This window comes from Plodia interpunctella, chromosome 10 (assembly GCF_027563975.2).
Source record: "Plodia interpunctella isolate USDA-ARS_2022_Savannah chromosome 10, ilPloInte3.2, whole genome shotgun sequence".
Taxonomy (NCBI): Eukaryota; Metazoa; Arthropoda; class Insecta; order Lepidoptera; family Pyralidae; genus Plodia; species Plodia interpunctella.
This window is the reverse complement of record NC_071303.1, coordinates 5939265-6176807: the sequence shown is the minus strand read 5'-3', so window position 1 is coordinate 6176807 and position 237543 is coordinate 5939265. Positions and strand designations below refer to the sequence as shown.

The 237543-nt window shown below is 35.6% G+C and overlaps 22 protein-coding genes and 1 long non-coding RNA gene across 38 annotated transcripts; 10 read left to right on the top strand and 13 right to left on the bottom strand.

The window, feature by feature from the left end:
- The first annotated feature begins 4442 nt into the window (after positions 1-4442).
- On the top strand, positions 4443-19827 carry Setx (Senataxin). Its single transcript, XM_053750538.2, has 16 exons — positions 4443-4786; positions 5416-6547; positions 8659-9529; positions 10119-10282; positions 11392-11520; positions 11907-12142; positions 12504-12612; positions 12971-13132; positions 13776-13915; positions 14167-14286; positions 14720-14853; positions 15185-15329; positions 16433-16685; positions 16913-17078; positions 17484-17676; positions 18198-19827. Exons 1-16 carry the CDS (start codon positions 4604-4606, stop codon positions 18354-18356), a joined length of 4296 nt encoding a protein of 1431 aa, XP_053606513.1. The 5' UTR covers positions 4443-4603; the 3' UTR covers positions 18357-19827.
- A 1170-nt stretch (positions 19828-20997) lies between these two features.
- On the bottom strand, positions 20998-28399 carry scny (scrawny). 2 transcript variants are annotated; one of them, XM_053750552.2, is made up of 12 exons: positions 27925-28399; positions 27457-27684; positions 26845-26998; positions 26420-26594; positions 26126-26239; positions 25744-25908; positions 24940-25605; positions 24614-24708; positions 23935-24199; positions 23270-23410; positions 22862-22974; positions 20998-22383 (listed from the first exon to the last, which is right to left on the bottom strand). In XM_053750552.2, the coding sequence occupies exons 1-12, from the start codon at positions 28193-28195 to the stop codon at positions 22347-22349; spliced, it is 2424 nt and encodes an 807-aa protein (XP_053606527.1). In that variant the 5' UTR covers positions 28196-28399; the 3' UTR covers positions 20998-22346. The 2 variants fall into 2 exon arrangements, with proteins under 2 accessions (XP_053606527.1, XP_053606526.1); XM_053750551.2 differs by having other exon boundaries at positions 24614-25605.
- A 176-nt stretch (positions 28400-28575) lies between these two features.
- Uev1A (Ubiquitin-conjugating enzyme variant 1A) lies at positions 28576-30470 on the top strand. Its single transcript, XM_053750766.2, has 4 exons — positions 28576-28834; positions 28955-29097; positions 29182-29307; positions 29384-30470. The coding sequence occupies exons 1-4, from the start codon at positions 28810-28812 to the stop codon at positions 29522-29524; spliced, it is 435 nt and encodes a 144-aa protein (XP_053606741.1). The 5' UTR covers positions 28576-28809; the 3' UTR covers positions 29525-30470.
- A 1437-nt stretch (positions 30471-31907) lies between these two features.
- Snrk (SNF related kinase) lies at positions 31908-41695 on the bottom strand. The gene is made up of 8 exons (XM_053750537.2): positions 41400-41695; positions 40648-40881; positions 39851-40056; positions 39169-39504; positions 38793-39083; positions 37592-37739; positions 36602-36826; positions 31908-36372 (listed from the first exon to the last, which is right to left on the bottom strand). The coding sequence occupies exons 2-8, from the start codon at positions 40870-40872 to the stop codon at positions 35737-35739; spliced, it is 2067 nt and encodes a 688-aa protein (XP_053606512.1). The 5' UTR covers positions 40873-40881; positions 41400-41695; the 3' UTR covers positions 31908-35736.
- Positions 41696-43063: 1368 nt separating this feature from the next.
- LOC128673090 (DEAD-box ATP-dependent RNA helicase RhpA-like) lies at positions 43064-47184 on the top strand. Its single transcript, XM_053750695.2, has 3 exons — positions 43064-43542; positions 43760-43930; positions 44400-47184. Exons 1-3 carry the CDS (start codon positions 43362-43364, stop codon positions 46403-46405), a joined length of 2358 nt encoding a protein of 785 aa, XP_053606670.1. The 5' UTR covers positions 43064-43361; the 3' UTR covers positions 46406-47184.
- On the bottom strand, positions 46746-59338 carry Tmx3 (Thioredoxin-related transmembrane protein 3). 2 transcript variants are annotated; one of them, XM_053750703.1, is made up of 9 exons: positions 59224-59338; positions 57512-57567; positions 56825-57074; positions 56556-56739; positions 56124-56268; positions 51724-51946; positions 51075-51291; positions 50464-50659; positions 46746-50265 (listed from the first exon to the last, which is right to left on the bottom strand). In XM_053750703.1, exons 2-9 carry the CDS (start codon positions 57549-57551, stop codon positions 50243-50245), a joined length of 1278 nt encoding a protein of 425 aa, XP_053606678.1. In that variant the 5' UTR covers positions 57552-57567; positions 59224-59338; the 3' UTR covers positions 46746-50242. The 2 variants fall into 2 exon arrangements, with proteins under 2 accessions (XP_053606678.1, XP_053606677.1); XM_053750702.2 differs by lacking the exon at positions 59224-59338 and adding an exon at positions 57673-58627.
- On the top strand, positions 52022-55557 carry LOC128673091 (uncharacterized). Its single transcript, XM_053750696.1, has 2 exons — positions 52022-52901; positions 54018-55557. Exons 1-2 carry the CDS (start codon positions 52707-52709, stop codon positions 55215-55217), a joined length of 1395 nt encoding a protein of 464 aa, XP_053606671.1. The 5' UTR covers positions 52022-52706; the 3' UTR covers positions 55218-55557.
- Psa (Puromycin sensitive aminopeptidase) lies at positions 59314-67093 on the top strand. The gene is made up of 12 exons (XM_053750694.1): positions 59314-59697; positions 59777-60738; positions 61123-61312; positions 61550-61663; positions 62225-62359; positions 63400-63492; positions 64059-64208; positions 64589-64866; positions 65127-65346; positions 65562-65684; positions 65905-66119; positions 66327-67093. The coding sequence occupies exons 1-11, from the start codon at positions 59314-59316 to the stop codon at positions 66115-66117; spliced, it is 2862 nt and encodes a 953-aa protein (XP_053606669.1). The 3' UTR covers positions 66118-66119; positions 66327-67093.
- Positions 66047-76191, bottom strand: LOC128673092 (uncharacterized protein). Of its 4 annotated transcripts, none has more exons than XM_053750700.2 (8): positions 76014-76191; positions 74259-74916; positions 74048-74170; positions 73501-73669; positions 73000-73195; positions 72580-72728; positions 71873-72026; positions 66047-66150 (listed from the first exon to the last, which is right to left on the bottom strand). In XM_053750700.2, exons 2-7 carry the CDS (start codon positions 74829-74831, stop codon positions 71878-71880), a joined length of 1359 nt encoding a protein of 452 aa, XP_053606675.1. In that variant the 5' UTR covers positions 74832-74916; positions 76014-76191; the 3' UTR covers positions 66047-66150; positions 71873-71877. The 4 variants fall into 4 exon arrangements, with proteins under 4 accessions (XP_053606675.1, XP_053606674.1, XP_053606673.1 ...); XM_053750699.2 differs by having other exon boundaries at positions 66063-66159; XM_053750698.2 differs by lacking the exon at positions 66047-66150 and having other exon boundaries at positions 67297-72026; positions 76014-76190.
- Positions 76192-76748: 557 nt separating this feature from the next.
- Nup160 (Nucleoporin 160kD) lies at positions 76749-96716 on the top strand. 2 transcript variants are annotated; one of them, XM_053750301.2, is made up of 27 exons: positions 76749-77172; positions 77252-77357; positions 77667-77883; positions 78116-78221; positions 78619-78814; positions 79721-79887; positions 80121-80284; positions 80536-80629; positions 80993-81144; positions 81540-81679; positions 81991-82072; positions 82641-82767; positions 83507-83703; positions 84381-84504; positions 84858-84954; positions 85215-85367; positions 85631-85849; positions 86085-86203; positions 86584-86756; positions 87115-87210; positions 87629-87761; positions 88254-88415; positions 88985-89187; positions 89591-89672; positions 90051-90184; positions 90717-90917; positions 96586-96716. In XM_053750301.2, the coding sequence occupies exons 1-27, from the start codon at positions 77079-77081 to the stop codon at positions 96664-96666; spliced, it is 3819 nt and encodes a 1272-aa protein (XP_053606276.1). In that variant the 5' UTR covers positions 76749-77078; the 3' UTR covers positions 96667-96716. The 2 variants fall into 2 exon arrangements, with proteins under 2 accessions (XP_053606276.1, XP_053606275.1); XM_053750300.2 differs by having other exon boundaries at positions 76750-77172; positions 82638-82767.
- Positions 96708-99637, bottom strand: PMP34 (Peroxisomal Membrane Protein 34). 2 transcript variants are annotated; one of them, XM_053750311.2, is made up of 4 exons: positions 99500-99637; positions 99173-99249; positions 99011-99071; positions 96708-98856 (listed from the first exon to the last, which is right to left on the bottom strand). In XM_053750311.2, the coding sequence occupies exons 2-4, from the start codon at positions 99227-99229 to the stop codon at positions 98135-98137; spliced, it is 840 nt and encodes a 279-aa protein (XP_053606286.1). In that variant the 5' UTR covers positions 99230-99249; positions 99500-99637; the 3' UTR covers positions 96708-98134. The 2 variants fall into 2 exon arrangements, with proteins under 2 accessions (XP_053606286.1, XP_053606287.1); XM_053750312.2 differs by having other exon boundaries at positions 99533-99557.
- A 496-nt stretch (positions 99638-100133) lies between these two features.
- Strump (Strumpellin) lies at positions 100134-105575 on the top strand. Of its 2 annotated transcripts, none has more exons than XM_053750302.1 (11): positions 100134-100530; positions 100782-100884; positions 101403-101594; positions 101748-101959; positions 102051-103468; positions 103557-103828; positions 103958-104085; positions 104222-104617; positions 104692-104915; positions 105130-105280; positions 105358-105575. In XM_053750302.1, the coding sequence occupies exons 1-11, from the start codon at positions 100409-100411 to the stop codon at positions 105497-105499; spliced, it is 3360 nt and encodes a 1119-aa protein (XP_053606277.1). In that variant the 5' UTR covers positions 100134-100408; the 3' UTR covers positions 105500-105575. The 2 variants fall into 2 exon arrangements, with proteins under 2 accessions (XP_053606277.1, XP_053606278.1); XM_053750303.2 differs by having other exon boundaries at positions 100156-100297.
- Positions 104493-107611, bottom strand: LOC128672849 (uncharacterized protein). Its single transcript, XM_053750309.2, has 2 exons — positions 107092-107611; positions 104493-106477 (listed from the first exon to the last, which is right to left on the bottom strand). The coding sequence occupies exons 1-2, from the start codon at positions 107112-107114 to the stop codon at positions 105619-105621; spliced, it is 882 nt and encodes a 293-aa protein (XP_053606284.1). The 5' UTR covers positions 107115-107611; the 3' UTR covers positions 104493-105618.
- A 548-nt stretch (positions 107612-108159) lies between these two features.
- Positions 108160-116695, top strand: HIPP1 (HP1 and insulator partner protein 1). Its single transcript, XM_053750304.2, has 5 exons — positions 108160-110758; positions 110835-111010; positions 111354-111564; positions 111863-112006; positions 115224-116695. The coding sequence occupies exons 1-5, from the start codon at positions 108524-108526 to the stop codon at positions 115368-115370; spliced, it is 2913 nt and encodes a 970-aa protein (XP_053606279.1). The 5' UTR covers positions 108160-108523; the 3' UTR covers positions 115371-116695.
- On the bottom strand, positions 112849-114640 carry LOC128672851 (uncharacterized). The gene is made up of 3 exons (XM_053750313.1): positions 114446-114640; positions 113711-113890; positions 112849-113293 (listed from the first exon to the last, which is right to left on the bottom strand). The coding sequence occupies exons 1-3, from the start codon at positions 114539-114541 to the stop codon at positions 112850-112852; spliced, it is 720 nt and encodes a 239-aa protein (XP_053606288.1). The 5' UTR covers positions 114542-114640; the 3' UTR covers position 112849.
- Positions 116696-118182: 1487 nt separating the features above from the next.
- Positions 118183-118524, bottom strand: LOC128673260 (uncharacterized protein). Its single transcript, XM_053750991.1, has one exon. The coding sequence runs from the start codon at positions 118522-118524 to the stop codon at positions 118183-118185; it is 342 nt and encodes a 113-aa protein (XP_053606966.1).
- On the bottom strand, positions 118365-127549 carry hay (haywire). 2 transcript variants are annotated; one of them, XM_053750306.2, is made up of 17 exons: positions 127260-127549; positions 125572-125667; positions 125010-125160; positions 124669-124809; positions 124310-124504; positions 123781-123929; positions 123329-123480; positions 122642-122808; positions 122186-122356; positions 121773-121993; positions 121192-121375; positions 120520-120863; positions 120206-120348; positions 119657-119740; positions 119209-119406; positions 118649-118703; positions 118365-118504 (listed from the first exon to the last, which is right to left on the bottom strand). In XM_053750306.2, exons 2-15 carry the CDS (start codon positions 125627-125629, stop codon positions 119212-119214), a joined length of 2355 nt encoding a protein of 784 aa, XP_053606281.1. In that variant the 5' UTR covers positions 125630-125667; positions 127260-127549; the 3' UTR covers positions 118365-118504; positions 118649-118703; positions 119209-119211. The 2 variants fall into 2 exon arrangements, with proteins under 2 accessions (XP_053606281.1, XP_053606280.1); XM_053750305.1 differs by lacking the exon at positions 127260-127549 and adding an exon at positions 125787-125947.
- A 469-nt stretch (positions 127550-128018) lies between these two features.
- Positions 128019-164914, bottom strand: LOC128672848 (uncharacterized protein). 2 transcript variants are annotated; one of them, XM_053750307.2, is made up of 5 exons: positions 164225-164914; positions 146224-146342; positions 135644-135761; positions 132852-133032; positions 128019-131880 (listed from the first exon to the last, which is right to left on the bottom strand). In XM_053750307.2, exons 1-5 carry the CDS (start codon positions 164812-164814, stop codon positions 131644-131646), a joined length of 1245 nt encoding a protein of 414 aa, XP_053606282.1. In that variant the 5' UTR covers positions 164815-164914; the 3' UTR covers positions 128019-131643. The 2 variants fall into 2 exon arrangements, with proteins under 2 accessions (XP_053606282.1, XP_064292286.1); XM_064436216.1 differs by having other exon boundaries at positions 135644-135744; positions 164225-164240.
- Positions 164915-191869: 26955 nt separating this feature from the next.
- LOC128673019 (uncharacterized) lies at positions 191870-216895 on the top strand. Of its 2 annotated transcripts, XM_053750601.1 has the most exons (6): positions 191870-192196; positions 214461-214556; positions 215027-215133; positions 215401-215517; positions 215888-216026; positions 216331-216895. In XM_053750601.1, exons 2-6 carry the CDS (start codon positions 214471-214473, stop codon positions 216458-216460), a joined length of 579 nt encoding a protein of 192 aa, XP_053606576.1. In that variant the 5' UTR covers positions 191870-192196; positions 214461-214470; the 3' UTR covers positions 216461-216895. The 2 variants fall into 2 exon arrangements, with proteins under 2 accessions (XP_053606576.1, XP_053606575.1); XM_053750600.1 differs by lacking the exon at positions 191870-192196 and having other exon boundaries at positions 211062-214556.
- LOC128673020 (uncharacterized) lies at positions 200519-205443 on the bottom strand. 3 transcript variants are annotated; one of them, XR_008405030.1, is made up of 4 exons: positions 203829-205443; positions 202940-203351; positions 202411-202827; positions 200519-202162 (listed from the first exon to the last, which is right to left on the bottom strand). It is a non-coding gene; the product is annotated as an uncharacterized LOC128673020 (long non-coding RNA). The 3 variants fall into 3 exon arrangements; XR_008405029.2 differs by having other exon boundaries at positions 202940-205440; XR_008405031.2 differs by having other exon boundaries at positions 203054-205439.
- Positions 216896-216946: 51 nt separating the features above from the next.
- On the bottom strand, positions 216947-224047 carry l(3)72Dn (lethal (3) 72Dn). 2 transcript variants are annotated; one of them, XM_053750598.2, is made up of 11 exons: positions 223816-224047; positions 223089-223468; positions 222767-222948; positions 222328-222509; positions 221855-222010; positions 220833-221169; positions 220534-220720; positions 220026-220249; positions 218777-218947; positions 218041-218121; positions 216947-217074 (listed from the first exon to the last, which is right to left on the bottom strand). In XM_053750598.2, the coding sequence occupies exons 1-11, from the start codon at positions 223914-223916 to the stop codon at positions 216970-216972; spliced, it is 2106 nt and encodes a 701-aa protein (XP_053606573.1). In that variant the 5' UTR covers positions 223917-224047; the 3' UTR covers positions 216947-216969. The 2 variants fall into 2 exon arrangements, with proteins under 2 accessions (XP_053606573.1, XP_053606574.1); XM_053750599.2 differs by having other exon boundaries at positions 223724-223821.
- A 1467-nt stretch (positions 224048-225514) lies between these two features.
- Positions 225515-233471, top strand: LOC128672811 (uncharacterized protein). 2 transcript variants are annotated; one of them, XR_008405005.2, is made up of 5 exons: positions 225515-225754; positions 226010-226179; positions 229784-229993; positions 230526-231927; positions 232154-233471. XR_008405005.2 is itself a non-coding variant. In XM_053750230.2 (4 exons), exons 1-4 carry the CDS (start codon positions 225712-225714, stop codon positions 230808-230810), a joined length of 708 nt encoding a protein of 235 aa, XP_053606205.1. In that variant the 5' UTR covers positions 225515-225711; the 3' UTR covers positions 230811-233471. The 2 variants fall into 2 exon arrangements, 1 of the variants encoding a protein (XP_053606205.1); XM_053750230.2 differs by having other exon boundaries at positions 230526-233471.
- Positions 230525-236219, bottom strand: LOC128672812 (tubulin polymerization-promoting protein homolog). The gene is made up of 3 exons (XM_053750231.2): positions 236084-236219; positions 235580-235861; positions 230525-235312 (listed from the first exon to the last, which is right to left on the bottom strand). Exons 1-3 carry the CDS (start codon positions 236201-236203, stop codon positions 235121-235123), a joined length of 594 nt encoding a protein of 197 aa, XP_053606206.1. The 5' UTR covers positions 236204-236219; the 3' UTR covers positions 230525-235120.
- Positions 236220-237543: the final 1324 nt, after the last annotated feature.

Below are 237543 nucleotides of genomic sequence, written 5' to 3'. Positions count from 1 at the left end.
GTTTCTAATTTCTGCAAATCGATATAAATCATAAGATCGATATAATTCATTCTACACAGTTTATGTCACAAATATTCAAATAGGAACAAAACGGATACACACTTTCGATTATCTAAAATGGAAGATAGGTATTTAAGTACTGGTGAGTACTTGTAGAAATGGACACGTGCAATGTCACACAATCTATGTCTTAGCTATTTACACAGTTACACTGTTTAAATGCTCTACTATATACACAACACAGTAATATTAGAGCACTACGCTAGGTAGTGCCGTTAAACCTTAAAATAATCCGAACTTCCATACTATTATTATAAATGCGAAAGTCAGTCTCAAAATTTAGAATAAATACCTATAAACAATAACCCGGGGTCAAACTGCAAGCGTAGCTGCGGACAGCGTATAGAATACTGATGTTGGAATGAAAAAAGAATAAACAATCACATTTTCAGGTCTATAATAAAGTATGTGATAGTGAAAATTATAAATATATAACAAATATTTATTTGAATGTCAATTTTCACATATCAAAAACCACGGAATTATTTTTATTAAATTCCCATTTCCATTCCATGAAACTTCGAAACGTAGTAAACGCATTCATTGCTCATTTCTCATGAGGTATGGCCATAATACGCTAATAGTTGACTGTCGTAACCTTAAAGATATGTACTTAATTTTTTCAAAGGTCTTACAAGACATACCTTCGAAGGTATGTACTTAATTTTTAAATGTCTTATAAAATTTTTGATCTTGTGCGTTTATTCAGATTCCATATGCTTCAAGAAATTATCGAAGTAATACTTTTCTCCTACGTGCGAGTGATAGTGTAAATAATCTGGTTAGTAATTCTGATAATGATATATTTAACTGTAGTGTGTCATCGATAAGATTTAACGCGGCAGTTTGTTAAAATAAATAAAAATAATTTTAATAATGTAATCAACGATGTCGTTTCCAACGTATCGTGTGCGACAACAACGTCGCATGTCACATCCCACTGTTTCCATAACTATCGCGAATAAAACAGGTGTAGCAAATGTTTGATACTCAATACAGGAGCTACCTGCAACTTAGCCAGTTCTCTATTATATAAAATGTTATTATCTGATGGCGTGAACTTTTTCGAGACAGAACCTATATATTACTTTACTCTTTGGACAGAACGCACCATTGGGTTTGCGGACGACCCTCGTCGAAAAAAGATAAGTTCTCACAACGTCAATACCAGTATATTTAGAGGGAAAAGAAATAATCACGGAGTTTTGTAGTGTTGCCTGAGACAAACACCCGAACATTATTAAGGCGCTATTTTATTTCGAAGGCTGGGATCATATTAAACTTAGCTCAAGTAGCTTGGTGATTTTCCGAAGACACCGGTCATTTTCACCCATTCGTAAAATCTTTTATTATAGATAATTCAGAACCTTTACAAGCTAACTTCCGCGACGTTATCGTGCCTAGAGGTATTCAGAGGGATCCTAAAGAAATATCCGCCGTAACAAACATGCTACTCGTACCAACGCAAAATGTCAAACATTTACAGTGTTTACTCGAAATATAAAGTTGGCTTAGACGCCATTGACTATATTACTTAGTAAGGCAAGCGTTTGGAAGTGGGGACCCGAACAGCAGCAAGCTCACGAGACCATTAAGTCTCTCCTCAATTCAGCTCCAATCCTCTGTCAGGCTGATGAAACAAAACCAATTGTTCTCAGAACTGATAGTAGTGGGTATGCTTTGGGCGCTACCTTACTCCAGAGGGAGGGGAACGACGAGCGACAGTCGCCTACGCACAGCTGCCGAAGTAAATTACAGTACAATGGAAAGAGAAGCTCTGGAATCCGACGACACATATTAACTCCTAAACAAGAAGAAATGTAAGCGTGGCCGTCTACGGAAGGCTAATCCAGCAACGGGGGCGTTATGCCTGAGTTAGAGGACGAGAATGTAGCGCACAGACTCCTTTCCCTTCGTGTGCGTTGTGAAGGAAACGTAGCTCGTAGCTAGAATCACGGAATTAGTAGGTATCGAAGTACTTACTAAATCCATGGCTAGGATACTGTTTTTGACATGTGTTATAACATGTTTGTCATTCAATAAATATTTAGTAGGTACCTATATGGAATACAGTACGGGTATGGATTCAGTTTATTAAATGAAATCAGATAAATAATTAGATTAAAAATTAAACTGAAGTCCTACTTAAATTGGTACTGAAACTTATAAGTTCCACGCGGAGTGGGTTTGAATTCCTTTGCCATGGAGTGAGGGCGCAGCTCTGGTTTCCTGACGGGCTCGCGGAATCGGCAATGTTCTTTTTTGTTTGATGTTTTCATTATGTCTCTCCGACATCAGAACTAGGATAACTACAAACGTCCATCACCCAAATTTGCGTTTTGCTCGAGCGAAAGTCGTGTTGTCAGACTATTTTGTTTCACCAAAGCTAACTTGCGTTGGTGGCACAAAATAACTTTAGTAGCGTCAGCATTGGTGGCACTAGCCTGAGTAGCATTTGACTTTGGTGGCACAAAACTCTGTTTTCTTTCATGTAGGTAAAAGTTAATTCCGTATAATGTGGTCTTTTTCTCTTTTTTCTACCTACTTCTTCGCTCTTTGTTCTTTGACTTATATGGAATTTATTCTAAAATAAATGATTATTACTTATTATTATTTTTGTTGTTTTTCCAAAAGGAATTCTCAGGTCGAATCTGGTATATTTGGTGAAAAGCACGGGCATTTTGCCAAGTGCAAATTACGATGAGGATGAGAGGAGATCAATGAATTTTCTTATTTGCGTAAAAGATATCTGAATTTGATTTTTCATGGAACAGCTGATTTGTATTTCGTGATTTGGGGGTTGTTCCCATACGAAAAGTTGTTTAGTATCATGGACTGAGCAAATAGACAATGCCCAATGTATAAAAAGTCACACTGTACCTATATAGGTAACTTATTTGGTCAAAATGGCGCTTACATTAAATAATACTTCTGATATGGGCTTAGATCATTTAGTAAGGTATGGGTGAAGCTATTAAGTTAGGGTACTACTGTCATACTCTCCGGAATGATCGGTCTATTTTCCCCATCTACTTGTCCAAACGCTCCACTTTCCTGATCGATCTTCTTTTCCAAACGATCTATTTTCCCCTAGGTATTGCAAATACGTTTTCTTTGAGTAAAGGATTTGATTTTGAGTACCTAGATACCTAGGTAACTATGTTGATTTAGGCAGGCTACTCACACACCTGCCGCTAGGGCAATCTAGGGTCTAAAGAAGAAAATCCACGTATTAAAAAGAAAAGGTCATCCTACATCTCTTTCTTTTAAATACCTGCATCCCTTTCTGTAGTCTCTTAAATCGGAGCGTGTGTAGCAGGTCTTAGGTCTAAACTTTCTATGTTGTTTTTTAATTTAGTGACGCAAAACCTGCGTATAATCTTTAAATTAGCCGCACAATATTTCATAACATAAAATAATTATTTTGGAGAATGTGGATGCCACAGTATTTTTATATCTGTGGTGGATGTTGTGAATAGGGAGTATTACTGCACATTTATCCCGCCAGAGCTTTGCTTTTAAAAACGTTTATTTTAGAGTAGGTACTTTCATATAAGCATTCGTTGTGAAAATTTACAAGAATGTAGCATATTCGGGTGCCGATATATTGGGAAAAATCTTGTTCCATAAAAGAAAAAAACTTCGAAAACTATGTGATACGCCTCACGCTGTAAAATTTTCGAGCCAGTAAACGGTCGAAAAGAAGCTTGGAACACTTCACACTTATTAAAATATGGACCTCATATAGGTAAGATCTTCAGGCAAAATCAAGTTTATATCAGTTTATGACCGCAGTTGACCAAATAATGCAGAATATAACCTAAAATAATGTTATTATTTTCAGGATAATCCACTAAATCTTTCCTTTTTCCTTTAAACTTGCACCACGATTGCGTAGAAGGTATTTTTGGTCGTAGGTCTGCAACAATATTGAAAATTGCCGCTTTTTACCTCCATCAATTGGCAATGTTTGTCTACCGTAGTTGTACCAGTAGCGCCATCTGCGGTGAGCTTTGCCTAATATGCCCTATTCGATCTGGATCTTCATCGTTGCATGAAAGTATAAAATAAATGCTGTTAGTAGTTATAGGTAGTCCTGCGAAGTTGTGACTTTATAGCACCAACCAATTCCATGGAATTGGTAGGTACTCCGACGAAGTGCTTACTAAATCCATGCTTTATACAAATTTCGCTTTTCCAGGCCCTTCTTTCAGAGGTTTCATGATCACAGCCACAAAATCCCAAATCATAATAAACTACTGACATAGTTTTTTCAAAGAAGAAAAGAAAAAAAAAACTACTGACATAATTGTCAATCAGTTATCATTGTCATTCATTGTCAAGCTGTCATCTCTGGTTCGTTTTGCTACCGATAAGTACGTACCTGTCGAGCGACAGTTCGATTCGATATTGGCCGCTCTAGCAAAGTAACCGCTGTTTTTATTTTCGTTATTTACGGCGTTTTTGTGAAATAATGAGTATTTATAGATAAAGTAGCTCCTAAATTGGTACTATTTTTATTTAAAGAATAAACAACTTTAACATGGCCAAATGGAAAATAAGTAGACTGATTTTTGGTAAGGAAGAATTCACATTTTCGGAAGGAGATGAAGTAACCATAGGCAGAGGACTTAACAACAAAATAGTTCTATCAAGTTTATTAATTTCAAGACATCATTGTGTACTCAATGCAAAAAAAGATGAAGTTTACTTAACGGATCTTAAGGTTAGTATGACGAGCCATGCCTTTTATTCCTGTAGACATCCTTTTTGTTCTTAAACACTTACTGAGATACCTCCTGAGGGGCACACGTTATTAAAATTATTTGATGGACTGCAGTGGTATTCTGGCCACTGTCTAATTCTAATGGATGAGAAATCCATAATATTAATAATGTGTCCACCTAAGCCAGGAGGAATGACTTGGTCTTATCAGCACTATTTGTTGCTCTAAATATAATAGCAACACCTAAATAATTCACTGTAAGTTGAAGGAAAGTAGACAAGATAATTGTTGTGGACCTAAGTAAAGGAACTAATGAAATTGCACAGGATATGGAGATAGAACATCACTTATTTTATTTCTTTTAATACTTATAACTAAAAGTGTAATTAATGTCCCCATTACATTTACATCAAAACAAATACATCAACTGACTACTACTATTGTAAACATAATTTTTAAATGATATTTTGTGGGCATTTCACAAAACTAATGATAGAATCTTCCTCCTTCATTAAAATTATGTGTTAAAGTTATGGAACCCTCAGAGGAATGGCCCTCTGGGCTTGTTCCCCTGGACTCCCTTTTGTTTGTAATTTCATTTTAATATTTCTCAGTTACTTTTATTACAGAGTGCAAATGGAATATATGTAGGTTCTACAAAAATACCATCATATAAACCAGTTAAATTGAAAGCCTTAGATGTTATTGGGTTTGGCTTGACCACAAGTTCTGTACTTCCTAATGTGGAAGATAAGGAAAAATATTTATTTAAAGTAACAAAAGAGGAAACAACTTTAGCAGATAGAATAGTATTCCAAAATGAGGATGAAATTGAAGAAGAATTGTTGGCTTTGGAGAAAGATTTGTCCAACGAAGGAGGGGTGTCTTTATCACCTATCTTAGATTTGAAACCAAATTTAAAACGAAAAATAGACCAAGAAAAAGAAAATGTGGTTCTCAAAAATTATTTCAGAGATCATCAATCTGATATCAACTCAATTTGTGGTAACAAAGTTAATATAAAAAATGATCTACAACATACTGACAAAAAACCAGCTGCCATCAAAAAAATTAAAGTTAAAGATGTTAGGAATGAAGATATAATAAGTTCTGAGGAATTTAATAAGGAAGAAAATGATTTAGAATTGGAAGTATTTACAATAAAAAGGGAGTATTTAGGCCATGATGATGATCCTATACAAATTGACAGTGATAGTGATGATAGTGAATCTGAGCAATGGTTTTTAAGGCTTTCACAAAATTCTCCAGGCAAGCCCTTCACTCATGCATCATCAATCAAGAAACATGTTGAATCAGTTAAAGATTTCCAAAAAGATGAGAGTTCTTATAGTCAAATGGATGATGAAATAGAAAATAATTTAATACATATTCCTGAAGATGATGAAGATTACATGACTGATTTAATATCAATACCCCCTCCACCTCCAGATTATGAAATTGAAAACAATCATGGTCTAGAAAATGAAAATAAATGTGAGGTGAATGAAATAGATAACTTCTTACCTACAGAACACACAGCACAGGAACCTTCACTCAAAAATACAGATGTAACCACTGATCCAGTGCCAATTCAAGAAGATGTTGTTGATGGTTATACCACTGCAATTCCTGCAAAATCAGCCCAAAACAAGGAATCCATACAAAACATTCATCATGTGACAGAGACAAATAATAAAATTCAATTGATTTTGCCCCAACCATTAGCTCAAAGAAGAATATCCAAAATAGTTTCACCAGAAAGTAAGTTCAAATATTTGTTTTTTGTATCTTCAACTATTTTTTTACGAAATAATAACAAAATATAGCATAGAATTGAAAGGACAATGGTGTGTGGATATAGTAAAGGCCATACCAATTTGTATCATGGATCTTAATACTGTTTCAAATTCAAATTCAAAATTCTTTATTCAATTTAGGTTGCATACATCACTTATTGACGTCAAAAAATTACTTAAACTAAGTCTACTACCGGCTTCCAAAGTGCAGGTGAAGAAAAAGCGGCGCAACAAACTTCACCGCAGCCTTTTCTCCAAGAACGTCAACAAATATAGGTCTTATACATATATTAAAAATTAGGAGGACAAATTTACATCATTATTAAAAATGTCAAAATTTGAATATTACGTACGTTTATATTATAATATTACGTATATATATTATAATATTACGTATGTTTTGTATATTTAGCTTTATATATTTATATATATATATATAAAGCTAAATATACAAAACGTACGTAATAATGTCATAAATCAATTACATATGTTATGATACTGCACCATGCTTGTGCCAAACATTATTGTCGTTCACATAATCATTAGACTTGTAATATGCCTTTTTACAAAATACTTCTTTTATATAATTTCAAAATTTTTTCAAGCTCTAGCTCTATCAGTGTAATCACCAAATTTTTAAAATAAGTTTACATTTTTCCGGACATACATAATGTTGTCAAATATAAATTGTGGGGTAAAGTTAAAATATTAATATCTTTAAAAAAATCTCTAAGGGAATCCCTTCTGCTCAAACCATATATAGCACGGATTGCTCTTTTTTGTAAAATGAAAATAGTGCTAGCACTCCCCCAAAGTAGTATCCCATAAGACATTAAGCTATGAAAATAACTGATAGGCCATTAATATGAGCGTCCCATTGCAATTTGGAATCAAGGGTAATTCCTAAGAATTAGGTGTTTAGTACAAAATCTAAGCTTTCTCCATCCAGAGTCACGTCGACGTGAGCCTGCCTAACATTGGGAAGTGTAAATTTAATGCATTGGGTTTTATTTGCATTCAGCATTAAGTTATTAGTAGAAAACCAATTCGAAATGGTAGACAAAATACGATTTACAATATCAACATCTTCGCTATGGCGGTCTACTTTAAAGATTAATGACGTATCATCTGCAAACAGCACGATGTCAGCCTGCTTTTCTACCATGTATGGCAGATCATTGACATAAACTAAGAAGAGAAAGGGTCCTAGAATTGGGCCTTGTGGTATGCCAATTTTTACATTGCAACCATTTGATTTAACATTATTAAGATCAACAGTTTTTAAGTATCTTTTAAGTAAGAAGCTATTAGCTCAATTGATTTAGAATCAAAACCGTACTGACTAAGCTTTCGCAAAAGTGTTTCATGATCGACACAATCAAATGCTTTAGAAAAATCACAAAATACTCCAATGGTATCCTGTGAGTTCTCCCACGCGTTGTAAATATGAGTGACAAGAGCCACTCCCGCGTCTGTTGTACTTTTTCCGGCAGTGAAGCCATATTGATGGCCGTGGGAGATAAATTAAGTTAAGATAATGGGTCTTAAAATGATGTAGCATTTGATAATGTGGTAATCGCTATGAATTGGGGTAGGTTCATGTGCTGTTAACTGTACCTAAATTTATTTATAGTTATCAACCTTCAATATCTTTAAATATATTTCAACTCAATGCAAAAAAAAATCTTATTTTCTCCATCTCCATCCAACATACAAGTATTTAGCTTTAGTGATCTGCATGGTACAATTCTGCCTTTGTGCCATTTATTTATATTGTATGATATTTATTATTTTCTATATTTTTTCTTTGGTGCAATAAAAAGTAATGTTTTGTACAAGTTTACAGCAGTAATAATACAATGAAGAGAAATTATTTGAGGGACATGAAAATGGAAACTGGAAAAAGTTAGACTTGAAATATGGGTCTTCAACTATTTTCTTACAAAATTTCATCAAAATTGGTGATGTGGTTTAGCTGCAAAAGTGTAATAGATGGTATAGCTGAGAAATATACTTTATTTACTAATCATATTAGTATGGTTGAAAAAGTACAAAAACATGTTTATCATTTCACAGGGAAAGTTAAAACACCATCAAGAAGAAACAAAAAATCAAGCTCATCAAAAAGAACTATAACTGAATCACAAAAAGAGGAACGAAAGAGAAAACTTAAAGCTATTGCTGAAAAGAATAGAGATCATAGTGAACAGTCCAATGTGGTGGCTACAGGTGACGATAATAAAAAAGCATTAAACACTATCAACGTTAAAGTGACCAGTACAAATAGAACAATGAAAATGACTAAAGACCCACACAAACAAGATGGAGATTATAAATCTAAAACAGAAGCTCCAATAAAAATCCAAGCATTAGACAAAAAATCTGAAACTACAAATGAAAAGAGTACATATTCGAAGTCGAAAAAAGAAATAGAAACCAAAAAGGAACTAGATGTTAAAGTTAGGCATCCAGACATAAAATCAACCAAACTAATAGAGCATGAGGAAACATTACATAAACATAAACAGAATTTGAAGCACAAATCAAAATATACATCATCAAAAGATAAACCAGTGAAGAGTTTGAAGCCACTTACTGAGAGTGAGGAATCATTATCAGGGAAACCTCTTTCCAAAGTGGAGCCTTTGCCTCAAAGAAAACCAAAGAAGTCTGTGCGCTTCTCGGAAGCAGCGCCACAGGTTCGAGAATTTGAAATAGAACCAGGCAACAGAATGAGAAAGACCAGTTTGATCAAAACAACATTGGTTGATGTACAACAAATGCCTATCTTCTCTTTGGAAAAAATATCTTTAATGAAAGTTTTGAGATGGAACCCCAACTGGCTTGTTGAACAAACTACTAGAAATATTCCACCTCCTATATTGGGACATACCATTGAACCTACACCTTTATATCATACGTTTGAAAATCACAATCAATATGTACAGTAAGTATCTAAACTAAAATTGAGTCCTCTCAATTATTTATTTAGGATATCTCTCCTCTTTTGATGGTAGTTATATACCTATACTATAATTGGCCTATAATAAAAGCAGTGACACCTTTAAAATTAAAATTCGATTCTGATTTATGACCGCCTGCTTACTTGGTGTCAACCCTCTGGGAATGCTGTTGTGGCCTTTCAGATTTCAAAGCCTTATTTCTCGTTGTCGCCTTTTACAACATTCACAAGTGGTTATCGAGTGGTCCTATTCTATAGCAGGAACCACACTCCCGATTCTTACCATATTTATTTATTTAATAGCAAACAAAACAGAATCATAAGCAGAAATAAGTAAAATTTAAATATAAAGGAATAGATCTAAATTAGTAACTAATTACTAGACAACAACAAAGCTAGAACAAACAAAAAATGTTAAAAATAGTAAATTGGAAAATTGCAAAAACAATAATAATGATTGTGATTGATTATAATGATTTATCATATTATAATATTTATATTATAATATGATAAATCATTATAATATATATTATAATATTTATATATATATTTAATGGTATGTTAATCTTCCTAGGCAAGTCGGAGATTTATTGTTAATGGAAATATGGGATAGTATATCATTGGCATATATGAAAGCTTGTCAGAATCAACAGACCAGCCTGTCCATGAGAATAGCTTCTCTGCCGCCGGTCCCGCCACCTGAGAGATACTTTGATATATTCAATGTTAGCGTCGACAGTAAGTAATATAATAATAGTTGTTTTATTGTTATTGTGTTTTATAGATGTATTGTTTTAATGATGTCCATAGATAAATGAAGATCGTCACTGCATAAACTTCTAATATAGTTTATTCATTACAGTGTGTGTACCCTCTCACAGCAACAGCAACCTCCTTCTTATCCTATCTCGGACCGTACCTTTATAACAAAATAAACAAGAACCTAAATATATACCCTCTCCACAAAAATAGCAGTAAAAAAGCAGTTACTAACTTCTTGAAAACATTAAACTACGAGGCCACAGAAAATCTTCTAGTACCTATCATTTAACCCGAACCACCACATGCAATCCCTATTACCACACTTGATGTATCTTTTAGGAAATGCTCCATACACATTACACTTCATACACACATACACATCCAACACACAGGCACACATACAACACAAATTAACAGCCTAAAATGAATTTATTAGTACATAATTTAAAAGTACAGTTATAATACATAAATTCGTATATTTACTATATATAATAGCATATGTTTAGATACAGATGTATGTATACATTAACATATATTGTAATTATATATAGTTAATTGTTATTACACATATGTATATATACCAGTTACTACAACAAATATTCCAAGGGAGAGGCCTAGTCACCTGTAGAGACCTATTTCAGGAACTAGTCTCTTCACAAAGCATACGAGTTCAGTACATATAAGTCCGAGTCATATAATCATTAACTACGTAGCAATAAGCTTTCTTGTATTTATTGTGAAGAGAAAATAAACGCTTTTATTATTATATTATGTGGAAACAATCATTTGTATGATTTGTAGGTTTCCATGTGACTTGTGAATTGTGAGACAAGTATCCTTCCAGTAGTATGATGCATTCTTATACCAAGTTTTTACTTAAAGTAGCAAGTTAAGATACTGCCGCCGTTATTTGAAAAGACAACCTGTAATTTTTTTTTCGAAAGTAAGTTATCAATCATATTCGGTTTCGACAAAGACGATTCTAAAATGTATATTATACTATTTCGAAAAAAAAGTCAGATGTCTTTTCAATTGTTGTGAGCAGCACAACTTTCAAAATAAATAAAATTCTTTACTGTTTTCAGTTTCTCTCCCAAATACAGAACTTAAAAATCTCCCCAAAGTCGGTGATGTGTTGCTGGTTTCTTTTGGAAGTGAAAACACTCGAAGATTTTTCTTTCTTCATAATATCAGATGTCTTCCATCGCCAGCTAGTAAGTATTTATAATTACATTTTCAAAATGTTTTATTTTTATCATATTTATCTTTCCCTCTCTCGTGCGTGTTCATGGTTACATTCTCAGCTGTCACTCCTCAATGATGGAAGGGTCATTGAGGAGTCATACCTGAGAATGTAACCGTGAACACACACGCAATATTCATTACATTAGTTAAAATTGCTCTCCGGCGCTGTCATTCCTTGTGTTTTTACTGTTAATAAGAATTTTCTCAATGAATGATGTTATTATATTAGATGTATTAGGTACTCGAACTTTTGGTTAGAAGATCGAGTCTCAAGACCGCCTCTTGAATGCAATATCGCTGCAGTCGTTTTATATGGCAAAATTTGTCTGAGGTCGTAAATCTTTTGTTTTTGCAGGAAACATACACTCATTCTACAACCTATCTTTGCACGCGACGTTCACACAAAAGATGAGGGACCTTAAGCCAGGCGAGGTTATATCAGGATTGAACCTGGGTCACATCAACAATGAGATGAATTTATTCGAAGCGATGGGCTACCTCGCCTCCTCGCCGCTCAGCGAAGCCATACTGAGACCTGAACCAAGACATTTTGTACCCGACGAGTCCTTTTCTAAAGAAATACGATCACCGGTAATTATTTTGTACTAGTAGACTTTCCAGAAAGTATTTAACAATCTAATTGAAAAATCCTTTTATATCTGAACTGGCTGTTTTCTGCAGCTCCGCCCGCGGCAAGATGTATGTATATGTATGTATAAATGATGTAATACGAACTCCAACCCCCCATTACTGGTGAGTAAAAAAAAATATAGTAATTACTGTTTGAACTTGCAGTCTTTTAACTATATGCATACCAAATATCAATCGATCCAGCGATTTAGCCGTAAAGCATAACAGACAGATCGACTTTTGTATTTATAACATTACGGATATGTATGGATGGAAGGAAGCGTTGATGCTTTAATGTCAGCATTGTTTCTACATGTGGCAGTGGACGATGACATTAAACGAGAGTCAGATGCGCGCGGTGACGTCATCAGTGGCCGCGGCGCTCGGCGACCGGCCCTGCATACAGATGATACAGGGACCACCCGGCACCGGTAATCAAATTACTAATATTTAGTTATTTTGCTAACTAAACTTTCGTAAATAATTGTTGTTTCTTATGGCTGTTTTTATCAAAATAAATAAAATATTTTTTATTTTTGACACAATCTTTATTGTTGTCAAGAGTGGAAGGAATGCCTTATTGCATTCAATACTTGACAAAAATCATCATGTCCGTTCAGTAAACCTTTGAGGAGTTCCCTCGTCGGGAGCCGTTCCTGAATGCACCATAACGCACGTTATCCAAATTAATCGTACTTATATAGTTATAAAATTTTAATCTTCAAAACTTGAGTTACAATGTTCCACCCGAGCATACATTGCAAGTTAAATAAAAGATTGTATTTGCAGGGAAATCAAGCGTAATATGTTCAATAGTGATGACGTATTTCTACGACAAACACGGCAACCGCCACCAGAACAGAGGCAAGATATTGATCTGCGCGACCAGCAACGCGGCCGTCGACGGCCTCGTGCTCAAGCTGCTGAAGATCAGGCAGAACTTGCCCAAACGTAAGTCCCGTCACAAAATATATTAACAGCAAATAGTTTATAACTTTGGAGAATTATAATTTTAACAAAAGATTTCTCTAGATACCGCATTATTTTGGGCTGTAAATATGTTGTTTCAAAAGCCAACTTTTGTTGGTTTATTTACTAAAGTCATCAATTATGGCTATGACTCAGATTCCTAACAGAATTGTAAATAGAACATTAATCAACAACTCGGACGTCATTAACTAGAGATAGCGATATCAACTTCCCGTCGTAATGTATTGTATATCCTGCCTGCATGCCTGCCAATGTTCTACTGCTTTATAAATCACTAAACAAAAAAGATTATACCTACAATCTATCTAATCAAAAATTCAAACTGCGTCTAAATTTAATGTTACTGGTTAAGCATTCGCGTTTTTTTTTTCAATTTATAATCTAAGTTTATTTAAACCAATAGCCAGATTGCAATATAGCGTGCGAGCTCGATGACGTGTGCGTTTCGCTTTTGTTTTAGCAGAGAGGTAAGCCTAGCTATGGCCACTCCATTCCAGAACAAAAACTAATACGTAATAATGCAATTGCTATGGAGGTCCTGAATAAATATAGCTGTATTTGTTTCTATACATATAATAACAAAGTCGTGTTATTACACTCGCAGCGCAGAGGTTCCGCATGGTGCGCGTGGGGCGGCTGGAGGCGATGCACGAGCGCGCGCGCGACCTCAGCTCGCAGCAGCTCGCCGCGCGCGACGCGCAGCGACCGCCTGCGCCCGCCCCCCACAACTCTGCTGTTGAAGAGGTACGCTATTTTTATATACTAAGTTTTTTAACACAAGTATATTTTTGGATATACGATGATTTTAGTTATAGTATTTCATTAAAATTAAGGAATTTGGTAAGCTTGCCGATAAAGAATAATGCAAAGGTAACGTGTTTGTCAAAACTAGAGATTAAAAGTAGGTAGATATTCCTCTGGGTATTAATTTGAATACATCAACGAAAAACAATATCTGACTAAAATTGTATGAATAAGTATGCTTTCTTTTCTAGATATCTCTACTGAATGCGAAAATAAACAAGTGGAAATCAGCGGCAATCGAAGCGAAGGACCCAGTGAGAGTAGCATACTGTGAAGGCCGAGTAAAGGAACTCGAAAAGAGAAAAGGACTGGTAAGATTTATCTTTGTGGTCGCACAATAAAAAACATACATAAGATTTTTTTTGTTAACGTGGTTAAAGCTTATTTTAAATATTTGCTCATCCCAGATGTTTGTCTGCAGGTTTGAGTGTGTTGTTTCCCTTTCTTGTGTTTTGTGTCCACGGACCCGCGATATAAGCTGGGCTGGTTATTTTTTTTTATCGAAGCCTACTTGCAGTTAGTCGATACGTTGACCTTTACTGCTTAACCTGAGAAAATATGACGACAGTCTCAAAGAACGTACAGCCGAAACAGTAACGCCGCATAGGGCTCTCAAGTCATAACGAAACTCGGCGTTGGGCGTTACTCGCAAAAATGGCCAGAGCGATATATTGCTCAAATGCCTGAAGCGCTTATTGAGAGAAGCGTCTTGGTGCTGCTGACCGGAAAATTTCCGTTGCGTAGCTGTCGGGCGGCGCGGGCGCGGCGGGGGAGGCGCTGCGGCCGGAGCAGCTGCAGTGGGCGGAGCGCCGCATCGTGGAGTGCGCCGACATCATCGCCACGACCCTCGCCAGTGTGCACAACCACAAGCTGCGCGGGTTAATCTTTTTAATTTTTATTTGTTCATTTATTTTTGTACACTGTGTTGAATTTTTAAAACGTTTTTTACTTTATTCTAAAGTTATTTTATTTCATTATGGAGACCAACATTCGGCCCTTTACGAGAATATGTTTAATTTTCTAAATTTTGTTGAAATTCGTCCTTGTTCGTAATTCGTAGATATTGCCTGATTGAATAACAAACATCTAAACTGTCGCATTTATATTATTAGATTAGTGTATATATATATATATATATATTAGTGTATATATACATAGTGTCAAATTTTACGAGCATGTGAAGTGAGAACATGTTATATATTTGTGCAGTGTAAAGCGTCGCATTGCACTATGTATCGTGGACGAGGCCGGACAAGCCATCGAGCCGGAGGCGCTGCTGCCGCTGACGCTGGACGTCACCAAGCTGACGCTGGTGGGCGACCCGCAGCAACTGCCCGGCTACATCTGCTCGCAGGTTGGTTGTACAACATTTTATGTCGTTTCCAGTCTGTCACGCGCAATTTTCAGTGACATTAACATGGGGCGAACGACGCTCGTGCTCTGATTCGCAGCCGCGGACTGTTTGTTTGTAATGAAGCAATGAAACTTGCAAGTGGTATTTTTCCTACAGGTTGTCCTGTCAAATTTTCCAAGTCGCTTCAGTTTCCATCACAATGCAATATTGTGATAAGCATGATCTGATATTGCACTTATCATCGGCTCCCAACGGGGAACTTCAATATAACAACAATAAAAGCTTATGTCAAAAATACTGTTTTTGTTAAAAACTTATTGTACTTTAACATCTTACTATCAAGTAAAATAGCATGTCGTCATGTAGGACATGCGTGCCAATCTGACAACTATAGATGGCGAAGACAGGCCGAATAGGAAAAGTGGGAAAGCGGAGCGGCGGTGGAAAAATGGGAAAAACTCTCAGATGATAGAAAGAGAGATCGAAAATAGAAATTAGAAGAGATAGAAATGTCACATCTTGTATATCAAAAAGTTTATTAATAATTAGATACATACATCGCAAGAAATGGGGTCGCCGTTGAGAAAATATAACAGTATGAAAAACACATTGATAGCTAGTACAGGCGTAGTTTTCCAGAAACCTCGAACGATTTACATACAGTATAGGTTATTTTTATTAAGACTTCTCTTGCAATTAATTCGATTTTACAGCGCGCGAAGCGTCTCGGCTTAGGCGGCAGTTTGTTCGCGCGTCTGTCGTGCTCCGTTAAAACTTGGAACCATTCTGGAGTCATACAGCTGCTGCAAGCTACCGCACCACTAGTATTCTAAATTCAGTGCACAAAACATAAACCCGCATAAGCAGACTATCCCTACCACGCTTGTTTTATTAATTTCTAAATGTAAAATTATTACATTGAACAAAAAAGCAAAATTCAAATGTGGAAAAATTGATTGGCAACTTTAGAATTAACTTAAAATTCGAAAAACTAACCGTTTGGAAACGCGTCTTTAAATTTAAAATTGACTTCGCACAATTTGGAAACAGTTTGGCTGTGCGCGAAGCGTCTCATATATTCAAATTTGGAAACCATTTCGCAGCGCGCCAAGCGTCTTGGTCTGGGCGATAGTCTGTTCGCACGACTGTCATCATGCGCCGAGACGTGGAACAGATCGGACGAGGAACGAGCAATACAACTGCTGCAAGTGCAGTACCGCATGCACGCACACATAGCGGATTACCCGAACCGAGCGTTCTACGCGAGTCGAGTGGGCGACCAGCCCCCCACGCGCCCCGCACTCCCTTGTATGCCCTATGCCGTCATAGGCATCAGCAGCGGCGACAAAGGACAGGGTGAGATTTTTTTATTAATTATTTTACGCGGCAATATCACCTGCAAATTTAAAATCTATAAAATGTATACTTAAATTAACACATTATGAATCAACTTGAAAAATAAACCGTCATTGATGCATTAATGATTGAATATAACATTATTCAGAAAAAAATCGTGTATTCCCACACCACTATGAACCTTTTTTTTCTGTAGTTTGTTATAACCATGATATAAAATTTTGCAGCTGTTCGCGGCGAGAACGAGATGGAAGCTTGGGGCGTGTCGCGTGTGGCGGCGGCGCTGAGTGCCGCGCTGCGTCGCGCCGCGCTGCCGCCCGGCGTCGCCGTCATCACGCCGTACCAGGCGCAGCGCGACACCATCCGCCGCAAGCTATGGCAGCTTCAGGACTCGTACGTATCACATCACCACGTTCAACGCCGTGGCGGACAACGGGCGACATTTGACTCCATTGTAGTCTGTTTTTTTCTATAGGTAGTCTGTTTTTGTCTATAGCACGTGAATCAGAAGCCATAGAAAAAAATAGAAATTTTCCAAAACTTACGATTTTGTTTTATTAATGCACCATTGCAGTTTTAATGAGATTCATTTCATTCGGTGGTTCAAACAACCGCCAGCGTTGAAAATGCAGTCAGGGTTGTCACAAAATATGAAGAACGTGATACAAGTTACCTTTAATATACTCAACACGTCAAATAGACCGTTGGTACCGCCCAAAATCCGACTGTAGTACTACACTGCAATAACTCACCAAGTGAATACAAAACCAAAAAATCATATGTTTTAAATTTCCACAGAGCGAAGGACAACGCGAGCAGCGTGGAAGTGAACACGGTGGACAGCTTCCAAGGTCAAGAGCGAGATGTGGTGATAGTATCGCTGGCTCGCTCGCACGGGCTCGGATTCGTGGCGGACGCGGGCCGCATGAACGTACTGCTGACCCGCGCCCGCCACGCCCTCATCGTCTGCCTCAACCCCAGAGCTGTGCAGGTATTGACAAAGAATACTATAGATCCCATCATATTTTCCATTTCTATTTCATATGACGTGAAAAAGTGCCTGTGAAGGCCTAATTTCTGAATGATTTGATTTTGATTTTCGCTTATACAAGAAAAAGATTTGCGTATTAGAAATACATGAGAATAAACGTGAGAGAGCGCTGACATCTTTAGTCCCTCATCATCTCGTGTCCGGCCCATTTTGCCACTTTGTATGAGATTATCCAGATTGGGCCAGGAAGTATGGAAATCCTCTATCTCATTGGGTTACACTCGTCCGTTGTCTATATAGGCAGTTTTCTTGGTCTTTGACTCATAGTATCATCACTCATGTACCACTGGCTCGTTCTCACGCTCAAACATACAATGTACGAAAATTTATTCGGTGATTCCATTGAATAGATCATGCGAAGATAAAAATCATGAGAAAACTGCACACTCACTATTACCTCAGAAAAACTTGAAACTTAACTTAAATTCGAATATTGCATAGTAATCTTATTTCTCCATCAGAACAATCCTCAATGGCGTACACTATTAGAAGACGCACAACGAAGAAATTTGTACAGAGTTCTTCCAAACAGTATGTGCCAACCAGCGGGGCCCATCACCGACGACGCCATCTTGTCTTACATTTCTAATAATCATACTGACTATCGTTCACATCGATAGCTAGCTATACTGTAGTTATGTTTTTAAGTTATAATGCTACTACCCCGTTTGGTACACAATATTGACATGTCCTTTTTATAATAACACACACTTTAAAAATAAAAATCTGGATATTATAATTAAATTATTGTATAAATATAAATTTCATAAATAATTTACAATGTTCACAGAATTTTATTTATAAGCGTAAAATCCAATAAATTGACATCGACATTGTTTTTTAGAGTACCAAAACAAACGGGGCTTTTGACTGATTAAGAATGTGTTACGATTAGGAAGTGTACATATGTTTGATAATGACAAGTTGTGATGAAATAAGATTAATGAGAGTGCTATTAACTTTAAGGCCTGTGTGATCAAAGGACAGTCATTAGCATTTTTAGGACTTAATCCTAACATTAGTTTCTAGTTGGCCAATTCCTCACTGATAGTAGATTCCCACATTGTCACCAAATAAATGTTACAACCGAGAAGTCTGTGATATACCTACGTAGTATACGTAGGTATACTACGTAGTGGGTGGCTTAGATGAAATGCAACAACTCCCGAATAAAAAATATTGTGAAAACAGAAAATAAATGTTCATCTTTCCATAAGAAGCCATTGATCATTAAATTTTTATGGAAGAGCAAAACTATTCTGTCATTTCTTTGGATACTTTACTTACTTACTTTGGATCCTTTATTTGCTTGCTGTAAAAATTTTGATTAGCGTTTAAAATGCCAACCTATATTAAAAAAATTGAAATGTCATTGAGCATGGCACGTATAATAAGTGATATAGTCATTTCCTTATATTATGTACTATAGTTAACATTAGGATTTTGACAAGATGTACTTGTGTAAGCGGATGCCAAAAATGACGGTCTAGATCTAAACAATCCATGAAGCAGGACACGGTCATTCCAGAAAACGTCGATATTTAATACCATTATTTAATCCAAAATACACAAAAAGTTTACTATGTAACGTTTTGATTAAATAATTCAGAGTCAGCGGCGTCATATACATATGAAAGGAGGATTAAACATTTGATATATTTATACTTAAAGTGGGGAGCACAGGGAGCAGGAAGTCCAAAGCACAGATGCCTCTGTGCTCGCGATTAAATAACCATTTCCATATTTACGCTGGGCGCAACTCTCGAAAGTGTTTATTAATAATATTCGTAATGGAATTAAAACATGCTCTCACAAATGATGCAGTAATTTTAAATTATTCTGATCCTTAAATGCAGTTTGTAATGCAATAGAAAACAAGCCGATGTTTTGTTGCATTTTAGTTCAAAATAAAAACTTGCCAACGAAAAGCTTTATTGGGCTTCTCAAAACAACTCGATATTTAAAATAACTATTATTTCAGTGATTGTCTGTGCCTTTTGTTTATTATTATGTAGCTCTAATGTTACTATCTGATTTATGATTGTAAAATACTTGTAACTTTTTTGAACAATACAATTATTTTATGAAATACACCAGCTTTTCCTATTTTTGTTGTAGTACCTGGGCCTGTTTTTGTTCAGTAGAATAGTCAAATTAGTCAAAAGCCAATGCTGTGCTGATTGATATACATTTTGATACCTACCTATACGTACATACTACTACCTATACGTACGTACCACCTATACCCAGTTTTTTTTTATATTAAAGTCGGACATAACATAGATCATCAATAATAATTAAGAAAAAGAGTTAGTTTAGGTTCTGGTACTATTTTATACACTCATTCAAAATAAAGAAAGTGTGTACCCGAACTACATATACCAGTACCAAACTATATTTATAAAATCTACGACTACCAAATTTTTATTATTTTTACTTTTAAAAATTTAATTTTAATTTTATAAAAAACTAGCTGCGTCCTGGGGCTTCGCTCCTATGGGAATTTCGGGATTAAAAGTACCCAATGTATTATTCCAGGTTATATTCTACGCGTGTATCAAATTACATAACAATCGGTCCAGTAGATTTTGCGTGAAAGAGTAAAAACACACATACACACTTCCTCACAAAGTTTCGCATTTATAATATTAGTAGGATATCATTATCCAAGTCTGACATTCTAGGTAGATATAGCTCTGCACCACCTGCCAAGCTAATAACGGCCTGAACTACAATGGACTAAAATCAACACAGCACCACGAGTCTTACAACACCTCACTAATGTGTTACTTACTAAAAAGACGACACATAAACATAATCTTGATTCGGACAACAGTAACAGCTCTGCAAACATGCACACTAGCGCCCGCGCACCTCCACTACATGTTTATCAATTATTTATTAGCGAAAACTAGATAAAGGATTTTATTACAAAGTATTATTGTTTATTCTTTTGGAAACAGTTGCCACAATTTAAAAAACTGCCAACGGTGGCCACCAAAATCCGTATTATGTAAATGTGACTACTTTATTACTCCTAAAAAAATCCTTTATATAATACCGCAGAAATACTTCTTTAGTGTACGCTGAAAAATAAAAGAATGAAAAAATTGGTATAAAATGTGCGGGTTTGTTTGTTTGGGTTGTTTGAAAAAAGACAGCCTTTCGAATAATGTCACATTTATATCAAAAACGTTATGGGATAAAAGGTCATTCAAGAAAAAAGGGTTCTATTACAGGATAATACAATAAAACAAAATATCAGTAAGTAGAACGTTTCTTTCGTGTATTCCAGTGAATATTATAAGGTTATGTACCCACATTACCTTACAGATATTAAAGTATTTTACAATTTCTTTTTCCAATCAACTAAACTTAGTAGTCATTACCACATTAATAACGCTAACTAGGGATGCTTCACATTTTCATTACTAATGCCAGGTTATTGATACCGAATAGTCAAAAAGACTAATGTTAAATTTAGACTAAATAAAACCAGTCTGTTGTTTGTAATGCTCGGTCCCATTTTACACACAATTATAAAAAAATGCCTCAGTGAATGACTCTAGTTCTACTTATGACAGTAGAATTGAAATGCAGTACTCTGCCAGCCCCAAATTTTGTTTCACAAATGCTAAGCCTACACTCCAGAAATAAGAAATATATTCTTTATTTTGGAATGGTTACATCGACTGTGATTGCGGTTTTCTATTTCATCACGAGCTGTTCATTGGAGCAGCATAAGATTATCTTTGTCCATATTTACATACATCATTGCGACAACATTCATGCAAAAATAGTATCTTCAATTTGTATTCTAAAATTGTAACATATTAATAGCAGTAAAAAACATATTTTACGAGTTCATTCATAGGCGACAAATAAATCCATTACCCTTCTTATTCACTTTATAATCAGAAATATTTAAAATGGCGGTCCTGAACGTTCGCAGTTTAGTTCATAGCCATCACCCTAAATTACACGGATTATACACTAGCGACGCTATTGCAGGATGGCTTTTTTATGAATAAAAGGGTAAAAATTTCACTTGCCAATATAATTCTTCTTTCGGCAGTGTAAGAATTATTGCAACTTTGAAATGTCCCATTCTGGTTTGGGCAGAAAAAAGTAATTAATTTTATAAATTAGGTAACGATCTTATTACTATTAACTAATGTTCAATAGGATACCTAAACGCTATATAACTAAAACTGTTTAGTAAATTTAAACTTCAGGCGACTTTTACATGATATTATGACATCAGAAGTGCACAAGATGTTTTTCCGAAATAGATTAATTGAGATACATACATAATTTTTATGTATAATAAAATTGTTTAATCATTTCAATATTAAGGTACATAATGAATTCTAGTCTAGACTACTAATCGTAGTATATTAAGACTAATTCAAGGCAGTTGTATCAGAGCAAATAAAGTCCTTTTTCTAAATTGTTATTTGCTTTAACCTACAATGATTAAAGAAGCCCTTGGACTAACTGCCGAGCGCGTTGTCTTGACATGTTGACTAAGAAATGCTTATCACGACACAGATTAACTAATTAAGTTCATAATACTATCTATTTACAATAAACACACTGGCCGACCGGGGTCAATGGTGCCGCGGGTAGTGGTGACCACTGTTGTACCTGCAATATATTCAAAACACATCGTGAGCAAGTCATATCTTTTATAGTCGTAGTAGCTGTTGCCCACGGCTTCGCCCAATCAAAAATAATCTAAACCTCAATCCTCGATGGTTAAAGTTTTGTAAGTGATGTATCGTGAGTCCTAACCACAATTTGAAGCATTACGCCTAGTGAGTCCATAAATAAATGAACTCTTTCTAACATCATTTACAGAAGAAATAAAAGTTGTTGTAGGTATTCAAACAAATGAAACGCTGACTTATCGCAAAAGCAAGTCCCAGTCAAGCATATAATAATTCGTTTTAATTTATATTTAATTTACTGCCACTGGCTTACACGTTTGGACACAATGTCTACAGATGTTAAACAATGCTTCTATTGTGTCTGAGTGGCCGTGGAAGTGTTAAGTTAAGGATAGTTAAGAAGTTAAGTTAAGGATATCTTCAGGAGTTAAATAATAGTAAAATACAATACATACCTGTTGTTAAAGCGTTTGTACTTGTTGTTATGATGTTTGTTGAAATGATGTGGCGGGCGCCTGTCTCCTCGGTATTTGAAGTTGCCGCCCCAATGCGGCTTGTTTTGTTTTTCCTACAAACACAATATACATTTTTAACTTGAAGAGATTTTATTATCAGTATATACATGCAGTCATAAAAAAACATTTATACTAATATTTCGAGAAATGATTTCATAAAAAGTACATTAAAGTAACTTTCTAAGACAGTAAAACGTTGTTATAAGATTATGTAAAATGCTAACAAAGACTTTGATAAGTATTAAATAAATAAATAGGGACAAATGACACAGATTGAGTTAGCCCCAAAGTAAATTATTCTAAATCTTGTGCACAAACAATTACGCATATAGTTAAATATTAATATACCTGGAAAGGATTGTATCCATTCCTGTTGTTATTAAATCTATTGTAATGGTGGAATTTCTTCATCTTTTTGTTGCGACCGCGGTCCATCTCGTCGGTGGCGTCCAGTGCACGCTTCCTCTCGTCACGTCTTTCTTCAAACACCTGAAATTAAACAAATCCAATTAATTGAAAAATAACTTCTCCTTTTGATTGAATATGTCAATACATATTCAATCAAAAGGAGAAGTTATTTTTCTTTATTTTATAAGTATGCCGAATAAGGTAACGCAAACTTTATCTCACTTTCGTCAAAATTTTGAGGTAAATTCAGCAAAGTCGCCAAATCGTAGGAAAGTATTTTTAGGCAAATGTAATTTTTTTATCAACTCCAACGTATTATAAAATAAAGTGTTCTGCCGCGTCTATCTGTTCGCGTTAAACTCATTTATATTCCTAAGGCCTTCCTTAGGAATCACACTATATAATAAACGAAGCCGGAACAGGCCACTAGTTATAACTACTAATCACGTGTAGAGGCCCAATCGGGCCATCCTTCATGAATGCATGAGGAACTACGGAATAGTGGGGACATAAAAAATGTTGATGAACTAAAGTTGTGATCATTTCATTTCATTTACTGGTGATATTGTAATTTTGCAAGATTCATGGTAGAAAATATAATATACCTGTCTCGAGAGCACGCTGTGGGAGCCGCTCCAGCTGCTGACGGGCGCGCCGTAGCCGCGGAGCGACACTGCCGTCAGCAGCCGCGCGCCCCCGCCCGCGCCCCCGCCGGCGCCCCCGCCCGCGCCCCCGCCCGCGCCCCCGCCCGCCGCCGGGGCACCGGGGCCCGCGCCCGGCGAGCTGCGGTCGCTGAGCGGCGACATGCTGCTCACGCTGGTGTTGGGGCTCTGACCACTCTCTCCGCGCCGTTCCTCTTTCTCTTTCACCCTTTAAAACGAACCATTGTTTTGTCTTATCTAAACTATTATTATAAAGAGGTAGACGTTTATGAGTTTGTATGTTTGAGGCGGGTAATCTCCGAAACTATGGAACCGCTTTTAAAAACTCTTTCACGATTAGAAAGGTTTGTATCCGAGACGGGAGCGAAGCCCCAGGCAACATCTAGTACTTAATAAATAAACTTGATCAGACTAGCAATAATGTCTAAAATAATGAAGATTAATCAATTATAAAAGAAAACTTCGTTGACATACACAGTGTATGTGACAGATAAAATGAATGAAATTCAGTAGGCTGATAGAATAGAACATAAGCTAGCTAAGTTAGAGATTTTTTATAGAAATTAATAATGGATTTTTCAAACATGACGTGTTTTAGTTTGTAATTATGAAGGTTACCCACTTCTTATGAGTGACTCCATTGAGACTGGGGCTTAGCAGCGGGGCGCCGGGCTCCACAGTCCAGGACTGCTGCAGCCGCCCGGTGGTGACGAGCGCCTGTGGAGAATGGCAGCGACTGGGTTTAGGCTTCACACTGTCTTCGCTGAGACTCTGTCTGCTCCGCTCCTCATTGAACCGGTCATTGTGTTCGTCACAGCTCGACTCCGAGTCATACGGGACCAGTTTCGAATGAGAATGACCGTTTCTCTGAGAGTAATTAGACGCGGACGTGTCGTTCTTATTCATCTGTTCTTCTAATTTCTCTAAAGGTGATTTTTGCATTCTTACCAATTTACTTGTGGAGGCGGACTTCTCTGGAGCTTTTGCACTGTTATTTAACGACCTGAGGTCGCTGTCGCTCTTTGATAGCTTGGGTTTCAAATGACACTCTTCACCGTTTTGTCTTTTTATTATAAAGCTTATTTTCTTTTCTTCATCGACCCTGAAGCTAGGTTTGTCGAAACCGTTCAAGATTTTTGGTGCCTGTATTACTTTTTCTACGTCACCATTTTTTTTTACCACCCAGGGCTCAGAGTTGGAATTGGCAAGATCAGATGACTTACACAATGTGTTATTCAATATGATAGGTTTATTTTCTGACTTTGCAACCTCTGTGGAGGTGCTAGTCAAACCAGTTGTTTTCCTGTCGTCATTTCTATAAATCGTCAATTTGAGTGGGCTCTTCTCTCTGTTCAGTATGTTATCTGGCAACTGAGGGCCATACACGGTACTCGATGTGGACGCGGTGGGAATGGGAGTTTCATCCACTGTATTGTCTTTTTCGAAAAACATTATGTAGGAGTTAGTTCCGAGCACGGCCGACAAGGGTAATGGCCTTACACTGCTATCGTCAAATTGGTAATAATTACTGTTAGGGGCTTGACCAATAGCTGTGTAATGGCCACAGTTTTGTGAGGGTCCCAGATGTGTTACCAAGCTTACTAATTTGTATGACTGTAAGAAACAAATTTATAAATTAATATATTATATGGTACTGTACTACAATTGTAAGATATAACTAAGATCTAACTATAAAACTAAAGTGTGTTCAGGAACTAGTTTTAACACACAAAAATTAACCAAAACACTTACTAATGGCTGATGCATATTTTTAGAATACATGTATTTATTTAATGTAATCTTCTTTCGAAATTGCACATGTTTGGAGAGCTTCCCACCAGCTAGAGAAAACCTTTTCAATGCAATGCAGAGTACCATTGGTGCACGTTCTATGAAAAATTGCTTTGTAGCAGAAACCTGAAACAAAGACACATTGTAATAATGTATGCCTACTAGGTGTACATTAGATGAAATAAACAACATTATTTAAACATTCATAGATTATTTTAGATCATTATTTAAATAAAAAGAGTTGAACTTTAATTGTCAAAGATCTTTAACATTAAAAAGACAAGACAGTATCAAAGTCAATTCATTAATAAATATTTTTTTTTAATTTATTTTTTTTTCTTACCTTTTTGTTGCATGATTCACACTTATATCCTAAATCTTCCAGTCTTTCTCTTGAGAAGAATGAATCTAATGCTTCTTCTAAAGTTGAGTGTTTTCTAATGTCTAATAGTAAATCCTGTAAAAATTAACAAATCCAAATTCACAAAACTGACTATATCCCAACTCATTAACAAAAAACTCATCATTAAGAATTTGGTGTTGAATGCTATGAGACCTGATAATAATGTTTAAAATAAATTAAACAAAAACAGGTAAATAAGAACCTTAAAACTTATAACTTAACCATAAAACTTACTTGGAAATGTTGGTAAGTGGTAGATAAGTGTTGACAAGCCAAACATCGCACAGTTGATCTCAAATAGCCTCCAAGAATCTGATTTAATGGTGTTGTCTCTTTACTGTATTGATCTAGTTTGTCGCCATTGACAAAACGTGACAAATAACATTTCTCCATTGCTTCAACAAGATACCTGGAATTTGTTTTTATAACATTAAAACAAATTTCTACCTTGTCTAGTGTTGGCACTCTTTTTTTTATCACTTACATTACTCTATTTATGTGTTTTTCAATTTTCAACATAAATAATATAAATATTTCAATTAAATGTTATGCATATCTTATTTAACCCTAGATCGCGAGACACAATAGATAAGCAATTGTTTGACCTGTGCATTTGCACAGTTTAGGTTCAGTTCATAAGGTAGACAATAAAGCAGTACCTTAGGAATTCATGAGCATCTTCTTGACGCCCTGGAGTCAAATGTTTACAAATAAGTCGTAGTTTGGAGTAAACTTGCCAAGGCTTGATTGGTGCTCCACCACTTTTTTGGGTAGCCATTAATGTCGCTCGCATCCCACAGATCACACATGCTTCTGAAAAATACAGATTGAGCAAACATTATTATATAAAATTCTTTATTTTACTATTGTTCAACTGAATCCTAGATGTCACTCATGTTGAATTTAAATAACCAATATAAACAAATAGTCTGTGCTTAATTAAGTACATGGTAGACCATGTACTTAATTAAGCACACACTATTAGTTTTATTTAAAAAGTGAATGGTTAAAATTTAAACTACTCAAAAGCAATTTCACTGTATATTTGTTTTCTCTCAATAAATTCCTAAAAGAAAAAACTAATAATCTCTCAGCACTGTGTGCAGATAATGAAATAATTTATAAGCAGCACATTGCCTAGCCATATATAAAATGGTGTAAATAAAGTTGTAGGTACCATAGTTGTTGTGATCAACTGATAATAGGCTTGATTATGTTATTTGTTTCAAGTTTATATCATATAATCAGTACAAACATGTTAATAAACTTACCCTGTTGATTACATTTTTCTGCATGAGGCGCTTCAGACACCAACCAGTTAGCCAAAGCTGGAACATGGAACAAAGCTTGCAGAGTAGAATTCAAGTAACATGTGTTGCCTACATTCTGCATGCCAGCTCCAGCAGCCCAAGGAGTCTGCCAGCCCAACTGCACTTTTTCAATGGGGAACAAGACCCTCTTAGGCTTAGGTATGCCATCATCACTATTATTGCTGGTATCTGAAAAATATTATTATAATATTATTTAATAATAATTAGTATATAATTAAAAACAAAATTTAAATTATCCATATTTCCATGTTAGGATCACAAACGGACAGAAAACAAACATTATACGGTACCTACCACAACCAAATATTGACAATGATGATAAAATATAACCTATAAATTTAAATTTTCTCACATGTATTTTGAAGAAAATATTTATAAGAAAATGTTGATGATTTTAGAAGCACTTACCATTTGATTGATTAGTAGGTACTCCGTCCTTTTTAAGAATTTTATTATCGAGCACAGGCTTTTTAGGTCGAATCACCACGTACTTAGACTTCAGCCCATCAAGTACATTACTTTGAAAATCACCAGATTCTTCAAAATCTATTTTAGTTAAAAGTACACTTTTAGCAGAAGAGTATAGTCTACTGTCTAACAACGATGAAGATTGCGTATCATCTGCAGTTAAAGATAAGCGCAATGCGCTGGATACTGGGTCGCAAATTGAAGCGGGCATTTTACCTCCAAAACTGCACTATCACTACATCAAATCACAACATTCTTCATAGTATTTCAGAGAGTAGGAGTTTCAATTATTATTATCACCACTTGCGAAAGTTATAAAGTGATTGAATTGAGGAACAGGTTGATTTCAAAATACAAATTTACAGAATTTTATGGAAAAATTGGCAATGTCCACGGCAGCCAGAGCTCCATAGACAAAAAAGATGGATATATATTTTATTCGGTGCATGCATAGACAAAATAAGATCCTTTGTTTATGATATTCCAAAGAGAAAAATCTACGCATATGGCTTGTAGTACGTGGAAAGACGTCAGAAAAGCAATAGACAATAGAATAAAAAAAATGCTTTGTCATTCATTTCACTTCATTCTTTCATTCAATTGTCAAGTCAAAGTCAGCAAAAAAAAATCGCTAACCTTCCTTCTCTTTGCTTGCTTTGCTTGGAATTGGAGGAAGAGAAAAACTGAGAATAAATGGAAAGATTCTATTGTACAATCGAAAAGTAATACTGCTAAAATATATTCAACAGAGTGTGGCCAATGCTAGCAATATTATATTCTCAATAAAGTTTATTTCGGACATTGTGCGCCGGTGAATTTGTGATCATGGCGAATCCGTCATCAGGCGTTGGTTGGTTTTGAGATTATATTTTATTTTTAATTACATCAGACTGGTTACTCGTATACTAACCGTATCAAATTGTTACTATTGCTGTTTTTAATAAGTTTAATACTAATTTTGTCTTTGCAGTTGTTCCGCGGAACTTTCGTCTTCTAGAGGAACTTGAACAAGGCCAGAAGGGAGTGGGAGATGGGACCATCTCTTGGGGACTTGAAAGTGATGATGATATGACATTGACTCACTGGACTGGAATGATAATTGGCCCCCCTAGGGTAATAAACAATGACTTTACAATTTTATTGCTATCTTTAGTGTATGTATGGCACTATGTATGACATTTTTTTTCCACTTTTCAGACTCCATATGAAAATAGAATGTATTCCCTTAAAATTGAATGTGGCACTCGGTACCCAGATGAACCTCCTACTGCTAGATTTATTTCTAGAATCAACATGAACTGTGTGAACAGTCAAACTGGACTTGTAAGTAACTTATTATCAATATTTTCTGTCAATTTATACAAATAGTTATAATTAATGTAATTTTTGATATGTACAGGTGGATAATAGGCAAGTCCCTATTTTGGCAAGATGGCAGCGAGACTATACTATCAAGACTGTACTGCAAGAGTTACGACGTCTCATGACATTGAAGGAGAACATGAAACTCTCGCAGCCACCGGAAGGAAGCTCCTTCTAGTTCCTCTAACATGTCTCAATAGACCCAATCTACTCTGATACATGTTGCATATATTTCAATGCCATTTTTGCAAGTGGCAATTGGTTATTACAATGTAGTATAGGTTAATTCGACACGGCTTTGCTTTTTGTATTTTCTTTGTTGTATTTATAAATATTATGCATTTATTACTGTGTAACATTCAAAGAGTTTTCTGGTTGATAAGTTCATTTCAGAAATTTAACTTAATTTCAGCTGTAGATTGGGTGAATAATTATGTATTTTCTAAGAATAATTTTTCAAACGGCTCTTTATTACCCACTTAGAGGGTAATACCCATTTATTTACATACTACCTAAATTGTTGTGGCCTTTTAAAAAGTTAAACTTGCTTTTGGTATAATAGGCTAGTTTTACCAATGTATGCTTGTATTTACCAATGACTATGTTTTAAATCTAAATCACAACATAATGACACAGATTTTAAGAGTTGTTTGTAAATAAAGGCATATTTGTTTTTAACATTTCTATATCTACCATGTCTGAAATTTAATGGTCAAGTATCTCATTTCTATATATTTTTGAATATATTGTAAACGAAAACTCCTTAATTTTCCTTACAATTTAACTTGATCAAGTGTATAATATTTTAGGAAATTTTTATTTTTAGGTACATAAGATAAAGTACTACTGGTTCAACATAAAGCTTTGCAAATATCACAATATATATTTCTCACACATTCTGAATTGCAATAACACAGTCTACTTTGTTTTATATTTGAGGTGAATATGTGTTTTGAAACTACATACACATTATAAAATTTATCTTACAATACAGTTTGAGTTTCCATATAATACTATGTGTGAATTATTGTTACAAACCAAATGCTAAGTCAAATTGTTTCATAGCATTAATATTTTTACCAATGTATAACTAGCAAAGGTAAATAAATCATATAATACTGTCAGCTGTTTTTTTATAATTTATATGCAAGGAATAGGCCATTGATTATTTATTTTTTATCTATTCGATTTTGCCTGTGGAACAATACTTGACACAACCTTTTATTGTTGTCAGACCTTTTATTATGCATTAAATGTGATAAAAAATCATGTCCGTGCAGTAAACCTTTGAGGAGTTCCCACCTCTGGAGCCATTCCTGCGTGCACCATCAGGTCATGTTTCTCATAACAATGCATTGTCATCCAAAGTAAACGTGAACATAATTTCAGCTCAATTGATTGAAGATATCTGCTTCAAACAAGATTCTACCCGTGATATAGGGACATATAGCAAGTTCAAAGTTTGTAAAAAAACAGATTCTGCTGGGGTAACATCCAAAACGTTCGCCAAGCCTGGGGTGTAATGTAATCTGTGACCAAGCAAAAAGAGTTTCTAGTTTTCGAATAAAAGATATGTCGTAGGGTCCAGTGAAATTCAAATTCCTTCTGGGAGAACGTTAGCTATCTCTCCTAATCGGCATGGCGTAGATTTGTTTTTTTTTACACAAGTTGTCATGAATTTGTTCTGTTCCAACATATCATATCCTTAACAGAACATATCCTTATCGAAAATAAAAACATAAAATTAGATATTTTGGCCTCGGGTACCTAGAACTAGAGTCAAATTATAATGCTATTTCGGAGCCTTGGTTTGTTGGACTACGCTAACTTAATTTAGACTAGTTCATTCCAGTTTAACCTGAGTGCCTTTATTTCTATCAGGTTAAACTAGTTTAGCCTAGGATAAACTATTTTTTCCTACATGTGATAGGACGAACTAGTATAGCCTATATAGGCTAAACCAGTTATCGCATGTAGGAAAAATTAGTTTGGCCTAGGCAAAACTGGTTTATCCTGGAATCGGGTTTGGCCGGTAACATATACATGGTGGCCATTAACGACGTCGTTCGGTCTGGCACGGCCCCCGCCGTATCTTGGGAAACTATAATACCTACTGTTTTGTCCGAGAATGAATCGTTAATTATTCCAATTTCGTTTCCAATTCCAGCCACGATGGACAAGTAATTTATGAGTATGGCACACACGACATTATTATTTGTTATGGCATCACTTTTTTTTCCATAGGTACAACAGAGTACAGCTGAGTTGAAAACCCTTTTTGAAGTAATTTCAGTGGGTATTTAAGGCATCTACGTACCCAGCGTACACACATAGGTAAGAAAAAGGATAATTTTAAGACTATGCCAACCAACCACTCATACTAGTACTGCCACTATCACATTTTTGTCTATTTACAGGAATCGCAAATGTGACTACCTACATGTTATATGTGAAACCGGGGCCACGCGCGGAACCCTTCTAAATCTATGAGAGAAAACTATACTATCAGAAAATGTAATGGTGTGTGAGTTGAATTTAGAACTTTCAAATAAAAGTACTAATATATTTTTTACATTTATTGAGACAAACATTTTAAGAGAACATCAAACTAAAAAAATATGTATAATAACGATATTACATTTTTGTCTATAAAAAGATTCTTCGATACATCAAAATAAATAATATTACGCACAATCTGGAAAAACATAATTTCTTTGTTTGGCAAGACATTCTATACATTTGACTTCTCGTCTATAAACATTGTAATCTTATCAATAGACTCGAAGTCTAGTCAACTACTATAGTTCTGGACAGTTTGCAAAAAGCTTAAATTTAACGCCAAATACAGATGGCAACCAGGTACACAGTAATTAGAATATCAGTAAAATGCTATTTATTATATCCACTACACAGATGTACTTCAATCATACAAATTTAATATAAATGTACAAATTACAAAGCTCTCATTGGATATCCTTCATATTGCACATACAGTCCTACATGGACGTATAAAAAAAGATATATTTTTTTATACGTCCATTCAGTTCTAATTAAAAATAATCGAATATTTATGCAATTTTTAATGTAAGTATACGATATACAAATAGAATGAGTATTCAACTATCACAGCTACCTATCTGCTGGAATATAATTTGTAAATAATAAATATTTAACAACTATATAGTTGTTCTATGGCTCTGTTCGGATAAATAAGAGAAAAGCGTCGCTAATAAAGCAACTGCGAGTACGCGCCAGCAGATCCAGCCGAAATAATAATTGAAAACAAGGAAATATCTAGGAAAAAATCACTAAACTTAGGTATTCGATAAATCTTCAGCAATTTTGAATAATTAGATTTTTTATGTTAAATATAGGTGGCATATACGATGTCTCTGAACCTCTTTAGATCTTAATGCACACATAAATATAATTAATATTAGTTCATATTGTTTTTAGAAAAAATCAGTATGAGTCAGATATTTTCAAGACAGCAGATGTCACTTCTCTGCCTTATTATTCCCAAAATTATCGTAAAACATTACTAAATAAGTATTATAAAAGTAGTTTGTTTTGTACCCTTCAGGGGCCACAAGGTAAACGCGAGACAGGTGATGGTCTGCACATGCACACCTATATTGCTAATGAGTTCATTTTATTTCCAAGAAAGCCTATTAAAAAATACTTCGTTACATTTTTTAACTCTGTCAATTTCAATTTAATTTTGTTATATATTACAACACCACTATACATATATTAACGTCCATAAAAATGGCGTGTGAAGTGTCCACTTCGAAATAATCCATACTTTCAAAAATTTTTATACCTGCCTACCTAATTTAATTGAATACATTGCAACATCTTGGGGTATAACGATAAACTAAATTTACACAACTACGTTGCGATTCACGTGAAAGCATCACACTACAAATACAATTTTTTGTTATATTTAAGCCTTCATAGGCTAAGAGATATGGTGACACAACTCAACGATTTAAGATTATTGTTACATTGTTTCGGTGCTTTTATACCTTTAGGAAAGTATTTCAATATAATTTCAAAGTGTAGAAGAATGTAAAATGAAAAAAGTTTTGAAGAAACTGCAGCTGTAATATACGTATATCGTAACATTCAAACGAACAATAAACGTTTAGCAACTTCATTTTATAGTGCAAAGGGGGAGTAATGTAGAGACGCTGATGTAACAGTCCTATTAACAGAACGTGATTGGTATAAGGAAATATACATTAATATTCATCATAATATTTTGTCAACTCAGCAATCACGTTTGTGTTATTTCAAAGCAAGACCACAATAGCTTGACCATAAGGTACGCTACGACGACTTAAAAAGTTATTATACTCCTACTCGTGCAGTATGTACACATAATAGTTTTTGTCAAATGGTTGTCTGCCAGTTTATCAACTTATAATTAACAAAAAGAGCCGCATAGCACAGAAATTCATAAAAGGTTGAAGTTTCAAAAATCAAGCACCGCCACAGTCTACTCAATGTACTCGTACGTATATAGATTACACAAGTGTGAAGTTAAAGCTTACATTATGTTGGCACCGAACAGCACAAGATGGAGGATGCAAAACACAATTTTCAATCTTTGGTCTTATCTTATTACGTTCCTGGAAAATTACGAGCACCTAACAAGTGCAACCAAACTTCATTACAAAACTGTTGACATAGTAACAAACATAATATTCGTGAACGAATAACAGAAATCGTCATATACAAGACAACTCGAATATCCACTTTATGTGGAATACAACTAAAACCAAAAATCAACGTCCAGCTTATTTTTCAGATAAACTATATATTTACAACAATTTAAATATGTACATAGATTTTTAATTTAATACACAACATTAAACTCATTTAACATTCCCATTTGAAGTAGCACACAAATATTAAATGTAAATACATGCACAATTCGAAAAAATTACTCATTAAATACTTGCAGAATAAATTATATCTATGCGAAAGAAATGCACATCATTTAGAATATTTTTTATTTTCATATTGACTACACGCAACATCGATAAATTGTCCTTTGTTCTTTAAATTAAGTAATAGTGTTATGTATTTAGAAAATATTACAAAATTAAGTGCAAGCTAGCAAATAAAGTATTATATTGCTGCGCTGCATAGCAAAATGGTTCGCTAATAAAGATTTTGTTGTTCTTTTTTTCTGGTTTATTTCAAAGTGAAATGAATTATCGAGAAATCTATTTATTCTGTTACTAATGTAGTAGTTTAGGTGTTAGTTGCTAGACCTAGTTACCAAACGCCTTTGTTAGTCCATGAAAAATCAATTTATAAACCCTGACTGTCATACACTCTTACTCATAATTTTTTGAGTAAGAGAGGGACGGCTAGCGTCGAGCATGAAATTACGAAACACCATGTACATTATTTAATATGTAATTTTTGTAGACGGTTACTATGATGGTATACGTGACAGGTAACTGAATTGTGAAACCCTGTTTACCTCGACATGATAGATGGGTGTGCTCCTGAGTAAGGTGATGAGTAAGACGATATCAGATATATTTATCCAATGTAATGTACGAATATAAGAATATTTAATGGAAATGTATAATGTAAGTAAAAAGCGTTTCAAATTGGCCAATAATATAGTTTTAGTCAGATCTCAATTCTTGTTGACGACTCACTTGTTCAAATTTATCAATCATTAAAATTTAAAGTTATCAATCATCACTAAATATATTGTCACTACATTGAATAAATAGATAATAAACTTTTCAAAATAAAGATACCGTATAAAATTGAGGCGCAGTTGTTTACATATACATCGATTTATCATTTGGCATTGGCTCAATTTAGTTTCGTCTAATATTACAAAATAGTAACAGATCTATATTTATTATAGAGTTGGGAACTCGAGTGATTCAGTCGCATATTACTAAGGATAGTATGGGGTCAAGTTCAGTCAGATTGTAACAATACACTTAACAGTAAGTGGAAATTGGTAATGATTATAATTGTTTTGATATACACGGCTTCTTGTCATGTTTGTTAGTTTGTAAATTGTTGTTTGTATGGGAACAAAGTATTACCAGAAGAGGATGAAGCCCCGTGGAACCAACAATCGCTCGAAACAACAAAACAATTGCTGTTTTGATCAGTTGCAATAGCACGAGCGGATCCTCACTGCCAACCATCAGACCGCACGTCGAATATTATGATCGTCGCGGAGACTGGACCCGCGAGCGGCTTCGTAACGCAACGCGTCTATATCATGGGTGTTCCGTGTAGCAAGCTATTAGACAACTACGTCAAGAACGAAGTCAACAAAGCGATTTCAGGAAACTCGCATCGCGTAGAGACAATCTCATAGGTTCCGGACGTGATAGCGGGCGGCTAGCAGAGACCGGGCAGGCGGCGGGCGGAGGGCGAGGGGCGCGCGGCCGCCAGCAGCCGCAGCAGCGGGCGGCCGCACAGCGCCGCCAGCCCGCCGCCCGCCCAGCGCGCCGCCGCCGCCTCCTCCACCTCCGCGATGCGGTTCAGCGAGCGCGACTCCCGCAGCCGCGACTCCTTGCGCGCCGCGCGCCGCCGCCGCCCGCCGCCGCCGCGCGCGTCGCCCGCCGCGCCCCCCGCGCCCCCCGCCCCCGCGGCCCCAGCGCCGCCGCCGCCCGCCCCCGGCGCACCCGCCACACCCGCCGGCGAGGCCCGCGCCCCGCCGCGCCCCCCGGCCCCCGCGCCCCGCTCCTGGCTGTCGCTGGAGTCATCGTGAGAGTCGCGTCGCGGCCGGTCCGCGGGCAGCTCTGCGCGCTCGGCTGCCCGTTTCTTTTTCTCGGAGTCGTCGTCGGAGAGGTCGGAGGAGGAGCAGGAGCCGGCGCGCGGCCTGCGGCGCCGGCAGTCGAGGCGCTGGCGGCGGGCGGGGGGCGGGGCGGGGGGAGGCACACGCGGCGCCGGAGTGCTACTGGTCGCGCCGCCCTCCCCTCCGCCGTAGATTACTTTTTCGATATCCCGGCACACCTCGTCGTCCAAATTTACCTAAAACATATAATATTAAAATAAAGGACGCCTCACGCTACTACCACACACAGCCGACCGATCTATTTACCTGGTTACTACAATCGAATTTCGAATGCCACCACGCAAGACTATCATAGAAGGACTGACAGTTGCGGGACTCAGGAGTTGCTCCCAACTCTCTATATGACGCGTTGAGAACCAAGAAAAAGGTAAAAAAATCAATTTAAGAAAAGTCAATTAGCCTTACCTTGACAAGGTTTTCAGCCAGTTGCGTAGTGGGCGGCGGATGCGGCGGATGCGGCGGATGCGGCGGCGGGACAGGCAGCGAGACGTGCGCGGCGCGGGCGGCGAGGTGCAGGCGGCCCTCGGAGCGCGAGCCGCGCCGCGCGCCCCCCCCGCGACCCTCCCCGCCCGACACGCCGCCCTCCTCGTCATCCTCCTCCTCGCGCACAATGCTACATTTGCGCGACCGCTGGATAAATTAAAAAATTTTTTTAGGAATATGGTTGACAGAAGCTCGCTAGCAGTTTAAATCTAATCCAAAATCAATTTGTTCCCGATATTGGTTTTTGTCAAGTTTTTGAAACGAAAGAAAGTGTAGTTTTAAAAGAAATGTTTGCCTAATGAACAAATCCATGCAGATTTTTTTTTTTTTACACTTAACTAAACTGAAAAATACTTTGCACTTTTGTAAACATCTGGTTTACTATTTCATAATTTATCTATTTATGCTTACGATAACCAAGAGCTATATATACAGAATAGTCGCTTAAAAAAAATCGGAAAGCCATAATAAAAGCAATAAATAAAAGCAAAATGGAAAGTAAATATTTTTGAGCATCTACAAATTTGGCACAAACTTAACCATATCTACGTTAGAGCTAAGATCCGCAGTCAGTGGTTAAATTTATATATTTTGCAATTTAATCAACGATAATTAAGTTAAAAAGAATGAATAAGATAATCGACGTCTAATCAATGCAGCGCTTGAGTCTATTTATATCAGTCAGGATCCCTCACCAATGCATATTGACGTAACTGATTCGATGACACATTTGATTTTGCAAACACTTTCGGTGTGAAGATAATTTGAAAGGTGTAGTGACATAGGCTTCTGGAGTACTTTTTGCCGCAGGTAAACGGACAGTACACTTCATATTAGAAATTAGTCCCACACTAGCTTATATTTAGCCACGTAAGAAAAAACATTAAAATAAAAACAGAAAGTAGAACTGACCGGAGGCACGTCCTGCGGCGTGCGGGGCGCGGCGGGCGCGGCCGGCGGCGCCAGCAGCCGCGCCCCGCCCCCCGCGCCTCCGCCTGCGCCGCCGCACTTCACCACGCTCAGCGCTTCCGGCCGACGGACGCCGCGATTCTGCTCCAGCCTGCAAATCAAACAATGCACACCAAGCAACGTTTAAAAAAAAACATTTTTTACACAAACTTTACATCGCCCGTGATAAAAAAAACATGCTCAGTCGTTAAGGGGAAGAGAAGGTATTTTTGCTCAGCATTGAGACACAACTACAGGTTAGAAGAAAAGTAAGTAAACTCAATAAGGAGTTCCCTTCTTTAGACCCAATCAAGGATACGCCATCAGGTCATGCTCATTAAAAAATACTAGCGGCCTGGCCCGGCTTCATTCCGGGAAGACAATAATTTTAAAACGTGGCCTATGTTACTTCTGAATTTTTCGTCTGTCTCTGGGCGCAATTTTATCAAAAACGGTCCAATAGTTTTTAAATTAAAAACCGGTCAAGTGCGAGTTTGACTTTCGCACCTAAGGTTCCGTACAAAATTTTGAAGATTCGATTTTATAACCGGTCTTAGTCTTCCCGTAAAGCCTAAAATCTAGTGGGAATGGTGAAAGCGGCCGTATGCACTCATTTTGTACGAAACTAATTACAAATATAACTTTTTTCTGTGATGTAAGTATAAATTACCAATTTTCAATCATTTTTTCCTATATCAGTACGGTATGCTCCAACTTTTGCCAAATTCCATGATACTTGGTATACGGGAAGTACCCTATAGGTTTTAATTCCCTCGTGAAATCGTAAAATATGGGACATAAACGGTCATATTTTTTGATCGCGTATATAAGTTTCATTTTTTCCCAGCTGAAAGAGACCAAACCTGGGTATTTGGTATAAATTTCAACTTTACGCGTTCTTTATCTTGATAGACATACAGACAGATGGACAACAAAGTGATCCTATAAGGGTCCCATTTTTACAAACAAAAAAACAAATCATTTTCTCTTTTTAATATTAATGTGGATGCATTCTATGAAACTTTCAATTCTATGGGACAACCAAATTGGCAATAGCATATTCACTTATCTAATTCAGCAAGTTACCCACATCGGTGACGCGAAAAACTAAGATAAATATATATGAACAAATTACACAGATTGAGTAAGCCCCAAAGGATCTCACCTTTTTGATCTTAATTTTCTCTCAGCCAACAAGAAATATGTAGCAGTAATATGATTGTACTCATTTTTTTCAAGAGCCTCCAGTATCTCCTCTTTTGTTCCTATAGTACCATTAACCATTCTCTGAATGATTGCGGACCGGTCGTCTTCCGAGAGTTGTTCTTTAGCCACAAGAGGTGTATCAAAGTCCTCAACGGTTATCCCTTCACCAGCAGTAACCCAAGGATCTGTGGCTATTTCTGATAATGTGGCTCTTTTTTCTGGTTCTCTTACGAGCATTCTTCCTATGAGTCTGCAGAAAAATATATTGTTGGTGCAAAGATGAAACAGAAACACAAAATCATAATGAACTCATTAAAATTAAAATATTCAATTACCTTTTACATGAATTTGATATATGTGGTGGTATGGTATATTTACAATCCATGATCATTGTTAAAGTTTCACTATCATTAGCCTCTTGAAAAGGTGCTTGTCCACACACGAGCATGTACAGAATGACACCCAGGGACCACACGTCCACCGCTGGGGCATCATAAGAGTCACCCAATAGAATCTCTGGAGCAGAATAAGCTAACGAGCCGCAAGAAGTTTCTAACTTCTGGCCTGGACAGAATTTATTGCTAAAACCGAAATCAGTCAATTTCACTACACCTAATTTTTCAAAGAAAACTACGTTCTCAGGCTTCAAGTCCCGGTGCACTACATGTAACCTGAAAAACAAAAAGTTCTAAAATTGGGAGATGTTTTTAAATATTTATTATTAGATCTGCCTGAAGGGTGGGTTTGGGTGTTAACTAATGTTTGGGCAAGAGGCCATACCCAAACATGAGCTTTAATTTATACTAACTGATTATTTATTTTTATGTACAAAACTAAATGCAATGAGCTTGAAACATTTGTTGTGTGTTAGGAAATCTCACATTTAGACTTATGGCTCTAAAATGTTAGAATCATAAACGGTAGTTTCCTGTAAGTGTCATAATTCTCAGCCACAAATAGTCCTGTGCTGGACATTAGCTAAAGAATTACTATTATCATTAAAAATAAATGAAGTACCTGTGGCAATATGAGATAGCACGAACGATTTGACGAAAATAATCACGTGCAAGAGATTCTGATAGACCAGATTCATGTCTCATAATATAGTCATATAGGTCACCACCATCTCCTAATTCTAATATTAAGTATAACTTAGTCTGTGTATCTATAACTTCATATAGTCGTACAACATTAGGGTGCTGCACAAGCTTCATACATCGAACCTGGAATAAAATGGTGGTTAATAAAAGGTCATGGTAGATTAAGTTTGGTTAAATATAATATCAGTGTTGTGATAAGTCATAAGAGCTAAAGAGTGATGGATGCAACAATATATAATATGAATGCAATATAATATACATATATATTTTTGTAAATTATATTATTTACCTGGAGTTGGAAACTATTACCAATGATGTAACAATACATAATGATATTATAAAGAGAAAACATTTGTATTTTTGGTTTTTTGTTTGTATTTTTAATATAATCAAAAACTAGTAGATTGATTTTGATGAAATTTGGCACAGAGACACACTTTTTTATGGTTTGACACAAGTGAAGCTGGGACGAACTACTAGTTTATATATGAAAAGACAAATCCAATATTGCAACTAAAACAACCAAATAATATTCACTAAAATTTATAGTTGGCATGGTTTTAATAAGTGCTTTATAAAATTTATGGCAGCACTTAATGAGCTGTAATATAAATTTCGAAATAAAACTGTGAACAGGTATAAAATGAACACTTAAATAATAGTTTAAACATGATATTACAATAATAATATTAATTTACTAAAAAATATATTTACCTCCTGAAATAAATGTGATTTGGACACCTCATCTAATTTGCTTTTATCTATTACTTTTACAGCAACTTTTTCACCCGTAAATACATGTCTTGCTAGTTTGACGACAGCGAAATGTCCAGAACCGAGAGTATCAAGCAAGTCATACAGTCCAGCTATTTTTCCATCATATGTACCACTTGGAACACCTACTGTGCTTCCAATAGCAGCTGCACCACAGTTGTTCATCGCTGCAACCTGTTAACAGATTTAATACTTTTATTTTAAAACCAGGTTATTCATACCTAGTCACATACCCATTTGTGAATGTGAAAGTCAATACATTTAGCTTTCACAGCTCATCTGACTCTACCCCTCTATCATAAAATCATCATGGCATAGTCAATACTAGTGAAAGCATAAAATAATACGAAACATATGGTTTTCTGTTGTATATTTACGTTACATAAAAGTGTAGAACAACATTAGAACCTTCCAGGAAAATATAATAAAAAGACCTTCCCAAATTAATCAACATTTCTCAAGTGACTTATTTTTTCGTATAAGCAATTTTATTAATATTTCTAATAGCATTTTTATACAAGAAACTTGTACCTGATAATTGAAAATAATATTATTTACCTATTAAATATCTACCTACGACTGACCTACATAACTTCTGTAAACAGGTAATTATTTAAGGACTATTGGAAATACCGATACGTGCATGTATTTATATATATATAAAAACCATAATAACAATGAAATATCCTCACCTTAAACCCTGAGTTACACTGAAAAATCCGATTGAAGCCAAAATGCCCACAACTGGTTTCATAGAACTTATTATAGATAAAAGTCAATATAACACGATCATGGTTTACAAATGACTAAAATATATCATATATCTTTTAGCAATTTAAATCATGCATTACTTTTTATAAAAAATGTTAATTATTTAGGTAACGAACATAAAAAATAAATTGATCCACAAGAGTCACAATTTCGCCATTTCACATCACAAAAATCAGTTCAGAAACCAGAAACTTACATACCTACCTACCTACGATTGGCAGTTCGGCTTTGGCATAAAGTTTTCACTGTTACCATTGCTAAAAAAATATTAAAACAATTGTAGACTTAGCAAACTATAGACCCCGTTATACAGAAGAATACGCATCTATTGTCTGTCTTTTACTTGGCCCAATGTGCAACCTAAACTAAAACCTAACGTTCGGGTTAGGAAGTTGCCTCGAGTCGAAACGGAGAAAACTAATGACGTCAACGAAGAGGTAGCACTCGCCTACATTTCGGCTCGGCCACCGCGCATGCACAGAATGTTCTATAGAATTTATAAATCATTAAAATTCTAATTTGTTTTAAATTGGTATTAATTATCCGGTACACAAAAAAATAAAATATGACAATCTACAACACATTTTAGAAATTCGCTGTTGGCGCTTAAAATACGGCATATTACGCAAAGCTCAGCGCAGGTGGCACTACTGGTACAACTAAGGTACACAGGCATTGCCAATGGTGGCAAAAAGCGCCAATTTTCAATATTGTTGCAGATTTACGACCAAAAATAACTTCTATGCAATCGTGGTACGAGTTTAAAGGAAAAAGGAAGGATTTAGTGGATTATCCTGAAAATAATCACACTGTTTTAGGTTATGTTCTGCATTATTTGGTCAACTGTGATCATAAACTGATACAAATTTGATTTTGACTGAAGATCTTACCTGAAGTATGAAGTCCATATTTTAATAAGTCTTTTTACGTGTGAAGTGTTCCGAGCTTCTTTTCGACCGTTTAATGTCTCGATAATTTTATAGCGTGAGGCGTATCCCATAGTTTTCGAAGTTTTTTATCTTATGGAAATCTATTGTACCCAATATTTCGGAACCCGAATATGCTACAGTGTTGTATATTTTCACGAAACGATATATTACATTATGAAAGGATTAATAAATTACTCTAAAATAAACGTTTTAATCGACATAGCAAAAGGCGGCAAAGCTTTTGTGTACCTAACATACAGTACTGTACTCTGGCGGATATGTGCAGTAATACTCCCTATTGCCCAAAGCTAGCGACACAGAAGCTAAATAGGCAACACTGTTGGTCTGATTTTAGAGTTTGAGTTTTCTGAAAACATAATCAGGAATCCTGAAACCGAACGTAGGTCCATATATGGGGCCTAGAACAAGTTCTAAGGCCGAGGAGTTATATGGAAATCGTATAACTTATTTGGCTACACTGCTCCGACACATCTATAGCTTTATTGGTCTTTAACCACAAGGTACTTTTTGCCCATTCATCATCCTACATGCGTATTATTGACAATAGATCTTAATTCATTTTTTTGTCAAAGTCAATGTTTGACATTGATAAATTGTCTAGTTTTGAGGGTGCCATCTGTCTGCATCTGCCATTGCCATCCATGCCATATTTAACAAGTACACCTACCTACTTAACCTACCGTCTTGCGTGCCTGTGAATATTTTCTAAATACCTAAATCTTTCATTAAATTCCAAATACCTACCTACATGCTAAGCACTTAATTGATGATCTAGAGATTTTAAATAATCGTATATAAATGTAACTCCTCTTTTTATAACTTATGTGTGAAAGAACCACTCTGACCGGCTTGCGATTATAAAGAGAACAAGTAATACAGATAACTGGGACCTAAGGGATTGGTATTAACCTAGAAGGCAATTAATAAATAAAAATGACTTTGGCTCACAATATCCAACAAATATCTCGAACAAAAGATGTTCAAACATCTCACAATATTACTTTTGATACAATGTTACTTGCTCCTGAAACCCTACAAGGTCTGAAAAATGCTGGTTTTTACAAACCTTCACCAATTCAACTACATGGAATTCCATTAGGAAAATGTGGTTTTGGTATGTGATAACTTTTTTATATCTATAGGTACTTACCATTATTATAATTCTCTATCTCCTGTGACATAAAACTTCTCTATGCCACAGATGCACAAAATGGCTCATATTGTTCTACATGGTCTGTATTAGTTTCAGATTAATGCTTTGCACCCATTTACCAAACACTTATTAAACTACCTTGGTAAATTAAATCCTTCTGTCAACTTTCTCATTTCAGATCTTTTATTAGAAGCCAAGTCAGGAACAGGTAAAACTGCTGTGTTTACATTAATAGCATTGGAAAAACTAGAGTTGAAAAAAGGACTACAAGTGGTAATCTTAGCGCCCACTAGAGAAATAGCTGCTCAAATATGTGATGTTATAAAACAAATTGGATCTGGTTATAAAGGTTATTATTATTTTTAATTTTCTTTTAATTTTTTCTTTCTGTCATTTGAAGTAGTGGAGGTTTAATTATACATATATAAATATATATATAGAATATCCCAGGTTCAAATACTACTCATGCCACCTGAGTTTATAAACCAATCTGACTCATGTATAGTAGTTTTCATACACCACCACCTGCTTCTGGTGAAGGAAAATATGTGAAATGTGTAGTTCGATGGTAAGGTGATATTTTTATCTTGTTAAATGCAATAAGATCTCTCTGATGGCAATAAATGCTTGTGTCACAATTACATTTTCATTAATAACATATTTAAAATACTCCCAACAGTACCAGTGGGTGGTCATATTTCTTGTTCTCCGAAGAACAAGCTCTGTATGTATTTGTAGCAGGATATTTCTTGAATTGAGATTGAAAATAAAGTTGCCTTAAAGGCTTTATGTATTTCAAGATAATTTTGTACTTACAGGGTTGACAGTTGAAGTTGTAATGGGAGGCCTACCAGTAAAGGAAGATATTGCGAAATTCAAAAGAAATGTCCACATTGTTGTTGGTAGTCCAGGAAGGTTACGTCACCTTATAGATAAACACATTAATACCTCTTCTGTACGACTTCTAATTCTAGATGAAGCTGACAAATTGATGGAAAAGAGTTTCCAAGATGATGTTAAATACATATTTTCCTCTTTGCCATCTCAGAAACAAGTAATCATGAGTAGTGCCACATATACAGAAACTGAAAATATATTTATTCATGATTATGTGCAAAATGCTCAACATATTTGTCCTAATAATAATTGTGTACTTTTAGGAGTTGATCAAAAAATAAGTCTAGTAAAGTATAACATTAATATTGTAAAACAAACTCAAATCAGATTTCAAGAAGTTCTCAAAATATTTTCTAAAATTCAATTCAAGCAATGTCTTATATTTTGTAACTATCAAGTGAGAGTCTCAGAATTACATAAATTACTGTCACATGCGAATTGGCCAGCAGAACAGTTATCTGGAAATCAAGAACAAATGGATCGCCTGGATGCATTAAAAACTTTACAAGAATATAAATGCAGGATTTTGATAGCCACAGATCTGGCAGCTCGTGGTATTGATGCTTCAAATATTGATTTGGTCATTAATTTTGAGCCCCCTTTTGAGTGGCAAACATACTTACATAGAATTGGAAGGGCAGGTCGTTTTGGTACATATGGAATGGCAATTACAATACTGAGTGAAGGAAAAGAAGCAAAGAAATTTCACAAAATATTAGAGCCCATGATAGAAATGATAAATTTAACTAATCTGTGGGATAATGATGAAGTTAGTGCCATCAAAGGTTTTTCCCCCACATATTCACTTAATACAGGTAAAATTAATGAAACTATTCAAGCAAACAAACAAGAAATTAATAGCGAGATTAAAGAACTATGGAAGGTGTTAACATCAAATGAAGAAACAAAGAAAGAAAAAGCATTAGAAAGTTTTGAACATTTGTGTACATCATTTAATAAAAGTAACTCAAATATTAAAACATTTGATGAATTATTACTATCTTTCGAAAACGATCAACATTATAGAGATGTAGATTTAAAATTTAAACATTTCAATATATTCAGTGGACCTTGTAAATCTATTTGTATTTCATTAAAAAAGTATTTTAATATGACAGGAAAAGAGAAAGAAGAAAATAATAATATTAGTGAAACTTGTCCTGGAAAGGCTGAGTTAATAAATATTTATCAAAAAGAAAATGAAAAAGTGAACAAGTGTCATAACTCTTATGTGAGTAATGGATGCATAACTGCTTCCACAAATACCATCAAGTCTAATTTTGGTGCAAACAGTTGTAGTGGGAAATATGATAATACTAATTACTGTAAGAAAGTTCATAATAATGAAAATGCTAATGATCATTCCAGTAAACACAATGACATTAATTTAAGAAATAGTAAAAACTACCATGACTATTCCATTGAAAAAGAAGAAACTAGTGTTAATTCAATTGATTACACAGATACAATCAGTGAATATAATTTTGCCATAAATAATCCTACCGAGAAAAATGATGATACAAAGCAAGCACTTCTTGATGCAGGACTTCCAACAGAATTTGGTAAATCAAAGAAAAACATACAATTTCGTGTCAACCAAAGCAGACCAAAAAAAAAACCTTCAGAAAACAGAAACACAAGATCATTTGATTCATCAAATATTCAAAACAACAAAAGTTGTAGAAACATTATTAGAAGTGATCAAAATTCAAAATCGGAAAGAAACACCATGAATAATTTTAATAGGGAAAGTCCCTGTTTTATTAATAATAATAAACGAAAACCAAAAAGCAGTACTAGATATAGGGAAGCAACCAGCAGTTCTGATAACATTTCTGAAAATTATGTCAGGTGGTACAGGAATCTTAAATTCCAGATGAAGCAAATTGAATTAGCGGTATATATTGATGAATTATCAAAATTGTAAGATATAAATAAAAAATGAAATCAAATATTCAAGGTTATATTTATAATATGGAAACAAACTACTTCCGCGTGAATGTTCACGTCTTACGTACTACAATATATCCATTGACTAGTCTAGGTACACTGTTGGCTAGCCTTGTTTTAGTCTCAAGAGAGAAAATAAGATTCTCAGCCAAAACTGAAACACAAAGTAACAGAAAGTTCATAAAGTTGGTATTTGTATAGCCTTAAATTATCATAAGAGTGAATTAAATGAAATTGAAGTCTGATATTGTCATGCGCATGCGCCTGCTTTACGTGAGGTTAATCAGAGACAAGGGATTTTAAATGAAATATATAGGTAACTTATTTGTACATACCATTTATTGGAATAATGTAAAAATACGGCGATTTTCTCATAAATAAATAAAAAATATGTAACAAAAAGATACAATATTTTAATACTAAATGCTTATATTGATAACAGCTTAAATGGAGTACCAGATTTTTTCTCAATGTCTATACATATACCTAATATGTATAATTACATAATACATTAGGAACAAAAATGGAATTCATATTGAAGATATTAGGTCCTTACGTATGAAATTAGCTTTTTGTTGTACTGGCCAATTTAATCACAAATTTCTCCTCTTTGGTTAGGAATTCCAAATTCAAATTTATACAACTATTTACACATGTATTTGTGTTTCGTTAACCGTTTGTTTTACACATGTATTTGTTTTTTTCTTCTGATTTTTCTGTTTGCGTTACTCAGTTTACAAAATGGAAAACTTGAAATATCGCGTTATTTACGAGTACAAGTTCCACCGTGGCACCAGTGCTGCGGTAAGGGTTAATGACGTGTCGAAAAAGAAAACACAGGGCGTTTTTGGTTCCAACGTTTTCGTTCTGGAAATTTCGAGCTGCAGAACAAGCCCCGTGGACGGCCGAAGGCCCTAGTTGATAATGAAGAATTGAAGGCTATTGTGGAAGCGGATCCATCGCGAACCACGTCAGCTTTAGCTTCAGGCTTCGGTGTTAGTTATAAAACTATTTTAATAAACTTGAAGCAAATTGAGAAGATTAAGAAACTTGATAGGTAGGGTAACTCACGAATTGAGTGACACAAACCGGCAGACGCGTGTCGACTGCTGCGTTACATTACTTAACAGGCACAATAGTGAAGGGTTTTTAAATCAAATCATTACCTGTGATGAAAAGGTGGATTCTCATGGCTGGACCCTGGCCAAATCCTGCCCCAATCGAAAATTGAACCCCAAAAAAGTTACTTGTCAGCATTTGGTGGACTAGTGCCGGTGTCGTTCATTACAGTTTTCTCAAATCTGGCCAGACGATTACGGCAGACGTCTATTGTCAGCAATTGCAAACTATGATGGAAAAGCTGCTAAACAACCCGAGGCTGGTCGATCGCTCCACGCCACTGCTGCTTCACGACAACGCTAGACCACACACTACACAACAGACGGCTACCAAATTAGAGGAGCTTCAATTGGAATGTCTAAGACATCCACCGTACTTCCCAGACCTTGGTCCAAAAGATTACCATTTTTTCGATTTTTTGATAACTTCTTCCAAGGGAAAAATATCAACTCTGGTAGGGCAGTCCAAACCGCCTTCAAAGATTTTATTGATTCCCGTCCGAATTGTTTTTTTAGTAAAGGGATCAATGAACTACCTATGAGATGGCAAAAGTGCATAGATAATAATGGTTCTTGCATTGATTAAATAACTATATTATATTAAAAAATGATTCGACTTTTTTTTCCTCCTATACCAAACGCCAATTTAATATGTAAGGACCTAATTATTTTTTTTAAAACGATTAAAGCAGTAAACTCTGGATACTCCGAGGTCTAGATCTAGCAGTAGGGATGTGTCGACGATGTACGACTGCGATGACTAGAGCCGTCGTCATGACTTTTATGGCATTTCTTCAATCTGAATTAATCTTCGTTTTGGCAAACGATGGAGCCATGAAACTTTTAAAAAAATCTTCAAGTCCCATGGCATATTCTTTTTTCAATTTTTACGTACATTGTCCAAACATTTTAAGAAATTTTGCCAGAATGTAATCATATCGTAAACGTAAAAAAATATATGGAGAATTGATAGTTACTTTTTACAATAAAGACGCGATCTATATTGATACGCTTACACGTTCTCACAAAATCTCATGCTAACCTTACTTGTAAATTTTGTTCCTGCTTTGTGCCTTAAAAGCATTTCAAAGACTAGATCACACAATACGTTTTATTAAAAAAAACCACAAGCTCTATAAAGCCCAGTACGAGATTTAAGACAAATCTAATAATACCTATCCATAAACCCATTGTTTAAACCTGCCATATACTGATATACTTACCCTGTTATCCATAAAAAAGTTAAAACATACTATAAGCAAAATTATTTTGTCACTATAGCACTTTACAATATTTGGCATTAACAGAAAGAGACAAAACATATTGTAGCTTATAATATGCTTTTTCTTTCTTTATGAATAACAGGAATAAAATATTACATAGCAACCGGTTTTGCGAGTACCTCTAAAATTAAAGTTGAGGAGTTTATGCATTACACAAACTTTTTAACACTAGTTATACACTTATACGAATAGAAAATGCTTTCCGGATAATATGTTTTTTTTTATTGAAAAAAAGAACACATAAGTATCACCATATTATGTAGTAACCTTTTGGTAAAAGAAGAATACAAATAATACCTCTTTTACCATTTTTTTTTACTTTTCTTTGAAATAAACGAGACTAAGGATAAAGCTAAAGACTAAGATAAGCTTTTTGATAAAGTATCATAAAGTAATCTGACAGCTAAACTATCTGATAAATCTACCTGAAGTTAAATGTGCTATCGGTTTGACATGTTACAATAGGCTATCAGATACTTATATAACAATGAATCAGGCCCTGTGTTTTATCCCATATTCATTATGTAAGATAAAAATTGCATTACGCTGGTATGGTCATCGAATAACCTGCATTATATATGTATTGACCATGGAAGATTTCGCCAAAGTATACAACCTGACAAACAAATCAAAATGTTGGCACATTAAAATTGATCATTCATATATTGGTTTTTAAAGTGGGTATTTCCCTAAAAAAAACATGTAAAAATTGTGTAGATACCAATTTTTAAATACCTAAACAAATGTATTGTATTGCCTCCTCAGATTTGCCATCATATACCAATTAATCTTATATATTAATTCAAATAATTTAATCATTACCTACCTATTATTGTAGACACTTTACGCTAAACAGGAGTTAATCTACGTAATTATTTTTTTTATAACCAGTTTTTATACCCTTTAAATTTTAAATGCATAAATTCCGCCCACACTTCGTACACTTAACCTTAACTATTAGGAATCACTACATAGTATACAACAAAGTCGCACGTCGCGTCTGTTTCTATCTAGGCTTTATTCTTTCAAAACACGCAAGGGATTTTGATGCACTTTTAGCTGTTATTGGGACATTTGTCAACTAAGGTTTATACATACAGCCTAGACCGTGCGAAACCAGGCCGGGTCGCTAGTAAATAATATTTAAATACAAAAGAAACACCAGATCATTCTTATACATTCAATGTCGAGACATTTACATTCTATACCATTATTTCATAGAAAATTATGTTTAAAATACCACAAGATGATACGAGCTATGATTATAGGTAATTCATTTATCGCTCCGTAAATTATAGAACCATTATACATAAAATTACGACTCTACCCGCCAAGGGTAGGAAAAGACGATGTATAAAAAAAAACAATACATACATCTTGTTAGATAAATCTAGTGGCGACTATTACCCCAGTTTAATCCTTCTTTTCATGGGTATCTGAAACACATACAAATATTATTAGTCGAGAGTCAGAGAAACCTAACGTAAAATTTAAATGCTGATCAATAAAAGTGAAGACAAGCGAATTCGAATCACTTGTCTTCACTTTTTTAGTACCTATAGATAGTATCGATTGTTTCTTATTCGATACAATCGATAGCATCAGTAGATATCGATTTTTAAAGTTGAGCTTACCAGATGATTCTTCTTCTTCCGCATCCAAGATATCCGCGCAGCAGACAGAGTAGCAGATGAGAGACAGGAATCCCAGCGGCAAGCCGAACACGAGCGCAGTAAGGACGGGGTTGCCGCGCCACATGTTGCTCAGTGTTGTTCTGGCTTCGTAGAACCCTCTGTAGAACCGCACCGGCCAACTGTTACCTCCATATGCCTGCCCAAAAGAATACACTGTATATCAAAAATTAATTAATATTGCTAACGTTATTGTTCACAAAGATCACAAATTCCAAAAGTCATACTCTTATATTTCAAAATCATATACAAACCCAATTGCCCCGTAGGGTATCTGGTGATAGAAATCAATACTGATACAAATACATTAAAATGGTAAAAAATATGAAGAAAATATATCATAAAAACAAAAATAAATATTCACCATGACTTGACCTTTTATATACAGATTGTTGATTCTGATTTCAATTTTGTCTGCTCCGCCAGTGTATTAAATATTTATATATAATTAAATAAGTTCTATGTTTTATGCCCTAACTTTGGCTGTTACCATTGCCATTGTTCTATTCTCGTTAAATATTATATGCAATATTTTAACTACGAAATATATTTACCGGTGCCACTTGATCGTGTATCTGATCAAGGAAAATTGATACAGCCTCAGGTGTCATAAGAACGGGGTCGTCGTCCGGTATGTGGTGGTGGCTGGTGGTTGAGTTCAACACTATCAGATGGGGTACAGTCAGTTCTGACATAGCTATGGAGTTCGCCAGATCCGGATTACCCAACCAACCAAATTGGAACTTGCGGTGCAGATCTCTCTTTCGTCTCCTGTAAAGGCATACTAGGTATATTCAATTTGCACACGTGCGACACGATGCCTATTACTAATTAAAGAGGTTACAGACATCTGCCCTCAGGTTTTTACTCTACTTCCCCACGGTATTTGAATTAAAATTAATCTTATTACAGTAAATTGAAGGCTGGTTTTTATTTGCGCCTTTTTCTGAGATGCTTAGTCCAGGAATCCATCAGGTTATAAATGTTCTTATTCCAAAGCAAACACATTACCATAAAAACTAAAAAAATTCATGCTTAGGATCATTCTGGACCCATTTCACCCAATTCACATAGCACTAATTGATTTAATATCTCAACAAATAATTGTAACATTGCTGAATATTTTTTAAATAAAATGAGCACACATTCTAGTTTTTAATATAATGACATACTATATAAAAATATATTCGAGGGAGCACTTACTTTACTATACCTTCAATCATGTCCTTGAAATCTCTTTCAGTCTGAGTTATTTCATTTAATTTATTTTCAGATACAACAGCAATTACTATATATTTTTCTGTGTCAATCAAATCATTTATATTTGATCTAGTGATCTTTGGAAAGAAGCCGAACCTTTCGGAGTTAATCCATTTGTCTAAAGTTACATTTAAGGCTTCCGTGTCCTCAATCAGGTTTGGAGTAGCTAAAATAATTTAATGAAATTCAATTCATATTAAGAATTCAATAAATTAATTATAAACTGTCACCCCCATTTTGATTTATTCCAGTCTGATACTACTAAGTTTTGATCCCAGTGGGATCACGATTATTTTATTTATTTTTTTATTCCCGTCGGATACCACTTGCATAATATACCAGTGGGATCAACTTTTTTTAATTTATTATATATTCCATTCTGATCCTACTAGTGGTTTAAACATATTTTTAGTACAGCCAGTAACATAATTTCTACTATCATAATGATACTAATTTAAAAAAAGTAATAATAGCCATACATGCAGCTTTTTTACCTGCGAACGTAGTAGGCGCGCTTGTCCATCCAATCAGAGACAAGTATAACTAATATTTCCAGGAATTGTTTCATACTTAGAGCTAGTTGACCTTGAGAAAGGGGTTATCTTTATTCTAATTGCCAGTCGTCATTTTGCTTTCCAATGTGAAATTATGTGCATCTCATTGTACGTGACGTGTTGAAGTGAATTACTAGACAGTAAGTACGCATCTTGTAATATTAAACGATTGCTATAGATTTATTAAATTCTATTTTCATTTACAAAGTTTTATTGTTATAGAACAGTTAAGGCATGGCAGAGAATAGTTATATTTCGTTTATAGAAAAGATTAACGTTTATTTCAACACATCAATTTTATTATCATCATTATCCTAGAACTTTATGTTTTTAATTGATGTATAATAATGAAAATGTTATTCGTTTTAGGAAATGTCAGAAGGTAATAGCAAGCCCTCTACCTCTAATAACTCTGGTGGTGAGTTCACAATTATACAGAGGAACGGTGGTGCAGTTTTGTTGCGGGCTGGTTACCAATATACTAAGAAAATAACATTCAAAAGTGGATGTATTACGTGGAGATGCGTGAATTGGCGCAAAAAGTGCCCGGCATATATAAATATAAAGGTATGAGCTACTTTATATCCACATAAAATAACGAACTGACTTGCTTTAATTTTTTGGCTCATTCATTGATTCATTTTGACGACCTGAGTAGCGTAGTGGTCACCATGGCGGGTTTGCTATGCACGGGTCCCGGGTTCGATCCCCGGCCGGGCAGAAAATGAAATGATGAATTTTACTATCTGTGATGGGTCTGGGTGTTACTATGTATAATGTGTATATGTCGCAGTCATCTGGTTGAATCTGCTTTTTGATTAAATGACTAGCTCCTTTATTGAATGACGATATTCAATTGAATCACTAGGCTAAACGTTGATAGAACAAGCGTCACTCAACGTCCAACTAGTTAGCTGATTGTAACATAGCTCTTTGAACAGGGCGGACGTAAAATCAGTCAGGTGATTCAAATTTAGTTCATTTTTTTCCCACTGCAGCGCTAGTAGTCACCAAAACAAATGTGGCGTCAAACAGCTTGCACAGAAAGCACTGTATTGAAATTCTTTTCGATTAAATTAGCGTTAAAGTGCCTTATTTGTGATATCATAAATAAGGTGTGCCATATTATCCTGCAACATATCATGTCCTCATTTTTGTTATGTAAAGTAAGGTTACCTTTTTAATTTTACGAAATTAGCGAACTTATGTTCACCCTAATCAAATATTACAAAGTCGTACAGATTCTATTTAACGAGATATTTTATAATTAACTTATTTTTATTTAAAGTAAGGTTAACTTTTAAGTTGCGAACTCATGGTCATCCTAACCAAACATTACAAAATGGGCTATATCCCATTCAACGACTTCGCTAAATGACGTTCAGTCAAGACGTTAAACGTTACACGACTTGACGAATTGTCCTTTAGTCATTCAATTGAATATCGTCATTCAATATAGGAGCTAGTCATTCAATCAAATAGTAGATTCAACCAGATGACTGCGACATATATACAACAAAAAAAACTATTATAAATAGTAGGAATATCCGTTAATCTAGCACGCATAACATAAGCATTTAGTTGCTTAGCTTGGGGCTAGATGGCGCTGTGTGGATTAGTCTAACAGTATTATTATTATTCATTAAAGTGTGTAATCTAACTTGAAGTTTTTTTTTTCATCAGGAAAACAACATTATAAAAGAAAAAAGTCACCAATGTAAGCCGGACGAAATAAAAAATGTAGTAGATCAAAAATTACATGAATGCCGAGAAAAGGTTCTATCTTCGAATTTTTCACCAATACCCAATATTTACAACAACTTTATGTCAGAATTCGAAAATGCAGGCTTGGATCTCTTAAAAAAGCTTCCGTCATTCGGAAACATTAAATCTTCTTTATATAATGCCAGAAATAAGAAAGCCGGAGTGACAAAAATACAATGCAATTTGCCTGAAGAAGTTATAGTTCCTTTGCAGTTCAAGGAATTTGTTCTTGCCGACTACTATAATGAATCTTCCGAAACTCGAATTATAGTTTTTGCTGATAGCGAAGTCCTGGAACAAATTAAACATATCAAGATTTATTTTAGTGACGGAACTTTTGAGTGCTGCCCAAAACCATTTGTACAACTTTATTCTATACACGGCGATCTCGGAAGCAATGAAGAGCACACAAGAATAGTGCCTTTAATGTACGTGTTGCTGAATAGAAAAACTGAAGAAATTTACACAACACTTTTTCAAGTATTAAAGGAACATATTCCAGATTGGGAACCGTTGATATATGTGACAGATTATGAACAAGCGGCTATGAATGCCATATCAAAAGTTTTCCCTTCAGTCGAAGTAAAAGGATGTTACTTTCATTTTTCACACAACGTGTGGAAGAAGGCTAAAGCGCTAAATTTAACTAAAGAAAAGAGACTCCGAAAACATGTAGCGCTCTCAGCTCTCCTGCCGCTGCTACCTCGAGAATTCATCTCAGACGGGTGGTGCTATTTAATGGAAGACAGTCCTGAATCTAATGAAATTCAACAATTCAACGATTATATGGTGACACAATGGCTGGAAGACGAAAATTTTGTCAACATTTGGTGTGTTCATAATCAACGTCACCGCACAACCAATGCTGTAGAATCTTGGCATAAAAAACTAAACAGTACTCTGCCAAAGAAACCCAATTTATTTCAACTCTTAAAAGTTTTAAAAGATGATGCCAGTCTTCAAAAGGTTAACATTAAAAAGCATAATTTTGAGCTGCCGAACCCGAAGCGAAGACTAACCAAAGTGATTGCTAACGACAACTGGTTTAAACACGTAACTAATGAACTTTTGTCAGGTAAAATCACAGTTGGTCACTGCCTGGAAAAGTTAAGATTATGATTTCTTTTTATTTTATTTCCTTATTTTGTAAATTTTTATATACAGATTATATGAATGACTTATCTATATTTTTAGTTAAGATAACAAGTTGATTTGAAGCTAGTCGTTGTAATTAATATTTGATAGTTTTAATTTAAATGTAAAGTGTTTTCTGTGATGATTTATTTTTCTATGATATCTGTGATAATTGTTGTAAATAAATGAATGTTGATTTTTAACGAATGACTTTTTTCCTGACTGTACATACCCCTTTTTTAACTTTGCAAGAATGTAGTAGGATCCGTTGGGACGTACAAACTGCAAGTGGGATCAGACGAGAAATTGTTAATAATACTCACGGTAGGAGGATCACAAATAGTGGTATCCGACTAGAAATTACCCCCATTTTTGGTCTCTGAGGGCTAAAATTTTGAAAAGTAAGTAGTCTTTGTTTGAGCTCCACTCAGAGTACACTAAGTGCACACTAGCGCCACCATCATATTTTTTTCAATTTATTATAAATAAAAGGAAATTTTAAATATCCAGCTTGGACAAATTATGCTACACTATATAAAGGACTTAATTAAAAAATAATAGTTTTCTATACAATATGTAGACACAATTTACTAAACGGACTTTAGTGGCCACCGTTTTCCATTTAGTAGATTGTGGCAACTATAAAATGTGTCCAATATAAAACTACAATACTTTATAATGTAGTCCTTAATCTAGCATAATTAGTCCGTGCCAGATATATACAATTTCCTTCTGTTTAAAAGAAATTGAGAAAAATATGATGGTGGCGGTAGTGTGCGCTCGGTACACTCTTACCTATGCACACAAAATTCCATCATAATCAATATTCATTTCGCTGTGAAAGTGGGACTTTTGCATTTATAACATTAGTAACTTATAGATGTTACTTACCTTCAAAGAAAAACACGTCACCTTCCTTATTCACAAATATAACAGTTTCATTTGGAGGTTTAAATTCATTCCTGATAATATCATGAGACATTGCATAAAACCATGTATGAGGTTGATACTTTTCTGCATGTTTCATATACATTTCCTGCAAAGTAGCACAATTAATTTTAAAAAATAGGATCCAGTAAAAGATGTTAGCCCTTACTTGAATAAGGTGGCAATTTAACACTAGTTTTGATAAATAATTTTTTTATATAAAATCCAACTAGGTATGGACCAACATGGACTCCAATTACAGAAAAGTCAGCTTTATTTGTGTAATTTGTCAAAAAAATATATTGTGTAATAATCTTTCAATAAGTCATACACTTAGCCCTTACTAAATTTGAGTTTAAAAAATGTGATAGCTATGTTAACAAAATTATTAATCACCCATAATGGCCCTGACTGTTTTCCAACATATCCAAAGAATACAGAATGAGTTTCCTTCAAGTCACCGATGCTGTCCTCCTGAGAAACTTTCTGAATTGCTGGTTGGGACATTCGCAAAGCATAATTCACCATTTCTTCTTTTAGTCTGTCACCATTATACTCATGACGAAATGAACCCTTAATGCTGGAATAAATAAGTGTACAAACTTTACATTTTTTATATAGGTATTAAAGAGTCATGAAAATGTCTAATAATAAAATGTACTTACAATAGAATTGTAGGATATGCTCTAATTTTAAAATGTGTGGCAACAGCAGAAAATCTTGTACAATCCACTTTAGCAACTTTGATGGGAGAACTATACAAGGTCTGTGCAACATGTGCCCACACAGGTTCTAGTCGACGACAGTGTGCACACCAAGGAGCATAAAATTTTACAAACCACATTCCGTCATGACTGACATCAATAAATTTATCGCTTAGTTCTAAAACTCTTGATGATGTTGCAATGGATAAAACTGAAATAAAATACACACAAATCTGTAGCATGTATGCTATACAAAACGCATTTTAAGGAGATTGAAAAGAGTTTAAACTTAACCTCCCTAAATGTTGACTTTTGATAGTTGCACTCGCTTGAAGATTATACTGATTTATAGTAGAAGCCAAAAAAGAAATATAGAAGGAAATTATACATGAATACCATATTTACCTACTTCTAGCCTAGTAGCAGCAGTACCTATATAACTAGCCTTACACAGTTACATACTACTGATACTAGGCTAATTAGTAAAGCAGTTCTTTTTTTAGTATACACGAGAAACATTTCATTATTTTAGGCGATACAAATGGAAGTTTCTTGTTTGTGACCATTACAACAGCTAACCTCTACTTAGGTAGGTACTTATAAGATTGACATACAAATTTTACATTAACTTATATGAGGTGAACTTACCCGATAATAAACTTAAGTAAAAACCGAGCAACGAATCCATTTCGTTTACTTTGTTCCTAAAAAAATAAGCACAAAATAATCACATAAATATACTACAACTAAAAATTACAAGTAAGCGAAACAAAGTAAGCTAATGAAACAAATAAATAGGTAGATCATACTTAGCGATAATTTCAGAAAAGGTATCACACCATTCCCAAGTCCCAACAATTAAACGTATAGGTAGCGATTGATAATTTGATTTATCCTCTTCTTTGCCCAACAACACAAACAGAACAGAATACAATATATAACTAGTAGGTATAAGTACCTACGTCAAGCAACACCACACCACCTACACACACACAACAAACAAGGCCCAAGGCAAGAAATGGGCAGGGTCCACAAGCCACAAAGTAGTGTTGCGCTCGATCGATAGTTAACTATCGATAGCGTTTGGTTTTGATAAACTATCGACATTTTGAGAAAAAAACAACAGCATCAATAGTTATATCATTAATAAATAACAATAAAATTGATAGTATGAACCGTGGTGACGATTAGACTGTAGACTGTGTGGTGCAAAAATATCAATACTATGGATTATATATCTAATATTGCAATATATTTACTATGGATAAGTAGTCTAATCATCATCACGTTTCGATACTATCGATAGTATTATAGTGTTGCTCCGAAATGGATATCGGTGACGTATTTCAATTAAAACTATAGATAGTACTATACCACAACATTGTGATAGTACTATCAATAGCTTATAATGTGGCAACACTAATGGCTTGCAAAACTATTGATAGTGGGTAGGGAGCGATGAGCGATACTACAGATTTATGAAAACAACCATCGACGGTGATTGGCATCCCCACAGAATGGTCTGTGGGCACCCCTAATGACAGACCGGCCGGGTACCGGCGCGGCGGTACCGGTAGATTCTATTCTCTAAGGGCGGGCGCGTGGCCATCTTAGGTGGCCATCCATAACCCGCGTGCAGCAGGCCGTGACAGAAGCTGACAACTGCTTCTGAGACTGGCATTGTCAAATGTCAAAAGCAACCGATGTTCAAAGTTTAGGTATAAAATATAGATACGATCAAAATCATGTTTTTTTTCTGAAATTAATTGATACTTTCTTTGATGTTTATTTCAAAATAACAAATTTCGTATATTAAATATATAGCTAGGTATTCTTTATAGCACCGTGGAATTTTATAGTATTTTTGGGAAATTGAGTAACAAATATAAATACAGTACACACTAAATAAAATTAATAGATACGACCACGGGATGCGACAGAGGTGTCGCGTCTGTCAGTCTGTTTGTATAAAGGCGATATAGTCAAACAGATTTTTGTATCGTTTTCACCGATATATTGATTAATAAAGATTAATTTATTATTATTTTATCCCAGCGAAGCCAAGGCAGATCAAGGTTTATATGTATAAGACATGCATAACATTGCATGCGTGCAAAGCCGGAGCGGGATGTTAGTTATAGTAATAATAAAATATGCTAATTTTACACAATTTTTACAGTTTGTTATTACTTTACAACATAACGATGTTTTCACGTTTATCGATAGTTCATTTATCATCCTATAACACATATACTATCGATAAATTAACTTACCTACTATCTCACGTCTCTCTCTCTCTCTCACGAATACTATTGCAGAATATTTTAGGGAGTATTACTATTACATGACTATTACCTTACCTACTTAGTAGTAGTATAATATAATACTGTTGGTTGTGTACTAGAGTGGAAAGTGACTTTCACTTGTAACGTCACAATAATTTTATTTCCATGACGCTACAACTGGTACGACGCGTCATACGTAATTCATTAGCAATTCGCTTTGAAAATAAAAATTATTCACAATTCGGTCGCCATACTCGCCATTGCAGATTACGTAGCGAATCCCGTTATTCGGAGTGGGGGCTCGGACGCGCGAGGGGGGCACGTATCAGCGGCACGGTTGGAGCGCGAGTTCACTCTGTCACTCGGTCATTACGGTATTTCTCTACAGCGCGTCCTACATTCACGATATTGAAAGAAAGAGTGACAATGCCAGAAAACAAACAATTTCAGCGACTTCCAAAAAATGTTGTTCCTAAACATTACAACTTAGAATTAGTCCCTAATCTTCAAAAATTTACATTCTCGGGGAAAACTGCAGTGAAAGTATCGGTAAGGATAATTTCAACACATCGCCGTTTCGAATAATTTCCATGTGACGCGTTAATATCCGACCCGTATTTACTTTCAGATCGTGAGTTCGACGAAAGAGATAGTGCTCAACTGCTTAGATTTGGATCTAAAAAGTGTCAAACTTCATTACAACAATGAGGGTCTAGAATCGGCGTTGAAACCAATAGAATTGCAGCTGAACGCTTCGGAAGAGACTGCTCGGCTTGTGTTTGAGAAACCGTTGCCGGAGGGAGATGCTACATTGCTGTGCGAGTTCACTGGTGAGATCAACGACAAAATGAAGGGCTTGTACCGCAGTAAATACCTGACTCCCAACGGCGAAGAGCGTTACGCTGCGGTCACGCAGTTTGAAGCGACAGACGCTCGCCGTTGTTTCCCTTGCTGGGATGAACCTGCCATCAAAGCAACTTTCGACATTTCTTTGGAGGTGCCCGCAGATCGTGTCGCTCTGTCCAACATGCCAGTTAAAGAAGAAACAGTTACTGGAGAAACAAAATTTATCAGATTTGATACCACTCCTGTTATGTCTACATACTTGGTAGCTGTGGTGGTTGGTGAATATGATTATGTGGAGAAAACTTCTCGAGATGGTGTCCTTGTGCGTGTGTACACGCCAGTGGGTAAAACTAAACAAGGGTTGTTTGCTTTAGAGGTGGCTGCACGTGTGCTACCTTACTACAAGGAGTATTTTGACATAGCCTATCCTCTGCCAAAAATAGATTTGATAGCAATTGCAGATTTTTCAGCTGGTGCTATGGAGAATTGGGGTTTGGTAACTTACAGGGAGACCTGTCTATTAGTTGATGAGGAACACACATCTGCAGTGCGTAGGCAATGGATAGCATTGGTAGTGGGCCATGAGCTGGCTCACCAATGGTTTGGCAACCTTGTAACTATGGAATGGTGGACACATCTTTGGTTGAATGAAGGATATGCATCCTTTGTGGAGTTCCTATGTGTAAATCATCTGTTTCCTGAATATGATATTTGGACCCAGTTTGTCACTGAGACATATACAAGGTAATTATTATTATCATTTGACCTACTAATTCATACCTTCTTATTACTATTATAAATGTGAAAGTTTGTGAGGATGTGTATGTATATTTGTTACTTTTTCACATAAAATTTACTTGATGGATTGTTATTAAAATTGGTACATGGGTGGAGTATAACCTGGAATAATTCATAGGGTACTTATTATCCTGAAATTCCCATGTGAGCAAAGCCCCAGGGCGCAGCTAGTAGTTTGCTTTCAAAAAAGAGCAACTGGCAGTCTGCCAAACATGATAAAGCATTTTGAATATTTTTGCTGAATTGCAAGTCATCTTCACCCATATAATATACATTCATAAACTTAATTGGTGCCTACTATATGTTTAGTAAGGAATATGTGAATTTTAGGGCTTTGGAATTGGACTGTCTGAAAAATTCTCATCCTATAGAAGTACCAGTTGGACACCCATCTGAGATTGATGAAATTTTTGATGATATATCATACAATAAAGGAGCTTCTGTAATTCGTATGCTGCATAGATACATTGGAGATGATGATTTTCGTAAAGGAATGAACATTTATCTCAACAGGCATCAGGTATGAAATATTTATGTTTCTAATAATTAAGTGGCTAATATTATAGTACTTATTTTTTGCAAGAGCTCTAAGAATTGCTGTTATAAGTTTATCACAAATGTTATCACTGTTACTAACATGAGTGTTTTATGTATTGCTACACTTATAAGTTATAGAAAATGTTCCCTGATTTTTAAAATCAGATTATATAAATCTTCATCCAGCATCACCAGCATTGATAAATTAATTTCCTTCCAGTATAAAAATACTTTTACTGAAGATTTATGGGCAGCATTGGAAGAGGCATCAAATAAGCCAGTGGGTGAAGTTATGTCTACATGGACCAAGCAAATGGGCTTTCCAATGGTGCAGGTAGGTTTATATGTATAAACAACAAATACAATCAAATCAACATAACCAAATTCCCATGCCAAATTTGTTACATACATCGCTGCTATTTTTGCCGCACAAAAGTTTATGTAATACAATGCAACTAAGATGTATAAATTTTGAAACAGTCATAACTATCAATTGTGTGTTTGTATTGGCATTGTTATTTTCCTAATATGGTAACAAAACATTGTGTTAGATTGTTGTCAAAACTGATGAGTGCAATGCTCTTATTTTGTTTAATGATTTATAAGTTTATACTATAAGTATGTGATGTTAATACAATAATGACAATATTCTACTTCATGTGGTTGTAATTCAAACAAGACTGATGTCACAAAATGCAAAACAAGTTTTTTTTTTTTTAAAATGAAAATGTTCTGTAAATTTTAAATCTTTACATATTTTTTATGTTACATGTTTTTAAAGATGTACTTAACTATTTTATTATGGTGGAGCATACCAAATCAAAAATATATTTTTCTATATAGGGTTCAAAACAACTGTTAAAAATAGTATGTCACATATAACTTTGTTTTACAGGTGACATCTGAACAAAAGGGTAGGGACAGAGTCCTAACTTTGACTCAACAGAAATTCTGTGCTGATGGATCCCAAGGCGATGACACTCTGTGGATGGTCCCAATCACTATCTCCACTCAGGAACAACCTTCAAAGGTAACCTGACATTGATAAAGTAATAGACACTCAACATTGAATGTATCATCTGTGATTGCCCTTATCATTGATATCAATTACCTACCATTGACCCACATTTTCATTTCCTGTTGATATCACTGATAAATGTTTTGCTTTTTGGCCTATTTGATTCGGAGGGAGGATTTTATTTATAACTTCTGTTTAGGTGTGTGCATGTATTATTGTGGAGTGAATGGATTTTATCTGTTAGTTATTGGATAATATAGGTAGTTATTCATAAATCATGGCTTTTCAGTGATATTTCTGACTGTCCCTGTCTTATATCTGCTCCCTCTTCATAGTCGTATTCCTTATGGCTGAGGGTCGTGGTCATTACGTGGAATGAAACATACAACTTTCTTGGCATTATTAATGGAGTGGTTTGCCATTGCCTTCTTCATTTCATACACAAGTTAATAAACAACCAGTGTGCAGGTTTCCTCACGATGTTTTCCTTCACCGGAAGCAAGTGGTTGTCGATGAAAACTACTATACATGAGTCAGATTGGTATACAAACTCATGTGGCACGAGTAGGATTCGAACCAGGGACCTTTCGATCCACAGGCGGGCGCCTATTAACCATTACACCACCACCGCTTCGTTCTTGCTATCTTCTTTATACCTGCTACTTGAATTAAAATGTATTATTTGTGTAACAGTTGCAACAAGGATTGACGAATGCTCTGTGTACAGATGAAGATTGTGTTTGTGGACTAATGAGTGCAGACTCTCAGAATCCTCTAGCTCCTCCTCCATTTCAAGTTCAAGTCAAATTGGTTACTAGCCTTTTTTATTTTTTCGTCATAAATGTTCTCATGCATCAATATTTCTGTTATGATCATCTACCCACCCTATATCTTCCATACTATAAAGAACAAGATTATACTCATCAGAAATTAAAAATCTTGCCTTAAATCTTATCAATAATTATCAATGGGCATATCTTAGTAGATTGTAGCTGCATATTCAACAGTATTTAGCTTCAAATGAAAGACTTTTTGAATTATTTTGTTTTTAGGTGGCTCTGTCAACAGTGTTGGAAAAAAGGACGCAAGAAGTTGTGTTGGAAAATGTGTCTGAAGAATCATGGGTGAAATTGAATCCAGGAACTGTAAGTAAAAATAAGACTATAGATAATAATAGTACATAATTTGCATGTCATTCACTAGCACCCACATAACATTATCAGTATGTTTCTGAGTTCACTATCGGAATGTCATTAAATGAACATATAAAGTATGAAATATTTGAGAAAAAAAAATGTGATGAGTAGAATAGGGAATATTATTGCGTTACATCGTACAAACAACGCACTCGGGCGCGTACAGCTACAGGCTTATAGCGTACAGCTGCAGCAGCTTAGCTAGCATAATATTGTGAGTTTGTGTTTCTATTTGAATATAATGTTACAAAATTTTGTATTGTTGATAGCAAACTCGATAGTTGTAGTTTCGATAATCTGTAGATGGAATGCGATCAAGTAAGGTCATCATTGCAAAATTGGCTTAAGATATTCAATATGAAGCTAATTATGTAATAATTAATTATAATTACTTATGGTTATGACTACAATATGGAATGTATGGTAAGCCCTAATGGCACTGATGGCCTGAACTTAATCACGTGTTTTTATACTAGACTAACTCGATCTGTATGGTTTTGATATATTTTGTACAGGTGGGGTATTACCGCACTCGCTACCCGCCGTCGATGCTGTCACAGCTGGTGACGGCGGTGCGCGACGGGTCACTGCCGCCGCTCGACCGCCTCGGCCTCCTCGACGACTGCTTCGCGCTAGTGCAGAGCGGACACACGCACACCGCAGAGGTGAGAGAGATGTTATATAAAACAAAATATTGACTAGCTAGCTTTTGCCCTCGGCTTCGCCCCCGTGAATTTTCCACGGGTACATTTATTTTTCCAGGGTAAAAGGTACCGTATGCCCTTCTCAATGGCAAATGGAAATCTCTAGTCTGTGCCTACCCTCATAGAAAATAGGCGTGATAACTTTCATGTAAAATATTGAATTAAATATTTGAGGTTACATTTACACCCTTAGCTGTTGGACCCCAAAATATTTATCACTATTGGGGGATGTGACTTGGTCTCATGCCTATGCCCTTAAAGTATCTCTGTGTAACGTACCTGAGCTTAATTTCTCGTACTATGAATATTACTAGAACACTAAAAAAATATTTTCTTTCCAGTCTTTAAAACTGATGGAAGCATTTACCAACGAAACAAACTTCACAGTGTGGTCATCAATATCTAATTGTTTATCGAAATTGAGTGTGCTATTCTCTCACACGGCTTTGGACAAACCTTTGAAGAATTACGGTCGCCAACTGTTTGCCAATGTCACCAGTCGGCTGGGATGGGATGCGGAAGAGAAAGAAAGCCACTTGGACACTCTTCTCAGGAGTTTAGTTCTCAACAAAATGATTAGTTTCGAAGATCCTGAGACAATCAAGGAGGCGAAGATTCGGTAATTATTTTTCCTTTGTTATCTATCTCTATACGCTTTGATCCCTCGACCTGTGTTGTTTTATCCTATAACTGGACAAGTACATTCGATGTACGAGGCGACTAAGGCTATATAGCTTTGGCTGCTGATAGGTATCAGTAACATACCCAAGGAGAGGTGAAATCACAGCTGAACCTTCAAAATGTTAATGTTTATTTTTTATGTGTCAAAGCCCTGAACTTTCGTGGTACTGATCCTATATTATTGACATTTCTCGTTAGTTTCGAGCGGCACAGCTCGGGCTCGTGCCCGCTGGCGGCGGACCTGCGCTCAGCGTGCTACCGCGCGGTGCTGCAGGACGCGGACGCAGCCACATTCGCGCGCTTCCTGCAGCTGTACCGCGCCGCTGACCTGCACGAGGAGAAGGACCGCATCAGCCGCGCGCTCGGCGCCGTCACTGACCCTAAGCTGCTCAACCAAGTGCTCAACTTCGCTATATCGGTAACACATTTTTCCTACCAAATACCATAAGAGCCAAGCAGGCGCCATTGCTACGTTGCGCTTCGTTTTGACGACGCAGCTCGATGAGATCCCTTTGTTTTGTTGGTTAAATCGAATATGAAGCAATTTATGATACTTAAAAAATCTCTATGACATACATATAATTGGTAACAAAAAAGTCATGTCGTTTTGAAATTATTGTTTTTTTTTTTCAGGACGAAGTGCGTTCACAAGACACAGTGTTTGTGATAGTATCAGTGGCAGTGAGTAGAAATGGTAGAGACTTGGCGTGGCAATTCTTCAAGGATCATTGGCAAGAATTTATGGACCGGTATCAGGTTAGTTAACTGAATTTTCCTGCATCCATTTATATGATCTTTTACCTCCCGCCAGTAGTGAAGAGTAAAATTTGTGAAGAAAATATTTTACATAATTTCCGATTGTCATTTGTTTCTTTTTTGTGTGTTTTTTTCCAGCATCCGATAAAATGTCAATATGAACTTTAGTTTGGTGTCACAGATTCGTACGGGCCGGTCATGTTAGGTTTTTTATTTTCAGGGTGGACACCTACTGGCGCGGCTGGTGAAATACACGACGGAGAACTTCGCTTCCGAAGTGGCGGCGCAGGAAGTAGAAGAGTTCTTCCGTTCACATCCGTCCCCCGGCACCGAGCGGTCGCTGCAGCAGGCGCTGGAGACCATCCGCCTCAACGCGGCCTGGCTGCGGCGCGACCTCGCCTCCACCACCGGCTACCTGCAGCCCTACCACTGACGGTACCAGCAGCTCTCTCCGCTCTAGCGATCGCTGCAGCAACTATTTAGAAATTAGACACAGGCACTTTTTCACGACAAATTTTAAATTATATTGCTCACTCGGTTAGAATAGAATCTGTCCTACCTACCCTGGGTAATGGCACGCGTAAAACAGCACTTCTCTGTTGTTCTGTGTCTGTTTTAACTTCTTTTTTTATTTATTTCCAGGACCAAATGGCACAAGACTGAAACTACAACGAAATCCACAGTTATGTTTCAATTGGAGAATTTACGGTACATAGAAATCTAGCTTTATTTATTTTCAATGACATATGTTAATGTAAATTTATGAGAGTTATTGTATTATAATTTACTTTATTTATGCCACTTTTGTGACACTATAAATATATGCATTTCGATTATGCATTTCTGAATAACAGAATGCGTACTTATGTAGTATGTATTTCATAGGTTCACTGTTACATTGCAGTGATTGATGCCTAGTATAAATTACAGAAGTAATCAAAGGGACGGCCATATACAGGAAGGGAGCAACATCTAATAGCTATTTGAACACTTTTCTTAAATTCCAGTGTTTATATTATGGTAACCGACAAAATGGCATTTCTTTTATAACTCTTATAGCCACTAGGTAATGTAAATGTGTAAAGATATTAATTTATGTTAAAATTATGTTACGAGTGATTGATTTCTCATTGGTGCTGTAATTTTGCTCTTACTTGGCTTCTATATAAAATTACTTTTTTTCTCTTTTGCTAACGTCATTACCAGTGTAGCGTCGTGCAATAGGTATTATTATTTGTTAAGGTTTAGTTAAAGTTGGATAGTAATTCTGGATATCGAAGTGAGTCAGTCAAAATTGTGATGTGTGTCGGCTATAATTTGAAGTTACCAACTTTAATAAGTTTCCCATTTATTGTGGTCGCTAATTTGTAAGACTGTGTTATCGCAATAAATCGTACAAAATTATTTTATATAGACTTTTATTTCAATACTAGTCGTTGATCCTGTTCTCTAGCTTATCTAAAAATCAAGCCTAGATATCATTATACTTCCTATCTCTATATATGTATACTTCCTCATGACCTGAATTACTAGGTTAATAAAATTTATCAAAACTTAGTGGCAGTTCTGCATAGGAAAAGAAGAGTGGGGAGAAAATAAATAAACAGCTATGTAAAACAGTACATCTATATTGCACTATAACATCTCACTTATATATTGTACAAAATGGGTGTCATGGAATTGGGGGCTATTATAGTACTATAGAACAAATCCACAAAAATACTTATGCAAATAATTTTTTATTACAACGGACACACAAAACTGAAAACTACATAACCCAAAAACGTTAAATGCTTTTTTAAACATTGACACAACACTAGTTTGTTGTTAGTTGACACAGCACACAATCGAAAAGTATGAGCTATATAAAAATATCAAGTTTTGTTTATACAAAATTCATATTAGTTTGCACTGAGTAAAGCAACTTATGAAGAACTGGATAGTCTCAAGTATATTGCTTGATAGTTGCAGAAGGCAGATTTCAATAATATTACTAAATTTGGTGTCCCATTTGTTCTAATATAAATTGAAAAAAAAACTTCCCTCTTTGTAAGATATAATTATATTTTCTATAGTACGAATAGGGAAAATATTTCCTCAGTTTGTCATGTTCCATAGAACAAATGGAATACGTTGCTTAGTTTTATTATCAATATGTAATACACTAATTATATTTTTGCCAAATATATATTTATGTACATTGATTACCTTACACTATCCATACTTCTGTTAATATAATATCTTCATTTATAAACTTTGGACTTGTATGCCAACTCATTAATATCAGATTTTATACCAACAAAATGCTTCTAACTATAAAGACATAAAAGTACGTGTTTTACTTCTATGATGTTATTTTAGAAATGATGTTTATATTATTTTACTTGTGATTAATGGATAGTTTTCACCTAATTTGAAGCTAAAGTAAGCCAAAGGTGATGATAGACTTTTTTACCTTGAAATAGTATTACGTGTAATTAAGTCAAATACATATTAAGTAAGTGAATAATAATCGATCATCTACTTAGGTAGAATATAGGTCCAAGTGTCTTTATTGCTCTGCCCAATTCAGAATAATTTTATTATATTTACACAATCTACAGTAGGTACTTATTACAACGCAGATCCCTTGTACTCAAATTAAATGATAACTTTGACTCAATAGTCAAAGTTATCATTTAATTCGAGCCTTTGAGTTGATCTGAGTTATCAAATACCAATGTATTTGACAAATAAAAGCTGCCATAGTTACAATGTGTGTTTTAGCTCATATAGACATATTCGTGATAAAGGTGATGCAATTATTTTAAAATTAAATTATTGTACGTGCTAAAATCAATGCCATCCTGCGATATTTATACAAGGCAAGTGCATTTCACTAAATATTTAATTTGATAGATGTTAAAAGCAGTCATTGTTGTAATACATCATTGTGTTATTTACTTGAAATAAAATATTTACAGTCATTACGCACCTTCTCAAAAATCGGACGGTATAGCACAAACATAAGCGAATTTGCTTAAATAAAATAGAATGACGAGATCCGTAGATACAATATAAAACTAAGTTCTGGATGTAAGGCAGAAACATGTCTTTTTTTTAGCTACTGTTTTGTACTAAAATTAACATGAGGCTGAGATTTATTAGAATGTGAAAATTGATTGTTGCAGGATTAAGAATTGACACAAAGTGGAAAAAGGGATATATGACAAAGTTGATAACAAAATGTTATTATAAATCAATAAAATGTATTAAAATGACTAGAAAACATAGAAAGTCTCAAAATGAGATCTTTTAAAATTAATATTATATTGTTTTTAGCATGTGTCTAAATCGGTAAATAAGATGCGTTCTCATGTGATGGCTGGTATCATTTAAGTCTTAAAACTAAAGTGATCGGACTAGACCAAGAAAAAAAAGATTTAAATCTAACACCTAATTATAGGACCAAAGTAATTACTTACACAATAATATCAATACCACTTACACAATGGATATCTATGTTATTAACAAACTAATTCGATACCTAATAACAGTTCTAGGTACTACTAACAAAATTCTTGAACTTCAAATTTATTTTACCATTTCATCCATCATACCGCATTCGGCAGAACCCATACTTGTCAATCCATGGAAGGCTAGTGTCTCAGAAGTAAGGACATTAATAGGGCTGACTGATGTTGATGATCGATTTATAAAACAAGATCTCTTGATAAATTACACACAATCCTGGGAGCTACATTGCACACTACAATACATTAGTATATGTATAATGCTCAAGCAAATAGTAATAAAACTGTAGTTAGATTTGATACTGTTTTATTAGTATTTGCTTGCGTATTATATATACACTGCTTGCTATACTTGCGCATTATAAATATACTAATGTAATGTACAATATGCCAATGTAATAGACTGCACAATTATAATCAAAATTGTCATTCGCAATCAGGCAATGAATTATTTCCTTAAAAACCATGACCGAGAGAATATGTGTTAATTTTTTTAAATAATTGTTCATTATTTTCATTACTACATAGTTAAGGGTGTGTAAATAGTTTATGGACAAACATTTTGAGCAATCCATGTCTTATAATACAAAATAATCAGTATAGATATTATAACCGAGAAAATACAAAACAATTAGAAAATAATAATGAATTCATAAAATCAATCAATACAAACAATCCATTGCAAAAACTAATACAAGACTAAACAAATACACATCAAATAGCTATAAATACAATGATGGCTACAAAAATGTTGAAATGTCAATTATAAGAAGAATTAACACCTATATCGCCGTCTAAACTAAATGTCAAAACCATATCGGATTCATACAGGTGGCCGTGTGAAGACAGTCGATCTTAAACCATTGAATGTTAAACCCTAAAATATGACGATACAAGTAATTATAAACAATAACAAAAGTAATATTCCAGTCTGTTTTATCTAGTTACTATGCAGACATTTTTTACGAGTAGTTAAAGTATTTGGAACTTCTCAAGTAATTTAACTAATAAGACATTATTCTCCCTTTTTCCATCTAGTTAAATTGTTGTTGCTCTTTATATCACACCCAGCCGATGCAGGAATCTCTGTATTCTCTCTGAACGATAATTCTTCACACAAACACCCTTTATGTAAAAAGTAATACATTATGGTCATATTTTAATATATTAATCATAAAAAACTATGCCATATTTCATTCAGATTGTAACATAACACAATCGCATCTACTTGAACATAAAGTTATGAACTAGTCAATAAAATCCAACTATTCTACTCCACAACCAAATACAACACCGAAGTACATAAGTATGTACATATTAAATATTTCAAAAAAGTTTACTTATTAAACACTCAAACATGTTCATAAGATGTAATAAATTATTAAGACACATTCAAACCATTGACACCGAAACAGGGGTCCTCAGTCAGATCATCAATCACCCAAAAGACCGAAGTTACGCACTTCCACTTTGTTCCTTTTTCTTTAATATTTGATTGCAAACAGACAACAGGAACAATACGGTCCAATAAAAGCTTTAGCATCATTCAAATAAGGTGCTATACATGTGTAGACGTCATTTATGAGTGTGCGTCTTATACCTACACCGTCATTGAATGACACTAGCATATTAAATAGAACATGATTCTGATTACTGTGGGACGCTATATATGTATATATATATATATAAATATATATATTTAATTTTATTGAGTGAAAATTATTTTACTGAGTGAAGTTGTCCAATTTACTACGAGGCAAGGATTGGACACATCATGAGCTAAGCTCCCTCGCATGTATTTAGCAATATCTTTTCAAATTTCACTTCTAGAACCAACGCTACCCGAGCTAATCTATACTAAATTAACATACTAAGTGACCATTGCCTAACCCCGTAATACAGATGCCATGGATTCATATTTTAGTTACATTACTGACTAGTATTACTTATTAGGAAACACCGCCCCTTTAAATAATTTATAACAATGTCCTGATAAAATTAAAAAATAATAATTAGTATAAAATAATGTCCTGTAGGAAATAGACGTGAGAGTTTGTTAAAAATAGAATTCATTCAGATTGAGCAAAGAAGTGCAAAAAGCACTCCTCTAAAAGAAATTATCTTAAACCTGTATAACTACGTACTCGTAGTATGCCTCAAAAATAAGTCATGCATCCCAAGGTTGGTATACCCAGAAGAATTCTGTGCTTACAATTTCACAGGGAAAAAATATGATTAACTAAAGGTTGACGGATCTCTTTTCATCCCGAATGTTATGAACTACAAAATTTAAGTATAGCATACAATGCGCGCCACGAGCCATGAAATGACAACGGCGCATGTACATGTATTGTGTATTAGTATAAGTATAATATAAGTGATGTTATGATAATCAATATTACCAGTCGGCGCATTGCTGAATGCGTATGATTGTGTTCGTTGATCTTTTATTGATTATCATAACGTCACTTAAAATACTACTTAGTCTACTACTTCACTACAGTACAATCAAGATAGCATTCAAATTTGTGAAGACTATGTACGTAGACGAATCAAGGTAAGGTACCTTGTTTTAATTGCGCTGCCGCCTCGAACATTACATATAATTGGTACCACTTTCTCGCTCAGTCTCATGAATCGTAGCGAGCATTTATCGCATAAGAAAATTTTCCTTACGGCGTTTATTCAATGATGACGCAGCGAGGCAGATGCTCGTGCAGGTAGTCGAAGAGCTCGGGCGACGCGCCCGGACAGTTGGTGAGCTCTAGTTCGCGCAGTTGCCTCAGCTGGATGAGGTTTGACAACCCGCCAGACGTCAGTAACGGACAACCTGAGTAAAAATATAAAAATTGTAATTGTATTGTTTTTGTCTAGTGTTAAGATTGTATGTTGGTTATCCTTGAAAATATATAAATAAAAATGCCCGTGACTGTTGTTAGTTTCAATCAATAAATAATTTAGGAGGTATCACATACCATAATATTAGTTTATTATTATTATTATTATTGAACGTCGATGGACACTTGTTAAGAATAGCAGGTGAAGATGTTTATCGGTCTGAACAATTTTAGCTAAGGCGCTATTTTCGTATATTTTAGTTTAGCTGTTCTATTATAATGCTGCATCTGTTGTTTCAGTTTTTAAAATGGAAGTATATCCTATGCCTAGGCTTAATAGCTATCCATAAAAAATCATCATAATCGGTTAAGTAGTTCCAGAGATGAGCATGTACAACAGATATACAAACATTATTTCACTATTTCTAAATTTTTATGAAAATATATCAAACATACAAGAACTTTTTTCCTGTTTTATTACATGTATTGAATTTATTGATATATTGGTCCACTCTGATGCACGTATATGTAGAGTGGGGCACTCACCGGCCAGAGACAAGAGCTGCAGGGACCGCATGCCGCACAGATGCTGGACCCCAAAGTCGCGCAGCTGAGAGCACCAGCGCATGAACAGCGCCTGCAGGGACTGCATGGTGCTGATATAGCCCACGCCGATGTCCGTTATGTGCACACATCTGGAAGTAAATAATTGCAAAGACTAAAGATTTCCACTTGTCACGATTGTGACAATTCTCATTAAAAATCTTAACATTTTGAAGATTAATAACCAGCCGCCAGCAGGTATAAGGTCAAGGCTGATCATATCCCTTAGTAAACTAAATGACCTGACCAGTGCAATGTATACTTTGAACTTTTTATTATATTTAAGGAAGTTTTGTCAATTGTATGTCACCTTCATAATGTCAAAATAGCACGTAGAAATGTAGATATTTAAAAGGATCAGACCTGTCGACAGTCAGCTCCTCGAGATGGTTGAGGTCGCAGGCGATGTACTCGAGCGCGTTGTCGGTGACGCGCGGACACCAGCTGAGGTCGAGACTGCGCAGGCGCGGCAGGTTCTCCGCCAGCAGCTCCACGCCCTCGTCCGTCACTTTGCTGCAGCCGCTCAACGATAATACTGTCAGGTTCGGCAACGAGTGCACTGTTGACAAGACATTGCTTTTTATCTATCATCCTTGCACAATATAAAAATAAGGCTTCCTGCCTAGCCTGTCACGTCTCTTTGACGCTTATCAATCATATCACATCTTCAAGAAATTGAAAAAGTAAATTTTTATGCCGCAATATTTATATTTTTACAGCATAGTTGGCAAACGAGCATGCTTGTTGCCAGATTGTAAGTAATCACCATAGTCCATGGACACCAGCAACCCAATAGGGGTCACTGATACGTCGCCGTTATCTAAAAATAATCTAAATGAATATAACATTAATTAATATACGAACCAATGTTAACGACGCCATGGTTGGTGAGCTCCCAACAACTGTGCAGCCTGAGCACGCTCAGTGAAGCGCTCTGCTTCGGGGAGAAGTAGCCGAGCGCAGCGTCTGTCACGTGGTATGCTTGGAGAGAGAACTCGTACAGTGATGGAAGCAACTGTGCTACGGCCCCTACCTGTAGCAATAGATTCTTGTGTAAATTTACTGTTATTTTGGTGTCCAAATAAAAGTCTATCTTTGGCTGCGTATATTATACCTGGAGAATACTTTAGCAAATATCACTGTTTTCTTAGCGTGTCGACTCTGCTAAATTTGTACCAATACGACGCCACTGATACGGCATAATCTGTGGCGTCATATAGGTCCTTCAGTGTGCAGGTGGTTATCACAGTTGTATGCCCAGTTAGTCATAGTAGCATAACACTTGCTTTATGACACAAGTACAACAATTGTACTTCTAAATATTATACGAAGATCAATAGATCTTCAGATACACAAACATAAAACCTTATGTTAACCTTACTTTACATAATATATCGATATTTATACTTACAGCCTCATCAGCAATGTTAATACAATCAGTAAGCGTGAGTGATACAATTCGTGGAGTTAGACATGCCCATAGACCAGCTTCTGTTATTTCATTGCATCCAGTTAACTCTAGTTCAAACAGAACCTAAAAATATATGTATTGTTAAAGAAGTAAGAAAAGAGAGAACATATGAATAAAGGTTAATAATACTTGGTAGAAACTTAGAACAAACCTGTAAATGATCTAAAATGGCTTCTAATCCTCTATCTGTTATGGTGCATCCTTTTAAGCTTATAGCGTGCACATGGTGAGTAGATAACGGGAACTGCCTTATAAATTCATTAATGTCATCATCGGATGCCGAAACTAAAATCACCCCTCGAATTCCTCTTCTCACTAAAGTATTATAAAATCTCTGCATACAACAATTGGTGGACGAACGTAGTTCGCGACAATCCAGCACAGCAACCAAACCGCTCCACCACCGCGGCGATGAGTACAGGACATCTCGCCATTTGGTGCACACTTGAGCGAGATTACGTCTTTCGCTCGCATTGAAGTAAAGAAAGAATTTCTCGAGAAACCTGTCGTCTAGAACAAACTGAGTCCAGACTAGAGGTCGGACTGTGGGCCGGCGACGGCGGGGCACGCGCGGCGCGGTGACGGCGGGCCCGCAGAGCGCGCTGGCCACGCGCTCCACGACGCCGGGCGAGCGCTTGCGGCCGCGCAGCCCCAGCCCCGTGATGCGGCGCGACAGCTCGGCCGACGCGCGCTCCACCACGCCCTGCGCCGACACGGACGACATCTTGACCTTCACGCGACGGATGGTGTCCGCGGGCCGCGTGCCCGAGCTCGCGCCCTCTGTATGCGAGCAACCCGCCACCGTGACACTACAATTATAAAAACACAATCAACTAAAAGTCCACCTAATATGATGAATTCACCATACATTTAAATATATTACTATTTATTATTATTGAAAAGCCTTAGCAATAACTTTTTCTATTAGAACCACATATTGCTGGTTTTTCTTTGTAATAAAAACAGCTCGATCATGTCATACAAACTGTGTGATATACCTATGTTAACTCTCATCTGCATTAATCTGAGTTTGCCAACAGTGTATTACAAACATAATAGGCCTAACACTAACCTTTTTATTATAAACAACTAGGTAAACAGAGAAGCAAGAACAAGTATTTATTTGTTTCTTGAATAATAACTAAAATAAATAAAATAAAATTAAAATTGTTAATTAATTGTCACATTAAACTATAAATTACCACTTAAAATATCATTTATTGATAGGGCAGCCTGAATAAAGGTTCACTGCACTATATCTCAAGTTTCCAAAATATGATTAAACTAGTATCCCATTCCAGTTTTGTTCAGGTAAAAACATAATAAATCACACTATCAATTAAAAAATACCACATGAAAATCCATGCAGTACTTGTTCAGTTTATTGTGAACAGACAGCAGTCTGTGATACAGGGGAGGACTTTGTTTCATAATATGTAGGGATAAGGATACCTATTATATCCATAATTTATACCCACAAAAAAAAAAGTTATTGAGCATAATTGTTATTTTGTAGCTAAAAATATTTTAAATTTATTCTGTTAGTTTTACTGTGCAATTCAGATTGCAGATTCAAATCTTTTAGTAGACACACATAATGTAGTCACTCATACCTAGGTTCCTGTTTCAAACAAGAAGATATTGGGGAAATATCAGAAGGGATTCTACTTACATTTATCATCCATGAGGGATGCTATGAGCTGACTTTGTGATACAGAGTGCAATTCCTATGTGCATCAAGCACATAGGAATATAGAGAATTACTCTAACCTCGCTAATATGCTCGTTACACGCTTTGTACATTCTCTTACACGGTATAATGAATATTCTTATTAAAATTGACCAGTACAAACCAAATATACAAAATAAAATAAAAATTGAGGCACAAAATCGATAAAATACAAACCTATATATAATTTGTCAGGTATAAAAACATATTGGTCACTACTTCATACATTGTGATACTATCAAAATCACAAATTATTCTGTAAAACACGCGGATAGGTTGTATTCAAGATAAAAACATGAAAAATAAAATTAAGTCCGAGCAAATTCTGCTAATTATATTAAACTACTAAATTAGATACAGTACATCAAAACAGTCGACAGAAGTCGCATAGCATCAATCTCTTTTTTTCAGCTATCAAAAGAGGTTGTTAGAAAGAAAGAAAACATCATAGAATTGTGACAACACCAGTTCACCTTCCTTTTCAATTTGTTCGTCTATTTCCGTCATTTTCTCCCTAGATTACGTTTAGAAATTGAACATTTAGTACCTGTATCAAGCGTGTTACATTCCTAGAAAAAAATCGATATATCAAAACATTGATTTTTTTATTTTTTTAGAAATAAATTGATATAAATCAGCAATATTTTATCCCGCTATATATCGAATTTCGATATTTATTTTCAGATCGAATCAATCGATCGATCAAATTCGTATCAAAATCGATTTATATTTTAAAGCTCCGCCGCTCATGCGTCACCTACTCAAATCCATGATAATCGCATATTGCGCAGAAAATATCAATATATCAACATATCATTATTTTTGGTCAATATTTATAGATAGATTTTAAAAATTTCGATTCGATATGTATCGATATTAGTCCATCCCTAATTCCTACTCCATACAATAACTCGTAATCCGAATCAGAGTATCCATCCACGTTCTAAGGTCCACATTATCCGAAGACCAGAAACAAATCGTATTTTTAATTTATATAATTTTCATTTTTAATAAGCTGACATTCTGTAGAAATATATCAGTGTGCTTGTCTATGTCAAGCAAGAATCAAAACTAAAACCGCTGTAATTTATAACCTCTATGGAACTTTTATGATTTATTTAATATAGAATTCTATAAATTCTGGATAATAATTCATACATACATATTCCTTGTCTAACTCACTGTGATTAATATTCTTCACTATCTTCAGTTTTACTCAATTGTTTTCTATTTCAAGGAAACATGGAGTTTTCAGAATCGATACCTGTAACTTTTAAAGAAATAACGCCGAATTATAATATTCCTGAGAAATGGAAAGAAGTAATATTAAATACAGGTAATTTTAATGCACTTGTAGATATAGATTTTATTCACACAAACTCAATTTATCTTTATTGCTCTGTTGTTATTTTTAGGGGGTACACACAGCACTTTGCAAGATATTAAATTGCCTCAAAAAGCTGGTGGTTACTGGTATAAGGATTCGAAGAAAGTTAATACAAGGAATAGATTTTTATACTGGTATGTATGTTACTGATGTAAGCTTACTGTTGCCTCCATAGTAAAAAGACATTCTATATATTTCAGCATAAGCCCTAAATCATTTTATTTAAATTATTAATTTGAGTGTGTTTGACTTCAATCTAAGTCTAGGGTGTTATACAGAAGCTCAAAATGCCTATTTACTCAAGAGTGAATAGGCATTTTGAAAACAATGAATTTGCTTCAAATTAATTGTAATTTATGGTTTGGTTCTAACATACAATTTTTGATTTTAACATAATCTATACTTGAAAGCAATGTTTAGATTTTATTTGTATTTATTGGTAGGCAAACCACATCCGATGCCATTGAGATATCAGAGTCGTCTTTAGACACAAACTTGACAGGATCAAACTTACGATGTAAAGTGGCTCCAGGCACCCCACCTCTAAGTAATATAATGGCATATGAAAGATTAAGCACTCGGGAAGTTGTCATATTAGCTGCAACTGTATCCTCTGTGCATAGACTGATCTTTCCACACCCTGAATCTTTTGACAAAAAGGTAAGGTGGTTTATTGGTTAAGTATTATGTTATAAATCATATGTCCTGAGGATTGTATTTAAGTACACAAATGTCTTGATTAGTTAACCCAAATCTTTTCATAAAAAAATGTGATCAATTTGCAATGTATTCTAATTACTTAAAAATATTTGAGTAGAGTAGAGTTTCTGTCTAGAAACTATCTGATATAGGTACCACATTTATTTGCTAACATTTCTGTGATATTTTTCAGTCAACTTTTGGATCCATGAGTACATCGTCCCCATCAATTTTCCATGATACCAGTTCTGTAAACAGTCCAAATAATTATTTTATTCTCAACCAGTATTCCAATGCTAGTGAGTATAAGTGGAAAAACTTGCTATTTTTACAAGCTTTTATTTAGTTTTATTTCCCCTGTGTGTCAATTCACCTACTTCTGCTTGTACTGCAGGGTAGAAATTATCCATGTGGCTTTTATTTCTGTGACAATGCATTAATTATACAAAATCTGCACTTAAAGCCATATACAAACTTGACGAATCCTCAGGCTGAGGTGTGCGCCTTGTGTATGCCTAATGCTGCGGAGGGTCACACTGAGGTATATTGGTGTGCCTGAGGCTTAACACATTAAGGGACAGTAAAGGAGATAGAAAAGAAGTTTAATTGTTATAACTGCTATAGCAGTCTTATATGAATTATTAATTTTAAAATTATTACAATTTATTCTGTTTATACTTTTTGTAATATTTTTAGCCACTGGAGTAGCTCATACATGTTCGTCACTCTTGCGAGATAATGGCGAGGCTGTGTTTGCTCTCGCGTTTGGGCACTCTGGAGAGGGAGGGGTTCTGCTTGTCAAATTGCCTATATCAGGAAATGCAGTTACAATGGTATTGAAAAGAGAGTCCACTGTGCCTCGATTTTTATCTGGGATCACAGGAGCTTTGAGGTTTGTAAATTTCGATTTTATAGTATTCATATTATTAATTTGCCAGCCTATATAGTTATGTAGTATATTTCTAAATGTTTGGTATAATAAAAAAGAGTCAAGTTATGGTCTTTGGAGACGGGAGTAAGCAATATGATAACATACCAACTGTTAAGTAAATGATGCTAAGTAAATGATAACATTTTACAGAGAGTGTATAATTTTAAATACTTAGGCCATGTGTTGACTCCCGACTTCAAGGACAACAGTGACATAGAGAGGGAAAGGAGGGCGTTGTCGGTGAGAGCGAATATGCTGGCTCGCAGGTTTGCACGATGTTCACGAGAAGTTAAAATAACACTTTTCAGAGCTTTTTGTACATCGTTTTACACGTGTAGTCTGTGGGCTAGATATACTCAAAAAGCTTACAGCGCCCTTCGTGTACATTACAACAACGCGTTCAGGGTGCTGTTGGGGCTACCACGCTTCTGTAGCGCATCAGGGATATTCGCGGAAGCTCGGGTGGATTGCTTTTACGCAACGATGCGGAAGAGATGTGCGTCCTTGGTGCGTAGGGTGCGGGGGAGCGGCAACAGCATCCTGAATATGATAACACGCCGTTGCGGGGGGAGTGGTTCAGGAATGGCCACTATGATATATATAGTTAAATTTTTTTTTTGTTTGTACTGACATAGTAACAAGCACCACTAAGAAATTATGAGTCTTTGTTACTTAAATAAATAAAATTCATTCATTCATAATATGCTTTAGGGAGGAGAGTGGGCTGGGAGAAGAGGGTACCAGCCTTCGCCCCGGTCAATGCCAATAATAATAATGCCAACTTGCGGAAATGCGTACTTTTAGAAATGTGTGTCGTGTGAAAAACTTATAAAGGTAATAATTGTAGCTTCTTCATATCTTTTTTAGAGGAAAAACAGATGGGGTTGAGACATACGGCGTTGTACTGACGTATAATTTGGTCGTGGCAATCTGTGGCGACGCCTGCCTTCGCGCTTGGGCCTTGGACGACGGCGGGGCGCCCGTGGCGGTCTCGCCGCCTATATCACAAAACTTAGTCCGGCCCAAGCCTCCACGTAAGTTAGCAATTCCTAATATATTTAAATTTCTTTCAGTTTGCATTTTATGTTAAATTCTCGTGTCACAGAGTTTTTTTTACCATACTCCTCCAAAACGATTTGACCGATTTTGGTGACGTTTTATATATATTTAGTAGGTCTGAGAATAAGTTCTTATCTATTTTTTACACCCCTAATACTTATTAAAGGTGATAAGAGTGATCCATCCGTTCGCATTTTTACATTTCCAGCACATGGTCACATGCTACAGAAAACAACCGGACTAGATGGCAGTGTAATATTAGTAGCTTATTTGTCCTTCCCAAACGAGTGTGAATTTGTTGTTATTAAAATGCACGACGCTGGCGCCAGTGCAGTGAGATTTTCACATATTTGCCGACTGTTTGGACCACAGGTAATGTTTGCACCTTATGTTTCTGTCTAATTATAAGTTTCATTTAAATTTAGTTAAGCCTTGCTCCCATTGGATTTTTGAGGTTAAAACCTAAAAAGTATATTTGTCCATCAAGTTCTACTTACTATTAGTTATACAACAGAACCTTCCAGTACATATACAAAACAACTTTACTCACATCGCTCTAATAATAATATATTACAGGATTGAATAATAGACATTATATTATTCCCAAAATTCCTCTATTTTAGTTGGATCTACTTGATTATACTATTGGATATGGAGAAGGCAACAATGTTATATGGGCGCTGTGGAGTCAACCAGATGGCGAGACTGTCATTACAAGTAAGTAATCAAAACGGCGACATTTGTAATGTAACATTGGCAGGTGATTCGTGTACACTCTAAACATTTGAAATAGAGTTATTTCAAAGACAGTTTTTTATTATGAGACTTGTTGAAAGTTTGTGAAAAAACATAGTCTTTTTATCCATATCCATATTAATATATTTGCCAACAAACCCATATTATCTTATTCATAAAAAAAATATCCCGCTTATTGTACTGTACCCTATTCTTGAAAATTCTTGAAAGTTAAGGCACCTATCTTTAAATCGATATTAGCGGCAATTTGACCTCCACATTTTTCCTTAAGTGATCATTAATTTTACAATGAATATATAAGCTATATTTGTTTTATTTATGCAGGCAGCTGCTTGGGCGTGGAAGCGTCGTGGCGCGCCGTGGGCCGGGGCGAAGCGCTGCCGCCGCTGCCGGCGCTGGCGTCCGCGCGGCTCTACCGCGACCACCTGATGGCGCCGGGCCTGTTCCCGCCGGCCGTGCTCAGCAAGGCGCTGCGGGTATGTCTGTCTCTGTCACTGCATGTTGCTGGTTAATATCAAATTTTTTTTTTGTTTCCGTCAACTTTTTAATTATGTAACTATATAAATGATATTGCCTATATCTCAAAAAACTACGGATGGTTATATTCTTAGAATTAACTGTGTGTTCTGTGCATACCTTTATAATACCTGAAAAATGTACTGTTCCCTAGGATAAGCATGCCGCGTGGAATTGTTAATAAAATATATGCTTCCAATTATTGACGCACTGTCTGCGCGGTCTAGGCTCGTCAGTTTCTGTCGTGAATTGACCATAGGCGCTATCAGTCCATGGAGTTGTGAATCCACATAGATGGTGCTTCTGGTAGATGTCGCCACAAGTCCTTCGTTTCCGAAAAAAAAAATGTGTTCAGATATACAGACGCACCTGGGGCAACAACGAAACGAGCGTGGAGTCGGACCTGGGTGAGGCGGCGCTGAGCGCGGTGCAGGCGCGCGTGCGACAGCTCGCCGCGCGCCAGGCGGCGCCCGACCACAAGCATCTCATGCACAAGTACGTACAGTCAACCAACACCACATCAAGTTACCCTGCGTGAACCTCTATGGCGAGGTAATAGCGGCGAGATTGAAATAAAAATAGAAATAAATTTATTCATAATGAACAAAATGGTTTTTCTTACCAGTCCGAGATTATATAATTATTTTCTACTAACATAGGATAAGTGTAGTAACATGAGTTTTGGTCAATTGAATAAAATATTTTTCATTAATTGCTTCATTAAGTATAGTATACATTCTAAATCTAAATCATAAATGCCTAGCTTTTATCTTGTATTCTTCAAACACTTTTTGTATTTGTTTCAGATGTTGGTCCGACTTATACAGTTGGTGTGTTCAGTATATGGAAGGTTTACAAAAGCCACTCGGACTAATGGTATCACAGCATGTAAGTTTATAAATTAATTTTTAGGTAAACCAATAGCTGTTTTCACGAAAATATAAATCATGACGTCCCTAGACTAATATAAAATAGGTCAAAAATATTTCTTTTACAGAGCAATTCAAGAATAAATGACTAAAAGTATTTTTTTTTTACAAATTACCTACTATTTTAGAAATTAGATTTATTTTACTCAGTTTGTCACAAGCTAAAGAAGCTATAGTCTGTCTACAAAGAGTAAAAAATAAATGTCGACACTTTTCATTGGCAATCTTGACCATTTGATTTGGTATTTAAATGGCAAAAAATGTTGTTCGTTAAAAATCCGTTGTACTATTCTTCTGAAAAAGTTCTTTGGTATAATAGGAAAGGCATAATTGATTTTTGACTTACGGGTAAATGTGGCATAATTAACTTTTAAGTTAGGTTACTTATGATTCAAAAACATAACCTTCATATGTTTGAAAATCATTATGCCATAATATAGTAGCTATATTACATCATAGCTTAAATTTGTATATATATGTATTTATAATAATAATAATATGGTGAATGTTACATGTCTTTCCAGCAGTCGATGGAGGAGAGTGAGGCAGGCTGGTGGTGCGCGGTGGTGCGCCGCGCGGGCGTGTCGCTGGTGCGCGAGCTGGAGCCGCTCGAGCGCATGATGAGCGAGCGAGACGGCGATAGCCTGGACAAGGGTACGTTACACTCATATACAGCATATTATACAATACCGATATATATTTTTTTAATGTAATTTTACTATCCACTAGTACTACTATCATATTAGTTCCAATATGGAGGACCTACTACTACCTGTCACACTATGATCGCCCTGCGTGGGGGCGTTCGGCAGACCGACCTACGGTCGGCTGTGATAGTGTCTCTTACTGTTACACATATACAATACAAAACAAATTATATTTAACTCCACTAATGACGAGCGTGGCGGGCAAATATTTGTACTTGTAATATTTGTCTGGGGTTTTGGATGTGTTGTAACCGCTTGTATTAAAATATTGGGCCCACACTAAGCACTAAACTTGTATAGTGATAAAAGCACCGTTGAGTGTTGTCCATAAAAAAAAAGTACACAAGGACATCCTACTAATAATACAAATGCGAAAGTTTGTGAGTATTTATGCAAAATCTACTGAACGGATTGTTATGAAAATTGACAACAATAAATACATAAGATACTTTTAATCCGCAATTCCTGCGCAAGCAAAGCCCCAGGGCGCAGCTAGTCCTAACTAATATAATAAACGCGAAAGTATGTTTGTTTGTTACGCTTTACGCTCTATCTACTCAACCGATCTTCTTGAAATTTTGCATACATGTAGTTCGAAGTGTGGTGAAAAACATTTTATCCCGGAAAACAAATGTTCCCGTGGGAGAGTCACGTATGGCAAGCCATCATAACAGTGTATTGCGCAGCTAGCAGCTTGTGCGCGTTGTCTGGACACGCGATGCGCGTGGTGTCCGCGGGCGCGCAGTGGGAGCGCGCGGCCACACGCGCGGGCGCCGCGGAGCTGGAGCGCCGGCTGTTCGCGTGCTGCGCCGTGCAGCACCGGCTGCTGCCGCGCATGCTGCATCTGCTGCTCTCCGCCGATGTCGACGACACCAACTCTACGGTCTGTTCACACTCCATCCTTTCATATGCCTGAGGGTCGTGCTCGTTTAGTGGAATGAAGCACACGAAACTATTTTTTGGCGCAACAAAGTGGTTTGCCATTACCCTCTCCATTTCACACACTTATAAAAGATAAATTAAATTCAACTTGATGTTGTCCTTCATCGGAAGCACGTGGTGGTCGATGAAAATTGGAAGAAATTCATGTGGAACAAATAGGATAACAATATTTAACTTCTCGGTGCACAGTCGGACGTCTTGACTCTTAGGATGATATACAAACACATAATGATTGATGTATATCCTAGCTGTTTTGCTTCACTAAATAAAATATAATAAATTACACCTAAACCTTCCTCAGGAATTACACTATCTATTGGTGAAAATCGCATGAAAATCCGCGCATGAAAATGTTTTCAGATATTAAACGCGCCTGCCTACCTTTCTTATTTCCCAGACGTTTCGGACCTTGTTACAAAGAGCGACCCATATAATTACGCATCAGGAAAGTTTAAAAGTAGTTTTCGAGTTTATCGCGAACAGACAGATTCGGCAGAGGACGTTTTATAATATGTAAGGATTTGAATTTGTATGAGGAGATCATATAATATTTTTACATAATAAATTTGTCTATGAATACATGCTTGAATAAATAATAATCAATGTTATTTATTTCAGATTTTAACTCCGCAGCAAGTAGACGAGCTGACGGCCACGTTGGAGCCGATCAAAGACTTGCAGAGCGCGGTGCTCGAGTTGAACGACGCTCTGAGGCTAGACGTGCCTGAAATCGATGCTAAGGGTATCAACATAAGTATTCTTTCGGTATTTCTTCTTAGCAATGGTTTTTTAGATACTCTACATAGATTTTTATTTGACACGAAAAATGTGCCTGTGAAGATCTAATTTTTTAATATAAGCTTTGACTTTGATATCCTAATCCTAATTAATATTATCGTTTGTTATGTCTTCGCGCTTTATCTACAAAACCAATCTTCTTGAAATTACGCAAACCAATACATATGGTCAAGAATTCTCCGTACTTGTGTTATTTTCAAAAGCTACTTTCTCACATATTTTACCTTATTTAGTCTGTTAAGTATATTTGGACATGAAACTACGAATATAATAATTTCTTTTCTAATGTATTTGCAGATGGGGATGAAGAATACAGTGATTACGACAACCTGTTCGCCAGCGATTTGGGCGTGTCCATCGTCACGGAATCTATTCGGCAAATGGCTGAGATGAGGTAAAGAGGCGTATTTTGTGTATGTAATAATAATTTACTATTTTATTTTAATTTTTTATTAACTCATACTTTCCACAAAGTTTTTTCTAGATACTACGAGAAGATTAAAGGTGTTTGTATAATAAGGATACCATAACCCTTCATCTTGAAAGATGTTGAAAAGTTTAAATAAATAATAAAATAAAACGGCTTTATTTCAGATAATTAAGACTCACAAATGAATAGGTAAGTAATGATTTTGAAATGTATTCTTTGTTCAGGTCTCGTGTGGCCCGCGGAGCGCTGGCGGCGCTGGGGGCGGCGAGGGGCGCCGGCGGGGCGCCGGGGGCGGGGCACTGCGCGGTGCACTGGCAGGCCTACCGGGCGCTGCTGTATCTCCGCGGCGCTGCGCTCAGCCCTGCGCCCCACGCATTGTGAGTATATAGCTGACACTTCTAAATTATATACAGGGTGTTACAAAATACTTACACACATACACTAATATTTAAAGTCCAATCATTTATTCATAAAGTAAACTTTTCTAGGCGCTTTAGCACGTCTAGTCTAAATTAAATGGTATTTATCAAAGCGATATACTCATACAACATATCGGAACGACGACTGCTGAGAAGAATTGCCGAAAAAAGTAAATTAATGGAGTTGGTCTCCTTTTTTTCAATAAAATTAAAATAAACAGATCATCGAACTCTCTGGAAGCGTTCCGCCTGAAGCTGAGCGTGCTGGGCGCGGAGCCGAGCGCGGCGGTGACGTCACGCGGGCCGCTGGAGGGGGCGGTGGCGGCGTACGTGCGGGGCGCGGGGGGGCGCCGTGCCCGCAGACATCTGGCGGCCGCGGGGGCGCCGCTGCACTGGCATCAGGCGCTGCCGCTCTTTACTTACCATCTCGCGCATCAACTGTATCCTTTTTTAATCACCAATTTTTTTACAATTCTTTACTTAGTTTCACATGTACCTTACTTCCGAGCTAAATTTGAAAGGTCTCTACATAGTTGAAATTTTCAGCACATTCAACGGATATTTAGTTGTTTTTATTTCGAATTCGTCAAAACGGAACTCCGATCTACCACTTTCAACTGGACGCCTAAAAGCATGCAACATGGCATAAAAATATTCCTTAACAATAATTAATAGCTGGGCTGTGAGTGGAGGTTTCGAGTTCGGGTGGTGGCTGGCGACCATCAACCAGCCGCGGCTCGTGCAGAGCTACGTGACCATGCTGGAGCCCTGGTGCGAATGGAACGCCTGCTCTCGTAAGTTACATCACGCACGATAACAGATGGCAACAGCGGAGATCGACTTTGGCTGATGACGGTCAACCAGCTAATGAATATCAATAAGTGTAAAATATGTTGAAAACGGCCCATACCCTAGCTCTGCGGCTGTCTAAAGGTTCACGAAAGACCCAACATTGAATCTCATCTAAACTGTTAGTGGTTTATTATGTCTGTTTATACCTACTTTATAGGCTACCTACTTTATCAAACTTTGTGTACGTCGGTCAAATTGTCAGTTTTCATCAACCATATATAGAAAAATAAGTACATGACAAGGTCAGATAATAAAAAAATATGTATAATCTAGACATGTATAAAAAAATATTGAACCCTCATCAAATTTTTCATCAATGCAGGTCAGTTCATCCTAGGCTTGGCCCTGCTGGACCTGGAAGACGTGGAGGGCGCGTACACGGCGTTCTGCAAGGCGGCCAAGGGCGTCAGCACGGAGCCCTTCCTCAGGCAGCTGGTGGCGGCGCCCGACGCCCACCTGACGCAGCACCAAGCGCTCGTCTTGTACTATATGAAGGTATTACATTTTTCTAATAACTTTGTATAATTTTCGTTTGTATGAAATCTCTTATCAAGGAACCTACTACGTGTGAAGTAGCTTCGGAATCCGTAAGATCATATTTTGGTATCACTGACTCGTCATCATCTCACGAATGTGTGAAAACTATGAATTTTCCAGATTTTATGAAATAAGTTCTGTAGTTTTAAGTGAAAGAATAAAAAACTTCTATCAAACTTTAATTATTACTTTGTAGAATATTGCTTGGAATCGAGAAGGCACACATACTCTTCCAAAACTAAAGCGAAATAGATGCCTCTTCAGGCCTGAACGGGCGATAAAATCATAATAAAAAGTACACATATTTGTTCATCAGGTTATAAAACTATTCGAGATACACGACGCTGGCGCCTGCGTAGTCAGACTTGCTGAAACGGCTATCAGTATCGCCGACAAGGATGATCCTAATTTGGTAAGGCCGATTGTCACTTTTGAAAATTTTTGAGACAAATTTGTTTTTTTTTTTTTTAGTTTTTCTTTATTTATACTTTTTTTTTTTAATGCAACTTATTTTTGTCTATTTTATTTTTCATCTAACTAGCTTAAGCCGCGGCGGCTCCGGTCGTGTGTGAATAAACATTGTATCAAAAAAGGTTTTTATTGTACAGACTATTTGTAGGATTTTGTCGGAATATTCTGAATATTTTATTTATATTAGCTAAGAACGCTCGATTAAATTCACTTTCATATAAAAAAGTCCAAAATCGGTTCAGTCGTTTGGCAGCTATGATGCCACGGATAGACATCCAGATGCACAGATCATTCTTCGATATGCCGTCGGGGTTTGAGAATACCGGTTTCGGAATAATGAAACGATGAGTTCCCGGCAGGCGATGTTCCAGTGGCTGGTGTTCAAGTGGCACCTGTCGGGCGGACGCGTGCAGCGCGCGCTGAGCGCCGCGGCCGCCAACCCCGCGCCCGCCGCGCGCGCCGCCGCCGCCGCGCAGCTGCTCTCCACGCTCGGTAACTCCACTCTCTCTCTAATGTCATTGCACATTTTCGCTAAACATTTCGCCGAACTTTGGTGGATTCGGTGGGCGAAATGCGAGTTCACATTTCACTTCTCAGTGAAAGTGAAAGGCAAACGTACTAACCCCTCTGTTTACATTGCTTTAATATTATTATTATTCGCGTTAGATATACTATATAGATAGTGTGTAGCCGGCATCAGTGAAACATCGATTTGGTTCGGCGTTACGTGTATAATATACATAGGATGTGATAATACAATGCTCTGTTCGAATGTGTAACTTCCAATAGAGAACGGATTTCGTGTGATTGGCTGAAATATAGTCAAGCGAAGGTTTTTTTTATTTCTGCATGTCCATCATCATTTAGAGTAGTAGTATTATACTTACCTAAATAAGCATTATTTTCATGAATGTTGAGTGCCTTTAAAACTTGAATTGTTATACAATGTTTATCACAAATACGTTATACTTTGTGTATTTGTAGCAAGCCGCAAGCAACTATCTGCGCTGGTTTCGTGCGGCGCGCTAGCAGCGGATGCGGAACGCGCAGCCGCGCAGCGCGCAAAGCTAGCCGACGCGCATGAGCATAACCCTTATTACGATTTCTTGTTCGCGCTCCACGTCTCTCGACATCATTACCGAAAAGGTAATATTTTTCTGTCAAATTGACAAGATTTTATTTCAATGGCTCAAATAACTGGGCCCAAAATCTAATGAAAAATATCAAAAGATTTAATACTAATTATGATTGCTGATCGAACGTTAATCGATATCGAGCGTTACATACGTGTTCAAATTTAAAGAATACAAGCCAAACGCATCAATTTTCATGCGGTATTCCACCTGTCCAGGATTTATGTTTTACTGGCCACCGATAAAAAAGAAAGACATTGTTTTATTCTTGATTTAAATATTTTCACACAATGACAGATACAAATATTACCGCCGATTGCTTGTATGTGATTTTTGTTAAATTCATTGTTAATTTGAAAAAGTTATTATAATTTCATTTAATTACCACTATATAGTTTTATTTATTGCTGACCAAAGATTTTGGCCACCACCAATAGATAGTATACACCTAAACCATCCCCAGGAATCACTTCTGATGAAGGTTAAGGGGTATAATTTGTTATATTTTTCTGGTCGAAGCCGGGACGGGCCCTTAGTCATGTCCGAATGGGCACCATCTTCACGCTACACATTTGTTTGTAGCTGCAGCAGTGATGTACGAGCGCGCGGCCCGCTGCCTGGCGGAGCGCGGAGCGGAGAGCGACGCAGACGCGGAGAGCGGGCCCGCGCGCGGCGCCCGTCGCCGCTACCTGGCGGCCGCCGTCTGCTGTCTGCGTCTGGCGCGCCCCGACCACGCGTTCCTGGCCCGCCCCGACCCCACAGACCGCGCCAACTCCACTCTGCAGGTACCATCACAGCTTAACAACCTATTTACTTACTCCCAACAATTGAATTTCTAACGCTTCCTGATCGCCCCGTGAGGAGTCTGAGATGTGCGGGAAGAGTGAACCCATGCCAAATGAATGCCTGTATCTTTTGGAAAATATATATACCTAGTACAGTCACTTAATATTGTGAGTTGACCTGAGTCGCTGGCGGCTGTTTCGCATTTAGCAAGGCTGTGGATCTTATCAAACTGCGGTCGAGCGACACGCGCGATGTTTATTACTAAAACCTTGTTGTAAATATGTACTTACCTATATTTATGCAAATAAAGATATTTGTATTTGAAGCTCGCCGCTACGTAGCGGCGGCCATCTCAACTTAGAAAGAAAGAAAGAAAGAAAAAAAAGGTAGTATTATTTACAGGTTATTGGCCCAGAAGAATTAGCTGCAGAATTACGAGAAGAAGATCCAGATTCGTTGGACCCAGTACAGAAAGCTCTGCTGAGTATGTCGAAATTAACAATTAATTTCTCTATATGCAATAAGTTCATAAATATAGGCTACAATTGTTGGGAATACTTTATTTGAATGTCACAAAAGTTATAGTTCACATATTTCTTACTAGCTGTAGACTGCAGCTACGCAGCAAAAATAGCCAAATTTACTGTCCAGTAACTTAGGCTATTCTTTGCTGGAGGAGGATGGAGATCCTCCAAATATCTTTAAACAAAAAACCCTTTATTTTTCCGTTTTCACGTTTAAGAATTCACACGTAGTTGCCCGCGGTAATAAATAGACTATATCCTTCTCCAAATCAAAAAGGACAAGCAAACACTATTTCATATTTATGGATGTTTATTTATAGGTATTTAATAATTTCCAGAAAATGAAAGTATAGATTTCGATAAATTGTACCCGCGATTGAAGGACGCCGATCCAGAGACATTGCTAGCGGTAACGAAGAGAATCATTAGCACAGGACAATTTATGCCTAGCTGGTTTCTTCAAAGATACATGGTAAGATTTTCTCAATTAGTACTAGCGGCTCGTACTGGCTGCGCTCGGATAAAAACATATAATACCCCAAATCCTTCCTCAGAAATCACTCTATCTATTAGTGAAACCGCATGAAAATCCGTGCAATAGTTTTTGAGTTTATCGCAAATAGACAGACAGACAGACGCGGTAGAGGACTTTGTTTTATAATATGGAAGGATATATTTTACAAAAATTTGTGACAGATTTTTTTCATTTAATATTGTTCCAAAGTCCAAAGGCATTTATTATTTTTTTAATAAGACAACAAAACAAAAACATAAAAAAAACAGGTAATGCCTATTTCTCTTGTATAAGCGAAACGAAATATATAGCGTAGCTATAGTTTTGTCTGCCTGCGTTAGGAATGATATTTTACTATACTCCAAAAACGAAACATTTTATCAATGTCAACATCAACTGTCACACGAGCTTCATCTCAATTTTGGTTTTTGACGTTAGAAAAAGATTTGGGTAGTGGGAAAGTAACCAATAGAATACATGGTGTAATCAGGAAGTGGACGGCGCCGGATGCGTGCGAGCGCTGGCGGCGGGCGGACGCTGCGCGGAGGCGGCGGCGGCGTGCTGCGCGGCGCTGCGTCGCGCGCTCGTCGCGCTGCAGCCGCGCGCTGCGCCCGCGTATGCGCCGCTTGCGCTCGCCGACTTGCTGCTGTGCGAGCTGCAACACCACCGCCACACGCCCACACACAGACAGGTAGTCATACCATCTCATCTGTTTTTGTGTGAAAGAGTAAATATATTTTTGACAAATATTATTACTGTCACGAGATTGAGATATGTTGTTATTCTTTAATTCGCAACTCGTCTGATTAATCGAATCGATATAATTTGGGGGCACGGGAGTGCCCCCGCCAAGACTAGCCAAGCGAAGCGCAATGGCACTACCTACCTTTTCTTGATTTTTGAACCTTCGTCACTTTGGTTTGAAAATGCCAGATAGTTTTAATTTTCAACATATAATACCACGAGTACATTAATTAAAAATTCAAAGTTTGAATATCGTAGCTTTACTTTATCGTACTTTAGATTTTATAGATGTCCAATCATCAAAATTGTTAGGGTGCTTCCTGAAGTCTTAGAAAGCTGAAATTTGGTATGTAAGCTAATATTAGAGACAGTCTAACCTAACCCATCCCCTTGGTATAGGGGGTGGAAGTTTGTATGAGACTTGCACAATTTCTTGTGCTACATATCTTAAAATTAGTAAAAATACTTCTTGTAACAAATAAAAAAAATACGTGGGGTATTTTTTCAAAAATCATCCCCTAACTCCTTAAAAAAGGAAGTGAAAGTTTATACCGTAATAGTGATGACGTCGCTACAAGAAATAAAAAAGTAAAACAAAAATAGTGGCACTAAAGAAATTCAACAGTAAAACACCTGGTTGCATAGGTTTTACCAACTTACAAAAATAAATGAAATCCCACTAAAAACATTTTCATGTAAAAATTTTGCCCAGACGAGTCTACTTTGCTTCACAAAGACTACACTTTAGTCAAAATGTATGAAAAAGTAGTCAGATCTCATGTAGAGCCAAGATTCTTGTTGCGGCCACACCGCAATCCTCGGCGAGGGGCGCGAAGCGCGGGGGGATGTCGCCCGCCGGCTGCGCGCGCAACTCTCACTTCGCTCGCCGAGGCGACTACGCTAACGTTAATTCATGTTTTATATTGTAAAGGTTTCATTTTAGCATATATTGCTAAAAGGAAACCTTCAAGAAGAATCTGCAAGATAAACATCAGAATTGTTTTATTATTTATATACTACTGCCATACATGGTAGAAAAGCGGGCTGACAGCGTGCTGTTTGCTGATGATACGTCATTAATCTTTAAAGTAGACCGCCATAGCGAAGACGTTGATGATGTAAATCGTATTTTGTCTACCATTTCGAATTGGTTTTCTGCTAATAACTTATTGCTGAATGCAAATAAAACCCAATGCATTAAATTTACACTTCCCAATGTTAGGCAGGCTCACGTCGACGTGACTCTGAATGGAGAAAGCTTAGATTTTGTACTAAACACCAAATTCTTAGGAATTACCCTTGATTCCAAATTGCAATGGGACGCTCATATTAATGGCCTATCTAAAAAGCTTAGTTCCGCGGCATTCGCAGTTTGGAGAATCAGACAACTGACGGACGTGGCGACTGCTAGATTAGTTTACTTTAGTTATTTTCATAGCTTAATGTCCTATGGGATACTACTTTGGGGGAGTGCTAGCACCATTAACACTATTTACATTTTACAAAAAAGAGCAATACGAGCTTTATATGGTTTGAAGAGAAGGAATTCCCTTAGAGATTTTTTTAAGATATTAATATTTTAACTTTACCCTCTCAATACATATTTGACAACATTATGCATGTCCGGAAAAATTTAAACTTATTTAAAAAAGTTGGTGATTACACTGATAGAGCCTTACGTAATAAAGATAAATTGTCTGTCCCCGGGCATCGGTTGGCCAAAGTTAGAACGTCTTTTGTTGGGAACTGTATCCGTTTTTATAACAAATTGCCTAAATGGATTCTTGATTTGCCGGACAAAAAATTTAGAAATTATATAAAAGAAGTACTTTGTAAAAAGGCATATTACAAGTCTGACGATTATGTGAACGACAATAATGTTTGGCCCAAGCATGGTGCAGTATCCTCATAACATATGTAATTGGTTTATGATATTATTACGTACGTGTTGTACATTTAGCTTTTTATTTATAAATATATATATTTTTTTTTTTTTGTGTGACAATTTTCAATAATTTTATTGGAAATTCAACTTTTATTTTATTTATTCATTTAAATTTTGACATTTTTAATAATTATGTAAATTCGTCCTCCTAATTTTTAATATATGTATAAGACCTATATTTGTTAATTGACGTCCTTGGAGAAAAGGCTGTGGTGAAGTTTGTTGCGCCGCTTCTACTTCACCTGCGCTTAGGAAGCCGGCAGTAGACTTAGTTTAAGTAATTTTTGACGTCAATAAGTGTATCAATAGTATATCATCCTAAATTGAATAAAGAATTTTGAATTTGAATTCTCAATAGACAGACAAGACAAGCTATCGAAGCGTAAACAGTTCTTGATAGCGCCCTAACTTTACCAGATACTTCACATACTCGAAAGAAACTCATTTAAACAGTGTTTGTGTGTTAGGGCTTACTATTATTGTTTCTTACAATTTTTTTTCTAATAATATATCAAAGTACATAATGTACATAGTCAAAAAGGATATCAAAACAGGTTATGATTGTGATCCGAGTGCTGATTAAATGTATGAAACACAATTAACTTACACAAAAATATATGAAAAACGAGATGACCAGTTCCTTCTGGCAGCACCCGTTCACGAATTGACGCATGAGTCAGTCATCGCGTAGCTCAAACATAATAGAGGGAACCTCACGACCCGGCCCACAGCACGCTTATATTAATCAACTAGCTTTTGACCGCGGCTTCATACCCGCGTGAATGTCATAGAAAAATCAGTATTTTTTTTATCGCGTACTCTGTAAGACTATATTATATGATTCAAATTCGCATTTTTTTCTCATCTTTAGTTCAATTTCCTGTTTCCTGCTGCGTGTCTCGTCCCGCAAACTTCTCCAATCCCGCTTCCTGTTATGTAATGTAGATATCCCGTACTGTTTGCTACATATTGTGCCATCATGTTTTTCGCAATGTGTCCCGTTCCGTTTCCCACTCCGATTCCCACCCCCGCTTTCTGCAACGCGTGCCGTCCCATTTTCCATGACGTTTTTACACAAACGTAAATTAAACATTTGAATGAATAATTTATTTGAACAACTCAATGCATACAAGCCTATTAACACATAAGTAACAACAATAAAGAAAAAAACTTAAAACTAATACTAAGCAGGTGTGCGCCGCAGCAATTCAAAAAGGTCTTAGCTCAGCGAATTTCTTTACCCAGGACTGAGATGAGCAAAGCACTGGTTTTCTGCTATAACCTGGTAGTTACCGACTTAGCATTTCCACGCGCTAGTATACATCAACAGTACAGCGTTACGTACGTATAATTTTGTGTTAGTCATATAATAAATATACATATTTGTGCATAGTGAAAATAATATGACATAAATAAATATATCAACATATATACAGCGTAAAAATATAGGAGAAACGATATATAACAAGATAATTATATAATTGTGAATCTAAACCCTTATTATATGGCAAAATCCGTTATCGACCAACCGTGCGGTATTCCGGCCTTTTGCTTGGACAATAGTGTGTCTTTCAAAAGTTTTTAAAAAGTGTATTTGGAAGACAGATTCCTGATAGGTGGAGGAATATTGTTCCAGTACTTGGTTGCTAGATAACGGAAGCTGACGGCGAATGCTGCTGTTCTATGGGAATAACCGCTAATATTCCACGTTTTGTATTTACTATTATATAGTACAAAAAATAAGTGTGCCAATTTTTAGCTTTGTATCTTGAAAAAAGTCCCATACAATCTTTCACCCCCCCTTTGAAGGCGTTGAGGGTTAATTTTCAGAAAAATCTGAAACACGTATTCATTACTTTGTTGTAAATAACCAAAATACAAATTTACAAGTCACTAACGGTGTAGAACTTTCATATTTACCGATTTTCACCCCTTTCACCCCTTTGGAATAGAATTTCCAAAAATCCTTTCTTGGTGCTCACCTACACTCCCCTACATGCCAAATTTCAGCTTCCCGCCCAGCAGTTTCGGGTGTGTGTTTGTCAGTCAGTCAGTCACTCAGCAACGGAAGAGTTTTTTTATATACCTATATTGATACATACTACGCCCAAATGCGCCCACCCTCTTCTGTTATCCTCTTTCACTACCCAAAGGCTGGCTAGAAGAGTGCTTAGCAATAGGCCTACCAGTGGTCCATATGTATGCACAATTGTATTATTTTGCACTAATATTGTTTTTATGGGCAATAAATATAATTTGTATTGTTTTGTAAATTTAAAATTTTTGTATGAATACAACGAAAATAAAAAATATTACCTTGTGCACATAAGTGTCAAGTAATAATCTTACGATTTCGTTGCGGGCTATGACCGCGCTCTGTTACACTGCGAGCCGCTGTCGTGCCGTGTTCAACAATATAAAAGTAATCTACCTACTTAAAATAATTCGGCGTGCGTATTTTTTAATTTCACGATATTTCAGAATCTATTAATCCAATTTATGTGCTGTAAAGGACAAAATTTCTCTTCATGAAATTATCTTGATGATGAAATAATCTCAATACTTACTCAATATTTTGTAATCTTATGGATTAATATGCTTGTGTAATAATAATTGTGAAAATGCACCTTTTGATTTACAATATTTTTTACATATAATCGAATCCAATAAAGTATTATAAAAACTAAAAACCTATATTTTTGTAGTACATTGTGTGCATGTATATTGTATAATCAATGGTAAGTCCAGCGCACGCACGTAATGATTTTCGTTAGCACTTTTTTTTCGGATTATTTTATAAATGTTGATTGATCTGGCTAAATACTAATTTATTTCAAAACAAAAATGTCTATGGCAATCTCCGATAACGTAGCTTTATAATGGTGAAATATTTTTTATTATCGGTTTGGTAGCTTCGAAGATTACCCGCCTCAAACATACAAACTCATAAACGCTTACCTCTTTATAATATTAGTATGGATTTGTGAGAGAGAAACTGTAGCGTGATTTAGAAGTTTTAGTGGCGCCATTTAGTGATTTATTTCGGTAGTACAATAGTACAATATTATCGTTTTGTCTGAGCGAAACCATAAGCGAAAACGCGTTTTAAGTCTTGGTGGCACCATCTATTATATTTATGTTCAAAACTAAAATATAACAATATTAATGATACCTTCTAATTATATCTATATCAGACTTTCATCGATAAAAAAAATGTTTATATTCTGTTTACATCTTTCTACAAAATTTTAAAATAAATCGGCTCCTTGAATTTTAATTTTCCTACAGGACCCTCCTCATTTTCCGGGATTAAATGTCTGTAAGATGTTAACCCGGGATTCCGAAGCATTTTTGATTCATAATTAGTTTTTCAATTATCCTACGGGAACCTATTTACCGGGATGAAATGTATCTAAGATGTTAACCCGGTATATATGGTACGTAAATACCAAATTTCAAGCAAATCGGTCCAGTAGATTACAAAAATTTCCAAACTATATTTTCGTCATCTATATCAGTAACTAAGTACATTCCATGAAGAACTTTAAAAAAATATCCAATGTACAAATTTACTCTTCAATTTTATTATACCTATGTATTGATATTGATTATAATTAAACTGATAATTTTTTCTCACTTATTTATAAAAAGTATGATTAACATTTTTCAGGTTTATGAGGAGCTAAATCTACTTGTCAAGGAATATACAGAAGCTGTTGTAAGAACATCCGAAGACATGAAGAATTTGTAATTCGTTTTTAATATGAAATCAAAGAGTTCAATAAAATACAGTTGAAATTCTTTCACCATTTATTATTATCCATAACAATCCCTACAATAAAAGAAATTATCTACTTTTTATTGCAAAATATTTTGTATATAAAAAAATATTGTGTCATTGACCGAAAATATAAAGGGTATTTTTTAAAACATCAGAAGGTATACATTTGGTGCAGAGGGTTTGGTTTGGTTTATCGAGAAATAGAGAAATTTCACAAAAAAATAATTGCTTTACTTGTATCCGTAAATTCGTATAGCAAGACCCAGCAAACTTGGTACATTTTACATTCTTAGAGCTGACAGCGAGTGGTGCGGTATAAGTGTGCTATGATATTTATCTGGTACCAAGTGTTATATAAAGACAAAATGTCACATATATTTGCATTCCTCGCGACTATGGAATTGAAAAGGAATTACATATATGTAAGTCTCAATATTTTTTATCTGTCATATTCAAATGTTCCTAGCATTTTGTGAAAATTTTAGATGTATTTCAATGTTACTGCACTTATTCGTTGTAGCAAAGTTCCACCAAGCTTGCAACATTATTTATTTTATCAATCACTACTAACCTTGTAAATATAATGCCCTAGAAAACTAGTGCTCCATCTTCATAGTTGTATTCCTCATGACTGAGGGTCGTGGTTATTACGTTGAATGAAACACAACAACTTTCTTAGCATTAATGGAGTGGTTTGCCATTGCCTTCTCCATTTCACACACAAGTTAATAAGAATCAACCAGTGTGCAGGTTTCCTCACGATGTTTTCCTTCACCGGAAGGAAGTGGTGGATACATGAGTCAGATTGGTATACAAACTCATGTGGCACGAGTATGATTCGAACCTGGGAACGTTCGTTCCACAGGCGGGCGTCTTAACCATTACACCACCACCGCTTGATACAAGTGCTCCATACAAACCAAATAATTTTATTTCTTGACAAATACATTTGGTGTTTACCTATGAGTCTACACTACATGTGTGATATTTTCAATGTCTTTGGATATAGTAATCACATGAACATTTCACTTGTTTCTCTTATTTAATGTTTGGCACTATTTTCAGCAAAATGAACTAAAACAGGTATAAGATAACATTGCAACATGTATTACAGCAGCTAGAGGTCAATTTCGTTTAGCCATTTACTCGTAAATGCCAGCACCTAATCTAAATAATTTTTTTGACAAGCATTCTTGACACTAATCATTGATATCACATACTTTAATTAGATTCAATTGTCCAATTCCAACACCTAATATAAATTGCAAATGTCGTATTATTATTGTTTGTCATGGTTCTAACAACTTAAAACTAACATCACAAAAATCTTTAAAATAAAACATTTGGATTCAAAATACCATCTGTCAAATAAGATTCATAATTTTAACCCATTGCCTACAAAAGTAATTGAATACTACCACCTTTTGTTTACTGTGATTTATCTTTTAGACATTCTCACCCTCATAATTAACAGTACCATACGCACAACTTTTTCATATATTAGAAACATTAAAGCGGCTGTCATAACTGTTTGTAAAAGTTTGGCTTCTAAACCACGGAACAGGACAGAAGGCTTGGATTTAACATCTTTCAATATAGGTTTTAGGCTGGTGCCAGCTCGGAGACGAGACTGTACTAATTGCAGGGGATATGTTAAAGTTGTAGCTATTGCTTTAGCAACAGCACCAATCAAAAATGCAGAGTAAGTATCAAAATTGCCTTTGGCTGTGAGTTGTCTCTTCAGGTATTCATATACCATAAACTGGATGGCTGGGTTAGAAACTAGTACTAATGAAGGTACAGTTCCCGACCACAATCCCTTGGGGCCTTCAGTCTTTGATATTTCCAACAGCCCACCCAAAAGGGTTTTGTAAGTCTTTGTTTCTAACTTCATCCTAGTATTAACAACCCATAATGGAGTTGTCAAAATTACATTTATGCTCCCTGCGACTAACCCTATCAACAAATCTTTTAAAGCAGAAGGGTCCTTGTAAAAAACTCTCCTTAGGGAATGAAATGTATAAAAGTAAACAAAGTTTGAAACTGACAGTGATTGCAGTACTGGTGCTAAACCACGGTATAAGGAATCAATGCCCTCTTCATTTGCAAGCTTCAGTAACAACTGCCAAGATGTGCCCTGCAGCTTGTTGGAATCTTCAACTAAAATAAAAATGATAAAATTAATTTTTGACATAATAATGGTCTATAATATGCTTGGTAATTCCTACCACATTGCCCTGCCTGCCTTAGTAATAATGCGAAAACAAAGTAGATATACTTTTATAAAGAAGATATACAAATCTGTGTAATTTACCTTGTAATCTTGATCTAAGTGTATCCAGGGGATAAAATGCTGCCATGCCAACCACACTACCCTGTAAATTTGTACCTATTTTTAGTTTTAGATGGATACAATCTGATAACATTAACACAGGTACTAAACATAAAAAAACAAAGCAGGTAGGTAGGTACATACCGTAGCTCCAGCGATGGCGTGTACCAAGGTCTCGTAACTAAATAATGATGACGGCATCTCGAAAATTGGTAAGATACCTAAACAGATGGAGCGATTAAAATATTCTTTACGGGCACTATATAGCACACTAGGAATCTAAAACTGATTTTCTAGTGATAAGTTATCACCGGTCAACGGTTAGTTATCAGTGATAGTTATTTATTTTATTTTATGGATAGCACGTATTGAAGGTGGATGTAAAACAGAACTTGGGACAGTGGGTAGGTACATTACATTATTTTTCCCTGTGGTATTTATTTGGTCAAGTAGGTAATTATAGGTACCTACCTACATGTGGGTACACAGAAGCTACCTACCTACCTAAGTCCTTAGCGTAACTAGCCCAACCTCAAGATTAGTTAGGTAGGTAGGTACCTAGTTTACAAAAATGTACTCTGTGACGTTAAGTCAACTCCATCCATAGACTCCACTCAATGATCAATCCATGGATTTATAAGTATTACGCAAAGATCAGAGCAGATGGCGCTACGGGTACAACTAAGATAAACATTGCCAATGGAGGCAAAAAACGCCAATTTTCAATATTGTTGCCTTTCAGACCACAAAGTGTTAAATACAAGACGAATTTGCTAAATGATTCAAGTCCATTGTAAAACACAATACCTTTATTATAATTATTGAACACTATTGATACTACATTGCATCATTTGTAGGATTGGGTTATGCGTATTATTTTCTACCACCACTTCTTCAACATTAACAATTAACCACTTAAACCCAAAAACTATTCAAATCAAAAATATAAACACAAAATCCGTATTAGGGTTAGCTTCAAATACGACGATACTTTGATTATTAGCTTTACGTTTAGCAGCTCTTTGTCGCCTTTGAGTTGCCTTTGAGGACACTTTTAAGACTTCAGTTTTAGACCATGAGAAAACTGAAAAAAAAACTCTGTGACTATCAGTGACAGAACTGACAGACAACAAGTTGAAAAGTTGAGAGAAAGAAACCTGACTAGGTAGCTTAGCAAGGAGTAAATGAATATAAGGGTTATAGCCACAGAGTACTTTCTATATATAATGAATTTCTATATATAATATATAATGGTTATAGCTTAGCTAGGTACTTAGTAAACATAGCTCTAAGAATATCACCTAGTAAATTCGCTTTGTTTGTTACTAAAGACTAGTATAAACAAATTAATAATTGTAAACCTATATAATTATCTCCAAGATGAGGGTTTTTATGGCAGAAGATAATCTTTGTGCTCAAAATCTTTTAAAACTTATTTCACATGGTAATGCTATAGTAGCAGAGATATTGAGACTCAAGGATCATAAGCCTGCAGTTTATTTGTAAGTTATTGTCAGACTATGGAACAGGACGATTAAAACCAGGTTTTATCCATATTAAACAGCTATTTGCTGCAAAACTTTACATTGTCTTGACCAACAGACACACCAATAATCAATGTCGAGGCAAAGGCAATATGACAAATTTGGTGATATTGTGATAAATTATTTTGCCTGAAATGGCCAGTCATAAATTTGCCTCCTATTTGCAGCTTTGTTGCCTAGCACTTACATAGTACTTTTATTACTTTCAGATTAGAAACTAAAGACCTACAGCAAAAGTATCAAGAAATTATAATGGATTTCAGTTACTTCAAGGTTTCAGATGTTCAGGAAAAAAAAATTAGTATAAATGTGGTAAAGTATCTTTTTATAATTAAAAAATTATATTTGTTATCAAAAGGTTGGAATCCTACTCATGCCACATGAGTTTGTACATATCAGACTCAATAGGTATAGTAGTTTTCATAGACCATCACTTGCTTCCAGTGAAGGAAAACATAGTGAGGAAACCTGCACATTGGTGGACAGTTTTGGTTAACAAGTATGTAAGTGACTACCTGCCACTAGATGGTGGTTGGTATTTGTAAAAGTCATGTCAGATGCCTTTTGGTGATTTTAATAAAATCTGACACCAAGTTTAGCATTAACACAATCAAAAAGAAGAAAAGGAAGCTGTACAAATTCCAGGATATATAGTGCAAAATGAAAAGTCAGTTTACACCAATTATCCTTGAATTTGTACAGCTTTTTATTCACCGGAAAACTTTTAGTACATAATAGAAGCATCATAACATATCATATTAACAATTAATTTGGTTCTAAGCACAGGTACTAAGATTTTAATACTACATGTAGGTATTTTATTATTTCAGAAATTACAAGATGTGGATGATGATCTCAAAGAAAAATATCTTGATCTAATAACAAGATTTTACCTGTTATTTGAAAATATTTATCAATATGTTGTTGATTTGATTTCCTTTACTGAACAGTTAAATGATGGTGCATTTATACAACAGACTATTGAAACGGTACTGAGAGATGTGGAGGGTAAACAATTGTTGGTATGTATAATAGATGAATAGTACTTAATAGATAGTCTACTAACTAGTGGATTAAATTTTACCTCTATGCTGGAAATGCATGACAAATACAAATATTATTTTTTATTACACATTACACATATTTTGTTTACTATATTACAATATCTATTTCAGTGTGAGTCCCTGTACTTGTATGGAGCAATGCTGTTACTTTGTGACCTGTTTATGCCTGGACCATTTCGGGAAAGATTGTTGGTAGCATTCTACAGATATAGCACCACTCAGTCCCAGACTAACATTGACGATGTTTGTAAACTCTTGAGGGACACAGGCTATGATCAGCAGCTTGCCAAAAGACCTGCCGATTACCCTGTGGAATTTTTCAGGTATACCTAGAATTAATTTTATTAAATAAAATAAAACATTATTACATTATGTACTAATTACAGATAGATGTAATTTTTATTTTACTTTCAGCCGTATCAACATTCGTCCAGAATTTATTGATAAAGTTATTGGTAAATTGAGATCAGAAGATATATACAATCAGTTATCAGTGTATACCTTCCCAGAACATCAGCCCTCGGCTTTAGCAACACAAGCTAGCATGTTAGTCATATGTCTGTTTTTTGCTCCATATTATTTGCATAGTGATATTTCAAAAATGAGAGAAATTGTTGACAAATTTTTCCCGAGCAACTGGATCATACCCATTTATATGGGCGTAACATTAAACATAATTGATTTTTGGGACAATTTCAAAGCTGCAAAATCTGCACTGAGCAACACATGTTGTAATAAAAGCGTCAAAGAAGTATTTGCTAAAAGAGGTGAATCTGTACCAATATTAACTGACAAAATTCATAGATTGTTAAAAGAAGGCATTCTAACTGAAGATTATGTATTGGACAATATTAATAAGATTTTAAACTTACTTTTAAATTCCAACCTAGTTGTCAGATGGTTATTATTGCACAATTCCGATGTCATATTTTTTGATAATAATAAAAGGGGGAAACAATTGAAAGATATAGTAATGAAAGAATCAAATTACGATCCATTGAAGCTGCTTGAATTACTGATTAGCACTGCAGAACTGGAACTGAAGGTGAGAGAAATTTTAACAAAGCTTCTTGAAAACAAAAACCATTCTTGGAACACCAATAAAGCATTAGCTTTGGAAGCTGTAAATAATTTGTCTGAATTATTTTCTGGAAACAAATCGTTTACGAAAGTTCAAGAAAATGAACAGTTAAAACTCTGGTTTGATAATATTGCTAAACAAATATCTTCCCTTAGTGAAAGTATCACAACTAAATCTATAAAAAAGATTACTCAATTAATACAAGCTCTTGATGAAGTCGAAGAATTTCACGGTATCAAAGGAACGTCGACAGTTGTACAGTATCTCATGGAAAGTAAAGAGGCTCTGAAAAATGTGCTGAGGGCAGCAACACTTAAAGAAGATTCATTGGTAACATTAGAAACAGTTGCAGATGTTAGCTATGCTTGGTGTTCTATTGACTGTTACACTAAGCACATGCAAGACAGTATCAAAGAGAACCCAGCTGTCACCAGCCGCTTGCGAGCTTTGTTCCTCAAATTGGCGAGTGCTATGGAGATACCACTGCTAAGGATAAACCAAGCTGGCAGCGAGGATCTAGTGTCCGTCTCGCAGTACTACAGCAATGAATTGATTAAATATATACAAAGAGTATTACAAATAATTCCAGAGATGGTGTTCAGTATAGTTGAAAAAATAATAGAGCTCCAAACATGGACTATCAAAGAAGTGCCTACAAGGTTAGAAAAAGAGAAATTGAGAGAATATGCACAACTTGACCATAGAATGGAGGTCGCCAAGCTTACTCGTTCTGCTTCTACGTTTACTACAGGTACGGGAATCCTTATAAACAGTCGTCATATAAAGATTTTTTTTATAGATGTATATTTACATTTATGATGTTCATTTTTATTTTACAGGAATACTAGATATGAGGTCTACCCTTGTCGGGATAATCAGAGTAGATCCCGCGGAATTGCTTGAGGAGGGCTTGCTAAAAGAATTGGATACTCATATAAGTAAAAAATTCACTGAATTCCTGGAACCTCAGACAAAGAAGTCAACTGCTGCATCCAGTAACTTATTGCCCCGTTTACAAAAGTTAGCTGACAGTATGAATGGTTATAAAAGATCACTTGAATACATTCAAGACTACATTAATATGCACGGTTTGAGAATATGGCAGAAGCAGGTATTATATACATTTTGCTATGATATATACATTTTACTGTTTGTGTCTACCCAAAAAATGTAGACTTAACAGAATCATGAATTTCTTCTTTGTGAATTGCTTTTTAGTTTTTATTTTATCTATTCACAGGTTGCAACGATTATTTACGAGAGTGTGGAGAAAGAAATAAGTATACGTAAAGGTGTGACTGTTTACAGTCCTTCCGCCGGTTTCATGGGAAGCCTGGCTAGACAAGTCGCGCAGTTGATTGACGCCAGGTAAATATTATCCATAAAAGTTTCTAGATTCGGTCTATAGATTATTTCAGTATAAATGGCGGCGTACCAAATCTCTATAAGCTTGGACTTTCAATATGACAATATTTTGGTATAAAGAAGATATTCTTCGTTTCAGGACTTGTACATATATCAACATATGCGCTGCATGGTTTGATGTAAAAAATCAGAACGAAATAGTCAACAACAAGACATTTGCTAAATTAAATGAAGCTATTGGGGTTGTGGGTCTGCATGGTTTGGATACATTGTATGCCCATATGATAAAGAACCAACTGCAAGGAGCACAGCAAATTCTTAGAAGTAGTCATGACAAAATCACTACAAATGTTAATGAACCAAAAGATATTGAACAAACTATTCTTAGAAATCAAAAACCTTTGCATCAATTAGTAGATGTATTAATTTTAATTGGTAGTTTACAATTACTCAGAAAACATATTTCATATCAGTTGAATTCAACTTGCAAATTTGACTCTGCACATTTGGAAGCTTCCCTGAGTACACTGAATGAGTATGTATCTTTTAACATTCTACTAATTATTGTATAAATAATTAATTAAACAACAATATAATATTAATTTACAGATCAGTTCTGCAAGAAATTAAATCTGACACAGAAAATAAACAAAAAGTATCTAACAATATGTTGCGTAATTTGGAAAAATATCTAGAGAGATGTGGAATATATCAGCCATTTGAGAAAATATATCTGAAACCTACACAGGAGTTTCTGAACATGGACATAGGGAGAGTACTTGCAATTCTTTTAATATCCCAGTTATCGAAACTGCAACTTTGTCATACTACTGGTGAGGAAAGAATTTCCTTTGCTGTTTTTATATGAAAAATATTTTGTTTTTAATGTAAAATATGTATAGCTTTAAAATACAATTTTGCCCAAGGTACAAAATGATATAATTTTAAATTGATTACGTCCAAACAAACTGCAATGAGCAAGTTTTATACTACTCCGCCATTTTAAAAGTTTTTTTAGGTATAATACAGATCATGCATGGTTTTCAGGAGACCTGATTTCGAAGAAAACAGGAGACAATATTGATGGGTATCCGCTGCTTGTTGGAATATACACAATTTTATGCCAAACAAAGATGGAGAATACGAATATTTTTGTGGATTTCCTGTGTCATCATGTCAGCTACATAGTACTAGCAAAGTGAATTTAAAATAAGTATTAATTTATTGTATGTATACAAAATAGCTTGCATAATTTAATCATAATTTTATTTCCAGGTCTAGATTATCAGAGGCATCAAGTGAAGGCATATTAATTGTCAGAATATTGGAATTGTTTTGTGAGACGTTTAATTATCCTTATGAAAATTTGGAAAACAAGTTACCACTCATCTTATTAGCAAGTCCACATAGAAAGTGACAAAAGGTCCTAAGAGAATTTTTGACTTAAACTCATGTATTTTATTGGGCAGAATTAAATATATAAACTTAATAAATAGTATTATAATTATACAGATCTATTATACAGTATCAACCAATCTACCTATTCCAATTTTGCCTAGCTAGTTCTGGATTAAATTGTGAGTTATATTTAGCTTTTACTTTACTGACTTGTGGATCATAATTTTTCGTTTCTTTAGTTTTGCCAGTAAATCCACTTAAAAATAGTTCAGTTTTGTGTTTTTCTTCTTGCTCTCTCTTGAGTCTTGCTTCTCTTAATTTTAGCAATTTCTTTTCTTTGTCATCTTTTTTATCTTTCTTATGTTTCCGTTTGGTTTCCAATGGGGAATCCTTCTTAAGTAAAGTGCTTGTGCTTTTAGTATGATTTTCCTGCTTGCAAAACTTTTTGAAGCTATATATAGGATCCAGGTGTTGTTTTGCCTTCCATCCAATTTCGCCATATTTTTCATCAACCTCCTTAATTTTAGGTTTCCCATCTTCATCCTTGAGTACTAATTTTTCATAAGTATCTTTAACTTGTGTAAGTCCAGAATGTCTCTCTTTAGGTAAGACTTCATACCAGTTTTTTTTCTTCAATGCTTCATTTGTATCTTGGCCAAGATAAGTTAAATAACCAATTTTTTTCTCATAATCTTCAGATTTTTCTTTAATTTCTTTATCATGTTCTTTGTTTGTTGTGTGAACTGCATGTTCAAGGTCAGCAAACAGATTTGTATGCTCTGCTTGTGATGTTGTTCCTTGTTCAGATATTTCTTTCACTGTATTATCTGATATCCCACATTGTAACAGATGTTGTCTGCTTTTTTGTTTAAGCACATTAAGTCGAGCTTCACGATCTGCATTTTCAATTCTTATTTTCTCTTGCCTCTCCTTTTCAGCAGCTTCAGCTTCATCTTTTCTAACTCGAGCAATATTCTCCTTGGTTCTTACATGCCATCTATAATAAGAATATTGAAATCAAGTTTCAGGATTACTATCTAATAAATATACAACTTAGCACATTTATAATAATTGTTTGACTGAATGATAATTTAGTTTTAGAGGCCTTGCCTGAAATTGGCATCACTTCATGTGCTCCACTCGATGTTGCATGAGGGGGCTAAGTAATACAAAACCTGTGCAGCTGATAGGTAACAGAGGTTTTACCAGAGAGGGTTAACATCAGGCAGCTGGCTAGTTGTAAACCACAGCCAAATCTTCAAAATGGTTGGGTTTGTTTTTTACACTGACTGCAGACTTCATAGTCACAACAGCAACTGGGGATGCATAATGATTAGAGAGTATATCCAATTTTTGCTTATAGTTTCCTAAATCATAGTAACTTCAAGTTCAGCAACAGTAGCAATTAAAGCAAATGGTCTTGATTATTTAAATTGTATACAATGTAAGATTGTTGTATCTGGAAATGGAATCATACTGGTTCAACTTTTTCGCCCTTTTGATCAAGCAAAAGGGTGAAGGTGTATAGAACAGAACAATATGTATTCTGTAGATACTTCCTAATTTATAAATCCATAGATATAAAATTAATAAAGATTGTTTATTACTTACCTTTTCTTAGGTAAAATATTCATTTCGAAAACTCACGAAAGATACCAAAGTAGAACAAAGTTGATGCGATTCAGAACAGATTACTTGACAACAAGAACGTAATACCATGTAAACTGAGGTTGAGATGATTTATTATAAACTTTGGGTCTTAGCCGAGTGTATTATTTAACGCTCGATCCGCCGAATCAAGTAGGTAGCAATGTACTCTGGGTACCTAGGTACATAACGTACCTCTACCTACTGAAAAGTTTCCGACCAAACAGCAGGGTACCTACGTAGGTAGGTAATATACCTACACCTATATTCTCCAACAAAGGGGTCTCCGAACCTGAAGAGTAATAATGCAAATCGATGACATTAATGATGGATCTTTGACATTGACAACAAAATATATATGACTGTAGGTCAAGGAATTAGTAGGTACTCCGTACAACGCGTACAACCGAAATGCCTACTTATTAAAACCATGCTGTAGATCTGTGCTCCGAAGCTTAACTGGACTGGAGCTGAGCTGCCAACGCCAACAAGACGACGTGCTTAAATTACCGCCTGATATATCAATCCAGCAACATGGAAAGGTTGGGGAGACCCTTTGGAATCAAATCAAATGTGTGAATCAAAATAAATAAAAATAAGTCTGTGGGTTAAATAAAAAATACGTTTTCGATAAGAAATAAACAAAAATGTTACAGTGGCGGTGGCGCTATTGTTTTGTGCGTGTATCGCGCATTGAGCTCAGGTATCGCGTGTATGGGCATTTTCATTATTTTGTAACCAAAATTCTTGGCTGTCCCTTGAATTCAAATTTTTTTTCTGTGTATTTAATATCATTTTGAAAATTTTTAATTGATTACGGTTCTACATATAATCAACTATTAAATTAATATTACAAACAAAATGAAACAGTGTCAAGGTGTGGCAAATTTGGATGTCCCCAAGTCAACATCCACAATAAAACTCGTATTAGTATATTGACACGTCACGTTACGTCTTCATCGCAGAGTCGCCGAGGCGACGACACGCCGACATATTTCCAATATTAGCCGGCGCCGGTTATAGAGGCGCTCCCTAAAAGAAAACGAGAAAAAAAGAAGCAACCAAACAGACTCTATGGTCAATCTATCTTATCTATTGACTCTTGTCGTGAAGTGAAGTCTTGAGTATCTGTGATGAAATGGACGCGAAAGCAGTAGTAGCCATCAAGTTAATTTGATAATTTTGAAACTATTTGCTCTTGATGAACATAAGTCGATAATACATTAAAGCATTTTGAAATATTCTGTGAAAAATAGTTTCATAATTACATGGATCAGTGCAAAAATGCGTTTGTCGGCTAGTAGAAATCGTTTGAAGTGCTAGTGTTTGACGGACTTAGGTTATTCCGTAGTGCAAAAGCTGCCACTTATTTCTATATTCCGTAATTATTTAAATTATGGAAACTGTGTCTGAAGAAGGACTTGTTCAGAATCCTTCAGTTGAAGGTGTTAAATCGACTAATATCTCTTCCGAAACATCTGACGCAGAAGTATGTCAAAAATCGAATGGTGTTTCCGAAACTTTAGACAAATCACTGTCCAACTTGGAAAACAATTCTATCGATAGACCGGTTGAATTCACAAATACTTCCTGTAGAAATGATGCCGAAAGTGAAATTCAAGACTATGTTTCAAATCCCATAGAATGCTCAGAATCATCTTCATCAAATATAGAGATAACACATAAGATTTCACCGAACGATTCTAATATAACAGAGGTGCAGCTAGATGACAGCATTGAACAATCTGCTGAACCTAATAAAACAGAAGTAAGTACTACTTCCAATGTACAGAATCCTGAGCTTGTTGAAAATAGAAATTCTGTAAAAGATGAGTTAGTAAAAGTGTCGCAAAATGATGACTTAGTAAACAATGAAAAGGTTAAATTTGAAACTGAAATATTGGTAGAAACTAATGACAATGATGTGAATGAGTTAGATTTAAATACTACAAATGAAGTTGGTTCACAAGAATCTACTAGCAATATTCTAAGTGAACTAAGTCAAAGTATAGAGTTGAGTGAAGCTTTACGTGCCTCTGACAATGCTGGTAATGTAGAAAATAATAATCATTCTGTGCGACAAGAAGTATTCAATAAAGAAGAATTGCTAGATATTTTGGAAGGCAATGATATTCAAACTTCTGATGCTGTTGTGGGGTATGAGATAGAAATTAAACTTGACACACCTGATGGTAAATCAGAAGCTCAGTTAGCTTTGGAACAGCTTTCAAGACTAAAAAAGAGCAGGAATCGCAAAAGAAGAAGTTCAGGGATTATTTCCAGAAAAAGGAACATTAATGTATTGAAGGCAGAGGCTAATAGTGATGCCATTGTATCTAAGAAGGAAGATGTCAAATCCAAGAAAGAAGATGTTGCAATTAAGCCCAAGAAAGTTGAAAATAAAGAAAAGGCCAAAAAAGACAGCAAAGCTGAGGATAGCATAGTTAATAAGCTGGTTGAAGATTGGGATGACGATGAACCTGTGGATGATGAAACAGATCTTAATAACAAGGGTGATAGCATATTAAATTCTACTGAACAGGTTGAGGATGCCCATGAGTCCATAGTTAGTCAGGATGTCACAGCAAGGATGTCAGTTGATTCTGCAGTAAGCGATAGTGCAACACCAAATAAAGGTAGCGAAGATGGTCAGCCTCAAAGAAGATTAGGTAGAGTTATTAAAAAAAAAGTTATTTATGATCCTGATAATCCTGATACATTTACCAAGAGTAAAATTTCTGTTAAAAAAGAACCACAAGCTGAAGATTCTCCATCAAAAAAAGTTAAAAGTGAGTCTACAGTTCCAAGACCAAAATCAAAATCTCCCATTTCAAAGTTGCAATGGAAAAAGCCACAACCAAAAAATAGTAAACAAAATAGAAGATTAACTGAAGTTGATAAGTTGCTAATGGATGAGGGTGCTGTAAATATGATCTACCAACTTACTCCAGAAGCTCCTAAGGGTAAGAAAAATATGAGAACCAAAGCAGAATTTATTAAAAAAATCCAAAGCTCTAACCCTGAAACTAAAGAAATGAAATTCAGGGAAAGGAAGGTAAAAATTGAAGAAGGAGAAGCAAAAAAGATTATGGGCAACAAACAAAGACCATCCTTGAGCAGTTCTGTAAAGTCTTCTATATGTGAAGACTTTGAGACACACAGTGCTGATGACTCCATTATATACAGGAGGCATTCTTCTAGCTCTTATTCTAGTACATGCATGAGCCCTCGTCGTTTGAGTGATGTGGAAGGTGGCAGTATACAAAGCTGTCAAAACAAGTCTACACTAAAAGAAACAGTTTTAGAAAATGACAAAGCTCCATCTGATATGAGTGCCATCTTATCAACAGATGTATTTGTGCCAGATGTATCAAATCTTTCGACAGACATAATCAACAAAGATGATTGTTTATCTATAAAAGAAAAGTTAAACTCTAAATTATCTCTTGCATTAAACAAGCGAAAACGTGAAAGTTCCAAAAGTGACAAACCAATAAAACATAGAAAGCTATCCAAGGTAGATCAGAAAGTAAAACAAGATGATGATAAATATAAATTATTATCAATTTCATATGCTGAAAGAGTAGCAGAAATACTCATTCGCAAGACAGGGTCTAAATATAGTCATATGGTAAGTTTTTTGTATAACATGTGTATATTTTGGAGTAATTGAACAAAAACGTGAAATAAAAATAAATTAATTTCAGATGTTTAAAGAGTTGTGTCAAGCATTGGAGGAGGTGGACGCCAGGACAGACATATCCGTCACATTGCTTATGTCAGAGTGTGGCACCCTGTGTTCAGATTTAGATTTAAGTTCATTGGTCAATGATGATATTGAAGAAAGGACTAATTCTGCATATGAATATGCAGAAGATATTAGGTGAGTCATTCACAATTTGCTATGGCTATAAGAGTTTAACATTGTTGATTTTTATTTATACGGTATGTGCTAGATTATGATAAAAATAATTTTATCAAGTATTAAGTTAGAGCAAAACTTGAGAATAAAGTTTGTTTTTTCTAGTCCTGTTAGGTTGTTGGTGTTCCAAAATACTCTTTATATTAAATTACCTATTACCAGAAAATTTATTTACTTTTGTACAAGCTATGAAATTATTTTCTTTACTACGGGTCTGATATACAAATCGTGGATCATAGTTCTGTTTGCTTGTTCAGTAGTATAAAAAATAAATCTCGTATGAAACAAATTGTGTATGTGTCAGGTTGGTCCTGTTCGCCATGATTCAGCACAGCAAGTTGTTGGTAACGGGCGTGTGGGGCTCGTGCTCGGGGGTGGCGCCGGCGCTGCTGGCGCTCAGCGACGTGGCGCTGGCGTCGGAGGCCGCCACGTTCGAGCTGGCCAGCGGCGACCGGCCCGTGCTGCCCGGCGTCATGTTGCTGTCCTCGCCCTGGCAGGCGCTGCCGCAAACCTTGGTGAGCTCTTGGTGATTATTGCTGCTGGATTCTATTCAAAATCGAATGCCGTTTGACGGATCAAGTTTTGCTCAAAGATCTTTTTTCGATTATTCGTAGTATACTTTGCTACATTAATGTGGCAAACTATTAACAGGTTACGAATTACAATATCGTTTATTTTTTGTTCAGAAATGCTTTTGTAATTAAATTCTGTAAAACCCAAAATAGTTGCTCTATCAAGTATTTCGCTTCTTAAAACTATCGCTAAAGTCGATGACTGATCAACAGAATGAAGAAAAATGTTTATGTGTTGCAGGTGAACGACTTGGTGATATTCGGGTGCAAACTGAGCGCGCGCGAGGTGGCGGCGGGCGGACTGGTGAGCCGCGTGCTGCGGCCGCGCGGTGCCGCGCCCGTGCGCCAGCTGGCGCGCGACCTCGCCGTCGACAACAACCCCAAGGTCTGTCTTCATTCTCGTCGATTATGTACGATCTCTAAGATATACCATCTTGCTTGTTATTTGTTGATATTGATTTTACTTCGTATTTTCTGTAAATACACAAACTGCGAACTAAAATAAATATAAAAAATAAGCCGTCATCCGCGGCTCTGTCCTCGTGGACTTATCAAGGAAACGGTTCTCTGGCTTAATTGTAACCTATATTCTTCTTCGTACTCTAAACTATATGTATGCAAAATTTCAAAAAGATAGGTTGAGTACATAGGAGGCGCTAGTCTCTGCTCTGAACGGCAATCGACACTATTTATGTCAGGTTTTATAATCGAAATGAAATGTGTATGGTACCTATTAACCAAATTCCTCTCTCTCATTTGAGAAAATTCTCAGTTTTATCCGAAAAAGCGCTGAAGTCAAGGATCCGTTTTCCACATATTCTTCTCTTTATTTTACAGTCTTTAGCATTATTATCAGACCATGGGCACGCATTACATCTTGACTAAATCAGCCCTTCTGCCAGAAACTATTATTCTTCTGTTTCTAACTAAATGAACATTGTATCATTTCTATTGATATAATTTTTCTGCATTTGAAATATAGCAATTTTTGGAAATGGTGTGAATAAGCTATGACCTTTTATTAGGTACGTAATCTATAAACAAGGATCTTTTTAACATTAAAAAAAATAGAATATAGGTTTATATTTTGAGGATTCTTTTTGACATATTCCGAGTTCCGGAGGATTGTTCTGTTATACGCCAGAAAGACAAATGACACAAATATTTATAGTGTTACTTACTATATGTAGAGGCATAAATATGGATGTAGATAAAAGTGTAGCCCACCTTAATAGTCTTCGTAACTGTAGTCTTCGCTAACTTTGCGACAGTAAGCTCTCCAACCTTTACCACGATATAACAACTCTGAAATAATTTCATGGGTCACACCACCGTCGTGCACACACATGTGATGTTTGGGACATAAACAGGACTGGTACAGCGAATTCAAGTTAAAATTGACATTTCCACAGAACTCGTCTGTTTTGCATAGCGGCAGCGACGAACATTGGTACTCTTGAATCGTGCCGTTTTCGTCCGGGCTAGGTTTTAGTCTCCAGTAGTTGGGAATTCGACAGCGGCATTTGAAGGTGATTTTGGGCGGTGTCAGTTGGATATTCTTGTGATGCAGTTCTTCGATCTCGTCGGGATTGATTCGCTCGTAGACTGATTCAACGGTTAGCGGCGTGTCATTCATCGTGCAGTTGGGCCAGTCCGTCACGGGTTTGCAGAACTGAAATAATAGAAAAATTAAAAAGATTCAATTTAACCTGAAAATATTTTATTTTATTTTTCTAAAGAAAAGTTTGGAAATTCCACTTATTCACACAACATTCATTTAGTAGTGTGTTGTGCCTTTATTACCTTTTTATTATCGAGCGTTGCAAACGTTGGTGTCAAGTTGAAGGCATTCACTACTGAATGAATGAATGAGTGTCTCTTGTAGTGGCTTCCTCTGATTTTCTTTTTTTCACTCACTCGCGGTGCCTCCTCCGTCGACAGACCAAAAATGTCGAAATTTTATGAAGTTTCGACGTATAGCATCGCACGTCAATGTCAGACCCTATATAACACAACGAAGTATGACGGAGCTACAACGTGTAGCTAGGTCGCAACGGAGCACGACTGAGAAAAGAGAACACGCTCTTACTTGAAAGTATGCTCGATTGTTGAGCTCAACGGTGCGGAGAGGCGGCGCGCGGCGGTCGCAGCGCTCGCGGCGCGCACAGCGACACAGCCGCAGCAGCGCGGGCGCGCGCCACGCCCGCAACAGCAGCGCCGCGCACGCCTGCCGTGCCCTGCACGCTGGCAGGCTCCTCTCGCTCTCCTCCTGACAAATGTTAAATACCATCGTTGCTAAATAGGCATTCCCTAGTCGATCATATTGCGCAATACGAATTAATGAGAAGGACTTGACCAATTTGAAGAGTTTCTTTTTCTTTGTTTTTATTTAACCTACTGTTACTTGTTGTACAGCAAAAGCCTCCCCTTTTTGTTACCAACCACTCCTCGCCAGTTGTTGTCATCCCCCATCAAAGGCCGACAGTTCGTCGGCTTGCCATGCGATTTCTTCCCATCCGTTGGGACGGAAGTAATCATTCTTTAGGCCCATCATTTTTTATCAAACTTAAAATGCAGTAGCGACTTTTTATCAATATGTTACCGTGCAATATTATGCATATGATTAACCGTCTAGGACAGTCTCTTCTTCTCTGTAATACCATGTGTAACAGACAGCGCTACCGATTACAGAAACGCTAACAATACCGAGGAAGGCTCATACACAGTCGTGCGAAGACGGTTCGCTAGTTAACAAAAACACAAACAATAATATTTGATTGTGAAAATTCGGAACACATAGTACATACTACATAAGTGTATTTACCAGAGCATAGTAATATAAAACTGGATCGTCGTTATCGTCACCGGCACGTGCGAATACAGACAATAAGCTAACGACCGAGATTCTGAAGATCAACATCTTAAAGCACTTCTAGGTTATGAAACGAGTAAATAATTTTCAAATCTTACGTGCGAGTTATTATTTTAAAGAAAAATAAACATTTGGTTAAAAAATCTGCTCACTAAATGGCTGAACTGTCCAGTCTGAATTTGTTAATAGGTCACAACCCTAATTGATAAGCGCAACCTGGCCTTGTGATGCTGCTCTGTATTGTATTGTTTATAATAAATAAATTTGTTCAATAAAATATAAAGTTAAGCTTTTAATTCTTACATAAAATTCAATCCACAGCTAGTACCAATTTTCTCTGGAGATTTCTTTTGTGTGAAGATATTAGTTTCGCCTTAATTCTTAAATTATGCTGAAAGAACTTGTTTTTTTATTGAATTTACTTGATTCGAATTTTAAAAAAAATTACACTGCTTTTGCATACTGATTTCCTGTTACATAGGTAGTATATATATATATATATATATATATATATATATATATATATATATATATACTACCTATGTAACAGGAAATCAGTATGCAAAAGCAGTGTAATTTTTTTTTAAATTATAATTCGTATGTATATATATATATATATATATATATATATATATATATATATATATATATATATATATATATATATATACATACGCAATTTTCCTTTTTTAGAAGTATAAGCTTATGTCTTCTTTTTTTATTGTTTCAGAATATTTTGCTAAAAAAACGTTTGCTGAACCTAAAGAATGCAAGCAATACATTCCTTTCGTGCCTCATTAAAGAGAGGGACTTGATCATAAACTATTGGACTTCTACCGAGGGACAGGAGCTGCTGCGCGCGAGCATTACCGCCTAAATAATATAAGAAAATAAAATTTGTTAATAGAACCTAGGCTACAATATTAGTATACATGGATATCTATTATTCGATTTACCGACAAAGCGACCTCGAAGTCTGCTTAAAAGTAAATCTTATTCTCATTTCGTTTAACGACTGGTTTCTGGGTTCCATTTGCAAGTAGGATAATATTACTTTATGTTTTTGGGTAAAGTTGTGTAATTAATAAATATGCGCGAACTCCCTCAACTGTAGGGATTTTTATTAAATAATTAGTAAATAAAAACAAAAGTTTAAATTTCTGTATATGGTTGCGAATAATTTTGTCAAGTGGCGCTCGATAAATTTAAAAGTTGACAATATGAAGTAGGTCAGTTATTTCATTTCTTTGGAAATAATTCTTTGGAATATGCGGTCATGCCTTAGAAAACAGCGTAATTCCGCAATCGTTTATTAAACCAATTCGGAAATTGCGTACATACAAATGTATACAAAATAAAAATATGTCAACTTGGTATCTGCGCTGTGAAAAGACTGCTGTGTAGACGTTTCTATTTTATTCTTTCATTCTTATGCTACAGAGCATAATCATTTATTATTTAGTTTGTTTAAATTAAGTATGTATGACAAAAACTATTCTGATTACAACTGATAATTTTTTTTTTGAAATGTGGGACTTTTTTAAAACTTGGTGAATGTATCGTCGTCAGTTCTCGTTTCGCCACTTTACGGTGCTTCAATAATTCCAACAAATCATAAATATTGCAATGTCAGATAAATATCGAAATACCAGATCTGACACATCATCATATTGAGATCAAATTCAAGATCTGACAACGACGACTAAATAAAAATACCTTAACATTTATTAATAATTTACATTTGCCGATGATTAGTAACAACTTAATAGGAAACAACGCAACTCTTATTAAAAAATTAGGTGTTGTTCGTTTTTAGTCATAGAACATTATGCAATGTTATAGATTAAATTGTTTATGTCTTTGTTTTAGATGTTTGAGTTTATGATATAGATGAATTAATTTCAATTTATAGCCAAAGTTCTAAACTGGTTTTTAGACCCCTTACTGGAGATTAGTGTTAACAAAATGTCCAATATAATTTAGATTATATAATATTGGCAACAATATTTTTTCGCACTTATAATTGTTAGCTTGATTGTGCGAAAATTTACGTTTCATAATCAGAATATTCCTCTTAGATTCTTTTACTAGGTTTATATTTAGATTGATTGTATTGCTTCTGTTTAGTTATTAACATGTAAGTGTAGCAATAGTTTATTTCATTATATTTCTTAATTACAAAATAAAGTGCCTTTAATACGATTTCTGTAAGATCATTTGTTTACGTATACACAATAATCACATACACATAAAACATTTTAGCTAGACCTTCGTAGCATTTCAGAACACAGTACTGAAACTATATTACAAAGTATAGTTTTTTTGTTAATATAACTTGATTATAATGACAGATGTCAAATAATATGAAAATAATACATCTTTCTCTGTCGCTCTCATTTCGCATCTTTCGGTTCATCCTGCTGGCATATGTCTCAAGTTATATTTTACAAAGTATAGTGAAAAATACTAATATATTCTTCATCATTGGATAAGAGATGCAATATACATTTCACCAATTGATGTATATAGGTGAAATAACATATTATCAATTATTATAATTTTTGCACAGTTACTGTTATAGAATATGCTACGGACATATAGATAATGAATGAAGATATATGGACTCTTGGCCAATGTATTTTGTTTGATTCATAAATAATATGTCATTAAATTGAGGCGAATATTTTGTCAATAAATTAATTTATCTTAAATAAATGATCATAAAAAATAGTTTTTATTTTCGGTTAAACACGTGCCGCTAAAACCAACCAAGGTCCTTTAACATAACAGCAGTCATCAAATACTGCTCACAAACTCGTTTGTATGAGCATAACATAGGTTAGTTTTTATTTCGGAAATCGGAATATTGTAAATATTGTCATTTTTAAAAGTGAGGCTTAAGATAATTATTGCCTTGTCTTTGACGTCAGACCATGGAATTAGTAGGTACGAAGTCCGTACTAAATCCAAGCGTCAGTTAGGTATTTGCATGGATTTAGTAAGTACTTCGTAGTACCTACTAATTCCATGGGTATTTGATTCACATTTGTGGTTAATAAAATTTGGTACGTTCGGGAGAATCATCTCGAAGAACATAAAACACACTGACCTCCACATATATGGAGGTCAGTGATAAAACGTCACACGTTGCGGGTAATGGGATGGGAACCTGAAAGAGACGGCAGATATTTTTTTTGGGAGAAAAATTCACGCGGGCGAAGCCGCGTGCGAATACGAACCAAATTCAATTTATGCTATAGTGCAGCCGGTTTCATAACGTTGCGTCAGGTGTACATATTCAAAATGAATTAAACGACAAATTTATGTTGACATACTAGCTATATGTATAACTATCGGCCCGTCTCGGCTTCGCTCGGATAGTGTAGTAGTTTGTGTTTGTCGCTAACCAGACGCGGCAGAGGACTGTTTTATATGTAAGGATAAGGTTAAAGGTTTCGTCAAAATCTGTTCAGTAGTTCGGTGACATTTCTTTTTTCAAAATCTGATACCACAACTATTTCTGTATTGCCCTTTTTTTTCAGACATTATCCCAATAACTATGACAGAGTCCAAATGTTGAATAGATGAGCGAAAACTAAACATTTAGGGTACCTTATTAGAGGAGATCAAAAGTTCGTAACAATGAGTAAATGAGATTGCACAATTAGTTACAAAGTTTTATTTAACATTCACACTTTATCCGCAACATTTGATATTATAGGCTTGGGTCGGGATTTAAATAGTAGTTTCTTCTTAACGACAGCTTTCACTTTGTATCCCGTTTGGTCGCCGGTTATAACTTTTTCTAAGACGGCGATGGGTTGTTCTAGTTTAACTTCCTTGCCGTTGAGCACGTGGTGGCCGAGGATCAGCACGGGGTGCCCGCTGCGGCTGGAGTAATGAAGGTCGCCGGCGACGGTGGCTCCCGAGGAGTTGTCTTTCTTCGACTGCACGAGCCCTTGAAGCTCAAGTATTGCCCACTCTGGTATGCCATTCTCATCCTTAGTTTTACTGCAAAAGAATTGTTTCATTTATTTATCAAAACCTCTCTAGTCTCCCAATCCTCCAATTTATTAGGTGTCTGAGGAATACATAAAAAAAAAAAACAAAAGGGTGTAACAATAATTTATTTTATATTTTTTGTGAGAAACTCACAAATGTATATCGCGATGAAGTCTCGGACTCCAATTTTCCACTTCATCTCCTGACCCTAGAATGGAAAATGAAGCATTACATGAGATAAAGGAAGATTATCGTAGCAGACATTTATAAATGGTTCAGAAATACTAATAACATGTTTTTACGACAAAAAACCACTGTGTTGGTAACAAAATGCAGCAAGATATTTTTAGCTGTGAAGCGTCTTTTAAAAATGTGATCAGCATCAGCGCTAAAGCGGCATAAAAGCCTAAAGAAAATTAAAAATTAAGATAATTATTTAACTATATGCATTTCACATTAATAAGAAGTCGTAAAAGTCATGTAAGATGTCTTTAGAAGACTTGAATAAAATCTGACACCAGTGTTACCAATAACACATTCAATGTGAATGAATTAATATAAAGGTTAGTTAGGTATAGGGTTTTTAACAGAGACACATTTTAGGAAAAGGAAATTCTATCGTTAAAAAAAAAGTAATGTTTTAAAAAAGTATTTTCCGGTGGACGGCGGCGTTGCCGATCTCAGTCAGCAACACGCTCAAGCTAACCACTGACCAGTTAGTATCGGAACTTTTTGAAGAGCGGATGCTTGTTGTGGTGCGCGGCGCGGCGCTGCTCCAGATAGAGCGCGTCGTCGGCGCCCGCCAGCGACGACAGCGCGCCTGCGCCGCGCCGCGCCCCCCCCGCGCTCCCCGACCCGCCCGCGCCCGCCTCGCGCTCGTCCTCGCACTCCGTCTCCGACGCCGCTAGCACCTGCCCGCGCAACGATATAAGGGAAGCTATAGCCACCGATACACTTCATTGACGCGCACCTCACTTCGCTCTTTCTCACTCATTTCATTACCTCTATGGTAATGGTTGAGTGAAACAGATCGTCGATCTCACTCATTAGAATTGAAATAGAAAGGATATAAAGATCAGTATATTCAGTAGATAATATATTAAAATTAAATAACCTGATACATCATATGTTCAAATAATTTCTTTTTAAGTACTCTGTTACCTGTTGCAACAGGATTCCCTGCTCCTCACGAGTGCCATAAAACAAATCTGGTTCCTGATCCATGCCTTTCAATTCTGTAATAACCTGAAATAAACGACAATTTAAATAATCTTATCAATCACTGTCCGGTGACCCAAATAATGTCATCTTACCAGCAGACTAGTGTTTTACCAAATTGGTCTTATTCAGTTCCAAAATAAAATAAATATATAGACACAGACTATACATTCCCGACAAAACATATAAAACTAAACGAGAATTGAAACAGTTCCTACCAGTAAATGCATACGAAATATGACGTGAAAAAGTGCACGTGTAGGTTTCTTTATTTAAATAATATATAAATATATTTATTTAAATAATTACCTCGCAATAACTGTCAATTTCTTTGAATATACAGCGAAAACTAAAAAAATAGCAGTGGAGATTATGCTACACTATTAGGCTACTAGATAAATGATAGTATTATAGTTTGTTAGTAGTTAAAATGTTGTGATGATGGCGCTAGTGTGCGGCTATATAATTAAATAATTAATAAGACGATCTTACTTTATAACTGTAGCCCTGGTTGACCAAGAAGCGCTGTCGCTTCCGGCTGTAGGCCATCTCCAGCGTGTCTTGCGACACCAGCGTGTAGAAGAACGCATTGTATTCCTCTGCTAGGGCGCCCTTCTTGGCCCGCAATATACGACCTGAGCAATGAAGATGTCATTGCTAAACTTGTACTTGATACATGAGAGAACAAGTATAAAGGGCAATAGAACATATAGCCACGCTAATATAGTAGCAATATTTTTTTTACCAAGGCTCACTTGTGTAATTCCAAAAAACTAGTTATACGTATAATATATATTCATATTTACCTAATCGTTGCGCTTCTTGTCGACGCGAGCCTCCGTGCGAAGATATCTGTATCAGCACATTCGCTTCCGGCAAATCAAAACTGGTGTCCGCGACTTTACTGACGAATATCGTGTTCACTTTGGGGTTGAATTTGAAGTTCTGCAGGATCTGTATCCTCTCGTTCTGTGACGTGGGCCCGTAGATGTAAGGCTTGTTCATTTTGACGGCGTAGTGGCGCAGCGCGAACACATTGTCTGAGAAAACTATGGTCTTGTCCCCGCGCTTCTCGTGGTAGCGCACTAGGAACTGACACGCGCGGAACTTTGATGGATTCATCACGTATAACAACATTTTTTTGTTTATCCTGTGAACAAAGGGAAACAAGTTTATATACAAATTTGAGTAATTTATAACAGTTTATTTAGACTGCCCCTTGCTTGCGGTAAAGGAAAACATCTCGTGAGAAAACATGCACTCTATTTGACGATTTATCCGCTAGTACTTGTATGTGAAATAGAGAAGGAAATTAACCAGTTCATTATAATTTTGTCCAGGAAGACGTTTGTTTGTGTGTTACTTGCCACATGATGGCAAGGAGGGAAATAATTACCTAGACTTCATAACCGGCTCATTCCAGTACTAAGCAGTTAGCCTCAGTTTGAGTTGTGTATAATCAGGAAGTAATGACTCACTTCTGAATGAGGTACTCGCGGTAGAACTCTGGCGTCATCGGGCTCCACACCTCCGCGCACTGCACGCGCGCGATGTAGCCGGCTCGTTCCAGTTCTAACCAGTTAGCTTCATACAGTTTGGGTCCGATGAGAAAATTTAAATCTGCTATTTTGTCGTCTTCACGCAAAAGGGTCGCCGTTAAACCTGTGAAGAAAATTTATATATTAATAAGTCCATTTTGTTTTTACGAATGACACGCATCAAATATTATATAAACCAAAAGGTATTTCAGTAAAAACTATTGTCTTGACGACCTCGGTGGCCATTACGACGAACTCCTATACTGGAGGTCTCGGGTTCGATCCCCAGTCAGGTCAAGATGGAAAATGATCTTTTTCAGATTGGCCTGGTTTTTGGATGTTTATTTATATATGTATATGTCCTTATTGGGCTGGGACCATATAAAATTCTAAGATGATCCGATTATTTGATGCATAGATATGGTCAAATAAATGCACTGGGCTTGCGTGGTGGATTATGGTCCACCTCCTTATCACTCTAGGAAGACCATCTCAGCAAAACTGACGTAGGGAAGTTTTACCTAATTTTGCGTGTGAATGCACGATAGTAAGCACCCTACGGAACATCTTGGCGGGGATGGTGTGCACCTCGTCCAACACTACCAACCCCCACTCCTGCGCTTGAAGCCACTTCATGGTCTGCTCCGCTTCCCATGATCGCCGTTGACCGTGAGTTATCATAGAGTACGTGGTAATGAGGATACCCGCGCCCATCGGTTTATCTTTGGCTTCTGATGTGAATCTGAAAGGCGAAAACGACTTTAACGGTTTGAATAAAATATAAATAAACATACTACAACTACAACAAACTTTAGCTAGCTTTTTTAAAGGTTTTTTATAATTATATGGAAGAAAAGGGGACTTTGTGTGTGCAAACTTATAATGTAAGACTGTAATGATTGCCCAATGCTACAACTCTGTTCCTAGTATGTACCGGCAGATGCAGCTGTCGTCGGCGGTGGACCAGCACTTGAACTGCTGCTTCCACTGCTCCACGGAGACGCCGGAGTTGCAGAGCACGAGCGCGCGCTTGCGCACCGTGCACACGGCCGTCACGCCCACCAGCGACTTGCCCGCGCCGCACGGCAGCACTATCACGCCCGACCTGGAATAGTAGCAAACATTATTGTTTACTCTATTCCCATTTATCCATTGCACTCAAAGAACGATCCATACTAATAACACTACATGTACATATTATAAATACGAAAATCTGTCTGTTAAATTTTCACGCGTCCCACTTATAACAGCGAAACTTTGAATGTCGGTGACGTTGTTACGCTAAATCTTTTGAAAGAATTTCGATGACATTAGACTATACAAACAAAAATTCTTCTATATATAACAAAAGTAAGAATCACATTATTTTGTTCAAATTAATAAGTGATACCTAGCGCGTCCGTTGCCGAACATCTTCCGCAAGCTCTTCTCCTGGTAGGGGCGCAGCACGGCGGTCGGCTTCAGGTCGATGTTGATGTCGGGGTTGATCGCGTCGTTCCGGAAGTCGTACTCCGCCAGCAGCGGGTGCTCCAATTCGATGCATCTCTTTTGTATCACCTATATCAATATACATTACATTACGGAGTTTGTATGGGGGCTGTTTCACCAAGTTTTACCCAAGGAAATCCAGAATTGTACGCCGAAACCTCCAAGTTTGGCAAACTGTTTGTCGATAGTGTGAGACGGCAATAAGTTCTGCCTTGAGAACTGATAGGCTATAACAGCATTCCCAAGCGGCCGGTCGCAAAATCTAAAATGTTTTTTTGGCTTGTCGTATTTAAGTCAACAAACTAGTATTGCACTGTCTACTATCTGGCAGATGGGATGATAATGTAAAGAAAATTCTTGGCAACAACTGGATAAGGATGGCCAAGAATAAAGAAGATAGGCGTAGACGCAAAGCTGCATTTTTTGCAATATATCAGTCGTCGTCAGTCTTGGTCCGCGTTTAGTCATGTACGCAGTCCCTCGTCGATCGTGCCTTTTTTCTCTAAGTAGAAAATAAACAGAACGCTACTATAAGTAACGAAAGCGGAACTCAGCATTTAGCTGTTGAGTCACACACGGCTGGAAGTACCTCAATCTTGTCGGGATCGACTTCGAACGCGACGGCGGTGTTGGCGGAGATGTCTGTGGCGTCGTCGTCGTCGTCGTCCTTGTCCAACTGCTGGTAGAACTGGCTGATATCGTCCGGCACCGCGCCGTTAGCTGCCGCTGGCTTCTCTTCTCCTATACGAACGGGTAATCTTTCATCTACCGTTTGTATGTGACAACTTTAATACATAATAAACTTATATAAACAAAATATAAAACAGGGAATGCAATGACGGACTTTTTAAAAGGTTTCGCAAATTGAATTCCACCTACTTCTGCTTCTACCATAGACGTCGCTTCAGTTTCTATGACAATGCATTATTATGATAAGCATGGCCTGACCTGACTCCTCAATGGTTTACCGCAGGGACATGGCGGCGATGCTACACCACCGGCTCCTTCCGTAGCATCTCCACTAGATATCTGCAAAGCTACCAGTGCTGGGCGCAGAGGCGACGGGCTTGCTGGGCAGCGCGGAGGCCAGCAGTTCGTCGTCACCGTCGCGCCGCAGCCGGCACTGCTGCACCACCGGGTCCTTCAGCAGCTTCTGTAGCACCTCTACATGTTTGCTCTCCACTAGATATCTACAAAATAATATTTATCTTTAATTTTTTCATTAATATATTAGTTCTCCCATGCTGGTTGTAAAACACAATCTAAGAAAAAGGCTATTAACTGAAGATTCTGCCCATAGGCTTGTTAGTTGTATTTGAGTATTTACATTATTGTCTTTACTATCTTCTTATTGATATTTTTTAAATCTTGGATTTTCAAGTAACTTTATGTTGACTAGGTGTAATTTTTCATCCCCCTTTATCATTTGTCAGGCAGGTACAATAATCACTTTTCACCAGTGAACTAAGAATAAAATTGGATCTCCATTTGTAAAAGGTATAGCAAAAGATCACCACTTATTTACTATGCAAGAACAATGAATTTATTTTCAAATATAAAAAATATTTACCTGTTATGTTTGAGCACAAGTTTTACTTTTCCATATGATAATGTACATAATGTAATGAACTCTATGATGCCAGCAGGCACTGCACATTTACTTAACCTTTGGAGGTATTCAATAATGTCAGCAGTTTGGAGTCCCACAGATACAGCTGCATATAAACTGTATGCAGTCAATTTGTATTCATGAATATGCTGTGGTCTGAAAGGTAAAAGTATTGTATTACATTTCCACCAATTTTCCTATAAAATAATATATATAAAATTATATATTTATATCCATCCCAAAATTTATGCAATGTAATTTATGGAAGGCACCCAGACACTAAAGAAGTGAAGTGACATAATCTTATGAAACTCAAATACCTGCAAACTGGTTCAGAAATTGCAATCAAAAAGTCATGAGCATGTTTGTAGACTGGTGAAAAGGCCTCTAAGAATATATGTCCATTTGGGGCAACCCAAAGAGGCCGGCTAGCATTATCTGGTTTTAATGTCATCTGACTCCTGAAATTGACATAAGAATGTTAGTATTTGTGCTAAATAAATAATGATGGTCATACAATATTTTTAGATAATAAAGGATAAATAAATTCACTCAATAGTGATTCATTCATTCAATAGTGATTCAATAAATATCATATTAGCAAAAATTTGCTACTTGCAGAGATTGAAAATTTTAGTTACTCTTAACAATTTTGAATAACCTGTAATCTTTGGCTCCAAATTCATCTTCAGGGACCTGGTCATTTTTTTCAGCATCCTGCATGGCTGCCCCAGGCACACCAACATTTTCAGTGTTGTCATCTTCCACTAAGTCAATTGTCAAGCTATCTTCTTCAACTTTTTTCTTTTTACCTTAAGTGAACATGAAATTCATACGAATGAAAACAAAACTAAAAGAAAAGTATAATCTACATATCTATCTGTCTACTAGCACTAACACTAAATATTGCACAACATCACTGTCCGATATATAATATTTCTATTCTATACATTCATTTAAGTAATATTTTGTTTTTAGATGACTATATTAGACAATTTTTGTGAACAAATGATTTTCTATAATTAATTATTATTAATTTTCTGCTTTTGACATATTATTGTCTAAAATGGCTAGTTTAAACAATATTTTATATTCTGATATACCAACTTACCTATTGTGATTAGATAGCATTGTATTGTACATATCACAAATTTTATGATGGTACCCACCATTCGATCACCCACAATACACTATACAGTTTTGACTTTCTAGGTTTTACTTACTTGATCTGTCACTTCCAGCTTTTGAATCATATTTCTTAAGCTTTTTAGGTGGACCCATTTTACTTTGATCTCTCTTACAGGCAATAATGGCAATATCTAAAATGGACACAATACAAATAAAATTTATTTTATTTAAATAAATATATAACACAAAAACATAAGATGTTTATAAACTTCAACGTAAAGTAAAAAAAATATTATCTTAGTTTACTTACATTTCACAACGTATATATTTATTTACTTGTGTTGTAGGTATGCCACTTGTAAAATAAAGTAGAAATATCTATTTTACCCAATTTATTTTAGTTTCTTTTCAGATAATAGACACCTACCTACTATTCACATTTCAAACTGACAATGACAACAATCTCTTTCGTAAATTACGAAAATGACAAATCAACCCATGTCTGACAGTGACAAATAAAAATACGAATGACTTAAGGCAAAGCCATGGAATTAGTAGGTACTCCGAGTACTACCTAAATCCAAGGGCAAGGCAAAGCAAAGATATACGTACCTAGGTATCCTATCGTATCGATCGTATTGTATTGTTCGTTTTAGGAATGTTTACATGTAGGTATACCTATTTTTTTCCTTTATTGTTGATAGAGGGGATGAGTCAGGATTTACAACCGTTATGAAAAATATCATCGGATATGATTACGGTATATTCATATTGATATAATAAATGTCCGTATATATATATATATATATATATATATATATATATATATATATATATATATATATATATATATATATATATATACGATACGATATATATATATATATATATATATATATATATATATATATATATATATCGATGAAGTGGGATTGGGCGGGTCAAGTAAGCCGCATAGCGCCGGAAAGATGGGCCAGAAGAGTGACTACCTGGGTCGCGACTGATGGGAAAAGATCGCAAGGCAAGCTGAAGGTGCGATGGTAACGAACTTCGATAAGGAGTGCCAACAACTGGCGAGGAATAGAAGTGGTTGGTAGGTTCATACGACCTACGTTTCAAGCCGCCTCTATATATCGGCACACGCATTGGCAGATACATCGGCCGATGGATTCGCAGTTCGCACGGACTGTCCATACGTCTGCAGATCCATCAGTCTATGTTCATTCGCGACAGACGCAACGCGCTAGCACTCGTAAATTAAAAAATTAATATAGAGACCGTAGCTGCCGCAGCTATTTGTTTATTTAGCACTTACAATTACTATCTGGCTGTGCATAAAGGCAGAGTGTACACTGCGTGTACTCGCTAAGGCAACTCCGATCAGACTGATGTATCGGCAGACGTGTAGACCCAACGCCGAACGTCCGCGCCAGATCTCTTTGATCTGTGCCACAAAAACCGACAACATGCGGATTCGGGGCAGATGTATCGGCCGACGTCGAATACCTATGAAGCACAAATCAACCCTTCTACACGTAGGTAGACGTATCACCAAACCTCGTAAACATTACCATAAGTGCAATGATATATCGCAAAAGTGCGATTAAATATTCTTATTATTTAATATTTCAATGACATAAAAATAGTACGTACCTGTATATTTATGTATTTGTACTGATTTGTACATAAATATTGTTTTGTCATCATCAAAATACATTTTCTAACTCGATATTTATTAATAACTGAATATTTAAATGAACACCAAAGTAATTAATAAACTTACCAGTCTATGTGTAGCTTCATAATAGTCGGATAAAAATGTTATTCTAACTACCTAACTCATAAAACTAACATGTAAACAATAACCTAACCTCAAAGATAGAAACTCGATCAAATAGTGTTACCAAACACACAACACTTATTTATACCACTTTACTGAGTCTGGACAAAAAATGTACTCTGTGAGTCTGGCCAGCGTAGCGTACCAGAAGCGCGGGCGCATTCAAAATTGTTAATCCACATTATAAAGAAGGAAACTGAAGACGTGACGATATCGCCGTTCTTGGAACTTTTTTAATGATTCTGCATGGATTCAATTAGTAGTGTTGAGCATAATCACGGCATAGCATAATCTATCATTTGTAATCGGATTGAAAATAATCAGATCAAAATTAATCCTAATTACCTAGTACTTCAATCAAGATTATAAATAATTCACAAGTTACATTAATCATGATTTTTTTTCTCTTCTATGTTGTCTGTTCGCAGTTTTAGGCGATATGATAATACCTGTAATCCACGTCCTTCAAAAAATAAAAAAGAAACTTTAGAGATTTGCCCTGTAAACGAATAAGACACCCTGTCAAATTTTTCTGTATTGCCAGTGAGATTGTTTTGTGTAGGTAATTCTTTCCGAAGATTATGCAATGTCCTTTCTGACTAATTATTGCCTATCTTGTATGTTGTATAGGTATTACAACATTTTTGTCGGATGCTCCAGAAGGAAATTAGGTTATTGAAGGTGTATAGTAAATAAAAATCGTTTTATTATTATTTGTAGGTCATAATTTAATGCAGTTTTCTTTTATCGTTAAACATTTTATTCTGCTTTTACTTATTAATATGACAAATGGAATATTGTTTGATTCTAGATTAAATTATCTAATCTGTGAAACTACATACTTTTAAACAACTTTTATATTTAGAGATTTGTACAAGTACCACTGAATTTCCACTTAAGTTTGAAGAAAAATGTACTTGATGAAGTGATAAATATAATAGTCATGCATGACAATATTCAAATGTCCATTTTTCTCAAAGAGGAAAGTGGATGATGATAATAATAACAAACACAAAATCACTGTTCATTCTACATTACGTACCTATCTAAATTAGACGAAAATTTCAATATAATGTTGGTGATGACTGTAAGTGTATATGTACAATCACATTTACCTCATTATTGTCTGTGCCTTGCCCAAAATGACAATATTGTAATCTCGTGATTACAATCTCGTATTCGTATACGAGATCTGGTTTATTCCCATAGTGTCACACCGCGATTTGTAACACTTCACATAAGGAGAAAAATTCCCTTTGTGTAGCAGTATTACACATTGCAACTATCTTCCTACCAATGAGTAATACTGTTACTCAATGGTACACTGTATTCCCGTTCAGTAATACCTACGAAGTAAAAATAAAAAAGTGTAAAGTTTGAAAATTTGTATTGTATACAATATGAATGAAATCCAGATAAAATAGACAATTTTTTCTTAATCTTCATTTTTTATCTTTAATCTTAATTTCTTACACTTGTTTTATTTTAATATTCGTAAGTATTATTGAACGGGAATACAGAGTGCCATTGAATACTCATTATTCATTGGTAGGAAGATAGTTGCATGTGTAACACTGTTAAACAACGGGATTTTTTCTCCCGATGTGTAGCAATGGGAAACAATGGGAAAAATCCCAAGATTTTAACAAATTTTACCTCCACTTGCAACTGAATTAATAGTGAATCGTTGTCAGTATTGATAAGCAATAACAGAAGCATAAAATATTTATTTTACTAGATCGAAGTAATACAATGATGGTGAACACAGCTTTTCCTACTGCGAATTTGCTTAAAAGACTAACACTTGAATTGTAAATATGAATTGTTGTAATTAATTCTACATCAAATTAGATTTTGTAATTGGAAGTCTTATTATTATGCTTATAAATATTTAAAGTAAGAAACAAGAAACTGCGGAAAACAAAAGACATACGCGCCAATTCCATCTTGGTCTTACTGCCACCTTCGCTGTGCCGTGCTGTGTTGTGGGTTGTGGTAGGGTGACTATCGGTAAAATTATCGACAGTACCAATAGTCTAAAATACTACTGATGTTTTACCAGCAATCAATAGATAGAATTGCGCCTTGGCAGTCGCTATGCTATCGATTATATATCGGCATGAAGAGGTTGCGGTTGTGGGACGTAAAACCTAATTTTCATTACGACACTAGTGGGAGTAAACCTGATTAACTTTTCTTGACGAAATAACCAGTTTTGATACTATTTTCGTGCTACTAGCAACACGTAAATAGGTAACGAAAATAAGATTTTGACATATACTTATACAAGGTGTTTGTCATACACCTTGTATAAATACCAGGTCACTCAGAAAGTATTTAGTTATGATCATTTTGGAAATTTCATTATTTATCCGAAAAAAAGTATATATTAATTTTAAAAAATTCCTCCACATTGTTTTGGTTATAGTTTCTCATAGAAAAGTGCTTTCTGATTGTCCACATATTCATACCACGCCGTTGAACAGACACATCTAATATACTATGGAACAAGTAATAAAGTCACTGATTTGTTCTGTCACTGTCCATTAAAGTAAAGGAAAAAGTGAGAGCACGATAGATGTGATATCAAAAAGCGTTTTAGCAATTTACAAAAGTAACAGAGTGTGTGCTTGATTTCTTATTGTAATAATAACATTCACAAGTTACGGATTCGGGTTTGATGATGCTATTACGAAAGAAACATTATTTTGGAGTAAAATATTTCTTTGATTACAACTGTCAAGTTATCCATAGGCAGCTGTGACTACTGGTGTGTTGCAAGTGGATGCAAAATATTAATATCATTAGAGAACAGTGATTTATAGCTTGAGACATCATGAAAATTTTGCAATATGAATATTCAAACGGTTACTTCTCAGAGATTATACATTGGACGATTTGTACGTAAACACTAAAATAATATTTCATACAACTTGTGGGGAAAATATTGCACAAGTAAATTAAACATTAATAAAATACTTAGGTAAATAACAGCTTCCTGCATTAAGTTTAAAATTGATTGGAAGCACCGTCATGCTGGTACCAAGCAGCAAATAACAAGCATTGGGCTGACACCAATTATTTATATTAAGCTGTATTTAATGGGCTTGACTTATCACATACAATTTGATAGATTATGTCTATTCCATATATGACTAGCGTTTTTACATCTAGGCAGAAAGGCGCACGTGAAGCCAGTCTTAACTCTGATCTAATTATTTTTTTAGTAAAGTCGCATTTGTTCATAATTGTTTTAAAATTCATTAGCATCATTTTTGAGGATTCTACACATTATATAAACTATGGGGCACAAAGTAAGTTTATTAGAAATTAAAAATCTATAAGTCATAGAAGATGTAACTTCTGAAATTGGTTTTCCAAAAAGGATGCTAGTGAAAAGTATTCCTGTATGCAAATTATTCACGGATCTTACTCGAAACTTGAGATGAAGGAGTAGGCACAATGTAGATCGATAGGTGCCTATAAGCATTTAATAGGATGAACTAATAACGAGTTTTCACATATCCTGCTTTTAATGACATTAATTTATATATAGCTTTTTAATGCAGGATATGTTTATTCGTATTATGATAAAAATAATAAATACCTAATTAAAACTAACTCAACCAATATCTTTAATTTAAACAATGTCTATCCCTAATGAGATTTCTATTCACTTGCATTTAATATCAGTCACTAGTACATTATACTGAACAAGATAAACGCAGACAGCGAGACCCGGACAAATGAAGTACAGTAAGTAGTATTGAGAATATTTCAACATAAATATGGAATGTAGCAAACACTCAATTGAAAAGACCCTCTGATTCTGGCGCTCGGTCATCATTAATCTAAATTAAATTAGAGACAATATTTACAATAAAATAGTAACTATGTTTGTAAATTAATAACTCATTTACTGTACTGATATGCATTCTATAACAATAGTCACATAAATAAATATAAAAGTTGTTTAAACACAGACATATAGCCGCTGGATAGAAATTACACTTTAAAATAGATCACTTAAAGAACTGTACACTGCAACATTTGCTCCCGGTGACTGACCTCTTTCACAATATACAATATCATCGAAGGTTACAATCGAAAGATTCATTAAATATTATATACTTTTAATTGTATCTATTTGAATTAATTTTACCTAAAACATACTCCGACGTAGACATTATAGCGTTTTCAGTTCAGTCTCGGGCTCGGCGCCCGGCGGGCGGCGGCGGCACACTCACTGCACAATAAATAGCAAGTCTATAATACTCTCGGCCCGGCCATGGAATGTAAGCGTGGAGGGGGATGCGGCGGCGCGGCGTCACTTGTCGGGCGGCGGCGGCGGCGGGCGCGGCGGCCGCGGCACCATGACGCACGGCGGCGCGCACGCGGGCGCTGTGCGCGCGCCCATGCGCACCCACCAGCGCGTCGCCTTCTGCAGCAGTCCGTCCTTCTTGTGCGGCGGCTCCGTGCGCCGCGCGCCGCCCGCCCACTCCGGCACGTCGCTCACGCACTTGTTGGGCGGCGGCTGGAAGCTGCTGCGCGTCAGCTCGGCTTGCTGCCGACAGACACGACACCGTTAGCGGATCTTTCGGCAGAGCGTCTCAGATATACTTAGTATGGATGGAAAAAACATAAAGTAGGCTTCTTCGTCGAATACATTTCTAATCGGATTGATAATCAAAATTAAACGTAATCACGATTACTTTTCAAATTAGATGATTATTTTCATGAGCGTCAGAATCTAGTTTGTATTCTGTTCAATATCACATCTTTATCGCTTACAGAACAAACAGCCAAAAGTCACAAGACTGAAACGAAATCCATGTAAACGAAATAAGTCGACAATCCAGCTAAACCTATAGCCTACGTTATTCGTCTTGAGACTCTTAGTTGTGACCGTCTTTGTAAAACCTTACTTTATCATATGTATGCTGAACAGAAATGACGTCAGTCGATGTTTTTTTTTAAATGTTTTACAGAATTGAAACGCATAGACTAAGGAAGGTAACAATAACAAAAACTTTGGATTTTGCATTGAGTTTAGAATATAGTCGGTAGAAAATCAAAATTTGTAACTACATTGTATGATAAAAAAATCTATAATACTCACTTTACAATCAAATCCCTTACACAATGCAGCATAATTTGCGTAGATATTTTTTTAGTTTTTGTTAATAAGTAAAATATCTTGATAAAAGTGTGATGGTGGCGCTAGGTAAAGCCATGGCATACAATCAGGGACAAAATATATTAGCATTCTGTACCGTTTCTTCTCTATTTCTAATATGCGTTTATCTTTCTTGTATGAGCGAAACAAAAGATATGACAATGTGTATATAGCAAATAAAAACACTTTACACACACAACTAGATGTACAATAAGCGGCTTCATCGCTAGTGCGATCTCTTTCAGGGTCTTTCTATTCGTTTTCCCTGTACCATTTTCGGTACACATTAGGAGAAACGGGACAGAGCGTTATATGTTTTGCCGCGGCCGCTGAACGAACAAAGACTAGAACCAGCGTACCTGATAAGGGACTCGCAGCTGCAGATCCGCGTCGTGTCCGTACTCGCCGTCCGGCAGCTGTATGCTGGGCGGCAGGCCCAGCCGCTCGGCCGCGGCCGCCGAGCGCGCACGCGCGTCCTGCTCCACCATCTCCTGGATGCGGCCCACCACGGCCTGCAGTCTCTGCTGCTTCTCCCATTCCCTGGAAACATTGACCAACTAATTACTACTTCAAAAATCTGCTTTATATTTCTAGGATTCTGTAAAAAAAGAGAAAAAACTAACCCTTATAGGATTACTAGTGTGTTTGTCTGTCACAGTCAATTTTCTCCGAATCTACTGAACCAAATCAGGTGAAATTTGGGAAGATGGTGTAATCTTATGACCCAAACACAGACATGTAGTTTAATTTTTTTTTTCATATAAGGGTGATTTTCGGTGGAACTTAGGAAATATGCTAATTGAGAAAATTTGGATAGCGCTTTAAATGGTCGGTGGCCGTTTTAAATTACTGAGCTGTGGTGATTTTAAAAAGTTTAAATTTTAATAATATTGTCAAACAAAAGCTCATATGGAGTACACGCGCGTGACACTCCTGGCGACGCCCCTTCATCTCCGAAACTACTGAGCCTAAAATTTTGAACAAACCAAATACAAAATTTAGTTTATTTCTTGTAGATTACAGGAAAACGTACAAAAATTCTGTAAGTTATAGGTAATCCTCATCACGCGAGTTAAACTAGCACTTGACTGTTTTTTTTTTATTTGCTAATTGTCGTTTGCTAATAAGTTTATACCAAATAGGCACTTTATCAAACAAGTTGCCAGCCTTGTACATTTGATCTGCTCTCAGTTATGTTGATTGGCATTACGTTAAAATGACATTTAATGATAGATTAATAATAAATAAACGAAATACAATGAATATTTTATGAGAATATGAATTTTGATTTTATATGTGCTTCTCATGTTTATTGTAAAAAATAATTAAGGAACAGAGCGTTTAACTGGGAATTCTTCTCATAGACTCCTAGCTAACTCCCCCAACTATTGTTGCGATCCAGCAATAAATCCAGCGTGACTTTTGAGACTTGCAGCTCTTAAATCTGTCTTCCCCGTAAAAAATAAATGCGTGATATGATTAATATGTTTATTTTATTCGAGACGAAATCCAAGTCAAAATACCTATTCGTTTTTTTTTTTCACTTGTAGTATGTCTAGCTGTTACCGCAAGATGGCTGTAGTCTTCAAATCATGTTAAGATGCCTTTGAGAAAAATCTAAAAAGCCTAGTCTGAGACGTGTCCGTCGCATTACGTGTGAAGCAGGTAGACAATATGCGGCAGATAGCCTCTCTGTCGCACGAACGTTTGAATGGGACAGCCAAATCCAATTTGGGCGTCAATAACGCAGCGGACGCGCATGACTAAACGTATACATGTGTTCAGTTTGTTTACTGCGAGACAAAAACAAAATTGGAGGTGAAAAGTAACAAGATAATAATATTGATAGGTATGAAATGATAACAAAATAAAAACCGATATTTCAGACAGATTATTTAAATCAGTCAATCTTATGTACTTAACAATCTTGATTTCATATTAGCATGATTTTTATACAAATAGATAAATGTGTTTAATATATCAACATACTAATAAATAGCCTTTGCCTGCGGCTTCGCCAGCGTGAATCTTGAAGCAAAATCTCAGTAATTTTTTTTCAAACATATGATTAAAATTCGTATGTTTTCTTATCTTTAGTTCAATTTCCCTTTTCCCACTACATGTTTCGTCCCTCAACTTGTCCAATTCCGTTTCCTGCTATGTAGGTATCCCGTACCGTTTCCTACATATATTGTGCCATCACGTTTTTCGCAATGCCTCCCGCCCCGTTTCCCACGCCCACAAGAGTTTTATATATATAGATGATTTCACCTATGAACTTCATAAAGATAATTTAATTATAATTATACATTAGTAGGGTTATATATTCTTGTTTTAAAATGGAGAAACTGTTTTGGTTTAATTCAAAACCACTTGTAATTATTAGAGGTAGTAAGTTTATCTATCTTAACGGTGTTGAGATGTATGACTGTATTTTATTATTTACGAAAACAGTGCGAATTTAATGATACAATTTGATAACAAATACTTACACATTAAGTAATTAGTATAATACTGTAAAGTTTTTATTACTTTACATTATTATGCACGTATTTTAGTACTTAGTCAGAATTTATCTATGATTCATAACACATTTACCTACAATAGATATTGTATATTAGTATCAAAGTTTAATTTGTTTTGATTATAACATGAATAGAGGCAGAATAAGTTAAACAACTAAAAACCCAAAAAATACACTAGGTTTTGCGGTAACGAAGAACAGAAACCACAATCCAGACGGATTATGACTTTAATATTACTTCAGATATTCCCAAAGAAATCCAATGATTTTGGAAATTTCGGGATTGGAATCTTAAAGGTTTTTTTTAGTCTAGAACGGCAAATGTGCGGATCACCTGATGGTAAGTGATCACCGCTGTCCAAAAACAACCGCTTTACCAGGGGCGTCATAAAAGCTTATCACATTGGCGGCTATTCAAAAGGTTGTAGGCTCGTATCTGTGACCCGTAACACAGGTTTATTGGATACTTTGCTCGGGCACCAGTTCTTCACAATCACTCATATTTACTCTTTATATAATACTTACTACATTCCACATTCAATATTATTAGGTAATGTTGTTAACTATGGTTTTGGATGGGAATAAATAATTATTCATTTCTTTAACGTCATGAAATATAATACTTACAATGTGGAATGATGGCTTCTGTGGTCGTGCCTGAGGCGCGGCCCCCCCGGCGCGCCCAGCCGCTCCATGCCCGCGCACCCCGGCACTTGAACCGAGAGCATCTGCAAATCACAACACACTACTCTCATTATGTGGTCCTCAACACGATTAACACCATACATAATTGCAATTTTTTTCCATATCGTCCAAAACAAGCTACAACTTAACAATAGCAACCATATATCATATCTCCAATGCTTGATTTTTCCCAAAAAGGATTGTCGTCAGGCAGACGGCCGGTTTTTAACAATTAACAAGGTGATCGGGGCCATCAGTACTTCGTACTTCTTACTGGCCATGATACAATGTTCTTATGGATTTGCGAAAATACCAGTTCAGCCTTGATCGCAATATATATGCTAGTATACTAGTAGTATGTAACACAAGAACAATGCTAAAATATGTTCAGCAGTTTTGTAACTTGTTTGTAACATTTACAAGATTGGTACCTACTTTAATTATACCTATGCTAGTGGCCTATATTGCCTTCGTTCGGGTAAAACCATGAAAAATAAACACATAAACCCTTCCTTAGAATCACATTATCTATTGGTCACATTATCCATTGGTAGCACAGAAAAATGTTTTTGATAAACATTAAAATTTCGGCAAAATTGGGGCAAAGCTTATACTGCCCCTATTTGGATGCTGTTTTGAAGAGAGTAATTAATTTGAGGATCGTAACTGGATGCCCATCTATTACCTACTATGAGCTAAAATTCTATTGCGCGTCTTAGTTGTTATAGACTGTTGTCGTTCTTTCTGTGCTAGAAGACGCTAAGACCGTTCGGTGCTAGATTCCCGTGCACGCGTTCGCGAGGTTTTACCTTTCTAGCTCTAACTTCAGCAAGCCGCTACGAGCGTTCGTAGCTTGTTTGTCATTCTAATCTATACAACAGAGTCCTAAATTAAATCTCAGATTTGTTTAATGAAACTAGTATCTATTATAAATGTTAAAGTTTGTATGTTTCTCTTCAAGTTTCTATTCAATCGACATTCGTGAATATTGCAAGAAATGTTACGACCTTTAAAATCTTTGAAAAAATACTGTTCACCTGGGAGACGTGGGCGAAGCCGCGCATAAAGCTAGTATGTAATAAAAATAAATGATTAAAGGTCATTGAAAAAGAAATCCTCTAAATAAATTAAATATATCTAAGATAATTCATAGACTGTACAATGCAGCTGAATCATTATAAATATGTTGTAAGTACATTTTAAAAATTAAAATTAAAAAAATGTGAATTCTGAAGATTTCGTCTGTTTCTGTGCTAAATTTCATATAAATCGGCCCAGTAGTTCATCTATAAAACATTATTAGTGTAGTAAAATATTTAATTCATTTTAAAACCTAATAAAATTAATTCATACAAAAATTTAAATATTTATTATTGCCAAATAAATACATGTTCATTCCAATTGCCATTCAGAGGGAAGTCCCAGTCTAGGTATTTTTGAATAGTTTTATTTTTTGTAATCTTTTTTATTCTCAATAAAAAAAATTAACAATATATTAAAGCAAATGATAACAGTATTAGTTCGGGTTCGATTATTATGATTTTATTAAAGTAATTTTTTTATAAGTGTACTGATAAATATGACTGATAACAAAATTTTATATTGACAAAAATCAATTTAACTAACTATTAAACCCCATTTATTTAGATAGGTCTGTACTTAGAAAAGGTAAACAATGTTGATATGTTTGCACATTACAAATTGATATGTAATATATAATTAAATCTATCAATTTTTAAATAATTTTTATTACTTGTAGTTTATTTGTAAGCAAAGATAATGTTGTTTAAAGTATGACTTGTAAATCAAGATCTAAGATAAGTGTGGGAAACTCAAACTTTATTCGATTCAAGATTGATTGAACCCTTCCTATTAAAATAGATAGTAAAGTATGTTTATTGAACTAAACATTTTGGTGTAATAAAAGAGGCCCGTTTCTGAACCATAAATCAAACACTAAAGCAAACAAATTTTTAAATTAAGTAAATGGCAGCAAAAATGAGAATCACATTTTATATTTCTACATAAAATAAATGATTTTGCATTATTGGGATTGCTAATACACTTTTATGACATTTGGTACACATTAGAGTTACCTAATTCATGGATTAAGTTTTAAAACACCAACTGTTGCTCCCAGTTCCCCCTAGCTATATTTGACCCCAGGTCATTAACTATCTCAAGTTTAGCTGTGAAAGTGTGAATAACATATAAACTTCGCATTTATAATACAGTATATGGAAAGTAGGGAATATATAGTAGTTATGGAAAGTACTTATGGATTAAGTTAATTAATTTAATAGAAGAATTTTTTTTATTCTCTAATCAGTCAGTGATTGCTTCATCAAAAAAGTCTACTGCAGAGAAGCTTTGTGTTCTTAATTTTAGGGCCAATTGTTAAAGGGCCTTCTTCTGCAGCTTAGCTTAACTCAAAGATCTATTACTTTATACTACAATGCAATAGTATCATGTGAATATAACATTTATACTTATTCGTTTTAATGATAAACCTATATCCTGATACTGCTAGTAGTGATGAATTCTATTCTTGCTGTCACTCTATATAGCACAAAGAAGTATTTATTATTGACTATATGAAAAGTACACTAATCACTAAAATAGATAATATGTGTATAGACTTATGTAATCTTATAGATTTTTCATCTTGGTTTAATACAAACATATTATGACATAGAAGCGGATTATGTGTTTACTCAAACTACAAGAACCTTGAATTTTATGGTATCATTACACCAGACAGACAGGACACTGAATAGTAGTTTGTATAAATGTTATCTAACTATAACATCATACATACTCTAAAGAAGAACAATTCTCACTTGCATGACTTGTAAAATTAATCTTATCCAGTGGATAAGATTAAGACACTTGTTTGAGTGTCCTATATTTGTCTCATCAACCTGTCAACTTACCAGGCAAATTTTTCAGTAGTTTTAATTTATCAAATTTCATTTCAATTCGAGGAGATTCAATAGAAACATTTTTAATTCAGTTATACCACTATTTTTAGAATTAAATGACAAGAGAACTTTCAAAATGAGTAAAGGAAGAGTGTTTAAAAGCATAGTTTCATAAACCAAACAAAATTGATTTTTCAAATGGATTTGGTCACTAAGTTACTAATAAAAGGTGCTACAATATAGATATATAGATATAGTCATTGTAGATAGCATTGCAAATTTCAAGCCAAAACATAATTTAGTTAAGAGTAGTTTGGGTTATCTATATACAATATAGATATTTGCTTTACTAAAATATCCATCTAAAAATATTTAAGTTACAATGATTTGTATACATACAAATATAAATATTTAATCTTATCACTTATTAAGGTTAATACAATTTAATCTTCTGTAATAAAAGTCTAAACAAAATTAGTTCCGGTTATCATTTCAGCTGAAGATGAATATAGGGTGGCATTATGTCTGTGTATGATCTTATATTTGTTTAGGTTCAATAAGTTTAAAGTTATTACATTGTTTGATATGACTAAGTTGGTAAAATAAGATTTTATACATGTGTTCTGTTCATTACTTGTGATTACTAATACCTAGTAATACTAATGTTATTTTATTTTTTAGATATACACCTATGAAAATATTTGATGGGCACATTCACTGAAATTGTTATAAATAAACATGTTATCGAGTTGGTTTGTCAAGTCAAGACTGTGATATGGCAAGAGGTGATTACGGAACTGTCTGTCATGAAAATTTATTTAAATTCACACAAACAACGTCTGGGTGTGACGTCGCTATCGGCGCGCCTCTTATCACTTGGCACGCTCCCGCCGTCTCGCGGCCGTTCGACTGCCTCGGGCCTCACTCGCCTCCTTCACTTCACCAACAACTTCTCCGACATACATTTTTATTGTGTATTATTCGCCGAATTTCATATAATATTACGTCCGAGTGTTCGTATGATACCCATGTGTTTTAGCGATAAAACCATCTGTTTACGATTTGTGTATTATGTATTTTAATCTACAGAGTTATATATGCTACCTCGCAATAAACAAATTACTTACTATTTTTATCAGTGTCGTCCAAAATTTTTGTAGCTTTTTCTTTCACTGTATTGTATGACAGATAGTGATGTGCTTGTGTCAATGAATCCGATGACACACCAATCGAGTTCACCCGTAGTCAAATCGATCACCTTATCACGTACAATAGAATTTTAAATATACACACACTGTCCTGTCATTGACATTGCAATTTTTCTTCAGGCTTCAACAAAATAATCACAGTGCACTAAACGGAGATTACAACACCCGTGAAGCGTATTTACAATAATTAACTATATATCATTCACTAATAAATAAAAATATGATTTCCAATGTAATAACACTATAAAAATAAATTATTTGTAAAATAAAGATAACGTAGAAATTCCACTATCGCGTATTTTGTGATGTAGTTTTTTAACTCTTTTCATATTGGCAGTATTACGCCTGCCATCGAGCGAGTCTTGTTGTTCAATGACGCGGCGGACGCGGCGCGGTGTTCGCAGTCGCGTAGCGGGGAGAACGGGCAGGCGGGCGCGCGGTGCACCGGCTGCCCCGATGTCGCCGCACACTACAATGATTATATGAGTATAGTCATTCTCACCAACACACAAACAATCTGTCTACACGTATTTGTGTGCTGTGTTGGTACTTCAGACTTTCAGACCGATATGATAGGATATGTTGATACAATGTGTGCTGAGTACTCTATAAGTGTAGGTATAGGACATGTGTACATACGTTATGATACACATACATGTACAATTCCACTGCTTGCCACCGTTGTCAGTGTTATGTATGCGCACCTATAATTGTAATAGTGAGCGATGACGCGTTTGTCGGCTTGCGAGACGAGACTGTTGGCATTGCTCAATGATCGAGTTGTAGCCGTAGTCACACGTAACCAGCTAGAGTAACTACTGATCAATTCCCATGACGAATTACATTAAAATATTTACCTAATTGTACCGCGAAAGACAAAAAGGATTATGGTTGGTTATTTAGTATAAGCAACCATATTCCTTGTTTATAATCCTTATCCTTATATATTTATTATAAAACAAAGTCCTCTGCCGCGTCTGTCCTCTGTTCGCGATAAACTCAAAAACTACTTCATGGTTTTTTATGCGGTTTTCACTAATAGATAGGTACTTAGTGTGATTCCTGAGGAAGGTTTAGGTGTGGAATTTATTATATTTTTAGCCGAGCGAAGCTGGGACGGGCCGCTAGCCGCTAGTATACTATACTAGATGTTGCCCGGGGCTTTGCTCCCGTGGGAATTTTGAGATAAAATATAGCCTATCAAGCATCATAGCAATCTTGGATAATGTACATTTCTAGTGGTGAAACAATTTTTGAAATCGCTTTGGTAGTTTTGGAGATTACCTGCCTCAAACATACATATTCACAAACGCTTACCTCTTTATAATAATAGTATAGAAGTATATTATATAAACTAAGTGCGCTGGGATTTACTCGAATCGGTAAACAAAAAAAAAACACGGGAGGGAACTAAAAAGTACCTATTCCATGTTCTATTTCAGTGAATTCAGGTCATATAATATTATACCCGTGTACCACATTAATGTCCTGCACATTTTGCCTCATTGAGTAAAAAATATAATCACACTCATGTAAATTTTTACTTTTTCGTCGGTAGCTGCTGTAAAAATATATATTTTTTGGTATGTTTGTCTGGGTATTCTTCTTAGTCATTTTACAATATTACTAGCTGCGCCCCGGGGTTTCGGGGTAAATAGTACACTATGTGTTATTTCAGGTCATATTCTACCCGTGTACCAAATTTCATAACAACGATCAGTTAGAATTTTTGTGAAAGAGTAACAAACATACATACACACATCCTCACAAACTTTTGCATTTACAATAATGGTATCATGTATTTCGTATATATAAGTACATAACTTAATACCTATAATACGTTTGCTTAGGCACTTAAAAGTTGGTACGTGGTAGTGTAGTAGGTACATTATATTCTTCAATTTTTTAAATATATATCATTCAAGTTTACCTTGACAATAATCAGTAAACATAGTCGGTAGAGCCCCTGCTGCTTTTAGGTGCACGAGGTGTTCCAAAATAATTTGAATAGTACCTATTGAAGTATTTGAAATGTTCAAAATAAACCTTTTAAATAATGTCACATAATATATCAAGCAAAATTTTAACCTAAAAGTAGGACCCAAAATAAAAATTCATATATTTAAGTTACTTGTGTACTAAATGTGTACTAAATTTCAACTAAAGCGGTTCAGTAGTTTGGAAGAAAATAAGGTCGGTTCGGTAAAATTAGAAGGCCGGACGCACAAAAAAGAAAAATATATCCTAATTTAGGGTTTATAATCAAGGTGCGGAACCTAACAAGCGGGGTATAGGTACTATTTGTGGAGAAAGCTAAGAGTAAAATTGAGGTATTCAATAACTATATTTTATTGTATTACATTTTCGTATTTCGTAAGTTTTTTATTTATAATACTGGTAATGTTGGTACTTGTTCAAAGTGGACATCAACCTAAATAACACTATAATAAGTAGGTTTTATTGTATGTATTTAATTCATTAAAAAACCTTATCACATTCAATTTTTACAATAAAACTACAGTTCCGTCGAATCATTTGTTACATGAGTTCCTTGCGATGTTTTCCGTCATCAAAAAACGATGTTATTAAAAAAAATATATGTTTAAGCCAAAGTATGTTTTGTTTCGTTATGTCAATGGCAATTTTTGTAAAGTGCTATAGTGACATAGTTTAAAGTATAGGTATCTACTTTATCGTTAATTTAAGATTTTGTCGAGTCGAGCCACAAGATCATTATTTCATTACTAATCTGACTCGTTTATATTAGTTTTCTGGTGACGGAAAACATTGTGAGGAAACTAGGCTACTTGAAATATGCCAACATTATTAAAAACACCCGCGATAAAAACAAGTGATTCGATATGTAATATCGATTTTATTATTTAGATTAGAACATCACTAGTCAATATTATGCATACATTGTGATTGCGAATGACTGCATGACAGTTAACAATCTTATGACCACTTTGACCTATGCATGACATGATGTTGACAACATTTGAGATTTGTGATCGCAACATTTTGTAACATGTTAGAACTATGGAATAGGGAGTATTACTGCACATTTATCCCGCGAGAGTATAGCACTATATGTTAGGTAAACAAAAGCTTTGCCGTCTTTTGCTATGAAAATTAAAACGTTTATTTTGGAGAACTACATTAATCCTTTTATTAGGTAAGCATTCGTTTGTGAAAATATATAACAATTTAGCATATTCGGGTGCCGAAATATTGGGAAAAATTGTTTTCCATAAGATAAAAAAAATTCGAAAACTATGGGAAACCGCCGCACGCTGCAAAATTTTCGAGCCAGTTAACGGTCGAAAAAAGCTCGGAACACTTCACACGTGGAGTCTTATTAAAATATGGATTTCATACAGGTAAGATCCTCAGTTAAAATAAAGTGTATATCAGTTTATGACTACAGTTGACCAAATAATGCAGAACATAACCTAAAATAGTGTTATTATTTTCAGGATAATCCACTAAATCCTTCCTTTTTCATTTAAAGTATTTTTGGTCGTAAATCTGCAACAATATTGAAAATTGGCGCTTTTTGCCTCCATTGGCAATGTTTGTGTATCTTAGTTGTACCAGTTGCGTCATCTGCGCTGAGCTTGGCATAATAGTTGATCTGAGATTTCATTACACACACAGACTACACAGAATGTATTTAATTAATGTAAATAGTTTGAGCTTTTAAATTTGATGTAATCTCATAACCAGTTAATTTTTATATGAAAAACCAAATTATCTCCACACCAAAAATGACCTCAGACAAACACACTTTGACATTTATATAGTTTAGCTGGACTATTATGACACTTCTTCAGGTTTTTCAAATCTTCGATTTTTATACTTCAACAGAAAATGCTCATCAGACTGAACAAATTTTGTTAACGCTTCATTTCTATGTTTTCTATAGTTTAGCTGAGCCATTGTGGTTCTCCATAAGTTGTTACAGATTTAAAAATCATTTATAACCTATATGTTGCTTAATAGCTATATAACAAAAAAAGTTTCATTCGAATGCGCCTGATGGAGAACAATGATGGTACAGCTAATAACTATAGGAAATATAAAAATTACGCCTTAACAAAAATGGTTCAGCCTGATGAGCATTTTCTGTTGAGATATAAAAATCGAAGATCTGGAACACCCATGATGGTACGGCTAAACTATAGGAAATATAGAAATTACGCCCTAACAAAATTTGTTCAGCCTGATGAGCATTTTCTGTTGAGGTAAAACAATCAAAGATCTGGAATACTTTATGCAGACCCAAGGTGGCACAGCTACAGGACATATAGAAATTACGCCTTAACAAAAGTTGTTCAGCCTGATGAGCATTTCCTGTTGATGTATAAAATCGAAAATCTGGAACACCTGAAGAAGAGTCATAATGGTCCAGTGAAACTATAGGAAATATATATTTCAGTCGTATGAGCATCTTCTTTATAGGTATCGTTACATTTATCTGTACAATTAAATTTCTCTAAAAATTGTTCAACCACGCGAACGAAGTCGCGGGCATCGCTAGTTTTCAATATTTTTGAAGATTTACGACTAAAATAACTTCTTTGCAATCGTGGTGCGAGTTTAAAAGAAAAAAAGAAGGATTTAGTGGATTATGGAATAGGATTCAGAACACAGTGTTAAATACAAGACGAATTTTCTAAATGATTCAAGTCCATTGTAAAACACAATACCTTTATTATAAATTATTGCACACTATTGATATCACATTGCACTCCTTATTTGTGGGATTGGGATATGTAGGTATATTATTTTCGACAACCACTTCTTCAACATAATTAATCACTTCCACCCATAAACTATTCAAATCAAAAATATAAACACAAAAAACCGTCTATCGGGTTAACTTCATATACGACGACACATATTATTTGATTTTTAGCTTCACGTTTAGCAGCTCTTTGTCGCCTTTGAGTGCACTTTGACCAGTGATGGGATGAGTGCTTTTATTAGATCAAAACCAATCGACGGTGGGTGCGGACTCGCGCGCGAAGTTGTTAATTTTGATGAAGCTGAATAACTGAATAATTTGCCGATTGCATGGTCCAGTACCGGCGACGCATCTTTCAAATGTATGCCTTATCAACTTTTGATGGTAGTTTCTGCGACTACCATGGTTGTCACGGGATTTCAGTTTTAGACCATGAGAAAACTGAAGTAACCGACCTTCAGTTTTCTCATGGTCTAGAACTGAACTGGTCCTGAAAATAATAATACCATTTTAGGTTACGTTCTGCATTACTGTGGTGATAAACTGATAAACATGATTTTGACTGAAAGCCTTACCTGTATGAAGTCCATAATTAAGTCGTCAGTGTGAAGTGTTCCGAGCATATTTTTGACCATTTACTGGCTCGAAAATTTTGCAGCGTGTGGCAGTTTCCCATGGTTTTTGAAGATTTTTATTTTTTGGAAAACGTCGTTTCCCAATATTTCGGCACCCGAATATGCTACATTGTTGTATATTTTCACAAACGAATGCTTACATAATGAAAGGATTAATAAAGTACTCTAAAATAAACGTTTTAATCGACATAACAAACGGCGGCAAAGCTTTTGTGTACCTAACATACAATACTGTACTCTGGCGGGATAAATGTGCAGTAATACTCCCTATTAGTAGGTACTCCGTTGTACAACGGAACGTAGAAGTACTTACTAAATCCATGATTAGTACCTAGGTACTACCTACTAATTCCATGACTGAAACATCAAATGCGTTTTGGAGATTTATGTCCAGTTGATAGGTATCTCTTATCTAAATACTGATTGATGTGGAATTCCGTACATTCATAAATCAAAAAACGGTAGGAAAAAATTACGGAAAACTCGAAAGAAGTGCAACGTCATTGCAATGACTATTATGCATGGAATTAGTAGGTACTCGGAAGAAGTACTTACATCGAAGTACGAAATCCATTCTATTATTTATTTATCCAACTAGATTAATCATAACTAATTTGAACTTAAATAAAATCTTAAACTTAAATAAAATAAAAACTTAAAAAAAAATGTAACACGTTCCAAAACGTCCGAGGTAAAAAAAAGGTACATGCGCATTTAATACTTGTACTATTTAAGTATTATAGTAGTATCATTTAATTTTGTTCATTGAACCGATCATTGAACTATCTAACTGTTAAAACGCGTGTTTCTCTCTATCTCTCATCTACTAATATGTTCCCTGTAGTTCACGGTTTCAGCGCAGACCGGTTATACATCCTACTGTACCTACTGTACTACTAGTATCTAATAAATGTGAGAATAATTAACAAAATAATGAATGAACTTGTGATTTCATCTTTCTTCGCCTTCTGCTGCCCACGACCGCTCTGAAATATTTAGGTGTTACACTCACGGGGTTGGCTGCGGCGGAGGCGGCAGCAGCGTGCCGACGTCGGCAGTGCGGGCGCGCCAGGGCGCCAGCCGCGCACAGTAACACAGCAGCACCGATGCATGCGCCTGCCCACCACCACTCTGAAATCGACAACATTTTTTTATATTTCTTTTTGTCAGACGGTCAGCTGACCGTATCGTGTGTTTATTATGTAATATAATAGATTATTATTATTGAATTTTATAATGTATTTGTTTATGTAAGTAATGTGAATTAATTGATATGATCCTATATTGGTCGAAAAAATTAATAGATTTTATTAAGTATTTTTGGGATAAAAATATTTTTTCAGGCCACAGGTGTGGAATTTATGTGCTTATTTAGTTTTCAATACTGATAAATCCCGTCAAAAAGCACATACAATTTTCTTATACAGGTCGGTTGCGGAAAGCGGTATGATTTTCCATTGTAGCTATGCGCTACGTCGTAGACCTTCTACGCCGCGCTCTGTAGTTCGTATACCGGAAAACGTTATATACCTACAACTTTTTCGTAAACTGAATACATTTTCATCGAAAGTCATAGAGGTAGACCAAATGTCAACTTTTGGATTTATAAGTAATATTTGTCATCAAAGATTTAGGAAGGGCCTCGTGCGTTAATATTTGTACATTTATGTTTAAACTCTGAGGTCTAAACATGTCACCCAGGTGTAAAGCACGGGCCTGGATTCGGTTGTTTTCAATATTTTTTCTTTGCTTGAGCTATTAAGATGATATAATCTATATTTTATTAACTTTAAAAGGCTAATGAGTAATTTTACACTAGTTTTATAATGTTTAAAAAGTCAATACATATAGATTTTTTATTTTATTTTTAAGAATGTGTACACCGGTGCTTTTCTTACTGTCTCTATTAAAAAGAAGGCGGGAGCCATGGTGCGCCTCGATCTTGTGAAGAAGTCTATGATCATGAGCTTCTGTATATTTTTTACCACATCGGGTGGTTCGCAGAGCGTTTCGACCGTTGCGGCTGCGCGGTCTTTACAATCCGTCAATTTTCTTGAGGAAGGAATTAATTCCAATTCTTGTCTTTGTTAAAATTTTAATTAATATAAAATTGAAACGCTCTGCGAACCACCCCATCACTACTTGTACATAGGTCCCGGAGCGCGGCCGCGCGGGGCCCTTCTAAATCTATGGTCCCGGTGTAGATCGTCATTTGTTCCGTACCATGGTGCAGTATATTGTGGAATCCCTGAATGCATTCAGCACGGCTGGTTTTGGTTTCAGTTCCACATCTGAATTTCATAAACATGTACATGAGTTATACGATATATAGTAAGATAGAACTGTGTAAGTGTATAACATGAATAATTATTGTCAATGACTTTTCGGCCAGTTTTTATCACAATGTATGTATGTAAGTATGTAATATGTATATAACACACACAGTATGTAAGTATGTAATATGTATATAAACTATAATTTTTAAATGAATCATTTTATTTTTATAAATATTTACATCGAAGTATAATTTAAACTTTACACAGGTCAACAATTCAGAATAACGCTAGTGTGATGATAGGAAATATTATGTAAATTGGAGCACACACGAAGTACACCTAGATTGTGCATTATGTGCGGTTCTATTTTTGCAATGGAGTTTGTTTGCGTGGTCGCGCTAATTTTAGCAAATCTTAATCGAAATATCTCGCTCAACAAGCTTGCAGAGTCGAATGCGGGCACGCGCTGTGGCGCTCTACTCAAATGTTGTTTTAACTTATTTCTTTACTCGATCTATAACGTTGGAAATTTCGCTAAATATACCGCTGTTTAAAAATTAGAAATATCACGACTTGATTATGTATCTATGTATGTATTATATTAATACCGCTAGACGCTGGTATGGCCACGCAGTGCGGTAGCGTGGTCCAATGCCGCCTCGGGCAGAACAATAATTTGCCGTCCATTTGACGACACACTTGAGTATTTCTACAACTCGCGCGTAACTGACAATATTAAATTGTACGGTCGACTGCTAAAGTCCATACACATGGGCAAGAGTTGGGCAATGAGTGAGCATGGTTCCGCGGTGGTTCTTTTCAAATAGGGCCTGAAGCAGGCCATGTCCCACTTGATAAGTACTTAAAAGCCACCAGGGGCGATCCTCTCCTCTGCCCTCCTTGCATTACGCGACTCACGTCTATGATTTGACTACATTTTTAGAATCCCTAGAAAGTGCTGTAGCTGCCCGCCGTGTAAGCTGATGAAGCCGATGAAGTGGCATGATGACAAGAAAATATTTTGCATTCAATGGTGTAGCATTTATAAATTTGTTATCGACACGCCAAAAAGAAGCAACCTCCTAGCTAGTTCCTGCCTCCCATTGGCTGCGTAGTAGATCACATATTGTCATTATAAATTATAAGCTTTATTACCTGCTAGCTAGTTTCCAATGAGTTATATCGTAACGATTAATAATTTTTCATTGTAATCGTAGGAATAAGATGTTACTATAAGAGTGCAGCGGTAGGTGTCTTAGTATCATCTAAATATACTTAGGCAGGATCATTGAGAAAGCATGATGTGTTTTATTTATTAGGTACGCTTACGATGCACTACAAATCGCTCAGAAAGCAAGCGGTGCACCTGCGCAAGCCGGATGCCCATTATTATGATGGTCGACTTCTCCCCGTTGAAGGTTGCCGTGAGAGGCGAGAGGGCCAAAACAAACGGCATGCGGTCGCGCGTACTCGAGAAAAATTCAACATCGTTCGCCGAAGAATGCACGGTTTGGTTATTTTTAGAGGTTGCGAGGAGCGCGGGGGCGGGAACGTCGTCTGGTGTCGGTCTGCCGGGGCCTGCCACCGATCACCGAAATAACTTCTCCAGCTGGCGGTACCTGACACGTGGCGATGGCGAGCTTTCCTTCAACACCTTACCTGAACATGTGACTCCATGGTGAGCAGCCTCTTCAGCATTTTTCCACCCAAAATTGTGGTAGTTTTGAAATCCTTGTGAATTTTTTAAATGGTTTAATTTAGCCTCATTTTCAATCCTCAATGTGTTAAAACATTTCATTAATGTGTGAATGTAGGCACTTCTTAATAATAGTCCGGATTTTCAAGGTAGTCCGATGAACCGCGGTACAACAAGCTGCCAGCGAAAATAACGATTTCTCTAATTTTCCGTTCTGGAAAATGTAAACTTGTGTAAGTACTTGCAAGTTGTCTACGGCCATATCACTAATATATAATAATTCTGAGGCCTTATACGTAGACAACTAATTGAAATATTCTTACCTTTTTTTTACTCTTACTTTAACTAAGGTAGGGTTTCAAACAAGGCTCTGTTTACATTGACTAAATATGTACTTTACTGCATACTTAATTATTTTCGTAAATAGAATTATGTGGTTCTTTACAATTCCATTTTATTAGGTACATTTTGAGTGAAAGCCTTAGTTTATACTATGTATAAATTAATACCCGTAATACTAACGAACATCAGCAGTCTTCATAATATGTAGGAAAACTGCGAATGAAAGCAAATATCTCACTCAGTATCTTTAAATCAGACGCATAGTAATGAAATAGCTTCACTATAATACATAGATTTAGATTGTAGACGGTCAAGAATATTAGGTAGGCATGTAGTGTGGTTGTCAGATAATGAGAGCATCGGGCAGGGCGAGTCACGCAAGTGGCACGCGTGCATATCATACCGACGCCGATGGAAGATACCAGTATGTAGACACTCGTTAATTGATATCATATAGGTTCTCCATATATTTTATAAATACCTCATTCCCGTTAATACACAATATTATAAAATCTACTTTATATATAACTTGATCAAACATTCGTGTGTATTTGTACGTAGCGTTATTAATTTAAAATATAGTGTCCTCAAATAAATAAATAAACATTTGACACCTCTTGTGTTGTTAATTCATTCATTATCCTGAGGATTACAATTCCAATACGAAAAACAATAGACATTTTTTTTGTACAAAAAATCTAATGTTTTGTAGAAAATACCTTATATTTATTTAGGTAAATATTGTCACTTATAATATTGAAATAAATGATAGTTAAGAGAAAACAAAACACATGTTTGTGGAATAGATATGTGCATGCACACGTGCACTAGGTAGGTACGAGTACGTAATGTACATAGGACTTTGTAAGATAAAAGCAGGGGTACCTAATCTAATCTAGTTTTGTGAATTTATAATAGAGTGCATATCGTACGCAGGAACTTATTGTCTTTTATCAGTGTCCAAAAGTTATTGCTCGAAGAATTATATAAACGTGTGATAGGAAGATGATATGTAGTGATTACTAACGAGCAAGACTAACTTTATAGAATAGTATACAATACACAGCCTGAGATAAAAAATAAATGAAATTAATTATATTATTTCATAACTAATTTTTGCCCGTATATAATTTTCGTCTATATATTGTGCGATGAAACCTGTGCTGTCTAACTGTGAAAACCGTGATGCGCGAACCAACATACAGACAGATAGACAAAATTTCTAGAAGAAATCGTTTTGACTTATATTATGTTAGTCCCATAAAGACCATTATTATTCTTCTATGATTGTGATGGCGTCGCCTGTGGATCGAGGGGTCTATGAAGTTAGTTTTGAGACGCGTATACCTATTTCATATTATCTGATTATATTTCCTATTTTACTCATATTTTTACAGAATATAAGCAGTTAGGTACAATTTACAAAATTGCATAAAAGCTGGAACCAAAAAGAAATATTTTTAGTAGGTAATTACTTTTATCGAATTACTTTAATCCATTATCAAGAACACGTGAATTTGCCTAAAAATAAGTATGTAATGCTTACCAATAAATTATTTAATGATGATTAGGTCAAAGCATAGCTGATACAGAGCAAAATCATTGGGTCAGAGGTTGAAATTTATACCAATGTTTCATCACGTTTCGTGATAAATGTATCGGTAGTATACGTTTTTTATGGGATATACCAGTAGCTAGTGTGGGTGTATCGTCGTATGTTATATATTCCAACATTAGGCTATTTTATTACACTACAAGTTAAATCGGTTATATAGTAGATGGACTTTGTATGATGTCGGAGTGACATCACTATTTATTTTTTTGTTATTTTAAGATATAAAAAATATAATTATTCTATACTTATATATTTATTTTATTCTAGGTCATCTCTATCATACTAGTGATCTAAATAATTAGTGTGCAGTTTTCTTGACGATGTTTTACATCACCGAACAAATGAAAACTACTAACTATAGGTATACATGAGTCAGATTAATATACAAACTGTTTTTTTCTTTTTAAAGATATTTATTAAAACTAACTACACATTAGGATCTAGCCTAATAGCAATAGCAGACTAATAAGTAAATTTACATTGGTCTAGTTCTATAAAGCACATAGTTTAAGAATGTGTCCATCGGCACTATTTCTTAGTGTCTCTATTAAGGTGAAGGCACTTTGTTCTTGTGTTTTTGTTTACACTAACACATAGTATTATCATTTTTTGTTATTACTTTTTTATCACTATCACGACACCAAATCAGACGGTTTAGTCCATAATCTTCTAACTGTTCTGTCCGTGGTGTCGAGGAGCTAGATCGCTTCAACGTTCACATGGTGAAGCAGCCTATGTTCATATGTGCTTCGGCGTATTTTTTTATCAAATCGCTAACTGTACAATCTGTACATTAAGGTCATCATTTCTTATTCGCTACCTATATATTGTTCGCGTTTATTTGTGAAATTGACGTAGATAGACATTGACTCGATGAGCTGTATCCGCCAACACTTTGTCCAATCGTGAAATACAAAGTCATGTGGCACGAGTTCGAAACTGGGGTCTTACGATCTCATCACCACAGTTTCACAAATATTTACAATCAGTCATCACCTTACTTATACTTATCACTAAAATAATATATGAATAGCTACATTCTGGGCCAAAGTCCGTTGTGGACGTTTATCTAAACGGTACAAAGTATCTGAATACAAGAAATATCTTTTTCGTATGTTTTCAGGGTCAAATTCTATATATAAAAATCTATTCTTCCTAAACCCCATGACCAGCATTGCAGCAGTTAAAATAAAATCTTGATATTTTTTTGTAACTTTTTGTTTATTGAACTAAAAATAGTTTTTATAAAAGTCCATTTTATACAATAATCACTACTATTATATAAAATGGAAGCTTTATAATAAAAACGATGGGGTTTAGGAAGAACATGTGAATGAGGATTTTTATCAATTACGGGGGGATTTAATGAGACGCTTGCTTTTTGCTGTCTCAATGTAATCCCTAATTTGAGAGAGACAAATTTTCCTTGAAAATACGATATTTGGTGACGATATTTGACATTCACAAATATGTCGTTAGATAACATGGTATGTACATATATCCGAGTATATGCCAGCTACTTCTCCCTACCTATTCTATCATATTTCTTTCTACTAATAAGCCTAGCCGATATCTGAACGTGGCCTTAAGATTATCGCAAAATTTGGCTCTACCTCGCAAGGGATAAATACGACGCGAAACGGTCCAAACCAAGGTCCTACCAGTCAGTAGATCCTTAGAGATACACCAGTATACAAAAACCCACTGGGCACTACTCGGCGCCTTCGGCATCCTTGAGGACGAGGTGAACTTAGATTCGGAATAAAATGAAGCACAATGTACTGTATATTGTCAATATTCTTATATTAGTTTATATTCCTAGATAATAGTATTTGTTAAAATGCCATACAAATACGAACGACCCGTACGTAAACGGAATTCGGATAGGGGGTGCTCTAAGGTGTGGCGGCGGGTGAGGGCCGGCTACAGGGGGTGGGAGGCAGCGGGAGCCAGCGACGTCTGTCTAGACGGTGTGTAATTAGGAAGGTGAGCGCGTAGGCAGTAGCAGTGCCAATTAACGATAACATGGAATCAAATAAATGTTCACTATGGCAACGCATTTTACCGATTAACATAGGATTTGTACAGATAAGAATTCCTATAGAACTCACAAGCCACAAGCGAATCGCATTTCGCGTGTGTTATAGTGCAAGTATTAGTAGTACCTTCTGTGGTCTCCTTGCTTTAAAGTGATGACGTGGAAGAACGGCCTTGGGGCATCTATACGTTCTCTATATGTAATATAATACTATAAGATGGAGATTAGTTAATTAGAAAAGTTAGAGTATACTTGTGAGAAAATAAATGTAACATAAGTTACAATACACTCGATGAGGCCTCACCTACAGGGACAGGGACACAAATTGAGCACAATTGTCCGGCATCCTGAACTTAAGCGGAGTTCCAACATTTTGTTTGTCAGCCCAGTATTCGCAATAACTCGGTCTCTGCCCCCGAAATGGTTCAATGACGCGTTCTGAGATTTCATATTCCTCGGTAGTAATTTTTTTGATTTGTCATCTTGGAATTTTACCCTAGTCACCAAAGTTATTCAGGTTTTTCCTGACAAAGTCACGTCCTACAAACGCACGACGACACGGCGACACGACACGGACGGTCTACAGACAAGTTTCTAAGACAAATAAATAAGAGACACAATTGATTAATCTTTTTTTGTCGATAAGAATAAACTACATGATCAGGCGAAATTTCCCATTGAACCATTGATCACATCAAACAAAGTGATTTTTATATACTTTTGTACATTTAATATGTTACTAATGTTAAGATTTACTATAATGTAGGAACCATTTCTTTTCACCTAACCTGTCAACAACCGTTCATTGACAGTTTATACTATCTTTATTTTTCCAAATTCGATTAATCTAACACATAAACGTAAAATAAAATATTTTCTTATGATAACAATTTAGATTAGACAACAAATTTATAGAAAACATATAACGAGCACGCATCATATAACCAATGTCTTAGTGAATGTGGGTTTTGAACTTGAAGGTCATAACGAAAGATGCGGCAGCGGTTTTATGCCGTAATGGGCCTGTTCCCGTCTTCCCGTGGACTCGAGTGCTAATGTCCCAGTTGTTTGTCAACGTCGAGTGGTGCCGATGAGCTATAAATAAATAATAACATGTAGCTGAGCGGTCGGTGTACGCGCAAACTAAAAAGAGCAACAGATAAGACTACAACGTTTGTATTCACAATCGGGCAACAGAATATCGCTCTTTGAACTTGCAACTAAGTAATTATGGATAACGGTCTAAGACCAATTTATACATCCACGATGTCATCAAATTAGAATAAAAAACAAGATAGGTGGTGGTAAATGGTTAGTTAATTTTTATCGTAATTGAAGAGGTGTGGTTCCGTGTCCTGGGTATTTGAGAGAGAGCGCGCGCCAGCAGTCAGTGTGAAATTCGCGGCCTACAAACAATCGCTATTGTCCATTCCTTTCCATTCTCTCACATTGATCTTCAGGGCTGACTGCGGTATTAAATCCTAGACCTGTTATAACTAAAGTTTATGATCGAAGGATACAACTTAATTTCACGGGACCCGAGACGATATTTATTTCGGTTTTATCAGTCTTCGTTTTATTAAATTATTGTAGCTTAAATCGTGTGTGCTATACCTAGAATATACGTACTGAAAATTTGACCACTGTTCGTTAAAATTATAACACAGACCGTGATACTGATGAGAATGTGAAAGGGCGATGATATAGATCTCGCCCCACTTATTACGTTATCTCACTCAAAAGCTAAACCAGATTACTTATGGCGACAACAATATATAGATCATTGAGAACTTTTTTATTTTTATTATATATAAATTCTGTGATTTCCCAGTAAAAACCACACGTTGGGATGGAATATTGATGCCAAAAGTCTGAATTGAAAAATAAAATAAGCTACCTATATGTTTTAATTTGAGTATGTTCCTATTAATATACGATAATAATTTGAGCAGGAAAAAATCGAGGTCGTGACATAATTTGTGCGTGAGTTGAAACGAAGTGATCAAAATAGATATTCTAGGGTTTGATTTAAAACGTCGTTCATGGGAATACCTTTACGCATAATAAGTAAAAACTAAATTAAAATTTTAAAAAACCCTTCCGAAGATGCTGGCATCATCTCATCCAATAAAAAAGAGTTGATGATTTCCTAACGGCTGAAAGCCCATTTTCCAAACACAGCTATAAACACTCTTAATTGATTTTTTTTTCAAATAAAAAAGAACTAGATTAAAATTGGTTTAGCGGTTTGGCTGCTACGATACCATGTATAGATATCCAGATACACAGACACGCCCCTCCTTCTGTTGTCGGTTAAAAATAGGTGTCTTTTGTTAGTCTGTTGTAAACAGTAGTCAGTAAAAGGGGTTTTAATATTAAATCGAAGCTAGTGAATGGTTTAAAAAACGCATGCAAGCATTGATGCGAATTGTGAGCAAAGTAAATACAGCGCCCTCATTTATAAAGAAAAAAAAATCATTAAATGAATTATGTAATTGCTTTATGAAATTCATATTGTTGTCTTTTTGATGGTCACTAGAAAACTATGTACATTTTTTAAATTTCATGAATATTCATCTATAATTTTTTCATGAAAGATCTAAGGCCGATTAGTAAAAAATACTCAACATTCATGTTGTATGACTTAAGTAATTACGTATATGAAAGTATATGACACGGAACATTTTATCCAATACACCAAAAATTTTATATTGGTAAAAATAACACTAACATTAATTTACAAAAAATGACAAATTTCATTTTAGCTCATTCAGAACGATTAACATCTCTTACTGAAAGACGTATACGTACTTTCTTACTTGTATATTGAGACTAATTGAATAAAAGCCTGTATAAGTGTATATATCATGCAATGTGTTCAATAATTCCCACGGGTAGTCTACAGTTAAAACGCATTGTGATTTGTGATGCAGTATCGATCCTTGTAAGGGGTGTAGGGCGGGCGGCGAGCGGTGACTATTGCGCGACGCAAAGTTAAATAATTGGCCATGTGCTGCACTTGCATCTAGTTACATGTAACAGCACGAATTTGTATCATAAATAGTGATACAAATTTTTGCCATTACATTAGCATTCATAATCTGAATCTTAAAAATAATTTTCTAAAATTATTAAATATTTAGGTACCTACATACTTATTGCATTTTCCACTGGAAAATATAATATTTTCAGTGTACATACACACACATACGAGTATGTTGAATCTGAGGTACGAATAGGATTTATTTCTTGTCAATATTTTTTTATTGTCCTATCATGCTTACTATACAATGTTATGGGTACTCAGAGCATTCACTTTCATAGCAGTAGTGATCAGTAGTGATGAAGGAAATTGAATTCTGACGATACTAGCTTTAAGACAGTTTTTTTCCGGAATGAAAGGTTGAGCAAATAAAGCGTGAAGAGGTAAATTTACTTTCGGGTTTATAATATTTGTTAGAATTAGGATAGGAAGTTAGGATTAGAATTGTGTTATATCAAGAAGATAATTCCGGTAAAGATGTGGTCAGGAAACCTGCAGTCTAGTCGACGATTTATCAGCTTGTGTGTGAAATGGAGATGGATTGCACTGCCTAGTTGCGAGTCGTCTGACAGTTATTTCTAGTGGCCACCAATAAATCATAGTAGGTACTTTACTCCACCTACCATCATGTCTGTCTGTCTATTTACATTTAAGCTACTTACATGATTGTATCCATAAATAAAGATTGTATCTCTAACCTCCCTACACTACTTTGCTACTGCTCCATGGTTCTTTGCGCGACTTTCAATCTACACAGCGTCCTGCCTCGGTGCGCAGGACATATTGATTGCTTAGACGATTTTTCAGGAAATGTAAAGTATGTGTCTATTTCTAACAGAGTTGAACCTATGGTTCTTTTTCTTTTTCTCCTGTGTGATCACAGATTCACAATATACTCTATATGTAATAATGCTCTATATATAACACTTTGTGTGAAGGGTTTGTAGTTGTTATTGGATTTTAAGAAAACTTCAATTTGATGTATTTGTTTGAACAAATCCTGCCATCGCGTGCATATCTTCCCGTCATTTTTGCTTGCACATGAGGGCGCAAGCGCGGGCTTGATTGTTTTCGTCGTGTTTCGCGGGTTATTTCGGTATCGGCGTGCGCCGGACCGCTGTATACTACACGGCACGACTCACTGTCCACAACCACATCCGAGTACTATACTTACATTACCAACCATCAATATACCAAGTCGATCTATTTATTTAAAACCTAAAAGTTTTTTTTATATTGATATCATAATAACTTGCGTAATAACTTAAGACAAAAGGATCCTTAAGTAGGGACTAAATAAATTAATAGACTTGGTAACATGGATCTCACAACTTTTTACGGTAGAAAGACTGAGCTGCGAGACTTGGGGTTTTTGTAGCATGTTTTTGATGGCATCTTCATATTCAGATTATAATACTACGTTCTAAACACTGTGATTGGACAGCATACCAAATTATAGGATGTTGGAAATACTTAAAGTTTACGTGGAACTGAGCAGGACACCTGCGTCGTCGGATGGTAACTAAAATCAATTACTGACTGAATGGAATGGATAGATACTTGTCTCAGGACAAGTGAAAGAAGTTTCAGTTCAGGTAACCTGCAATGTTGCCTCTTCTGTGCCTCACTCACAAAAACTCAAAATCACGGAACTCAAGATGTAGACCTTGGATTCCGTGACTTTTTCATCTAATAAACTTTTTTTACTTTCCTACTACCTCTAACGAAGCTCTCAACATTTGTACGGTGCCTAAACGATTATCTATTACGAATTCACTTGGAGGTTAAAATATTAAAATCATACCTTAGTATGACCATAAATTAGAGAACTAGTGTAAAATATTATTACTCCTTCAATATCACTAGGTCTATCTTTTTTTCTTAGCATACGCCTTGTCTCTTTCGAAGAAATTTCTTTATAAATAAGTAGCCTAGTTTTTTTACCTTTGTATTTAGTTTCCTATTTGTAATTTTTATACTTACACTGAATTACGTGTATATTGTGAACATAAAAAATAAACTATCATGCAATTCGGACCGGGAATGTTTGACTTGTGATCTATTGTCATAATAATGAAATTGATTGATTTTGCGCAAACGAATGTGACATAGAGCCTACAATTTGAGAAAGGCATCCATTTAGTATGAGGTAGTAATAACTGTCAAAGTATTGAGTTTTCGGGGATTCAAGATGGGCACGGAGGAAGTAGGGTGAGGGCGTCGGCTCCGCGACACACTTACCCAAACTCCAAAGCCCCTACCACCCTGGTAGGTTTCCCTGTTCTTTTCCTTATCAGCATGATAACACGCAGACGCTGCTGTCTCGCGACCCCACTCTCGGTGCATCAGCACTCGCCCATTAAATTATTTACTTTCGATTGTCAATTGCATTTGAATAATCAATTAAATCGTCTACGGCTGGGAAAAATAAAATTACATACATAGTTTGATTGTTATACATAATATATGTTAGGAGCATTTTGGTGTAAAGCAGAAATGAGTGCGTTTTTTTGCATAAAATTGTGTTGAACAGCTGAACTGAACGAACTTGATCTTACATAAGTTATCGTGGTTTTTTAACCTGTTTCTTCGTTTTGGATAGTGGTCCTAAGAAAAGCAAAATTTGACGTATTAGTAATCAAGTCTCAAGTCTTATTAAGATAAACATGTCTTACGGTCTTTTATAAAATGTCTGCTATGTCTGTACATAGGAGATAATAATAGGGATCTTTATGGGACTAAAAGAAATGAACACTTTTTTTTTTGTCTGTATATTTGTTTTCAGCAAATTTTGTGTGATGCGCGATATCAGCAAAATTTGCCGGTGGGATTAAAGACGGTTTTCATAGTTGTATAGCGGATGGTCTAACTTAAAATCTGGTATACGTTACATCGCGATACGTTACTTATAACCTGAGATATTGACAATAATAAATTATGGACGCATGAAGTAAGCGCGGGCGAAGCCATGGGCAAAAGCTAGAAGCATTAGCAAATATGAAGATATCTCTATTATGTTGAATGCTTATACTTAGGTTAGATCTTAAATACCGACACTTATGCACTTTGGCCATAAACTTTAGACTTTATATCTCTTAAACTATTATATCTCCAGAAACATTTACATAACTGGAATCTACGAATTTGTATTATTCTAAATTATTACTCCTATTGATAAACACGGAAGGACGGTGGCGTAAGCTTGGGGCAGACGGGTAGAGTGGGTAGAATATACGGTAGAGTCCTATAAATTGCCCAGCTACTCGTCTACATATAGAAACCATATTAGCCATAATCCTTTATCTCTTTAGTCAACCGGTAAGCAAAAATATATACATAAAACAGAGGGCTAGCGCCTGTGCAATAAATATTTTTAAAATATAAGACAAATAACGAGATATTATCTAAATGGAGAGGGAATTAAAAATAAAACCCACCTGAACAGATAGATATTGGTATCTATCTATATTATTATATAATTAAAATAAACGAATAAATTGAATATTTAACTATAATTTTTGATAGACATAAACCATGCAAGTATTGTAAAATGGAGGTGAAAAGCTTATGAATGTAGGTGAAGAGCTTATATAACTAGGTATGATAAGAATTCCGTGGTTATGAATTGTGTAATGTTATGTTATTTATACCTACAGAATAACTTTATGAAGCCACCAAAATTCGTCAGTCAATTTCAGAGTTATAGTCAGGTACGTGTCAATCTTTATACATTAGCAACGATAAAAAAACCTGTCTCGACTATTTCAATATATTGAAACGATATGTAAAATGAATAATTCATCAAATGCTCGACTGAGAGCAGCATGCGTAAACTGCAACATGGTTGACCTTTGAGTATATCCGGGGAAGATTTCAGCACGTGGCTCAGGATTTTACTAATCGGTATTCGGGGAGAATAGGTACCCGTGTAGGCCTGGCGTTAAGTGAGGTGGCGGGTGCGGTGTCACGAAGCCATGGTGTCGTAGTAGCCCCAGGGCCGCCGGCCGTGTCTGCCGTCGCGGCGCGTTCGTCGACCTGCCGTCTCAAGGCCGCTGTTACACGTGCCATCGGCCGCTTCCTGACGCCGCCATAACAAACCTCTCCCTCCCCACACACCTACCCCATAAACTCCTCCGTGTTCGCGACAACCACTACATTCTCAGTATCTTTAGTCTTTCAACTAACGTTCAATCGCCCGTTCAATACTTGGTGTCTTTGGCTTGTTGGTATTTACAATATCTTCCATTTGGTATTTATCTTTATTTGCAGGTTCATTTTGAGAGATATTCAATATACTAATGCTCAAAGAAATTCATATTCTTACTGTTAATGATAGGCTCTCTACTTTACCAAGGCCAAATTATAATTCGATTTGAATATAGAGGTATGTTAATTTATGCCGATTTTAGTTGCATGTGCCACGATCACAATAGACGTAATTCATTGAATATGTAGAGACGTACATGTTACTACAGATACCTACAATAGTTATTTATAAAAATAGACTTTGATTTCATTTAGGCTTTGGGAAAATCCACAATTAACGGACATCCTGTAATAAAATACATGGACGAAGGACGTTTTATACCTGCAATATATTTATCTATATATGATCTACTTACACCTATTTGTAACATAAATACATTGAAAGATATACCTATGGTCATATAATTATTTTAATAGTAATAAACGTAATATTATGTTTAAAAAAAAGATATGTAACATCACGTTAAGTCGGTATACCAACAAAAAAAATCATCTCTACATTTTTCGAGAGTTTAATTTTAAATTATCCCAACATTTAGTTTTTATAATTTTCTATTCGACGTACAATATATTTCGCATGTTAGCATTTTAAAGCGTTTTCAATTGGTAATGGCATGCTTTTGGCGAAAATAGTCATTCCTCTACCAAGTTTCCAAGGTGATTCACATTATGTTTAGTTGACGACAGAACTAGTTGTCTTCGTACATATTAATTAGTTTCGATTTGATTGAACGATCAATTTATGTAAGCTTCTTTCTTCAGTTCTTCTATGACTAATAGACAGTATATCGATAGATGATCCAACCTTCATCTTTCATTAAAATCAGTCGATGATTGATAATTATTTACTTTCTAAAAATATAAGACTACTCTTTTATCTATTTTCTATACCTATATAATGTATATCCTATATATTATTATATATATGCACTCACTACGGAACCATAACCTGATATCGGGCTACGCGGCTTCACAGCTCCAAATGTGACGCGGAAGGATGACACAGCTCCGTCCGCGGTGTTTCTCTTCCGGTCATTAGCTACATTTATTCCAAATTTCGTCAAATTCGTCAGATATTGACTTTAGGTACTTGATCGTAACTAAATACTAGTTGCAATAACTTAACCAAGCAATCGTTCTTGAAAATATGTTAATATATTACAATTTGCTAGTCGTCATTTTCCTCATTGCAACAATAGCACGCAGTATTTATGTAAGATCTAACACACTTGTCTTTGTATTATTATGTAAAAAAAACTCAACAGTTTTGAGCAGATTACCTTTTAAATATTCCTTTGTTTTCAAGGATCCCCGGGTATATATTTAAGAAATAGGTATATTTTCATTTGTTATGTGATAAAAGTGTAGTAGTTCATCCCTTGGCTCACAGCATGTGTTGGGCAACTGGGTTTTTATTGTAATAAGTATAAATACCAAACCCAGCTAACTTTTTATATGCTCTGGGCCTGAAAATTCTGTTAAATGACTATGAAATCATGTACGTCTACATTCTACACCTACCTAGGCATGACTTTCAAACATATTGATTTTATCTCTATCATCATACAGTACAGGTTATTCAGTGTGCAGGTGGTAGGTACACATGTGTAGGAACAATAAGTTTGGGGAGAGGCGTGACATTGGCATCTGGAGATGTTTTCTTTGCTTCGGCCGACTTGTGACTACTAATAATAGAATTGACTATTTATTTTCTGCTACAATTAATTTCAAAAAGTGTAAATTAATAAATTTCATGTATACCATGCAATGCACATATTTTTATTATGCTATTTATATTTATGCTTTTATACAGACCATGACTTCTTCAGTTATTTTATAAGTTAATCGCTAATCAATGAACCATAATTTAAATTAAACCCTTTTATCGCTTGTCTGAGTATATGTGTGGAGAAAAGTAGTGGGTGTGTGGAGAAAACTTGGGAATCCTACTAATATTGTAAATGCCAAAGTTTGTGAAGATATGTTTGTGTTGTGTGTGAAGTGTGTGTGTTTGTTGTGTCTTTCACGAAAAATCTACTGGACGGTTTGTTATGAAATTTGGTACAAGGTTAGAATATAATCTGGCATAACACATAGGATACCTTCTATCCCGAAATTCCCACGGGAGCGATGCCCCGGGGCGAAGCTAGTATTTTATATTAAAGCAATAATAGTATAAGCCTTCAAATATCTTTTGGGGATGAAAATATTCTCAGTTGTAAAGGTTCTTGCATCTGCGCAGTGTGTGTAGCGAATTTGGAGAGAGGTAGGGTTCAATGTGGGGGTAGTGGGGGGTGGGGTTAGGGCCGAAACCTTCGCCCTGATAACCCACATACTCGCGCCCCGCCGGCGCCGCATTACGCACCCCACCCTACATTCTTTGACTTGCTCTCAGATTTCGTTACTGTTTCAGTATTCATATGTTGACCATGATAAATGATTTCAACGGAGTAAAACAGCTGATTTCAGGCTATGTATATTTCTGCCATTTTGAAGAAAATTGATAATAACATTTTAAAAATTTCTGATAATGGCCGCCCATATAGTTAATTTTACTATGTTTTTTTTGGTATACGTACTTTTCACAACTTCCAAAAAAGGAGGAGGTTCTACGTTCGAGTGAAGGAATATTTTTTTGCATTGTTGAGTATATGTATGTAATGAATCCATATTTCGATGTTATAAATGCGAAAGTCTGTTACGCTTTCACGGCTAAACCGCTGGCCGATTGTGATAAAATTTGGATTAAGCACTTAGATATAGTTAATGAGTCGAGGTCACTCACAGGTTACTGGGGGCGGAGCTGTGAGCTATGGCTAGTTGGTAGTAATTAAAAAAATCTGTTTTGTTGTTTGAAGGTTGACATGTTTTGTCTAGTCTAGTTGATAAGTAGATAAGCTCGGTTCATATCGTATATTATGTCTAAGTATGATCTTAGTATCAAGTTTACATAGGTACCAAGGAAATTCCTATATATTTATATAATAATTATGTTAAAATATTTTTTTTTATTGACATCTTACAAAATATCTTTGTGACCCCATTTCAGCTATTGGTTTGTATTGCGTTTCTGTTACCTCTAGCACGTCGTCGATGTCTGTCAGTTCACGTATAAGAGCTGATAAGAAATGGATATCATCTATCCGTAATTATATATTGACACTAGTTACGTCTTCACTACACGACTCACAGTGAAATATAAAAGGGCATCACGTAAGTCACAAATATCAAGTAGCCGTACTTGATATTAGAGGTTATTCACTCCCACCAGTATTCTTTGATTGTTCGAATACGATAGATTATTGTATTCTGACTATAAATAAGTAAAATATTATTAGAGACAATAGGTATATTGAAATCGATTCATTTAAAAATAATTATGGTATTTGATTAAATTTCTATCATCAATCTTCTATAACACTATTATCAAGTGTATCATCACAATGGAATAATTATTAGATAGTTTGTCGGAACGTCATAATACGTCATCATTTTAGAAAATGTGAGCGAACGAAATAAGTTACGGAACGCGACTGTAATAAAAGTTACGATTACGATAGAAGTTTGCTCTTAGCGTTGCACACCATGTATCTTCGAATTGAATTTTATCAGTAAAACTATCATGAATGAAGCAATGGAAATGCGGAAGCGGGGCAAGGCGGAATAGGGCGGCCGGGCGTGAGGCAGGTATTGATTGCGAAAGGCGGGCGGCCGGCAGGTGGTCGCGGGCTACTGACCGGGGTGCGCGGGCGGCGGGGCCGCGGGCGGCGGCGGCGACGGCGGCTCGCTGGTGTTGACGGGCGCGCTCGCGCAAGCAGCCGCCGACGGCGCATCTTCCGCGGCGCGGGCGGAGGGCGGCGGCGCGCCGACACCGGACGGGCCGGGGGGAGGCGCACAGAGCGCGACCAGCCGCAGCAGCGCCACGCACCACCACCAGAGCACGGCGGCCAGCGCGCGGGCAGCGCGCCCGACGCGGCCCGGGGCCCTCTCGCGACCGAAATACGCGCACCGTTGAGTCGTGCACCGGGTAGCTAGCTCCTTCACCCGGGTATACGTGCGGCGGCGTCGAGACGGCTGGCGATGCGACGCGGGTGCGCGCGCGCGGCCACACGGCGACTGGGGCGCCGTTCCCGAGAGCGCACGACCGCGCCCGAACACTATTTCGGGAGCAACGCTCCGCGCCGCCGCCGCCGCCCGCCCGACTCACGCTGCCAATTTTACGCGAAATTGCGGGCGGGCGGTGATGCGATATGTACCGCAGCGCGGCCACCTGCATCTGCGCAAGCACAACAGTCGATGATGTGATGAAGGAGGGTTTTTTTTTCATTGAGAGGGTCCTCAGCGAGGTCGCGAGAGTGCTGAGCCTCGCATACGTCGCTGTGAGCAACACGTGCGCCGCCCGTTCACTTAAAATAGTCGGCGACAAACGTGCTGGCCCGTGTCAATAGATACAATGTCGCAGCTATTGGCAAGGAAACAGAGACTCGCACTATCTCACTGTCTCGCGCTCTCTATGTTGTGAATTCTTATGCACGGTTTATATTTAGATGCAAAATTATTTCTGATATAGATAGGTGTTTGACATTACGTTGAACTCTCATACGTCGGGTAGCTCCACCTGCAAAAGCATTTTCTTCAAGCTTTACCCTACTCAAGATTGTCACTTGGCAAATTGATTGTAAAATGAAAAAAATCATCATTGAACTAAATAGGTACATTTGTTCATGAAACAGTTTTTCCCGATCGAGACTTTTCCATAATGTCATAGGTACCCAAGTATTAGTTATTTAAATATAATTAAATAAAGAAATAAGCCAAAAGATAGAATATAAACAAATTTGGTGGTTATGGTTACATTTTTGAGTTTTGTGTTTCTGCTCTTTTCTAGCATGTGATCTTTTAGATAATTGTTTTTTCTTTTTATTGATTTGTGGATATTTGCAATGGAAATTTCATATCTTTCTTTCCATTCGTGTTAACTTACACATCATCTCCTCTCACTTTAAGACCGACTGTCATTTCAGAATGAATAAATACAATATTCGATATAATTTTCGTAATTTTCAGTAAAATTTTTTGGAACAAATACTTTTTAATTTTTTTAATATTATGAAATACAAAATCCTGAAAAATATTGTATTTGAATCAATGCGGTTTATATTTAGATGCAAAATTATTGTAAAGTTGTACTTGTAATGTAATAACTTTCGCTCTTACTTAAATACTTACATTGTGTTCACGGTTACGGTACTAAAATATTTCACGGTATTAAAATATTTCAGATTTTAAGTAGGAGTCATTCGATCTCGCGACTTTTTTTAATTTATTCATTGTTATTAACATGTATATGAGCACCAATAAATCTTGTCTGCAGTCTGCACCAGCATTGTGACGTCGCATCGGAGCTGGCCAGAAGGGTGGTGGGTGCACTGTGCAGTGCTTAGTGCAAGTTTTCCATTCGAACTCAATCGTCGAAACTTTTCATGACAAGATTCGTGGAGTTAGAATTGATTCAGGCCATTATTTGCAATCTTGGGAGTCGTCGCAGCCAACCAATCACATTCACATGGCGGCGTTGTTGTCTTCGCGTATAATACTGCTAGCTGCGTCTGGCACTGTACAAATTTTCGACAATCTAGTCTGAATCCAAACTCACACTAAGCACTCAGGGTACAGGCGGGGCGGAGGCAGGCAGGCGAGGGGAAGGGGGGGGTCAGTGCACTGAGGTCGCGATGCACCGGAGCATGTGGCCACTGCACCCGCCCTGCAGCCAGCCTCTCTGCCCTCACCCCCGCTGGTGCAGCCTTACTTCAAGTTATAAGCGATTGAAGGTAACGAGAGGAATTATAAGCTATGCAAAAACCACACAACTGAAAAATTATGGGCATTAATTACAAAACCTATTTCGATATACTTGCTTGAAATTTACTACACAAGTGTTATATTAGACTTTGATTTTGATTATTATATACTTGGTCTTTTAATAATATTAGCTATATATTTGTTTTTGTTTTTTTCAATTTGAAAAAAATATATAAAAAACTTACTAAAATATTGTTGTCATCAGGGGTTTTCTAAAATGACGCTCTCAGCAGTAAAGTTAGGCACACTGTAGCTTTTCCTCTCTTGCTTCGCGCCTAGGCCGGCCGAGCCCGATACTTTAAATTTTCATTAGCTAGCATTCGCCGCCCGTCGCCACCCGCCGCCGCCCCGCTTGCCACACTTTACAATTTACACAACGACTTAAGTGTTCGCACAGTCGTGTTAGACGTACATTAATTATTTTAAAACATTGTAACAGTTAACTACCTTAATAATTAATAATTGAATTTAACTACTTTATGAAGTAACTTAATTAAAAGTATCTAGAGCTGGCCCCTCTAGGCAAGGTTCCCATTAAACAGGCAGCATTCCAGATCCAGAGAAAACGTTAGAATAATTATATCTCTAGCAGTGTTACTTGCATAATTTGAAAGAATTTTATATTTCCTTTTTATTCATAACAATGCGTTTTAGTGAAAATTTGTGGTGAGCCTTTGTATATTTAGGATCGGTAAAATAGGTTTTATTGTAACATTTGTAAACCGTTATTTTACTGAATATTCATTGAAGACTTTGTTCTAAAGTAATAATTACTTTTGACTTCCAATACAATTCGAATGTAGAGACGTTTAACGTAGTTCACATAAAAAGAAAATATATCAGTTAATTAAATTAAACAAAGTTTATTAAACTTGAATGTTAGGACATTTATTATTTTAAATAAAGTTGACTTCTAATTGCTAGAACTTGAGAAATATATTTTTTATTATATTTAAAATATTCCTGAAGAAATAGATTTAATTTACAGTTTAGGATTTCGTAGCTTTTATATATATAACCTTAGGAAATAACTAGTAAGTTTTATGTTCTGTTAAAAAAATTGACGGAACTTACGCGTTGAAGTCTTTTGTATGATATATCACCGCTGAGTTCATAAATCAATTAAAACAGATTTGTTGCCACATTCTGAGTTAAATGGATTGATAGAAGCCGTTTGCACACTATAAATGTACGACACATCCAGATAGCTCAACGCATGAAGAGGTAATTTAATCCACAAATTTTTCGTAGTATCTGTATAAAACAAGAACGGTGTCAGTCCAATTATGTTGAATTTTCAGAGAAAAATTATTGATGAAACGAATGTTGTTTCTATTCCAAATAATGTAATAGAAAAAGTAGAAAAGCGGACCCTGAACTCCCACGATCAGCGCCTGAGGGACGTGAGATATGTGAAGCGCTTGATAAACTTTTTATCATTACTGTCAAGTCATAAGTAAAAATAATTAAAACCAATATTACATCCAATAGGTACTAATAGAGATAACGAGTTGTTTCAGAACTTTTGGATAGATATAGAACATTGAAATTATGGTCTTCTAGTAAGCTACAACTTGTAGGTCATATATTCCATAACTTCAGAAATATACGACCTACAAGTTTGAAATTTAAAGCTAAAGCATGACATGACCTGAGATGAGATGAGATAAGACTGCTTTCTGCATAAATAAATAAATCCCATAAAAAACATTCTGTAAAAAAACTACCCAAGTCTCGGTAAAGCTGTTAAAAGTAATGAAATCACTAGGTAAAGCCAAACCAAATCTAGGGTTACTTATTGCGATTTCTTTATTCGTTAGATTATTTATGATGTTAGATTTTATGTGACTTGGTTGTTGATTTCTACCTAACGTAAATTATGTTTCAAACTAACGTAATTATGTGTCATAAAATTATATTTAAATTTAATTTCAACATTTACAGGCTTATTGTTTGGGATTATGTTTCTTGTTATAAGTATTTATTCCTTGTAGTTTCTCAATTCATACAAGTTTTCTCAATATGATCGATCAGTACGGTATACAAAAACTTGAAAAAACAACATTATTGCTCAATTTGTATGGGAGAGAAAAAATATATTACTTCTGGTATAATATATGTTTAAATAAATAATGTCATTCATTACGAATTTTTTTTCTGTAAGTGAATATGAAATGTACAACACTTACCGGCCCACATTAAGCACTAAACTTGTATCGAAGCTTCGATGGTAGAATAAACCTATATAGGTTAAAAAAATATTAGACTGTTTTTGTTCAGATAAATATAGTTACAGTCAATAATAGTCAGTAAGTATATCGTGTAGTCGCAGTGAGTTAGACTGGCTGAGCTCGGTATCACTGAGTTATCTGTTTACGTACGAGCGAGCGACGACCCCGCGCCGCTGCTTATCATTTTACTCTGTGTTCTGCTTTGTTCTTCACATCTTTGTACATTCAATTATAATCATATTGAAGCAAAATATACTTTGAACCAACTTATAAAATACAATACTCCGAATTATTTATTAATGAGCAGATATTGAAGGAATACCTCCTCGGAAATGATTATTCTAATGCCCTTTAACATGTTATTTACCTTTAATGAAATTTATTTTTGACTTATTTATACTCATATGTTATTTTATCATATATAAAATTAATTACCTAAATTAATAAAATTCCATTCATTTATTTTATCTATTATTATAGCTGTTCGGATGTTTGCGTTCCATATAAATGATAAAGTTAGTTATAATTTGCATTTCAGTGTTTGAGTAAATTCTGCTCGTGATAACACAATGCAGGGAGCCGTCTAAACTCACTTTACTTTTATTGGCTTACATTTGAAACCGTGACATTGTTGCTAACTGCGGTTTGTTTATCAGAAGACCTGATTGTCCTGTCCGTGTTTTGTCTAAGGCCAGAGAGTCGGTTGCCCTATCACGATGTCGCTATGTGAGTGTGTGCAGTGCACGTGTGCAGCGGCGGATCAAATAAAACGAATTTTAACATCATCATGAAGGTATTTAAAGTTGATTTGTTATCTGCTGCTAGAAATAATGTTGTTATGTTAAAAAATCTTTATTTAAGTAATAAAGATGAATGTTAGTAGCGTAGATAAAATTACATATATTTATTTTATCTATGGTTAGTAGGTACACTTATCATTGTTAGTAGAAAATTATTTACCTCAGTTTAAAATAAATTAATTACCCAAGCAATAAATTGTGTCTCTTTCCACGCAAAGGTTGGCTGATAAGTTCGCCTTTGCGCTTATTTATATTTGAATACCTTGTTATAACTTATGATTCTTTTGTAAATGGTGCAATAAAGAGTTCATTTATCTATTTCAATCTACGTAAAAATGAAAACAAATTCGGTAGATAATGATGATCATTTACAACAAAAACACTTCAATGATCCGTTCCGACGTGAAAGAAGGATAGACAAACACACTTTCACACTCATTATATTAGTTATGAGAGTATGCATTAGTCGGCCAGCATAAGTTAAGATCTGATTGTCCTCTTCTTACTTTGAGCTGAAGTCATTATACAGCATATATTTTATCTATACGTAAATGATAGATATGACACCTCATTACCATTAATTGTTATGGCTTGCTTGTTGATAGCAAATGTTAATTATGCAGTTGACGCAGCCGCCATTTCGCGGATACTGATTAAACCACTCTCAGAAAATAAATCCACGTAATATAAACAAACGCTGTTTAGTAGATATTATAATTAGCAACATACGTAAAAGTATCAAGAATGTTGTAAACACACGTGGCTGTATCTTAAACTCACCTATCGTATCACTTGCCTCTACCTATTTTTTTCGCCAAATTATACTCAGTCACATATCTACATAGTTTACGATTCATGCATCTATCTGTTTATAACTTGTTTAGGAAAGCCTATTAAAAACATATATTATCACACTGGCATATTAAACTTATATAGGTATAATATTCAAGATAAGATCCGCAAGAATAGGTGCTAATTTTATTATAGAGATAATTTGCACTTTTCGTCTCGAATATTTGCGGAGATACGTACTTACGGAGATTCTAGTAAAAAAAATTCGTTTAGGTTCGAAATGGTTTCAAACAAAAATGTTTAACTAGGATTTACTATATAAGAGAATTCACTAACAATGATTGGAAGATATAAACTGTTCTTGCCGTATTTGGGAAAGTTTAGGAAAACAATTAAAGAAAATCCTAATTTAATGCTACATAGCATGAAAGTTGATGAATGTACATCAAATATCGTTATTCTTGTTTGAAAAATATGTCATTGTGCACACCTATTGTTAGTTTAAAGTTGTTCAAAGTTTAAATAAATATTGAAAAGTGTAAATATCTAAGTATAACTTAAAGTATTTTACAGTAATTCAAAGTGGCATTGCGAATGTGCAACTGAGTGTCCTCTGCGCCAGCGCCGACCGCACGAGGAAAAAAATAAAATTCCAGACTTCCTGCTCAGCCACGCAGCTCGTCCTTTACCAGCTACGCAACTTTGTAACGTTCAAGATGGCGGCGGATGTATTATTTTACTGGATATATTTACTTACTTCTTTATTTATTTTCACCTAGCAGTTGACTTATTATATATGGCTAAACCCCGAAATGCCCCTTAGTTTAGCCGGCTAGAGCTAAGACCAAGCAACCGTTCTTCGGTGGTCAAACTTAGGTGTATGGTGTTAACTTCAAGATAGACCTAGGTTAACCTGTATCATAACGACTAGACCTAGGTGCAGCCGGATCTGTTTTTTCAGACCTGAATTGCTTATATTATACAATGTTCGACCTTATCTAAACCTTGGACCATTGAAGACCGGTTGCACCTAGGTCTCGTCGGAATGATAAAGGCTAACACCTGATACCGGCTGCATCTAGCTCCAGCCGGCTAAACCTAAACTTTGGGATTTTGCCATAATATATTATCGCGTGTCATCTGGAGCCTAAAATGGACGACACGATGTGATTTTGCCCTAAAGATGTACTTACGGTATTACATAGAAATTCGAAGTTAACAAATACGCTCACTCACCTTCTATATACGCATTTATAATATTAATAGAATTCTTTGCTATGGTTTAAAGTTTTAGCAATCGGTTTAAAATTAAGTACTAAAAATAAAAACGTATTCGAAACAAGTAAATGCAATATTCGTGAGCCGTAGAGGTCAGAGCAGACACCAAATGCAGCGTTGTGTGCACTGTGCAGTGAAATCTGGGTACTGATTCTGCTAATGTTAAGTCGCATCTCAATCGTGTTTAAATAGTAGTGATTATAATACTTACATAATGATTACAAGAACTGTTTTCCACCTAAGCAAAACAAAATATCGAACCTCAGGGTCCGCTTTTATACTTTTTCTTCTCCACTTCACACGGTTGTCGCATCGCATATTCACCGTGAGTAAAAGCACTGCTATTTATTTCTTATTGTGTTTTACTGACATTGGTGTCCTATTTTATTCAAGTCGCCATAAGGCACCTGGCATGACTTTTTCGTCTATCAGGACTGCTATTGAGACATGATTGTCAGAATCGACACCCAGATGATGCATCGCGTGGGTGTGTGCGTGTCGCGTAGCGGCGCAGCCTCCGTGCGTCTGCGGGCTGTCTAGACGCCCCCCCTCCGCCGCGCCCGCGCACCACCTCCGCTGCAGCCTGCACCCTACCATGAATGCTATGACGCTCCTTTCACTACAACTAGTCATCTTTCGGCACCTTCTTTATCTAACTCATAATATGAAACTATATAACAGCCAGACGGTTAATAAAAAGCCGAAAGGTCAAAGTAATTTTCAAACGAATATCTTTCACATATGATTTATAAATGGCAGGGTTCTAATTCTATAATTAACTCTAAATAATGTTTTATATTCTTAATATATACATACTAGGATGCTATTTTTAAAATAAGAAAAGAAATAAACACATTCCCATCAAAAATATTTAGTAAAAAACGAGCCAAGTTTCGATGTAGCTGTTTGTTTCTCCATGAAAAGTAATGAAATTTCTAGCTAAAACCAAGTCAAGTCCAAGGTTACAGTGATTTCTTTATTAATATACTTCGATTTTTTGTGACTGACTGTTGAACATTCTTTAAGTATAATTACGTGCTAATAGATAGGACGTCAATGGTCAATCAAAAAAATCCCTAATAATCTCTCGATGAAGCTCTTTGTCTACAGAATTTTTTACCATGGAGAGTTAGAAGCTTGGTTTTAAAAAAGATCTGATAACTTTTATAGTGCAAGTAGTGTGCATTCGTCTTGGCAACATTTTACATAAATATATTTTCGGTGGGATCATTACAAGGAATATTATTAAAATTACTGTCTTTAAACACAAAACCAAGTGCCAATATTTAGTGAACACTTGGTAAAACTGTGGCAAAAGGGATAGAATGTAAATGTTGTGTTAGGTTTATTCATATATTTTTTCCCAAAATATCAGAAAAGTCAACGAAACCAGAAGTTATAAAAATAGGCATTCTAAATCAGCAAAATCTCCACGAAGTTTTCATGGAACCAAGGGATTTCTATTAACAAAGTTCAAAATTTTATTAAATTTGTTTGTTCAGAACATTTTGATATTACCTATTTTTATAACAATTCGTTGGGACGAAAACAATGATATTCTCGATCAATTTAAAGAATCCTTTCAAATAGGGTTCCACCCTCAGTGAAGCTTTTTACAGATTTTTATAGTTTCAATAAGGCCGAAAATCGTAAAACAACACCTAGAGTGGAGGCTTTCGAAACTATTATCAAGATGGATATCAAAACTTAATATAAGAGTCGTGGTTGTGGGATCTACTCCTAAATCTCTAACAGTATCTCGTCATAGAGTTGTCGTCGTGAGTATTGAAACTAAAAACTCTACAAAAGAATCTTTCGCACTATAAATAAGTTTCGATCGAAAAAAAAATGCATGCACCTTGCGAGCACATTGCACTATTGCAGCTCGAGCCTTGTAGCTTGCAGTGCAGCGCACTGCAGACAAGCAAAAAGGTTGAAAAGGGATTAGTCTGGGGCGGGCTTAGCAAGTTCTGCGACCACAGACTCCAGACACTGCTCAGAGAACAACAACTAAAATAAAAACAACACATATAAGGATCCAATGTTATATTTATGAATACATCCAATAAGTAATTATACTTACCACCGGCAAAATATGTGAAAATATGTGTGAAAAAGTAGTTTTAAAAATGTATACTGCAATGTTATTTTTAAAGTAATTGCTGTTAATTAACTTTAATGATTCGTTTTCATATTTTCAGTTTTAGTTTGTATTCAGCCATTTTTGGACTTCTTAAAATCCCCGTCTTGAACGAGCTATGCCTGGGCGTTTTCTACATATGCGTCTCTATACGTCACTTTGTGTGAAGCTTTCTCTGTGTCGTCACAAAATATATAGAGCACAAAAGATATAATTTGGTACAGACGAGTTGTAACAAGTATAACAATGTTAACAGTAAAGACTATAATATTTCTCACTAGCGGCCAGTCCCGGCTTCGCTCGGGTCACAATAAATTACACATATAAACCTTCTCAGGATTAACATTATCTATTTAAAAAAATCCGTTGCTTACTTTTAATGATCTAAGCATACATAGAGATAGACAGCGGGAAGCCACTATGTTTTAAACTATCTATACTATGGTAAACTATATACGTGTATACACTAACATTATAAAGAGATAAAATGTTATTAATTTTCGTTTGTGATATATAAACTCAAAAGCTACTGGGCATATTTGGTACAGTTATGGTTTGACAAGAGTGAGGCCGGGGCGCCGCTAGTGAAAAATAAAAATGAACCAACTACTTACTATGAGTAAATTCGATAGATGATCAACTAAATTTTATTTATACTTACATTGTATGATATATTAAAGATGCGTCAAGAAAAACAACATACATAATCTTACTGTGGTTAACGTTGCGATCTATTTTCTCTTTCCACACTTTGCTCATGTAAATATTTTTTCAACAACATTTTACACGACGATCGGTCGAGCACGATAGCTTAACAATTATAGACAAGCAACATCATACATTAAGTAAAATCTTAAACTAATCTTAAATTAAACTTAAAAATGATCATATCTACGACAATTTCTGCATTGTCGTTATTTACGACTTCGGCCACGAGGCCGCGCCCGGTCGCCGCCGGCCGCCTCAATAAATATGGCACGTCGATGCACCACTACATTGTGGCGGTTGCAGATATAAATAGTGCGCGATGGTGCGCCACCTGTCCCGTCCTGATACTATGTTCGCTGTATTCAATGCATTCAGACTGCTCCTTTTTTATTTTATCATTATAGTTATATACTGCACATATACTGTAAAAACTTACTTTAAACGTAGAACATTCTAGGGGAAATAAATGTAAACCTATAAGTTTTAATTAAGCCTGTTTGCATGTTTACGGGAGAAATATAGCATAAGTTTGTCATTATCGTGTGACACATTCGCGATTGGATGGGTGTGCGGAGCAATTTACTGAATGCAATACTTGATCCAGGTTGATCAAAATTATGAACTTTCAAGTCAATTACAAAAGTTATTTTAGTAAATAGTAGCTACGTTCACACCGAGCCAGATAAATTTGTTCCTGTAATCCGATGAAACAAGCAAGTGGGCTTAATTAAACAATGGCTCAAAATTAGATTTGTAAGAAATTGGGCGTACTTTTAATATAGGTACTTTAACCATCCTGTTGAAGATGATACTAAAACATTCATATCTTTTCCTTTATCTACAATTTTTCTCACGTTTCTTAAAAACGTGTTATTCAAATGAGCAACAAAATGCAATTTCGAATCTTTAATTTTATTGGTATTTACTTATTTATTATTTAGTATTACATCATGCATTTATCATTGCTAATACAAATTTTATAATCAATAGAAATGATTATTTCAATTTAGGTTGGTTTATAGGTAGTTAGATATCAATATATTCATTACTTTCAGTTACAGTCTAATTTATAATGGAACTCACTCGCATTATGCGACGGCCAGCAACCGTAGCGAGACAATGTTTTGAGCTAAAATTACTCCGTTATAGCTTATTACGCATTTGATTTTGCGTGACTGCGTATCTGCTTGATAAAAAGCGAAATAGCACATTGCTTAGGAAAGGACACCAAATAGTCAAGGCGCTATATATCTAGCCGTTTTTACCGCCAACATCTCATTTTTATCAATTTCTTTTATTTTTTACCGAATTATATACAAATGATTTTGATAAAAAATGCCACATAAGATAAAAAAGATATAATAACATATTATCTATTATTTTACTAGATTCACACAGAGTCTAGAGTCACAAAGCACAGACAGTGAAATAAAAATTTATTGACTCGAATAAGTATAATTATGAAAATGTATGTATAATAAAATCTTATTTAGGGTTATTTTGTAAACCATTAAGGGTGTGCTTATAGCGTACCCAGGTTTATCATGGGGTAACTAAAATATTGATGTATTAAAAAATGTATAATAGTATGGTACTTGTGCTATCGTTCTATAGTTGATAAATTTCCTAAAGAGTTTTTTTGGTTGATAACGTAAGTACCTTGCACTTACAAGGTGCTTACCTACACTTTATGATCGTATAGTCATTGCTCAGTGTAACAAAGTATTCATTGGCGTCTAGACATTTATCAAAATGACGTCACGTAATCACTTATGTTTTGGATATCTACAGCCAACAGCACATCATCTTATACAAACTCATTGTAAATTTGCTGCTATTATCAAAATATCGAGGTCAAAGCAGAGTAATTTGCGATATAGTCAACTGTGAGTACCTCATTTTGGTCTGTATAAATACGTGAAAGCTGTTGACTGGCTATGACCTCCTGGAACAGTGTCTAGACACATACTCATAGGCTAGAAACGCGGCCGCCGAATAGGCGGGTTCCCCATCTACTATAAACAGACATCATCTCTCATCATTTAATATTACGTCATGCACTGGGTTTTTTCCGCATTTAGGTTTACATACTTACTGCACCTACTGTAATGCTAATGTATTTATAATTTTAGAGCAATTTCGTGATGTAGATTTTGCGAGAACTTTCACAAAATGCATTAATCCAAAGTATCGTATGATATTCTTTTTTTTTTTACCTTCCTCTGATAAAATAATATCCACAATTTTATGAAACATATAATTCATAGGACATATAATATAACGGAATTTATAAAAGTTTTTTTTCTTCTTTTTCAACGCCATATACTCATCTCCAATAATGTAGGGTCTGTGGTGCAAAAATATTTAAAACTGCAAAATAATAACTTAAAGTCAAGGTTCTATATAGAGCCTTCACCTGGGAACTCCACCTGGACGAAGCGTGGGACAAAGTAAAATTTACAAGGTATATCTTGGAAAACATTTTAGTACCCTACTTAAAAAAACACTATATAACTGTGAAGACTTTGTCTTCGTTTATTTTATATAATCGTGATAGTTGCGCAGTAGAGTGAGAGAGTAGTCTACTTATATACGCAGTATTGTGTTCGCGGTTGCGGTCGCGCCCGTATTAAAAATTCGTCTGCGGGCTGTCTAGACGTGCTCCGCTTACATTGTTATGACATGACAAACATCCATCACTAACTTATTATTACACGCAGCGCCTAATCGCTGCCGGGCAGAAGGCTTCATTTTCCTCGTTCATATTGCTTTCGGTGAACAAAATCGCAATAGATTTATATTTTCGCAGAAATATATGCATTTCTGATCGTACCTATTGGAATAAGTTCAACTAAACTCGAGTTTAGTTGACTCTATATACCTCAACACTACAACACTACCACTTAAAAATCATTGGATTTATTTCTATTTTATTTTGCGGACTGAGGTACTTTCCTTAGATTTAGAAGTAAAATAGGTACTTAACTATTATTAGCTTGTATTTGTTAGCTATAATTTCACAATTACTTCCTGTGCAAGCGCATTGTTTACGTACCTACATTAATTTATTTTATCTAAATAAATATTCACGATATTCTACGATCCTGTAAACCCAAATTGCACGTGGTCGGACATAACTAACATCTTTATTTAATCTGGGGGCACGGGAGTGTCCCCGCCAAGACGAATCAAGCGAAGCGCAAGGGCACTGCCTACCTTTTCTCGAAACGTTTCGTCGTATTTTGAACCCTCGTAAGTTTGATTTGGATAATGCCAGATACTTATTAAAAATACTTCTTGTAACAAATAAAAAATACGTGTGTGGTAATTTTTCACAAATCATCCCCTAACTCCTTAAAAAAGGCGATGAAAGTTTATACGGTAATAGTGACTAGTAGGATTAAATAAATTCAACAGTAAAAGACCTGGTAGCATAAGATTTTACCAACTTACAAAAATAAATTAAATCCCACTAAAAACAAAACAATTCTTCTCTTAATCCCACCAAAAAATTTTCATGTAAAAATGTTGCCAAGACGAGTCTAGTTTGCTTCACAAACTCTAAACTTTAGTCAAAATGTGGTCAGATCTCATGTAGTACCAAGATTCTTGATATTCTAACTTTACCAGACTTAACTTCACATAGTCTACATTTTAGTTTAAACCTGAATCTTGGCCGTTTCGTTACTCTAGAAATAAGATAACGTATTCGTTATCTTATATCTACGTGACGGTAGCAAAACGGCCAAGCTACACATTTTAACTAGAATGTAAAGTATGTGAAGCAAACTATACTCGTCTTGGCAACATTTTTACATGAAAATGTTTTTGGTGGGATTAAGAGAGAAAATTGGCAACGGAATTGGAACGAATCGAATTTGTATACATGTTAAATTTAAGTATAAATTCGTGGGCCTTCTTGTAAAAACGATCAATATACTTATAGTATACATAAAACAAAATGATCACTTTTTTTGACAGTCTATTTGTGTTATCGCCCTCCTCGGTCATCATACCTGCAGCGGCTTCACCGTATTTGTGACGTACATAGACTAGACTGCTATCATTGTTTTCATAATAACTTGACGTCTGTGTGGCGTGGTGTGAATGAATCCTTCGTGTGACCATGAAAATGACATTGCATTTGATTATTACTTATTATGCATTCAGAAGAAATTTAGTTTAGCCCTTAGAACTTGCTTTTGTCACTAAAGAATAAACGATTTCATTTTTAATGACATAATAAATGAGTCAAAAATACTTTCAATATGAACGAAATAATTCATTTTAATCTATTATACCAAGCTTTATTTCGGAATGACCTGATAATTTGGTTTTAACTTTATACAACTTCTTTCGTTTTAACTTTATTAAAAAATTGCAAAACAATAACGGAGACGAAAGACATAGAGCTTTGACTATAGCTAGTTAGGTACTTTTTGTAATAAAGTATGACACTTTGGTATTAATCCTGACACTCACTCATCAAACAGCAGAAGTGCTCCTGGCAGGTAGTGACCTACCCTCGCCAAATTTTTGAGACTTTACGCTAAGTTTAATATTGGAGGAAGAAAGAGAGAGAGAGAGATCAATTTAACCATCTAATGGTTTTCACTTATGTCGGTGTCATACTTATATTAGCTTACATGTTATAGGCCCAGACGTAGTTAATACTCTACATACAATTTGTCATGTCAGTCATAGACATGATATGGATCTCCAGACATGCTTAGCTAATATTTATTCGTAAGATAGACTGGCAAAAAGTGAGGCGAGTAATGATATTCATTGCACATTTGGCTACGAATGCGGCTTGCAAACATTTGGATGGCGAACAGGAGCCGGTCCGGCCATGTCTCGCTAAGCCGACGGATGGCACGTCTAGACATACCATTCATGATTCCATGCCAGTATTATTATATCTCTAGACTAATCGCAGCCAACAAAAAACGCCGAGGTCTACATGATGTTTTGGTCTACATGGTCTTAGTGTGGCTGTGATTATAAGACCCGATGCTATCTTAATAAACTCAATGCGATATTGAAAGTATTGTCAAGCATAATCTTATTAATTTGGTGTTGTTGGTAAAACATGGGCGGCCGTTATTTACCAAAACCTTATCAAATTAAAGAAAATATATAAGATTTTAAAGGTTTTGGCAGCGAATCAAATGAGAAAAATTTATACTCATCCAACAATTCAAAGAAAAAAATATCCTCTGAATAGGCCAGTCAATTCTAGTCGGGACATCGAAATGGAATGATAGTTCATAGTAAAGGATGTTATAATTAATTGGAAATATTCAGATCAAATCTATGCTTCCATTCCGTGAATGTAAGTCAAAGATTTAGCGTAAATATTCGGTACCTACTATTTTGTATCTTCAACAAACTGTTAACAATTATGTATTACAATTCCCTACTTACTGCCCTTTTATAATCTTCTAGATTTTAAATTAATGGTAGAGGGAGCTGATTGACCAGTTCACGATTCTGTTCAACAAAAATAACTTGGCACCACAGAATTCCTACCTTACAAAGTAACATTATACCTACCTACATATAAACGCGTCTTTTGAATGTCAGCGATGGTCGTATGAAGCGCCTGAAGTCGTTATATGTACCCAGCGTCTGGCAGGTGGTACGTATGTAGGGATGGTCACCGCGGCCACTGCACCTTGTGGTGGAACTGGTCGCGAGGGTGGAGGGGGGACGGGGACGGTGCCGCAGGCTCATCGACCTCGTCCTCATGGTTCGCGGCTTCAACGGCGCCCGAGTACCGCGAAAAATCAACTAACCCAAATTTCGGAAGCCGCCTGGCGCTATCTCCAGCACACAATATAGAGACTGCCTTGCGCGATGGTTGCGCTAAACTTTATCGAGGATTAATCATATCCTTCTATAAAACTGGTCAAATAATCCAAAAGTAACTTTCTGACTGATTTGATTTGTTGGAATATCGCCAATTTTATGTAGTAGAATTTCTAAATTCCCTTACTTTCTTTACCCAAAGTCGTCATATGTAATCAGCACGCGTGCGCATGAACCCGACGACGACGAACGATTGACGTTAGTCGGACAAATACAGTCTACTGCATGTCTAGTTTCCTTGCATGGACTTTATGTGAATTTGCAATGTAGGTATTTGGACAGGTTTGTGTGACCAATTGATGCACTGTACAGCTCCAATTTGCAGCTACTGACTGCATTGTTATTATGTGTTCACTCGTAAATAAATGATCACAAACACGTTGTGTTACAATTGAAGATGATTCGGCTTGTTCTCATTTTTCACTACCATCGATACATTTTTGTACGTCGATTGAGGTTATTTAAAATGACATTGGTCCTCTCTGCCACAGACCTTGATTTTCGTCGGTAATGTATATAAAGGAGGTCAAACAATAAAATCAATATAATTGAAAAATGTACCAGTATCTGTAATAATATAAACTACAACTACTACTTAATACTATAATTTATATACTTGTTTATAAGAAATTGAGATTACCGCATAAGAATCCGTAGAAATTCAAGTGGCTAATTGTGTGGCCCGGCTTTTCCTGTCTATATAGCTGTTAGAATTGCAGTGGGATCTGGATTTTGGTTCTAGTGGGTATTTTTCGGCTACTGGCACAGATTAAATAATACCCCAGTACTACTGGTCAGCTTGCTGAAAAGCTACACTGTCGATCCACTATTGTCAATAAACTGACTGACTAAAGTCTAATTTAAAAGACGTAAAAGTAAGTATAAAGTATTAGGAAAAAGAAAAAAACGTATTTAGGAAAAAACATTAGGTTAAATTAAATTTATTTGCTTTTGAATAATTTTATTAAATAGTATTTAACAATGTGTTCATTTAGTATTAATATTAATATATATTTAGAAGTACCTACGAATAATCGTAGTGCGTACCTCTATTTAGGCTACAAGATAATGTATAAATGATTTACTAATTGTCACATTTATTTGGGCGTAGAAGGCGATCGTCATTTGTTGGAGAGCCTTGAACTCATAATGAACCGAGACACCACTTGTTTTTTTGAACTGACGATAGTATGTGGTTATAACGCTGTGCTATTGTTCATTGTGTGTACAGTAACTATATATATATATATATATAGGCTAGATACATTATGTCTGTCAGCGCTAATTCACTCACACATTATGTATTTTAAGAATACAGAATAATTAAGGAAATTCTCTAATGAAAGTGTAAGGGAAATCAAAGTCAAAGCTTTTATTCTGATATTAGATCTTTACGCAAGCACTTTTTCATGTAAATTTTTAAATTATATATTATTTCTTAAAAAGCTTCAATCTACCACTGCTGTGTATTCTTTCGGCATTTCTTGCGAAAGAAACTCATCAGACAGTGTTGTAATATACCAGAAGAGCTTAGGCTAAATGGTCTGTGGCTTACCATTATTGTTTTTTTTTCAATAGTCTATAAGCTATAAATTTTTGAATGATTCTAACAGCGGTCAAAGTTTCAAAGAATTTGGAAAATTGATGCGATTGCACCAACATCGTTGAGGTAGGTAAGAATTTCGTGATTGATATCGATGACAACGCGACTACTATGCTCATACATAAAAGATTATTTTTTATCTTATCAAGTTGTTTTATCACTTGAAATATTTTTCTGGGAATGTTTGTCTTGGACGTCTTTAAGGTAAGATTTTTTTCGAAACGCAATTATAAAACGTATTCGGTCTTTTTTAGTTGCGTACAAAATGTTCAAAGTGGGAAAGAAATATATTTGTACTTTCTACCTATACTATATCTAGGGGTATACTATATCATATACTATGTCATATTCGAATTTATTCCAATTAAAGTTCCAGGCGGCCTGTAAACTGTGTTTTTTTAACAATATTAGTAAATTCATATTGGACATTATGATTGACCGGCGCGTTTAGAGGCCGCCCTAGAGTACCTGATATAACAGATATTTTAGCCCTAGGTACTTAAACTAGCACCCGACTGGGTGAGATTGGAACCCGTTCGATGGAAGAGCTATGCCTATGCTAGCCTTGTTAAAATTCGGGTTGACTATTTGTAGTACGTACCCATATTGAAGCTACCACGATCTTTTGAACTTCGCACGTCCACTCGATCCACGCATGGCAGACCAGGTGATAATACCGTTTGTACAATTTTATTGTGTTATCAGTAACAAGTACCTATATAATTTACGGTCCTAATAATGACCACTATGAAAGAAAAACGTTATTACTACGCCGACTACGCTATGCTACAATATGCTATTTATACGTCTGTGTTAAGTAATTCACTATAATTTTATTTTTTTCCAAACAGTAACAAAAATCATGCGCCCGTCCCTATCCTTCAAAGATTATACTTGTTAATGCGAATTTTTGAATGTTTATGTGTGAAGAGAAATTTTAGTACTTGGGTATAATTTATGACCTGGAACAGCATATAGAGTATTTTTCTAGCTGAAGCCAAGGCGCGCAGCTAGTTGTGAAATCACAATCCGCGAATCACTCATATGAAAGTGTTATTTTATTCTTTGCTCTTTGGTTCATGTTCTTTGGAGAAAGTTGTTCCAGTTTTTGATAGTACTCATACAACCCTGCGTACCTCATGAGTAATGAGTAATATCTGGTTGTAGCAAAAATTACGCAAAGTCAAACATAATTTTTGTCATTACTAAATCCGTAGGTATACTGTAGCGGAAATGTCGCTGTTTCTAGTTAAAATGGATCAAGTTTAATTGTCTGGCAGTCAATTTATCCGACGGACAGTCGTGCCGGCTCTCTAGGTCATCTGTCTGGTATACGAGTCAGTCAAATAATGAGCCATGTTCGTTACTTTTCACTATTCTGTCGTGGTTCTGTCAGTATCTTGCATTTTTGTAAAATACGGCGATCGCAGTGGTAAACGGTCAGCAAAAATATTTTTGTTATTTGCTTATGTTATGTTGAATTGGAATGAGTGTGAAGAAGTGCCATTTACCAACTTATTACTTACATGATATAAGACATGGGCGCAATGACCAAATGAGGCAGAGTCCGTTTCCATGTTTACTCTGTGTCATATTATTTAATAATCGGTATCTATTCTAAAATTATTTTCATAAAAGCCTTGAGGCCTTACAACCGCAACAGCAGCACAAAGTGTCCTGTTTAATTACATTATGTATCTAGGTGGTTATATAGCAAACTCACCCAATTTCTTTATACCTCATTTATTAGTACTACTAATGTATTAACCCATCCCATGAACTATTGGTACCTGCTTAGGTAAATTTATCTGTAAACCACTAATGAACATTGCAATTATGTTACTATGGTGATTATCAGTATTTGTATTGGAAACACAACGATTAGGTTGGCAACTATCGATAATATTGTCTAGTAGGTACTGTATAGACATGATAATACTGCGTCTGGGTCGGGTCGGCTAGCTAATCTGAAGGTAACCGTGATGTGTTGTCATTCAGTGCACCGCTACATTGCATTGCAGCATTACCGTTTGGAAAGATAAACCGGTGGTGATCGAAACAGTGCATGGCCGTCGCTCGGGTGGCAGCGGGTGAGGGGGCGGCGTGCGGGGCTCGGGGCGGCCGTCTAGACGCTACGTCACGCGGCCTCGCGATGCCGCGTCGGTAAACAACAATGTGCACTGACCGAATATGGCAGCCGCAGCCGGCGCGCCGGTCGCCGGACACTCGGCCGCGGTGCGAGGCCTTCAGAACCTGCTGTCACCACCACACACCCCTGGATACCACGGATTAAGAAGAAAGCCATGAATTACTCTAAGACATCCCAAAGGCGGCATGATTCCTTCAATTTTTTTTATTCACTTAATCATGCATTCTTTTTGTATTAAAGAGTTTGTTAAAAGCGCTACTTTCAGTAACTAGGTACTTGAATTAAGACGCTTTCCAGAAAATCCCGCAATTCCCATAGGAGCAAGGGCACAAATTAAATTGGAATTTATAAATTTAAAAAATGCCCAATAATTCTATCAATCCTAGAACAAAAATATGTTTAACAATGAAATAAAAAATAAAGTTCATTGCATTTGCGTCCCTTTCTTTTGGTATAGTACGTATACCGGTACTGTTAACTAGTATACGATCTTTCTAAAAGCGGCTAAGTTCAAAAACGTGAGTTCTACTGGCTCTCCTCGTTCGCCTACTGATTTATTCCTTTCCTTATTTTTTTAGCTGCCCCGATCTATCTAACTAGCCGCTGAGATCTCATATTGTTCGCCTCTCAGGTACTTTATTTAGTTTTTCTGCCTGATATTGAATAGGTATTGTGGCCATCAATCACAGGAGAGCACCATCAAAATCTCACCCATCCGGTTCATACATCATTAGTAAATATAAATATAACTCATACTTTTGTCTTATAGACGCCGTAAACGAAAGACATTATCGTTTTTATAACATCTTGATCCTGTCAAGAACTGCATGGTTATGTCATTATTTTGGTTTATCTTTACCAGCTATTAGTGTTTGATAAACTTATCGTCAAATGTCTGTCAAGCTAATGGATTATAACATTACTGTAAATATATTAACAAGATATTCGAGTCGGGGTTCCCAATCGGTCATTGAGTAATCGATATTTTTTTATTTTGAACAATGCTCATGTTAACACTAGCCTGAATCATATGTTTACCTGGGTGTCTGTTGATAATTCTTATTAGATTGTTCAATGGTTTATTTCCACTCGAATTGTCTATGTTGACATAGTAAAGTCAAAGACATTTAAGTTAGAATGATCTTTTTTAAGATAGAAGAAATAGTTTTTCATGTTAATTATTTATTGATTATTTAGTGCCACATGAGTTTGTATATCAATCAGACTTATGTAACTATAGTAAGTAGTTTTCATAGACTACCACTTACTTCCAGCAAAAGAAAACAACGTGAGGAAACCTACACACAAGTTGTGGTGGTGGACGCAATTTTTTTTACTATGGAAGTATGTAACATAAATAATAGACGTAATCTTTATTTTTTCATATTTATCTATGTAACAAAAATGAGATAGAGATAAGAAAGCATAGATTTGTATTAGGAAATCTGTCACCAATTTACATTCAGTTTCCATGACATTTCTCCCCTAACATCATTGAAGTGTGGGACTAATTTCACTGAAACACAACAGTTGAGTAGTTCGACGAGCAGAAACACTCCCTTTCCGTCTCGCAATGTTCAATGAATTTACATAACACAGTAGCGTAATGTTTGTAAATTCAATGAGCATTCATGTTTCAAACCGGCGGGCTGGAAAAGCGGAAATGGACACTTTTCATGCCGATTAAACGTATACCAGTAGATATTTACAAATAAGCAATATTACTTAAAAGTATATTAATGTATGTAGTGTTGTTGTGTCGACAACCGCCACTCACATTACTATACTATAGGTTATGTCGCACAAAGATTAACCATTATTTATATAATATTAATTCAAATGAATATTATTTTTAATAAGATGGATACTCAATGAATCATATGAATAAATAAAATATAAAATATTTTTTTTATCTAATTAAGTGCCTGTGAGTAAAATATTGACCTTTTTTAGTTATGTACATAGCCACAGAATATTACGAGACGTAGCCGGCAGCCACAGTAAGAACATGATAATCTTGACCTCTTTGTATCATTTTGTAACTGACCTTATTCAAGTACATTAATTATCTTAAAAGTTTTATTGGATAACTAGCGGCCCTTCCCGGTTTCGCTCAGGTAAAATCATAATAAATTATACACCTAAACCTTTCTCAGGTATCACATTACTTATTGGTGAAACCGTACAAAAATCCGTCCGGTAGTTTTTGAGTTTACCGTTTATAAACATACAGACGCGACAGGAAAAAATATTTTTATATTATGTAAAGATATAAATACTATAAAATTGTTGTTTTCATAGATGAGCAGGACTCAGGATATCCAAATTTTAAGTAGAGCCCTAGTTCACAAAGTCTACAATGCGCATGTAAATTTTCTGGTGTTGCAGGCACCCATAGTGTGCGGTGACCACGACATGACTTTGTTAGAAAATAAGATAATAATAATGATAATATATATAGAATGTAATAAAATATATAAAAATAGTAGTAGTAAGTGATGATAAATATAATGGAAAAAATAATAAATGAAGTCTTCATACCTAATAAATGAAGAAATTTTTGGGTTTGGTTTTGAACTAGGAATTTCCGTTTTCCATAGCGGAAACGGCGACACCGCGCCGGCCCCGCACCGTGACGGGCTAAAATTCCATTTAGTTACTTTCACGTAGGTACACATACAATATGATGATAAATTAATATAATAATTTTGTAAGCATTTATTACTATATTAAACATAACTAAACGAATGCTATTTCTCTTTTGAAATTCTCCACAATGTTGTTCGTTCAGAGAAATTTTACATACCTAATTGCACATGTTTGAAATTAACCGCGTTAAATGGTTATCTTTTGTGATATACTCACCTTTATCACCGCGATGATAAAAGGTGGTAAACTTAGTTATAAATAATGTAATTGACGTCAATGAGTGATTATACACTACCACTAGGCTGCTGTTTCTGTTGACTTTGAATTTAACTTACATAAATGAAAAACGGATTATTACCGCATAGACTTCCGCGTCGCATGTTCCGGTTCCAATCGCGACTATACGCCCCTAAATCAAGAATAAGCTTAAAATCCATACTTTTTAAAATTAGGCCTTAATATTAATTGTAATATCATTTACATAATTTGAACTGTGTTGCAATATGTGTTCTCAGTCTCTTTGATAACAAGACGGCTAATCAGCCAACAATGCATTCCCAGGGTTCTTGCCGATGTTGAAAGGATAAATAGATGTTGGCATTGAATTTAGTTATGGTTCTTCTTCGGCGACCTTAACAAGTGAACGTATACTTAGCTCGTCGGTGTCATTCGTCAGCATTGCCCAACACAGAATCTAGATATCAAGTCACGAGACGTGAATGCGGTGCGTCTAGACTCTAGACGCAATGACTTCACATCAAAACAGTTAATAACACGAGCTGACACAAGGTTGCCCATTAAAATGCACTATTGAAGGTATAACCGGCACCAATAAATACTAAACGATCATTGAGTTCGACGGGCACGTAATGAAATAGAGTTGATAGCGTCCATGCACTGAATACTAAGAAAAGGAAAATTGTTTTGTGTTTTGTGAGCTGAAGCTGCATTGAGGGAAACGATTTTCATTCTCCATAAAACTATTCTCATATTAAATACAATATGTAACAAATCCTAAAATCTGTTTATATCGAAGTCTCCTAGATTATTAATTAAGTACTTACAAACACAGTCGGTTAAGTCGTGGCCACACAGTGTGGCTATAAACTAGCTAACAAGAGTAGGTTATAATAGTTTGAACAACTGTTAATTTGATATCTATCGAGCGCTAGGTCTAATGATACCAAAAACTTGGGGTTTATCGATATGTGTTAGGTTAGACTCTTATAAGCAATGAACATTAATTAAACCACGGTTTGTTATCACAGTAATGTATTAATTAACAGAAATATATTTTCTCTTACGAAAATCACAGTAATTAATAGTTATTTATAAAATGTTGATACAAAATAAATCACATTTTGTTAATTAAATTGTTTACAATTTTAATTTTTTGTTACATATTGAAACATTGTTTTTATGAACAGTTTTATTGATAACCTAATTCTGTACCTATGTGAAATGCTAGTTCGATATTTAGTTTTCTTGTACCTAACCTTATGATATGTTGTTCGATACTATGAAACTGCGGTGATTAACTATTTTATTTATTAAGAAATAGAAATTCTGCATTAAGAAGTTGTAGACGAACGTACTATATTACAATCTCTCGTGTTGGTGGATAGAGCAATGTGAAAGAATAAATAAATGAAGGTAGATGAAGCTAGAAACTATGCCTGATAGATGCCCGTACTTTGTCCTTTAAAAAAGCCTGGAATTTCGTATAGATTCATGATGAGTTTAACTTATAACCCCTGGCAATGTTTAAAACCATTTAGAAATAAATAAATATCGACAAATGATACAAATTTAGCCCCAAAGTGAATTCGAGACGAGAAATGTTATAAATGGATAGTAAACATATAAATTTAGCTAATTTAAATAATGTGAGGTAAATGTAGGTAAACATTCAAGACCCAGGTCAATCTGAAAAATATCGTTTTCTATGTTGACCTAACCGAGGCTCTAACCCGTGACCTTAAGCTTCGCGTTCCGGCATGATGCCCATTAAGCTACAGTCGACTTTGCTAATGATATGATTCATATGTGCTGATAATTATGTTTCAGGTGTGCATAAGACCCACAAGTGGTGGCTGCCAGTGATCTATAGTTACTTTAATTACAATGGTCTATATACCCACTCCGTGGCCTAATATAAATAATTCATAGGTTGAAATATGTGTATCTTATGTATGACCTCGTTCTAAGGTGTACAGGAAATATCTGGCATGAGCTGACTGGCACTGCCGACACTGTGTACAAAACTTATGCGTACAATTGATTGTTGTTTGGAGTCCACAGACAGAATGAAGTAGTTGTTGCCACGTGGACACGCCGAGGATAAGGAAGTTAAGTCTATCCATGCTATTGAAGTAAGCCAAGTTATCTTTAATATTATCTCCATTAATTGATTAGAAATTATAGACAATTAAAGGATAATAACTATTTGACTCCTTATAAATTTAACGTCGTTTTCGTTCACTTGTATTGTTTAACCATTTCAATCAACAATGTAGTGTTATTGAATTCTCAGTGTCTACAGAGGTTTACCTCTGCGTGCTCACTAGTTGGCGCACTGCTGGTTGGTCGGCGGAGTGGATCGCACTTCCGCTCGTCTAGCCGTAGCCCGCTTTCGCCCCCGCTCCGTCTAGACTGCCGACACGCTTCGCCGCCTGAGAAAAATGCGTCCAACTACGAACCATCAATGGCAACATAGTTGTAATTGAGTTTCACATATCATTGCTAATGAACTGGAACACAATAAATTTTATGGGGTCTTGCTTTGAAACGGAAAAACTATTCGTGAAAAACTATATTGGTACTTTCGTAACTGCCTATCAGGAGCACGATTTTCTTGTTGGCAAATAAATTACATTTTGAATTAACTCAATCAAAAGTACAGACTCATTTTCGTTTTACAATATCGAATTTAGAAATTATATAAATGGTATAAGACAAAGTCTGGGATAGTCCCGCCCATAAATCTCGACTTCGAGACGACGAGATTTCGACCTAGTTAGGACGCAATTTTTTGAGATAATGGTGATTTTTCCATCATAACAAATTCAACTTCAAAATTCAGGCAGAATTTACAGTTGTCTCAGTAATGTACTTTTTCAGATGTTGTGGTAGTTTTATCAGGCGTAAGTAATAACAGTTACTTAGAAAAATGTCTGCGATATTATCAGCCAGTAGGCAGGTGTGCGCTGCGTCATATTCGGCGCCAGACGTCTAGACGGGCCGGCGCGGCACCTGAAGGCTCTCCACGCAAGAGGCTGCCGAATCCTGTTCTCCCTCACTCCGCCTAGGGTTACCATACGAAAAAATAACAATTCCGGAGTAAAGACCTGATTATCATTGAGAAATCTTCTACTTATATACATATAAAAGCGAAAAACACTCACTCATCACGAAATCTCGAAAACTACTAAGCCCATGAAGATGAAATTTGGCAGGAAGTTAGATTGTGACTAGGAGACGTCCGCGAAGAAAGGATATTTTTTTTTGAGACCCATGAAATTTTAGGTTAAAACTGATTGATTAGTGTGATTAGTAAAACACAATAATGAAATAACTAGATTTTGAAAATTGCGTCTCTAGGGGAATGATGTAGTGGTGGAAAATTATGCGAAACTTTATTATTTTTGAAGAGAGGTCCATAGAATGTTCGGCACGCGTTTTGGGAAACGGGCGTGGGATGGGGCACGTTATGCGGGAAACAACATGGGACAATTTGCAAGAAACGGCATTGGACAAGTTTCGGAACGAATCAACTGAAATTTTATTTTGATTCCTTTTTTAGAGCTGAAATTCACGCGTGCGAAGCCGCGGGCAAAAGCTAGTCCTGAGATTTTTGCTGTTTAATTAACAGAATGTTCTTCCAAATAAGTCATATCTAATTTTCTTTGTTCATATAGGTATGTTACGCATCTAGAGATTTTGTAGTTTGAGGAAATTCTGCAATTTATACCAAACTGTACTGCACTTTGTTTAATATTCAAAAATCCTGAGATTTTCTCAGATTTGTTAAATCCAACCGGAATTATAAGAGTTTAAAAATTCGGTGTTGTTAGGACGAATCCAGAGGAAGTAACTCTAATTCCATTTCGCCTCTGCAAGGCTTATGCAACTATGAGTTATAAAATAGGGGAGATGACGAATTTTTATTTTGATGACTATTCGAAGGCCCTTATTATTTGAAAAAATACTGTGATAATGACAGTACTTGAAAAAATATGACAAAAATAAATTCACGCAATTATCCTCCCTACTAAATGGTACTCTAACGTGACGTCACGATTGAGATTACTCAATCGTAACGTCACGTTAGATTTGCAACCAACCAATTTACAGCCAACTTTAAATCTTCGTATATCGTATCCAGCGTATATCGTATCGTAATCCAGCTGCATTGTTATAGAATATTAATTATATATTTTACCTAGATTATAGATATTTTTTACAATTCTCTGACCTTATCAACTACCCATCTTAATTTTACGACATACTTGTCAACTTCAAGTATATTGAAAAACGTCGCGTGCCATACGCGTGCATATAGATCTTATCGCGCCGTAATACCGCTTCATATATAGCCAGCATTTGCACGGCGTTTCTTTCACGAAATATTGACAAAGAAAACCAACCAAGTTTTGCTTATTTCGTAGTCGTAGATCTGCTAATCGAATATGTCAGTTATCTTACATATTTGTGCGTTATTCACTTTACGTGCCACAAAGATAAAATGAAAATGGTTTGGTCTGATAAAATTGTTCATCACAAAATTTTCCATTAAAACGAAAGCAGGCGGCATTGACTGTTGACCTGATTACATGGTAGACCATAACACAAACATTTGCCAGACAAACTGAAACACTTCGCAAACGAACCGTATCGAGTGCTATCGCTGCGATAGCGTCGTATTGGCGTAGCTGATAAGCTATCGGACACTCCAGCCTGCGCCGCCGGCGCGACGTGATACTCGTAGATGCTCAGACTGTGTCCACCCTAAATCACCAGATACTAAAAACTTAATAAATTTAATCTAAAATACAATATACATTACCAAATATATTTTTGTTAACGTTATTATTTTGATTAAAGTTCCGCCCTAGAATAAGACCACACAAGACATATGGAAATGATACCCTCGACAGAGAATTGTGGAAAGAGAAAGAGGATACTACATCATATTAGAAAATATCGTGCATGTACTCGTATACTCGTATGTAGCACCCCACTGACAACTGGCATCTAATCTGGACAACTGGCATTATTAAACAAACAAGCTGAGGACACACACATCAACTTCACTGTGTGCGCGGTTCAAAATAAATAACATCCCTAATGCGTTTTGTTCGATTTAACTAAATTTAAGACCTCACAACGGATGGGAAGTCGATGTAACTATGTAATCATAATCATAATCTAAAATGTAATCTTGGTTAAGTTTTTTTAATATGCACTGTCATAAAATCTCGATGTCATAACGGTTGTGTTGCTAACACGTTATATAGCTATATAGGTTCTACCATTGCATCACGCAAAAGTTTGATATATTTCCCAAGTTGACGAAATTCTTATCTTCGTGCGTCAGCCTCGTGCCGCAACAGCAGACCACAATCAGGTAAGTACGATATAATAATAGACTTGTGATAGACGTGGCTATGATCACATACACAACACGTTTACAATTTCATAAGAACCACCAGAAATAACACAAACGAAAAGAAAGAAAGACATTTTGATGACTGGGGCTCGTTTTTGTGGCTAGTTAATCGGTGAATCGACTACTATGTACTTACTTTCATTAGCTAACTTAGAAAACCACACAATGTACTATTCCATAGGTAGTATTATTTCATCTCAATTTTGACGTTCCATTATGCGCATGGATAAAATACTTAGGTAAAAAGTGGACCGTTACATGTAAAGGTCCATGTTCATTTTATATTTTTTAACTGTATAATAAATAATTAGCAGCAAACTATGGATCATTATGTATTTCTACGTATCTTATAGTAGCTAGAACTAAGTAGGTAGGTAATTATATTTTATACGACAACAGTCCATGGCTTCTGTTTATCTTTACTTAATGGTAAACGACTGTTTAATATTATACAAGTATTTCATATTATGCTATAAAGGTCCAGGTAACAATTTTACGGGTTAGTGAAATTTCGTCATCAATTTTAGCACACAAGTTTAATAAAAAATATTTTACTAATTCGATTGGACTTCTTCAGCTTCGAATCTCTGTGCTCGCAATGTATCGAATTAAGGAATTTTAACTTTTATGAAAGCTAACCTAAAATACCTTAGCGTGTAAAATATACTATTATTGCACCAAAACATTTTTGTGTATGTTACAATGTTAATAAACTAGCGCTCAGATAAAATCATAATAAATTATACCTAAACCTTCCTCAGGAATCACACTATCTATTGGTTAAAACTGTACAAAAATATGTCCGGCATTTTTTGGGTTTATCGCGTTCATACATTTTTTGAAATTAAATGAAAATTTAATCGAGAGTATTCCTAGCTATTTCTGGAAAAGGTACGTTCAGACGATTGGAAATCGTCAGCTCTTTTCCAACAGATGAAACTGTGGCAACAACTTCGGAAGGGTTTCTTAATATTTAATTTAGTTTTATTTATGCATTTAAAGGGATAAACATACAAAGTAAGCCAGCACCAAATGCTGGCGCGCTTAGTCACGCGGCCGCAGACTGCTTTTGTTTGGACAGTGCGAACTAGGCCCGCGCCCTCGTCCGACCTTGTCTCGACTCGGATTTATTGATGCGTCACCGCAGAGTCGCGCGGCCAGTGTTGGCTATGTTGAGCCGTACATTAGATATAGGACTGTTACTGTCATAATCAAGTTAATTACTTAATCTGAAATAATAATAAAAATATTACATTTATTGATTGGGCCTGATTGGGCCCACCCTGGGCTCCGACGCTCTATGATTGAAAATATAACAAAAAGTAGAAAATGGACAGCTACGAGATAATTAATTGGTTGTTTTTATGTTGTGAAAGAATAGAATCAAAAAAAGTCTACAGCATGGAATTAGTAGGTACGTCTATTCTACGGAGTACCTACTAATTCCATAGTTTACAGCTAAACCTCGAGACAGATGTCATTTAGACACTAATTTCGATATATCATTCATTTTATAATATCCTAATTAAATATTATTCGCTACGAAAACAATGCAGGAAATAGAATGTCAATAATCGCTATATTATACAAATATGAAATAGATTGACGCCACAAATCTTTATACTGTGACGCTACCAATTAATTCGAATATCGCAATATTATTTGAACTGTTTGCTATCACTTGGCCTTGTCTATGACGCCAAACGTTGCTGTTATTATTTATTTTCATTTAAAATATTAATAAAAGCTAATAATACTTATATATTTGATAAATGTCTTTAATAAGTGTATTTATCAAAATTTTAATATGAATAATATTTATGTTGGACAATATATTATCTAAATAATATCTATTGAAATTAAATCGAAATACAAACGAAAATGTTGACCGTAGGTTGACCGTAGCATACTTAGCAGCTTTGACTACGCGGTGAATTTGGCGTCTTCTAAGTGCTACGCCACGCTACACGGTCAGGGGCTGATTCTCATGCAATTTTGCGTTTTGGTAATACCACAACCTACTACAAAAAAAGGGAAAATCTATAGGAGATGCCAGATGTTAAAGAAATACATGAAATAAGTAGGTACCGTAACTACTTATTTCATGATTTCTTTAACATCTGGTTTTAACTAAATATATACCTTTACCATTGACCTTTAGATTTTTTCTTTATTGTCATATCAAAACAGTTCTGATTTCAAAGAATTTTAAATTTTACAGGTCATATTTTAGTTTGAATTCGGAAGCACCATTTTTTTTGAACACTATTAAATATACATAATTTTTTCACTCCAGAAATACTTATACTTGATAAAAATTTGTAAACATGTAGCTGCATGTTACATAAGTAAAGTGTCTTAAGTAAGCAGTAACTTTTATTGAATGCTGAGTCCAAGAACCAAGTTGGCGAGATTATGGGTGCATTCACGCTGTCAATGTACGGGTTATTCGAGAAGAGTGAATTGGAGCTAGGACTGGGTACAGTACTTACGAGTATCATATTACTTAGTATCCATATTGCACTAATCTATAGTAAGTTATAATGTTGAAGAGATTTATATTTGTACCTACGTAGACAAATGTAACAACACGAGAAATTAGTAGAGTAAGTAGGAAAGACGTATTTGTTTACTGTCAAAAATATATATACGTAGGTACCTCTATAATATTTTTTATACGAGTGTCTATGATATATGCCTGCACCTGGATGTTCTTATTATAATTTGAAAAAAGGAGTCAGGACGTGGATTATCACCTAGTAGCTAATCAGCATGACTCCTTTTTCCATGAAAGACTGGTAGTTACGAGAAAGTAAAGACTTTTTTGGCTCAGAGTATAAGCCCAACATGGAAGAGCGGGTGTGTGAAGCTAGAGGGGAGAAGGAGTGATGCATTCATTGCACCGCAGTCTGAATGCGCTGGCTTCGTCCGCACGCCACCTCTCGCCATTGCCACCGATCTCATCACCTCACCGGCCAACACTGTTTTAACATTCATCAAGGGATACTGATCCCTTCAATCATCCTATTATTTTTTCCACAGGGCTACGCTTCCATAGGAATCGGAATAAAAAGTACCCTATATGTTCTATTTTAGGTTATATTCGATGACCTCCGTGACGTAGTGGTCAGCACGCCCGTCCGTTATCTGAAAAGGTCTTGGGTTCGATTTCCAGCGTGGGCTATTAATATTAGCCCGCGATCACAAATAATTGTCTGCGGTTCTGGGCATCATAGGAACAGATACAACATATGTTCCTGTTCCTGTGAGTATTGTCCATGTATTTATTTATCCTACCCATGTACAGTCAATAGCACATCAAGTTGCCCTGCTTGAACCTTTATGGCGCATGATTGAGTAACAAAAATGACAATGCCAAACTTTCGCATTGTACTAAAGCATAATGAATGAAACTGTAGTTGTAGTAAAATTTGACACCATTATGAATGATGATCCCTATATCCATATCCGTACTTCTCTATAGAGAACATATCATTTATATACACCCCAAAAACATTTTTTTGGCTAAATTGCAGAGACGCAGACGAATCATTATTTTCTTGTGTAAAATATTAATTTGACTTAAATTATGGAGTCTAGATTTCTAGTGCGCTCCTTTCCACAGACCATTTCGTCCATAAATATCGGTAGTCCTTTAAATGTGCTTTCGAGCCATTATGAAGTGTATAAACCCTTCATCACCAAGTTTGTGGAAATAGCTTCTATTTTTACGTAGGTAAGAAACAGTGTTCGTGACTATAGTGGAATATTTTTCAACACCAGCTCAATTTTCACAATATTTACACTGCTCTCAAAGAGTAACTTAGTTTAGTGAAATAATTTCCACTTTCCATACAAAGTCCAATTAAATATTTAGAAGTGTCAAAGGATTATTTTGTCGCTGTTTAAATTTTGTCCCTGTTGAAAATTTTCAAAAATCTACGATTTTTATATCTATCGATTTTTATATTCGAATATAAAAATTTTACTCAAGGAAATTGGCATGATTTCACCGATCCGTGTATAAAGTCAGTTATTACTTATTTTTTATGTACTCACTGCTTATTTGCATAATCAACAGATTATTCAAGTCTATCTCAACATTCATCAATTAATTATTTATATGTATTTTGTTTAAAATCAAATCTATACCAGGTAGGTATATATACTTGTCCTACATCCTTAATTCCTTACAAAACAAAGTCATCTGTCTGTTGCGATAAATTCAATAACTACTGCAAGGATTTTCACCAATAGATTTCCTGAGAAAAGTTTAGTTGCATAATTTATTACGTTTTTACCCGAGCGAAGCCGACAGTGGCCGCTAGTATAATGCAAATGTGAAAGTTTGTTTATTTAGTATTGCTAAAGGATTGCCGATTTATTATCTATCCATGGTTATAAATCAGTGATCCTTTAGCAATAGTGCAAACACTAGTGTGATTGAAAGCGTATGCGATGTGAGTGTAAGGGATACACAGGAAGTGCGTCGGTGAAGCGGTAAGATGGAAGTTCTGTTTGGGCAGCGTCGCGTGAAAATGCGGCGAGAGTGGCCGGAAGTCAGCTAAAACACCGGCCTTGTCCGTCGGACAAGGCCGGATGGATGGAGCAGAAATGATGCACCACGATATTCTACTAGAATAAGTGGTGATCACTTCTGTGGTGGATGTCAGCCTAACCTATTCTCGGCCTAACGTCGGCACAAGTGTTTTCCTCAGAACTCATTATTTTTTACAGTTTTCCTTCTGCTGAGTAGAAATGTTTGAAGTGACATATATAAGTGTCCTAGTTTTTGCCTGCAGTTACAGATCAACAAAAAAGGAAAGTACTTAATGCCAGCTATGGAATTGGTAGATATTCCGTACAAGAGTACCTACTAATTCCATGATACCAGCAGCTTCACAGCAATATGCCAGGAGATTAGGATGATTGTCAAAAACTGCTCTGTCAAAGCATTACTGATAAAAAATTATACATAAATTTATATTTAAAAAATGGTAAGCCCTTCTGGCATAATAGGGACCAACACTGTTTGAATGAGTTTCTTTCGGCATTTCTTCTCAGCAGTGGTCGTTCCGAAATGCTAGTAGTTTGTAGCTTTGGTAAACATCATTTAATTTAGATTATGACGTGAAAAAGTGCCTGTGAAGGCCTAATTTCTGAATAAATGATTTGATTTGATTTGACATTTGTCTTATGTGCATATGTGTGATTCCTGTTTACATTATTTTTGTTGTCAGAACGAGTTTCTATGTCTACTTTCTTTCTTTATTAAAACTAAATTTACAATATAATACCAAATATATTGATTGTCCATAAAAACAATATTAGTACTATAGGAATATTAGTAAAATAATACAAATTGTGCATACAATACAAATTGTGGCCTATTGCTAAGCAGTCTCTTCCAGCCAACCTTTGGGTTGAGAGGATAACAGAAGAGGGTGGGTGCATTTTGGGTGCAGTATGTATCAATATATCAGTATAAAACTCTTCCGTTACTGAGTGACTGACTGACTGACTGACTGACAGACAACGTACACCCGAAACTGCTGGACGGGAAGCTGAAATTTGGCATGTAGGTGAGTGTAGGTGAGCATTAAGAGAGGATTTTTAGAAATTCCACTCCGAAGGGGGTGAAAGGGGCGAAAAACTGTAAATATGAAAGTTCTACACCGTTGAAATTTGGATTTTGGTTGTTTACAAAAAAGTAATGAATACATACGTGTTTCAGATTTTTCTGAAAATTAACCCTCAACCTCTTCGAAAGATTGAATAGGACTTAATAGAATTTTCAAGATAAAAAGCTGAAAATTGGCACACTTACTTTTTGATGTTTGTGGTTAATATAAAACCAGGACGTAAAACGTCATGGAAAATGGGACGGCACGCGTTGCAGAAAGCGGGAAATGGGAAGGAGACACGTAGTGGGAAACGGAACGGGACACATTGCAAAAAATATGATGGCACAATATGTAGGAAGTACAGGATATCTACTTTACGTTACATAGCAGGAAGCGGAATTGGACAAGTTTGCGGGATGAGACACGCAGCGGGAAACAGGAAATTGAACTAAAGATGAGAAAAAATGCGAATTTGAATCATATATGTTTACCAGTCTTACAGAGTACGCGATAAAAAAATTACTGAGATTTTACTATGAAATTCACGCGAGCGAAGCCGCGGGCAAAAACTAGTTGGATATAAAAACAAACCTATACCACAAATGCTGTGTTAGTCATAGCAGTGTGCTTACCTTTGCTTTACATTGCACCACCTTCTAACGTCCTCTGACACACACATGATTCACAGGATTTACGACTGCCAGGGTGATATACGTATAAATATTACAAATGGCTTAATTAATTTATCGATCTTATGTATCTAATCACCAGCAAGTAAATAATTTATCCAAAATTAGGCATTTTGGAATATATAGTTCCTAATGATGAAAGCGTGACAAAAAGATAGACAGTCTTTCTCATTTATAATATGAGTATGGAATTGTCAATATACAATCTATATATTTTTTTATACACTCTTAAACGACTGTACCGATTACAAAATTAGACTGGTATCCCAACACAAGACCTAGAAGACCAAGAAGTTCTAGACTTCTTATACGTTTTATTCTAATCTAAACCTACATTTGTTTCTAAAACGTAGGCTTGGCAACTGCCAAGGTAGGAAACTTCCTGATATAATTTACAATGTGTAATATGTGATAGACAGACGCGAGAAACTTTTTACCATAAGTAGTACCATACACAATTTTTACGGAGATAAGAATTCGGGAGTGTCACCACGCTGGTAGACCTCGCTCGCTTCGTTCGGACGTTCAACAAACAAAACGCGTTAGGTATACTTAGTTCATTTGTATATTTTATTGTATTATTCAAAGTTTCGACAAGAAAATAAAAGTTTCCAATTCCAAAAATTAAAGGTTCTAAAATATATCTACTTTAGAAAACAATATATACATACTCAACTTAAGTTCTGTATAGATCCATCAATTTTATTCGCCAATAAAATCACATCTTGTGAGAGATTACTGAAGTTGCTGATAATTTTCGGTAACTCTTTGTTTTTAATTTGATTTAAAAGTAAAATCTCTTTTTGTGTAATATTTTAAGTTCGGGCAGTACTTCCCGTAAACTTGTAATAGAATCTGTCGTTTGCTTACCATCCAATATTTCATAAACGTCATCGAATATTTTTAAGAATTCATCGTTTATTTTACTTTTTATGTCGTTCATCTTATTCTCGAGTAATACTTCCAAAATGTCTTTATCATCATTATCTTTGTTTATTTTTGAGTCGTCGTTTTGTTTCCGGGGTGCATCACTACGTACCATTTGTCGTCCTGAGTATGGAATTGTCAATATACAATCTATATATTTTTTTATACACTCTTAAACGACTGTACCGATTACAAAATTAGACTAGACTTTCAGGAGTAACACAGGCCATTGTGAAAATAAGCTAGAGTCCTTCATTACAAGGCAACTTCAATTTATCACTGAGGTAACGTCACGATGATGAATGAAATTTAAATTATTTACTTAATGGTATAGATACATAAGATCGATAAATGAATTACATTAGGAACTATATCTATTCCAAAATTAGCCATTTTGGAATATATAGTTCCTAATAATTCGAAGTCGAACATAAGCTACCGTAGGAGGAGCAAATACACGGCGGTGATATTTTACTTATATTGAGTGTAATGTTCAAGACAATCATGTGTGCCTACAGACAGTGTCACAGCAAGGACACAGGTCAGCGTCTGGCGCGGCGTCATCAGGTGACCGCTCACTTGCACAGTGCCATTTTTTGCCGGCCACCTGTCTTTGACCGTCATTATTTGTGATGCCATTCTGTTGTATCCTTTGTTGTGACTGCAATTGACAGAGTAAATAAAAGCGAGAGTCTGATATCGCCTTTACAGTACACTCAAGTATCCAGACAAACCCTAAGTAGTGGTTAATATGTAGATAATCCTTGTAAAATATTTGAAATAAATATACTTATTAAAAAAAATCAAAAGTGACAAACATCTTCCGATACGTGACACAGGTCGATATGGTGAATTGCAACTTGCGAAAACGTACTAAGGGATATTTGGCAAAAAATTCTGCAAGCTTAGTGGTTAATTCCAGGATACGTGAATTTATTTAGTAGTATGTAATGAAATTCGTAAACAATGAGTCTTAATATAGACTTCTTTTGTTTTTATTTTATACATTTTTCATAAAGGCATTTCAAAAGGTAACCGACCTGGGTAAGTCACGAACACATCACCTTGTGTTCATCACTCCCCAGTCACAGCAATAAAAACAAATTGTCAATTGTTTTCTTTGTCTCATATTTAATTTCAAAGCACAACACGTACGGAATCCTGAATTTCTTCTTTGAGCTGATAAATTATTGATTCATTCCACTTATTTGTTATGTGTTCTTCATTTTCACTATTTAATAAATCTTATTTTATTGGTGTTTATCCATGGCTGACTTACACAACGTCATTCCGTCAAAAAAGTAAGTATACAATTTGAATCCGTGTTAGGTTGTGGGCTTGCAGCAGGTTATCTCATCTGACAACATCGTCCTTGGCGGGCGAGACAGGCCAGCGGGCGCGCAAGGGCGCCCTTGTGCAAGCCCCTGTGCCCTTGCCGAGCCAGACGGTGCAAACACCCTCCCCGACACAATGCAACCGTCACTGCCGTTAGGCGTGACGTTACGAATATTATCAAACAAAGAAATAATAACTTTATACGGAAAAAATACTTATATATAAATGAAATTCTATATTTGTGGGATTTTGTGGGATTCCGTACCTCAAAAGAAAAAACACATCCCTAAAGAAATCCTTCCTGCATATGCCTCTATATGACCTTCAAAGCTATTACGCTCCGAAAGTAATCACTAAACCAATTGAGTTGAAAAGTGCTTTTCTTTTTTTTTAAGTGTGACTCAAAGAGCGACAAGTAACTTAAATTTATGAGCTACTTTTGGAAGTTAGAAACGCTAACTATCGTGTTCATTGAAAGAGCTTGTTTGAGAATTAGACTTTTTTATAATATTTAACTACATGGTTTTGGAGTAAGCGTGTCGAGAAAATCTGCTAGAACTTGGCAGGGTTCTTCTTGGCAGGGTCTTGTGTTGGGATACCAACACAAGACCTAGAAGACCAAGAAGTTCTAGACTTCTTATACGTTTTATTCTAATCTAAACCTACATTTGTTTCTAAAACGTAGGCTTGGCAACTGCCAAGGTAGGAAACTTCACAGACGCGAGAAACTTTTTACCATAAGTAGTACCATACACAATTTTTACGGAGATAAGAATTCGGGAGTGTCACCACGCTGGTAGACCTCGCTCGCTTCGTTCGGACGTTCAACAAACAAAACACGTTAGGTATACTTAGTTCATTTGTATATTTTATTGTATTATTCAAAGTTTCGACAAGAAAATAAAAATTTCCAATTCCAAAAATTAAAGGTTCTAAAATATATCTACTTTAGAAAACAATATATACATACTCAACTTAAGTTCTGTATAGATCCATCAATTTTATTCGCCAATAAATTCACATCTTGTGAGAGATTACTGAAGTTGCTGATAATTTTAGGTAACTCTTTGTTTTTAATTTGATTTAAAAGTAAAATCTCTTTTTGTGTAATATTTTAAGTTCGGGCAGTACTTCCCGTAAACTTGTAATAGAATCTGTCGTTTGCTTACCATCCAATATTTCATTAACGTCATCGAATATTTTTAAGAATTCATCGTTTATTTTACTTTTTATGTCGTTCATCTTATTCTCGAGTAATACTTCCAAAATGTCTTTATCATCATTATCTTTATTTATTTTTGAGTCGTCGTTTTGTTTCCGGGGTGCATCTCTACGTACCATTTGTCGTCCTAAAATAAATATATTCAAATATTGTAAGTGAATATTTTTTTTTAGAAACCCTTTAATTATAAAGAAATATATCAAGACAAAGTAAATTAAACCATGGATGTAAATATTTATTTATACATATTCTACGGGATATCAGTAAACAAATATAGCTTTTTAATGATAGAGACCAATCTCGATGATCCTATATGTCATCATGCATGACAGGCCATTTTTCCAGTACTAAAATATAATGTTAGTTATTACTTACCCAGTGAACTTATGTATCTACATTATTGGCAATGATCTGCATATTTTTCTATTAGGCTCTCTAAATGTATTAAATGAAATTTTATATTTGTCACCAGTACGTGAATTTGATTTACGGGTATCTCTTCTTCTAAAATTGACATCGTTTCTTTCAAGTGAATATATTGATCATTAACATTTAAAACATAATTCATTACTTCACTTAATTCTTTCGATGCGAAATCTTTTGTTTTTTGTTTAAATTTATTTACTTTATCGATATATGCATGTTCGTCTAACTGTAATTTTTCTTTGAGATAATTGCATGTTTCATTCAGAAACGATTGGAGTTTTGAATTTACCAAATTTCGAAGACTTTCATAACTACTACAGTACTTGGAATTAGTTCCATTTTTCTCCATTGTATTTGAAAGTTTCACTGAAAAAGGAAACGTAGTAATAAGTAAGATAATTATTCTCCTAATAAATTGAAATGAATAAAAAAATATGAAATATTATAAAAAACTTGAGACAAAAGAATTCATTCATACCACCATCCCCAGAATCATAATCCACATAATAATCATCTTCAAGGTGGGAATAATGTAATTGACAAATTCGATTCTGCTCAGCTAACTCATTTATTAATTTTTCATATTACTCACTACTTTCGTTATATTTTCCTTCAATATGCGATAGTTTGTCAAATACTTTTTTGATTCGGTCATGGATGTGTTCCCGATTTGCTGCAATTTCTTTCAGTAAATGGTCTAAATGTTTCGGCCGGTCAACGATCCAGCTAGTGACTTCGTCTATTTTTTGTTTTATTTTATCGCCAGTCGTAGTAGCATTTACATGGTAACTGGCATTCAACTTTTCGTATATTAGAAGCTTGTCTGCTATTTCATCAATAAATCTTTAAATCGTTAGCACTAAACAATGACATATTATTGGGGCAAGGTTCTGAAATCAATAGGCGTTTCAAATCAATTAATAGTTACCGTGTTTTTGTACTTTTATATCTATCTCAATCTCAATGTTATAATTCACATTCTCAGACACCTGGGATCCGAGTAAAAAATAACTTTTATTTGAAACAAACACAAAATTGCTGTATATTTTACAATCGGTCTGGTGTTGTTGCCGATAGACAACAAGCTTTCTCTCTTTTCTGGACGTTTTCTTAATTATTTCCGTCGCCATAGAACGTAGGAGCTTTGGTGTCGTTTTTCTACTTTTTCTCCTTCACTTTAGTTGTTCTTAGTTGTCAGACCAGTGATCCATATACGACATCCACATTAGGATATAGAGTGGTAATTTTTAACTTTAATATATATTTATTATTTTTAACTTTAATATATTAATACATTATGAGAGAAATTCGAATAATATAGAGAGAATATGGATAATAATCTATATTATTAGTCTATATTTTTTTACCTGTAACATTTTTTACTTCCTCCGTTTTATTTTCCATTGAGTTTTCGGGAAGCACATCCTCAATGGTAAAACTACCAGGAAACTTGCTTAATAATATACAAAAAAGTATCTTTGGCAACATACCGTCTGTTGTAGTGTTAATACCAAACTATAGATGTATTTCACTATGAGTTCGAGATGAACAATAGTAAATGGTCTTTTCAATAGTGGCCAGTTGTATATAGTGAAAATACATACGCTATTTCAAAAATGTCTATTAGCTAGGTATTTATAAACTGCATTTCTTTAGACACATACGCATGCATGTGTTTATTTCCAATTGACAAGTAATAAAAATAAATTACAAATAGTTAACAGTTTAAGTACATACGAACAAGAATATTTGTAATGGTTTAAATAGCATTGCTGATACGCTGTTCGTATTCGTTAAGAAAATAACAAGGAGTCATATTAGAAGATTTTTTTTTCGTTCTTCCAGCTTACTGTGTACGGATTTTCCTTTCTAGAGTCAATTGCGGATTCATTGCTTGTGCATTTAATAATACAATTATTGCATGCGACAATGCGGGTTAGTATTCCGGTTTACCGTTTTTACCAGCTAGGGAAATATAGCTATAACTCTCTATCCCATCTACGGATATAAATTTCCGGCTGCGTTCGGGGCAGTATAAATATATAATCTTACATTTTTGAAGATTCGGCTGTGATTTTACTGCCAGCCATTTTCCTGACGCCTCTATATATGTAAATAAATAAATGTATCTTAGTTGCCTTGTATATTGTATATTGTAGGGCGGAACGACACGCAATGATAGGTACAAACTTCATACTAAATCGAGGGTAGATATTTTGACACAGATAATTACAGATAATCTAGATTACATCAACTTAATGAATAACATATAGATAATAGAAAAAATAGATATAACTATATACATACACAGCATATCACTTAACAAAGATTAGTGATATGCTGTCCACATAAAGTCATGTCATAACCAATTATTTAATTTATAGAATGGAGTATTATGGACACATCTACTTATGTCATTCTTTTAGCGTTTCAATAATGTTGTAGTAGGTATTTTGTTAAAAATACAGTTAACTCTCTTAGTAATTTCATAAAAACAATAATTATACTCGTAAACTCTGAACTCGTAAAATGCGAAAGTTTGGGATTGTGAGAAGTTTGTTTCTCTATCAGCCAAAATCTGGACGGATTTAGATGAACGTTAAGAATTCTTTTATCTTTTTTAACTTTTTCCCGGAATTCCTACGGGAGAGAGACTTCGCGCAGCCAGTATGAATTAAAGGCATTTGTTCTTTCTTCTATTATGTTAGGACGTATTTATTTAGTCGATTTGAAAAGTGTATTTGTAAGTAGACCGATTATAAAAGTGCAATGCCGCAGTGCGCCACGACGCGACCTTCTGTCGCCATGCTGTCTGGAGGACGGCAGGTCGCCGTGACCTAGCCTCACAGATCATCAATCAACATCAATCCGCACCATACTCTTTAATAACGATATAGTAACTAAAAACTTAGATACTTAGAGGTAACTACGTAATTACACGCACCGTTTTCGTTATATCATGGTCCAATAATTATTCCATAGGTATAATCAGTATTAAATTAACTATAATAGTTAGCTAGGTACGTACATTATTAAGGAAGTAGTTACCGAAGTCTTATTCATTAGTTCACCCATGAATATCTTATTCATAATTTCTTCACTTTGTATGATGTTGAAACCTTCGGTTAAAATTTATCGGGTTTCTTCATCTTGTTTATTATTAAGTAGATCCTATTAGTGTGTGGGGATCATGAAAAAATAATTTCATTTTAGACACGTCATACGTCATGTGTCATGTCGTAAGACACCTTATAACTAGTTACTATATTAGTATATTCTATGAATTCTTGACGTATCTACAAATAGATTGTATTTAACACACCTTTCAGCCTCATTTATCCGGTATGAAGCAATAGGATAGCTATGGGTGGATAAGGTGGAAAGAGTGGGGGTGGTTTAGGGGCTCTGGGGTCAGACGATGGCGTTCAAGGTTAAGGCCATCCCTCCCCCAGCCGCACGCACACTGGGGGTAGCATGTACGTCACTAACAATAGCTTTTTTTCTATATCTTCTGTTAAATAAAAAAAAATAAGAAGAACTTAAATCATTACGTAAATATTAATTTTCGCAAACGAAGATTAATATACTTGGCGTAATTTTAAGATGAAAACCGTTTTTACATGCCAGTTTGTGTCAAATTAGTTTTTAAACAACTCTTGAAATGAATCCTTTTTTGTAAGTATCACTTTTTACGAATAAGTTTTAGATCTAACTCCACAAATATATCAAGTTGTAAATCTCATCTTTCAACAAAGTAGCATTGCTCAAAAACTAATTTTACAAAAATTGCATTGGCAAAGTAGGTATGTATTTATTCGTTAAATTTTTGTTACCTACTTACTTCGTAAACATTTCATTTTAAAAACGTATCATTTCGCAACAAAATTATAACATCGAAACCCAATCGGTTCTGGACTTGTTCAAGCACTTTACCCTCCTAGTACTGGAATCAAAACTATCTAATACAACAAGTATGGTTGACATGTCGTTCACCATTCGGTTTATTTGACAAATATATTTTTTTATATGTATTATTATGTTTGGTGATTACATTTTGTCAAATAGTTATTTTGTGGTATTTTGTAAAACTGTTTTATATGAATGAATTAATTTTGTAAAATTATTTTATTTCTAATGACCGGACCCCAATATAATAATTCCTTTCAGAAAAAAAATTAAAAGGTTGAATTTCCTTGGAATTTTTATGTAATGAATTCATAGTATCATAGTATAGTAGCGTATAGTAGCGTATAGTAGCGTATAGTAGTCAATTTTTGTACTAAGAAGAAGAATCGAAATATCTCGTATTCTAAAAGTATGTAATATTTATGTAAATTATTTGTATTATTTTCTAAGTTTGTACCTAATTTTAAATCTAATTACGTATACACCCATTATTATCAGTAATGTAAGTAAGTATATAAAACCTGAGTAGAATGTAAGTTGAATTGATAATAATTTGAAAGTAATATACTTTATCAACATTCTCATTTTCGATGACACAACTGCGGATATTACGAAAACAATCCAAATATTATCTTTAGAGTCACGCGCGTTGCCCACGCTGTCTGTGCCGGAGCTGAAAATATACTACTAATTGACTATTAATTCCCGAGACTAATAATTTAACCAGTAATATAACGGCTGTAATAGGTGAGATCACGTCGGGATGTTCTTACTGCCAACAAATTGGCCACAAAATATGCATTGTTATAGCCATTATTAAACTACTACTAGACTCAATTCTAATCTAGATCAATAGAATATAACAGTAGAAAAAAAATCGTGTACATTAAGGCGATAGAGTCACAGCAGCAGAGTAAGATTTTGTCTGTGTGTCTGTGTGTCTGTGTGTCTGTGTGTCTGTATGTCTGTGTCTGTGTGTCTGTGTGTCTGTGTGTCTGTGTGTCTGTGTGTCTGTGTGTCTGTCTGTACACGGTAATCTTCGGAACTACTAGACGGATTTGAAAGAAACGCATGATGAGCCTGATGAGCATATACTGTTGAGATATAAAAATCGAAGACCTGGAAAACCTGATGTAGATCCATGATGGTACAGCTGTACTATAGGAAATATAGAAATGACGCCCTATCAAAAGTTGTTCAGTGTAATGAGCATTTTCTGTAAAGCTATAAAAATTGAAGCTAAAGCTAAAGTATAGAAGACATAGAAATGACGGTCTAATAAAAGTTGTTTTACTGTTGAGCTATAAAAATTGAAGATCTAGAACACTTGATGCAGACCTGTAATGGTACAGCTAAACTATAGAAAACATTGAAACGCTCTAATAAAAGTAGTTCAGTCTGATGAGCATTTACTGTTGAGGTATAAAAAATCTGGAACACACCTGAAAAGTCATAATAGTTCAGCTAAACTATAGTAAATATACTTTTTCAGTCTGATTATCATCTTCTGTATGTATACTGTGTAGGCATTGTTACATGTGTATGTTCAATTAAAATTCTCTAATAATTTTGACTCCTTACCAAAAATTATTCGGCCACGCGAACGAAGTCGCAGGCCTCAGCTAGTGAAGTAATAAAAACATAATAAAGAGGTCAACTGTCCAACAATATGAAACTATTTCCATACACTATGACCACAGTTTGAATAAAGGCTTGGTAAAGAGGGCTATCTTACTATAAGTATAAACCCCTACTACAGAATTATTCTACTCTTCCTCCATAGAAAATCTTGGACTGTGTGTATTATTGGGCGTGGCTAACGACAACTTTTTGGAAGCGTTATACCTATCAACTTGAATCTTCGTACTTATATAAGGGCCCAAGGTACCCTATCTTACCATTTCGTATCTGAAGAGTTCTCGGGAATTTGTGTGTGTAGGTATTATTTTTGTATCACTTCGTTTTTATATTAGTTTTGTTTGGTCTTATGATGATGACCTTTCAAAGTATTTCTAACCCATCTTTTTACAAGTTTTTATATAAGTTACTAGCGGCCCGCCCGGGCTTCGCTGGGGTAAAAACATAGTAAATTATACACCTAAACCTTCCTCAGGAATCACACTATCTTTTGGTGAAAAGCGCATGAAAATCCGTGCCGTCGTTTTTAAGTATATCGTGACAGACGCGCCAGAAGACTTTGTTTAAGGAGGAGGACTTTGTAAGGATAAAGATGCCTGTTATAGTGTGGGTCACAAATATTGTACGTAAGTTAAGTTTTCATTTTAACTCATTTTCCAGTGACAATTGACAATGCATTATTTTCATGAGCAAGCATTTCTGATGACAGGATAGAAAAAATCCTCAACTAATAACAGTTCAGCAATTTTATGACCGTCCTGTCCTGGTCATGAAATTTTACACTTGGCTTCAATTCTGATTTCTGAAATGCATTGCATTCATTATGATAAGCATGATTGGCACACAGGACAATATCTCCTTGACAGCAATAAAAGCTTGTGTCAAAAGTGAAAATTTAGTAAAAAAATACCTTTTCAAACTTAACCTAGTTAGAGCTAGTGGAATTGTTGAAAGATCGTAATTTATTTAAGCGCAGTGAGTCAGTTGGAGCTCAGCCGACGGATATGAGATCTTCCTCCACGTTATCGGCCGGCACTTTTGCTAAATTAAAATGGATGAGGTTTAAAGTGGATGGAGCGGCCGTAACTAACAGTTGGCGACGTCGTCTGCGTGATTACGACAATCTGTTGTATAATTATAAACCACTGAATGCTAGAGAAATAGCATTATCATAATCCTGCTCAGCCATTTTAATGTGTTGGTGGCTAGGGTATTGAACTTTTTAACGGATGAACTAGACGTCCGTCCCGGCTTCGCCCGGGTAAAATTATAATAAAAGTAGCGTATATGTTAAGTACTCCTGAAGGGTTCCTCTGTCTCTATGCCATATTTAAAAATCGGTCCAGTACTTTTTAAGATTTGTATTTTTGTTTGTAATGAATAGATTCATTCATTCATTTTTAAATAATATTTTACATTAGATTAGATTAGAGGAGGCAGTTAGTTGCATTATAGTAACTTTAAAAACTAAAAAGCTCCAACACAGAACCGGGCTGAATGGAAAAAAATGGAGTGAGGCCTTTGCTCAGCAATGCGACACTTGATGGCTCTAATAATAATAAAAATAATTGAATTAATATTTTGCAAAATATTGCAAAATATTCACTCAATTCATGAATCTGTCACAATCAGAGAACTCACAAAAACGCTCGTCCGTCTTCTCAAAATCACAATACCAATAATCAAAAATAAACATCAATGATCAATTGAAATTACATCTTGGCGCGGTGCTTGATTCGGAGGGGTCAAATTGAAATAAAATCTGTCTGGCTGCAATAAAAAAGTTGATTGTAGTTATGCCGCTTGACCTGTGACTTTCAAGTCGAGAATTCGCATTTCACATTCAAATAAATCGAACGTTATATGTAAGTAATACTTACATGTTAATACTCTGCAATAAAACTGACTAAGTAGGTATAACTTGTGAGTATTATTTACAAAATGACTATGATGTAAGTAAACTTTTGGAAATTTCTCAAGTTTTATCTTTCAAGCTGAAAACATATATAAATGGGAAAAAAATCATTTTAGGTAAATATCCGTGTTAGTTGTACTTATGTGTCAACTCTGTGATTCAAATAAACTATTACATTATTTCAGTTCAGCGTTCAGTCATCAGCGTGGCCACATAGTGGCTTTACCTAACTATACTGAGTTTAATTAGTATATAAGAGAAATGCTAAATTGGAACCTATTTTAAACTCATGTTTCGCTGTGTACAAGTGGCTGTCTAGGCTAATACCGCTAGTACCCACATAAATTTCCATAATGCAATTCGTCTAGACCAGACGAAGTACCTCGGGGCGCGGGCTGAAGCCAGCACCAATGCAGACACTGTCTAGAGGTGAAGCTACACATAGTGCTGTCTACAAGTCTCTTCTTATCCTATCTTCCCCTAAGTTATGTCTAAATTTACGTCCGGTTTCAGTTTATATCCTGTTATTGAAATTCCTATAAAATGTGGAATACTTATATACCAAGTTTGGTTTTGGTTTCAATTTATTTGAGTGTATTGTTATGACGTATATTAAAATTATTATCCAGGACTTCATGTGCCAATTACGATAGACGATCCATGTTCTCACCTGGGTGTAAGTATTGAGACAGTTATAAAAATACTTTAGAAACGAAATAAATGCTTAGCTATTTTTGATAAACATCTGTCCATATATTTTGGTTTCTCACAAAACATCATTTAGATTGCGTGGAAGCGTTGAGTTTTCACGAACGACGTAAGTACTTTGTGTTGGTGATAGTGAAATCACCAACATGAAGTACTTACCTATATATTTCGATTTCCTTATAAAATCGCAAAATATGAGATATAAATGGTCACATCTATTATTGACCGCAGTTGTTTGTTTTTTTTTAAAGTCAAGAGATTTCGCATTTCCAAGAAACAGGGTTTGACAGGCGAACAACGAAGTGATCCTAAATAGATTCGGTTTTTAGGAAAATAATTTAATACATATATATGCAAAATTTATTTTGCGGTTTATTTTTATATAGCTAATAGCTTTCTTTATTATTTTTATATTCGAATAAATGATGTACTTATCTAGCCAGTTGTTTGTAAAGAGATCACGTGTATGCACTCAGCTTCCAGTAGACTCATCCGCCGCTATTACGTCTATTTGGTGACTAGTGTTTGCCTAGTCTAGACTGTAGACGTAAAGTGAGCGATGAATAATATTAGGACAACAAACGTTACGACCGTCTGGAGGTGAGACGAAGGCCTCTTGCCTTTCATTCAAGTAGTCACGAGTGTTCTGTTAGCAAACGCATCTCGTGTAAATGATTATTAAGTTACTTACCTAATGACCTTCGTTTTCATCCTTTGATTCTAGGTACTACTGATGTATGCTCTAGTTTATTGAAATAATTTGATAACGTAGTTATTAAAGATTAAGTAAATGTTTAAATTTAGTGTGTGAAAGAGACACAATTTTAACTAAGTAAGCATACAATTAAACCTAGATACCTATGAAAATGTTGGACATTATTTTGAATCAATGAAAAGACTGCACTGCATATAAATCAACGCTTTTATTATTTTTATTCGATTTTATTAACTGAGTGCGTGAAACTAATAACAAGTATATACAAATATAATACAGTGCTCCTAATAATGGAACTTTAATAAAATGGAATGCTTCGGGACAAATATAAAAATACATTTTCTCCAAAAAAGAACCTGAATATCTTTATTGTTTGTATTATTGCGATATCAACCTAACATTCCGTCGGAATCTGAAATTTATATTAACATAGACATAATGTAAGTTAGCAAAGGCATATAGGCCTGCAGGCAGCTAAAGCGGACATGTCGGTCGAATGTCTAGACTGTAGACTGCCTACCCCCCTCACCCTTCAACCCCTCCCGTCCCCGGCGCCTACGTCAACACCACCGGAAAGCACCAGACACCCTTTGTAAGCTGTATGAAATTAAAATTTGACTTTCCCAATTTTCCCTTATAAAATGTATATTTTGTTTTCATACAAGTAGGTATTCGAAACATCGGATAGCCTATTTGTGACGTAATCACAATTCACACTTCAACTGGGAAATGGGTAGAGTCGCTTCGCTATTCTTTGTCTGCAATTCATTTCAAAATTCCCACAAAACCTTCGCCCCAAAGCTAATTAACAAAATGCGGCCAGAAAGATTGACTTAAAACTGACTGACTACCTTATGGATATCGGATGATCGCAGAATAGACCGAAAAGGAGACGGTGGTACGACATTGATAAATTCTTACGCATGATTCCAGTACAGTACGCATGAGTCCACAAACAGTAATAGAGAGAAATGTGTGGAAGAAAAAGGGAGAGACCTTGCCCAGCAGTGGTACAACAGGCTTGTTAAAAATATTCTCATCGGACAAACTAAAAAGCTTTTCCATTGAGAAAAAAACGAAAAATAATTGATCTGTTTCAGTGGGTCGGAGTGGAAATCCTCATAAATACGATATTGCTCTACACACAAGACATTAAAACAATCACCCTATTTTATATTGTACTAAGGGCTCATTCCGGCTTCGCTCGGGTTAAAACTAATAAATTATACGCCTAAACCTTCCTCAGCAATCACACTATCTTTTAGTGAAAACCGCATGAAAATCCGTGCCGCGGTTTTGAGTTTAGCGCGGACAAACAGACAGGCAAACGCAGCGGAGGACTTTGTTTTATAATATGTAAGGATAATTAGAAATTGTATTTTAAATGAACCTACTTATGGTACACAATATGGCATCGCATCAGTAGGGTGATCTTCATGTCGACCAACAGTGGGTTTGTTTGTTACTTCTTCAGGCTCTGTCTACATAACTAAACTGTCTACTAACTATAATGAAATTTCGCAAACATACATAGAAACACGAAGATCATAGGAAATCTTAAATATAATATTTAGGTAGGTATATTAGCTACATCTTCATCAAATAAAACAAACTTAACATTTAGCTAGGTATTATAATTCCGTAGAGTCGAGAGCGGTGCAGCCGTCTGCCCTTCCATCGCCCTTTGCGTACAGCGTAGGTGTTTTCTAGACATCCAGACATCTCGAGACAGACGGACCATCTCGTAAAATTCTAACTGACATTCCTGTAGAACTGAGAAGAAAACCGGAGAGGTTAGAGTCGGTGATGATCAACACGTACCTAACTTGGTCGATGATCAAGGCCTCCTGTGAACCGACAAGATCCCAGGTTCAAACCCTAATTATCTCAATCAATATTCAATTAGAATAATCTAATCTCATTTATATAGGTATAGTTTCAACTTATGCACCACATGCTTCCGGTAAAAAAAAACATTGTGAGGAAACCTGCCCTTTAGTTGATAATTTATAATCTGCTGTATCAAATAACAAACTACTCCAAACCGAAATATTACCAAGTGGTTTGCGTTTCATTCCACGTAATGACCACGACGACACTCAGCAGTAAGAAGTACGACTAGGACTTGCAAACCAACATGACCATCAATCCACTTGCCCACGCTACTTTATATTGTAATAACGTAATATACCTACGTAAATATGTACTGTAACTATTTATAAGTACCTGCACTTATTATCTTGTCCATACATTATTGAATATGTGACATTCTTGAAACGTGCAGTAATTAATACTTATAACACTACTTACCAGAAACCTGTGGTGCATGCATACGTAGGTACACTAAATACCTAGGTACCTATAACATTTCATTTTCTATCTGCCGTGTAATAGTTTTAAGACTTTTAGATAGGTAGGTACATAGATAATGTTTTATAATGGATTTTTCTTTTGTTCTGAAATAATCACACTATGTACACTTTTTAAGTTACAAAATGAAATAGCTTTTACGAAAACTTTATTTACGAACCGTGCGGTCCATTGAGTTAGTACGTAAGTTCATAATAATAGATCAATGGTCCTGTCTAGACAATTCAGTTGCAATATTCAGTCGTCAAGCGCTGCCATTTCGACTCGCCCGTATAGGTACAAATATTTACGTAAAATCTAATAGAGAAACAAGTACAAAATGGGCAAATATACCAATCTTTTTAAAATATTGATAACACAATATTTAAACGGCACGCAATTGTAGTCCTTTTTTAAGAATATTTTTAAATTAAAGTATGATAAAACTTTAAAATATGATAAATATAACCAATCTTCTTGAAATTTTGCATAAGTACATATAGTTTGAAGTATAAAAAAAGAACATAGGGAAAGAACTTTCATTCCGGAAAAGTAACTGTTCCCGTGGAAATATTACGCATGCGAAGATTTGGGCAACACCTAGTATCGTATAACGACGACACTCCAGCGAGATGTTTGGTCAATTCCATTTAGTTAGCGTAGCAACGCATGAACGCATGGTGGTATAAAGCATTGGGGCTTTATATTTTCCATTACGACGTCGACAGTAGAACAGTATATTGAAAGTAACTCAATAATAGCAATTAGTATAATTGAGATGGAGGCGTCGGCACCTGCGCCCGCTGCCGCCGTGGGCGGCCGTCGGGAGCCTTCCACCGATCCTGTCAAGGCTCAAGGAATCCTGTAAGTACCTTTTTATAAATATTTTTCTTATCTTCAATCTTCAGACATGTGAAAATGATGTATAAGCATTGTAAAAAGTTAAGTCCCATTTTTTAATCGCTCACTTTTGATATTCGGACAACTTTCTCGTTTGTCATAGAATGTCATTATTTTCAGTCGAATCTAATCTAAGTTTGTTGTCTACTTTCATCCCTTACGGGTAGACAGATCCAGGAGTTACAAAACTCGAAGGTTTATTTATCTGTATGGCGGACTTATTAGTAAGAAAGTAAACGGAACATGTACAGCACCCATCATTTCGCTCCATTTAATTCCGTATATTTACAAGATATATTACGATTAAAGTTAAATTATAGTTCAAGTTGGAAATTTATTAATCTAAAACATATGTAAACAACACCCATAAGTTTTTTGATGTCAGTCTATATGCAACTATAGCAAAACAGATTTGCAAGTATTTTATTTTTCAGTACCTCACTGACGCGTAAAGAACGTACGGCAGCTCGGCTGTGGCATCAAAAATGGGGATTTTATACTCGTCTGCGAGAGATACAGGAAGAGGAAGCGCTCAAACTTGGTACGTACTTAAACGTATAAGTTCAATTATAAATGGAGATTTTCAGGTCTTTGAAAAATGCCTTGAAATTATCGGTTTCAGTGGCAATATTTTCTTAAATTAATGTCTAATTTTTAAAAAGCTTCGGCAAATTATATAATTTTACAGTTAACTATGATAATTCGTTAATTGATATCGGAACACCGAATTAAAATGTTACAGCTTCTTAATTCAATTCTGAATTAAATAATCGATTTTCGATCTTAATACTGACTAATATTGGCGCAGGGATGACTCTGGGTGAATATCGAGCAGCCGTCAAGTCAGTGAATTGTCAGCCAGAACCAAAAACGTATCCAGTAGTTGTAGATCCATCTCCGAAACCCTTACCGCCTACCTCAGCAGGTACCTAACATTATTATTATTAAACATATAATCAAGTTTATAGTATATATCAATCATATTTAAATTTGTAGCGGACGCCTGATAGACATTCGTTTATGGTGGAAAATCATCATAGGTTCGAATTGTATTCATGCCTCATCTCAGTCTACTAATATCTCATGTACATACATCACTTGCTTCCGAATGAAGCAAAACAAAGGTAATCTGCGCGCTAGTTGATGAAATGGAACAGGCAAATTGGAAAACCATGTATCATCACAGTAGAGCACCAACTTATGTAATAAGTTATTCGTTGATTGCGCTAGATTTTTATGGATAAACTGAGTAAATATACTAAATGTTAATTTGTTACGGGATTATATATTTTCAGCAATAGTCGGGCGACGTGCGCTGTGTCCTTTAGAGCGCTACGGCCGCCTCGTGAAGACAGAGCGAGACTACCCCACCAGGCCTCCGCTCCCACCTGGACAAATTTATGACTCTTACAAACAAACTTTTGTCTTCTTAGGGTACGTATGTAATTTACATGTAGGATAAAAACTATAGTCGATCTTGTACCAGGCACCTCTCTATTTCATGTTAAGATAATTTTCTTGAAGCGAATCTTAAATACTTTCATTTTGTGTCTAAATAAGCGTTTACAGGTAAAGTTTATTTACTACGTTTATTTTTAAACGTCTAACTCATACGAACTAAACTCGTTAAACGACGATTTATAATTTTTGGTTAAATATCTGTACCGTATATCTCCAAATTAAATTAGATGAAGTTTTCACTGTTATTGCCGAATATATAACGAAAAATGTCCACCAGGAGCGTAAGCGGAGACCCGATCTCGTACAAGCTGCCGCTGGCGCGCTGTGAGGAGCGCGACGACGCGTGGGCGCGCGCGCTTCAGCTGCGCGTGATGCCTTTGTCTCTGGAACTCTTGGATACACTGTGACCGATTTTATCGAGAAACCCTAGACCGAGTAATAAATTTAGGAGGGATTGATAAAAGGCTCTAGTTTGGTTGGCCCAGTTTATAGTCTGGACCTATTAAATTATCTGTTGATATATATGGACAAGAAATCGCACAACCGTTTATATGTAATCAATGATGTAAGTCGGAAAAATATTTAGAGACGGATTAAGCCTGCGCGGAGGTCGTAACACCATATTTTTTTCCAATTTATTTTATACTAGCTGATGCCCGCGACTACGTTCGCGTGGCTGAACAATTTTACAGACAAAGCGTATAATACCTGTACAGAACATACTCATACGACTGAAATATATATTTCGTATAGTTTAGCTGGAACATTGTGACTCTTCTTCATGAAAAGTTTCATTCAAATCGGCCCAGTAGTTCCCAAGATTAGCATCAAGTTTTACGAATCCAAATTAAATAGGTATGAAATTTAGAGTAAGATAAATAACAAAACATTGATTACTTAAAAGTAATGAATACATTTATTTAAGAGTGACAATTGGCGGCAACTGCGATACAATATTCTCGGGTAGGATCTCCACGATAACTGCTTCGTCGTCCCCGATCCAGTGGAAGTCCGACAGATACTGGAATGTAAATACGATATTTTTAGAAATAGTTTATTTGGAGCATAAAACATAGTACAAAAAGTTACAATATACAACACATTTGTACAATCAAAAAGATCCTTGTCAGCTTGTGCAATTTTTTACAATGAAATAGGGTAGATGACAAATTTTTATTTTGATTACTATTCGAAGGCTCCTATATTATTAGAAACCCCAGTGATAATGACAATACTTGTTTGGACTCGTCCAAACGCTCCGTACTAAATGATACTCAAACGTGACGTCACGATTGTGAAATTATCTAATAATATTATTTTTGCGAAAAAAGTTATGTTTGTTCGACAGCTACCTTAATTATTGCGTTTATTGTGCTTTTTGATAAAAATTGTTTCCAAATTTTAGTATGGTTGAGTTTACATATTTATATTTTTTTGAAATGGACTTTCCTACCAATTTTAAATATTCGTATAATGAACCAGCAGCATTGTTACAGTATATAAATTATCACATTGATCTTAGATATGTCTATTTTACCTAGAGCATACATATTTAATATTACCTAGAGCATAAATATTGAAATAGATAATTTCATAAACCAATCGTTTATTTAATTTATTAGACCCAGTGTTTCTTATATTATATGGCTTATTTAAAAAACAGAATAGTATTTCTACTTGCCAAAGTCACACTGACTCATGACAGTACTTATAAGTATCCTTATCCTTACATACGTATTACAAAACACAGTCCTCTGCCGCGTCTGTCTGTCTGTTTGCGATAAACTCAAAAAATACTGCACGGATTTTCATGCGGTTTTCACCAATAGATTGTGGATTCTTGAGGAAGTGGAAACCGAGGCGAAGCCGAGGCGAGCCGCTCTAGTTAGTAATAAATAAATGTTTATTTCTTCTCATCCACAACCAGAAAAAATATATACAGTTAAAAATAATAACAAAGTTAAAAACGTTGTATTTATATTCTTACCTTTATAGGTATTACTTTGAAAGCCGCATTTTTCTTTTCCCCTTTCGATTGCTTTTTCGATTGCGGTTCATAGTTTTCATCCTGAAACAGAAATATTAAGACATATATGGTAAGTACGAATAAAAAAGTGTTTGATAATTTTCCACTTTTGTTTACAAGTACTTATACTAATAAATATAAAGCCTGTTTTAATTGTAGTCTGCTCATTTCGGGCATTATTCAAGTTGCGTTGGAATTTTTGATACCGTCCAATTAATCACTTGGTCCATATCATATACACATATATACCGTATGCTATCATTGATATTGTGCCGCCGCCGAGTTTTGTCTTCAACCGCGATGTGCACACTATTCGCACACTAAACGTTCAAACCATGTGCAAGTTTCCTCAAGATGTGTACCTTCAACGAAATCAAAGTCATACAATACATGAGTCAGATTGGTATACGAATCTATGCAGCAGGAGTAAGATTCGAACCTGTCAGTTAGTAGGCGGCTCCTTGACTGCTGGACCACCACCAAAGCAGATGTTCCTTTATATGATTTGAATGAGTACCACTACCAAAAAAAAAACTTGAGAGGCCTTCTGATACTTTCAAAATTGGACACATGGTGAGTTTAAAAAGATATTAGCACTACATTCCGTCTCTTTTCGTGTATTTCTAATATGCATTCCTCTTACTTGTGTGAACGAAACGAAATTTATGACGAAGTATATCTTTAGTTTGGTACTGACGGGTTTGCGGTCGAGCACCCAGAGCGAGGTGTCGTCCTTGAAGACGAGCGCGGCGCGCTGCGCGTGCGCACTGACGCCCGACACCGCGCCGCCGCGCGCCCACCACGCCGCCGGCAGGCTGGAATTCAGCCAATCAGAGAACTTCTTCGATACCAGCTCGTATTCTACCACCTGGAAATCATACATGCTTAATTTGTCCGTATAATTAAGTTTGGGTGTAGGTACCTTATGGGCAGTTTATTTTGTTTATGTTTTTTCATAGCTTTCAAATAGAAGTTTACAAAAACATGCGTAACTACAATCGACCGATAAGGTACCTTAAGCCGTGGAACATGATTGATTGAAATAGAGTGAACTAAAAGGAGGATGTTGCATGCCAATGGTCTGACAATAGATGATGATGACTATGCGTAGGGGATATAAAAGTAGGAAAATGGGCCTTAGGCTCCAACGCTTAACAGCTTAAGAAGCAACTGGAAAAACGCTCAGAGAGATCATAAAACTGTATTATAGTCTGTATATAGGTAATATATAAAAATGTGAGCAGTCGTAGAGGCAATCTAAGCAGAAATTAATATCCAATGAATGAATAGAGAGTATTACTGCACATTTAGCCCACCAGAGCACAGCACTGTATGTTAGGTACACAAAAGCTTTGCCGACTTTTGCTATGTCGATTAAAACGTTTATTTTAGGGTACTTTATTAATCCTTTCATTATGTAAGCATTCGTTTGTGAAAATATACAACAATGTAACATATTCGGGTGCCGACGCACGCTGTAAAATTTTCAAACCAGTAAACAGTCGAAAAGAAGCTTGGAACACTTCACACGTGAAGACTTATTAAAATATGGACTTTATACAGGTAAGATCTTCAGTCAAAATCAAGTTTATATCAGTTTATGACCAAAGTTGACCAAATATTGCAGAACATAACCTAAAATAGTGTTATTATATTCAGGATAATCCACTAAATCCTTCCTTTTTCCTTAAAACTCGCATCACGATTGCGTAGAAGGTATTTTGGTAGTAAATCTACAACAATATTGAAACATGTTTGTGTACCTTAGTTGTACCAGTAGCGCCATCTGCGCTGAGCTTTGCGTAATATGCCCTATTAAATTAAATCAGATTAAATTTATATTGTTTTTGTAGTGTTAGTTTAACATAAAAACATGCACAGGTTTCATTCTGAGTTATTAACAATAAATTTCAAGCAAGGTAGGCAATACGAAAGATATATTTTACCTTTTGATCAACATAAGCAACAATAAGGTTATCTCGAGCACTATCCACAGTGAGCGCCGACGGCAGACATTTGTACGTCGGCAGCGTGACGTAATGCTCAAACTTATGTTCGCCTTTCGTGAACACTACTATGGCGCCTACCGTGTCGGCTAACACCAAATATATTTTGCCCGCTGCGGTGTTTTTAGATATGTAAAGATGTAATATGGATGAAGTTTTTAAATCTGAAATACATTAAAACTATCAGTGAGAATGCATATTATCTTCAAAATAAATAAATATTCTCAAGAAAATAATAATGTCGGTACGGCAAAGCGATAATTGTTCAAACTAAATACCTACATACAAAACGAGTAGGTAAGAAACATTCATCAGTTCCCTAAATTATAAGCCGTTTTCTTTTAACATCAATCAAATGAAGCTTTTTGTCAGATTCCTTTTTCTTCAGAATAAACCTCACCTAAAACTAAAATGTTCTTTAAATTAGAGCAATATTACTATATCTCACGTTTCTGTATGTTGATAGTTTGCACGACGGTGGCACCAGCTAGCGAGTCCACGTGCAAGATGTACAGTGTTCCAGCGTTATGTACCGCCATGTAGAGGGAATCTTCAGTGAAGGTCACGCGGTCGCAAGTCGGCGGGAGACCGTTCAATATCATTTTAGATATAGATGTGTTTGTCTGATCGTCATCCTACAAGACAAAAAAAAATAGATAGGTTTTTGTTAATCAATTTACTAGGTTGTACTTCCATTAAAATGTTTTATCCAAAAAATTAAATTAAGTTTACAAATGCTTTACTTACAGTTTCTAATTTAAGCATTCTTATGTTACTATCAGTTGAATACACAATGAATTCTCCAGTAGGGGACAGCTCACAACACCGCAACTGCTTTTTGCCTTTTGTTTGAATTGAAACCAACTTTAAAGGGTTCTCGACTAGTTTCAATTTCCTCCTTTCTTTATTTAAAGCCATGTTTGCTTTATTCAAAATATCTATTCTGGAATCTTCTTCTGTGTTTGAATTTGTGTTGTCCTTGCTTCCCAAATTTTCATGTCTATTGATGTTATCAAACAAAACTTTACCATTCTGATTGGTGGCAAAAGTTCCCAATTTCCATACTTCCAAATGTTTATTGTATCTGAAAAAAAAAGTAACAATGTGAATATTATTAAAGTAACATCTTTGACCGAGTGAGTGATGCGAGCGAGGTCTACCATTCTACTAGGAGCAAAAATATATTTTTTGTATGTATGTTTGTAACGCGATTTTTGTATGTATATTTCGAACTGTTGGTCTGATTTTGATGAAATTTAAAAGATATGTAGGATCTATCAATAGAATTTTTAAGTTCGTAGGGCATCAAAATCGGTTAAGTCGTTTTTGAAATATTCACAATTTTGTAAAAATTCATTAAAAAATTATTGTGTCTGCGAGGTCTAGTTCTTGGCCAACAACTAGTTATTGAGTTGAGTCATGTAATCACAACATTTTAAATTGTATTATACCTATTAGTGGCCTGCCCATATTTTTTTAAATTTTAAAGATCTAAGCATACATAGGGACAGACAGGTAGTGGAAATCGACTTTGTTTAATACTAGGTATTGATTAGACTTTGTGCTTAGCTCCTGTGGGAATTTTGGAATAAAAAGTACCCTATATGATATTCTAGGATATATTCTGCCCGTGAGCCAAGTTTAATCGCATTTCATAGTCGATTATGTGTGATTTAGTGACAAACATCCTCACACTCATCCAAACTTTCGTATATACAATATTATAATAGCATTGACAATTGAGACTTATTATGTTATCATATTTGTACCTCAGTAAAAGGAGTTTTTTCTTTGCACAAACAGAAGACCTTGGTGCTGGTATCATGTGTGGGATCCTCATCACCCACTTTGGAGGGTAGCTGGACAGTGTCAAGTATCCGTCCACACCAACTGATATCAACTTGTTATCTTTATATACCAAGGCCCTGAAACATAATGTGAATAAATTCCCAAGAAACATTTTACTTGATTTTAAATCACTGCATCTAAAGTCCTATACATTTAACAACAATTTTGGTCTTAAACATATACATTACTTCAACGTGATTTCAACTGATTTGAATGTAAGTTACAAAATAAATAAGGTAACAAAACCCCTCCATTTGTGACATTTATATCTTTTTTTTTGTTGAGCTATGGTGGCATAAAATGGTGAGATATGGTGGAAAGTATAAAAATTTGAGTTAGTGACATGATTGTTATAACAATGAAAACATATTACAACTTCCAAAATATATCTCACCTCACATCATGCTCATGAATATGCCTCTGGAAATGTTTGACCCACTGCGCCCCTGCTTGCTTATTGTCAACCTTGATAAAGTTTGTTAGAACTGGATCTACTCCACTGCAATAAAGACTCTTTTCATCATCTGATACTGTTATTGACAAAATATCAGCTTTGTGTGTTGAATATGACTCAATCTGAAAGAAAAATTTTTATGGTTGAACTTTTTTACAGTCATGTATAATTTATACATGACTGTATAATTATACATGACTGTAAAAAAGTCTGATATAGATTTACCTAGATTTTTTTGTACAACTAAATTTAGTTGTACAAAAAAATCTAGGTAAATCTATATCGAAAATGTGAAAAGAACAGTATAGAAAATATTTTACAAATAATTATAATTTGATAGTAATATAAAAATTTTCATAAAATAAAAAAAGTATAGCACCTGTTCTCCAAGAGTTCCATCCCAGAAAGTAAGCCGTCCATGGCTATCTCCTGACACTAACATATTGTCAGCCAGTACTGCAAGGCACCACACTATAGTGTCCTTGCCCCTTCTACTCACAGTAATGCGGCTAATGGCATACCCAGTCTTAACATTCCAGACTCGGATTGTATTAATTGAACCTGAAATTCAAATGAAAAGCAATAATTACAATACTAGTAGGAAAACACAGTATTTTACAAATAAATTGCTAACCCTTTAGTGGACAAAAACATTTATTATTAATGTGTCCACTAAAGTGTGCATTTGTGAATTAACATACCTGTGGCTAGTATATTTCCCGCACTGTTAAATTTACAACACATGATTCTACCCTCTTGCTTATCAAATAATTTTTGGTAAACAATATCATCATTTTCCACATTATACAAATTCACATAGCCCTGTTCTGTTCCCACAGCTACAGTAGTATTGTCAGAATTCACATCTAAACACCATGCAGCATACCCAGTGAGTAAAACTGTGGCTTTCACACATGACCTTTCTAAATCCCATTCAACTAGTGCTCCTCCAAGACCAGTCGACAGTAATCGATTGTTCACCCACCCCAAAGCTTCCACAGATCCATTTTCTACACCAGGTATGAATTTAATCAAATAAGGAGCATATGCCAGATCCCATATTTCAATTGAAGCATCTCCTCTGGAAAATTTTGTTTATTTTAATTAAAAAGTACTACCACGAAAAAATATAAAGATACTACAGTCTAATTGTATCTGGACCTGCGTGAACTGTGAAAAGTCGAAAACTCTTCCAGTTCCCGTTTCACCATCTCACGCAAGTACCGTTACTTTAATATAGTTAGGTTAGGACAATGGTAGGTCCCTAGCCGATACACCAATTATAAATTCAATGATTGTCTTACAAACTGTATTAGAACATAAAAAGTGATTTCACCTACAGATCGCCAGGTCCAAATTCAATTTGACCGAGTACATAGTACAATAATTCAATTGTTTTTTGGAGATGTTTTGTATCTGTAAACTAACCTTGCAATAGCAATCTGTTTCTTTGTTCTATTATAAGACACACAATTAATCAATTCAGGTTTTGGGTTATAATAACGTACTCTGTGCACTTTACTAGCCATTTGTAAATTCTTTGAGTAAATTAAATTTGCAAAAGAATGCCGAAAATCATATCTTATAAACAACAAAAAGTTCAAAAACACATGTCCACAAATGTCAATTCTCAAAGTTTGGACATCAAATACACAAGGTTGTCAAATGTGACTTGTGTTTGTGACAGTTTAATGTCAGTTCCAGTTCCACACTGTCGTATCGCCGAACTCAGATGCGAATGCGTGAACATTGCGTAGGTATTTAGTATGAGCGCTTTTATATACCGCAATGAAAAACCAGCAATGTTTACCGAATCTGCCAATGGTTGGCAAACTGTTCGACGACATTGGGGAGCCGGGGTAACAAAACTACATGGGGAGAGGAGAGGCCCTTGTCAACATATACGCATTTTACATATACATTTTATCAAGCAATTATGGTACAGAGTGTTAAATATATGTTTTTCTACTATGTTTTTGCATTTGACGAGAAGGACAAACATATTTTGCTTATTGCTTATTTATGGTAACACCTGCAAAAGTAGGTACGTGCCATGTCCGCCATTTTATGCGACGGGTTTCGTGGTAGTTTAGCTGTCAACAGGTTGTGTTTCTTTAGAGAAAATTAAGATTTTCGACATAATTACGCAAAAATCTACTTGAAATTACGTGGTAGTGTGAGTAGAGCAATATGGCTAAGTGTTCTATAGTGATGGCCAAAACAAAAATCGACTTCGAATGACGCTTCATAGGTTAGTTGGTACATAGTACCTACTTAGCGAAAACTAACTAGTTTTCGCTAAGTACCAGGTAGGTCCCATAACTATGGGACCTATCCAGATTGACATTTTATCGTAATCACCTATATTTCAAATTTCAACGAAATCCTTAGCGCCGTTTTCGAAAACGCGATCACAAATATATAAATTATTCGTTTAGTAGAAAAGATAGGGTAAAATTTTAAAAACTAGGTGGGTAAATTTTACCTACCTATCCTAAATTACCTATACCCAAGAGAAACTTTGTAGCTGCATCCCTAACAGTGGCAGCCATTTTAGTCGACGATTGCAGTATAGGTATCAATATCTTGTAGACGTACCTATTTCCACTTCTATTTTCACTTATATTTTCTTTAGTCATTGAGGTGGAACCATAAGTATTGTATTTAGTAAGTACTTCATATGCCTATATTCTCATGCCATAAGTAGAGCCAGAGCTAGATAGGAGAATTTTTAAGTTCAACGGCGATTTTCTAAAATATTTCATCGTTAAAATTATTTTGATTTTAACAATCTATATGCACACATTTCATTGAAAAAAGGCGAGTGCTGCGGTCATCATAGGTGACTGACTTCTAGGTGTGAACATTTTGTATGAAAAAAAAAAGGCATTTAGGTTTCCGAATTCGGATTCCTGATTAGGTTCGGCAACCTAATGTGTGCGACCGCGCTTTCTGCCAGCAAAAGATGAAACGTGTGCTAACAAGCACACTGTCCCGTTTCTTCTTTAGTATTTCTAATAAGCAATTCTCTCTCTTGTATGAGCGAAGTGAGATAAATAGGGTATGATCCGCAGTCTATAGTTTTCAATGTCTACATTTCCAATCACAAACTCCTATTGACACTGATTGTCACTATATTAGCGTTTTGTATGACATGTCAGTCAAGTGAAGAAAGAAAGAAAAAAGAAATGCATAATTGCGAGTGAATTTGTTTTGTGCACGTTTAAATGATTTAGGATCGTGAAATTTGTGGTATCTGCTATAGTAAGAAACTTATAGCATCTGTTTAAATTATCCGACAACAAGATTTTGTAGGTACTAAACATGGGTGATGGACAAAGCGAAAATCAACCCTTGTTGAGAGATGGTAAGTGGATTTATTAGTTGTTTTGACAGTCGATGATTCACCTAATTCTGATCTAAACATTGATTAAGTTTTCCTACTTGCTACTTAGTCCATTAAGATAATTATGTATGGATATTTTTAGCAAACCTGTTTACTATTTGAATGTTGTGTAATGTCAAATAGAATTGGTAGGTACCTATTAATGTTTGTTACATGAACCTTTGTATGTTACTTAGTATGTTGGGTAGATATCTAATTAATTACTTTCTTCTACAGAGGAAGTGAACGTAAGCACGATATCGCCGATTGGTCCTGATGAGCTGCCACCGCCGTATCAGCAGGCTGGGTTGCCCATGGTAACATGTCGCGTGTGCCAGGCTATGATTGATATCTCTGGAAAGAGAGAGCAGCATGTTGTAAAATGTTCTGAATGCAATGAAGCCACAGTTAGTACCTATCATATTAATATTTGACTTTGAATAAATTTGTTTATAGCTAGCTAGGTAACTATTTATTTTCTCAAGTTACTTTTACAGTTACTTTTACTTTTTTAGGTTTTCACTTCACCAAACTTAACACAGATGTCAATATATGCAAGCAAAAAGTTCATTATATGCAAGCTTCTTTTTAGGGCAGGAAAAAACTGTGTGGAATGCCAATGGGCGGCTAAAACATACTCTTGAAGTTAAAACATTCTTACAAGAAAACAGTGTGGACATACTTATTATATCTGAAACACACTTTACAGACAAAAGTCACATCATAATACCGAATTATAAATTTTATTACACAAACCACCCAGATGGAACTGCACATGCTGGATCCGGGATACTTATCCGGACAAATATCCGGCACCATATCACTCAACCGTATTGTACAGATAAAATACAGGCAACAAATGTAGTGATTGAAGACACCATTGGACCTTTAACAATATCAGCACTGTATAGTCCACCAAAACATAAGTTAAAAGAGAAAGACTACATTGACTTCTTTGAAACACTTGGAAATAGGTTTATAGCTGGCGGAGACTACAATGCCAAGCATATAGATTGGGGATCACGAGTCACAACACCTAAGGGACGCCAGTTATTGCTCGCAAGCCGAGTGCTAAATCTAAGCATTGTCTCTTCCGGGAAACCTACATACTGGCCTACAGATAAGAAACGCCATCCCGATATGGTTAACTTCTGCGTGGTAAAGGAATCCCTGAAACCTACATAACTGCAGAATCGTGTCTCGACCTATTATCGGATCACACACCAGTTATAGTGACTCTCAAAAAGGTAGTGACTAAAAATCGAAGCCCATGTAGATTACACAGCCACAAAATGAATTGGAACCTATTCCAGAGACTAGTATCATCTACCATAGACACAAAACTACCCTTGAAAACAGACAATGATATAACATTGGCTATTGAATATTTCAATAACTGCGTTCAAACTTCTGCATGGGAAGCAACACCAACCCAGAAACAAATTTCACCAACTTCCTGTTCCCAAACTATCCAAGATAAAATCTCTGAAAAACGCTTGGCTAGAAAGAAATGGCAGCAAATAAATAAATAAATAAATATATTAGGACAAATCACACAGATTGAGCTAGCCCCAAAGTAAGTTCGAGACTTGTGTTATGGGATACTAACTCAACGATACTATATTTTATAACAAATACATATATAGATAAACATCCAAGACCCGGGCCAATCAGAAAAAGATCATTTTCCATCATGACCCGACCGGGGATCGAACCCGGGACCTCTCGGTTCAGAGGGAAGCACTTTACCACTTCGCCACCGAGGTCGTCAATCGATCGAAAATCGATCTTGGACATGTGTTCATAATGCAATGGATTCGAAGCTTATACAAACAAGTACAATAAAAGTACTGATTTATGGAGAGGACAAGTCAATGGATCAAAAAGCAGACTAGACACCCTGAAGATAAAAAAATATTTAATGGCCTCACCGCAAAACTTAAAAAGGCTGCTTCTCGAATATAAAAACCAATATGTTCAAAAACATCTGTTGAGTCTGGACTCAACAGTAGCCTCAGATTACTCTCTTTGGAAAGCAACGAGGAAACTGAAGCAGCCAAATGTATATCAGCCACTGCCGCGAAATCCTGACAATACATGGGCAAAGAGTGATCTGGAGAAAGCGCAAACATTTGCAAATCATCTGAGAGAAGTGTTTAAGCCAAACGCCGGTGACGTTCCAAATGACAATTTAAATGATATCAATAAATCCTTACATGAAACATATCAGCTGGATCCACCCATTGAGCGGTTTACCAAAACTGAAGTTAGAAGCGCAGTCCTCAATTTGGATCAACATAAGGCACCTGTTTATGATCTCATAACTGCAAAGCTATTGAAAGAATTACCTGAGGAGGGCGTAATGGTATTGACACAGATATACAATGCAATTCTCTGGAAGTCTTTTGTCCCACCTCAATGGAAAGTCGCCCAGATTATTATGATACTCAAGTCAGGAAAGAATGCCGAAGACCCAAAATCTTATCAGACCCAAAATCTTATCGTCCCATAAGTCTTCTACCAGTAGCCTCAAAAGTTTTAGAAATACTATTCCTGAGTAGATTGAATCCAATTCTCAGTAAAAGGAAAATTATCCCAAACCATCAGTTCGGCTTCAGGCACGGAAATGCCACATTAGAACAAATTCACAGGCTCGTGGATAGTATACACGACTGCTTTGAAAGTAAGAAATACTGTTCTGCGGCATTCTTGGATATTTCGCAGGCCTTCGATCGAGTGTGGCATGATGGCCTACTCTTCAAAATAAAAGAAATGCTCCCAATAAATCATTTTCTATTCCTAAAATCATATTTATATCAACGCCACTTCTTCGTTAAATCTGGTGAAGATGTTTCCAACCTAGAAGAAATTCAGGCGGGGCTTCCCCAGGGTAGGGTTTTGGGCCTACCCTTTACATTTTATTGACGTCAGATTTGCCACTAACTGATGGTGTCAAGATGGGCACTTTTGCTGACGATACTGCGCTTTTATCTGTTGATGAAGACGCATCCAAAGCTTCGGGCCTACTACAGAAAAGCCTTGATGGTATCTCGTCTTGGCTCAAAAAATGGAAAATTAAAGCCAATGAAACGAAATTCATCCATGTAACATACAGTCTGAGGAAAGAAAATTGTCCACCCGTTACCCTAAATGACGTCAGTATACCGCAGGCTCAGGATGCTAAGTACCTGGGTCTTTATTTAGATAGAAGACTTACTTGGAAGAAACACATTTTTACAAAGCGTAAAGCTCTCAGTTTGCAATTTCGAAAATATTATTGTATGCTTAATCGGAAATCCAAGTTATCACTGAAAAAGTGCTTGTATATAAATGTATAATAAAACCAACATGGACGTTTGGAATACAACTTTGGGGTACATTGGCAAACTCAAATTTCTCAACTCAAAGAGATCTTACAACGATTCCAATCAAAAATGCTACGAACTAAAGTGGATGCCTCTTGGTATATAACAAATGCACAATTACATCGGGACCTAAATATCCCCACAGTCATGGAGGAAATTAAAAACAGAATGCCAAAGTACAAGGACCGTCTATTAAACCATACCAATGAGCTTGCAGCGGGTCTCATGAAGCCGAGAGTGGTTTTTTCCAGACTAAAGAGAAAATCGATCTTGGACATGTGTTCATAATGCAATGGATTCGAAGCTTATACAAACAAGTACAATAAAAGTACTGATTTATGGAGAGGACAAGTCAATGGATTTGGACCAATAACTGCTTAGATACCATAAAAATATTGTTTAATGTCATAATCGGACAGATTACAATAATAAGAGGAAGAAAAAAAAATATGCAAGCTTCTTTTTAGGGCAGGAAAAAACTATCCATTTATTTAGTTACTGCCAAAGTTTAGCAAACTGTCTGCTAATAGTATATAGCTGGCAATTATAGAGGCTAGATTAAAGCACATTATTCAGCAGAGGCAACATTTAATTTTATTAAATTAATATATCTGCTAACTTTAACATATATGTAAATTGTTCACAGCCTATAAGGAATGCTCCACCAGGGAAGAAATATGTGCGTTGCCCTTGCAATTGTCTGCTCATCTGCAAGTCATCATCCCAGCGCATTGCCTGCCCTAGAGCTAACTGCAAAAGGATCATCAATTTAGCACCATCCCCTGTTACACCCCCAATACCTATATTACCAGGCATGTGTAGAGTTATTTGTGGACACTGCCAGGATACATTTTTGGTAAGTTTTTTTATCAAATATAGGTACTTAGGTCTAGATCTTTTTCAACTGTAAAAATATTAAATTATAATCGAAAAAGATTGTTGAACAGTCAAGTATTGCAATATATGAAATCTAAAGGCATATATCATTAGGAGCGGACTGCAAATGATTAGAACTGGCTATGACTGATGATGATGTTTATATAAACATTACTATAACATGTTGCTTAATAATTCAACAATAATTTCTATCTTAAGATAAAGTAATACATCAAATATCTTTGCCAGTTAATATGAGGAACAGTTGTATTTACCCAAAAAATGTTCATTAAAGCTAAATAAATAATTAACAGGTTCATTATTATGACTGCAAAGATGGTAACAAGGAGTGTAACAATCTAGAACAATAAAAATAATTTGCAGTGCATATCCTGTGTATTGGCAGTAGTATTGATGTATGTTTAATTACTTTGCTCTTTGGACATAACTGTTTATTGTGAGCTCGTTGATATTATGTGCATTGTTGCTTCATTGCATTCTCGTAATTCCAGTATCAGTTACTGAAGAACGCGCCGGTGCGATGCCCGCACTGTCGGAAAGTGTCGTCTGTGGGTCACCGTATGGCTCGTGTCCGTGGAACGGTATTCGCTGTACTCTCATTCATATTCTTGGCCATCGCACTCGGCGTCACTCTTGGTACGCTGTCTGCAGCTAAGGATCACGGCAGTGGAGTCTACATTGCTTATGTGGGAGCATTCTTAGTTGCATTTCTACTGGGTAGTCGTGCTGTCTACTATTTTGCCATGAAAGTAAGCACAATCGAAGGCCCCATGTAAGTTCAGGTACCGTATATTGTTATTGTGATAAAATTTTTATGACTAGGGTATATTACTAATAAATATCTCAATTCCATATGTATAGAATTATAATACATATTTGGTTTTGTACCAAATATCTAGAATAATATAGGTAGTTGCATTATTTTCTTGCAAAATGTATGCGTCTGACTATTTTACTGCTATTATTAGACTCCATTTCATCTGAAATGTAACGAATTGTATTTTATACTTAGTAAATTTCTAAAACCTATCAAGAAAAAAAAGTCTATAAGATATGCATATTATAATGACAATTTCGTTATCATATACTATGTCAAGTTGAAACATCTGTGCCGGACTCAATATAAAATTCCAATAGCTCAATAGTATCATGGATCTGTAAATTTTTATGAAGCGAGGTTTAAACTAGGACTAAAACTTGTAGTATATGCAGACAACAAAATATTATATTATTTATAAATCCTTCAAAAATATATTATTTTGCTTAAATATATACAAGTTTTATTGGAAACATGCACATGTGTGTTGTTAGCTTTGATGTCTTAGCTACGTATAGTAAATTGACAATGTTTATGCTATTGAATAAAAAGCTTAAATATGTAATCGAATGCAGTTAATCACATTAATCAAAATAATTATCAATGTTGCCATTTTTTCAATGGGCTGTTGTAAAATATCCAAATTATTTTTTGTAAATTAGTCTATTTGTATTACATTGTAACGCATGCCTTAATCCGGAATATCTGTATTGAACTAAGTAAATTTTGCGATGATTACATAAAATCCTCATATACGAATTTTAATACTTAGTCAAAGTAACCAAATATTAACATTATAAAATGTCTTAAAAAATAGAACTGTTCTGTTCCTCCATTCCGAATATCATAACATACATTTTCTATAAATAAAATAGTGTTTTTCTTTGCACAAAGAGCTGCCGTGTAAGTTATAAAATCAATAAGTAATTAATAAATAACTTTTGTTCGTGTGGACTCAGTGGCTGTAGGGCTAATTTCATTTCATGTTATTGGAAATTTTAATAAATAAAATCTGCCCCACTTGAAACTACCTACAACTTGATCTTCACGTAAAATCGCCAGGCCACCTAATAGAGGTTAATAGGGTGGATCTCCGAGCGTTTCGAACGCTGCGGCCGCGCGTCATGTTATTTTTCAAATTTTAACAAAGACAAGAATCAGTTTTACTATCTTAATTTAAAATCATTAATGTGTATTGTGATTAATGTCAATTCTAATGATTGATTTTGGAAATGATTGCTTCCTCAAGAAAATTAACGGATAATAATGACGGCGAGGCCGCAGCGGTCGGAACGCTCGGAGATCCACCCAATAGATTTATGATATCAGAGATTCCGAATATTAAACCGGTTTCTTATGTAAATGTGTTAGGTAGATTAATTTTACCAAAAACCAAAAGCGAGTTTTTACAAGCATATATTAACAACGCCGCCTGGTGGCTAACAGCCGGAGTCACACAGGCTTATATATCGGCTCACTTCGATCCCACAGAACCCTTCGTCAAATTGACGTTTGCTAACAAAACTGGCACGAAGGCCTCGTGCTTTTTAAATAATCTTATGTTAGATGATAAACTTACTTATGTTTTTAACATTTGAAATTGGTTTCTCGAATTAGTATATTGAATTTTCATTTATTCTTGAGACCCATGTTTATTATTAATACTTAAAATATCAGTACCATAAATCCCAGACAGACAGATCTCTATATAATTTTATCTATACAAATATAGAAGATGCTTTCAGCTGAAGCAATACAATGTCATGTGCCTAAATCAATATACTCTATTATGTGTTAATGGACTAGTCTGTTATAAGTTTTCGTTTATCAGCTTTATCCCATTAAGTATCATTAAAATTGCCTAGTTTTTGTTTTTTTTTTTAGTGCGATAAAAAGCATAGTTTAGAAATATAGATACGAAATTAAATACTTATAAAATGTAATATTAATGTTGTATTTTTTTATAATGTTACACCTATTTTAATTTTAGCAACTTTTAGTTAACATAAACATAACTGTTGCAACTAACAGTTCAGAGAAAATAGGAAAAAAAAGTTGTATAATGCGGGACCATCTTGACATGACCCGATAGTTGTGATTGCGACTTACAAGGTATTTCCGAAGCGTCTATATTATTTTCTATTTGGGAATTCATACATTCTCAGAAGACAGATTTCATTCATACAGGAAGGGTTGCAACTTAACCATAGAGCTCAAGCAGCTTCAAAATTAGCTCGAGCTAATTTTTGGTTAAAGTACTGACATACTGATAGATTTTTATGATTTTACTGCATACAACTACACATAACATTATTATCTTTAGTATGTATCATTTATAAAATTATAGATATGATAGGAAGAGTCGAGTCGTAAATAGGAAAACGTCGCCCAATGGAAATTACATTTTATTTGTTTTAGATGTGATAATTTTATTTTGTAAATTTATCTATATAATGTTTAGAACATTCTGTGAAACTAAGACTTGAAAATATGTAGAACATTCTATGCAGTATGTAAAATTATTAGTAGATATCATGTAATTATAATATTTTCGTAAAATAGTAGGCTTTACACATGTATTTTTAGTTTTTAAGTTGAATAAAATGGTATCTATTGAACATAATTTTATTGTATCCGTTAATTTCTTTGTCTAGGCTAGATATAAATATACATAGGCTAGATATAATATACTACATCAAAAGGAAATATTTAATAAGTACTTTTGTTATGTTACTGGTTTGCTGTTATTTAACTTTATGGGAAGCAAACTTTATTATATTATTGGTTTTCTCTGTTTATTGCAAACAGTATTGTTTATTATCAACTCAATATATAAAATGATAATCAAAATAGGTGCATACTTAATACTCTTCTCTGTAATGTAATAGTCCAGACAAGGCCGCTACTGCTACTCGTAAAGGGAAAAAATAAAAATATAAAATTAAACCTGTTTATTTATAAACAATAGTTTATTAATTTAAATACATAATATGTATTGTACATGCAATTTTTATAATCATTCGTGTGTATTTAATGTACCTACAAATTTTATTAGGTTCAAAATAATTATATTGAAGATACAAAATATAATAAAACAACGAACAATAGTAATTATACAATTAATTTATTATCACGAAGATTAAATTGTAATTAAATTTTGAAAGAATTGTGCTTTTCTTCAAGTTTGGTTGGTACCTACATGGGCTTTTTATTGCCGAACTTATAGTAAATCTTGGCATAACTTATTATTTAATCATAGAAATGAAAACATATACTTACGTAAATATTTTTTTCAATGTGAAATGTATGCCTTCTAGCGACAGTAAAACTATACAGATAGGTTTTAAAAATAAACTATATAGGTATAATTCGCAAACAAATTCTCGTGAGAAAGAAGTTAAATATTGCTACATAGCGGAGCAATAGCAATATTCAACGTTTACGTACACAGGAAATGTTACCATTTTATTATTGATTTGTAAGCTTCTAGGTAGTCTATGTAGCAAATGTGAACATGCGCATGCATAATCTTACCTAAATGTAAAGATATTTTTAATATTCAATATTTTGTATTTATAATAAGTTGGGTTCATCTTAAATATAAGATGAACCCAACTTATTTCAACCATATTACATACGTAATTCTAATCTATAGGTACTACGGATACGGACTCGTACGACTAGACATAGAATTAGGACGAAACTTAAATACCGCGAGATATTTATGTTGAAAAAATATGTAATTAATCTTACTTTAAACATCATAATTACATATATACGAAGGAATGTTGTATATAATTATATTTTAGGTTATTATGATTGTGGTGTGGTGTTTCGTGGTGCCATACCATTTTATAACTATTATATTGAAAAAATAATTTTATCACTTTGTCACAATGGTGCATTTAAGCAAGGGATTCCAACACACCCACTGTGGGATCTATCTGCTACCGTCCTTTGAATTGAAAACGAAAAACATCAAACCTAATCATTTATGCAGTTAATTTTTTATGTCTTTTATTGGCCACTTGGCTTAAATTCTATTACTTGAAATTTTAGTAAAATTCATTCAGCAGATCGATCACACATCGTACCTCATCATTTACAATGCACCATAGAACATAAATCTTCATAAAAATAGGGCGATATAACTCTGTGACTTAGACCTTGAGATACCTACACATTTTTGGACATACATGATTGAAATATTTTTGATAAGTAATATGTAGGTAGGTATAGTGCACAAAACTTGTGGTCCCTATGGGGTGGCTAGTGGCTTTTGTCGTACGTGTCTTTATGTTGATACCCCGAGACATAGCCGGAACCGTCGACGAGGTCCTTCCTGCCCGCAATGCCCTTGCCCTTGCCTGTCTCGTCAAATCGCTGCTTGTGGGAGCCGGTGTACTTGCTGGTGTCTGTCAGGCGGTCGACGGCCGCCGCGGCTGCTGGAGATTTTGTGACCTGGAAATGTATTAATTGTTTAACACTTCACCTTCCTAACATTGTGGTTGACGAAGTATTCAATTCAGTCAGGTACTTTTTATTTCAAACACATTCCCTTCGTTCACGTTTCATAACTACGTAGATAGTTATGGAAAAGGACTTTCTTTTGCTGTTTCATAACAAGTTATCAAAGCACACTTGACTAGCTGTAGCTAGCTCAAGAAATTCTTGATAGGTAGTTCATAAACAATACAGGTCTCTTGTTAAGTTCATAATAAAACTTACATGAGATGAAACCCCTGGTTGACCACAAGTTGTTAATTTCTTCTTTATATCCTCGAGTTCCACCTTTTTGCTTTTCGCTAAGTCGTCGAGGAACTTCTGGTAATCTTCGACGCCAACTTTCAGGGACTTCAGTTTCTTGAAGTGTATGGCGGTGTCTGTGGTGGTGATCTTCTTGCCGTCTATCACTTTGGCCTGTTTCATCCATTTATCGCTTTGTGAAAGAGTTATTTGTTTTCCATCGGATTTCGGGTCGCCGAACTTCGAGAAAGCTTTGAAAGCATCCTGTAAACCATTAAAATTTGAGAAGACGTTACGTTGACGACGACAGATTGTTACGTCAGTAGAAAATGATGCTTTGGTGAAGGTGTTTACTTTTTCTGCTGCATACATTATTGAGTAGATGCTGCATACATTATTGAGTAGATGTTCATTTTACATGGGATTTGAACCCACGACCACTACAAAGTAGTATGAGTAGTAGTTATGTTGTAGGCAGATATATACCTTGAAAGAGACTGCATTGTCTCCGCTGGACGTTCCGTTGGACGCGCCCGGAGCACTCCCGTTCTCAAGCTTGACGTCCTTTACCTCCTGCGTCACCTGTTCCACTACTGCCTCCGACATTTTCACTTGTAATTTAGTATTTCTGCAAAAAAAAAAGAATGCACATCGATCATCGAGAGAAAGGGCTATTAACACTAAACCAGTAAGTCAAAAATCATTAGAAAGTCTATTATCAATGATCCCACCGATCAACAACTCGCTTTTGTAATTCGGTGTGAAAATATGACACATCCCGTTTCTATATACGTAAGATTACGCAACGAGGGGAGTTCCGTACGATTCGCTTTTTTGTTATGCTTTTAAGGGGGGAGGGTACATAAGGAAATTGGCCAGCCTCTAGGAAACATTTTTCAAGAAATAAAATACTAGTCTCGTCGCATAAGTATTACTTTATCACAAAGAGCACCCATAACGATGAGGAGCGCAAGTTTGCGCTGAGATACCTACTGAGATTGCTACATGCGATGCGATGTGTACGATGAAAACGGCGTTACACCGATAAAAACATACAGCGTAAAACATCCAGGGTAAAACATACAGCGAGGGTCACGCGGCCGGTGGCCGCCCCCTAGTCTTCGACGCCCAGGGCAAGTGCCACCTACCGCCCAAAGATCCGGCCCTGCCTTATCTATACATATAGGTAGACCTTAGGTACTTCTTGACAAATTTCAATTCAAGGTTCACGAGAAGTACCTATCCCATATTTTCTGTTATGGTATTTCACTTATATGTCATTCCGTCAACGGAATTAGAAGTAAATTAATATTTAGTGTACCTACATAAAATATAGACCACACCGTGACCACACCCTTTGAAAAATAGGTAATTCCGTAGTTTCGTACCCTATCTATAAATATTCAGACTGTCAAGGCAACATTATGAATAGTCGGGACGGGACAAGAATGATGTCATACCAAAACACCAGTTGTTTCTATCACGTATATCTATGAATCGTGGATATTGTGCGGTAAGCATACGTTTTTCGTAGCCGCTATCCGCTATGTTTGAATGCTAAAAGTGGCAATTACATCACCGACCTTGCATGAGAACGAATTGCGCAAACTCGTCGTAAACATCAGCTGAGATTTTAACAAACCATAGATACAAAAACGACGAACGATTTTCTTATTATTGACTCCGAAAACTTGGAGGTTACAATACCACTTCACTGTAGCTCGAAAGTGTTGATTGAAATTCCCGTTACCATGATCATATTTGTAGACTACCTATATATCTTTTTTATTATTTCACTAGCCCGTTCCTGCTTCGCTCGGGTAAAAACATAACAAACTACCTAAACCTTTCTCAGGAATCTATCTAGCTATTGGTAAAAACCGCATGAAAATCCGTGCAATAGTTTTTGAGTTTATCGCGAACAGACAGATCGGGCAGAGGGCTTT

Bases quoted from the DNA above. Each gene is read 5' to 3' on its own strand.
- Setx (XM_053750538.2), top strand. From the start codon at position 4,604: ATGGCCAAATGGAAAATAAGTAGACTGATTTTTGGTAAGGAAGAATTC. The intron at 10,283-11,391 runs GTAAGTAATATA...TACTGTTTTCAG, and splicing joins ATTCAATGTTAGCGTCGACA to TTTCTCTCCCAAATACAGAA. The intron at 13,133-13,775 runs GTAAGTCCCGTC...TTACACTCGCAG, and splicing joins CAGGCAGAACTTGCCCAAAC to CGCAGAGGTTCCGCATGGTG.
- scny (XM_053750551.2), bottom strand. From the start codon at position 28,195: ATGCCCGCTTCAATTTGCGACCCAGTATCCAGCGCATTGCGCTTATCT. The intron at 27,685-27,924 runs GTAAGTGCTTCT...AATATTTTTCAG, and splicing joins ACCTACTAATCAATCAAATG to ATACCAGCAATAATAGTGAT. The intron at 22,975-23,269 runs GTATATTAATAT...TTGTGTTTGTAG, and splicing joins ATGGATACAATCCTTTCCAG to GAAAAACAAAACAAGCCGCA.
- Uev1A (XM_053750766.2), top strand. From the start codon at position 28,810: ATGGCGAATCCGTCATCAGGCGTTG. The intron at 28,835-28,954 runs GTTGGTTTTGAG...TTGTCTTTGCAG, and splicing joins GAATCCGTCATCAGGCGTTG to TTGTTCCGCGGAACTTTCGT. The intron at 29,098-29,181 runs GTAATAAACAAT...TCCACTTTTCAG, and splicing joins TGATAATTGGCCCCCCTAGG to ACTCCATATGAAAATAGAAT.
- Snrk (XM_053750537.2), bottom strand. From the start codon at position 40,872: ATGAACAACTGTGGTGCAGCTGCTATTGGAAGCACAGTAGGTGTTCCA. The intron at 39,084-39,168 runs GTAATTGAATAT...ATTTTTCTGCAG, and splicing joins ATATCAAATTCATGTAAAAG to ACTCATAGGAAGAATGCTCG. The intron at 37,740-38,792 runs GTGAGATCCTTT...TTTGATTTGCAG, and splicing joins AGAAAATTAAGATCAAAAAG to GCTGGAGCAGAATCGCGGCG.
- LOC128673090 (XM_053750695.2), top strand. From the start codon at position 43,362: ATGACTTTGGCTCACAATATCCAACAAATATCTCGAACAAAAGATGTT. The intron at 43,543-43,759 runs GTATGTGATAAC...TTCTCATTTCAG, and splicing joins ATTAGGAAAATGTGGTTTTG to ATCTTTTATTAGAAGCCAAG. The intron at 43,931-44,399 runs GTTATTATTATT...TTGTACTTACAG, and splicing joins AATTGGATCTGGTTATAAAG to GGTTGACAGTTGAAGTTGTA.
- LOC128673091 (XM_053750696.1), top strand. From the start codon at position 52,707: ATGTCAGAAGGTAATAGCAAGCCCTCTACCTCTAATAACTCTGGTGGT. The intron at 52,902-54,017 runs GTATGAGCTACT...TTTTTTCATCAG, and splicing joins CGGCATATATAAATATAAAG to GAAAACAACATTATAAAAGA.
- Tmx3 (XM_053750703.1), bottom strand. From the start codon at position 57,551: ATGGATTCGTTGCTCGGTTTTTACTTAAGTTTATTATCGG. The intron at 56,269-56,555 runs GTGATTAATAAT...GCTACTTTGCAG, and splicing joins AACAGTCAGGGCCATTATGG to GAAATGTATATGAAACATGC. The intron at 50,660-51,074 runs GTAAATATATTT...TCTTTTGGGCAG, and splicing joins TACACGATCAAGTGGCACCG to GCATATGGAGGTAACAGTTG.
- Psa (XM_053750694.1), top strand. From the start codon at position 59,314: ATGACGCTACAACTGGTACGACGCGTCATACGTAATTCATTAGCAATT. The intron at 62,360-63,399 runs GTAACCTGACAT...TTTTGTTTTTAG, and splicing joins CTCAGGAACAACCTTCAAAG to GTGGCTCTGTCAACAGTGTT. The intron at 63,493-64,058 runs GTAAGTAAAAAT...TATTTTGTACAG, and splicing joins TGAAATTGAATCCAGGAACT to GTGGGGTATTACCGCACTCG.
- LOC128673092 (XM_053750700.2), bottom strand. From the start codon at position 74,831: ATGTCGTCCGTGTCGGCGCAGGGCGTGGTGGAGCGCGCGTCGGCCGAG. The intron at 74,171-74,258 runs GTTTGTTCTAAG...ATATATTTTTAG, and splicing joins CCATTTTAGATCATTTACAG to GTTCTGTTTGAACTAGAGTT. The intron at 73,196-73,500 runs GTTCGTATATTA...TCTTGTCAACAG, and splicing joins CCATGGCGTCGTTAACATTG to TGCACTCGTTGCCGAACCTG.
- Nup160 (XM_053750300.2), top strand. From the start codon at position 77,079: ATGGAGTTTTCAGAATCGATACCTGTAACTTTTAAAGAAATAACGCCG. The intron at 78,815-79,720 runs GTTTGTAAATTT...TATCTTTTTTAG, and splicing joins GGGATCACAGGAGCTTTGAG to AGGAAAAACAGATGGGGTTG. The intron at 87,762-88,253 runs GTAACTCCACTC...GTGTATTTGTAG, and splicing joins GCAGCTGCTCTCCACGCTCG to CAAGCCGCAAGCAACTATCT.
- PMP34 (XM_053750311.2), bottom strand. From the start codon at position 99,229: ATGCCGTCATCATTATTTAGTTACGAGACCTTGGTACACGCCATCGCT. The intron at 99,072-99,172 runs GTATGTACCTAC...ACAAATTTACAG, and splicing joins ACGCCATCGCTGGAGCTACG to GGTAGTGTGGTTGGCATGGC. The intron at 98,857-99,010 runs GTAAATTACACA...TTTTTATTTTAG, and splicing joins ACTTAGATCAAGATTACAAG to TTGAAGATTCCAACAAGCTG.
- Strump (XM_053750302.1), top strand. From the start codon at position 100,409: ATGAGGGTTTTTATGGCAGAAGATAATCTTTGTGCTCAAAATCTTTTA. The intron at 103,469-103,556 runs GTACGGGAATCC...TTTATTTTACAG, and splicing joins TGCTTCTACGTTTACTACAG to GAATACTAGATATGAGGTCT. The intron at 104,086-104,221 runs GTAAATATTATC...TCTTCGTTTCAG, and splicing joins GCGCAGTTGATTGACGCCAG to GACTTGTACATATATCAACA.
- LOC128672849 (XM_053750309.2), bottom strand. From the start codon at position 107,114: ATGAATATTTTACCTAAGAAAAG. The intron at 106,478-107,091 runs GTAAGTAATAAA...TTCTTATTATAG, and splicing joins AATATTTTACCTAAGAAAAG to ATGGCATGTAAGAACCAAGG.
- HIPP1 (XM_053750304.2), top strand. From the start codon at position 108,524: ATGGAAACTGTGTCTGAAGAAGGACTTGTTCAGAATCCTTCAGTTGAA. The intron at 110,759-110,834 runs GTAAGTTTTTTG...AATTAATTTCAG, and splicing joins GGTCTAAATATAGTCATATG to ATGTTTAAAGAGTTGTGTCA. The intron at 111,565-111,862 runs GTGAGCTCTTGG...TATGTGTTGCAG, and splicing joins AGGCGCTGCCGCAAACCTTG to GTGAACGACTTGGTGATATT.
- LOC128672851 (XM_053750313.1), bottom strand. From the start codon at position 114,541: ATGTTGATCTTCAGAATCTCGGTCGTTAGCTTATTGTCTGTATTCGCA. The intron at 113,891-114,445 runs GTAAATACACTT...AACATTTGTCAG, and splicing joins TTTTATATTACTATGCTCTG to GAGGAGAGCGAGAGGAGCCT. The intron at 113,294-113,710 runs GTAAGAGCGTGT...CTATTATTTCAG, and splicing joins ACAATCGAGCATACTTTCAA to TTCTGCAAACCCGTGACGGA.
- LOC128673260 (XM_053750991.1), bottom strand. From the start codon at position 118,524: ATGAAACAATTCTTTTGCAGTAAAACTAAGGATGAGAATGGCATACCA.
- hay (XM_053750306.2), bottom strand. From the start codon at position 125,629: ATGGGTCCACCTAAAAAGCTTAAGAAATATGATTCAAAAGCTGGAAGT. The intron at 123,930-124,309 runs GTAAATATTTTT...ATTATTTTGTAG, and splicing joins CTTGTGCTCAAACATAACAG to ATATCTAGTGGAGAGCAAAC. The intron at 120,864-121,191 runs GTGAGTCATTAC...CTTTGTTCACAG, and splicing joins CGCGAGTACCTCATTCAGAA to GATAAACAAAAAAATGTTGT.
- LOC128672848 (XM_053750307.2), bottom strand. From the start codon at position 164,814: ATGAAAAAAAAACCCTCCTTCATCACATCATCGACTGTTGTGCTTGCG. The intron at 135,762-146,223 runs GTGAGTGTAACA...TAATGAGAGTAG, and splicing joins CCTCCGCCGCAGCCAACCCC to TGTGTTGTGATTTGCAGATG. The intron at 131,881-132,851 runs GTACGCTGGTTC...GTCTGTCGGCAG, and splicing joins AGCTGCGAGTCCCTTATCAG to CAAGCCGAGCTGACGCGCAG.
- LOC128673019 (XM_053750601.1), top strand. From the start codon at position 214,471: ATGGAGGCGTCGGCACCTGCGCCCGCTGCCGCCGTGGGCGGCCGTCGG. The intron at 215,134-215,400 runs GTACGTACTTAA...ATATTGGCGCAG, and splicing joins AGAGGAAGCGCTCAAACTTG to GGATGACTCTGGGTGAATAT. The intron at 216,027-216,330 runs GTACGTATGTAA...AATGTCCACCAG, and splicing joins CAAACTTTTGTCTTCTTAGG to GAGCGTAAGCGGAGACCCGA.
- LOC128672811 (XM_053750230.2), top strand. From the start codon at position 225,712: ATGGGTGATGGACAAAGCGAAAATCAACCCTTGTTGAGAGATG. The intron at 225,755-226,009 runs GTAAGTGGATTT...TTTCTTCTACAG, and splicing joins TCAACCCTTGTTGAGAGATG to AGGAAGTGAACGTAAGCACG. The intron at 226,180-229,783 runs GTTAGTACCTAT...AATTGTTCACAG, and splicing joins CTGAATGCAATGAAGCCACA to CCTATAAGGAATGCTCCACC.
- LOC128672812 (XM_053750231.2), bottom strand. From the start codon at position 236,203: ATGTCGGAGGCAGTAGTGGAACAGGTGACGCAGGAGGTAAAGGACGTC. The intron at 235,862-236,083 runs GTATATATCTGC...AATGGTTTACAG, and splicing joins ACAATGCAGTCTCTTTCAAG to GATGCTTTCAAAGCTTTCTC. The intron at 235,313-235,579 runs GTAAGTTTTATT...ATACATTTCCAG, and splicing joins AACCAGGGGTTTCATCTCAT to GTCACAAAATCTCCAGCAGC.